Raw genomic sequence first — 288,358 nt, 5'->3', positions numbered from 1 at the left:
GAAGGACATGACACTCTCCAATCGCCCACCCTTATTTCCTCTCTTTGTGTATTTGTCGTCTGTTACCATGAAGTGATTAAGAACAAGAGCTTTGGAGTCAAATGCCTGGCTCCAAACCCCAGCTCTGCATGGCTTTGGCAGATCACTTGGCCTCCCAGCAACTGCTTCAGGGAAACATGTCTATCCTCACACAGATCTGGGAGGGTTCCGCAAGATATGCAAAGTGTGCATTAGAATGGCTAACAGCCTGTAAGAGATACCGACAGGAGAACTCTTACTTGGCCCATAATCCCCGGGAACATGCCAACTAATGTCATCTTGCTTCAATTTATTGCAGTAAGTTTAATGACCAAATATATTGGTTCAAATTAACTGGCCCTCAAACAATAGTTATGAGTAATAGCTTTTCAGCAAAACCCCTACTCCATAGTGGAAGAATGTGCTAGGGTCATGAAGATAAGACATTTTAGTGGATACATCTCAAGTTCTGTGTTGTTGTTGTTTTAATCCTCACCCAAGGACATGTTTTTATTAATTATTAGAAAGAGAGGGAGAGAAAAAAAAGAAACTTTGATCAGTTGCCTCCTGCGCACGTCCTGACCAGGGACTGAACCCACTACCCAGGTATGTGTGCCCTGACCAGGAATCGAACCCACAACCTTTTGGGGTATAGGACACTCCAACAAACTGACATACCCAGCCAGGGCTCTGTGTATTATTTTTAGCTACAAATGAGATCTCTGCCCATGCTGCCTTCACAGAAAAATCTCATAATCTCCTGACAATGTAATATTCTGAGGGCGAAAACACACACACACACACACACACACACACACACACACACACACACACAAATATTGGAATCAAGAGAGACCTGGGTTCAAGTCTTATCTTTTCCTCTTACTGACTTTGGGGAGTTACTCACTTGAATCTGTTTTTTTCTTTGCAGTATGTATATACCTACATTTTTATTGGAAAGTTACAATAAAAAAGCACAAGGAAATTGACTAATAAGGAGCTAGCACTCAATTATTGTTATGCCCCACCCTTCGCCAATCTCTCCCCCAAGGTCCAAAATTACACATACACACACATACACATATACCACACACATGCACACACGCCACACACATACACACAAGGTACAATTTTATTTGCATTTTCAACTTCAACAGCTGTTGGCGGAGCAATGGAGCCTTTGCCTGTACAGGCAGGGTCCCTGGGCAAGGGCCTCTTGGCCACATCCTGTGAATGCTTTCAAGACTTACCAGGCCCTCTCAGCAGGTACAAGACCGTCTTCAGGGCACCTAAACCAACCAAGGAGGCAATCACTTAAATACTAAGGAATAGACTTTTTAAAAGAAGCTTTGGAATATGATTACAAAATAAATGATGAAACGTACCTGACTGTGGCCCATCTTGAGAAGCATGTTAATGCTTTTGAGAGCGACTGTGTATGTATAGGACTTGGGGAAAGTGAGGTTTCGAGTCTGGCAGAAAATGTCTCATCTCACCTAAGAGTCCACTCACAGAGCATTTGGGTGACCCCAGGAAACCTGTCTGATAGATGCTTGAGTAGAAGTGAGGGCATTAAGGGCAAAAATAAAACAAAACAAAACAACAACAAAAAAACAGAGAGGATGTCTGTAAAAGGTCAGAGACCGAATGAGAATGGAACATACTCTTTAGGACCCTGAAGATACCAACTTTTCCAGGAACTAGGACCAAAATATAGCTTCAGAAAAACTACAGCAATGAATGAAAGAAGTCTAGATGAGGGAAATATTGTATAACTAGAGGCCCAGTGCACGAATTCGTGCACAGGTAGGGTCCAGCTGGCCCTGCTCCCGATGGGGACCCATGGGGGGCAGAGCCAGCTGGGACGAGGGGCCATGGGAGGGCTCCAGGGCATGCCCAGCCCATCTCACTCAGTCCGGATCGGCCAGACCCCAGCAGCAAGCTAACCTGCCAGTCACAGCATCTGCCCCCAGTGCTCAGTGCATGTCATAGCAATCAGTTGAGCAGCCTTGGCATATCATTAGAATATTATGCTTTGACTGGACACTTAGCATTTTAGGCTTTTATTATGTAGGATGATCTTATGGACAGGAGACCCAAGTTTGTGTCCTGAGTCTGCTACTTACTAGCGGAGGGACTTCTGGCAAGTCCCCCACCTGTTTTTAACCCCCACTTCCTCATCTACCCTACTTATCTCAAGATTCAACAGGATCAATAGAGTGCATGTAAAAACACTACAAGCCATAGAGTACGATGCATGGTAGTGTGAGAAAAAATATAATGAAATCTTATAGAACAGTCTTCATGCTAAGTAGCGTGATGTCCAAATAGACTGCATCCATTATAACCCTTCGCACATTATGGCAGGCACATCTACAATACTCAAAAACCGTGGCCTCTTAGTGGCAGTTGACAGTGGGAAATACACAGGGCAGGAATTAGGGGAAATCTCTGCTCCAAGGAGACTGAACTCCCCTGCCTGGGAGAGCAGCCGCATGCCTCCAGCCAGTCCCTGGGCTTCATTCCCATGAGGTCAGTGGCACAGTGGGGAAATAAAGGTCTTAACAAATTATCTTGCCCTAGCCTGTTTGGCTCAGTGGATAGAGTGTCAGCCCTCAGACTGAAGGGTCCCAGGTTCGATTCTGGTCAAGGGCACACACCTCTGTTGTAGGCTCCTCCCAGGCCCTGGCTGGGGCACGTGCAGGAGGCAACCAATCGATATGTCTCTCTCACATTGATGTTTCTCTCTCTGTCTCTCCCTCTCCCTTCTACTCTCTCTCAAAAAATCAATGGGAAAATATCCTCGGGTGAGGATTAACAAAACAAAAAATGTTTTAATTATCTTCCACCTCAAGAAGTTTCATAATGAGCCATTTAAATGACTTGGACATTATGTTGGTTGAAAGAATTATCTGAAGAATAGTAATAGGCATAGTATAGTGATTACTAACATTTGAAAAATGCAGATGCTTTGTTAATAGCTGAAAATGCACAGGGAGTTCCCATATGGCAGTAACAGTATTTCATTTCCATTGACTGAAAAATGGAATTCTCAAATATTGATTTTCAAATTCCTTGCACATAGTCACTTGCTTTACCCTCCTCAACCATGGCCAGGGACCCACAGCCTCCAAATTGGGGACCCCTGGATTGGGGGTTGGCCATTACAACAGTTCAGTCTGTATGTTGTGATAATTAAGAAAACTGGAACAGAATACCAAAGGAAGATTCTGCAGAATAGAGAGAGAAGAGCAAAGAGGGGAGAAAAAGGAAAGCCATCATTCTTTCTGTGCTAATAAAGAAAACACTTATTTGTCCCTACAGAGTTAGAGGTAACCCAAGCCAGCCCTAGGTAAACCTACCATGTCTATGAGATGTATTTCCCCATCAATTCTCCTTCCCCACTTGGGTGGTGACTGCTATCTTTCTTGGGATCTCCATTCCCTCCCTCTCCCTGTTTGGTTGGCACCCATTCATGCTAAAATTTAACAAAGTGTCACATAATAATGATGGATTGAGAGACCCCGGGGCACAGTTGCACAATCCTTGCTTAAGAAATCCATATCTACATTATTTACGTGTACAATCACCTATGCAAACCAAATACTTTTCTTTCTGACTCAGTACCCATCTCCTATTACCTTCCTTAGATTATCCTCCCCAGGAAGCTCAGCAGTGCCCGTGGCTTCTCTCCCAAATCACTGCCACTACTCAAGTCCCTGCCATGACCCCACCTTCCTTCCAAATGAAAGGCTTCCAAACCATGGGCTCCACGCCTTCCTGTCCTACAACCAACCAGGTGTGCCCCTTAGGCCAGCCCTGCTGTTCCCATGACTGATCACGAGAAGGGAATAGGCACACGACGATGAAGAGAACAAAACCATGATGTGGCCGAGGAGACCAGAGGCAGAGGCACTTGCCACAGGCCTGGTGCGGCTTCCACAAGGCGGCTGTACACAGGAAGGGCAGGGGAGGAACAGGAGATGAGGAAGAGGGGGAGTGGGAGGGCTGGTCCCCTCTGTTTTGTTTTTAAGCTGTTTAGGATTATGGATACTGAAATCAACACATCTGTAGGCCTCACACAACAGAAACAAGATTGAGCACCCAAAGCTTTTTTATCTTTTACTGAAGAGGTATTTTCGATGTATTATTAGTCACTATGTGATTTGTAAACTGCTCATTCATACCCTACATGTACAAAATCATTTTACAAAAATGATTGAAAAAGTAGTAGATAATGTGTCCTCTGCAGGGGTCTTACTGGAAGGCGTATCCGGGCCGGTGACAGGATTAGCAGCAGCAGCGGCCAGTACTGTGGCTGCTGTCCTCTATCTGGCCCTGTCCTCCCGGCACCTCGTAAATTCCCAAGTCCATTGCATCTTGGTTCTTCACCTTTTCCCCTCTTCTGCCACTGTCTTCTCACCAGGACCAGCCTCTTCACAGATGGCCATGCAGGATACATGAGGACAGAAATATATCTTCGTACCTTTTTCCCTCCAGGGAGGACAATTCTGGTTCTCTGGGACATTCAGCAATCTTATTTCTGGTGGCCTCTTTTATCCCACAATGAATCACTTCAAACCTAAATAAATCTCCTTCCATTAGGGTTCTCAAGTAGCCTGCATGATAGCTTTTGAGTCTTCCTTTTACACTTAGTCCTTCAAGTATCTATTACAATATTTTAACCTTCGTGATCAAAACAACTAAGAAAGCTGTTTTGTTACTATTGCGTTATGTTCCATCTCACCAGGAGCTCTACTAAGAAAATACAAAAAGGAAAAAAGTTCAGCTCGACAATCAGCTGCAGCACGTTCTAAATGTGTGCTACTAGGGGAAGTCTCTAGGCCAAAATTATTGCAATCAAATATCCAGTTCTTCCGAACATCACCAGACAATCCAGGGTCATGGGCCAGACCAGAAATCCACCGTGATGTTGACATATAAAGGATTGTAATCCACGGATAGTAATTTATAAACACAACTGTTCAACCCATCTGTCCTCCAGACTCGTGACACCTGATGTAAGAGCTTCATCCTAAAGATAAAAAGAACAAATGTGTAAGAATTTAACATGTATTTCCATTGCTTTTTGCCTTGCCACAGAATTTCGCAAAAGCATCTTGGTAAATTATTACAGCTCTTGGGTTTCTTACTGCAAAAAAAAGTTTATTTTCCCCACCTAAGGTAATGGACATCAATGACAGCCATGTGTTCCTGTGCCTGACACCATGTGAGACCCATGTCAGTTACAGTAACAATGTGGATGGAGATCAGAAGCACAATGTGTTGAGCTAAATAAAGTCAGGGGAAGATAATACAGCAGGATTTCACTTATTGAAAATTAAGAAACATGCAAATTAAACATTCTTTTGTGTAGGTATACAAATATATGGGAAAACAAGAAATGGCACAAATAATTATAATTATCACAAAATTTTAGGAAATTGTTGCCTCCTGTAGTGGGGAGCAGATATGGGGATAGCCACACAGGTAACAGGCATACATTGGGTGGGGGACACCATTAGTGTTCATGATATCAAGAATCTTCAGATTTTTCATATAATTTATAAGTATTCTTTTTTATCTATTCAATAATATTTTTTTTTATTTAAAGAGAAAGATGCATGCCTATGGACAGAGATTAGTAAGCAAAGGGAAAACAGAAATATTTATTTTGTTAAAGTGGTAGATTCTAACAAAAAGGCTAAAAGCCCACTAATATTGTTTTAAAATGTAGACTTCAGAGGGGTGGAGGCAGGCTAGAAAGGGTCAATGGGTGGGGAGGGGGAAATATGTAAGACTTTCAACAAGAACGATTTAAAAAGAAAAATGTAGACTTCAACAAAAGGGCCAAAAGCCCTTTAATGCTATTTTAAAAGTTAGGGGAGCCCTGATCGGGTGGCTCAGTTGGTTGAAGTGTTGTCCATACACCAAAAAGGTTGTGGGTTCGATTCCCGGTCAGGGTACATATGCAGGTTGTGCATTCAATCTCTAAGTCGAGGAACGTTGGGGAGGCAAGTGACTCTCTCTCTCTCTCTGTCTCTCTCTGTCTCTCTCTCTCTCTCTCTCTCTCTCTCTCTCTCTCTCTCTCTCTCTCGCTCTCTCCTTTCCTCTTTCTACAAATCAATAAAAGCATATCCTCTGGTGTTGGTTGGAAAATTACCCCAATAAAAAAGCTTTGAACGAAATAAACTGGCTCATCTGATCGGATTCCGCAGTGTCCAATATTGACAGAAGGGACTAAGCAGGTAGCCGGCAAGGCTCGGAAGCCAGGACTTACCGCCCTATGTTCACCTCATTGCCTGGGTCTCTAGTGTGGAAGATCATTGTATATTTACCCACATCAGGCATTGGCCGGATTATTTTCATTCTATGAAGCTCAACCCTAGACAAAGAACACAGGTGGTTAAAAAAAAAGGCTAGTCTACTTACCTACCACTAGGCACTTAAACAGAATCATTTGTAAAAATTTATACACAGGTGCACACACACACAGGGTCACACATAGCTTGCTTATCTGCATATTAAAGAAAGAATATCGTGCACAGGGCCTCTAGTTTTCTTATAATGTAGGGCCTCAGGCAATAAGTCCATCAAAAAAAATCACACTAAAAAAAAAATCACACTTAACATTTACTTTTGGGGTACAAAGGAGGTGTATCAATTTATAGTATATCATTTTCCAAAAGCAACTGAGAAAGTACATGTTTTAAAACATCATGATTTAAGGTATATAAATGCATATAATCGCTATGTTGTACACCTTAAATTAATATAATATTGTATGTCAATTATAATTGAAAATAATTTTTTTGAATAGGAGAATCAAGTCTCTTAGGATCCCAGTTTACTTAGCACTTCCTCCTTTTCACAAAGTAACGATCTTTTAAAGTCACAAGCTATAAACCCTTAGAACCTAGGTTCAAATCTAGACTTAGTTATTTACAATCCTGGTAAGTCGGTTCATTGTTCTAGGTCTTGGTTTCCTGTCTATAAAATACCAAGGGTGTTACAGAGGTGATCAGACAGGCGCAAATGAGAGTCCACAGGAGCATGCTTTGCAAACTGCAATGTGATATATAAGTGCAAAGAAGGGTGGTGACTGCTGCACAGGTGAGCCAAAAAATATTTAGTAAATAAATCGCAACCAACTTTTATGTTAAAATCATCTAATCATCCATGGCATTGGTTGAGAATCATTCTGAAGGCCCTGATGTTCTTATCAAACAAAAGCAAAACCTGGTGCTCTCCTGGACCTTGCAGCCAAGGAGCAGCAGGAAAAGGGACAGTGATGATACATGATCAGTGCAAAATCCTACTACCCATCCCATCTGGGCTGTAAAATAGACTTGGGGAAGATGATGGGTATCGTTTACCTCTAGCCTTTGCTACTCTTGCCCTGGAATCTAGCGGATGCCCTCTGTCTACTTCATAATGAGCCCCGGCCACACAGGCCTTGAAGGGCTGTTGCCCGTCACATGGCCACTCCTATGAAGACTTTGGTCAGGGAAATCCACTCCCCTCCTGCCAGAAACATCCCAGACTCTAAGCCTACACATGGGGACAAGACCAGCAGGGAGCCCTGGCTTCTTTCGGCTGAAGCAAGGGGAAAGTTCTGGCAGTCACATATATATTAATTCAGAACCCCAGCTGACAGAGTTCCTTCCCAAGAGACAACGGCAGGAGGAAAGGGGGTCCCCTGATAGCCAAGAAGGCCTTGTTATTATAAGTCTAAAGACACTAGCCCTCGCCCACCGGCATGGCTCAATGGTTGAGCATTGACCTGTGAACCAGGAGGTCACAGTTCGATTCCCGGTCAGGACACATGCCCGGGTTGTAGGTTCGACCCCCAGTGTGGGGCGTGCAGGAGGCAGCCGATCAATGATTCTCTCTCATCATTGATGTTTCTATTTCTCTCTCTCTCTCTCCCTTCCTCTCTGAAATCAATAAAAATACATATATTTTAAAGATACTGGCCCTAGGCTCTTGAATAATTACTTATCTCTGGGAGGTAGGGATACTGATAGCCATCTGGCTATAAAACCCTGCTCAGGGGAGGGAGAGCTGAGAGAAGAGGTCAGATATATTCCCTCTGAAGCCCTCAGAGCAGAGAGCAGGCCAGGAGAACCTGCGGGTAATGCTAGCAGCACGGAGACCGGCCTGGGAGGCAGGCAGCAGCTGCTCCCGGGGTATGCGGGGCTGGCTAATGCCTAACTGAGAGGACCTCTTGGCCGGCTTCAGGTGTGCAGCACCACAGGCTGCTGGCACTCCCTGCTCTGGGCACGGGGAACTGGGCAGGAGAGAAAGCACAGGCTTATAACGAGCCACTTTCCTCAAATTGCAGCTTTGCATTCACTGGCGAGACCCTTCTCAGTAAGCAGTGCTCACGGACAAGTCCACAGAGACCTCCGTCAACACTGTGGGCCCCTAACACCCGGGAGCCAGGAGCAGGCCACCTTCCATCATTTCCACACTGCCAGGGTCAAAGAGCAATTTGGGCATCTTCCCTCAGCCCCTGACATCCTTTACGCCCAAATCTGCGGCCTCGTGCCCTGCTGGACTGGCATCTATAGGAACTATAACGCATAGGTTTCCAGAGCCATCACTGACCACAGAGCCCCGTGAAGGGGACCTGTCTCTGTTGTTCACCTGAGTCTGAGGTCATCGTCTTCGCCTCCCCATCCCCAGTAGTTGTTAGAGAATCCATTCACCTTGAAAAATTGCTCTCGGCTTAGGGCAGTAACACCCCCAAAATATCCGTTGTAACGCAACCTGGAGCAGAAGAGAGGAGAGAAAAGGTAAGAACATGAGCGCAAAGGCTTTTTGTTCTCCACAGACACTGGAGAAGTCTCTGTCTCGGGGCCGGCATTCTAGGAACTTGAAGACCATGCACTCCACCCATCCAGTCCTGCTGGGCACCCGCCTCCTGACATTCCTAGCCTTGCCTGTCTGGCCTCCATTCCTGTCTAGACAAGTGCTCACATCTCCTCACTAAGCAAGGTGCCACCCACCTGTTATTGTTAATGTTTAATGTTTGTGTGCAGAGGTCGACAGAAGTACCTGTAAGTGTGCACCATACCATAAGATGTGGATGACAGATTTCATCCCATTTGCCAATCCAATGAGTAGTCGTAGCTACAGGGCACTGGGTTAAGAAGGATTCTGAAGCTGCACCCAGGTTCAGCATGAGTAAGTGTCATAGAGAATATACTGGTATTTTTACTCTCACTTTGTTTTGGGTGGGGGTAGAGAGCAGGAGACAGTTCCTGCTCACACGCTGCGTGCACATTTCCACTCCCAGCATGCAAAGCTCCATCTCAGAGTCTGTTCCTGAAGAACCCAATACACCTCAACTAACCATGACGTTTCTGGTTTGAGCAATTAGGTAGATGATAGTGGCTTTCACAGAAACAGAGTATACAGAACAATAATTAGGTTTTGAAAGGAAGACAGTAAATTATGTTTTGAATAAGTGGAGTCTGGGATATCCCTGGTGGTCAAAAGGATATGGGGTCCACGTTCAAAAGAGAAGAGAGGCTAAAGAAAGATATGGCTGTGGAAATAAGCTGTCAAGAGGTGGCACCTGGAGGGCAGGGGTAGGGGAAATGCACTGCCAAGGACAGTGCAGCAGGTGAGAAGAGGACAGAGGGCGGAGCCACGGGGACACCCACAAGAAAAGGGGGAAAAGGAAGAGATCAAGAGGGACCAGAAGGTACCTCCCAGTCACACAGCACTCTTATGATTACTGGTGGACTAATTAGCAAATTGGAGAAATAAAGTTATCTCTCAAGATAACACTGCAACAATTCAGAAATGCAAATGAAAGCAGCTTAATAACTTGGATATTACTGAATAAAAGGATATGAATATATGGAGGATTTCTAACTTTAATTAACTTCGGTTCAAAGTGCTCTAGGACCTATGAAATGCTTCTGATTTTCTAGATAAGAAGAAAAACCAAAAGGAGAGATCAATAAACACATAGACACATGCCATCTAACAGGTAATTTGTGGTTCAACAGTTTGTTTCTACGTTCTGCCTACAAATGGGGAGGACCCTGTTTAACCCATAATGAAAACAGATTTACTTATATACCCTCAACCTAAAATTCTAGAATATGGTGTAATTATAACCTAAGATAAACAAAAGGAAAGTGCTCAGAAGGCAGCTATTACTGCCCTAGACATTGAGGACAGTGACCTGTTGCCATGGTTACTGGAATCTTACTGGGAAGAGACTCTTAACTACTAAAGACCAGTAGCTTCATCAGAGCAGAGTGGAAGCAGGGCCCAGGCCTAACCTGCCAAGCACCACGGAGGGGGCACCAGGAGAAAACCAGCATTGATGATCTGATAGGGATCCATGAAGAAACCACTGTGCACCCTGAGCACGTGGCTGGCTAAACGCTGTAATCCCTGGGCCCTGCCCTCAGGGTTTATAGTCTAACCAGAGGTGAGCGTATCAGGATTCTGAGGAAGGAGACGCCACACACCGGAGGATGCAGACAGGTAGACAAATGGGGCACCTCTAGGTGGCCAGGACTCCATGAGGAAAAGGAAACAGGGAGCAAAGTGCAGGCTGAGCAGCACCTGCAGACGGTTCAGCTGTGGCGGGAAGTGCAGAAGGAGAGCATCGGAAAGGGAGGCTGCAGAACTCCATGTCTCTGTGGCCTCCTGGATAGCAAATGTCTATGTGTGTATTGATCTTTGCTTTTGGTTTTTCTTCTTATCTATTTAATTGGCCCTGGCACAGTTTTATTTCTTCCTAAAGGGCTGTTAAGATTGGGGAAATGTAGTCAATCACAGTAGAGTCCTTGAAGAAAGCAGGCAGGTGCCAAGGGGATTCTTGGCAGTAAAATTTGCCACAGGCTGGTCCAGAGCTCTATCACTGACCCACAGTCAGTGGGAGAAACAAGAATCTGAGACCGGTGGGGCAAGTTACTTTAACTCCCTCTCTGCATGGGTGTAAAGTGAAAACATTTCTTGCACTTATCATACTCATGCAGCTGTTGTGACAATGAATAAAGGACATATAGATTTAAGTTCTGTGGCGCAGTGACAGGGAGCAGACACACAGTTACCATCAGGGAGCAGACACTTAGCTGCCTGCCTGCCACCATAGCTGCCAGCTATGGAGGGATTTTGCCCAAAGTAGTAAAGGTAAGCGGGGGGGGGGGGGGGGGGGGGGGGGGGGGGACGGGGACAGGGGGGTCGTCATCATTAATGCATGCTTCTCCATTGCCATAGAAGATGAGGCAATCCTATATAATAAAAGACTAATATGCAAACAGACCAAACGGCAGAACAACCAAACAACCGAACAACTGGTTGCTATGACATGCGCTGACCACCAGGGGGCACCCGCAGAACATGGCAGGTGTTAGCCACAGCAGGATGGTGGAGCAGGTGAGCGGGGGGCGCCAGACCAAGGTGGGGTGCTGGTCACTGTTATTGAGTGAGCCTCTAGTGGTTACTGAAAATTCTTTGCTCCTGCACATCATGGTCACACCCAGCGCTCCCACCTGCTGCTGGCACCAGCCCCACTCACACTGGCTGCCAGCACCGGCTGCCAGCACCCAGCGCCAGCCCCAATCACTCAGCACCCTCAGCAGGTGCGAGAGGCAGCTACCGGCCTGATCACCCCTGAGGGCTTCTCCACCTCCCCCTGCTCCTGAGGGGCGATTGGGGCAGCCACTGCCGCTCTCACCTGCTGATCGCACTGGCCCTGCTCGCACCTGCTGCTGGCACCAGCCCTAATCGCTCCGCGCTGTCAGCAGGTGCGAGTGGGACTGGCGCCGTCAGCACATGGAAGCGGTGGCGGCAAGAGCGGGGCTGCTGGCAGACAGGGGCCCGGGCCAGACGGGGGCTTGTAAGATGGGCCGAGACCCGATCCTGTGCCCACTGTAGCCTCATGGCCCACAGTTCCTTTCAAGCTGCACAAATTCATGCACTGGGCCCCTAGTTTAAATATAACAAAGCAAAAAAATATAAATGACAAACCAGGACCAGAGGAAAACTTCAACCAGATGAGAAGATTAAGGTGGGAAACATATTAGAACTAAGATCTGCAAATAAGATTTTTTTCAGCTTGGCCGGTGTGGCTCAGTGGTTGAGTATCAACCTATGAACCAGGAGGTCCCAGTTTGATTCCCGATCAGGACACATTCCTGGGTTGTGGGCTCAATCCCTAGAAGGGGGCCTGCAGGAGGCAGCCAATCAATGATTGATTCTCTCTCATCATTGATGTTTCTATCTCTCCCTCCCCCTTCCTCTCTGAAATCAATTAAAAATATATATTTTTTAAAGATTCTTTTTAGTTTTAAAAAGAAAGATATGGAGAAGAGGGTAAAGGGGAGATAAATGATGGTAGAAGAAGATTTGAGGTGATGAACACATAATACAATATACAGATGATGTAGTATAGAATTATACATCTGAAACCTATATAACTTAATTAACCAATGCCACCCCAATAAATTCAATAAAAAGGAGATGAATTTGGCTCAGAGCTTCTTGCAACCAGAAGAAAAAGGAGGACACATTCAATCCCCTGATTCACATTAGGAAAACCTGCCAGTTACTCAAAAAAAAGACAAAAGCTCTCTGAGAGTTACAAAAGAAATGTCTGGCCAGTTACAATGGCAAGTCAAAACAGCAATATTTGTACAGGGGCTGTTTTTGTTTTTGTTTTTTTATTGATTTCAGAAAGGGAGAGGGAGAGAGAGAAACATCAATGATGAGAGAGAATCATTGATCAGCTGCCTCCTGCATGCCCCCTACTGGGGATTGAGCCCCAAACCAGGACATGTGCCCTGACTGGGAATCAAACCGTGAGCTCCTGGTTCATAGGTTGAAGCTCAACCACTGAGCCACACTCGCCAGGCCAGGGGCTGTTTTTAGAGTGAGTAGCCTTTGATGAAATCCATGATTGTGACATGGAAATTTTATTCAAAATCAATTCCCAGCAGCAATGCCCAAGAACTCAGTTTTTTGTGGTCCAGCTTAACGTAAAATCTAGAATTCCAACAAAAGGCCTGCACTTAAAACAATCCTGTGTATTGCACTGGAAAAATAAATCCTGTGCAATTGTAATTTCTCACCACAGATGTTTACTTAGTATCTATGTCAAGGGTTTGACATACAGGTATGCTGAGCTGTAGACAGTGCAAACGTATCAATACACAAGTGAACAGATGGTTTTACATGTTCCTGAAAATACACGGTGCCCAGCCATGATACACTGCTTTCTGCAAGGCCGAGGTGGCTCAGAGATCAGAAAACAAAACTTCCAGATAATGAGATTCAGATCCGTGATTCTCTTCCAGAACCTCCCCAGCCCTGTGGCCCCACCGCGCCTGCCCTCATTCAGGCACATGGCATCTTCACCCCCTCACAGCTTTTTCTCCTCCTCCTTCCCCCAGTCATTACCAAGTGCTCATAGTTAAACTTGCTAAAGTTAAATGCAAAATTGATGCAACTCCACTGTAGGTGTCTCCCCACCAGCACACAACAGGGAGCCCTTTGAGGGCAGGCACCGGGCCTATTCAAAGTGGTCTCATGGTCTGGAGTACAGTGAGCACCATAGACATGAGCACATGGGAATGGCAGGCTCTGGGGGAAGCTGACAGGGAAGTGTGCACACACACAAGCGAAGATACAGTTTCATTCGTAGAGAATTTTCTTGGTCACTATTTCCCCTAGGCTGTGCTTAAATAGAAGGTGGTGTAAAATAAGGTTGAAAAGCAATATGCCTCTCCTGGGGGGCACAAGAAATGGGGAATGAAGACAGAAATGGGGGTGCCTAGCTCTTCCCACGGTGGCTTTGAGAAAAGGAACTTGTCCTGGGTGTTCTGGCTCCTGAGCTGACTGCTCAGTAGATACTCCCCTCCCTACTCTCCCTCAGAACTCGGGGAAGATGCCACCGTGTGGAAAGAGACGTCCCATTCTCACAACAGAGACCTAAGAACTGAACTAAGGGGCACACATTTGTTGCCTCCAAGAGGGGGACATCAAGGACAGACAGGTAAGTTACTTGATTCTGCACAGTGGGGGGCAGCTTGAAAAAGTTCCAGTGTGTGGGTCTGCAGGTGAGGCTGGCCCTGGTTTGCAATGCCTGCATTATCTTCCCTCCTGTTCTTTCCCTTTCGTCTTTGGGCTCCTCTGTCAAGGCTGCTGTAGGGCTTTTTTCCTCAAAGGAAAAACCTGATTTCTCATATTTCCGTTTTGAACTTTAAGTGATATGTCATGTGCCATTTTCCCTAGGTCTCATTTTCCTAAGACACTCTGGGCAGGACATCGCTCACACCCTTGGCGACCCCAGGGCAAGCAGGCCAGGAGCAGAGCCGCCTTACCTGTACCCAGTGCTGTTCCTGCCCACCACCAGGTGCTTGGGCTGATCCTCACACCTGTAAAGATTCAGGTCATTCTCGGGCACCAGGTCCACATCGTGGAAAATAAAGCAGTCCCATATTTCATCCTTGAGGGCTTCTATATAGCCCACATTCAAGAGTTTGGCTCGATTGAACTTTTTACTCCCAGCCTGCAGAAAGAGAAGTGAAAAGCTGAAAAGCTCCTGAGACGATTTCACAGCGGGCCCCCTCCAGTACAGGTGCAGGAGCTGGTATGAATGACTCCTGCTACACACAACTAGCGACATGAGGAAGTGACAGTAGGTGCAATAACAATAGAAGACAGTCTGTTTCTTAATGTTTCATACATACTTAAATTCCATAACTGAAAAACATAACTTGAAATGAGTTGTCGTTTAATGGGCATAGAGTCTCAGTTTTGCAAAATGAAAAAGTTCTAGAGATAGGGTGAGCAATGTGAATATACTTAACACTACTGAAGTGTACACTTACAAATAGTTAAGGTGGTGAATTTATATTATGCATTATTTTCCATAATTTTTAACCCATATGTAGACCAAAAAATTGTATACACACTTTAACAGCTGGTAGCTCAATATTGAAAATGAAATGTATTTTAATAAACACTGCCTTTATAATTATTCAAAGTGTGTGTATACATTTTGGAGGGATACTATATATATATATATATATATATATCATTTTTTATTTTTTTTTCCAAATGGATGTGAGGGTGATCTGGCTGCGACATCTGTCACCCCATTGATTGTCAGGATTGATTTGGCTAATCTGGCTGGCTAGGTGGGTGTCCCCTTCCTTCCTCACCACTCCATGCTCAACCCTCCCAAAGCTCCACACTTCTTCGTCAAATGGGGTGACCTTCCCCAATAGAGGAGAGGACTTCTCTTCGGTCAAGGGTATATGAGTAGCGTCGCTCCTCTGCTAGGACCTCCAAACAAGCTTTGAAGGTCCCATAGTTTTAAAATACAAATGAAAATAACTCAAAAAAGTTAAAGTATATCTTTATTTTTTCCGTGTAGAACTACAAAACCTTTCTTACATACTAGTCATACTGATAAGTATCACTGCTTCACTGTTCAGCTCTCAGCTCATCCCAGTCTTATCCGATGTAATCAATTTACACTAAGCTTCCAAGAGATGTAGCTTGCTAGAAAAGACCAAGAGTTCGTGGCCTGCGCTAGCCAGATTGGCTCAGTGGATAGAGCGTTGGCCTATGGAGTAAAGGGTCCTGGGTTCGATTACGGTCAAAGGCATGTATCTTGGTTGCAGGCTTGATCCCCGGCCCTGGTTGGGGAGCATGTGGGAGGCAACCAATCAATGTGTCTCTTTGGCATTGATGTTGCTCTATTTCTCCCCTCCCTTCCACTCTCTCTAAAAATCAATGGAAAAATATCCTCAGGTAAGGACTAACCTAAAAAAAAAATTAAAGATTTAAGTTAAAAAAAAAAAAAAGAATTTGTGACCTGTAAACAGAGAAAGTTACTGATAGTATTTCTAAGCTACTTAAAAGTCTCTTGGAATCGCTGTAAGAAAATCCGGAAGCTAATCCCCACAGTGACCCCCCAGAAGGGATTCATCACTGGGTAAGAAAAGAACACATTTCGACCAGTAGTAAGATCAGAAATAAAGCATTAAAAAGATTTCACAGCATTAATATTTTCATGGCTGTTTAGATCAAATTCCTTCAGAATAAATTCCAGCTCAATAAACAGTTTATCATAACAAAAATATAGGCAGTTCTCTCAAAAGTTTGCATAGTACTCTCGTGAAAAGAATAACACAAAGCAAACAGTTTTCTACTTATAAAATATATATGTTGGGAATAGCTGTCCTGAGAAAAAAACTCAGAGTGACTAACAATGTTAAAAGCAAAAATAATTATAAAACAATATAATAATAGTAAAATTTTGTTTCAAATACTAAAATAATAGGCATAGAGGTATTTTATATACACATTAATTTTCAAGAGCCCCAGTTTATAATAAAATATACACTGCAGAGCTATATATACCCTCTGATGTGTCAAAAGTTTTCATTAAACAAATATTACTGGTTATAACCAATAGTAAGGATGCAATTAATAATTTCTGCTTGCATTTTTAGCATTTGTAAGGATTCGAGGGGAAATTTTTGGAAGGCCCAGGGCAATTTTGAAAAGCTAGGCATTTAAGTTGATGCCTTATTTTTCTTTCAATAAACATTAATACCAAATAAAGATATCTTTAATTACCCACTCCACTTTATGCTAAACTCTTCAAAAGCAGCAAACACTGACACTTACTGTGTTCCTACTAAATCATGCTTCTGGAAGCCAAATAAGTAAATCAAGAAACAAAAAAAAGGAGAAAAAAAAGAAAGTGAAAACTAAACATCCTATATAAGGAGGTAATATGCAAATTAACCCTCATGCCCTCACAAGATGGCTGCTTATGACCAGGCCACCAGGGGGGTTAGTGAGAGACAACCAAACGACTGAACAAGCAGGCTGCATGGGGCGACCAGGCCGATGGGGGGGCCATGAGGGGTGACCAGACCGGCAAGGGGTGGGGCAGTTGGAGACGACCAGGCCAGCAGGGGGGGGCAGTTGGGAGTGACCAGGCCAGCGGGGGGCGGGGGGGGGGCGTCAGTTAGGGGCGACCAGGCCGGCAGAGGGGGGGCAGTTGGGGGCAACCAGGCTGGTGGGGGGGGGTGCAGTTGGGGGTGATTAGGCTGGCAGGGGGGCATTAAGGGGCAACTAGGCCGGGGGGGGCAGTTACTGGCGACCAGGCTTGCGGGGGGGCAGTTAGGGGTGCTCAGGCCAGCAAGGGGGGGGGGGCAGTTAGGGGCAACCAGGCAGGCAGGCAGATGAGTGATTAGGAGCCAGCGGTCCAGGATTGTGAGAGGGATGGAGATTGGGCCTAAACCAGCAGTCAGACATCCCCCAAGGGGTCCCGAATTGGAGAGGGTGCAGGCTGGGCTGAGGGAACTGCGTCCTCCCCGCCCTGCACAAATTTCGTGCACCAGGCCTCTAGTGTTTTACATAATAAACAGTGGCAAACTTAAAGGCAGAATGGTGGAGAGGTTCATAGAACTCCATGCTATTAACAGAGAGTAGTCTGTCAAATCCTGTCTAGGTCCCCAGTGAGTAGCCACGCTCATTAATGCAAAACAATTCCAACATCTCATTGTGTAGTGTATAGCCAACGCAGGGAAACGTAGGTATATCTCAGGGGGAACTGTAGGGCAGCCACTGGCAAACATGGAAGGGCTCACAACAAAACAGGCTTCCTCCAGAGGTTTATTGACGGGACAGTGAAGTTTCCCAGCACTTAGCTCCATCACTCCACACCCTGGGACAAGAATTTCTTTCACTCCTTTCAAGGATGAACCAGGTGAGAGATCCCTCCTTTGACAATAGTGTGATGTTCCTTTTAACCAAGATAGACAGATGGCCAAGTACCTCAGAGAGAGGAGAATCTGAGGCAGAGCCCTGGTCTGTCCCCACACTCACCTGGTGGATGATGTAGATGCCATATTCCAGCTGCTGCCTCTGCAAGAAGGGATGAAGGTGTTCTAGCAGGTACATCAGATGTCTCTCTCGGTTCCGGTGTGGAATGAGGATGGCAACCCGCTGTAGAGCCTTACATTCCTCAGGGTGATACCGGCCTCTGTGCACTTTGGGGTTTTCTGCCTGCACGTCTTCCAGCGTAAGATCTGGTTTGAAAACGAGCTTGTTCTGACCTCCTACAATTAAAACAGGACACAAGAAACAACAGTAGCTCTCTCCTTACGTGTGGATAGGCTGGCATGAGCGAGTCCACATGTAAGCACTTAGAACACTGCCTGGCACTCTATGAGTGCTAGCTTTTATTATTACTACTTCAAAGCCTCATTTGGTCATAAACTACAACTGCAGAACGATGTGACTCAGGTTTTTGGCTACAAAAGCCAGAAAGTGACATATAAGAGCATTCCCTTGTGGCTGGACAGCCAACTTCGGCTCAGGGATGCAGCCATAAATGAGAAATGCATTCTGTCCTGATGACCCTGGTGAAAAGCAGAGGGCAGGACTAGACTAAATTCAAACGTGCTCCATCTGCTTTTCCCTCTCCAAGTTCCAAAGGAGGGTGAAGCCTCTTACAAAATCAAGCGTGTTCCGTGGGATCGAGCTCATGGATCAAGCCCCTTTCCCACTCCTTCCCGGGGCTCTTAGGAGCGATCCTAGCTCCCTGGAGGTAAAACAGCGCAAGGATGCAGAAACTAGCCTCACTCCCTAACCCAGCGATGGCAGGCATGTGCCACTGCAGCAGACATCCCCAATGGAGCATTTGCTCTGCGAGTCCGGATGCAGCCTGGTGGGATGAAACCCAGGAGCCCTCCGTGGTAACCAATCTCAGGCAAGGCTTTGAAGATCAGGCAGAAGCCAGGGACCCTCCTCTAGGGTCGGAATGAACAGGGAGTGCTGACTGGTAAGAAATGAGGCAGAGCACACGGAACTGAGCCACACTTCCTTACAGCTCCATACACACTGGTCAGGCTGTAAGATCTCAAGCTGCTTGCAAGCAGTGCTCTCCTCTTCTGAGCCAAACAATTGCAGGTCCTTCCTGTGTATGTCACGGTGCCTCGCTCCCTGTGGCCATCCCCGACCCTGGCTGTGGCTGCTGAGACCAGGCTCCAGCGTCCATGAAGTAGTTAAAACACTCTGCCAACAGCACCAAGGGCAAGTGACTGTCTCCAGCCACCTAAGGAGAGTAATTGCTGAAGGCTCTGCATGTGACCAGAGTCTGCAAGGCGCTGAGGCCCTAAAAACGAACACTAAGAAAAGGAGTAAGGAGAAAGGCAAGCTCCTTGGCAGCTGCCAGGCCACAGAGCTTCTGGGAGATGCTGGTGTGGCTGTTGAGATGGTTTCCTGTGTAGCCTGTTAATAAACCCCATCATCCGAGTTAACCTGCTACGCCTCTCTTCTTGGCCCCTGAAAGAGCCCCGTGCAACAGGTCTGATGTAAGCCAGTCCCCTTGCTCCCTTTCTCGTTGCCATAATTTTTTATGATCCTAACCTTCCAGTACCTGCTTCCACGTCCTCTATCAGCCTCCCTACCATCCTCAGTTTTTGTTCCTTCCGGCCCGCCTTCATCCATCTCTAATTATGTCACCCTCTTAATCCTAAATCTTGCTCAGTTTTGTGTCACAGCCCATCTATTTTTGTTGTTGTTAATCCTCACCTGAGGATATTTTTTCATTGATTTTTTCAGAGAGAGTGGAAGGGAGGGAGCGGGAGAGAGAGAGAAACATCAATGTGAGAGACACATCGATTGGTGGCCTCCTGCTCCCTCTCTGACTGGGGCCAGGGATGAAGCCTGTAAACCAGGTATGTGCCCTTGACCAGGAATCAAACCTGCCACCCTTCAGTGCACAGGCCAATGCTCTAACCACGGAGAACGCAGGCCAGAGCTGTCCATCTATTCTTATAAATGCAGATATGGCTTAAATATGCTGTGAGGATTTTGAATAAGGAGGATAAAACGGTCAGATTTGCATTTCAGTAACTCATTTTCCTATCCCAACTTGTGTAATTTCTGAGCAGAATAATTCCCTCATAGAATTCGGAGTAACATTTTGGCTTTTCCATGACTAGGTAGAGAGAAGCATGCCAATGCAAACACAGTACAAGTCTGTGATTCAATTAGGAAAGCGGGTCTGCAGGTTTTTGTAAAGTTAAGAGCAAAAAGCCTCCGAAGAGCCCCGGGCTGCCCCCACAGAGAGTTAATTTCGTGTACACAGAGAGCCACCTCTGCAGGACAGGGAGGGGCACAGGGCTCTGCAGACTGGAAGGGCTCACCCTGCCTGCATCCTGCCCGCACGCTGTGCCCTGGGGAAGAAAGACTAGCGTATGAACACACTGTGGTCAGCACAACAACAGAAATATAGGCAGACACACAGGGAGCATGGGATTAACTGTGGGGCAGTCCCAGAAACCTTTCGGGGAGAGAAGTTATCTAAGCTAGACTTTTGGTGAATAAACAGGAATCCACCAGGCAGACATAAATTGAGGAAAAGGCATCCTGGGAAAAGGGAACAATATCTAAGTTCAGAGGAGTGCCTGACAGACTATCAGCATTTATGTCCTAAAGAATCAGGGGTGTGCTCGAACCTTTGTGGGTTATATACAATATCACAGTGGGGTTGTTCTCTCTAATTATTTGTTCACTAAAACCAATTTACTCTTGATTTAAACTGAAAGGCAACACAGCAAAGGGGAACATACAACATATTTAAGAAATAGGCACTAAATGCAACACTGAAGGACGGACTCAGTCCCGTCCCTCCACTCCATACTTTTGGTCAAAGGGATGCTGGTAGATGGGGCACAAATGGAGGCCTGCCTGGCTTGTATTTCTCCACTTGTGGTCGGCAGATGCCAGCAGAGAAGTACCCAGGCCAGCCCGTTTGTCCCAGAAGGGTCCCAGACACGTGGAGCGGGGCCACCAGCAGGGCCATCAACTGACCCTGAGCTCACGCCACAGACTGGTGAGCTAAATAAATAAATCCTGTTGACGTTTGCGGCTGGATAATAAAAGTGGGTGTGTGCCTACAGTGGAAGGCTCTACTTCAGCCATATGGACACAGCTCACAAACGTAACGTTGAACAACGGAAGTTCAGACACGAAGGAGTACACAGGGCATGTGTCCAAGTAGGCAGAGTCCAAAAGCAGGGGAATCTGTGGGTGGTGTTACAATCTTGAAGTAAGGGTCATGACTGAAAGAATGGGAATGCCTAGGGTTCCATGAAGATTCCATTTCATAATTTACATACCGGCTACACAGGTATGTTCACTTTGTGAAACTTAGTTGTTCTGGTCTTCGTACTTTTCTGTATATGTATCTAATAAAAAAAATTATGTAGCACTTGTAAAAAAAGGAAGAAAGAAAAGCAAATACTCACTGAGGTGTGGAGAGACAGAAGGGCAGTTGTCCAGGTCTGCTCTTTTCACAGAGGCTTCGTCAGCCAGAGTTTCTTTCTTCCCCAAAACCACGGCCTTTTTGAAAGTAGTAATGAAATCCTTCGCTTTAGGAATCTCCTGAATAGCACTCACAAAGTAGTTACTGGTGGCCCACCCAACCACCGTCAGGCACAAAGTAAAGAGCAAGAGTAACCGGAGTTTGTAGGAAAGGAAGGGAGTCACGTGGAAGCCCATGTCTTCTGTGCGCAGATGGGTCACGCCACCTCACTGCGGGCAGGAAGCTTCCAGTTCAGCTTTTCCAATCGGAGTGCAGGCTCGGTGACAGCTGAGGACGCAGTGCCTGCTTGTGCTCAGTAGTTCTGCTCCGACAATCTCTGGAAGGCAAGCACAAAGACGTGTTTCAGATGGAAATCCTACCCTGCGATGATTCACGTCACACGTCAGCATGAACTGAAAACCTATCCCCCAGGGAACCTGACCGACAGTAATGGGAGTTCTCCAGCGAGGGTTTAGAGATCAGAAACTCAGAGGCTTTCGAGGCAGAAGGTCCCAGCCATCTATGCATCACAGGAGTTCTCTCTGGGTCATCGCCCAGGCTGTCTGTCACCCAAGAAGAAAGCCAGGCCCAGATATTGGGGGAGGAGAAAGCAGAGACTGGAAATGCCTCCTCAGCGTTGAGCTGGCACAGCCTAAAATACAGCCTCACGGGTCCTCTTCCTGGCACAGCTGTAAGAGAAGGTTAACAACCTGTGAAATCTTGTTATGGAGAACAAGACAGAAGCTCTACCCTGTGAGAGCTAGAAAAATGTGTTCCTCAAAAACAGGGATGAAAAATCAAGGATTTTCACAATGAGGCACTGCATGGACACATCCCGGCAGGTAGGGGAGAGGGCAAGACATATCAGAGAAGGCCAACGAAGGAGGTCAATCATCTGCAAGAATAACAGGTGAAACTGGTTACGGTCAGGGGTTTTGATTCAGACAGAAACTACAGCTCCACCACATATTGGCCCTGAAACCTGTCTTCTTAACTATAAAAATAGGGATAAACAGAGTACCTACCCGGAGAGGTTATTGTGGGACTGGATGACCTAATATATTCATACATCACGGGTTAGCCCACCTCCTGGTGAACAGGAGGCACCCACTGCCTGGTGACAATCGCTGTTGATATTGTTCCATGCTTTACTTTAAGTAGCTCTAGGTTAGGGATGGCCAACAGGCAGACACACGGGACATTGGCAGAACCACCTTTCTATGTTTTTCACGTCATTTGATAACTGCCATGCCGATTTCATACTTAAGTATGAATTCATCTCTGAGGCCACATAGCTGAGGGCCCAGCTGGACCATGGCGAGTGCACTAAGGTGATGAAGGCTAGGTGGTAAGTGCAATACCCCCACATCCTCTCTGCATTGCCAAAACCATACCTCTCCTCAAATTCTAAACATGTTAACAGAAGAATGCAGAAATGCTAAAGCCAGGGCATAATAATCTCTATAGCCAAACATATCCTCAATTATATGAATAGAATGAAGACCAAAATATTTTCTATACCAAGTGATAACACAGAAACGCTGATGATTAAATCTTAAGTAACAAAAAAGAAACAGAGAAAATAAACTCTATATGTGTGTATGGTTACCACTAATATATAGAAATAAGAAAACTCTAGAAAAAAAATATAGCCAAAAGCTAGCAATAGTTGTATCAGGAGAATGGGATTAGCCAAGGGTGTATTTTTCTCTTTTCTTTTCCAAATTTTGTATGATACACTTCTGTCTTTTTATACTGAAAACCAAGTTGCTTTTAAATGAGATGTGGGGATGTGGTAATTTACTATGAAAAATAAAAACAAAGTCTTAGCAACTTTCAGAAAGGCCTCATATTTACTGAAGGTTAGTATTTCAAAATGTAGCTGTAGGCTAGGTTGATGGAAGCCTAGTAAGCAATTCTCTCTAGACACAATGTAATAGATGGAGGTTAGGTTCTTGGGTCAAACCACAAAAGAGAGGTTTTGACCCAGCAAGCAATTAAACAGTATGACCTGTGTTTAGTCTTGAAGGTACCTAAGAAATTAACAGTAATAACAGCTAATAAGAGTGGTTTATTTATGCATTTACTCTGTGCCATATAATGTGGTTAGATCACTTTATCACCTTATTCCTCATTTCAACTTTATGAGCTAAGAATTATTAGCCTCCTTATTTTATAGATGAAAAAAATGAAGGTTTAGAGAGATTAAAGAACTTGCCCAAGACACATAAGTAGTAAGTGGTGAAGCTGGGATCTGAGCCCACGTGGTCAGCCCCAAAGCCTGGGCTTCTGCCATATCCTTCACATGGACATTTCTTTTTATTCTTTTTTTAATATATATTTTATTGATTTCTTTTTAAAGAGAGGAAGGGAGAAGGATAGAGAGTTAGAAACATCAATGAGAGAGAAACATCAATCAGCTGCCTCCTGCACACCCCCTACTGGGGATGTGCCCACAACCAAGTTACATGCCCTTGACCGGAATCGAACCTGGGACCCTTCAGTCCGCAGGCCGACGCTCTATCCACTGAGCCAAACCGGTTAGGGCGCACATGGACATTTCAATCTCTTTCCTTGTGGCCTGGGTGCCCCCAACACAAACCCTGGCCATATGCAGAGTTTTCTTTAGCAGCCTCCTATCTCTCTCCCACATCCTCCTGTCCCTTTCCTCGGGCCTGTTTGTTCAACAGGCTTCCTGAGGTCTCTTCTCTTCCCTCCAGGTAAGTCTGCAGATTCCTGGGGCCAATCAGACAACCTCTTGTGGACTTAATGGCAGGAAGCACAAATGCTAGGCTTGCCAATAGCTTTTGATTAAAATCTAAATCTTGGAAAATTTAGACTGTTTTTTTAAGAGCTGCTTGTGGAAGGATGGTCCCCTAACAGGGACACTCACCTGCCTGGAGGGACTTGTGATCACAGAACTATAGTGTGCACACACACACATTCTACAAAAGGAGGGAGTGTCTTTTAGAGAGAGTTAAAAACCTACCCAAGTAGTGAGCTAGGAATAGGCATAGACTACTGCTGCTGAACTGCAGCCCAATTTGTCCAAAGATAAGAAATTTATTATAAAAGCAAGGGGCCATCCTTATGATCTATAATAATAAAAGTGTAATATGCTAATTAGACCAGACGTCCTTCCAGAAGAAGCCAGGGCTGCGAGGGAAGCCTGGTCCCAGTGCCTTCCAGCGGCCAGAGGGAAGCCCAGGTTTCAGGTGCCTGCCGGAGCCTGGAGGGAAGCCTGGGTTTCAGGTGCCGGAGGCCAGAGGGAAGCCTGGATCCCAGGTGCCAGAGGGAAGCTGGTGCCGGCAACTAGGGGAAGGAAGGCCTACTCTTGCATGAATTTCCTGCATCGGGCCTCTAGTTAGTTAATAATTAGCTCTTCATTGCTAACCCTGCTTATTGAGACTATGTTGGATACAGTTAAAAATAATCACTTCTCACTTTTTCTAGTCTTAGTGCTCTCCTCAAAACTGAATATACAGGGAGCCAGCACAAAGGAAGCTCACATGTGAGGTATCCGTGGTCCTGTGAGTGAACATCCAAGGTGTGAACAGTCTCTAACACAGCTGTCTTTCAAGAGAGATCTCCTGCCCAGCCTGTTTATCAGCTAAGTAACTGAAGACAATCCCTTTAGGCATGTTTCCCCAGCTAGAAAATGATTAAAAAAAGAAATTTACAATAGTTGCTGTAAGAATTTAATGAGAGTATATACACAGACACACCTGGTACATTCCCAGGAACCTGCTATAAATTTATTGACTGATTAGCAATGTGATTCGTACTCAAATTTTACCAGAATGCTAATAAAGATAATGTTATCTCTGGAGTTACATACTGAAATACACTTGATTTTCATTTTCTATTTCTCTGTAACTTCCTATTTTTCTTTCAATTCGTATATGTTATTCTTATAATAAAAAAAAAAGATGATTTTTTTAACCAAAGTTCTTTTTAGGGCAGGTAACTTCTGATTGGTGTTTGGAAAAAATGTTATCAGAATAGACTTACTTATAATAAAATTTTAAAAACTGGGAGACCCTGAACTCTCTCTGAAGAGAGTTTTCTATTTCAATCAAGGTTCTCTTGAAGGAAAGAGGCATCGTGGCTGGAGAAAACAAATTCAGGTAACATGAAAGAAGTTATTTTAGGGCAAGACTTGCCACCCTTTTCCTTTCTAGAAGTTTGCCCTAGAGTTAGTTCAAAAATGTTTTCATAATTTTGTGTTTCCTCTTCTCAATTCAACCAGTCTTTTCTGAGCACCTGCTATTTTCAGGCATAGTGCTGGGCATACAAAGGAAATACAAAGGAACTGAGGTAAAGTCCTTACACTCAGCGTTTATTTCAATCCTTTCTTAGACTTTAATGTCTGTGATCTGTTTTCAAATAGGCCAGCCCCACCTCAAAAATGGGGGAATAAATTAAATAAGATTGGCAAAATATTGAGAAGTACTAAAGCTAGGTGATAGGTATGAGAGGGTTCATTTGCTTTTTCTCTCTACTTTTGTATATGCTTGAAACTTTCCATAACAATAAAAGAAAAAAATCTAGTAAGACAAGCTATAACAAAAGGTAAATCAGGCCCAGCTGGCATGGCTCAGTGGTTGAGCATCCACCAATGAACCAGGAGGTCACGGTTCGATTCTGGTCAGGGCACATAACCGGGTTGTGGGTTCGAGCCCCAGTAGGGGGCATACAGGAGGCAGCCAATCAATGATTCTCTCTCATCATTGATATTTCTCTCTCTCTCTCTCCCTCTCCCTTCCTCTCTGATATTAATAAAAATATATTTTTTAAAAAGGTAAATCTGCATGGATGATAAGTATCATTCCTAGAGAAACTTTACACACACAAATTCCGCACCACCATGGCGGGTGGGGAGGAGAAACAGAAGGTGTCACTCCGTAAATATTTACTAAGCACTTTATCACCAGGAAGAAAAGATGTGGTTTCCATTCAGCCGCCAAAGGTGCCAAAATAGCATTCTGATGTTTCTAAATCCATCTGGTAATCCTGAAGACATCTCGGAGTGGGCATGCTGTGGCCGCAGGCACACGATCCTACTCCCTTGGGTTTTCTGGGGCAGCTCCAGCGTAGAGATTGAAAATGGCCACTCCTTTCACTCCTGCAGAGTTCCTGAGAGCTGGCTATTTTCCCCACATTGTCCTACCTTCCTTGGGCCTCTGGTATTCACTCTCCTGATTACAGCTCCTTTACGTGGGTTCTGAATAATCACTGCCCAGACCCTAAAGAAGCAATGGTTCTTTGGCTGGGGGGCAAAAGTGGGCTAGAAATAGCCATTTACGTGTACAAGCCATTTAAACTCAAAGACTGAGCTCCTAATGGCCAAAACTGGAAGCATCTGAGCAAGAAAATAACGATGGTGTGGATGAAAGTCTGTAAGAAATCATAAATTCCTAACTGGGCAGGTCATGGTGGGTAGTCACACCTCAGGCCTATAACTCCTTTAGTGAAAGCTTATTAAACAATCCTTGTCCATTGTTCTTGTGCATCTAGGTTAACACACCTTGGAAATGCCAGGTGTTAACCTTTGAGAGAAAACAGAATTTTAACTATCCTGTAATTCAAGATAGTACATAATCTTAACTATCCTATAATCCAACCCCGCCTTGCTTTTTCCCACCTTCATGTAATCTTAATTATGTTCTCTCCTTAATTTCAAATACATAAAAGAAACGACAAAACTGTTATTCTCCAAAGCATCTGAGGCCTTGCTTTCTAGCAATAATCAGTTTGGCTCAAATAAATTCTTATGAAAATTCTCTATATGTTTGGATGTTTCTTATGTGGACAACAGCATTGTATTGTAACCTTCAGGATAAACGGAATATCCATGAGTTCACAATGATACAAATGATCAAATTGAAGCATCCATCTTACATAAAAATTGCTGTTTGAAATTTTAACCCTGCTATTTGGCTTCTGTAGATGCTTGCTTGCTTAAATAATAAGGAAAATAAGACTACTCCCACTTCAGAGAGGCCATTAAACCTTCCGTGGACGAAGTTATCACTGCTGGCACCAGGCCAGGCCTTTGGTTGAGGTCTCAAGGCCCCAGCACACAGGGGCTCTTTAAGAACTTGCAAAGGGGAATGGAAACACCCCATATTTGGGAGACAAAGAAGGTAAAAACATATAAATAGGGAAAGTTCCTCCATGTTGGGGCCCAGAATTTGAGAGACATTTTCCTCTGGACCCGCGCGTAATAAATGTAACTCCATCTCTCTAAGTATTGCTTGGTTCTTCTCCGGTTTTCCGTAACAAAATAAACTTCCAATTAATAAGGAAGCATGAGATGAAAAAAATCACCATTAGGCAACACCACTGCACTAATTGTTGCAGACAAGAACCACCATACGTGCTCAAATTAACCCTTTGCACTCGCTTGCTTTTTTCTCGATTCCTTTATTCTACTCGGGATTTAATTTTTTAAATACCCCAGATTTTACAAAGCGCGGCAGTAGAATAAAAAACTGGAGTTTCTTTTCATACAAACTTATTTATTTGGATTTTTTATATTTCAAATTTTGATACATTCAAAGAGTAATTTTAATCTTGACATCCGAGTGCAAAAGGTTAATGGGTGAAAATTTGAGAAGAAACAGAGTTTGCATAGTCTCAACATATCTCCCCCAGGATAATTATTAACTACAAAAGAAAAGACAGTTAACTTTATAGGGGAGAAACTTAGCAAATATCACCTTAACTAAGTGATCAAAGTTAATATCACCCGTGATAAGACCTCTCAACTTCATCGATCAGTGGTAATATGACACTCTCTCTAATCGATACTCTTCTATAAAACTTTATTCTACAAAATAATTAACTGATACTCTTCAAAGGGGTCAAAATAATAAAAGACAAGAAAAAAACTGGAACTATCTCAAACTGGAGCAGACAAGGGGAAATAACTAAATGCAGTTAGTAGTGTCCGGGATGGAATATGGAAACGGAAAAAAAATCATTTGGAAGCTAGAGTAGGTGCGATTACCGCCTCCGCCTCTGCCATCGCCTCCTCTGTTCTCTGCTGCCCAGAGAGAGCGAAGCGGGGCTCTGGGGTCACCAAGGAACCCTGTTTGCTGATTGAGGACAAGACCATGGAGCTCGCGATCCACCACTCCATTGACCCTTCCTTCCATTTCTTAGTGGCTATCCTTTGCCACTGACACTATGGTGGGTATAGGGATTGCTTTCTGTCTTTCAATAGTTATTGGGGAGCATGTTTGGGATTTGTGGGAGAAAGATGGATACAGTAAATGGAAAGAATCTTGGAAGCTGCTTGACAGCTGTCTTTTCTCAGACTAGTCTGAAAGGGATACCCTCATTCATTGGATTGGTGGATCTGAAGTACAAAACAATTTCTAGATAAGTAATGAGACGTCACCTATGATCATCTCCAAAAAGAGGCCACCAGAAGGAAACTACCAAAAGGAAAAAAACCTGTGTATGAAATTCTGACCAGTGGTCTGAATCAGATCAAGCGGAAGTTGTGGAGCACCTTGTTTCCCAAAGGTCATTAGCAACGTGGACATACCAACTTGTACCTGAAGCCCATGCTGCACGGGACTCATTACCACTTTACCAGAGCAAAGCTTAGATCACAAAGCAGGAAGCATTCTTTCCTACCTGGATGCCAGGTCTCTGTACGTGGCAGAGCTGGTATGCAAAGAACGGCAGCAAGTGATCTCCCAAGAGATGCTTTGGAAGAAGCTGATTGAACGAATGGTGGGCACTGACCCTCCCTGGAAGTGACTTTCAGAAAGAAGAGGGTGGGATCGGTACCTGTTTAAAAATAGACCCACAGCCCTGGCCAGGTGGCTCAGTAGGTTGGAGCATCATCCCCTACACCAAAAGGCTGCGGGTTCAATTCCCAGTCAGGGCATATACCTAGGTTGTGGGTTTGATCCCCAGTCAGGGCGCATACGAGAGGCAACTGATCGATGTTTCTCTTTCTCTCTCTCTCTAAAATCAATAAACATATCCTTAGCTGAGGATAAATAAATAAATTAATTAATTAAAACAAAAATAGACCCTCAGGTAGCTCTCCCAATTCACTTTATAGACGACAGATTCTAACTGCTAATGTGAACCTCACAACTTGCAGAGGATTCAGTGCCCCTCTGAAAATAGTGAAGGTGTCTACTGTTCACACTATGATGATGAAAAAAAATTATCAATGGCCTACGAGATAATTCTATTAAGATTTGGGATAAAACCAAAGCGTGGATGTTTGAAAGAGTTAATGGTGCACACAGGCTCTGGCCTTTGTCTCCAGGATGATACGTATCATTGTGACTAGCTCTTCAGACTCTCCAGTGAGGGTCTGGGATAGTATCATGGGTGAAGTTCTGAACCCGCTGATCCACCATAAGGCTGGACTGCACTTACGCTTCAGCAATGGGCTGATGGTGACCTGTTCCAAGGAGAGCTCCAACGCTGTGTGGGACATGGCTCTGCCAAACCGATTTCACTCTACTCCTGGTTGTCCACTGCACTGCTGTCAATGTAGCAGACTTGGATGGTAATACACCGTATCTGCCTCTGGTGACAGAACCATCAAAGTCTGCAGCAGGAGTATCTGTGAATTTGTTCATACTTTGAATGGGCTTAAGAGAGGCATTGCCTGTCTCCAGTACAGGGACTGGCTGGTTGTTAGGGGATCATCAGATAGATCATACCATCAAGCTATGGGATACTGAATGTGGCACCTGTTTAAACGATCTAGAGCAATGGTTCTCAACCTGTGGGTCACGACCCACAGGTTGAGAACCGCTAGTAGGGTTGCCTAAGACCATCGGAAAACACAGATATTTGCATTATGATTCATAACAGTAGCAAAATTACAGTTATGAAGTAGCAACGAAAATAATTTTATGGTTGGGGGTCACCACAACATGAGGAACTGTATTAAAGGGTCGCGGCATTAGAAAGGTTGAGAACCACTGATCTAGAGGGACACGAAAAATTGGTCCAATGCATCCGTTTGACCACAAGAGGATTGTCAGTGGGGCCTAAGATGGAAAAATTAAAGCCTGGGGCTTGCAAGTTACTCTCGACCCTCGAGCCCCAGCAAGCACATTGTGTTTGCACACACAGGTAGAACATTCTGGATGTGTGTTTGGCTACAGCTTGATGAATTGCAAATCACTAGCAACTCTCATGATGACACTCTTTTGATTTGAGATTTCTTAAATGTGCCTTCCAATGCCCAGGATGAGACCTGTTCTCCCTCCATAACATACACTTCATCTCCAGGTAACAGCCTGCACTTTACCCCTTTCAGGTTTCCCAGTCTTGAACTACTGGCTAAATGGCTACCGATACCTAAGGGTGTTCTTCACAGCTGAGTTATGAAATTGGAAGTGGTTCTAGATGCTGGGTAGGTGCAAAGCTGCCTAACTCTAAGTACTGGTATTTCTCTTTTTTTTTTTTTTTAATATATTTTATTGATTTTTTACAGAGAGGAAGAGAGAGGGATAGAGAGTTAGAAACATCGATGAGAGAGAAACATCGAACAGCTGCCTCCTGCACAACTCCTACTGGGGATGTGCCCGCAACCAAGGTACATGCCCTTGACCGGAATCGAACCTGGGACCCTTGAGTCCGCAGGCCGACGCTCTATCCACTGAGCCAAACCGGTTTCGGCAGTACTGGTATTTCTCACTGCCCATTCCGGCCTCCACTGTAAGGTTACCTCAGCTTCACCGACTTCGAGCAGGACAGAAGCCCATTTCCTCCCTCTACCAGGGAAAAACAAATAAGTGCTTCAAATGTAAATTGTTCATATAAAAGGAACATAGTTTGTTCTCCAGAAGTAAATGGACAGTCAAGAGCAGACTTGGCTTCTCATTTATATTGCTCTGCACTTTGGTCTGATATTAAGAAACAGCATTCTTCTTTGGTGAAGTGTTGGGTGCCAGCACCTACCCGGAATGTCCAGGGCTGTCCTTTTCCAAAGTTAGCATTCCCCTTTTGACTGTCCGTGTCGTTCTGAATTCTGGCTTGTATTAGGGGCATGTTGGACAATGGGAAAAATGTCTCTGGATTGTTTTAGTAATATATTTTTTTATTACACTTCCTTTATGTACCATTACTTTTCATTTAAAGAATGATAAGCCCGGTTATATTATCTCCTAACAGGTAATATAGCTCTTTTCTTTTATTAACTGTCTCTATACCTTAACCATCTCCTGATATTTGATAAAGTAACATCTTTATGCATGTGCTTGCCTCCTAAATTAAAATATCCGCATGTAGATATAATATATATACCAGTTTAACCTCAAGGTTACTGGAGTCCAGCCTCTCACTGTCCCCCAGGCCTGAGACACTAGTACAGAGTGTGTTCCCGCTTAGCCATGGGCTGGGCTTAAGAACCTACACCAAGGTTGATGTGGATTACCTAGAACACTTGCTGCAGTGTTCATATGGTGATTTTATTTTGTCATTGTCCTTGTGTGTGTGATGTTTTTAATGGGAATATTGTTTTAAAATGTAATTTCTAAAGCTTACACAATGTTTTATTTGTTGTGCCTTATATACAATAGAGAGTTACCTTAACATTTTATTGTTGTCCTTTTCCTCATAAGTACTCCTGAGTACCAGTGGTCACTTCCCATGGCAAGCATCTGACTTCACTGTCAAAAACCATTGTTCTGTGAGTTAGTTACCCTGGGGAGGGAAGAACAAGGAGGCTCTCCTAACTGGGTTTCCTGGCTCTAGCATTCATGCCTCCCGGCCTTGTCAGGATGTTAACGGGCCTGCTTGTATGTTGGAGCCCATATACCAGGTCAGGCTGGTCCAGAGGCCCATCTTGAGTGAAGGGTACGCCTACATGGTGCAGAGACTCAAGCTCATGAGTCCCAACCCTGTCATCCCTGGTGCCACCTGCTGATGTGGCCCTGGCAGCTTCTCAAAGCTCTCAAGTGCCCAGCAGCCAAACCTCTGAATGGCATCATCGTGCTGACCACGCATGGAAAGGACTTTGGCATCGTGTTGGTACCCCTTTCCTCCTGTTCAATATTAGGTTTTGATATGCCCCCTGCCATTGTTTCCAAAGATCAAGGAATGCAATAACATTTTAAAGGACCAATAAGAACTTCCTATTAATTAAACCTCTTCCCACGGACTACTAAAGGGAAGGTCCCTGGTCTCTGTTTTGTCCTTTGCGCTGAGAACGGTGTTGGGAATCAACGTGTGTGTGTGTGATTTGTTTATTGGGTTGGCTTTGCTTTTTCCTTTTTCTTTTTAAACACATTACCTCCCACGTGTTACTAAATTAATTTCTATTTTTAAGAAGTTGAGTCTAAAAGTGTAAAAAAATAAGCCTCCACTCATAAGGTAGACTTGTAAGCTTGACAGCGGTTATGAAAGTGATTTCTCTTTCACCATTCTCCATCTTACAGTGTTACTAGCAAACTGGTTAGGCGAGTCCAGGAGAGGGAGGAAAAGGGAGAGAAGGAAGCAATTCTTCAGAACGAGTGGACTTTCTGTTGTTGTTTAATATAAAGTTCTTGTTTCTTAAAAAATCAAGGCATTTGAATATGCACACAAACTTTGGATAGTGCCTAAATATAGCAGAGGACTTTGGCACCCAAGGAATTCTGAACTTCCGGGATTATAATTTGCAACTGTAAATCACTGACTGCAATATTTGTGTTTTAAAGTACTAGGATAATTGAATTCTAGCTTGTAATTAATTATGCTTGACAATTTGAAATAAGTTTGTATCTGAACAGCTACATCATAACAGCTTTGGACTATAAAATGTCCTTAATAAAAAACAAAAAGTTAACCTCTGTCCAAAAAATTGCTAAGTGATGTCAATAAATCAAGCATGAGTATTATGTAGTACATCTAATCTGGCTTCATGCAATTGTTACTTTAGCTACTAATTCAAAACCAATACTCTTAATAGTGTTGCAATACTCTGAAAAAAATATATCATCAGCAGGAAAACTGATGAAATTCAAATAAAGTCTGTAGTTAATTGAATTGCTAATTGAACCACGGTTATGTAAGGGGCTATATTAGGGGAAGTTGAGTGAATTCTCTGTCCCATTTTTGCAACTTCTCTCTACGTCTAACATTAATTAAAAATTAAAAGTTAATATTAAAAAGTTGGAGACTGCCCTGGCTGGTTTGGCTCAGTAGATAGAGCATCAGCCTGCAGACTGAAGGGTCCCAGGTTCAATTCTGGTCAAGATCACATGCCCGGGTTGAGGGCTCGGACTGTGCAGGAGGCAGCCAATCAATGATTTACTCTCATCATTGATGTTTCTATCTCTCTCTCCCTCTCCCTTCCTCTCTGAAATCAATAAAAATTTTTTTTTAAAGTTGGAGACTGAGTATAAACAAACATATGGCAGTAAAATAAATTTAATTCTCAAAGGGAATCACTGATGTACGTATTCCTATGACCTGACACATCGCTGGTGCAGAATTCGGTAAATAATAAATTACTTTGTAGGATATGATAGTTAAAATACATAAGGACACTACTAAAATAGATGGAACACACACACACAAAAAAAGAAAAAATAATGTTTACGGAAGGGAAAACATTAGCTGGGTGTAAAATTACATTTTGGGAAGATTTTAGAAAATGAAAAAGCTCACCCAATGCCACTCCCTTCAGTTTACTATCACCAGTGCTCTCCTAAGGGTACAGGGCCCTATCTCTAATAAATGGCACTTTCTTTTGGTCATGCCCACCACCTTCTGCTCCTCCGTCACTAAGTACTCCAAAGCAGTCCTCCTCTTCCCCGACTCCAAGAGGAGTTACTACTTCAACTGCCCCTTCCTCCCTGACTCCATTTATGATCATATTTTTTTTTAATTCAACAAGAAAAAACTCTCCTCAACCCTCAAATTACAATCTTTTTCCTCCTCCTTTCCATCAAGAGCACAATGGAGCAGGGTTCCCGCATCTGGGCAAGAGATGCCGGATGATCCTGTATCGCCCATTTTACAGCAAGAGTTGTCATAAAACAGTCATGAAACATGAAGTAAATTTAACAAGCAAGGCACTGCAATTGTTTTATATAGTATATGTTATGCAGCATAACGGAATTCATAGATTTTCCGATGGGAGGTTTAGTGGAGGTCCAATGTGTCCTTAAGAGTCAGTTTCAGCTACCCCACAGAGCCCTGCAGAGGTACGGTAGCCCTGCAGCTACCCCACAGGGCCCTGCAGAGGGGTCAGAGTTCCCTTTCTACCGTCAGTAGGGACACTTGGATGAGAAGTTCTGAGAAGGCCTGGGGTAACGGAAAAAAACGGCTCTGAAGTCACGAAGAACGGAGCTCAAATCTTGTTAACAGACATAATAAATGGCTCTGGGCAAGTGACCTACATTTCTGAGTCTGTTTTGCCACTTATTTAAAAAGCATTTTTCAAAATGTGTTTCCAAGAGTGCTTATATCTAATATAGAAGGGAATCTGTTTAAATTGCAGATTCCTGGGCCCTACTTTCAGAGAAGCTGGGCCTGGCACTCAGGAAAATAATTTTTTTTAAATAAATTTTTAACAAGCTCCTCAGGTGACTCTGACTAGTATACGCATTAAAGTTGGAGAACCACTGAAATAAGAGAATGGGCCTGAAATGCAATAGATCCTTCAGAAACGTCAACTTTTCCTGGTGAGGAAAAGCGGTACAGATATGTGAAAATTAGATTTTAAAAATGCATTTGAATAGTTTTTTACTCCATCAACCATATACTTTCATTAAAATGGTGTTTAAAAAAACTTAACTATGTGGGAAAGTGCTCATAGTGGCTAAGTTAAAAAAAGAGAGTATGAAAAATGTACATAAAATATAATCCCAATTATGGTGTGTGTGCATGTCTTTTATATATAAAACTAGAGGCCCAATGCATGAAGATTCGTGCAAGAATGGGCCTTCCTTCCCCTGGCTGCCGGCAATGCCTTCGCTCTGGCCGGAGCCGCCTTTTCGCTCCAGCAGGAGCCACCCTTCCGCCTTCCCACGCTGCCCAGAGGCCCAAAGCGGCTGAGGTGGTGCTGAACGCCTGCATCATTACCATGGCGATGCAAGCGTCCAGCCCCTGGCTGCTCCGAGCCTGCATTTGCAAATTAACCCACCATCTTTGTTGGGTTAATTTGCATACTCACTCCTGATCGGCTGGTGGGCGTTGCAAAGGTATGGTCAATTAGCATGTTACTATTTTATTAGTGTAGATGCCAGAAAGAATCACTGGTGGTTGTTTCTTCGTTACAGAATTTTAAAAAATTTATTTCTTCTGTATCTTCTAATTTTTTCTAAAATATGGTTTTATGATTATAAGTAATGTTTTTTGCAGGCAAAATGACTACATAATTTTCCTTTGAAATTTTGAGATGACACAATAGAAAGGGATTATAACATTCAGTCACGTAAGTTTGTCAGCAATTCATTCAAATGCAATCTGTTCTAAAGAGACCCCAACAACCCAAGTCTCAAATAAAAACCTCAGAGACTATCAATAATTTTCAATGCCAGAGAATCCTGTGGTCTGTGTTTGAAATTACTATTCCTAAACTCCACCCACCGAGTGTTTCATTTCAAAGGCTTGAGGTGATGCCAGAGAATCCATATTTTCAACAGGAACCCAGGTTGGTTTGAGAAACCATTGTGCATTGATGGATTTAAAAAAAAAACAGAGAGAGAAGAAAACCATCACTGATTTGCTTTGGATGTTCCCACTTTGGAGCACAAAAATCTTCAAAGAGATGGTTAGTTCCTAAATCACTTGCATGCATCTCTGGAAAGAGCACACATTAAATAACACTCTACTTAATGTAGATACTAAATACTTATCCTATCAAGTGGCATAAAAAAATAACAGAGCTGGTTTTATTCCCTCCCCCAAGATTGTGGTCCAACAGTGTACTTCTCTTTAACAGATGTTTCTGATCTGATCAAAGCATGAATCATGAAAGTGTTTGCAATTTCATGAGGCTTAAAGACCAACTCTGTTCTATAAGATGAAATTTCAAAAAGATAAATGATGGTCCAATACAGCATTATCTCCTCCCCTAAGAGACACATTCCAGCAGTCCTGCCCAGGCCAGGTGCCTAAAACAGTCCTCTGTCCCTCTTTTTAAACCCAATCTCTCAATCTGGACCCTGAATCCTATTCATTCCTAGTCAAGATTCCTTGACTTTCTTGCATTTTCAATATATTTTATTTAAAAATGTAGACATTTTAAAATTCAACAACAGCCCGGCCAGCATGGCTCAGTGGTTGAGTGTGGACCTATGAGCCAGGAGGTCACAGTTGGATTCCCGGTCAGGGCACATGCCGATGTTGTGGGCTCAATCCCCAGTGCAGTGTGTGCAGGAGGCAGCCAATCAATGATTCTCTCTCATCATTGAGGTTTCTATGTCTCCCTCTACCACTTCCTTCCTCTCTGAAATCAATAAAAAATATTTTTTTTTAATTCAACAAGAAAAAAACTCTCCTCAACCCTCAAATTACAATCTATTTCCTCCTCCTTTCCATCATCAAAGGGCTGGAGAGGTCTCCCAGTGCCTGGCCGCCGCGGCCTCATCCCTCACCCACTCTTGAACCCTTCAACCGGACACACGCCCACCGGTGGGTACCTGCTGTCCTAAGGCTACCAACCCAAACGCCTTTTCTCAGTCCAAATCCTCCTGAACTCTTTTTTTTTTTTTCTTCGAACCTAGGTTTAGCCCTCATGGAAGATCAACAGACAGCCACAGCCACTGGACGGATACAGAGCCTGACTAAGGGCAGGTGTCTCAGAAGTACTCATTTTTTTAGCCCTAACTGGTTTGGCTCAGTGGATAGAGCGTCAGCCTGAGGACTGAAAGGTCCCAGGTTCGATTCCGGTCAAGGGCATGTACCTTGGTTGCGGGCACATCCCCAGTGGGGAGTGTGCAGGAGGCAGCTGATCAATGTCTCTTTCTCATCGATGTTTCTAACTCTCTAACCCTCTCCCTTCCTCTCTGTAAAAAACCAATAAAATATACTTTTTTAAAAAAGAAGTACTCATTTTTTAAATGTTATTTTCCCAATTACACTTAACATTCAATATTATACTAGTTTCAGGTGTACAACATAGTGTTTAGACATTTATACCGACCTGGCTACCTTCTCCTTATGTCCGTGTGAGGACATAAGGAGAAGGTAGCCACTTGCAAGCTAAGGAGAGCAGCCCCAAAAGAAATAGTTATTACATTATTGACTGCATTCCCCATGCTGTGCATTACATCCTGCGACTATTTTGTAACTCCAATTTGTACGAAGTGCTTTAAAATCCAGCGGGTTCTCACCCCTGCTCCGCCCCGCGGGCCCCAGGCTGCGATCCACAGTCCATCTCTGGGGAAAACCTGAGGAAGGAGGGCTCCGATGGACAAGGGGCTTTTTCACGTTGGTGTGCCCGCTGGGGGAGAGGCGCTGGGGGTGGAGGGGCACGGGCCCGGCCTGGGAGGATGTGGGAGGAACCCCGGAATCTCTTCCTACCTGGAAGCATCTCGCCTGGCTCCCCGCCGGCGGCAGGGCGATCTCGCCGCGCCCCGGAGCCGGGGCTTCCCGGCCAGTTCGGCCTCCGCAGGCTCCCGCCCGGCCCGGCCGCTCGGGCTGCAGCAGGGCAACCCCTCCGAGGCCGGGCCGCGCCACCCAGGCCCGGCCCGAACCCCACCTGTCGTCCGGAGGTGCTCAGGCGGCGCCCCCGCCGCCCTCCGCACGGAATCGCGCCTCCCGGGCACCGGTGGGGCGCAGGCCGGGCGTACTCACCCGGACGCGGCAGCAGCAGGCGCCGCCGGGAGGAAGGAGAGGCAGCGAGCAGCGTGGGGACCGCCCCGCCTCCCCGAGGAGGCTCCGGAGCGCCGGCTCCGCCCCCGAGGGCGGCTGGCTTCTCCGCCGCCAGCGTAGAGCTCCACCCCGGGTCAGACCGAGCCCACCCGGGCGCTGGAAGGAGCTCCCCGAGAGTGGAAGGAGCGGTGGATGGCAGGTCCCTTAAGTGAACTTAGAGCCTGGAGCCAATACTGCACGAGGTGCTGGGCGCTTCCTCAATTCCCTCCCGGTAAAAGCTCACAAAGCACTGGGAAGAGCCAAACCCGAGCCCCCCGCGTGGAGCAAGACCGTGAAGAGCACTGAAGAGCGTCAAGTGTCCCGTGCACTAGGCGCCAACCATAGAAACTCGCTCTGGAGAAGGCATCCTCCACTTATCGCAGAGGATCCAAGCAAATACAAGTTCACATTTAAAAAAATAAATCAGCAAGCACAAAGGCCCCACATAAGTGTCAGTCAGCAGAACTAATACCGAACAGATTTAGAATTGTCTAACAAACATGAGAGTTTAGTTTTGTTTTTTTGAAAATTTCAAAAATTACCATGTTGATAAGAGTACCGTTACATTGGAGAAATCTGACAGATACGTACTCAAAGTTCATTTAACCAATAGTACAATTGGGCCTTCACACATGATGTGATGCTCTGAGGACATGACGTCACCTTTATTATATTTCTGCCAAAGGTACATAGTTTTTTTTTTTTGTTTGTTTGTTTTTATTTACAGGAAGTTTTAATTCATTACTTTATTTTGAGGAAAAAGTTATTGTATACTTCAGGAAGTTTATGGTGAACATGCTTCATCTAAAGATACTTGTGAACGCTGGTTTAAACACTTTAAAAGTGATGATTTTTTTTTTTTTTGGCTCTTATCAATCAAAAAAAAATGGTACATAGTTTTAATTTAATCATAAGGTAACTGACAAGCCCAAATCAAATGTCAATGTCATGAAAGACAAGGAAAGGTGAGGAACTGTTTCAGATGAAAGGACACCAAGGAGTTTTGACATTTAAATTCCTACACTGGAAAAAAATTGCTACAAAGTATTGAGACAACTGGCAATGAAAACGTACAGTGTGGTAGATTAAAAATAGCCCTGGGTTCTTTGACATTCCTCTCACTGAGAAATGGGGATATATTTCCCTTCTGTTTAGATCTGAGCTGGCCTGTGACTGCTTTGATGGATGAAGTAGAGTGGAAGTGAAACTATGCCAGTTCTGAACCGAAACTTTAAAAAGCTGCTGCTGTTTCCTCTTTCACTATATTTTGTCAAAGCAGTCACAGGGCATCCTGGATTTAAAGGGGAAATATATACCCATTTCTCAGTGAGAGAAATGCCAAAGAATTTAAGGCTAGTTTTAATCTACCATACTGCACATACTCAATTCCAGTTGTCTCAATAATATACTTTGTAGTAACATTTTCCAATATAAGACCACACATAGAGGAATAAAGGGGTCTCTTTAATCTCTGTTATGGGCTGAATTGTATCTCCCACCTTTCCCCACCCCCATTTATATGTTGAGATCCTAATTCTCAGTACCTCACAAGAATACCCTATTTGAAAATTGGGCCTTTAAAGAGGTAATTAAATTAAAAGAGTGGGCCCTAATCTAATGTGACTTGTGTCTTTATAAAGAAGAGATTAGGACATAGACAACAGAGATAGAGGATGACCGTGTGAGGACATAAGGAGAAGGTAGCCACTTGCAAGCCAAGGAGAGCAGCCCCATAAGAAATCAAATGTGCCCCATAAGAAATCAAACTTTGTCTTGGACTTCTAACCTCCAGAATCATGAGAGGGGGAAAAAAATCTCTGTTGTTTAAGCCACCCAGTCTGTGGTATTTTGTTATATCAGCTTTAGTGTCTTTTTAATCTGAAATGAATTATCTTTCTTCGTCTTTCATGACGATGACATTTTTGAAGTGTCATTCTATAAGACAGGCCAGTTGTTTTATAGAATATTCCTTACTTTGGGCTTGTTTGATTGTTTCCTCATGATTAAATTCCAATTATGCACTTTAGACAGAAATGTGAAAAGATGATATTAAATCCTCATGGTGTTCTCTCATGTGTGATGTCAATTTGTATTATTGGTGATCTCAAAAATCACTTGTTCTTGGAACCCTGAGCCATCATGTAAGAAGCCCAGCCACACTGAGGCTGCCATGCTGTGAGAAAACCCACGCTAACCATGTAGGAAAGCCAAGAGATACCCAGCCAAGTCTCAACTGTTCCAGTCCTCACACACTCAGAGTCACCCTCAGTTGAGGCTTCAGATATCACAGAACAGATATGAGTTCTTCCCACTGTGCCATACCTGAATTATTGACCCCCAGAATCATGAGACATTGTTTTCACTCTCTAAGTTTGGGGTCATTTGCTATATAGCAATAGAGAATCGAAGCTGATCCTATATTATATGATAACTAGAGGCCTGGTGCACGAAATTCCTGCACTGGTGGGGGGAGGGTATCCCTCAGCCCGGCCTGCGCCCTCTCGCAATCCAGGACACCTCAGGGGATGTCAGACTGCCAGTTTAGGCCTGATCACCATGGGGATCGAGCCTAAACCGGCAGTCGGACATCTCCCAAGTGATGTAGCAGTGCGCCAAACAGCAGGTAGCCAGGGAGGAGCCAGAACTGGGGCCAGCACCACGCAGCTCATATTCATCCCGGCCTGCTGCGCCTGCTGCCACTGCTCGGTAATGCTGCTGCGAAGTTAGGAAAGGCTCCTGCCGCCACAGCTGTGCTCACCAGCTGTGAGCCCGGCTTCTGGCTAAGCAGCACTCCCTCTGTGGAAGCACACTGACCACCAGGGGGCAGCTCCTGCCTTGAGCGTCTGCCCCCTGGTGGTCAGTGCACATCACAGCAACTGGTTGACTGGTCGTTCCAGTTGTTCCATCATAATGGTCGCTTAGGCTTTTATATATATAGATATTCTATCATTGTTAAATTTTTAAAAATTTATTGTTGTATTGTGGTTAATAGAAAAGTAACTTATTATTAAGAATTGTTTGCTCAGGTTGGTTTTGCTCAGTGGTTAGAGTGTTGGCCCATGGATCAAAGGGTCATGGCTTTGGTTCCTGGTCAAGGTCACATACCTCAGTTATAGTTCAATCCGCTGCACCAATCCTGGTCGGGGTGAGTTTGGGAGGCAACCAATGGGATATGTCTCAACCGATTGGTATGTCTCTCTCACATCAATGTCTCTCCCTCTCTCTCTCTCTCTCTCTCTCTCTCTCTCTCTCTCTCTCTCTCCCCCTCTCTTCCCCTCCCTTTCCTCCCTCCCTTCCACTATCTCTAAAAATCAATGGAAAAAATATCCTCAGGTGAGGATTAAAAAATAAAATTATTTAACAAAGTATCATGAAGTGTGCAGTTTTCCCCAAAAGGTTCATTTAAAATGTCTGTGAGAAAAAGAGAGAGAGAGAGACTGTAGCAAAATGTTTATATTTGATTAATGTAGACAAAGTATATATAGGTGTTCTTTGAATAATTTTTACAAATTTTCTAAGCCTTGAAAAAATTTTAAGTTGAAATAAAAAAGAGAGAAAGTATTAAATCTCAAAGAGGAAAAAACAATGACTAGACCTCCCTCTGGCCAAGATGAAGTAACAGGGACCAGATGTACCATCCCACCTAAAGCATCTGAAAAAACAACACCCCCCCCCCCAAAAAAAAAAGACAACATATATAAGACAACAGTTTTTAAGATATATCTAGCAACAAAGAACAGTGATCTCTGAGAAACAGGGGGAAAAAAGGTGAGTCCTACAATTATTGCCCCAGCTTCCTACCTTGAAAGGTTTCCAAACCATGGCAGAGTGAGGGAGCCTGTAGACTCCCTGAGTTGAGAAGACAGAACCTAGATTCCAGGAAGACTAAAGCAGCTAGAGTTCACAGGACGGAATAATAGAGGACACAGATACAGAATACTGGAGATCCGCAAAGAGACCCCCCTTAAATATTCATACAAGCACGCATGTAAGGAAACTGTCCTAGGCCAGTGAAAGGACCATCTGTGAGGATTAAAGGGAAAGTTCCTATCACTCACACTGAACTTGGAATAAATAGTTACTATTTCCATCAACCAGACTGGGAAAAGTCATAATTCACGAGGCATTGGGTAGAGTACTCAGGAAAGTCTTGCCTCACTAGTAGGGAAAAATTGGACCTACAATGAGCACTGCTCCACATCTGCCTATTATTCTATAAAAACAAGACCCAAAGGAAACAAACTGTATCCAAATAACGTGTCTCCCAGAACCAGTTGAAGAACTGTATAGAGTTACAAAAATATCCAGCACCCAATAAGGTAAAGTTTACAACATCTGACATCCAAACAAAATTTACCATGTACACAAAGAAGCAGGAAAACACAACTAACAGATAATCAGTCAAAAGTGGCCCAGAACTGACATAGATATTAGAATTAACAGAGAACATCAAGACAGTTACTATGGTGGTATTACACATATTCAAAATGTTAGAGACATAAAAGTTATAAAGAAAGACCCCAATTGAACTTTTAGAGATGAAAAGTAAAATGCACAATATCAATAATATATAGGTGAGAAGGGAATAAATGAAAGTATCCTATATAATAAAAGCGTAATATGTAAATTTACTGAATGGTGGAACAACTGGTCAACGGAGGGGTGGGCCGGCGAGCAGGCAGCAACAGGCCAGCCAAGGTGCATGCCAGTGGGCAGAGGGAGGGGACGACAATCGGGGGGCAGCAGCAACCAGTGGCAGTGGAAGGGTATTTGGGGGTTGGGGAGGTAGGGCCCGCCACTCACCACTGGTGCTGTCCCCTGATCAGCCCACCCGGTTGCATCCCACAGAAGAAGGCCAGACTGTGGCTTAGGCCCGCTCCCCAGTCAGACATCCCCTGAGGGCTCCCAGACTGCAAGAGGATGCAGGCTGGGCTGAGGGACACTACCCCCAGTGCACAAATTTTCATGCACCGGGCCTCTAGTGCTATTATAAGGTTCTTATACTACACATGAAGTGGTATGATATCACTTTAAGGTAGACTGTGATAGACAAATATGTATACCATAAACCCTTAGCAATCACTAAAATAACAAAATAAGGAATTATCAACTAGAAGCAAAGGAAATAAAATCAAACTTTAAAAGAAATTCAACTAGTCCAAAAGAAGGTCAAAAAACAGGAAAAGAGGAAAACTAGAAAAGAAATGGGACAAATAAAAATCAAATAACAAGATGATATAGTCAAATCTAACCACGTTAATAAGCACATTAAATGTAAATGGTATAAACACCCTGATTGCAAGGCAGAGATTATCAGATTGCAAAATAAAAAAAGCAGGACCACCTATATGCTGCCTACAAAAAGTGCATTTTAAATATCAAATAAATAGGTTAAAAGTAAAAGAATGAAAATAGGTATACCACACTAACACTAGTCAAAAGAAAACAAGATTTGCTACTTTAAAATCAGAGTAAAAAATATAACTAGGATCTGGCTGGTGTGGCTCAGTGGTTGAGTGTCGACCTGTGAACCAGGAAGTCATGGTTTGATTCTCAGTCCTGGCATGTGGCCTTGTTTCAGGTCAATCCCTGGTGGGGGTCATGCGGAAAGAGTCCAATCAATGATTCTCTTTCATCATTAATGTTTCTGTCTTTCTCTCTTTCTCCCTTCTTCTCTGAAATCAATAAAAAATACATTTTTAAAAAAATATGATTAGGGATAAAGAAGGTTATTTAAAATTATAAGAATAAAGGTGTCAAATCACCAAAGGAAATAACAATCCTAACGTTTATGAGCCTAACAAGAATATTTCAAAATACATAAAGGTAAAACTGGTAGAACTGCACAAGAAATAGTGGTCAGAGATTATAGTCAGAGATTCCAACACTCCTCTCTCAATAACTGCTAGACCAAATATGCAACAACAACAAAAATCAGTAGAGATATATAAGACTTGAACAACACTGTTAACTAACTATCTGACCTTATTGACACTTATAGAACTCTTTGCCCAATAGCACATTTGTCTCAAGTACACAGAAAAGTATTCTGGGTTATAAAATAAGACTTAATATCATTCAATAGGTGTCAAGTCATAACAAAACATATTCTCTAACCATAGAGGTATTAAATTAGAAATCAATAAACAAAAGATCTTTGGAAAAACCCCAAATATTTGAAAACTAAACAACACTATTCTAAATAAGTGGGAAATCAAAGAATAAATCAAAAGAGAAATTGAAAAGTATTTTGAGTTGCATGAAAATGAAAACAACATATCAGAATTTGTAGATGCCATTAACACAGTACTTAAGGGAAAAATTATAGCACTAAATGTCTATATTAGAAAAGAAGATGTCAAATCAATGATCTCAGCTTCTACCTTAAAAACTAGAAAAGGAAGAGCAAATTAAATATAAAGGAAGTAATAAAGATCAAGGTAGAAATTAATGAAATAGGAAAGGAGAAAGCAATAGAGAGAATCAAATAAAGAAAAGACTGGTTCTTTGAGATCAATAAACTCTAGCTAGACTAAATCGGAAAAAACACACAAATTATATCAGGAATTAGAGAGGTGATATGCCACAGATTCCTCATGTATTAAAAATCATGAGACTATTTTGAATAACTTTATGCCAATAAATTTCACAACTTAGATAAAATGGACAAATTCTTTGAAAAACATAAATTACCACAGTTCACACAAGAAGTACTAGTAATCTAAACAGTTCTATTGAAGAAATAGAAATCATACAATTGATCCTTGAACAGTGTGAATGTTTGGAGCGCTGACCTCCCACACAGTTGAAAAGCCACATATAATTAGTAGGTAAAACCCTTCCCACAAAGAAAACTCCAGGCCCAGATAGCTAGTGGATTCTATAATTCACTATCTAATAGAAATAACATTAATTCATCATATTAGCAAACTAAAATAATGTGAAATCATAGTTCTAAAAAAAGCAATAAAAGAGATTCAGATTGGGGGAAAAAATAAGAGAAACTGTCTTTATTCATAGATTACATGATAGTATGCAGAAATACCAATGAAATCTACAAAAATGCTACTAAAATTAATAAAGTAATTTAGTGAAATTACAATATCAATATACAAAAACTAGAGGCCTGGTGCATGAATTTGTGCACCAGTGGGGTCACTTGGCCTGGCCTGCAGGATCAGGCCAAAACCAGCTCTCCAACATTCCCTGAGGGGTCCTGGATTGCGAGAGAGCACAGGCCAAGCCGAGGGACCCCACTGGTGCATGATCGGGGCTGGGGAGGTTGGCCAGCCAGGTAGGAACCACAGGAGGGCTCTAGGGCATGTCCGGCCCATCTCACTCAGTCCCAATCTGCTGGATCCCAGCAGCAAGCTAACCTTCCAGTCGGAGTGTCTGCCCCCTGGTGGTCAGTGCACATCATAGTGACTGGTGGACCTGTCAACTGTCTGCCCCCTGGTGGTCAGTGCATGTCAGAGATACTGGTTGACCAATCAACTGTCTGCCCCCTGGTGGTTAGTGCACATCATAGTAAGCAGTTGAGCGGCCTTAGCATATCATTAGCATATTATGCTTTGATTGGCTGAACGGATGACTGGACGACTGGACACTTAGCATATTAGGCTTTTATTATATAGGATTAATTGAATTTCTACATATTAGCAATGAACAATTGGAAATAGAAAATTTTAAAATAAAATTACAATAGCATCAAAAAATGAAAGACAGGAATAAATGTGACAAAAATTTTGAATCATCTTACACTGAAAATGACAAAATATTGCTAAAGAAATTCAAGAAACCTAAGTAAATAGAGATATATACATTGTTCATGGGTCAGAAGACTCAATATTGTCAAGATGTCAATTTTCCCTTAATTGAATCTAGGTTCAATGCATTTTCAATAAAAATCCCAACACATTATTTTTCTTCAGAAATTGGAAAGCTGATTCTAAAAATCATATGGAAATGCAAAGGACCTAGAATTTCTAAAAACAACTTTGAAAAATAACAATATTACATTACTTCAATTATTATAAAGCTACCACAATGAAAACAGTGTGGTATAAGCACAAAGATAGATTAATGGAACATAATCAAGATTCCAGAAATGAAGCCATACATATATGGGTTTTTGACAAAGGCACAATTGTAATGCAGTAAAGAAAAGGTGGCCTTTTCAATAAAAAATGCTTGAACAACTAGATACTCCTTTAAAGAAAACATCTCATCTCACACCATATACAAAAATTAATTCAAAAAGAACCATAGACTTAAATGTAAAACCCAAACCCAGTCTAGAAGAAAACATAAGAGAAAATCTTTTAAACTGGACTTAAAATTTAAAACTTCTGTCTTAAAAAGTGTGTGTGTGTGGGGGGGGAGAGTGGGGAAATAAGCCACAGACTGGGAGAAATTTTTTTCAAAGAATATATCTGATAAAGAACTTGTATACAAAATATATAAAGAGCCCTCAAAATTCAACAAGGGAAACAACCTAAATTTTTTAAAATTGGCAACAGGTTTGAACAAACATTTCATTTAAGAAGACATAGAATGGCAAATAAGCATATGAAAAAAATGCTCAATAGCATTAGTTATTAGAAAAATGAAAATCAAAGCTATAGGGAGCCGAGCTGGTATGGCTCAGTGGCTGAGTATCAACTTATGAACCAGGAGGACACAGTTCAACTCCTGATCAGGGCATGATCAGGAGTTGAACTCTGTCCTCATGCCTCGATCCCCGGTGTGTGGATCCTTAATGTGGGGCGTGCAGGAGGCAGCAGATCAATGATTCTCTCTTATCATTGATGTTTCTATCTCTCTCTCCTGCTCCCTTCATCTCTGAAATCAATAGAAATATATTTTTAAGGCCACAGGGAGATAAACATATCCAGTTAGCATGGCTAGAATTAAAAAGGCTGACCATACCAAGTATTGGCAAGGATATGGAGCTACTGGAACTCTCATACACTTCTGTGGGAATGTAAAATGGTACAGCACTTTTGGAAAGTCTGACTATTTCTTTTTTTCTTCTTTAAATTTCTCTTTATTGTTGAAACTATTACAGATGTTCCTTTTTTCCCCCATTGACCACCTCCATTCCAAACCCAACCCCCACTCCAGGCCTTCACCACACTATTGTCTGTGTCCATGGGTTATGCATATATGCATATAGGTTCTTTGGCTCATCTCTTCTCACCCAACCCTACCTCTTCCCTCTGAGATTCAGCCATGCTTCCAAGTCTCTGGATATACGTATTTTGACAAATTCTTAAAAAGTTAAACATACACCTACCATATGATCAAGCCATTTCACTTCTTGATATTCACCTAAGAGAATAGAAAATATATGTTCATACAAAGACTTGTACATGAATGTTTTTAATACCTTTATTTGTAATTACCAAAAACTGGAAACAACCCAAATAACCATCAACAGGTTAATTGATAAGCAAATTGTGGTATATCCATATTATGGAATACTAATTAGCAATAAAAAGAAATGAGCTATTGATTATTGCAACCACATGGATGGATCTCAAAATTATGCTGAGTGGGGGAAAAAAAGAACATACTGTATGATTCCATTTACATAGAACTCTAGGAAATGCAAACTAATCCACAGTGAGAGAAAACAGATCAAATAGAAAACATAACGTTTGCCTGGGGTTTGAGGCCTGGGCAATACAGGAGGGAGGAATAACAAAGAGGACTGGGGAAAATTTGTTGTTAATTCTCACCCAAGGATGTTTTTTTCCATTGATTTTTAGAGAGAGTGGAAGGGAGGGAGAGAAAGGAAAGAGAGAGAGAGAGAGAGAGAGAAAGAGAGAGAACAAAGACACACCAATTGGTTGCCTTCCACTCTTGCTCCATTTGGGGCTGGGGATCTAACCTGCAACCCAGATACGTACACTTGACCAGGAACTGAACCCATGACCCTTCGATGCATGGGCTAATGCTATAACCACTGAGCAACACTGGCCAGGGTGGCCTGCCTGCCTCATCGCCCCTAACCACTCTGTCTGCCTGCCTCGTCGCCCTATCTGCCTCTGCCTCTGCCTTGGCCCCCGCCACCGCAGCTTTGTCCGGAATGATGTTCAGAAGGTTGTTCGGCTGTCCAGTCTAATTAGCATATTATGCTTTTATTATTATGATTATTATGAGTAGAGGCCCGATGCACAAAAATTCATGCAAGAGTAGGCCTTCCTTGCCCCGACTGCCAGCACCGGCTTCCTTCCAGCACCCAGGACCCAGGCTGCTTCCCTCCTCTAGCCACCTGACAGAGGCAGGCAGGTAGAGTGGTTAGGGGCAATAAGGCAGGCAGGCAGGCCAGCAGTTATGAGCCAATGGTCCCGGATTGCAAGAGGGATGTCCCAGATTGCGAGAGGGTGCAGGCCAGGCTGAAGGACCCCCCTGACCCCCCTCTCTGCACGAATTTCATGCACTGGGCCTCTAGTAGAGTTTATAATTATAGTACTAACCACCAAAAGAATTAAAAACAAACTCATGAAGGTAATTACCTTTGGGTGGTAAAACATGAGGGTGAGGGAGAAGTTTAAGGAATAAAGCAGGAATCTTCTTCCTTTTTCCATTTAATGCCATTCTATACCTTTTTTGTTTGCTTGCTTGTTTTGTTTTTGTTAATACTCAATCTAGGATACTTTTTCCATTGATTTTTCAAGAGAGAGTGGAAGGGAGGGAGAGAAGGGGGGAGAGAGAGAGAGAGAAAGAGAGAGAGAGAGAGAAACAGTGATGTGAGAGAGACACATCAATTGGTTGCCTCTGAACGCACCCTGACTGGGGCCAGAGATGGAACCTGCAACCCAGGTACATGCCCTTGAACAGAAATTGAACCTGCAATCCTTCAGTGTGCAGGACAACATTCTAACCATTTAGCCACACCAGCCAGGGACCATTCTATACCTTTTGAATTTTTTAATCAAGTGCATGTATTACTTTTGTAATAGGTATTCATTATACAATTATCTTTTTAGTTTTGCTAACTTTCAGGTTTAAGTCATATGAGAAATATATAATGTATCTATTTTTAAAGTTTTATGGTCTACACATTTATGTTTTCCAGATAAAGCTAAGCCACTTCCAGAGCTGGTCTCTGCACAGTCATATTTTCCAAGGAAACACTAACCCACATCCAAAAATAACAAAGAGGCAATTTAAATCTTACTGCAGTGTCATGAAACATCAAAGGGGGATTTCACTCATAATACATAACAAAACCTCTTAAAATCTTCTGTCCCTTACCCTCTCTCAATATCTCTCACCACATAATAGCAGCTCCCAAATCTCTGTCCTCCTCTCCAAACTTCCATAAATCACACTCGACTGTACCCTTACTTCTTTTTCTGGGCCTATTCACTTCTCAGTCTCTGCCATTCAAATATAAATGTAAATCAAGCCTTCCCCAATGTCCAAGGGTCTTTCTTCTTAGTCTGAGGAACTAGCATTATTGTCATGCTATTTCTAAAAGAAAACCAAATTCTAATTTCCAAAAACTCTATCCCAAAAAAAACCACTTGAGACATAACCTGTTGGAATCCTATCTAATAAAAGAGTAATATGCAAATTGATCTGCTACACCCACAAGCCATGCTCACCAGCCAATCAGGAGCAAGTAACCAAATTAACCCAACCAAGATGGCTGTGGCCACGGAGCAAGCAGGAGGCTTGGGTTTCCCCGGTAATGGAGGAAGCCAAGCTTTCTGCACACTCTGGCCGGCCTAGGCCTCCACTCAAGGGTACAAAGTTTCAATTATAGAAGATAAATAAATCCCAGATACCAGGGCCTCCGCTTGGGTCACTGAGGGGCGTGGCCAGCCTGCAAACCACCACAGGACCCTCGCCCAGGCTGCCCTACACCCCAAGGGAACCCCCACCCTGATCTGGGACACCCTTCAGGGCAAACCAGCTGGCCCCCACCCATGCACCAGGCCTCTATCCTATCTAATAAAAGAGTAATATGCAAATTGACCATCACTCCAACACACAAGATGGCTGCCCCATGTGGACACAAGATGGCCGCCACAAGATGGCCAGCAGGAGAGGGCAGTTAGGGGTGACCAGGCCTGCAGGGGAGGGCAATTAGGGGCAAACAGGCTGGCAAGGGAGCAGTTAGGCATCAATCAGGCTGGCAGGTGAGTGGTTAGGAGGTGATCAGGCTGGCAGGCAGAAGCGGTTAGGGGCAATCAGGAAGGCAGGCAGGCAAGCAGTTGGGAGCCAGCAGTCCTGGATAGTGAGAGGGATGTCCGACTGCCCTTTTAGGCCCAATCCCAGTAGGATCAAGCCTAAACGGGCAGTCTGACATCCCTGGAGGCGTCCCAGATTGGAGAGGGTTCAGGCTGGGCTGAGGGACACACACCCCGATGCACGAATTTCGTGCACCGGGCCTCTAGTTTAGTTATAAAACTGGCAGTTTCTCTACTGTAAGCATCTTAACACAGAAGCCAAGTTGTACTCATCTTTGTATTCACTGAGCCAAGGACTTCACACAAAGAGTAATGCTTCACTCACCAAATGCACATTGAACTGTTGAACTGTAATTTGGAATTCAGCTTTTATGGGAGAGAGTGGGGAGAAAAAGAAGAAAGAAATGTTTACTGGGTATCTACCAGGGAGTAGGCACTATGCCTTTATGGTGGTGATATGTCTTTCTACCTTCTTCTCCAGATCGGTAATTCTCAAACGGGAGCAAGAAAGCAGGTGTGCAGGAGTCCATGCAGTTTGAAAGAACCCTTCATGTGGTGCTATTATTCCACAAGCACACCCATTATAAAGCGTTCTGATACTCCTGGTAGATATAAACTAGGACACTTTCACAAACAGTGAAGTGACCAAAATATCATATGACCTTTAGGGGTTGACGATGGGAGAGAAAGATTAAGAGCCATTGATGGAAACTGTGTGTGTGTGTGTGTGTGTGTGTGTGTGTGTGTGTGTGCATTTATGTGTCTCTAATGCATACAGATTCAAAGATGCCCACTAGATGGCAAACCCACATCTCAAATGTTGATGATGACTGGGTTGCCCCTTCTGGGCATTTTCATAATTCAAGCCAGGTTCCTATAGACCAAGATATTATATACAGTGTAAGGAGTATGAAAGTTAACTTTGTGATGATCATCTTATAGATAATTCCTAGGTATACAGGCTAAAGTTAGAGCTCCACGGTTTCTAACATCTATGACTTATTTTCCATGCAGAATAGAGTATTCATTCTATTAAATTAAATTCTCTTACCAGTCTACCTGATTTTATATCCAGGCTTTGAATCAAAATCATTGTGGGACTACAGAAATGACAAGGCTAGGACTTGACCCCAAGAAGTTTGACTCCAGAAGTTAGGCATGAAACAGGATGTATTTCCACCTCTCGCTGGGGTGGGGGGGTGGGGAAGTGAGAAGAAATGCTAGTATCCTTTCCCTAGTTTTGCAGCCGCTTGATGACCCCACATCACTGCCAGGCTTAGCTAACACTGCTCTGCTAACAATTCTCTAGTGGCTCCCCCACAACAGGGTCAACTCTAGATTAGCACAAGCTAGATATGCCATCAATTTCTTCCACACACAACATTTTCTCTTGTTTTCCATTCCCTGAATAAGTCCTGGGCTTACACAGCTCTGCATCTCTAGAAATGCTATCTTTGATATCCTAAAAGTATTATCTCCTATTATCTGCAGGAACAACTAGTTACTCGTCAAGTCTCCACCATGGTCACCTCCTCTAAGATGCCATCTCTGACTTTGCCAGGCAATAGGGCACTTCAACTTCAATGCTCCCACCATACCATTTATCTCATGATATGGCCATTGCCAGTGTGCCTGGCTCTCTTGCCACTAGAGTGAGCACTGCATGGGGGCATGGAGGATGTCTTTCCAACTTAGTGTCCTCAGCACCAAACCCAGTGTCTGACATGTAGAGGAACCCAGAAAATATGATTGACAGAATCAATGCATAAATGCTGAGTATCAATAACCAGACTTTGCAGACTCTTAAAAATTCTAGCCTTCAGATCTTGGGATGTAACTTCTACACTGAAGCCCTCACAGAGGTGTGGGACGGGATGGAGCAGCAAGGGACCAGAGCCAGAGAGGCCACTCAGAGCTGCTACGGTGACCCCACAGAGCTTCCTTTCTCTGGTGTTTCAGAAACAGTCCTTCAAAACATTAAAGTGTGGGAGAGGGAGTCTCCGCAACATTGTTTGTCCCACCATCCTCTACAATCAGGTGAATCCCTCTCTTTTGTAACTATTTTTCTTGACCCCCAGTGGAACTCCTTGCTGAAATGAGCATTCATTGTATAAAATTGCTTAATGCCAGTGGCAGCCAGAGATATGGATATTTTCTAGGGGCTCTACCCAGAGACTCTTCTGAGATTGATCCTGATGTGACCATTAGAGTAAAAGGTTCCAAGGCAGGGGCGCAGCCTCGCCCGGACCCGGGATCCAGCCTCACCCGGACCCAGGGGCGCGCGGCCTCACTCGGACCCGGGATCCAGCCTCACCCCGACAAAGGGGCGCGTAGCCTCACCCGAACGCAGGGGCGCGTGGTCTCACCCGGACCCGGGGGCGCGTGGCCTCACCCGGTCCCAGGGGCGTGCAGCCTCACCCGGATCCAGGGGCGCACGGCCTCCCCCGGACCCAGGGGCACACGGCCTCACCCAGACCCGGGGGCTTGTGGCCTCACCCGGGCCCAGGACCCAGCCTCACCCGGACGCAGGGGCGCGTGGCCTCTCCCGGACCCAGGGGCGTGCGGCCTCACCCGGGCCCGGGACCCAGCCGATTTTCTACTTTTTATAAGGACACCAGTCTTATTGGATCAGGAACCCAGCCTACTCCAGTTTGACCACATCTTACCTTAATCACATCACAACCACCCTATTTCCCAAGAAAGGTCACATTCTGAAGTACTAAGGTGTTAAAACTTAAACAGTGAATTTAGGAGAAACACATTCAACTCATAACATTGGCCATCTTTTCTAAAGCAAAAATCAGGACACATACTTTGGCATATGGTTTAACAATGGAACAGATATGTCTGGGAAATGTGGGGGTTTAGAGAGGATCACTTTTAAGAGTAAATCCAGGCATACACATGTTAATCTGAAAGTTTTAAAACATCCCTAGGCAGATATCTAACTCAATAGATTCTTCTAAATACCAAAAATTAGAGCAGAAACCTGTGGATGCTTTAAATAATCAGTCCCAGGAAATCAGAGAGGACTTCCCATGAAATCAAATCAATGTGAGATGGACAGATATACCAACACACACACATACACAGACACACACACACACACACACACACACCTTCTTTTGAAAATTTGAGCAAGTAAATGAGATTTGTATGCATTTGACTAGCTTCTTTAAGGATTAGTGTGGAGAATTAAATATATGTATAGTGAGGATTTTTAAAAGCAGAATGTTTCCTAAAATAGACATAAGATTTTGCAAGTGTAATTTTTATTTCATCTAGTATAATTTCCTTATCACCACTAGCCCCCACAAACTTGGAAACATATCCAAAAGTGTGGCAGAATAGCAAGAAGCTAAGAAAATTCCTGGGCAAGTAAAATGGGAAAACTGAGACCAAAATAATTAAACAAGGTCAAACAGTTTGGGCAGCTTGCAGTCAGCTAGTGAATCACAAGATCCTATCTTTCCCAACCAACAAAGCTTAAGAGAAAAAGGTTAATACCTCTCTCCCTAACCAGAGAATACATAGCTTAAATCACCCTGGCCTGGGAAAATAGAGAGCAAAGACTCAATCAATGCCATTTATGCCAGCTAAACCCAAGGACAAATATCACTTGGGGAATGTTAGAGCAGAAAAGGGGGGCAAGGGGGCAGAAAGGGGGGGGGGTTGTTGTTGTTGTTTTTAAATATAGTTTTATTATTGATTTCAGAAGAAGGGAGAGGAAGAGAGAGATAGAAACATCAATTATGAGAGAGAATCATTGATCAGCGGCACGCCCCACACTGGGGATTAAGCCCGCAAACCCAGGCATGTGCGCTGACCACAACTAAACTGGTGACCTCCTGGTTCATAAGTTGATGCTCAACCACTGTGCCACGCCAACCGAGCAGAAGGGTAAGTTTTATCTCACCCACTAAACAAAGAAGTCAGCTGTCTTAAAACTTGCCCAACAAGATGACTAAAGTGTGCACAAACACTCTGAGATGAGCCACAACAATGTAGAAGGGCATTTTTAAACCTAGTCTGCTACCTAAGATATCCAGCAGGGACACTTTGAAACTTACAGGGAGAAGGGTATAAAACCCTTTGAGTCCCTACTGGGCTATGTGCTCAGACTAGCTAAGTTGCCTGCTTGTGCTTAATGCCAAGTGTATTTTTAATAAATTTGCTTGCTTTGCTTCACCACTGCTATCTGTCACTCATCTGAAATCTTTCTTGTGAGATTGATAAGAGCTGAGGGGACAGCCCCATCCTCTGACTCAGAGAACAGTCCAGTAACAACAGATATAATGAAAAGCAACAGGACTATATTATCCAACTTAAAAATATTCACAATTTTAGGGAACAATTATATTTTGAGGAGGATATATCTGTAACCTATAAAACTCCTGCCCTCAAACTAATTTCTGCATACTGTGTTCTCAAGATAAGAATAAAAACAGGTGTTGGGACACTAGAGATGTTCAGGAAAGTGTGAGCCCCAATCAGAACCACTTGCCAAATAACCCACCAACAGCAATATATCTTCCCTGTTTGAAAACTGTTTTATAAGAGGCAATCTTATCCTTTCTGAAAAGTTTTCCAGGTTCTAAGGCCTTAAATATAAAGTAAATAATTTCAAACCATGTCAGAACTAGGAATTATATCTATAACTAGTGGCCCAGTGCATAAAATTCGTGCACTTGGGGGGTAGGGGGTCCCCCAGCCTGACCTGTGCCCTCTCACAGTTCGGGAGCCCCACGATTGATCACCCAAAAAGGTAGGCCCTGCCCACCCCTCTGGGGCTCCCCGAGGGATTGCCCCAAAGAGGTAGGCCAGAGCCAGGGGTCCCGCCTCCGCGGTGCGCACGGGGCCACGGGACCCCTGGCAGAAGCCGCGTGGAGCAGCCACCGGGACCCGCCCCCGTATCGTGTACACAGCGTGAAGCCCTGCCCACCCTGGTGATGAATTGTGACGGCATGAGGGCATGATGACCACCTAGGCTTTTATTAGTATAGATAATAAAAGTGTAATATGCTAATTAGACCGGATGTGCTTCTGGACGACCTTCTGGACAAAGACAGGGCTGCAAGGGCCAAGGCAGCCACCGCAGTTAGGCCAAGGCAAGCCACTGGGCTGCGTGGGCCGAGTTCCTTGCAAGAATTTCATGCATCGGGCCTCTAGTAAATAAATAAATGAAAATAAAATAACCTTAAAGTCTTATAAATGTGTTTTATATGGGACAAGGGATCAGGATGGGGGAAAGACCCCCCCAAAATTGAGTAATGATGGAGGAAACAGAAGCATTGCTCAGTGAGAAAATAAAAATCACTCTTTTTTATGTATTGAGCACAGACTTAGGTACAGGCAAAGTGTAACACAGTGAAATGCTCAGTTTCTAACTCTATCTTAACTGTAGCCTGCATTTCTCCAGTGGCCTTTAGGCAGTAGCTCCTGCTATAGAAATGTTAATTAGTAGAGGAATTCTGCTTGAAGGTTGATATTCTGGCCAAGATTTGCAGGAGCCTCAAAACTAGACTCAATTGGGAGGTGGGAGAAGGGGGGCAGGGCACCGCTCAAGCGTGAGACACAAGGAGATTTCTAGATTTCCTGCTGTTCCCACTGCTCTGCGTTGGTGCCTAGATGTCTTCGGTTAGTCATCACACACTTCTTGCCCTGTCCATTGTCCCTTCCCTGGACATAAAAGAAGCCTGAATTCTGGGCTCTCTTAAGATGGATTTGAGGAAGCTGTAAGCCTCCCCCACCCCCATTTTCTCAAGTTTGGAGCCTTCTCGATCGATCAATATAACTTTCCTTACTACAAACTCTGGCATTTTTAATATCAGCCTTTTTGGCAGTGTTGGGCACACGAACCTTGAATTGGTAACAAAAGTGCTGGGCATTTTCCCTATCTTATTTAATCCTCACAACAACCCTACAAAGTAAATATTGTCACTTTCACTTAACAGATAGGGTAAGTGAGGCTCAGAGGGGCTAAGTAATTTGTCCAACCAAGTCCATAGGGCAAGCATGTGGCAGAAGCAGGCATGGAAGACAGGTCGCCCAAAGCCAATGTGTCCAAAGCTGGTGAGGGGCCTGTGGGGATCCAAAGCATTTCCATCTCAGAGCAGACTCCGTAGGAACACCAGGCCTTTTGAGGAAGGCTGGAGTGGGCGGAGAGGAGAGTGCGGAGGTAGATTTCTGGGCTTCAAGGCCTAACAACAACTGTGTATTGGGAAAACAATTTTGTTCAAGAGGGCTATTTATAGGGATGTTTTTCCTCAGTACTTCCCTCATCTCCTCCCTTTTGTGTTAAAAGGCGCCTGGCAGATTGGTAAAGGGTTACAGGCAATGCACAGGAAACTCTGGAACACAATGAAAGGGGTGGGGACAGATCCCCACCCACCTAAGAAAGTCACTTACTGCAGCATTCAGAGAGCCTGGGGGAGACAGCTGGAGCTCAGAACTGCCTCTCTGCTTCTTTTTAAAAAGGCCACATGCCCAAAGGGGTGAAGAACAGTGGAAAATCAGAAGCAGAGGAGGAGCAAGAGGCAATAAAACAAACTAAACCGAACACTAAGATCATGGAAATCCATCAACATCCAAGTCATCCCCTCTCCCGAGGACTCCCTAATTCTATGAGGAATTCCACTTTTTCTCCCCCAAGTCTCTGTTCACTTTGGCCAAAGACAGAACAGGGAGTGAGAGGAGAGATACCAAACCTAGCTGCTGAGAAGGACCCAGGACCTACTTCTAGGTCCTCAGGGCAGACCAGCCAGGCCCGTGGGGCTGCCACCTACAGGAACAGCCCTGGCATCCTTCCCCAGAGCCACTGAATAGAGGCCTCCAGACAAATGGATCCACATTTGGACTTGAAGGCTCAGACAGACTCAGATGTCGGTATAATAGTGATTCAATCCAGGGCGCTTGGCTCTCCCTCTGGCCCTGTGAAGTGTCTTCTCTGCATGTGACGCTAGGAAGGAAGTTCCCCGCTGCTGCTTGGCAGCAGCCAGGCCGGAGGTGGAGTGGGACAAGGGGGTCTTGTGCTGCCTGGTTCCTGCACCGATTCTGAAACACTGAAGACTCATTGAATGCTACCCTGTGCAGTATGGGTCAAATGTCACTGAGGGTTTTTAAAAGCTCTGCAGAACACAAAAGATCTCCAAACCTCTTGTTTTTAAACAGCATTCAGTGCAAAGAAATTAGAGTAAAATATAAGTGGGGAAAACGTATTTCTCAAATCATTTCCAACACTGTGGGCAGGCGTCTCAGCTAATCTCCAATCCCAACCTCTCAAATTCTCTCCAGTCCTGCATTGTACACCGTCCAAGGGCATTTCCTCCTGCAAGCTCTGATGCAGCCCTGGACATATAGAGAAGTGTTTTTTATCTTTCTTTAAAAAATAGTGTTTTCCCTTCCCGGCCCCAATCTTATAAACTTGTAGTCATCTTGGACTCCACTTTCTCTACATTAGTATTTACATAAAAGTCTGAGATTCTGAGTTAGCAGGTAGGGGCGCTGATCAATGCCATTTCTTTTAAAAAGTTAGTAAGACTTCATGTTTCGTAACCGAGTCTTTTTCTTTCTTCCTATTCCTTCACCTTCTGCCCTTTCTACTCCCAAATGCCTGGTTGATGGTGAAGCAACTGAATCACATTCTCAGCTGGGAATATGAGGCTATAAAGTTGTGTTTCCCAATGCTACCCTCCTCCCCCACCGCCACCCAGTAATGTTTTGCAACCCAGGGAACTGAAAGGGAACTAAAACACACAATGAGAGGCTGGGGGAGACTATAATTTATAACAATAACTATGTCTCTTCTTCAATGTTTAAGCGTGGAGTGAGACCCTTTGAAGCCCTCCTTCTCATTCCTATCACTGCGCCTGCTTGTCCTCAGATGCTCACTTGGAAGCAAAGTTGGCTTTCATGGTCGCGGAGGTGGAGCGATAGAGGGTCTGCTGACACGTCTCCGGATGCACCACTGGCAGGCTGGCCGTATTCCTGGCTCCTAGGACTGGGAGACTGATTCTGGTTCTTGTTCCTTCTTCACCTCTTCTCCGCTCGGTTCTGTTTGCTGAGAGACTGGTAATATGAATCTCCCCAACCCCACTAAGAATGCTGATTCAGCCTCATTTGGACACTTAGAAGCAACGACTTGCAGCAAAACCTAAATCCGGGACCCACAGCACAGAGAAATGCAATAATGGAGTGTGGGGACATGACTTTCTAAAAGCCTTCTTGCTCTAGCCATTCTCCTTCCCTACTGGCTTCAGATCCTCAGGGCACTGGCACTGGGCTGAGGGGCAGGGGCACAAGGCCTTTCTCACCCAGTATAATAGTCTGCTAGAGCTGCCATAACAAAACACCATAAATGGGGTGGCTTAACCAATAGAAATTCATTTTCTCACAATTTGGGAGGCAGGAAGTCCAAGATCTGTAGGTCCGGTTTCTCCTGAGTTTTCTCTCCTTGCCTGGATGGTGGCCACCTTCTTGCTGTGTCTTCACGGGGTCTTTTCTCTGTGATACACATCCCTGGAGTCCCTCTGTGTCCTAATCTCTTCTCACAAGGACACCAATCATATTGGATTAGGGCCCACTCAGCCTCATTTTAACACAATCACCTCTTTAAAGGCCTTACCTCCAAATACAGTCAGATACTCAGGTGCTGGGGGTTAGGGCTTCAACATATGAAAGGGGAGGCACAATGCATTCCATAGCACCTAACAATCAGTGACAAACTGGCATCTTTAAACTGGGAGGAGGGGAGAGAAAATGTGCCTAGTAGGAAGATGAGCTAAATTCAGGACATATCAAGCACAGTCCATGGACAAGGAATTACATGTATATTTAATTAGTTAGGCACTAGAAAAGGAAAGTAAGATTGCTGATTACCAACCCTATGGACAAACTGGGTAAAATCAAAGGCTAGATCACAGGTGACATTAAATCTCCCAATACTCACTCTGTCTCCTTTATTTAGGGCAGAGAAGATTGCCACCGTCTTGGTGAGTGAAGGGTGCAGAGGGCACACCTCGATAGGCATTAGTCTTAAACAGTTGCAGGTAAGATAAAGCACAGGCAACGACAGAACTCTGCTGCAGGAGCTCCATGGGAGTGAAGTGCTTTTTGCACCAGGATAATCTGCTAAAGGCATCATTTAAATCATTGGCCAATAGCTTAAACAATCGTACATTAGAACCTGCTTCCTAGGAAATCCACGGCCCATTGACAAAACCCTTGGAAATCCAAATCTGACTTTCTTCCACAGACCCAGAAAAAGGCTCCTTAGAGAAAGCAAGGAGAAAGAGAAACATGGGAAAGAAAGAGAAAGAACAACAGAAAAACAAGAGTGTCCAGAATAAGTCTGGCACCTACCGCAGGGTATGCTCAGCAATGAGAGGGGACAGAGCAACTGGGGAGGAGGCAGCTTCCCAGGCTCTGAATAAGGCTGTCACCATGTGGCTTCATTCTGGCTTGATACGTTGTGAGTTCTTCCCACCATGAGGTGCAGGTAATTGAACATTATCAAAGAGAGACAAATAGCTACCATGTACACATTTCAAGAAAGGTTTGTTCAATGAGTCCAGGCATAACGGATGCCTTGCCCAGTGCTCAGTATCACCTCAACCCTGAACACGAAACAACTTGAATCCAACTGATCATGAAGCAGGAACCAAAAGATCTCAGGCTGTTCCAGATTGAAAATGCTATGATTGTCCCTTTGGGGAGTCCTCGGTGAGGCATAGAAGAATCTTAGGGCCATGTCAAGGTTACTAGCTTTACCGGTTCACCTAGACAGCCCTGTTTTGTGACAACCTCCGCCTGCTGGGTTTTGATGGTGAGTAAAGGGATCTGGTACATAGCTAAGGTTATACTGGGAAATGTTTTTGCAATTTACTTGTAAATGACTGTTTTCATACTTAACTGTTGAACTTTACTATGTGAAAGACCATTATTTAGGGAAAATGATATGTAATTAAAAATTAATTCATATTTGAATAAAGTCTGTTGATTAGTTAATATTGGGACAATATGAATTTCCTAATTTTGATCATTGTATTCTGGTTATATAAGATATGAATATTTGGGAATGCTGGGTGAAGGGTATTTGGGAATTCTTTGAGTATTTTTTTTGCATATTTTTATAAGCGGAAATTACTTCAAAATAAAAAGTTAAAAGAATGTTTTTGAAGATTTAAAAAGGTAAATCATAGGGTCTGACAATCGATCCATAATTTGTGCCCAGGGGGCCTAGACCCATAAAAAAGTACCCCTTCAGCCTCTCTCCTTTGCTGCCAAAGTAATGAAATCCACTGTTGGTCAGATGAAATAACAAATATGAAAGTTTTTGCTACAGTAAACTCCTAAACAAATGGTAATGGTAATGATTACAGTCTCATGTGGAGATGCTTTTCTATAAATAAAGGGACGAACAAGCCATTATCCTAAATACGCTAGCAATATTACAAAATGCTTAGAAATTGCTCTCCTGGCAGTAGGCAACATGGAGTCATTGGCAGTTCTGAGCAAAATAGGCATAGAGTAACAGCAATACTATAGGAAGCTTCATCAGGCCTCTGGGGGGGGCGGGCGGGGGGAAGTAGGGGGGCGGACGGGGAGACCAGCGTCAGCCACTGGGAGTTATTCTAACAAGTGAGGAGGGAGCAATCTCACAGACTGGAAGGAAGAAATCTAGACCACAGGCATTCTGAAGGACTCACGGGTCTGGGAAGGACTAGCCCGGAGTGTGGGCAGAAGGAGAGAAATGAGTCAGTGGTTACTTGAAGATGTCTCACCAAGATTGAGGCAATGCGGTGATGTCATTGAGAGACAGATGGAAAATGGAAGGAATGCGACAACACACACAGAGACTGGGCTGAGAACTCAAGTGGCTGCAGTGGCCAGGCAGGTGCAAAGGGGGAAGACAGGCCTTGGGGGCTGAGCGACTAAAGAGGGTGCCTCCAAGGGGACTGACACAATGTGGCACCAGCAGTCCTTGCCCTGTGGTGTCCGTGTTACCAGATCTTCCCCCCCCCCCTTTTTTTTTTTTTACAAGAGAATCCAGAAGTCCAGCTGTTATGGGAAACCCCTTAACTCTTTAGTGTTGGCAATTAATTTAAAAATTTTTTGAAGCATCGTGTATGCCAAACCAAACACATCTGTGGGCCAGATTCTACAGGCAAGCATTCATTGTGACCTCTGACAAAGACCTGAGGTCCAGGGTTAAAGTTCATAAACTATCCTGATGAGATAAGTGACCGAAAGGTATTTAGTAACTAAAATACTACAGCAAGGCTTGTACCAGGAATCTGAGCTGTATGAACGTCCCTACCCTTCAAGTCTATATATGGGTTTGGATTTATACAGGAAGTTGGATCTAAACCGCCAATGGTTAAATCACAAGAATTTGCGTGCTTACTGTGCGCTGAGTACACAGAAGTCAAGGGACTTCAGATCTACTGGGGAAGAAAATACGTGCCCTCCTGAAAACTTGAGACAACTTAAGAAACAATAATTTCTCTGTGGGAGACTGCTTTCTCCACATTGTGCTGGACTATCCATCACTTTAAATCCTGGATTCTTCCCCCAGCCCCATCACACCCGCTCCGGGAGTCCAGAGAGGAGGAAAGCCTAGCAATAATGCATATGTGTGTGTGTGTGTGTGTGTGTGTGTGTGTGTGTGTGTGTGTTGAGTGTGTGTGAGTGTGTGTGTGTGTGTGTGTGTGTGTGTGAGTGTGTGTGTGTGTGTGTGTGTGTGTGTGTGTACTGGAATCTGTGACCAGATTTCTAATTTCCTGGGCAGTGGTTACCAAGCCACAGCCTCTACCCTCCTCTCACTTGGGAGGGGCGCTAGCTGGGTTGGGGGGTACCTGGGCGCCCAGTGGAGGGTGAGAGCGGCCGGCGGAAACCGCGCCCGGTCAAGTTTCTCCGCGGGAGCCCTGTGTTGTGTTCCTGTCATGACTCTTGAAGGGTTTGTGCAGGAGAAGGCAGGCACCGAAATAGAAAGTGTCAAAGCGCTGGTGACAAGGCGGATAAACAAGGCCGGACTTCTTTCGGTCCCACCGAGCCCCCTCCGTCCAGAGTGCCCGCGCGCCCCCTCCCGCCCCTTCCCAGCGCCGTCGGCGGGCCGTGCCGGAGAGGGCGCCGCGGTTTCCTCCGAGCTGCCGCCCAGTTATCTCCGGAGTCCCAGCGGCTCGGCGCGCGGCGCGCTCTCCCCCCCACCCCGCACTCCTCAACCCACCCACCTACTTCCTCCGCTCCTCACTCACACAGGCACGGGGCTGCCAAAAATTTCCACCCTCCGCCCCCCTCCCTCGCGAACTTCCTTCCAGCGTTTCCTGAGCTGGATGATCCTAGGATTTGTAAGACAGGAAAAAAAGGAAGGCGCGAGGGCGGGCGAGGGAGACAGGATGCTGGCTGTGCGTTCTCCCGAAGCCGCCTGAAGGCAGGACCGCGGGCTCCGCGAAGAGGACCCCCCTCGCCGCCTCGCGCCGTCTCCTCGCCTCCCCCGCGGCCCCGCGTTCCCCGCGCCCGCGCCCGCTCAGGGCGTCCCGAAAGGCGGAAAGCCGCGCTCGCCCTTCCTCCCCGGCGGGCGGAGGAAAACACCCGAAGACACCGCAAGAGCCTGTGAAAGTCCCCGGGACTCCGAGTGAGGAAGTGACACTCCCTAGCGAGCCGGCCCCCAGCTGCCAGCTCCGCACGGCCTGCGGCACCGCGGCCCTGGAGCAGCGCGCCCTGGGTCTCAGGCTCCGCGCCGCGCCGCCCCGCGGGGTCCATGCGCTCTGCCCCGGGCCCAAGTGCCTCCGGACGCCCATGCGGCCCCCCAAGCCGCGCGGCAGCCGGTGATCTAACCCCGGAGACAGCCTCCGGCGCGGTGCCAAGCAGCGGGGAGGGGAACGCGGAGGGGCAACCTCTTCGGGACTAACTCATGAAGAACAAGGGTGCCAAGCAGAAGCTGAAACGAAAGGGAGCCACCGGCGCCTTTGGCTGTGACCTGACGGAGTATCTGGAAAGCTCAGGACAAGATGGTAATGTGCATTCGCTTCCCCCCCCCCCTTCTTTTTGTTTGAGGGAGAGATGGACTCTCCAGGGGTGCGTTAGATTCAATTCACAAGTTAATGTATTCCAGGCCTGCGTGCTCATTTTACTTTTTTTTTTCTTTTAAGAACAATACGATTCTTAAGGTGCACAGCGCTGCCACCCCGACGCGCAAAGGTGGTGTCAGTGTGTCAGTCCTTCTGTCGGTCTCACAGAAGCCGTTAATGGGCGTTGCTGCCCCTGTTTCGCTGGGTACTTTGGGAGGTAGGGCTGGGAACTCCAGAGACCTTGATCTCAAACTTTGGATACGGGAGAGGAGGGATGCGGGCTGGGCGTGTGGGATGGGGGATCAGTTACGACCACAGCTATGACCACCTTGGGTGTCCCTCCCCGGCTCTCCAGTTTCATCGCTCACATCTTTTTTTATTAATGCGCTGGAAGGCAGGGGGTGCGGTGGATCCTGGCCGGGGGAGTGGTTGCACAAACATTTTCTGAATTTCTGAACTGATGCCAAATATATAGTACCTCCCTCCCTCTCCTTCCCAGCCCCCCAGCCCCTTTACCTCCTCTTGGCTTTCAGATCAGCATTTGGTGCGTCAGACAAGAAGGGTGTTGTAAAAAGGTCAGAGGGCCTCGATTTTAAAATAGCTTCGGGCATGTCAAAGACAAGGAGAGGGTCTCTGTTTTCAAGGTCAGATTGCAGGGGGAAAAGTAGAGGGAATCCTGCAGAGTAGAGACAACTTAAACATTGGGCAGGGGAGGGGGGAAGAAAACAATCTAAAATACAACGCCAGCATTTGAGATTAGACGTTTTTAATCATAGGAAAGTTGGGGAAATGGAGCATTAAATGACTCCTTTTTTGTAAGGTTGACTGGCCCTGCATTCACCCGTGATAAAAAGGCCTTGTCTTCAGGAACTTCAGGGAGGAATCCGTCCACTATACGGGCCGTGTGCTTATCCACAGATACAACAAAAGGGCAGCTGAAGGGCTGCTTAACTGTGTGGAATTCTGCCTCCAGGAAAATTATCTCAAGAAATGGTGTGATTAGCTCATATCACATGTGCAGATCAAAAACAGTGCACGGCTTTTGTTTCAGTTCTGGTGTTTTAGAGACTGAGCAGCACCTAGCAATTTGCAGTGGGGTGATATTCCTGCGGTATTCTTGAGTTCAGAGCCTGCTGTGTCATTAGGACAAATGGCTCAGTATTTTAGAGCTGGGGCACCATAGGTTTCAAAACTGCCTCTTTTGAAAGTGAGGCATCACCGAGTCCATGCGTTTCATCCTTCCCAACAACCCGGAGAGGTACATTTGAAATCACATGGCTGGGATTGAGGGGGTTTTGAAGGTGTGAGAGCTCAAGTACAGTACCCTCAGAAATTCAGAATGAATGTTCCCTCCACCCGCTTTTGCTGGGGCCTTCTGGTCACTATCCAGGGACACTCTCAATGCTCCTGAGATGCCATCTTCCATGACGTGGCGTTATTTGGGGCCCTCCCTCCAAAGCTGTGAGAATTGCATGGGGGTGCTTGGCAGTCCTGCCTCCAGGAGCCCCAGGGTTCTGTGAAGATACCTCAAAAGCACCCTTCGGCAGCTTTTCTTTCGCTTGCTTCATATTTTGGAGTTCCATATATGTTTCATTTGGGGGGAAAGGATGGGGTTACTGCTTAAAGAAAAAAAAATTGAAAACCAAGCCCCAGTGTTCTCTGCTCTGGGAAGGAGGGGAGGAAGCCCCGAGAGGTAAACCGGCTTACCTAAGGTCACACAGTTAATCGTGAAGGCTGCAGAGGGTCCTGGCCTGTCAGGCACATCTCCTTGCTCTGGCTTCCATGTCTAGGCCAACCGTCTCCTCTAATGGGTCCCCCATTCTCCCAAATTGAAAACAGACAGCCCAGCCACGGGATCAGCACGCTTTCAAGACCGACGGACATACCTGAGTAGAGTTCAGCTTTGAAATGAAAGGAAACTGACCTACTTAATGATCCACGCACCATTATTGTGCCACCTGGGAATTGGGCACACATAGTAAATTGCTTCGATAAGTGTTTTTTAAAAATTGCGTATATAAATGGAAGTAATTAGGATTTCTGTTTTCCCCCATCTAAAACTAATTAGGTAGTTGTCTCTTATTTTTGTTATAGTGTAGAATCGAAGTCAGTGCTAATGTTTTCTCTAAAACAGTGTATCCTCCTTGTGGGTTTTCTGAAACGTGTACTGCCTGACAGACAATGAAGTCCAAGGCCTGGACTCTGCCTCCAGGGAGGAAAAGCTGGCTGACATACCTAAGTAGAGTTCAGCTTGGAACTGACACTGTCCATGACCTTAGACGTTCAGCCCAGAATCCTGAGGGTGCCAAGTCAGTGTGCTAACTAGGAGCCCGAAGGCTGGGGAGGACCTCCGCAAACTGACATCATGGTTACTTAACCATTGGTAGAGGCAGAGGACAATGGGTTCGGGTCTAGGAGTATAAGGCAGACGGACAGAACGGAGATGTAGGGAAACCAAGGGAGCCCCTGTGCTTACCCAGGGAGGGAGAGCCCCGAATTGGGGTGGAGGACAAATCCGGTGACAATTAGCTGTGCTCAGGCCATCTGAACATGGGGAAGCGATACTCCTGAGTCTGAGCGCAGAGGATGAATGTCATCTCCTTCCGTAACTTGCTGTGGCGCAGCCTTGCTACCTCCAGTTGCACAAATCTGACAGGGCAGAGTGTGTGGGTGACAAATAGGTGTTCAGCTTACAGCGGAAGTTGCTCAGGGCCAGTTGTCATCCTTAATCTTTAGGAAGCTGATGAAAAACAGGAACCCTTTTCCTTAGAAAAACACACACGCTCTAACTGTGTATACGGTTTCTGTGGGCATTCACACAGATGCCAAGTGTAGACCCTGTCGATTGTCCCTAGCTGCTCACAGGCCTGATGTGAAGGACAATGTCCCCCTTTTGCATATTTTAACCACTTTTCTCCAGCCTGGTGAGAACACCCAAGAATGGCATGAGGTTGCTCCTGGCCAACTTGGCAGGAGCCTCTCTCGCTTCCCCTCCAGCACAGTGGCTGCTGCCCCAACCCCCAGCTCTCCCCTGGGAACCAGATAACTTTCTCTTCCTGTCTGGAATAGAGGGAGAAGACCATCCCTTCCTCACCGCTAATGCTGAAAATAGTCGTTTTCTCTTTCTTCGTTTGACCACTGAATACGCAGGCCCTTGCTTGCAGCTATGCAATGAAAACCACATCATTTTGTCGCCTGTGGTTGGGGGGCTGTGGGAGAAGTCCTGTGAGGCAGAGTGCGTCCGTCCGTCTGTCCGCAAGCATTTCCTACCTCTCCCCTCTGACCCCAGTGTGCTGGGTCCTCCCTCAGTGCTGGGAGATGTCAAGGGACCCCTGAGAGAACATTGTCAGGAAAGTGCTCTGCTTCCCTGTTTGCAAACCATTGGTGTCCTTTTACTCAGACCCTGGTACAAAGTGATTGCTCTGACCCAGGGTTCACCATGGTGGTGGCAGAGTGGAATCATGTGGAGAGCCTAAAAAATAAAAGTTAATGCCCAGGCCTCCTCTCAGACCAATTAAATCAGAATCTCTTGGTGCCCAGCCATGGGTAGGGTTTTAAAAGCTAGGTATTCTGAAATTCGGGCAGAGTTAAGAACCACAGCAAGTGCAGGGGTTTACAGACCATTTCCCCCTAGATAAGGAGCTTAGACCGTTCAAAATGCACCCTCTGAATGTTTGATAAGAACTGTGAGCCCTTTTATTCCTGAAGATGTTTTTCTAGTTGTTATCAAATTGAAAAAGGGAAAAAAGAAATACACACACACACACACACACACACACACACATATATATATATTTGATTTGAGGGATGACAACAGGTTCATAATAAATACATAAATGCCCATTATAAGTATAATTTTACATTTGACGAGCGTAAGATAGCCCCATTATTTCAGAGAACAAGGATAAGGCAATGGGTACTTTTATTTATTTTTTTTAAATATATTTTATTGATTTTTTACAGAGAGGAATAGAGAGTTAGAAACATCGATGAGAGAGAAACATCGATCAGCTGCCTCCTGCACACTCCCTACTGGGGATGTGCCCGCAACCAAGGTACATGCCCTTGACCGGAATCGAACCTGGGACCTTTCAGTCCACAGGCCGACACTCTATCCACTGAGCCAAACCGGTTTTGGCGCAATGGCTACTTTTAGATGTAGCTGTTCTATTTTCCAAGGCTAAATCGTTCTCTCACTTTTTAAATTCATTTACTTAACAACTACATATTAAGGCACTGTGCTAGGTCCTGTGGGAGAGGAAGAATCGTGTACTCCAGACTCCCATCTACAGTCTAAGGGATGGGAACAAACTTGCAGAAACCAATTAAGCTTTGAAATTGGCTGTCATGACGAAGGAGAAGAATGCGAAAGCTTTTATCCACATTAAATAGACGAGATACCCAAACATAAACAGGAGCAAAGTCTTAGCAAGGAAGGTAAATATTTTTTCTGTTCAAGATAAGATTTAACAAATGCAGAACCAGGGCTGGGTAGTCTCTTTGGCTTCGTTGTTTCCCTCCTAGAATCTTGCCTGGCACATCATTATCACACCTTCCCTGGCTAACTCTTCATCCTGAGTCTCAGCTGCTTTTGGAAAACTTCCCTGATCCTCCCAAGTCAGGTGTCCCCACTGGGTGCTCCCATCAGCAGTTCCAGAACCTCACCGCCTGTGATAGAATCCCAACGTTGCCTGTCCCCAGCTGAGTGACCTGGGAGCAAGTTAGTTACACCCTCTGGGCCTCAGTTTCCCCGTTTCTGAAATGGGGATAGGAGGTCTGATGTGAAGATAAATGAGTTCATATGGGCAAAGCACTTAGCAGAGGGCATGCATATCATAAGCTACAAATGTAGCTATTATTATCCTAACACCCTGGGCTTGCCCTAGCATAACCACTTACCATCCACGACTGAATGCATGAGGGCTCCAAAGAAATGAGTAAATGATGTGGTCGTATAGGCTAATCAATCACCACGAGGAAGCTGATTGGACTGCCCCTCTGAATGGAGAGGCCGGTTCATGCAGGGCTTTCCCAGGACTACTGTGAGTAGAAGACCACCAGTGTGTAATAGTGGAAGAGAAATATGTCAACCTGAAACTAAAGATCTGAGAAAGATACCCAGCCCCTCCTGGACCCACAGGGAACTGAAAAAGAAGATAAAGCCTGGAGGTGGAGTTTGTGAAGACAGAACAGCAACCTTGTGGGCTTGAGTGTAGAGGGGCATCCCCAAATCTGGGCTCCCAGAGTGAAACAGGAAGAACCAGAAGAGGAGGATTAAGACTTTAAACCCAGAGCAAACTAAAGCCGAACTGTAACGTCTTCTGTATAGTCTGGATATGACAAACAACCCACACAGAATAGAAACAGCTACTTCCGCCTACCCACATCCCTCCCTCTTGCCCACTCTCCAGACCTCTGCCAAGAGCCCCTTGACCACAGGCATAGCCCCCCCCCTTCCCCCACCCCCACCCACCAACGCTGGCAGCTGCCCAAACACCTTCCGGCCTCAGGACCTTGGGGCTGCTGAGGAAGCCCACTCTCCGGTGGCCCCAGACCTGCCCTGGAGCCAAGTAGACTCTCTGCTGGGGCCGGAGGGAGCTGGGGGCCTGGCCTGATGCTGGGGCAGAGAGAAACATTGAAAACTAGGGGCACATTTTCCCAAAGATGGTGCTGTAAGTGGTGGGTAAGGTCCCCAGTGCCACTAGAGCTGTACTTTCCATGCATTCTTTTTATTTCCCTTATTCCATTGGACATCTGTGGGCTAGTCTGGAAACCCGTTCTGTGGGAGCAGGGAGCAGGGGAGAGCACATTCTGGGTTCAGGAGCTGACTGACCAAGGCGGTTCTGAAGTGCTGGCTGAGAACTGTCTGTCCCAGGCAATCCCCTCACTGCAAGCCTCCTGGGATTTTGTAGCAGTGGGTGGAAAGAGGGGGCGGGGCTGAAAGATCTAGGACTTACTCTGGGGATAAAAAAAGCCCCCCACTCCTTTTCCATTAGAGATTGTAGCTAACTATTTTGGGAGCACGGTAGTGATAAACCCTCTGGTTGGGGCTACCGGGTGCTCACTCCCTCCAGTACAGATCGATCCAGCTGAGCTGCCTATCAGCCTGGCCTCTGGGTACTGGACTCCACTTCCCTCTGCATGGTTTCTCCACATGGACCCTGAGGCCCGGAAACACGGAACTACTTGCTCTTTGTGTTTTGTGTTTTTGTGTGTTTTTTTCTTTGTTTTATTTTTCACTCATTGCTCCCCATGTATTTAAGCCAATGTGGCAATTTCCCACTTATTCCCACCCTTCAAATTAATTTTCTTTTTGCTAATGGGTGCACGGCCCACCCAATTTTCTGAGCTATTTCTCTCCCAGCCCCAACACAAATGCCACACTTGAGTTTTATTGGTCTTGGTTTTCTTCCCTCAGAGGGCTGGTCTCAGGCCTTAGTGAGGCGGGACCACAGCCTGCTAGGACTCCAGGAGTCCACATAGCACCGGGCGTCCCTCTACTCTTCCCCCAGGATGCAATTTTAGCTGAGGCTTAAAATAAAAGACCCTAGGGGGAAACATTCTGATGGCAGTTCAGAGGAGAACAGATACTGGTCCTAGGTGTTTTTTCTAACAGCAACTTTTAATAGAGGAAGATAAGAACATTAGGCTGCTGGATGGCTCAAGGGAGGAGAAGTAAGAAGACCCAAAACTGAAGGCTGAGTCCCAAATCAGACCTGCTTGTTATTTTTGTGAGAGTTACTGTCTGCAGTAATTGCTTACTACGCGCCACTTCATACACAAATGTAATATTTTGAACATTGTAAAATCGGGCTATTTATCACCATTTTACAGAGGAGAAAACTCAGCTGGAAGAGGTTAAATCCCTGGCCAAGATTATAGCGATAGGGAAGGCAGAATTTAAATCCACATCTGTCTGACTCCCAAGGCCATGGTCTTAGGCATGAGCACAATCTCCCAGAATAGCATATTTCATAATTTGGCATTTACTCTATAGTTTTGTTAGAGAGAGAATAAACACCTGCAAAAAATAGCTTTTTCTCCCTTTGCTTTGTTCTTCCACCAGCCTAAGTCATTAAGAGTAATAGTGACAACTCACATTTGGATAGCATTTTACCCTCTGCGAGGTGCTTTTCACACACACACACACACACACACACACACACACACACACACACACACCCATTCTCAACCTACCAGCTTTCAAGTCCTTCCCTCCCCCACCTGTCCCTCCCAGGCTCCTCCCTGGGCACTGCAGCCACAATCCTCTTTCTCTCTTGGAACACCTGCTGCTTTAGAGTCAGAGCCCCCCAAGTTGGTCTTCATTCTACCTGTTATTTTGCTTTCTAACTGGCTTTGTGTGTGCAAGCCACTGGTGAGCTCTGCTGAAGGCAGGTGGCATTCAGCAGCTCACCCAGATCTGATAGCTCACTGCGCCTCTCAGGGAGAGCCCCATGGCCAGCACACAGCAGCTGATTGATTGACCCTGTTTCCTGCTCTGGAAACCGGTGTCAAATCCCTTCTAGGAAGCTCCGGCCAGGAGACATTGCCGATATGCTGAAATATCAGGAATCTAAGATTATTTAAGGTTCCCCTCAAAGGCTCACAGCTACTCCCTGATAGAAACTGAACTCGACTTTGCACAGGGTGCCCCAGAAACACTGCCTTTTTCTAGTGCCTCACCAGTCACTCCTTGGTATGAGCCACATTCTTGGCGGGTCCCCAGAACCAACTGAGTTTCTGGGATTGAGTCTCAGGCACTCTTTGTTCTAGTGCAAGCTAGGCTGATGCATACCAGGCCCTAGTACCACACCCGTGTCCCAGAATGCCTTTGGAGACCCCCTCTGCAACACCCCTTAAAGAAAGAGGTGAATGTCGCTGCCCAAAAGCAACGTATACCAGCTCTTACTGTAATAAACAGTTTGACATATAAAGTAGGATTCTGTCAAACTATAAATAAATCTATAGCCTTTATGAAAGCCAGTGGAGCTAATTTGTGTAATTCTGCATATTTTTTCCCCTACCCCTTTTTTATATTTTATTCAGAAACCATCTAGTATAGGCTTTCAATTCAATATGACAAATATTTCATGGGACTTTAAAGATGCTCTCAAGTTGTTCTAGGGGGCTCAGGGTCGTAAGATGGAAAAAGTACTAAAAGAAAACGAGGAAGAATGCAATGAGGGCCCTGAAGGATGTGCAAGCAGGGTTGTTACCATGTGAGGCAGCGGGTGAAAGAGAATAAGCAGACAGAATGGGTCATTTGTAAGGGGGGAAAGTCAACAAAATGATAAACAAACATCATCTGGCTGTGAGGCATGACAGATATGGGGTGGCTGGCTTCTGCAGACAGGAAACCACATGGTTTTGCCTGACACTGTAATTGGTCACACCCTCTTGCACAGGGGTGAGGGGAGGGGTGGAGATTTGACTTATTTATAGGGGCCAGGCTTGGTTAGGGGGACCCCGGCTGGAGTGACGGAAGCTGTCTTCAGTGGCAGGCGTTCAGACCTACCCTCAGGAGAAAGCGGAATAGCTGATAATATGAATGGCAATTGGTTTCACTATGTCTATGCCCTGCCCAGGGGCAGGAGAATGAGGGATTCTATTAAAAGATGAGACCTTAAAAAATGATGTTAACGGATGATCCCAATTATGTTTCTTGATTAAATCTAGTTGTATGGTATAAAGGCAAAAACCTTGCCCTCTCCCCACTGTCTGAGGGGAGTTCTGTTTTGTCCCCCATTTTATACATGTAGACCAACTCAGAGACTTAAGAAACTTGCCTAATGTCACCCCGCCAGGAAATGGGAGAAGCAGGACTCAAACCATGTCTGCCTGACATTAAATTCCCCTTCCATGGCTTTGTCTCCTTGGACCCAAACAGCCACGCTGTGCTGGTAGTAAATCAGGGTCTGATGCGCACAGTTCTACTTTACCGCATTGCCAAGGTGATAAGTTCAGTAGGATTTAGTTAGACTTTGATCAAACTTCTGGCAATGGAGTTCCCATCCGTCCTCGGATTTTCAAAGCAAAGCATTTAGTTTCCAAATGGCGGGATTCTAAACAGAGAGCATGCCCTGTTGCCATAAGTAGCCCCTTCCACCACTTCTTTCCCATCTGTTTCCTGCATGCTGAGTATTATTGGGAAACAATGATGTCAACTCTTCCATATAAATCTACACCTCCCTGCTCACCCCTCCCTTTCAATGCATATTTTTGTTCCTCTTTCTGGCTTTTGTCTTGCTGATCTGTTCTTTAAGGACTCATACTTTTGGCGTCCATTGTTGGCTTTCTTTCTAATAAGTTTTAGCTATTTAAGCTTCACTGTGGCCTTCAAAGTGCACATGCTCTTTTGGGTCCATATTTGGAAAATCCTTTGTTGGCCTGGTGTTAATAGAGAGGAGCCATTTTGCTTTCGGAAAAAGCAAAGCTAGATGCAGGGCTCTGAACCAGGCTCAGAGCTGAGGACACAACCTGTTGAGCACCCTCGGGGACGGCATTAAAGCTGTCTGGACCCTGGGCACAGAGCCTGTAGCTGAAGGTCAGGTAAATATGCCCATCGAGAAATCTGCTTTCCCTCACCCCAAGCCTGACTTTCAAATGGGACATGATTTCCTCAGTTCGTCTTTCTTTACTGTCCCTAAGGACAATTTGATTTCCAAAAGGAAAGGATGGGGGAGGAGCTCGTGTCCAGGAGGGTATGAATTTTAAATTCCGGGTCCAAGAATTGTGGACCTCCCTTTCTCAGCCTCGGGCAGTGATACTCATACTTTATTGGGCATAAGAACAACTAAAAACGTAGTTTTCACTTTTAAATTTTAATTTAATTTCAAAATTTTAAAAATTCTAGTTACATTTAGTACAGTATTAGTACACTATAAGGAGTACGAGGCATACTCCTTCAATTCCATTCTAGACTCCTTGAAACAAAATAGAAGCTTCAGATGGGCATTTGCATAGGCCCTGTAGCACCTGCATCTGTGGAGAACGTGCGTGAGACTCCACTGACTGAGTTCCATAGGGGATAGACTGCAAGCTGCAAAATGCGACTGCATGACGACATTCTGAGGTCAGTTCCTCCCAGATTCTGGTTTGGTAGGTCTGAGGTGGGTCCCAGGAATCTAGATTTTTTTTTAAAGATGAGCTTCAGGTGATTCTGATCTTTGGCCTGTTTTGAACAATATTGAGTTAGCCCATAGAAAGAAACAAGTGAGACCACATGATTTTTATTTTCTTCACTCTACTTTTTACATATATTGCCCAAATTTTCAACAGGGAACATGTTTTTTCACTACTTAAATTGAAAGAAAAAATCTGTTAAAATTATTGATGGGAATGGGGTATCTTAATTTGTTGAATTTTCATAAAGCCCTTTGTTCCAACCCTTATTTTTAAAAATGTTCATAAAGTCTGTTAGTTTGCTTTTCTGCCTTAATAGGTTCAGTTTAGTGAAATCAAATATTCTCTCCTGTGGGAAACAGTATAATAAAGTGGTTAGCATGTGGCTTTTCTTTTCTTTCTTCTTTTTTTAAATACATATTTTTTTATTGATTTCAGAGAGAAAGGGAGAGGGAGAGATAGAAACATTAATGATGCGAGAGAATCCTTGATCGACTGCCTCTTGCACACTGGGAATCAAGTATACAACCCAAACCTGTGCCATGACTGGGAATCAAATCATGACTTCCTGGTTCATAAGTGAACGCTCAACCACTGAGCCACCTTGGTCGGGTGCATGTGGCTTTTCTGCTGATAGTCTTCCTTGGTTCAAGTCCCATCTCCACCACATGCTACCTTTGTGACCATGGATGACCTACTAAACCTCTCTGTGCCTCAGTTTCCTCATTTATAAAGTGGGGATTGTGATGCTAATAATAATACCCATTGAACAGGGTCATTATGAGGATTAAATGAACTAGTGCACTGCCTGGAATTTAGTAAACCTTCCTTAAGTGTTAATTATGGTTATTCTTTCCATAGTGATTGGAAATCTTATCCTTTTTCAGCCTCATTACTCAGAATGTGGCGCCTGAGTAATGCTACAGATGTGGAAGTGGAGAGAGCGGAGAACAAATACTCCAAGGTTCCCATATATCCCTGGGGGCTTCTTCTCTTTTAAAAAAATTCTCTTATATATACACATTTATTTATTTTGCTGAAATGCTAGTTTTTAGATTCTTGTCTATTGATAAATATTTCCTGGGTGGGACTATGGCAAACTTTCTAAATTTTACATATTTTTTAAAATATAATCAGAAAAAGAAAATAACCTAAAGACAAAACTGAAAATAAAAAAGTCAGGGTATGGCAAAAGGCGAGGGTCAGAGTGACAGCCATCCAAACTTGGCGTTTCCATCTGTGTTTCAGGAGAGTTAACCTGGAAACGGGCCTGTTCCCATCATTGATGGGACAGTGCAAGGCCTAGGTTTTTGCTGGCCCCTATGACATTTCACATATGCCTGCTTCTTTGCTCCGCTGCTGCATTTTGACAGTTGATTGAATGAGGTGGCTCTGGCTCAGTCTTAGGCTGTATAAGAGCATATGGATGGAGGGACTCACACTGCACTTCTCACAGGTTGAATCTGTTCATTCCTCAGGGCTCCATTTGGAGATGGATTTTTAGGAAGGTGGTCAGGATGGTAAAGTTTAGGACTTCATGACCTCTCACCTCCAACCACTGTCCCAGTTTCCTAAATTGTCCCCTCCTTTCAGTAGACAGAAAATGAGCTCTTTGAAGACTGGGAGCATTCTCTGTTCGTCTGTGTGTTAGGTGTCTGTAGGGCCACTTCCTCTCTGGAGGGTCTCAGGGAGAATCCATCTCCTTGCCTTTCCCAGCTTCTGAAGGCTGCCCTCATTCCTTGGCTCACATCCCCCCATCATACCACCTTTGCTCCCCTCTGCTCCATTCTCACCCGGCCTTCTTTCTGAGCACCTGCCTCTCTCTTTCAAAAAGACCCTGTGATTACATCAGGCAATTCAAGGTAATTTGCTCACCTTAAGATCCTTAGCTTGATCACATCTGCAAAAATCTCTTTAGCTTTTTTTTTTTTAATTCTTATTGATTTTTTACAGTGAGGAAGGGAGAAGGATAGAGAGTTAGAAACATCGATGAGAGAGAAGCATCGATTGGCTGCCTCCTGCACACCCCCCACTGGGGATGTGCCCGCAACCAAGGTACATGCCTTTGACCGGAATCGAACCTGGGACCCTTCAGTCCCCTGGCCGACGCTCTATCCAGTGAGCCAAACCGGCTAGGGCCTCTTTAGCTTTTAAAGCAACATGCACAGATTCCAGAAAAAAAGGGCATGGGGCACCATTGCTCATCTACACAATCTGTTTTCCCACAGTGTATGGTTGGCTTAGTGGATAATAACAATGAGAATGAAGGGAATAGGATGGTGATTATGGGAGGAGAGAAAGAGATGGACATCAGCACTTACTAAGCACTTACCAGGTCCCAGGCACTGAGACACAGGGTCAGCTGAGACACAGGGGTGGACAGGCACCCGCTGTCCCTGTGGGGGCTCACTACCCCATGCAGGAGAGGAACACATCCTCAAAGGATTCTCACACAAATAATGACAGGAAGTGGATGACATTCATCTGACTCAGAGGAGCTGGATCTTCTAAGATGAATGGAATCTGAGTTGTCTCTGCCTGAAGAGAAGATATTTCAGACAGAGGGAATAATATGTAAGCAAAGGTGTTGATGTATAAAACAGTATGGCAGGATCAGGATTCTCAAAGAAGAACAAGAGAACAAGGGTGAAGCGTGAGCCACCTGCTTGCCCAGACTAGGAACACATGGCTTATTAAATGACCATTTTAAACCTTCCGGGGGGACAAAGAGTGATGAAGACAAATGTGCTAGTTAAACAGATTGATAAAGGAAGAAGAATCTTGAGCCACATTTAAAGCTGTTGAGAAAAATGTGGACCCCAGTCCAGCAATAAACTTCTTCCAGGTGGAGGAAAAATGAGGTGCCCCAAGCAGCTCTAGCCCAGAGCTTCTGAGTTCATTCCACCTCTTTATAACCTTAGGAGATTTTATTTCTCTCTGTCTCGTGGATGATAACCAGAGCGATGTTTAACATTTCATCAAAGTTTTATTTGAGGTGAAAAATTGTGCAACGTTTCTTCCCACCTGCCTACTGGTCGCACTTCTACTCTGTCCCGGCTCTTTTTCTCCTGGTGTTCTCGTCACCCTCATCATTCCTCCAGTTTAAGAAGCCATGAAGCGGATATCAGATCCCTCACTCGTCTTCATTCCACTCCCAGGTGCTATGTTGAGCCTGGCTCTGTGCTCCCGTCCCACTACAGGATGGCTGTCCCTCAGATCAGTGTCCTCCCCAAACCGCCTCGGTCCCCGTCTATGAGGAGACCCCGGGGTCCCTTGGAGGTGGACCTCCCGACCCAGTGCCTGCCTCGCCCCTGCCAGATTCCAGAACTCCAGACGCCAAAAATGCTGCAGCCTCTGCTTCTCCTGCTGGCAGGCACTCAAGCTGCTTCTGTCCTTGGTGACTGAAAAGCAGGGGCCCAAGAGGGAGCGAGACTAGCACGATGGCCCGCTGCTGCCTGAGGGGCTCCTCCCAGACGTGTGTTCCCTCTGGACAGTGGGCCTCTCCGTTACCCCTCACCCGAATAGCTCCTTTGGCAACGCTCTGCCACCCCTGACTCCTGAGTGAATGACAGGAGTCATGACAAAACGCAGGATGAGATTTTAATTTGGAATACACACCTGCCCATAAACTCTCCTCTTGTAAAACTCTAAGTGGTTGAGCCCTAACCGGTTTGGCTCAGTGGATAGAGTGTCAGCCTGCAGACTCAAGGGTCCCAGGTTCGATTCCAGTCAAGGGCATGTACCTTGGTTGCGGGCACACACCCAGTAGGGAGTGTGCAGGAGGCAGCTGATCGATGTTTCTAACTCTCTATCCCTCTCCCTTCCTCTCTAAATCAATAAAATATATATTTTTAAAAACTATAAGTGGTTGAGCATCCACCTATGAACCAGAAAGTCAAGATTCAGTTCCCGGTCAGAGCACATGCCCAGGTTTCGGGCTCAATCCCCAGTGTGGGGCATGCAGGAGGCTGCCGATCAGTGATTCTCTCTCGTCATTTGATGTTCTATCTTTCACTCCCTCTCTGAAATCAATAAAAAGGTACTTATAATTGTAAAATAAAATCAAACAATGCAGATATTTACAAAGTACAAAGACCCTTCTCACATCCTTGCAGTCCCATTCATCAGGGAACAGTTTGGACTGGATTAATCCAGACCGGTTCTGTGGGCAGAACTTTCTGCAATGAGGGGAATGTGCTCTGTCTGCACTGTCCAGTGTGGTGCCACGAGCCACCTGCAGCTCTCAGCACTTGACTGAGGCTGGTGCTCCTGAGGAACTGAAGTTTGAGTTTTATTACTTTTTTAAGTATTTTTATTGATTTCAGAGAGGAAGGGAGAGAAAGCGAGGGACAGAAACTTTGAGTTTTAATTAACTTAGATTTACATATCCACATGTGGCTAATGGCTACTGTATGGAACAGCATTGAGACCTTGCTCTGTATAGGTACTAAAAATGCACACATCGAATTGTTTTCTTTGTTTTGTTCCCACAAAGATAAAGTTACAACATACGTATTTTCTGAAATGTGCTGTTTTAAATAACAGGAGATCTTGGAGAACTATTCATTTTTGTAATTATCGCTTGACCTCACTCTTTTTAATCACTGAATTGGGATCCTGCTGAATACATAGTTGAATTTTATTTTTAAATCAGATATCATATATCCATGGTTTGAAATGGAAAAGACTCTGAAGGGTATAACAGAAAATCTCCCTTCTATCCTTAGCCTCCTGTCCTTACCCAGAAGCAACTAGTGTTAATTTTTTAAGCTTTTAGTAGATAGTCTGTTTGTATACAAACAAATATATATGTATACTTTTTTATAAAATACTATCATTTATTTAAACACTAGAGGCCTGGTGCATGAAAATTCGTGCACTGGATGGGGGGGGGGGGGGGTCCCTCAGCCCGGCCTGCCCCCTCTCACAGTCTGGGAGCTCTCAGGAGCGGGAGGCGACCCGGCAATCAGGGGAAGGAGATGCCCCCATCACACCTCTGCTGCTGCCACTGCTGGCAGCGCAAGCCTCTGCCAGCTCTGGTTACCTGAGCCTTGAGCGGCCCTGGGTGGCTGGGCAGCTGCCATCCGAGGCTTGCCTGCACCTCGGGCCGGTCCTGGGCAGCTGGGCAGCGGCCATCCAAAACTTACCTGTGCCTCAGGCTGGCCCTGGGGGTGCTGAGGGAACTGGGGGCGGGCCCGGCCATGCTGCGGGCCTGCAGCCCCAGCAGTGCTGAAAGGACTGGGCACCACCATCTTGTGGCTGTGGGTGCCGCCATCTTTGAGGGTGTGGCAGTCAATTAGCATATTCCCTCTTTATTAGATAGGATTCCTTTATCTAGAAATCTTACCCTTCTTACAAGTTCTTATAAGACTTCTCTTCTAAATACTGCTCAATTGATGTAGTATTTATTGAATATGTTGTATGAGCCATGGGTCATTTTCATTGACAATTTCTGTTATCTGTATTGAATATTAGTATTGCTTCCCTTTGCTTATGATGAAGGTGGAATTTGCTAGCCCACATACTTCTATGTAATTATACTTTCAACTATTTTCCAGTATTTTTGAGAGATGTTGGCTGGTCGGTCCATATTCTGTCAGCTGGAATCTAGGGCCCAGATTAAGGCTGAAGCTGGGAGCAGGGAACAGGTAGAAGCTGTTTGGTCCACACGCTGGCATATCCATGGCATCTTGATCACAATGCTCTGAGCCCACCCAGCACAGACCACAGAGACCCAGGCTGAGTGGCAAAAGCCGATGAAACAGAGGTGGCAGTTGAAATAGAAGTATTCTGAAGTTGAACACCTAGATTTTTGTAGAAACTGTAGCCTGAGTATATCTTAAAGTAGGATTAGGAATCAATTATGACCATAGATTCTTACAGCGGTCAGAGGAGAATATCTTAAAAAGAGCTTGTCACCAATGTCACTCACTAAACCCTTCAATGACTTCCCAATGCCCTCAAGACAAAATCAACTCCATAAATACCAACTAAGTTTACCAGCCCATCACCCTCAGACACCTGCCTCCTCTGCAGCCTTAATGGACACCATCTCTCCCCGCCGCCCCCACATCATTTCCCTAGCCACACTGTACTTTTTGTAGTTCCTCAAAAGCACTGTGTTCCTCTTGCCACCAAGGGTTTGCACATGTCCCTCCCTCTGTGTAGAGCACTCTCTGTCTCTTTTTGGCTCCACTTCAGGTCTTGCCAACCCCAACCCATCTTTCGGGTCTCAGCTTGGATGTCTCATTCTCCAGGATGCCTCCTCAGCCCTGTGAGGAAGGGCCAGGCGCCCCTTCTATATGCTCCCATTCTACCCTATACCTCCCCACTACTGCACTTACCTCACTGAATGCACCAGTCTCGCCCCACCCTATCGCCGCCTCACTCTAGACTCTAGATGACTCTGTGAGATCGGAAGCTATATCTCCTGCCTCAGCATTTTATCACTGGTGCCTAGCGTAATGCTCTTACCTACGTGTTGAATGAATGGATGGGTCCAGGGAAGGGCAATTGGTGGTGGAGTGGGGACAGAGGGGTGTGTTCTGCACGAATATTTTGCACATATGTGTGCATCTGTCATGCGTCTGTGTGTATCCAGTGTGGAGCCCGTGGGGGCAGAGGAGGAACCCACTGGTGGAGCTTAGGGTTCAGTCTTCATTCAGCAAATAATTGTCATCTGATCTTAGACAGATGATCCCACTCTCTGAATCTCAATTGCCTCATCGAAAAGACATGAATGAGAATTAGATAACATATGCAAAAGGACTTTTTAAATGGAAAACAGTTACTGCACTTACCCTGCAGTTTAGACATTTACGCTCAAGAAAGGCAGAATGGCCCCAAAGGCTGTGTTACTGATTGGCTGTGAATCTGACGCCTCTTTATAGACATCACCAACCATATTGGAAGGAAATCTGGAGAGCTGTTTCCCTAAGGTAACCCTCCCCCGAACCCGGTGCTTCCCAGCCCTGCCAGCTTCAGGCATCCACCACCAGCAGAGGTTCTTCGGGGCCTTTGAGAACATTATCAGGGGCGCAGCCGGGGCTCCCGAGGCCGCCCCTTTCACTCAGTGCCAGGGACATCCCGTGCCAAGGCAAACACAGGGCTACAGGAACTAGAAGCTAATGTGTCATGTTGGAGCTGAAAGAATCTTAGAAAATCGCTACCCAAATCTCTCACTTAACACAGAGAACCTGGGGCCCTGGAGGGTAGAAGAGTTTGCCTGAGAAGATGCAGCTGGCCAGGTGAGGTTTCCGGCTGCTTGATGGTGTTGGCCAGAAATACGACGTCAGTGTGTTTCTCAGAACCATGCAGCATCAGGGACCCCTGAGAGGGAGAAGAGGCTCAGATGATGGTACCTTTAGGACAGAAGGAGGATTCATAAGGCTACCTCACAGCTTGAGAAAAACATTCTTTATTGTACAGCTGGTTAAAAGGATGACATATTTTTACTGGCATAGAAAGATGTCCAACAATGTTAAATTTAAAAGTTTACCAAACAGCATATACAATATAAGTCCAGTTTGGTAACTAAATATGTAAGAAAAAGTTTGGAGGAATATACCCAAGTCATTAACAATGACTCTGTCTGGCCCTGGCTGTTGGCTCAGTGGTTAGAGCATTGGCCTGCGCTCTGAAGGATCTTGGGATTGATTCCTGGTCAAGGGCACGCACTTGGGTTGTAGGTTTGATCCCCGGTGCCTGTCAGGGTGAATGCAGGAGGCAACCAGTCGATGTTTCTCTTTCACATGGATGTTCTTTCTCCTCTCCCTCCCACCCTCTCTTCCAATCTAAAAATCAATGGAAAAAATATACTTGGGTGAGAATTAACAACTACAACAACAACAAAAAAAACAATGACTCTCTCTGAATGGATACTTTTCTTTCTTCTGCATACTTTGCTATATTGCTCTGTTGGCTGAATTTTTTAAAAATGATGAACATGTATAATGTTTATACTTTGAAAAGACAATAAGGTGTTTTCATTTCGTAAAAGCATACATATCCCTAAGTTATTCCAACTTTCTCTGCTCTGATTTTGTTTTCCTCAAACAACTTTGCCAACTACAACTTGGTGTCCTAAGTGAGGCCCTTATCTGTACAGAGCCTAGACCCAATTGTGAATTCCTGTTTTAAAAAAAATGATGAAATTGCCATTTGATTTTACAAAGGCATCCCCTCGGAACTTGGTTGCAGAGAACAAATCACTCTCAGAGGAACATGCCAAACTCAGGTTCTGATTCTGCCAAGGAGATGACAAAGACCTTGGCCTGTGATGATCGCACAGAGGCCCAGCTTCCCCCATACACACACCCTGAGACCCGCCCTAACACATCAGCTGGACCCACAGCCTTCATGGCCACTGCTTGGGGTTCAGGGTGCAGCAGTCTTGGAAGTCTTTGGCAGTGCATCCTTGAATCTCTAAAATGGGCAGAGAGAGTGAGAGTACTTGGGTTTGAGGCTGTACAAAATCTTGCCTGGCTGGCTGCTGACTCTACCAGCTGACATTTGTAAGATACTTACCCAATACCAACAGAGAGTGTGAGACAAATTTTATTTTGGTTTGTGAAAGTGAGGTGCAAGTTAATAGAAGGACAGGGAACCTGCTAAGATTGGGGGATGGGAGGAGGGAGTAACTAACCCTTAGGTGACACCTTACAAAGTGCTTTCACCAAATCCTCTCAATTGTCCTTTCTAGCCCTGTGAATTAGATGAAGCAGTGAATTCTTTCACCTGCTGTATGTAGACACTGATGTTCCCCAAGGACACAGGACTGGGAACCCCAAACCTGTGGTCTTTGCTTACTACTACTCACTAGGATACATGGTGTATGTACTCAGCCTGTGTGTTTACAGCTCTGGATTAGGGAATGAGAAGACCTATGTGCTTGTCATGTGATTGAGTGGGTTTCCCTTCACCTTTTTTTAAATCCTTCACCTTTCTGAGACTTAACTTCCTCATCTGTAAAATGGGGATAATATAATACCTGTCCAGCTTGCCTCATGTGGTGGAGATCTGACTAGATAACGGTGTGCTTTGAAAATAGTGAATTGCTAAAGGAATATGAAGTGTGATTGTTTCCTAGTGCGGTGCTGAGGGATATGTGTTTGAGAATAACTTTCTCTGAACAGAGCTGTTTTTTAGGACTTGGAATTGTATTTAGGACTTAATACAGCCCACAACAATCCAGCAACCCCAGCCAGTTCCCTAGGAACCCAGACCTTCTATTTTCACACCCCCTGTCCTGCTTCGGGTAGATTATCAACTTTGAAGATCAGTAGCCGGGTTTCCTGGAAGGGGAGGCATCCTCACAGCTGCCTCTTTTCATTGAAACCCCTGGGTTGCAGTGGCTGGAGTTAGAGGCTCTTCCTGAAATAGTTGCTTGGGGGCACATACTTTAATCCTAAGAAATTGGGCTTGCGTGCTTATTTTGAAGGGTATTTAAGTTCAAATAACCTTAAATCTGCAGTATGCTTTTTCCATGGCAGGGGCCACTAGAGAGGCCTGGAAGGGCGGGAGTGTGCAGGGCCCCACCCTGTTGAACCAGAGCAGTCTGTTTTCCTCAGTGCTGTTTGCTTTATGTTTTGGGGTGAAATTGATCTGAACACAGCACTTACTGCTTTAAACAATAAGTTTGAAAACCACTGCTGCTTAAATCTGCAAATCAGCAAAACGTCTTTTTTTGTCTGAGGGCCATGCACCCAGCCAACCATTTATCTCCCATGCCCCCTCCTGACCTCCTAATACCTCCTTTCTGATACCTGTTGCCCTTAGGTTTGCTCTGGATCCTTTCCTCGGGACACTTCAGATGTTGTGTTGTGTTGTGTTGTGTTGTGTTGTGTTGTGTTGTGTTGTGTTTGGGGATAAGACATTTCACAAAGAGCCTGCAGAATGTACAGCAAAGTCGGTTCCTTGGGGGGAAAAAGTCAGCACCCATAGGCAATGTGGTGTTTTATATGATATGTGAAGTTTCCCTTTTCAATAGAAACTGGAAAGAAATAAGGCAGAGATGAAGGGCTGTGACTAGTGCTTAGCCTTTTTGCCATTGTGGATACAATTGCTTCTGATGTGAACACTAGCAACATAGAATAATGTCTGGCACTACCAATGCATCCCAATTGATGTGGGAGGAAAGGGAAAAAAAGAAGAAAAGAGAGGGAGAAAGACAGGAAGGAAGAATGCAATCGGAAGCTGGAAAAGCAGTGTAGCTTCAGAATTTTTGAAGCAAACAGCCAAGGTGGAAGAACTAACTGCTTTTGCGAAGGAAGGTTTGTGTGACAAGGAGTAAGGAGCCTCAGGTTCCCTGTCTGTAATGTGAGGGTACAAACATTTGCTTTATAGACCTCACAGGGATTTTGTGAGGATCTGCTCAAATGGTGAATAGGAAGGGACTTACAGATTTAAGGCCACTGTTGTTCCTCCAGCCAATGACTGTCATTATTTTTTTCTCTGTTGTGTGAACAGATGGTTTGAGGGATTAGGGTCTTTCCCTCTTTCAATTTAATTTTGGAGCTTTGAAACTAAACCCAGCTGTTTTTACACAGTTTTCAAATGCTAAGTCTCAGTGGTGTTTCACTGGATAAGGTTGAGAATGTATATAAATCATGTCCTTTGGAAGGAACCCTTGAATAATAACTCTTGTAATCAGAATAATTTTAAAACAGCACTAATGATGGGGGGCTTGTACTCTAATCACTTTTAAAAAGTACCTTCTAATAATTTGAATTTTTTCCTTAAGTGTAACTCTTCCACTCTTCGAATGCAGGTCAGATTGATTTTTCTTGAGCCTCCCATTATTTAGAAAAAATGAGGAGATAATTCACTTACTGATCAACGAATTTAGTCAAGTTTTACAGAACCTAAAGAAATAATAGTTCCCTCTTTTCTTGGCTAACGTAGCAAAGTTCCAAATGATGGAGACTATTTACATATTTTGCTTAGACTTCCTAAGACAGCTAGAACCTTTTATTCTTGCATACTTCTAATTGAATATTGTAGAATCACTCTCACGATTATTTTTACTTAAACATTCAAATCTTTGTCTAAAAATTCAAAAACTAAGCTCAGCTGGTGTGGAATGTAGTAACAATTCAATAAACAAGTATTTCTGGGGGAGAAAAGTTGAGAAGTGGTGAAAACAAGCTAAACTACATTCCGGGATTAGATGGACATCCATCTCTTGGTCCAACGACCTGCCCCCTTTTTTTAAATATACAGGTCACATTGCACCCCCAAAAAATGCCTTTTCAAAATAAGCAATGCTACTGATTTAGTCTGTCTTGGGACTCATTGTTAAAAATTCTTCTCTTCTCCAGCCTTCTTTTGGGCAATACCAAACAAACATTAACAACTGTGGAACAGATGTTCTAACTGCAGAAGATTCCAAAGCCGGGCTCAAACGTATCCCCAACCAGAACAAGACCCCGACCACAGAGATTAATCGTCTGGTATGGGTGTTATGAGATAAAAGCACCTTCTGGATTTCATCACATATTTTTATAAAAGAGTCTCTAGAGGGTTGTGGGGCTGTTTTTCCTTTTAGGGGTAGGGCCAGAAAGTTCTTCCCTTTGTGAGCCCAAGTGTCATACAAATGCTTATGTTTTTGTGTTTGGATTTTAGTCAGTGTAAACAGAAATGCTTTCTGTTCTATTGTAATTTTTAAATAAGGTGATTGCTCTGCCGCCTTCTTGGATTTCGATGGAAGGTAGTAAGAAGTCACTGCGCATTGCAGCATAAGCCACTTTAAGGAGATAACATTTCGCTGCATTCCATGAGTGGCAGGATGTCAAGCAAGGCAGTTCCCACCTTCCAACTAGGCACCAATACAAAGTCGTGTGCAACCCAAACAGCATGCTTCCTGGTTCTTTATTTAACCAACAAGTATTTGCAGAAATCCTAACATTGTCCGAGGGCTGAAACATCCTCTCTCCTGGCTCCAGTGGTCTTTAATGTTAAAAGTCTGAAAAGAACCATGAGTGGCTCCCCCTGTCCCCTCCCTATAATCTGTTCCAATGATTGCAGAACAGAGGGATGAGGTTGAGGAGACTTGGAGGTGATGATGCTGGGGAGACTAGAGTATGGTTACGGGAGGGCAGTGAATCCATGAAGGTCCAGGATCTGGCCCTCAACCTAGGGATCCTCCACCTCATTTCCAGTGAAAAGTGTACAGCTTTCATAGGTGAGGGAGGGAACGTGAGAAAAGTCCACACATGGTGAGACCAGCAAGAGAGGTGAGATCACCGTGGGGATCTCCCAGGTGGGGGAAGAATCAGGGAGGGGAAGTGGAACCACTCAGGATATCCATAAGCGCAGACAGGGCTTTCTGTGTGTGGTTTGGTAAATTCCACATCCATTACCCAGAGAATCTAGATTTTGATCCCAGAGCAAGAGCTTTGCCTTCTGCCATAGCGTAGGTTCCATCAGTTATTTTCATACAAGACCTAGTGTTAGATTTACTTGAAGAACAATGTTGTATTCTTCATTCTACCAGATCCTCACATAGGACTGGACAGTTCTCAAACCAGAGAAAACCTGCTTTTTGTTTGTCTCAAACCAGGACCACACAGCATGTAGACTTGAGGCTTTCTTGATTTTCTCCCCTTCCCTCCCTATAGAAGAGGAATGGGCCCCAAATAAGAGGTCACTTCATGGTTAGGCATGTTCCAACCCAAAATGAGCATAATTGTCATCTGCTTGGGATAAGACGCAAGATACTGATATCAATAACCTTGGGCCAAACATAAACATGGGAAGTATGTTTATGAACATACTAGTGACCTGGTGCACAAATTCATGCACATTGAAAGGAAATAAATTAGAAGAAATACTTTAATATCGTTATTCGCCCTTTCTCTATAAAAGAAGTGTCAACTAAATTCATGATTGACAATGACAGATGGAAACACATGTGTGCGATTGGCGCCAATGAGAGCTTTATATGTATCACGCATGCGTGAGTCAGCTTAACCTTTTATAGATATAGAGTAAACTTGCTTAATAAGACCTGATTTCTGATTTAGCTAAACTTTTTCCAGTCCAGTGAAGCACCCTGACTTCTCTTTCAGGTAATTGTCAGCAACACAGCAATAAATATCAACACAAAGCAGATTATTATTGTAGATCACAAAGGAAGAACAAAGGGTAAAATATTTAACTGCAGCAGTGTTTGACTATATTCTGCACAGTGAGAAAACCTGAAGTCATTTTCAAGGTCCACCATTTCTTTTTTTTAGCGGGTCAAGTTTCCAAGCTTTCTAAATCTCCATTTTCTGGCTAATGAAAAGAAAATAGGATTCCATCGAGTCTCCTATCTACCTATTCCAGGACTTCTGTGAGGATCAAATGAGATGAGGCATGCTTCACAGACATGTGGTTACAGTGTAAAATGTTTCCTCCTGGCTATGAAGCAAGTCATGTTCCTGGGCTGAAGAAACTGCAAGGAGGCTAGTCGCTAGGGAGAGGAAGCTGGGTGTTGCTACATGTTGTCATTACCCGACAGACACTTAGCATATTAGCCTTTTATATAGAGAGATTCTTTTCCTTTGCCATTAAAAGTTCCATTTCGGGGAGGTAAGAGATCAACCAAAGGACTTGTATGCATGCATTTAAGCAAAACCAATGGACGCAAGACACTGTGGGGGTGGGGTGAGGGCATGTGCTGTGCGGGGGTAGGGGAGGCCAGGAGAAGGTCAATGGGAAAAAAAAGGAGACATATGTACTACTATTTGTAATACTTTAAACAATAAAATTAAATAAAGTAAAAATTATGGTAAAATATTTTTTTTAAAGTTCCATTTTAATATTCTTCCCTTCCACCCATGAATCAGTATATTCTTGACAATCAGGAATGAGCTACAATCTCATTTCCTTTTTGTGTATTCTAAAACTCAGATATTTGTCTCTCCCTTTCATTAATATTTTAGACATAAAAATTGACCCCATTCCCTTTAACTTCCACATGTTCTTTTAAATTATGGGAAATATTTCAATTAAATGGAAAAATTGCTCAAGTACATCTTATCTTCTTTCACCCATGCCTAGTGACTTCCTGCTCAATAATAACATATGTGTGTGTGTGTGTGTGTGTGTGTATACATATATATATATTACTTGTAAAGTTTAGAAATAAATGTTTAAAATTTATTTATTTATTTATTTATTTATTTATTTATTTATTTATATTTGTATTGATTTCAGAGAGGGAGGGAGAGAGAGATAGAAACATCAATGATGAGAGAGAATCACTGATCGGCTGCCTCCTGCATGCCCCCTACTGGGGATCGAGCCCACAACCCAAGCATATGCCCCTGACCAGAATCGAACCCAGGACCCTTCAGTCCGCAGGCCCATGCTCTATCCACTGAGCCAAACCGGCTAGGGCATTTAAAATTTTAATTAATAATACATGTTTATCTTCCTTGTAGAGAAATTTAAAATATATAAATAATATAAATATATAAAAATATATAAATGTTTTAGAAAGAAAAAAAGTGCTTTTGTTAATTCTACCACAAAAAGAGGTAAATTACTTTCAGGTTTTTTAATCTTTATACTTTCCACATAATTGCATTATATATGTATATGTATATGTATATGTATATGTATATATAATGTTATGTCTTGCTCTCTCATTTAACCTTTTGCACTCGGATGTCGAGTGTGACTCGACACGGTTAGCATTAAATCCCGAGTAGAATAAAGGAATGGAGAAAAAAGCAAGCGAGTGCAAAGGGTTAATGTTATAACCTAAGATTTTACTCCAGTTATCAATCCCTACATTTAATGTTATTTTAAGGCACTGTAATATTGTATATAAATATACCAGTTTACTCTTTACCAATACTGGACATTTATATTACAATTTTTAATAGTATAAAGAAGGCCACCACGAATATTTTTAGGTATATGACTCTTTTGTATGTTATAATATTTCTCTGGAAAAGATTTCTAGAAGTAAAATTAAAGGACTAAAAGGTGATTAGATGGGACATTTATTTTTGGTTGGGAGTGAAGGAAGTACATAGAAAAAGAGGTGATGGTTATTGATTCATGTGAGCAAACCTTGGCAAAGGCCAGGAATGGGGGCTAACTTTAGGGAGCTGAGACCTGAGACTGGAATTTAACTTTGTGATTTGTCCTTGTCTCTGGAATTGGGTAAGAGCATTTATCTTACAGAGAAAAATGCAAACAGAGATAATGCAATTAAAGTGCCTTACCCACAGTGACAACCCTGCACCATTTTACATCTTTTTTTACAGCCAAGCTGTTGTGTATGAACTTGCTTTGTCTGGTAGTTGAGCTTTGCACCCCATTACTCCTCCCGGCCGTTTCTCACTGTGGCCAGCTTGTGTTCCGATGGGTTTGCCTGGAATGTCTCCCTGTGCTGTCCACGCAGCCCCTGCCAGCTCCGCCACCCACACCCTCATCTCTGTTTCCACTCCCGGCGCCCTGCCCAACCTCCCTCCCCAGCCTCCCACCCTCGTGCGGAAAGGCTGATGTTGAAGACAAAGGGATCTGTAATGGGGAAACCGCTAGTCTGGGCAGGACAGGCTGCTCGGACGGTCCTCGGCCTGCTCCTCTCTCCTTTTCTTGGGGACCTGGGTTCAAGCGGACGCTCTTCAGTCTCCCAGTCTGGGGTGGACAGGAGACAGGGGCTCAGGCCAAAACCCTTCACTCTGCCATTCCCTCTCCCGGCTGGCCGCACCCCCCATCCCACCCCCCCGCGGCCTCCCGCCCTGCAGAGTGCTCCCCGCCGGCCCTGCGCCCCGGAGCGCACAGCCCGCTCCGTCCCCTCCCAAGGGCATCCTCAGCTTCTGTAACGTCGAGGCGGTCCCCGCTGATCCCTCCCAAAGGAAACTCCAGCCCCGGCTCCCGGGCGCGCCTGGGATTCCTCTCCGCCCAAGGGTTTCTGATCCCCCTTTTGGCGTCGGGAACCCGACAACCTGCGGCTGCGGGAAAGCCCCGCGCCCCCGCTCCCCGCAGCTTCCTGGAACGGTTCGGTGGGTCTGAGTCACCCGCCACGGCACCGCGCCGCTCACGCAACTTTCCTGGGAGTGGGGAACCCCCAGGGAGACGAGGTTTTGACTGTCCACCACTGCTCGGGTTGGTCAGGGTCCTGATCGGGAGAGGGGTAGAGGGGTGGGGGTTGGGGGGTGAGGGCCTCACGCCCCAGGGTGAAGGTGAGGACCCGCCAGGTCCCCACCCCCCCCCCCCCCCCCCCCCCCCCCGGCCCGAGCAGGAATGGAGAAGCGGGGGTGCCCCTGGACATCAAACAAGGGATTTGTTTGTTTTTTAACCACATCCAGGAAGGAGGAGAATCTGTATGATAACAGGAAAGGAAGAAAGGATACATCAGAACTTATGGAAATTGTTTTAATTGCCTCATGTGACGCACTATCCATTGGGAGAGGGAAGCGTATGGAAACACCAGTGGGGGCTGGCACGGAGCCTGGCCTTGCCAGCTGGGGTTGGGGCCAGGCCCTGGTTCTCACCAGCTGGACGGTCTTGGGGAGATCTTCTGAGCTGCACCTTCTCAAGCAAAATGAGATGGTCTTTAACAGAAAATGTTTATATGACTTTCGTGGCTCACACTTTCAAAGGGAAGGCTTTGTGTCATCGTGATGGTCTCCAGCTACCCTGGGCGAGTTCTTTTGTTCTCCCCTCCTAGTTTCTTAGTTTCCGTCTAGTTTATTCAGGCCGTTGATGTTGTTTCCGCCTTCTTTCTTTTTTGCACTTCCCTCCAGGGAATGGGGAGGTGAGTCCCTAAGGAGACAGAGAGGGTGCGCTCTGGAGTGAAAAAGAAAAGTTAGCATCAGGGACCCCTTGCCATTGTGAGCAATCGTCCTTCAGATGTAGGTGGGGCTCCTGTCATTCCTGCTCTATAACCAGGGGATGAAGTTCCCTTTCAGGTCTAACATGGGAGAACTCTCATCTGTAATCCTAGGCAAAAGTATTGCTGTAGAGCTTGCCTCTCTTCTCTCTTCCCCCCTTTTTAGAATATATCTTTGGCACCCACTCATCTCCAGGACACTAAACATTCTCAATTCACTTCAAATCCTCCTACCTGTCTAGAATAGTGGTCACTAATGCAGAGCCATAGGAAGAGCAGGGATCATGTAACATATTTATCTGTGTATATTATCACAATTTTAAGACTCCAGCTGTCCTGTCTTGAAAAGAACCGTCCTTCATTATGTGGTTATATTCTTTATAACTTTACTTATTTTGAACTGCCCGTTCTATTATGAAATGATAATAGCTCTTACTGTAGTTAGTTGATGTCCTCTCTCAGAAAAATAAAAAAATTAGTAATTTGCCCTAACGGGTTTGGCTCAGTGGATAGAGCGTCGGCCTGCGGACTGAAGGGTCCCAGGTTCGATTCCGGTCAAGGGCATGTACCTTGGTTGCGGGCACATCCCCAGTAGGAAGTGTGCAGGAGGCAGCTGATCGATGTTTCTCTCTCATCGATGTTTCTAACTCTCTATCCCTCTCCCTTCCTCTCTGTAACAAATCAGTAAAATATATTTTTTTAAAAATTAGTAATTCTGTGTGAGTCTCCCCAAGTCTTTTAAAATTGACTTATGAATTCCAAAATCCCTGGCTATCATTGCTCTTTTCAATACCTGGTTCACATCAAGATGCTAGGACCTTCTTGTTGCCCCTTGAGGGGCATTTGTGTTTATTCAAAGAAACTGCCAGAAGGAGAACCTTCAAACATTCCTAAGGAGAGATATGGGGGAAATATATTTGGGCAGAGGACCCTTTCTGTACTCTCTCAACATCTAGCACTTGGTCTAGGCAAAAACAGCACAGTGGTATCTATTCTGAACTTCCTCTGGCATTTAGCATTTACCTTGACTTTTAATGGACTACTCCTTTTAGTAAGACGGAGAACCTGTAAAACAGTGGGGAGGGGAATTTCAGTTTGCAAATCAGCAGAATTGCTAACTGAAGATGCAATCCTTTTTCTTAAAGGGTAAAAATTAGGTCATGTGGGCAAGCAATAAGTAGGTCTCCTCATTTTATTAGTGGCATAGTGTAGCCTAACCTGGTACCATCTTAAATTAGGCCTCACTGGTTAACCCTTTGTACGCCATAAGCGTCTATAGCTGCAAGCGAGATAAAAGCGTGGCAGTTAACTGGTTAATATTGATTGGATATTCCCAGGATATTTGGTGCTAATCAAAAATATCCTCAAGTCACAGACTCACTGCCTTCTGGGAACGTTGGCACAGTGAGGTTGAATTGCATCGACCTGCATTAATACAGACACTGTACAGGCATATTCATCCCTTTCAGGTGTTAAATTTTGCTTTAAATTCTTGCTTAAATTTGAGAAGTAGGGGAAATGGATATTTTTCAGTTTGAAACAAATATACTAGGACTACTGGACAGGAAGCCAGACCAGTTTTCATGCTCATTAATACCCAACTACTTTAAAAACACTGTCACATATGACCTCTGTTGGATCTTCCCCAAGACCTTGTGAGTCCATGGGGCAGACTGGACAGATATTTATTGTTCCCCCTTTAAAGAGAAGGAATTTTTTAAAAATATATTTTTATTGATTTCAGAGAGGAAGGGAGAGGGAGAGAGAGATAGAAACATCAATGATGATAATCATCGATTGGCTGCCTCTACTGGGGATGAAGCCCACAACCTGGGTTGCAGTCTCAATCCCCAGTAACCAAGAGGTCACCAGTTCGATTCCCGGTCAGGGCATACAGCCAACCAGGGTAAACCGGGGTATCTACACTCAACCGCTAAGGAGAAGGAATTTAACCTGGGGCATATGCCCTGACTGGAATTGAACCAGTGACCTCATGGTTCATGGGTTGACGCTCAACCAATGAGCCACACCCACCTGGACTAAAGAGAAGGAATTTAAGTGGCTTGCCCAAGGCCGCCTACCACAAGGCCACACTTTTGGATGGGGAGTTGGCTCTGAGTCTGCTTGCTCCCTACTGTCAATCTTCACTCCATGACGTCCTCCATGAGGCCAAGTGCAGGATCCTGAGTCAGAGAACAAGGATGGAAGGGAAACTCTTCTCTTGCTGCCACGTGCCTAAGAAAAAATGATCTCAGGGGGAAAAACATGACAGGGCCTGAGGGCAGGCAATTTGCCAGCGAGGGTGAAACAGTGAGGTGGGGTGGCGGGGGCCGGGAGGGGGGTGGGGGAGGAATTTGAGGGAAGCAAGAAGAGCTACCAGTAATTCTCAAACTTTGCTGTATATTAGAATCACATGGGAAGTTTTTAAAAAGCTCAATACCCAACTCTCACCTCCTATTGATTAAACAGAATCTCTGAAGGTAGAGCCAGGCATTGTATTGTTAGAGGCTCCTGAGGGTTTTACAGTGGACAGCCACCCTGGATGACCAGTGGCTGGGAGCTCCTCAAACGTCATTGTGTACATGACTCACCTTGTCGCGCTCGTGCAGATGTGGGTTCTGATTCAAGAGGTCGAGGGTGAGCACGCCTTTTAGATTCAGACGGAGGAGCCACCGGCTGGTCAGGAAGCGCTCCATGAAGGAAGGCAAGTTTGGGCAGGGCTTGGAAGGTTGCATAAGATCTGATGCTGAAGAAGTATGGGAAGAGCTCTCTGGCCTGCGTGGTGGACAGTCAGAGGCCTGGAGGTGGGAACATGCAAGGTGTATTTTGGGGGACAGTGACTGGTCCAGTGTAACTAAAGAAGTTTGGATTGATCTGACCTACACCATTTAGCACTTGGTGGTTGACTGTCTATTGTTTTGGGTGCAGATATGTTCTTTCCCCTTCAAGATCCTATGTTCAGAGACCTGTGTTTTACTTCCTTTTGTCACACAGGATGTTAGCGCTCAGCAGGCATTCAGGACATGACTGGAGGGGTGCATTTGCACCTGCTGTTCCCTGGGCCTGGGATGTGCTTCTGACAGATACTGACCCTGCTTACTGGCTTCCTTCCTTCAAGGCTTTAACCTCAACTTGTCACCTTCTTAGTGGGCTCCCGCTCTTTCAATAAAATGTAAGGGGACTTGACCACCCTATTCAAATAGAAACATCCTCATTCTTTCCCCTTCCCCTCCCACACACTTCTTCCTGCTTTATTCTTCTCTTCAGTACCAGTCACCATCTAATGTATATTTAGTTTATCTTGTATATACAGGGTCGGGCAAAAGTAGGTTTACAGTTATTCATATAGAAAACAATACAATAAATAATAAATAATAATACAAGAATAAACTCTGTGTTTTGCATGCTCATAACTGTAAACCTACTTTTGCCCCTCCCTGTTTTTACTTTTTTTTCTTGCTTACAGTCAGTCTGTCTTCTCCATTAAAGGGCCCCTGCACAGGAGCAGAGAATTTTGTGTTATTCACTGCTGCTCTCCAGTTCCTGGAACACTATTGAACACTCCACAAATATTTACCAAATGAATGAATGAACAGAGTTGAATGTATATACATACAGTGCTGTTGCCTACACAAGTAAATTCAACTTTCAGGGGCAGGAGCAACCAAAGGAATCCATCTTACTCCTGTTCCATTTTAGAAGAGGAAATGATGACAGCATTTGGTCATTAGGTAGGAAAATTTGGGATAACATGTGCATAATTATAAATTGCCCTCCCCAAAGGACAAGAGATTTGCTTTAAATGTGCTGTATTAGAAATCTAGGACAGATGTTTGGCTGATCAAAAAGATCAAGTATCTAAAAAAATTTTATTCACGGAAACTCGATAAAACCATCAATGATTAGCTTAACTCTGGAGTATATTAAAATAGAATTGATTCTCGTGAACAGAAAATGTAAAGTCCACCAGGTATAGCAGATTAAATGCAAATGAGATATTAGGAGGGAAAAATATAGAGTCAGAGAGGACATTTAGGGTAGTAAACTTACTGGTGAATCTTGGGATTTGGAGGCTGGAAGGGACTTTAAAGGTCATGGAATCCTGATGCTTGACTCTCTTCTATCACATGAACCCAAGTTCTGTCACTATTTGTATATCTCCCGTGATGGGAAACTCACTACCTCACAAAGAAGACTGTGCCATCTGTGAACAGTTCCACACATTGGAAAGCCCTTTCTTCTGCTAAGCAGTTAGCAGTATCTTTTTAAGTATGTAGAACTATTCATTACCGTCACATTGGAGAATTTCACTCTTCTTCTGGACAGCATTTCAAACTTTGAAGGTATCTATTATATCCTTTCTCCTCCCCATCCACCCCAATTCCTACATGTCTCCAGAAACTCCAGCTCTTCTCCAAGCCAGATGGCCTCAGTTCCTCCGTTTTTCTGTATAGGACATGGTTTAGGGTCCAATTACCTTCAAGGTCAGACTCTTCTGAACATGGCCCATTTTGCCTGTGCCCCTCTTAAACTGTGTTCCCAAGAGCAGGACAGAACATTCCAGGTGTCGGCTAAGGAGTGCAGAGAGGTGTTTTCCCTCTTTCTGGAGGCTGTACTTCTGGTAATGCAGCCTGAGATATTCCAGTGTCCTTGTCAACCACATCGCACGTGGAACACAGTGTGATTCCTGCCCGGGATAACCAGCAGGACAATGAGCTGTGCCCTCAGAGATGAAAAATGATACTCAAAATTAAATGCATATTGCAATAAAAAATTATAAAATATTTAAAAGTTGAATGCAGTGTTTGCTTACTACTTTCCCTTCTGTATTTATTATTCTAAAGGTACAAGCTTTGGGGTCAGACAGACCTAGGCTTGAAAGCTACCTCTGCCCCTTCCTAGTTGTGTAGCCTGAACCTCTGAATCTCTGTGTTCTCGTTTATTACAGGGGTTTATAATACCTTTTTCAGAACTGTTGGGGAGAGGAAATGAAATCATGTACGTAGGCGTCTGGCATATAACAGATGCTTTAAATGATAGCTTCTGGAAAAATAATAATCATCATTATTCCAAGAAATACCTACTGGACAATTAAATCACCCGTGATGGGACTTCATGACATGACCATGTAGCCACCTCACGTACCTTGGAAGGAATCTAAAAATCCTACGGGAAGGAAGTCTGTCTGAGAATATAAGTGGGTCCAGCGTGCGGAGTCCCCAGAGGCTGCCCTGAGGAGAGACTTTGGGGGTCCCTTTATCTCACTGCCTTTTACATCTCGGTGTAGATGGTCACCAAGCTCATCTTTCCCCGTTGCTTATGCTCTGGAACCACATGTCAACACAGTCTGCATCCAGTCACCTAGGCCAGTGGTCGGCAAACTCATTAGTCAACAGAGCCAAATATCAACAGTACAACGATTGAAATTTCTTTTGAGAGCCAAATGTTTTAAACTTAAACTATATAGGTAGGTACATTGTTATTAACTTAATTAGGGTACTCCTAAGCTGGCCTTTGCTAAAAACTAAAGGGGCCAAAGAGCCGCATGTGGCTCGCGAGCCGCAGTTTGCCGACCACTGACCTAGGGTGACCTGCGGGTGCCATTCCAGGACCAGAAACATGTGCACGTGCCAAGTCCAGGCCCCTGTCCTCCTGTGTGAACTCCTGTGTGAGTGGGAGCCGCTCACAGGAAACATTCCAGAGGCGTGGAAGGGGAGCTAGAAAACCCGGAGGGCTGATTGCGGTGGATCTGGCCTGGCCTGGCCTGGCTCCTTTCCTCGGGGGCCTGCAGCGGCTCTGTTCCCTCTTTCCAGTTCTTTTCCCCGCTTCGTTGGCAGGCCCAGAACCCAGCTATCCACACCCTCCTTCTAGAGAGTCTCCAGTGACAAACAAAGGCCCCTCACAGACCTTCCTACTCCCTCCAGCCGTAGCCAAGGTTACAGTGGGGAACTTGGAAAGAGGCCTTGGCCCTCAGACAGAGGATGCCCTGCGTGCCCGCTCACAGAGCCCGCACTCATTCCTCAGTGGCCAGTGAAAGGACAGACTGTTCTGTGACCGAACCATGAGGGTATTGAGAGGCCGCGTCTGTGGCGTCCGCACCTCAGTGTGAGCCAAGCGAGCTTCATTGTGTGGGTCCTCACTGGTCCCGAGAAACCGGTAAATGAAGATCCTGTCCGGATAAACAGAGACGCTGATGAAGTCGCAGTGGAGAAGAGAACGAGGCCATGTCTAAGCAAAGCGGCTTTTCCACTATTATCAGCAACTCAGCCAGTTGCTTCATGAAACCAACTGATGTGGTAGATATTTCCATTCAATTGACGGATTGTTTGCGCTGATCTAATCGCCCCAGTTAGTATGTGGTCAGAGCCTTCAGGAAAAGGGCAGAGCTACACACTGGGGAAATGGAGGAGATGGGGTTTGTGTGTTTTCCCATTTGCCTCTTCATATCCTTAGTGGCTTAAAACAGCAGTTACAGAGACCCAGGGCTGCGTGGCGGGGAGGCATGGCATGGCTGTTTCAACCCATGGCCAGCGGGGCGATGCCAGCGCTCAGCTTGCTGGCTCATAGGAATGAGCAGTCATCTTGCATTCTGTGCCAGCAGCTGAACTGTCCTGTGACCCAGTGTGAGCATCCCCTGGTCCGTGTTGTGGCGGCCAAAAACATGGGGCAGGCTGTGCCGTCCTCTGCTCAGATGAAAACCAGGCCCCCGGCCGCAGGGGCTTCTCCAGTCTTTAGAACTGTTTCGTGGTTTACAGTACGACTATGTCCTTTCCACCATCACATAGTAAACTCCAGTCTTAGAATCAAGAGACCTGCGCTCTAGACCCAACTTTCTGACGTCCCTAAAGTGAGTCACCACCCCTCTTGGAATCCCAGTTTCCTTATCTGCCCACTGAGGGAGATGGAGACGGTCCAGAAGTGTCTGTCAGAAAGGCCATCGTGGGTTCTGCGGGGAGAGGCTTTGCCTCTTTATCTCTTTATCTCTCACCCCAAAGCACTCAGCAGAAGCCATTATTAAATGAGCTTTGAAGTGCTTTCCAATAGGTGGCCGTGTATACGTGCCATGTGTAGAAGCAGACCTATGCTCTGTATGTGCAGCGCATGTATAATGTGCACGCCTTTGCAAGCCTGGAGCATAACCCCCCCTGTCAGGCTCTTGCCTCACCCGGCACTCTAAGGCAGCTCCGCTTATCAATGGCTCCCTCAGATCCGCCACGCTGCACATTCCTCCGGAGGTGGCGGGGCTGGTGGTGGGAGTGAGGTTGTTTATAATTTTTCAGATTAAAATGTCATTGGGTGCTCCTCTGGAACTGCTGACATGTTTCAAATGTCCACTTCTGACGGTCTGCCCTCGGTCAAATGAGTTCACGGGGTGCTTGGCTAGGAACGTAGGGTTCCAAATCTCCTTTAGCCCCCCGGGCCCCCGTGCTGAAAAATCGAACATTGTTTGAGCGCTGAATCACAGTTCTGTAGCGCTCCATGCTTGAGGAGAGAGAGATAATGTAATTTACACGGTTGCATTTGGAAGGAAAAGAGGATAAAATCGGCCTTTTAACCAGTTTCCTTCTCTGTGTGTGTGTATGGTAGTTCTGCACAGATATGTTCTGAACTTCAGAACAATTTGATAGAAAAGAATACAAAGGGAAGGGTTTAAGGAAAGTGAGAGCAAAACTTCCAGACAAAGCACTAACAAACAGGACTCTTTGATTCCAGGTTGGATTTTGAAAGCGGGAGGAGGAGTGAGGGATGTATGTATACAATGCCTGGGAACTTTAGTAATGATTAATTCTAGACAGGAATGAAAACTTTCAAAAGCATTCTGAATCTGATGAAAAAGGGAAACAGCTCTAACATATTCACTATTTCCTCTGGCTTTTTGTTAATCCTCACCCAAGGATGTTTTTCCATTGATTTTTCAAGAGAGTGGAAGGGAGAGGGAGAGACAGAAAGAAACATCGATGTGGGAGAAACACATCGATGGGTTGCCTCCTGCAGCTCCCTGACCAGGGCTGGGGAACCTGCAACCAAGGTACGTGCCCCTGACAGGAATCAAACCCGGGGCCCTTCAGTCCCCGGGCCGACACTCTATCCACTGAGCCAAACCGGCTGGGGCTTTTCTCTGGCTTTTAATATATCTTCAGGCATAATCACCCTGACCAACCATTTTGAAGAAATCGAGATTTATAAAAGGTGATTTAAAAAGGAACAAAAAAACTGTACCAGGATTTAAAAACAGGGCTATGTTGAGGGTCAGTTGACTCAGAAGGGACCTCACGGGGCAGCTAATCTCAGCCCAGCCCAGCCCAGCCCGGGCAGGAATCTGGACCCAGGTTGCCTGTGGTGACGTTCCTCCCTGTGAAGTGCACCTGATTCACAGTCCTCCCTGCCATGGAGTCAAACAGCGCTGTCATTCTATCTGTGGGTCCTGGTTTGCTTTCTAGAGCCACAAAGAATATGTCAGGTGTCTTCACCTATTTCTACATGAGACCCTTCAACCATTTGGAAACAGTTCTGACTTGGTCCTGAGACTCCTCTTTTCCAGGTTAACACCCCCCGCCCCCCGCCACCACACACACACCCCGCACCCACACCCTGCTCCTTCAAGCACTCTCCAAGTGAGGCATGGTCAGGCCCTTTAGCCACCTCTTCAGCTTCCTCTGGAGTCCCTGTATTTTAAGATGAGTTCCTGCAAGCTGCACCCAGAGTTCCAAATGTGGTCCAATGAGAGCAGAATGCACAGGGAACACACACACACACACACACACACACACACACACACACACACACGGTCCAAACCCTCTGCTTCTAATAACCAGGCCTGGGCTGGGTTAGCTTCTTGGCAGCCTTATCTCAAGGCTCACTCATATTCACTAGTTGCAACAATTGACATGGTTTGGTTTTTTTTGTCCCCGACTTCCTGGCAGTGCACGGCAGAGGTCAAGGTGCGGTCCTAGTGACAATGAGAAGCCCCGTGTCCCAGGCCCCTCCTCGGTGCCAAGCACTATGCTTGAAGTGTGGCAGATGCTATTTCATTGGGGCATGATAGCAACACGATCTTCCCCTTCTAGGTGAGAGCTCTGAGGTTTGGTGAGGCGGACTCACCAGCCGAGAGTCATGGAGAAAGCGTGAGGGCCGGCTTGGAAAGGAGCCCGAGCTCGTCAGATCCCAGCGCCCACGCTCTTTCTCTAACGCTACAGGCCCTAGATCAAAGGTGCTGGCGGTCCATCTGGTGGGAACACAGCCCACCTCACATTCTGATTCCAATCAGGAGGTTCGAAAATGGTTGGAAAAAATGATCGTCCTTCCTTCTTCAAAGGGAAACTCTGAATTTCCGTTAATATTAATAGTCTGGGCCTATCACCCAACCTTTTGGGAAGGTACTGATGTTTCTTAGCTGCCGGATGTTTCCGGAAGGAGGTGAGGTTAACAACTCCCACTAACATATTCAAGGAGCTTGTCAAGGAGTGTTTCTTTTGTGTTTAAAGTTGTCCTGATTTTAATATACTGGGATGTGTTCGTTACATTGGCCCCGGCTATATTGGTTTTTGAGTATAATGTTATTTTCCTGAGCTTCTTTCTTAATACAAATGATAAATCCTGCCACTTTATTATTTTCTGGGAGCTATCATCTAGCTTGTGTTTGTGCAGCCTCCACAGCCCGTAAAGCTTGCATGCCTGCCCTCTGTTCACCTTCACAACAATTACTATTCGTTGTTGGCAGTGGAGGAAGATGTGCTCAGGGAGGTGAAGGGACTTATCTCAAGATTCAGAGTTACCAAGAAGCAGAACTAGGAGAGAGCCTGGTTCCGACTCCCACCCCATTATTCCTGTCCTTTCCCCAGGGTGCCCCCTGATGAATAGGACTTTCAATCATTACACCTCATTGTTGAGAAGTGTTTTGTGACAGTCACTTTGTGAGAAGTTAAGTACTCAGGAAAAATTGAAATAAGCTGCCAATTCTAGTATTTTTTAAAATATATTTTTATTGATTTCAGAGAAGAAGGGAGAGGGAGAGAAAGAGAGAGAGAAATATCAATGATGAGAGAGACTCATTGATCGGCTGCTTCCTGCATGCCCCCCACTGGGGATTGAGCCCGCAGCCCAGGCATGTGCCCTGACCGGGATTTGAACTGTGACCTCCTGGATCATAGGTTGATGCTCAACCACTGAGCCACACCAGGGGCACAATTCTAGTATTGAACATGACAAATTGACACGAGTAGATGGAGGAAACATTGGCTTGGGAGGTTTCAGTGGGCCTGCCCACATTATATGCTTGGTCCTTGTTATCACCAGCAGTCTTCTCAGAGTCACTGATCAACCCTGGCACACGTGCGGCATCGTGGAGGGTGCAACCCGGATGTGCCCTAGACAGTGCCCAGCCCCTTTAAAGACAAGGAAGGATGGAGCCAGACACTGTGGGGTGACTGCCCCACCTCCTATGCACAGGGCCCCGTTGCCCTTCCGGCACCTTGCTGACCTCCCTGACCGCTGTCCCTGACAGGAGGCTCACCTCCTGTTTGGCATGCCATCTAGGCCCCCTCTGCAGCCTGTGGCCTGCCTCCTTGGCAGGGCTCCTCTTCGGAGGACCAGACACTTGCGTGACTGCTGGTTCCTTTGGCTGGGCTCCCTAGTCCCGGCCAGCTCTCTTCCTGGCTTCAGACCCTCAACGGAACCCAGACTCTGTTTCTGGAAACATCCAAACAGTAGCTCTCAGCTCCCTGGTGATATGTTCTTGACAAAGGCAGACTTTCTTATAATTAGGGAGCTTCGGTTTTGGGGTTGCATGATCCCCTAAAATCAGATTCCTGGGCCCCACCAGCCAACCATCTGCAGGTAGCTGATCATATAGTTTATCATCCATATTGGAGCACTTTAAAAGTGGAAGGGGCTGCTATTAATGATTTCACCCATACAATAGGATAAATGAAGGCCATCCCTGGCCAGTGGGGAGACATTCCAAGTTGTAGTCAGCCGGACTCTCCACTTCAAACAACTTTGCACATGACTAAAGACAGACGCTGCACCAAGCACCGCCCCAGGCACTTCACATGCCGGCCTTATTCCTTCAGTTCTTACAACAGTCCTTTATATATCATGTTGCCCTTGTCTTGCAGAGGAAGAAACTGGAGCTCAAATAAAAGTTTAATAAGTTGCTTAAGGTTACATTTAATAAGTGGTGGACCCAAGCCTGACTCCAAAGCCATTATTTTTAATCCTCAATTTGGGTCCTGACCAATATGATAATGAAATTAATAAAAATGAAATTTTTGGTTGAGAGATGATAGACACAGCCCCCAAATTAAAAATGAGTTATCCTCTGGAGGAACACATGTACCCTGGTAGCTTGGAATTTGAAATGCCTTTTCCCACGGCAAAAAAAAAAATGTCTAAAATGATGGTTAGGCTCCAAGACCAACCAACAAAAGTCTCTGAGACTGTAATTTCATTGTGGCCTACTTCTCTATGTAATACCGAACTGGGGTAGGAGGCAGAAACCTTACGTTTGATCATAGTTCTTTCACTTATTGGCTGTGTCACTTGGGGGGAGGAGACAAGTTACTTAACTTCTCTGTGCTCAGTTTTGTCATCAAGATTGAGAAAATGTCTAGCTTCTAAAAATTACAATAATCATAGGAGATAATGTACATAAAAGTCCTTTAAAAATAACACTTGTCACTCTATAGATACTGACCACTATTGATGATATTACCAGAAGGCAACTCAGGTTTCCAAGAACCCCAACCCTGACCCTCACAGTGGAGACAAAAACTCTTCCGGGCCAGGTGGGGTGGTGGGAAGATGGGTAACCAGACCAGGGCAGGTCTGGGAACCTCTGGGGAAATGTGTCCTCCTCGGGTAGAGCTGGTGGCACTGGAAGTGGAGGGAAGAAGGATACCAGAGGAGGAAGTGTGGAGGGCGGAGAGCACACAGAGACTAGGAAAAGGTCCAGGGTCATGAATGCCTGGGCACATCAAGAATGAATGAGAAGGGGACGTTTGGGAAGTTTGAAGAAGAGGGTAAACCTGGGTCTGGGTCTGGGTCTGGGTCTGGAGTAGAAAGCCACTGAGACTCCCAAACAAGAACTTTGTGGGGGAGGGTTTGAGGTCCATTATCTCAGCAGCATTATGCAGGATGAATGGAGACAAGAGAAGACCATTATCCAAAAGTGTGTTATGAGGTTGAGCAAGTAATTGAGACACAAGTGAATGACATTCTTCTTTGGGTGGTAGTTACAGGAATGGAGAAAGAACAAATGAAAAGATATTATTCGCTCAACATAAGAAAGATGTCAATTTCCCCCTAAATTGACCTATAGGTTTAATGCAATTCCTATCAAAATCCCAGCCAGATTTTTCTGTAGACATAGACAACCTTATTCTAAAATTTAGATAGATAGTGCTATCTTGACAAAGGAGAAAAAAATGGGAAGAGTCACTCTACCAATATTAAGGCCTGCTACTGTATCAAGGCAGCGTGGTGTGGGCAAAGGGATAGACACATAGTTCAATGGAACAGAATAGAGAACACAGTAATTGCCCCACACAAATACACCCAACTGATTTTTTACAAAGGTGCAAAAGCGATGTCATGTAGGAAGGATAGCTTTTCAAAAAATGGTGCTGGGACCATTGTATATCCACAGGCCAAAATGTGAACCTCAGCCTAAACCTTCTCAAAAGTGAACTCAAAATAGATCATGGACTTAAATGTAAAATGCAAAACTATAAAACTTTTTGGAAAAAAAAGTGCAGAAAATCTTTGGGATCTGGTACTAGGCAACAAGTTCTAAGACTTGACACCAAAGTATGATTCATAAAAGCAAAAAATGATAAATTGGACCTCATCAAAATTAAAACCTTTTCTCTGCCAAAGACCCTGGTTAAGAGGTCAAAAGACAGCATACAGATTGGGATAAAATGTTTGCTAATCACATATCTGACAAAGGACTAATATATACACTGAGTGGCCAGATTATTATGATCTCTGAATGCATAATAATCTGGCCACTCAGTGTATATCCTATATAATAAAAGGCTAATATGCAAATTGTCCCCTCGACCAGGAGTTTGACCAGCAGGCAGGCCAGCCAACCGCCCATGTCCCCTCCCCCTGGCCAGGCTGGCAGGACCCCACCCATGCACAAATTAATGCACCGGGCCTCTAATACACACACACACACACACACACACACTGAGTGGCCAGATTATTATGCATTCAGAGATCATAATAATCTGGCCGCTCAGTGTAGAATATATAAAGAACTTTTAAACCTTAGCAGTAAAAAACAAAAAAAGTCAAACTCAATTAGGAAATGGGCCAAAGACATGGGCAGACATTTCACTGAAGAGGACATATAGATGGATAAACATAAGAAAAGATGGTCACCATCATTAGCCACTAGAGAAATGCAAGTTAAAACCACAATGAGCCAGGCTGGTGTGGCTCTCTGCAGTTGAGTGTCGACCTGTGACCCAGAAGGTCACTGTTCCATTCCCAGTCAGGGCACATGCCCAGGTTACGGGCTCGATCCCCAGTAAGGGGCATGCAGGAGGCAGCCGATCATTCATTGTCTTTCATCATTGATGTATCTATCTCTTCCTCTCTCCCTTCCTCTCTCTGAAATATATCTATATCTATATCTATATCTATATCTATATCTATATCTATATCTATATCTATATCTATCTATCTATCTATCTATCTATCTATCTATATATATATATATATATACACACACACACTAGAGGCCCGGTGCACAGGGGGGGTGTCCCTCAGCCCAGCCTGCACCCTCTCCAATCTGGGACATCCCTCTCACAATCCAGGGCTGTTGGCTCCCAACTGCTCGCCTGCCTGCCTTCCTGATTGCTCGTAACCGCTTCTGCCTGCCAGCCTGATCACCCCCTAACCACTCCCATGCCAGCCTGATTGATGTCTAACTGCTCCCCTGCTAGCCTGTTTGCCCCCAACTTCCCTCCTCTGCTGGCCTGGTCACCCCTAACTGCACTCCCCTGCAGGGTTGATCGCCCCCAACTGCCCTCCCTTGCAGGCCTGGTCCCTCTCAACTGCCCTCCCTTGAAGGCCTGGTGCCTCCCAACTGCCCTCTCCTGCTTGCCTGATCGCCCACAACTGCCCTCCCTTGCAGGCCTGGTCCCTCCCAACTGCCCTCCCCTGCTGGCCATCTTTTGGTGGCCATCTTGTGTCCACATGGGGGCAGGATCTTTGACCACATGGGGGCAGCCATCTTGTGTGTTGGAATGATGGTCAATCTGCATATTATTCTTTTATTAGATAAGATATTTAAATGCAATGAGATGCATGTCATGCAGTCATTTCTAATTTTGCTGAGCCACACATTTATGGCACACATTGAGTGTCTGGTCTGTAGAAATTAATAATTTAGCCAGAAAAGAGCTTAGTCCATCCCAGGGGCCATCTCTTAAGGAGACTTGTTCTTTTCTCATTTTATCATATAAATTAAGTGCTCTAATGATATCCCTAAAATTGGAAATCCACAAAGGTCTCCAAAGGCATGGCTCATAAATGCCATCTATAAATAATTCCAGTAGCAATTAGTGACTTGAGATAGTAATTAGATAGAGGAGTAACTCTTGTGTCTATGAAAATTGGCACCATTCGACCCCATCGGCAGCAGCTGCCATCTGGGGTGGACAGAGCCTGGGCTACTTATCAGCTGTGTGATGTGACAAGGAGCCTCTTTCTTTGAGACTCAGTTCCCCCCTCTGGAAATAAGAATGATAATGCTTACCTCACAGGGTCTGGTGAGGATCAGATCAAAACCCACGGATGTGAGGTACCAGCCTCATTCTCAGCACGGGTGTGGATATTGCTTCTGCACACAAGCCAAGGCTGCGTTCTCCAGGAGGAATTTAAGTGACCCTGTTCTTGGAACACTTTAATTTTGTTAGACATATGGCCAAGGATATCTGAGACAATCCCACGTGTATTATTCTGCTTTGCTCTTTTCTTAAATAGGCTAATGCTTATCCAAGCATGTATCTTGATTAAAAAGCCCATCACTGCAACAATCAGAAATCTGAATGCAAGACGTTCCTGCTACTTCCCAGGGGTCTCCCAGGTGCCCTCTCACTTTCTGACACAAGACTTAGGAGTTCTGGGCACTTCTGGAATGTTGATCTAAACCATACCAGACCCTGCATAGCACAGCTTGTACCCAACCTGGTCCTCACCACTTTTTTCTTAAAATGGTGATTGTTTTACTTTTTCATATTCGTTATCACATTCCTCAAAGTAAAGTCCCTCTGTGTTTCCCAGCCTGATGTCCTGTGACTCAGTGTGTATGTGTGAGTGTGTGTAACAGTGTGTACTATCACGGTATGTGCTTTGAAAAAGCAGTTCTATTCGAGGCCAGCAGCTTCAAGAATTTTTCTGTTAATAAGCCCTCATCTTTACCCAGCTCTAGCAGTGCTCTGCTAAAAACAGACTGAGGTCATTCATGTGTAAATGGAAACACACCAAAAAAAATTAGTACCAAATGTACATCAAGATCAAAAGAAAATGAAATTTCTCAATGGAATACTCAGAGCTATGCAGAGACCGTTGGTTACTGATGGTTCGCATAAAATTGAAGGTCAGAGCATGATTCTTAAAAAGGCAGGGTCCAGCCAGAGGCTATGATTTGAGAGTCCCACAAGGACAGTTTCCCAAAAAGGCAGCTGAATCCTGAGTTAACAGAGAATATGCTCCCCCAAAACTGTATTAAATGCAAAAATGTAACAAGGAGCATCAAGACCCATAGGAGTCAGGGTCTTCAACAAAAACATTGCCATCTAAAAACAAATACACAAAATATTGTGATGAGATTAGTAGCCATAAAATACTTGGTCACAAATTATACTTCGATGACTTTTCAAAATAAAAAATCTATAGACATCTGATGACCAATAATTCTATTGCTGAGCATTGTCCAGAGAGTCTACAGAGGCAAATGTGACTTCTCAGGTCTAGATACATTCATTTATACATCCAATCATGCATTCATTCAGGGAATTGTTATGGAGCACGTAGAAAGAGCCAGGATGAATTCTGAAAAAGGAGCAGAGTAGTAGGCTGGTTAAGAGTGGGATTTGGAGCCCAGCCAGGGTGGCTCAGTGGTTGAGTGTCAAGCTATGAACCAGGAGGCCACGTTTCTCAGTCAGGGCATATGCCCTGGTTGCCGGCTAGATCCCCAGTGTGGGGCATGCAGGAGGCAGCCAATCAATGATTCTCTCTCATCAGTGATGTTTCTATCTCTCTCCTTCTCTCTTCCTCTCTGAAATAAATAAAAAATATATTTTTAAAAAAGAGTAAGATTTGAGTCAGAGAGACTCAGCTTAAGTACTGGCTCCAACACTTGCAAACTGAATGATGTTCAACAAGGGAATAAACCTCTCTCCGCCCTGATTTCTCATCTCTAAAATGAGAATATTTATACGTGGCTTGCAGAGTTGAATGGATTGAATGAAGTAATATATATGAGATACTTAACCCAATGCCTGGCATGCAGTAAATGTCCTAAGGAAAATGGAGGAGCAGGAGGAATTGATACCCCAAAAGTTTATACTTCCTAAACTGAAAGATTGCCTGGTCTTGCTCTCTCCTTTCTTAAAAGAGAGCTACAAAGGCACCCCCACTCAGCCACATACTCATGCAATCAAAAATGTGCTTGGTAGCCAAGGAGAAGGGCCACCAGGTGGTGGGAATATGCAGAGTCAGGCTTAGAAGACGAAGAAACCCATGAAAAGAGAAACCCTGATTAGATGTCAAGACTGGGTTCATCCTGCTCTCCCTTTCCTCCCAGAGACCACCTTCCCCTCTCTCTGCAGGAAGGAAGTTCATGGGCACTTCTGGACATCCAGGTGCCTCTGACCCAGTGAGGGTTCTGGCTCCCGACACATTCACACCTTCTGCTGCCCCACCCTTTTCTTACCTCCTCCTGCTGGAGGGAGCTAAGTCGCCAGAGGTGTCCCATGAATGGGCCTAGGATTGGCCAATAATGCAAATAGGAGTCAGGGAATACTCATGGCTGTGGCTTTGTATGAGGCCTAAAGGGAACACTGCTGTGGAGCGTGGGACAGCACAGCATGGAAAATGGACTCAGAAATAAAGTTGCCATATTTAGCAAATACAGATACAAGACACTCAACTAAGTTTGAATTTCAGGTAAACAACAAATCATGTTTCGGTGTATGTTCCATGAAATACTAAGGACATGCTTATGCTAAAAAGTATTTGTTGTTTATCTGAAATTCAAATTTAACTGGGAGCTCTGCATTTTCCCTGGCAACTGTATTCAGAAAAGGAATTAAGAGAACATCCTCCATTTCCCAGTCTTCTGTCTGAGACCAGATAGGGAGCAGCATTCTCAGGACAGGCCACCACCTGCCATTCTGCGCATTCACCTATTGTGGCTAAAGCCTGGTTCCGATGCCCTTAGGTAGACCTCGAGTCAGAATCTCTACTGGCAGGACATGGTGCTGGGTGCGAGGAATAAGGAGAGGAACCCACTCACTCTACAGGCCAAAGGCCAATGGGACAGTAATCACAATAAAAATAACAATAGCAATGGCCAGTATTATTGGGAGTTTATTGGGACATTATTCCAAACACTTTGCAGATTATTTTTTTTAAATATTTTTATTGATTTCACAGAGGAAGGGAGAGGAACAGAGAGATAGAAACATCAATGATGAGAGAGAATCATTGATCGGCTGCCTCCTGTATGCCCCCTACTGGGGATCGAGCCCACAAACTGGGCATGTGCCCTTGATCGGAATCGAACCCGGGACCCTTCCATTGGCAGGCCAACACTCTATCCAATTAGCCAAACTGGCTAGGGCAGATTATTTTATTTACATCTCACAACTACCCTATAAGGTAGATTTTATTATTATTAACTCCAGTTTATAATTAAGGGAAATGAACATTATGAGTAAGGTAACCATATAATTTTTTATGAAAATTGGGAAACTTTTAAATGAAAGGGCTCACTATCTGTAATTATAGAGAATAACGGGCGTAAACTGGAACTGACCTGGGACACCAGGACTATGCCATTGGCGTAGAGAAGACACGTCCAGGTCTCACGGTAGGAAGTGACAGTGGGAGGATTTGAACCCAGGCTCTGTCCCCTTCACCAGGAACAGTAGAGGAGTGTAATTTAGGTGAATTCCCTCCCAGGAGACTCAGATCCCTCAAGATGGGGCCTCTGATATTTCTTTCCTTGGTGTCCTTGGCACATAACACCTAGCACCCAGCACCCCTGCCTACAGTAGGTGCCAAAGAATATCCCTGATGGACAAATGAATCTGGGAAGCCTCTGAGACAGTATGGGTAATGGAGAGGACTGCGACAAGGGCCCTTCTGTTCCTTGGTCTGTCTCTCTTCCCAGGTGCTGAGGAAAGGTCAACGAGAGAGGGCCACAGGGGAGCTGAACAAGTGGTTCCGAACCAGAGTGCTGGGACATGAACTAGGTGAAGTCAGAAAGGGCTCTGCCAGCCCTTGCCCACCTCTCTTTTGTGAGCACCCAGTGCCCACTGTGCTCAGTCTGTCTCAGATCCTCTGGGTTGAGAATGGGTCACATCACCTCGGTCCTGACGAGTCAGCCACTGGGTCCTATGGCACCAGGGCTGCCCGGTCCTCTGTGCAGAGCTGGTTGTCCCACTAAGTCCCCGGATCTCCTCAACCAGCTCAAGTCTACTTTCCTCTGTGTTCCCCCCAGAGTCCCTGGCCCGAGGGTACCCCACTCCACCCTCAGAGCCTCTACTTCCCTTTCTCAGGGAATTTAAGCCTGGAACAACCCCTTGCAAGCCTACACCCTCTTTAAACAGGAATCGTGAGGTCTTTAAAACAATAAACAAACCCCTCCCCCTTGCAGAGGATCGGCTACTCACTTTTTTTTAAGAAGAGAAAGCAAATTTGTAGAGGTGGAGACACAGCCTCTGGCAGCTGACGCCCTCTTCTCTCTCCAGGGGGATCATTAAACCCAACTGTCTCCTGCCTGACAGCTGGAGAGGGAACTAGAAAGGGCTCTTCCTGACATTTTTGTTCTACCCACAGTTTAACTGCATGTAATTGAACTAACTAGACTGTCAGCTGAGGTCAGGGGCAGTGTCTTCTAAGAATAAGATGCTTCTTTGAAGCCCAAAAGTCTGGCACAGGGTTTTACATGTGGAGACCCTATAAACATACTTGATTCACTTTGACTGCTAAGAGTGCACCTAAATTTAAATACCCTACATTACTTCTGACATCAAAGGGTTAGTTCGTCTGGGGCAGAGAGAGGCCTAGCAGGCACTTAAACCGGGATCCTCAAAATTGGGAAGGAAAGGAATCCTAATCAGTTTCAACACCTCCATCCCCTCTCCTCAGCCTCCCTCCAACTCCAGGGCCTTACCACTGTGGAGCTGGTGACCTTGGATACGTGCCCAAACTTCCTGCAGCCTCAGTTTCCTGGCACTGAATCAAGCAGTTTCTAAGGGTGATCCTAAGGTCTCTTCCAACTCTGACATTCCAAAATTCCAGGATTCTGGTTGACCAGCCGGTGGAGAGGAGGACTAGACCAGTGGTCGGCAAACTCATTAGTCAACAGAGCCAAATATCAACAGTACAACAATTGAAATTTCTTTTGAGAGCCAGATTTGTTAAACTTAAACTTCTTCTAACACCACTTCTTCAAAATAGACTCGCCCAGGCCGTGGTATTTTGTGGAAGAGCCACACTCAAGGGGCCAAAGAGCAGCATGTGGCTTGCGAGCCGCAATTTGCCGACCACGGGACTAGACTATGAAGTAGCTGCTGGGGGGTGAGAATGAGGTGGCTGGGAAGGAGAAAATAGATAGGCAGTTGGGAAGGGGAAAAGCACTGGAGACAAAGGTGTACTCTGGTCCTTGCTGAGACAATGTCACCTTGGAACGTCCTACATGGGGCCCGTGGACGCCCGTGCATCTGGCTTCGCACATTGGCCCATGTGCGCACTCTGCCTTGTTCCAGGTGCTCTTGCAGGCACAGGACCCTTACTAGACGGCCAGGTAAGGTCATGGGCGGTGTCCTATAAATTGAGTAAGAGAGACATAGCTCCACATGGAGTTTACGGAATAGAAAAAAAGCAGAAATTTAAAATCACAGAAACAAAAACCCCTCAGTTAAGTATGAATTGTGTACTGGTTGCTCTAAGACGGTATCACCAGGGCTCCCTCCTTTTGGGGATCAGGGGTGGCTTCCCAGAGGAAGTGACTGGAGGTGAGTCACACAGTGCCTGGGTTTGTTTTCAGAAGGTCTCTCTGCCTCCAGTCTCTCCTAACTGCAATTGATCCGGACAGCCCTTTGAAAACACTGATTTCTTGTCGTCATTTCCTTCCTGGAAACTCTGCAGTGGCCTCCTTGTGTGCAAGCTTGAGTAGGGACTCAGTCTTCATTCGGAGCCTCATCTAGATGGTTGCTCACAGGATGGACTGCTGGCCTCTGGTGTCCAGAGCTCCCCAGAGGCATCCCTGGCCCCTTCCATGTACCCAGAGAAGAGCTCCTGCTTAAGAGCTGCCCATTCCTGCCCTACCCTTGGAGCAGATCTGACTGCTGACATTTTCTTTTCTTTAATTTTATTTTTCAATTACAGTTTACAGTCAATATTATTTTGTAGTAGAGGCTCGGAGCATGAAATTTGTGCATGGGGGGCGGGGGGCGGTGTCACTCAGCCCGGCCTGCACCCTCTTGCAATCCGGGACCCCTCGGAAGATGTCCGACTGCTGGTTTAGGCCTGATCCTGGCAGTCAGACATCCCTCTCGCAATCCAGGGCCACTGGCTCCTAACCGCTCGCCTGCCTGCCTGCCTCATCGCCCCTAACCACTCGCCTGCCTGCTTGATTGCCTCTAACCACTCTGCCTGCCTACCTGATCGCCCCTAAACCCTCTGACTGCCTGACTGATCACCCCTAACCACTCTGCCTGCCTTCCTGATTGCCCCTAACTGCTTGCCTGCCTGCCTGCCTGATCGCCCCTAACCACCTCTGCCTTGACCCCCATCGCTGTGGCTTCGTCTGGAATGATGTCTGGAAGGTTGTTTGGCTGTCCAGTCTAATTAGCATATTACGCTTTTATTATTATAGATTAGTTTCAGGTGTACAGCACAGTGGTTAGACAGTCATATACTTTATAGTGTTCCCCCAATATTTCTAGTATCCACCTGTCACCATGTGACTGCTGACATGTTCTATTGCAAACAGCAAATGGCAAAAGAAAAAAAAAATCCAATTCTGAAGCTGTTTAAGAAAGGGGGAGCAGAATAAAAGTTAGAAATCAAAGAGATCTGTTTGGTACCTAGCTCCTCTCACTCTGGAACTCAAAGTGTCTGCGTGGTAAACAAGCCTTTTCTTTACTAGTTGTGAACGTCCTTTATATAGTGTTTATGACTTCCCCGTCCTCTAAGGAGGTGCCCAGAAATGTGACAGTAATGCGTTGTGCCATCTCTAGCACTGAGCCTGAATCCTGAATGTGCCCGCTGAGAACCACTTCTGAAGATGCACCGAGAGCAAGGGTGTAACAGTTGTGTGTGAGATGAGGAGTGAGCTGTTCTGGTGATTGCAGTAGCTGCCTCTGAGTGAATGCTGATTCTTTGTAGGAGACATTTCAGAGACTACCAAGTAACTCTGAGCTGCAAAACCTCAGGATAAAAGCTTGAACATTATCATCCCTTGCTGTTTTAACAAACCACAGATTGCTACTAACTTTTGCCTGATTTTATGGAAAGATAATCACCAAATACCTGCAAAGGTCAAGGTGAAGTCTCTGCAGGAGCCTATCTCTTTGTGGGGATGTGTCGGGGGTGAGGGTGGGGGTAGGAGGGAGTGTTAGTCTCCAAAATATGATACTTCGTATCCCATAACTATGGTCCCTGAGGCTCCAACACAGAAACTCATAAAAATTAGGATATCTTGATTTGCATCATAAAATAGTGTCCAGAATTCTCAACAGCACAGCAGAGCGTTGTGTCCTGGTTTTGGCGATGTATCCTATTTGAGGGGGAGAGAAGGAACATTTTAATCAGAAGGAGAATGCAAAGGCCGGAGGGGTGGTCTTCAGGGAACTGTGGGGAATGTGATGGGACTAGAGAGGTAGTGTTTGGGGAGAGTCACAAAGAACCCAGCCTGCTCCGCTGTGGACCGTGGTCTTCACTAGAAACACACACAGTTAGATCTGTGTTTTTGAAAGCTCATTTGGCAGCCGTCAGGGAGACCGACTGAGAAGACTCCCAGTCCTAAATGTCCCAACAACGCCATTGCTCTGCCACCTCCCCAGCTCCTCATGTTCAATTCCTCCATGCTCAGCTCCTCCAAAATTCTTTCAACAAACTTTTAAAAGAGAATTGCTTTCAGAGTTTCTCCAAGGGTAGCCCCAGAATTTACAGAGGGGGCAGGGTGGCAGGGAGGGATCTTCTTGGAGTCTGCACTTTTCTTAAGTTTTTACCAACCGATGTAGTATGAGAACCTGCAGGAGGCTGGTTTCCAGACAGACCTTCCCGCCTCCATTGCAACTGTTGGGTCCCCTTGCTAAGTTCTGTGGATGTAGACGCATAGTTGGAATGCATGGCCCCCAAAGAGGTCTCCAGTGTAACAGAGGAGATGAGATTTGGTGATTTTTTTAAACTTTTGCTTGTCTGTATCGTAAAATTTTTCTACTTGTGGTACTTGTATAATGAGAAATAATTTAAATATAGTTAATGAGCACCCAGTATTTGCAGCACTGAGCAAGCACATGGAAGAAATGAGTTGCCCCAAAAGGGTTACATCCAGCAGGGAAGTGCCGTTGTTTTGGGCAGGAAAGAGAGGCCTTGTAACAACAGGAAGCGCTGGGAGGCCCGGGACCCAGACTTCCAAGCAAAGCCGTCTGGAAACAATGGCTGCCTGCGGCTCGGGAATATTGGGCAGGAAATGAAAGGATGCTGGGAGGGGGTGTGCAGGGAGGAGCTGATAAGCGCTACCTGGCCCTTCTTCACATAGACTTCGTGGGCCGCCCATGGTTGTTTTTTCTAAATACTCATCTTTCGTCAGCAAAATCGATTTCTAAAACACACAGAGAGAAATGAAAAAGAACCCATGGTGCCATGGGTCTGGAAACCATTAGGAAGCGGAGCCTCCTGGGAAACCAGAAGGTACAATAAGCAAGAGGAGGTGGTTCTCGCTCGCAGGGCACAGTCACATCAGTCAGAGGGACCTTCAGATGAACTCGGCACCGCTTAAAGCCAAGTCCCTGGAGGACTCCAGCCTCCATGATAATAAAAATAGCATGGGGTTAGCACGAGTCCAGCCATACCCAAGGAGATCTGTATAAACTTTCTGAGATGGAAGTCTGTATTTATTCAACACAAATTTCCATTCAGATGGGTGGGGCGAGTTGGGGAGTCCTTAACAGCGCAAGTGAGAAAAACAAAACTAACACAAAATAATGCTACCGCTTTGCTCTAGAGAACCTACATCTCAGCCGGAACCAGGAGGTTCTGGACACTGCAGGGAGAAGTCGGGTCTGCTCTCCTCCTTTCTAGCCCAGCTCCTCTTCCCCAGTTTCATCCAGGAGGTCACAGGTCATCGGGTGTTAGATCTGAAGACACAGTCGCCACCATCTAGACCAGGCGTCCTCAAACTACGGCCCGCGGGCCACATGCGGGTGTTTTTGCCGTTTTGTTTTTTTATTTCAAAATAAGATATGTGCAGTGTGCATAGGAATTTGTTCATAGTTTTTTTTAAAACTATAGTCCGGCCCTCCAACGGTCTGAGGGACAGTGAACTGGCCCCCTGTTTAAAAAGTTTGAAGACCCCTGATCTAGACCCAGCACTTGGTTCACGGTGCAAAATAGGAAGAGTGATTCCCACACAGCAGAGTTGTGAGAAGTAAATGCAATAATGATTGCTAAGCATGGGACACCACTTAGCATTTGCTTAGTACATCCCATAACCACCCACTGGGCATGGAAAAAAAATAGATGGCCTGGATACCTCCGACGAGGGAAAAACTTACATTGTCCTCATTCTTAAGATGATTGGTTTCAGTGAAGCATGTAACTCAAGAAGCAGGTTTATTTTCCCTGTTGATCTCTCACTAACCGACTCAGCTCCCGCCCCTTCGCCCACGGCACTCTCTCTGAGGCTCATGCGGCCCTCCTCTTTATCCATCAGCGAGATCATGCCATCCCAAGGAGCGGGTGGCGAGAAAGAGAGGGGCTGCTAGTCCAGGAATAAAGTCGGGGTCTGGCGGTTCAAGCTGGCTGTGGTCTTCCTATAGTTTCACTGAGGATTTAAGTGATTTGTTGGCAATGTAGGGGAAAGCGCTGCTCGCAAACGAGGCCTGGGAATATGCAGCGGGGTGACTGGGAGATCTTTCCGTCATCCCCGAGCAGCCCCGTGAAGTGAGTGGTATCTGCCCCACAAATCCCCTGAGAGCAACCTCAGACCGTAGGAAGGATGAGCCCGGAGAAGTCTGTACATGAAGCAAAGCCTGGTAGCCTACGTGTTCCACGACAGGACAAAATCCCTCTGCGCGGTTCCTCCGCACAAGGTGAACAAAGGCCACGTGGGGGCTCCGGGAGGTTTGTTTTCGAAGTTTGGAGTTTCATCACACCCCACCCTTCTTCCCTACCAGCACCACCCTTCCTCGTGGCCACAATCACCTCCCTCCCAGACGCGCCGGACCGTCTCTCCTAGACTGCTCCCCCTAGCTCATTCATTCGCGGGTGAAGTGTGGTCCCAGGTATATCACCACCCTCAACCAGCCTCTTCTCTTGGAGTCAGAAAGGCACTACCTTTCTTAACTAAATTCCAGGCAACAGCCAGAAGAGAGGGAGCCTCTCACCTCCCTTTCATCCTCGACAAAGCATCAGAGGTCCTCTCCACCGAGCCTGAAGGGGCGCCTTGTTTTCTCTTTTTGCAGTGCTGTTTGTGGAAAGTCTTTTTCCTTGTGTTACCCCCTCTCTCCCGCCCACTTGTCTCCAAGGACTATTCCATCAGAGGGAAGAACTTGGGGTGAGCCCTGATAAGGCAGCTGAAAGTCTAGTCCGAGAGCTGCCTGGGTTAGACATTCTTCCAGCAATGGGGAGCCACTGAATGTTTTGGAGTAGGAGAGCTTTATCATCAAGGCGGTGTTTTAGAAAGATTTGTCTGGCCGTGGAGGTCAAGGCAGAACGCAGCCTTCCTAGGCCATCGTTAAAAACTCTCCCTCCCTTCCCCCATATTGGTCCGGTCAGCATGCCTAGAATTCACCACACTATTTCTCGCTTCCTCTCCTTGTTTATACCAGTCCCCGCCTCATCCCCACCAGAGTGTGGGTGACATTTACTAAGTGCTTTATTGTATTCCAGGTGCTTAACCAAGAGTCCTGTGTGTTTAGTAGTATGCATTACACCTCACTGGATCATACCATATCACATCATAGCATCTCAAGTCACCAGCACGAACCCCTATCAGAGTTCTTATGGCGTCACCTTTTTCCCCACTTATCTCACAACCTTGTGAGCCCCTTGAGATGAGGGTCCTGTCTCAGAAATGTCTACTGGGTCCCCCTGGTACATTTGCTTCTACAAATGCAGTTTCCTGTTCTGTTCTACACCGAAAAGCCTGGCCTGACCTCCCCCACCATGTGCAATCTTTTTAGCAGAGCTTCTATCGCATTCTCAGTGCCTCTCTAGGGCCCTTCACATATTTTGCTTGATAGTTTCATACTGGCCCAGTTACTTAATACCGCCGAGTTTCACTTTCCTGCTTTATAAAGAAGGGGTAAATACTTCCCTCATAAGGTGATGTGAGGATCGTATTAGGTACGAACAGTGGATGAAAGTGTAGCACTCAGGGATCAGCACATAGTAGGTGCACAGTAACTGTCCATTCCCTTCTTGGCTTTTTGAGGACAAAGATTTTATTCACCTTTTTGTCCCTTGGGCTAGATAAGCCCTCAATGCATCTGCTTTGGTAGAAGGAGAATCTTTGTCTTGGGAAGGAGTAGGGGCATTGAGAGCAGAGACCTAAGGGCCCAGCTGGGATGAGTCAGGCTGTGGACCCGGGGGGCGGGGGGTGGGGGTGGCCACTTCTACAAGAAAGAACTGGTGGACTTGGCATCTGAGACCCTGAAAGTGAGGAAGGGAGGGGACTCTAGGACGCAGTCTGCCACCAGGAGCCTCGCCCAGCAACAGAGCAGAGCTTGTCCTGGGCCACACCAGGCCAGCAGGTTAGGCAAATACTTCTATGTAACGAGGACTAATTACCTCAATAGGGTCATTGAAAAGGACCTCAACAAACATTTAGAAATTGCCTCACTGACTTCAGAAAGCCCTCCAGCTTCTTTAATGAAACTGTTTCTCAAAAACCTATTTCTTTCTTTTAAAAAATTATTTGTACCAAGTCCTCATTTTAAAAAAATCAGAAAAGCAAAATTAAAATATAGCAAAAATCATTTATTTCTTACCACCTAGAGGTAACTACTATTGACATTTCCCTGGGTGTCATTTTTTTTATCATTCAATATAGGAAAGGGTGGAGTAAGACAAAGACAGTCACTCTGTACTCTTTATATTTGTGTATCATTTTCATTTCTTAATCTTTAAATTTTTTCTAGTTTTTTAAAATATATTTTATTGATTTCAGAGAGGAAGGGAGAGGGAGAGAGAGACAGAAACATCAATGATGAGAGAGAATCATCAATTGGCCACCTCCTGCACGCCCCCTACTGGGGATTGAGCCTGCAACCCAGGCATGTGTCCTGCCCGGGGATCTTAACATGACCTTCTGGTTCATAGGTCGATGCTCAATCCCTTAGCCACACCAGCCAGGCTTTTCTAATTTTATTGAGATATAATTGACATACATCTGTGTAAGTTTAAGGTGTACAGAATAATGGTTTGACTTACATATATTGTGAAATGATAACCACAATAAATTTAGTTAGCATCTATCATCTCACACAGATACGATAAAAAGAGAAACAAAATAATAATAATAAATCTGTTTTCCTTATGATGAGAACACAGACTTTACTTTCATATACATCATACAGTAGTTTGAACTATAGTCATCATCCTTTGCATTGTATCCCGCGTACTTATTTGTCTTGTAACTGGAAGTTGTACCTTTTGCTCACCTTTCTCCATCTCCCCCTCTTCTACCTCCTTCTTTTTCTATGAGTTTGGGTTTTTTTGTTTGTTTGTTTGTTTGTTTGTTTGTTTGTTTTAAATGCCACAAAAATGTGAGATCGTATGGTATTTGTCTTTCTCTGTCTGACTTAATTCTCTTAGCATAATGCTGTCAAGATCCATCATGTTGTCCTAAATGGCAGAATTCCCTCTTTGCGGGGAGAGGGGACTCAGAGAAATTATTTTACTGCTGGCCTTTTCTGCACTAAACCCTTGAAGAGATAGGGAATTGAGGAAAGTGTCCCATAGTATTTATGCTGGTAAATATAAAATGAATTTTAGTTGTACCAGGATGAAGTAAATGAGACAAAGGCCTAAAAATGTTTTGTAGCCCAGTCGGCGTGGCTCAGTGGTTGAGCGTCGACCTGTGAACCAGGAGGTCACAGTTCAATACCCAGTTAGGGTATATGCCCTGGTTGCGGGCTCAATCCCAAGTTGGGCGTGCAAGAGGCAGCCGATCAATGATTCTCTCTCATCACTGATGTTTATCTCCCTCTCCCTCTCCTTTCCTCTCTGAAATCCATAAAAATATATATTTTTTAAATGTTTTGTAAACGGTAAAGCATAAATCAAAGGCAATGTCTTTTCCATCAGAAATCACCTCAACATTTATTTTGTGCTGAGAGGAAAATGTAACGTTTAATATTGCTGATGCAGGAAAAACGAACAAACAAAAAAAGGGACTTAGAGAACCATCAGTGAAACAATTCAAAGAAGTAATAATGTTATATCATAATCAGCAACTCTATGTACCTCTGTCGGAGGAGACTTAAAGTTCTTTGGATCCAAGATAAATCCCCCAGAACTAGCTCTGTGATTCCAACCTCAACCTCACTCTCATGCCTAATTAACAATGGAAGCTTTTTTCCAGCTATAACTATTCAGCTATTTTGTATCAAGCTTCTACCCTGCTCAGAATCCTGGCTGTCCCCAATATGTTTGGACCCCAGGGACAATAGTCAAAATAATCCTGAGACTTTACTAAACTCTCAGTAGCTCCTGCAACACCACCCACCAGTAGTACCTTTAAACCATCCCCCAACCTACCCTGCGTGGGGGTTGCAGATTGGCAGAGTCCCTAATCACCTGGGAATTTGTTAGAAATGCCAATGTTTGACCTTTCCCACTCCACTGGCATTTGCATGCTCACAAGTTCCTCGGACGCTGTGTGCACTTAAAAGGCTGAGAAGCTCTGGTCTAGAGGGGTGGTTCCTCACCTTTGGTGAGCATCAAATCGCTGCTGCTGGGCCTGATCTGGGGCCACGCGGAGAACCACTCTCTGGGCTCCACAGCTGGAGGATTAACAGAGATGCAGCAGGTCCTTTCCCATTTACTGAGTGCGAGGGAGGATTCCTACACCTTCCAGTTTAGGTGAGAATCCGGGAAAGCTAGCACTCCTCGGGGCCTGCCGCCATGGCCTCTCCGTGTTTTAATACTGCCTCCTGTTTAAACAGAGCCGGGGACGAGAGGTTCTAGGGCCTCTGTACCAACGCCAGAGTAAATGTATGGCAGAGGCTCTTTCCGGGAATGTGTTCTGCCCACCTTTAAAGCAAACAGAGCCTGGGGTGCTGCAGCGGAGAGCTGTGGGGATGGGAGGTCCCTAGCTGAGAGCAGGACCGGGCAGGTTGGGGACCCCGCACCAGCCCTTTCACGGAGTGTTTTGTGTTTTTTTAATATATTTTATTGATTTTTTACAGAGAGGAAGGGAGAGGGATGGAGAGTTAGAAACATCGATGAGAGAGAAACATCGATCAGCTGCCTCCTGCACACCCCCTACTGGGGATGTCCCCTCAACCAAGGCACATGCCCTTGACCGGAATTGAACCGGGGACCCTTCAGTCCGCAGGACTGACATCTATCCACTGAGCCAAACCGGTCAGGGCCGGAGTGTTCTTTATAAAGGCCCTTGTAGTCCGCAGCTCTCTGTTCGAATCCTCCTTGGGAATGCTCAGAGCTCTCGCGTCCACTTGAGCCCTGCAGGGCACAGCAGCCAGCACCCAGGGCAGACGCGCACTGAGGAGCACCCCGAGGCCAAGCCAGCCCCAGGACCGCTCGCTCGCTCACAGCCCCCACACTGTTGCGTTCTGCTGCCTTTCTGTGATGAAGATCCACCCAAATGCATAGGCAGGAAACCTCAGGTGAGCAAAGTTACCTTCACATAGAGACATTTTACCACAGGAGGACACAGAAGCCATTCTGAATAGCAGAGATGAGTGTTGACTGGCAAGAGCTTGGTCAGCTCTCACCCAATTTCCCACTGGATGGGAGGAGGCAAACTGTTTATAGTTTGTGAGACCCAGATTGTATCTCACAAACTATAAATGTACACCACAGATAAGCTTCAAGCAGAAACAATAACTGCCACAGAGTGCTTTTTAAGTGCCAGGGTCCGTGCTAAATGTTTACAGGTATTACTTTAATCCTGGCTATGAGGGTAATAGCAGTTACCCTCACTTGACAGACGTGGAAACTGAGGAACGGAACCCTTACATGTTTGTCCAAGGTTACAAAGGCAGTTTGGCATCCAAACCTGTGCTCCTGACCACAGACCGCATGTGGCAGGTTCCAGAACAGCAGCTTGGCATGGTGGGGAAAGAGTCGACCATTATTGTGCACAACAGGGATTTGGGGGGGAAAAAAAAAAGCCCTGGCCAGTGTGCTCAGTGGTTAGAGTGCCGGCCTTTGCACCAAAGGGTCGCAGGTTTGATTCCTAGTGAAGGGCATGTACCTGGGTTACAGGTTGATCCCTGGCTCCTGTAAGTGCTTGTATAAGGCAACCAAATTGATGTGTCTCTCTCAAATTGATGTTTCTCTCCCTTCTTTCCTCTCTCCTTCCCTCCCTCCCACTCTCTAAAAAACAAACAAAACAAAAAAACCTAAAAAACAACAACAATGGAAAAAATATCCTCCAGTGAGGATTCAAAAGAAAACAAAAAAAAGCCAAAAACTTTGTATGTTTGCTTGCTTGCTTATTTCTTTATTGGCCTGAGGGCAGGAGACAAAAACCTAACCAGGCACCCTGCTTTATAAAACAGATATTCCGGGTGAAGCCAGGCAGAGGCTCTGCACCCCTGCCTACTCCCACAGCCCCTCCCCCACCGCACCGGCTCCAACCCTGTGTTCACTCCCAGGGAGTGGTTCCACCTCTGTGGTCTCTGGCCTCAATATTTCCAATTCTAAGTCCACTCCTTGCCTTCTTCCCACCTGGGGGAACTAAGAAACTTCTCCCCAATTCCAGTCCTGGAGGGCAGGGCAAAACATGTCATGTGTTCTAGAAGGGAACGGTTCTGGGGTGCCTGGACTTTGAGCGATGAGCTGAATACTTGAAGTATGGCGAATTTTACTGAGCACCTCCAATTATAGTTAGTCATTGAAGGAAATGGTGGGGGAGTTGTTTAGGAAGTATCGTGATAGCGAATCCAGGAAGAAGGTTGAGTCTGAGCATCTGGTGTCTACCCGTGTACAGGTGCAGTCCAGCTTGTGCATTAAGCATTAATGGTTGACTCTAAGCTAAGGCATTAATGGGTTGGGTATGTTTTAGGGGAGTGAGCACAGTGCTATCCCAAGTTCATGGAGCTCCCACACTACCTCTGTGCCTGAAAACGTTCGTGCCTGAGGCTTGGGTAGTTCCATGCCAAGCCACCATCCACTGCATTCCCAGGGAGGGACCGCAGGTGGCTCTGCCCAAGGCCCAGGGTGGCAAGGGACTTGCCATTCTCTCCATGCCATCCAGAAGGCTAATGGCTGCCATTCTGGGTCACGGAGCTAGCTGGGCCAAACAGGGTCAGCCCCAGAGCCCCAGGGAGAGGACAGCATACCCAAACTCTTCTACACAAGCACTGGACGTCTGGAGTGGCAGGAATTCAAGAGGCCATGTTGGTCTCCTGCAATCAATGACTAGATTGAATGCAGAACGGACCACATTTGGTGGTGGTGGTGGTGGCAGGGTGGAATGGTTCTCACCTTAAAAAAAAAAAAAACGACACTTGAACCTTAAATCACCTTTAACAATCTGGCAGACATTCTTCCAGTCTTTTTTCCTTTGAAAAAAATTTTTTTACATAGTTGAATTCACAATGTGTACTTGATGTTGTGCCTTGTTTTTCTTTTACCTACCTGTATCATAAGCATTTTCTCATGTGCTAATTATTTTTCATAAGCAGCAAGTAATCTTGAGTGAGGTAAGTAAATTTACCTGCACCTTGGTTTCCTCATGTGTAGAATAAGCAATGTTTATTTTATCACACAACAGTCACCTGGAAGGCTTTTTAAAACACAGATTGCGCCCTAGCCGGTTTGGTTCAGTGGATAGAGCCTCAGCCCTTGAACTGAAGGGTCCGGGGTTCGATTCCGGTCAAAGGCACATACTTCGGTTGCAGGCTCAATCTCCAGCCCTGGTTGAGGCACGTGTGGGAGGCAACCAATTGATGTGTCTCTCACATCAATGTTCTCTCTTTCTGTCTCTCCCCCTCCCTTCCACGCTCTCTAAGAATTAATGGAAAAATCACCTCAGGTGAGAATTAACAAAACAAACAAAACACAGTTTGCTGGGCTCCACCTCCAGAATTTCTGATTCAGTGGGTCTGGAGTGGGGCCTGGTAAATTGTATTCTGGGAAGTTCCCAGGAGATGCTGATGCTGCTGGTCAGGAAACCACCTTGGAGAATCCATGAAATGAGGAATGAGTTGTGGGAATTCCAAGGTCACTGCTGGTTTCAAAATTTAAGTGTTTGCCTAGTTTTCAACTTTTAAAAAAAAAATCCAACTCTTAAAATACATGACCTTTCTGAACTTTGAAAAAAAACCCATTTTTTTAAAAATGTAAAGGAACATCATCTACCATTTACAAGTAATTGTTTCCACTTGTAGCTCACATGCGTTCCATACCTATTTCTCTTAGAAGTTACCTGGATTTTTCAAAGGATATCTTTGAAGAACAGTCAGACTTATATCTAATACTTTATTCTTTTTCTTTGCCTTTACATAGTTCCATATGTATTGAAGAGCTGTGCAGAATTTATAGAGACTCATGGCATTGTGGATGGAATTTATCGGCTTTCGGGAGTCACCTCAAACATACAACGGCTACGGTAAGCTGAAAGAATAGCTCCCAACAGAATTCTCTCATAATTCTTTCTCTGTCCATATCTCTGTCCGAAGGTGTTGGGATATTAAAAACCTGAAGGGACTGAGGGAAGGGTGGAGGGGCAGAAGATCAAGTGCTGCTGTTTTCGGATGCCTGTTCCTAATCTAATCAGGAAGTGCTCTAGTCTGATGTCATTCTTTCCAACAAAGCTCCTGAGGGCTTTGAATCTGTTTCTTTGTTTTACACTAGATTTACCCTCCTTGGGTGGATTCGATTGAACGCAAGTGATTTTAATTACGAGTTAGGGAAATATGATTTATAATAATTCACTTGCTTACCCAAAGCTCAGTTAGATCCCATTATATAGTGTTCAGAACTTGAAGATGGATGTGAGTTTTTTCTGTTGGCACACACCCAACCTTTGATATTTCATCTGCTTGGGAACTCAGAAGTCTGTATGAAGGTGCATTTCTCTAACTGATGCTGGTATTTTAAAAATTACTGATGGGTAAATGATTTCTAAATCTATGGGTTTATCCCAAACAATTCTAAAATTTATTCTTGAATTTTGGGGAAACAATTTCTATCATATTGAATTCAGAGTACAATAACCTTCACACTAAACACAGATATGTGTGCGTATATTTTATATGTGCTATGTATTAAATAAAGGGAATATATACACACTATAGAGAGAGAACACAGGGTGGGGTAAAAGTAGGTTTACAGTTATTCATATGGAAAGTAATACAATAATTTATATATATAAAAGCCTAAGTGACTGACCATTTGACCCGTAGCTATGATGTGCACTGACCACCAGGGGGCAGACACTCAGACTGGTAGGTTAGCTTGCTGCTGGGGTCCGGCAGATCGGGACTGAGAGTGACACGCCCTGGACGAATCCGTGCACCAGGCTGGTTTCGGCCCGATCCCCGCAGGCCAGGCCGAGAGACCCCACCAGTGCACTATTGGGGCAGGGAGGGACCGTAGGAAGGCTCCAGGGCATGTCTGGCCGTCTTGCCTAGTCCCTATCAGGGCTGATCGGGGGCCAGCTGGACAGGGAGGGACCCCACCAGTGCACGAATCTGGCTTCTCCACCTCCCCCTGCTCCTGAGGAGCAATCAAGGCAGCAGCCATTGCTCCCACCTGCTAATGGTGTAGAGCGACTGGGGCCGGTGCCAGCAGCAGGTGCAAGTGGGGCTGGCGCCGTCAGTGGGTGCGAGCACTGGCTGCTGCCCTGATCGCCCCTCAGGAGCAGGGGGAGGTGGAGAAGCCCTCAGGGGTGATCGGGGCCGGCAGCCACAGCTCGCACCAGCTGATGGCACTGAGCAATCAGGACCAGCGCGGGGTACTGGCAGCCAATGCGGGTGGCAGCTCTGGCACCGGCTGTGGGTGCAAGTGCTGGGCGGGACTGCGGCGCATGGGAGCAAAGAGTTTTCAGTAACCACCAGAGGCTCGCCCCAATGACAGTGACCAGCGTCCTGCCTTGGTTGGTGCCCCCACTCACCTGATCCACCATCCCGCTGTGGCTGACACCCGCCATGTTCCATGCTCTGCTGCCTGCTGTCGACGCCTGCCATGTTCTGCGCGCACCCCCTGGTGGTCTGAGCACATCATAGCGACCGGTTGTTCAGTTGCTTGGTTATTCAGTTGTTCTGCCATTTGGTCTCTTTGCATATTAACCTTTTATTATATAGGGTATAGACATTTATTATATGTTTTTAGTTATAAATGTAGACTTTTAAAACAATATAAACATTCTTGTTCCAAGATTAATATATACAATTTAATAGATTGTGCAGGTAATTCATTTTTTTGTCTTCTTCTTATTATTTGGTTTTCTCCCCCTCCTTCTCAAATCTCAATTATAATAAAATTATACTAAAGGAATAAAACATCCTTTATACTCCTAGAGAAGTGATGGCTGTTAAAAAAAACACACACAAAAAAAAACACACAACTGGTTTATTGTAACTATAGAGTTTAATGGATCTATGTTAGTACATAATTTGACTAATTAACTAATGTGACATTTTTTAGAGTTTCAACAACAGCAAATACTTTGAATGGTTTACTCTTCGCTCTAAAATATACTACACAATGCTCTGGTTTCTCTTCAGACCACATAAATCTTTCACCTTTACTAAAATATACTACACAGTAGTTGATATCATGGAGGGACACTTGGGCGATGGCCAATTCTTTTTCACTTAAGGACTGACCTTAGCCTCCACAAGGGAAATTTTTGGCTAATTAAATGAATAAGCTTTAGGTCTTGTTCTGCCCTCTTACAAAAACACATGCCTATGAATTTATGAGGCCACTGGTTTTCCTTTCAAGGCCTTACCCAGTTTTTTGGGGGGTTCATCAGGGATTTCCCTATCCCAGTTACACGGAGAAGCAGAATACAGGAGGATGGGCAAGCTGTTTTTTGAAATGCTGGCCCTGGGAGTCCCGTTGACTTTGTCACTGCTTGGTTGACCAAGGGACCCTAACTTCTCAGGAACCCTAACTTCTCTTCTGTAGTAAAGCTCAAACTTGTTATTGTTTAAAACCGATTTTTAATTTTAAGTATATATTAGGTCAGAATATTCATGTAACCTCATTAGGAAATGTTTTTTAATTAGATATGAGACCTAGAATCTGATGATGATGTTTAAGAAGATATTTATAAGCTCTTCTATCCTGTGGGAACCACTACCAGGCAGCCTAGAAGATCCCATCCAGCATCAAAGAGATCATCGATTAGAGTTCTCAAACCTTGGGTTTGAGTCTCCAGATAAAACAAGTTTGTTGACATGAATATGTGAGTGATAACAATCTCACTCACGCTAGTTTTGGACTCTCCTCCAAGAAAGAGGACTTCATTTAGAACAATATTTTGGAAAAGCTGAAATCTCAACAGGCTTTTTTTGGCAAATTGTTTCATATTTCCATGCCACTGAGACTGTGAACATAATGCCATGAGAAACCCATTTGTAAGTGGGCATTTTTCTTTCTAATTACAGCCGCTTGGAGGAAAGATCCAGATCTGAAGTGGAAGTCTTCTCATAGCTCTCTGGTGCCCAAAATAGAAGGTCTTTTTGTATCAGGGTCAAAAATATAGTCAGATCAGCATTTTAGGGTCTTTTTACCCCTAAGCAGCTGCTGACACGGAACACATGTTCCCGGGATTGTTATGTCTCTGTCTGTGTTGTTTCAGGCAAGAGTTTGGCTCAGATCAATGTCCAGATCTGACAAGGGAAGTGTACCTCCAGGACATCCACTGTGTGGGCTCACTCTGTAAACTCTACTTTAGGGAGCTGCCCAACCCCCTCCTGACGTATGAGCTCTATGAGAAATTCACGGTAAGTGTTTGGATTTCCATTATGGTTACTGGGTGGGATGCATGAATGGGCCAAGGAGGATTTCAACACTAAAATAACAATAATAATACTCACCAGATGGATGACATTATCTTAGCATGGTGACGGACATAGCATGGTATAGTGAGGAAAGCAGGGTAGTGGGATTGTTTGCTACATTTTTTTCCTTCTTACATTTTCAGAATCAAGCGGCGGGGGGCAGGCTGGAGGGGGCTAATGGGGAGAAAAGGGAACATGTGTAATACTTTCAGCACTAAAGAATTATTTTTTAAAAAATCAATAAGCATGTCCTCTGGTGAGGATTTTTTTTTAATTGTTTTCAGAATCATGTTTGTTTGTTTTAAGAGCTGGGTTAAATGATCTCCAGGTTTATTTAACCAAGTGTATGTCATTGCTTAGGGCGGAAGCTAAGAACCAGAGAAGTGAAATGATTGGCCCAAGGTCACACAGCAGGACAGGAACCTGAAACTAGATTCTATACGCACTGCTGGTTCATTTTTATCAGGCTATTCCTCCTGTGTTTCTTTGCGGGGTTGGGGAAAGAGGTAGGCGGATAGAGAAGGGAGAGAGAACAAACAGAGGTCAAGAGAGAGGTCAGAGAAAAGCTGGGGAGAGAAAAGAATCTGAGAAGAGCAGCCCAGAGGAGTGCTGGACAGACGGGTGAGCTGAGTTGGTGAAGGATGGATGGATAAGAGCAGAACACCTAAATAGCAGCTACATGGTCACCAAATAGGGAGCCCACAGTAAAAGTAGAAAGGAGAATGAATGCTTAAAGGATGCCTATAGAGATAGCATTAAAATAGGGCTTGAATATTTGCTGCAGGGGTGGAGGTGGAGAGTTGGGTTTATCCAAGGTGGAGCCAGCAAAAGAGGGGTGAAGGAAGATGAGAGTGTATGCAAGGGAGTGATTGAAATAATTGACCATGGAATTTTGTCTGAATAAGAAAGGAAATGAGAGCATAAAACGGGTGTATAACAGTGAAAAAGTAGATCAACGAATTATTCATCCCAGTGAGGTCAAGAGACTGTTAGAGTGGAGTGGTCATAGGGGATGTTTGAAATAAAGGTTATGGAAGAGTTGCGATCATTGGAAGGAATCTCTCTCGTGGCTCTAGATGAATTTATTTTGAGCACATAAAAGGTTCTTCAACTAGAAGTGATATAGGAATAAGTAAATGCTTTTTAAAAATTGGGGTTGGGCCATTATATATAAGAATCTATAATGATAGAGGGAAACACTAATAATGGTAATTGGAAAAACTAGATATACAGTTGTATATTAAGACGATTAAAAAGAAAGATGCTCAAAAGATTAACAACCATTTATTTCAGTCATAGGATTATAGTTTTTTCTACTTTAAAAATTATGTCCACTAAAAATATATTATTATCCTATATAATAAAGAGGTAATATGCAAATTGACTGTCATGCCCTCACAAGATGGCTGCCTAGGACCAGGCCAGCAGGGGTGTTAGTGAGGGATGACCAAACGACTGAACAAGCAGGCTGCGTGGCGTGACCAGGTCGGCAGGGTGGTTAAGTGAGGGATGACCAAATGACTGAACAGCAGGCTGCGTGGGGTGACGAGGCTGGCGGGGGGGGGGGGGGGGGGGCAACGAAGCTGCGTGGGGTGACAAGGCTGTGAGGGGCAACCAGTCCAGCAGGGGGGCAGTTGGGGGCGACCAGGCCAGCAGGGGGGCAGTTGGGGGCAATTAGGCTGGCAGGGGGAGCAGTGAGGGGCGACTAGGCCAGCAGGGGGTGGGGAGGGTTTGGGGTGACCAGGCCGGCGGAGGGGCAGTTAGAGTCAACCAGGCCAGCAGAGGGGGCCAGTTGGGGGCGACCAGGCTGGCAGGGGGTGCAGTAAAGGGTGACCAGGCCAGCGGGGGGGGGGGGGGGGCACTTAGGGGCGATCAGGCCAGCACGCAGAGGCAGTAAGGGGCAATCAGGCCGGTGCGGGGGGGGCAGTTAGGGGCAACAAAGCAGGCAGGAGGTGAGCAGTTAGGAGCCAGTGGTCCAGGATTGTGAGAGGGATGTCCGAGGGGTCCCAGACTGGAGAGGGTACAGGCTGGGCTGAGGGAATTCCGCCCCCCCCATGCATGAATTTCATGCACTGGGCCTCTAGTAAATATATAAATAAATATATATGTATGTATAAATATGTGTATATATATATATATATATATATATATATATATATATATATATATATATGTTTGTTTTGTTAATCCTCACCCCAGGATATTTTTTCCACTAAGTTTTAGAGAAAGTGGAAGGGAGGTGGGGGTGGGGGGAGGAGGGGAACCTCAGGAAGAAGCACAGCACTGTTGTTGACACCTAAAATTTTCAATTTGTTAAATTATTTGCCAATTTGAATCAACGAAAAATGTATCTTATTGTTGTTGTAATTAGTATGTAAGACTCTGTTGTTTGTTTTCTACATAGTTTTAACCTTTTGCACTCAGATGTCGAGTGTGACTCGACAAGGTTAGCATCGGTAGCAGCTCGAGAAAAAAGCAAGCGAGTGCAAAGGGTTAATCCTCTTATCAGTATAATAGTATCATCTTTGAATATGATAGAATATCATCATGTTAAAGAACTAAATGAATCTAACTTATTTTAACTAAATTTCATTCTATGATAGTTGAGGGTAGATAAGAATCCTGGTATAGAAATTTCAGAAATAAAGTTTCTTCTTAGCTCTTGTTTATAGGCTCAGAACAAAACCCATATTTATCTCTCCCTGCTTCTGTTCCCTGAGTTTGCTGGTCATTCTGTTCTCTCACAGCAATAGGAAAATACCAAAGCAATATTATTGTCAACAAATTTTAAGGAAATCTAATGTTATATTTAAACAGTTTATTGACTCTAAGAAATAATATAAGAATATTTTGCCCTAGCTGATTTGGCTTAGTTGATAGAGTGTCAGCCTGTGGACTGAAGAGTCTCGGGTTCGATTCCAGTCAAGGGCACATGCCCGAGTTGTGGGTTCGATCCCCAGTAGAGGGCATGCAGGAGGCAGCTGATCAATGACTCTCATCATTGATATTTCTATCTCTCTCTCCCTCTCTCTCCCTCTCTGAAATTAATAAAAATATATCTAAAAATAATAATGAGAAGAATAATCTTTTGCTGTGACAACTGACTTCTACATAGGTAGAACCTACTGAAGTTAATTATGCTGAAGAATTTATCATATAATAGCTTTGATCACAGTAATGAATTATAATATAAGCAAACCTTCTTCAGAGATATGGAAATAGCTCTATGACATTGTCACACATTCTTATAATGATACTAGAGGCCTGGTTCAGGAAATTCGTGCACTCGGGTGGGGGGGGGGGGAGGGCGTCCCTCAGCCTGGCCTGCACCCTCTCACAGTCCGGGAGCCCTCAGGGGATGTCTGACTGACAGCTTAGGCCTGCATCGGCCAGACATCCTTAGCACTGCTGCAGAGGCAGGAGAGGCTCCTGCCACCGCCGCTGTGCTCGCCAGCCGTGAGCCCGGCTTCTGGCTGAGCAGCGCTCCCGCTGAGGGAGCACACTAACCACTAGGGGGCAGCTTCTGCATTGAGCGTCTGCCCCCTGGTGGTCAGTGTGCATCATAGCGACCGGTCATTCCACTGTTCAGTTGATTTGCATATTAGTCTTTTATTATATAGGATATTTAAACCCACTTGCACAGCTAAAGTAGAATGATATCTCAATGGGATAACAGAATTAGAAAAAAATATTAATGGAAAATAAGAATGATAATAGCTTTCATTTATTGAGTGCTTACTATATGATAAACTTGTTACAAATATTACTTCATTTAATCCTCACAAATAACTCCATGAAGTAGATTTTATTGTCTCTTTTGTGATAAGTTTATGAGAAACTCTTGCCTGGGGTTGTATAGCTAGTAAATAGAAAGATTTAACATCTGTCTCAGAACTAACACATTATTTCAAAATAGAATTAAAAGCTCTTAAATATGCTCAGGTATTAAGTAACTTAATCTATATAATAAAAGCCTAAGCGACCGTTATGGTGGAATGACCAGAATGACCAATCGCTATGATGCGCACTGATCACCAAGGGCAGACGCTCAATGCAGGAGCAGCCCCCTGGGGGTCAGTGTGCTACCACAGGGGGAGCGCCCCTCAGCCAGAAGCCAGGTTCACGGCTGACGAGCCCAGTGATGGTGGCAGGACCTTCTCCCTCCTCTATGGCAGCGCTAAGGAGCAGCAAGCCAAGCAGTAAGGAGCCTGCCACTAAGGAGCAGCCAGCTGAGCGGTAAGGAGCGAGGGATCCTGGATTACGAGAGGGATGTCCGAGTGCTGGCTTATAATGATACTGGACAGGCAGACATCCCCCAAAGGGTCCCGGACTGCAAAAGAGTGCAGGCTGGGCTGAGGGACAAGCCCCCCCCCCCCCCCGAGTGTGCACGAATTTCTTGCACTGGGCCTCTAGTATAAAATAAAGAAAGCATGCTAAACTAATCAAGGAACAATACAATAGTGTTAGAAAAATTAGACAACTATGGTGAGACTGGCTTTTTTATAGTTTCCTATTGGAAGTGTAAACTGTCTGGGCATCCAGAAAATAATTTTAAATTACTGTCAAGAAGTCCTAAAATGCTCATATTTTTAATACAATAACTCTATTTCTAGGACTTCATTCTAAGGTAATAATCAGATGTGCAACATAATGATTTACAGCTATTTTATTGCAATATTACGTAAAATATCAAAATTATTGGGAGTATCTATGTGTCTAACAATGAAATGGGTTAAATAAATGACAATAAATCTATTGTTTTCAATTCTGTGTATCTGTGAAAAGTCACATTTATGAAGCGGATTTGATGGCCACAATACAAAGTTAAATGGAAAAAAGTAGTATATGCAACTAAATAGGAAATGATGCCAGTGTTCCTATTTGGTGCTGGGAAGCATGGGCAGATTGTTTCTTTTATGCTTCACACATAAACAAGTTAATAGTTTTTATATCTGGGTGGCAGGATAGGAGGTGACTTTTCCCCTTCATATTATATATTTTAATTTTGAGTACATGCGTTAGTTTCATGTCGCTACTGTAACAAATTACCGCAAACAGAAATGTGGCTTCAACAACAGAAATTTTGCCTCACACACTTTGAGAGTCCAGAGTCTGAGATCTGTTTCATTAGGCTGAGATCCAGGGGTCAGCAGGGCTGTGCTTCCTCCAGAGGCTCTAGGGGAAAATCCGTTTCCTGTCTCTTCCAGCCTCTGGTGGCTGCTGGTATCCCTTGGCTTGTGGCTGCATCACTTCTATCTCTGCCTCCATGATCACATTGCCTTTTCCGCTTCTGTCTGTGTCAAATCTTCCCCTTCCTTTCTCTATTAAAGATACCTGTGACTACGTTTAGTTAAATTCAGCAATGCTACTGTTCCCCACAATGGAGGTATGGTCCTCAGATAGTACTGTACTGGAAGTGTGGCCCAAAGGTGGCTGTTCGACATTTTCTTTCTTCCTCTTTTTTTTTTTTTAAATTTATTTTTTTATTAAATCTTTATTGTTCAGATTATTACAATTGTTCCTCTTCCCCCGCTCCCCCCCATTGCTCCTCTCCACCGGTTCCCACCCCACCCCCTGCCCTTACCACCCCCCCCCCAGTGTCCTCATCCATAGGTGTATGATTTTTGTCCAGTTTCTTCCTGCACCCTCACACCCCTTTCCCCCAAGGATTGTCAGTCCACTCCCTTTCTATGCCCCTGATTCTATTATATTCACCAGATTATTCTGTTTATCAGATTTTTTATTCACTTGATTTTTAGATTCACTTGTTGATAGGTATGTATTTGTTGTTCATAATTTTTATCTTTACCTTTTTCTTCTTCTTCCTCTTCTTAAAGAATACCTTTCAGCATTTCATATAATACTGGCTTGGCGGTGATGAACTCCTTTAGCTTTTTCTTATCTGTGAAGCTCTTTATCTGACCTTCAATTCTGAATGATAGCTTTGCTGGGTAGAGTAATCTTGGTTGTAGGTTCTTGCTATTCATCACTTTGAATATTTCTTACCACTCCTGTCTGGCCTGCATAGTTTCTGTTGAGAAATCAGCTGACAATCGTATGGGTGCTCCCTTGTAGGTAACTAACTGTTTTTCTCTTGCTGCTTTTAATATTCTCTCTTTGTTTTTTTGCTCTTGGCATTTTAATTATGATGTGTCTTGGTGTGATCCTCTTTTGATTCCTTTTGTTTGAGGTTCTCTGCGCTTCCTGGACTTGTAAGTCTATTTCTTTCACCAGGTGAGGGAAGTTTTCTGTTATTATTTCTTCAAATAGGTTTTCAATATCTTGCTCTCTCTCTTCTTCTGGCACCCCCATAATTTGGATGTTGGTACATTTGAAGTTGTCCCAGAGGATCCTTACACTATCTTCATATTTTTGGATCCTTTTTTCATTTTGCTTTTCTGGCTGGGTGTTTTTTGCTTCTTTGTATTTCAAATCTTTGACTTGATTATTGTGATCCTCTAGTCTGCTGTTGGATCTCTGTATATTATTTTTTATTTCAGTCAGTGTATGCTTAATTTCTAGGTCCTTTTTCATAGTCTTGAGGATCTCACTAAATTTATTGGCCTTTTCTAGAAAATTCTTGAAAAACCTTATAACCGTGGTTTTGAACTCTATATCCCGTAGTTTGCTTTCTTCCATTTCTTTCATTTGGGACCTGTTTTTTTGTCTCCGCATTTTGGCTGCTTCCCTGAGTTGATAGAGTGGCTTTGTGTGCTAGGTGTCCTATAGGGCCCAGTGGCTCAGCCCCTCCAGTTACCTGAGGTGGACAATCTTGGTGCACCCCTTTGTGGGCTGTGTGCACAGTTTTGTTGTAGTTAAGCCTTGATTGTTGATGGTATCACTGGGAGGAATTGACCTCCAGGCCAATTGGCTGTTAGGATCAGCTGTGTCTACGATGGGAGAACTTCTGTGCTGGAGACACCCTTATGAGGCAAGACTTGCTTCAGGGGGGCTTTGGTGCTCACTGAGTCTGCCCCCTGAGTGTGTCCCTTATGGATCTGAGGAGTTGTAATCTGGATGGTCCCACTCTGACCCCTGGGTACACTGACTCTTGGATCTCCAAGGAGGTGCTAATTTAGCCTCTGCCTGAGGCCACCCAGCAGGAGCTATGGAGAGATCTGCAGATTCCTCTTCTTTGTTTGGGTTTTGGAGGTGCCCAGATAAGGCCCAGCTTTGAAGCAATGCAAGCTGCTGAGGGGCCTTGGGCCTTCTTTTGGATGCTCTGGGTCTCTCTGACTCAGCTGCAGTTTGTTAGGTACGTTTAGATTTCAAAGGACCAGGCCATTCATATGCAAAAGCCTCTGTGCACAGCTTGGATGGGGCGGAGTCTCAGGGCAGAGCAAACAGCAATGGCTTCCCATCAGCCCTGCCCTAAGAGGCCCCTGGGTCTCAGTGTCCCTTGGTAATCACTGCAAGCACCTCTGAGAGAAAGCCGCCCTCGCATTCCGCCTGCTGCCAGACAGTCCAGTTTCTCCCCGTATGAGTCTGGGTCCCCAGAGTCTCACCCGGAACTGGAGTTCAGAGCAGTCGGGAGCCTATGTCTCACTGCGGATTGAAAAAGCCAGCCACGTCCTTAGTTGCCAGCCCTTTCCTCGTGCGCACCTCTGTACCTCTGCACTTTACTTCCGCAGCTCCTCTGAGTCTCAGTGTGCTTTTCTCTTCTCTTCTAGTTGTAGAATTTCCACTCAGCCAGCCTTCCTGTGGTTCTGGATGATGTCCGTTTTGTCTTTTAGTTGTAGTTTTGAAGTGGTTGTGTGAGGCAGCAAGTTCAGGTGTTTACCTATGCCGCCATCTTGGTTTCTCCTTCTCTTTTTTTCAAAATTATTTATTAATTTTAGAGAGAGAAAGAGAGAGAAACATTGTTGTTCCACCTATTTATATATCCACTGGTTGATTCTGGTTGTTTTTTTTTTTTTAAGAGAGAGAGGAAGGGAGAAGGATAGAGAGATAGAAACATTGATGAGAGAGAAAGTCATTGATTGGCTGCCTTCTGCATGGCCCCCACTGGGTATCAAGCCTGCAACCCAGGCATGTTCCCTGACTGGGAATTGAACTGGCGACCTCTTGGTTCCTGGGTCGACGCTCAACCGCTGAGCCACACCAGCCAGGCCATTGGTTGATTCTTGTATCTGCCCTCACCAGGGATGAAACCCACAACCTTGGCGTATTGGGATGACATTCTAACCAAGTGAGTTACCTGGCCAGGACCTGTTTGGCATTTTCAAATGCAAAGCAAAACGTGGACTCGTTCACCTACTTATTTCATTCACCAAATGTACTATGTGCACCATGAATGACAGGCACAGTTCTAGGTGCTGGGGATTTCAGCAAGACAGATAAGATCCTTTGTCTTGTGAAACTTACATTTTAATGAAGGAGATAGATGATAAACAAATTTAAAGCATATTTCTATAAGTGTTGCCGGTTCAAGATCCATGTACCCAGTGTTGCAAAAGGCCAATATTCAAATTGTCAGTTGGGAATAAGGAAAGGTTTATTGATCAAGAAGGCACCATATGCTCAGGAAGATTGGGGGAGGGCGCGGGAGTGGGGGGAGGCCTTAGAGCTTCCTTAAGTCCACCTTAAAAGAGCTCAGAATTCAGACTTCTTTTATGTCTAGGGAAGAGAGAATGAGCAGGGCTAGAGGTGTGTGATGACTAACTGCAGAATTCTAGGCACCAACAGAAGATAGTGATGGGGGGAATCTCTAAATCTCTTTGTGCTCCCCACATTTGAGTCCAGTCTTGAGGCTCCTGCAAATATTGCCCAAAATCTCAAGCCTTAAGCAGAATTCCTCCAAATTTAGCATAGCTCCCCACAACCCCCTCCCATTGTAATCACGATGAACAGAATATTGTATGCCCTTCCTTTATATATATATATATATATCCTATATAATAAAAAGCTAATATGCAAATTGTCCCCTCGACCAGGAGTTTGACCAGCAGGCAAGCCGGCCAACCGCCCATGTCCCCTCCCCCTGGCCAGGCTGGCCAGACCCCACCCATGCACGAATTCATGCACCTGGCTTCTAGTATGTGTGTATACACACACACACACACACACACACACACACACACACACACACATACACTGAGTAGCCAGATTATTATGCGTTCAGAGATCATAATAATCTGGCCACTCAGTGTTTTGCAGCAACTGGCCTGTTCCGGGAGAGAAACCGGGATCTAGAGAGTTTCTGAATAGGATTGGGGTGTGATGGGCAGAGGCTGTGACTAATGAAATAAACGCCAATCCCAAATGGGACCTCCAGGCTTCAGGGAGTGAGCCCGCCCTGCCTCTTAGAGAACAAAGATGACTAACAGCTTCCTAAAATATTAAAGGAACTTTCCATGTGGTCTGTTAAATTCATCTACACCTTTAGTCTCCAGATACATTTTTAGAAAGGGTGTGTGTGTGAGTGAGTGTGTGTGTGTGAGTGAGTGTGTGTGTGTGTGTGAGTGTGTGTGTGTGAGTGTGTGTGTGAGTGAGTGTGTGTGTGAGTGAGTGAGTGTGTGTATGTGAGTGTGTGTGTGTGAGTGAGTGTGAGTGTGTGTGTGATGTGTGTGTGTGAGTGTGTGTGTGTGTGAGTGTGTGTGTGAGTGTGTGAGTGTGTGTGAGTGTGTGAGTGTGTGTGTGTGTGTGAGAGTGTGTGTGTGAGTGAGTGTGTGAGTGTGTGTGTGTGTGTGAGTGAGTGTGTGAGTGTGTGTGTGTGTGTGTGAGTGAGTGTGTGTGAGTGTGTGTGTGTGTGTGTGTGTGCAGGCTTTGCAGGGACAGGAAGAGAGGCCTCCCACGCCTCCCCCTTTGCAGGATGGAAGGTGGGAGGGTCCGCACAGCATTCGTGCCCCTCCCCTCCCTGGAGCTTCTCCCTCTTTGCTCCCTTAATGAGGCTTTCCCTTGGCAGCCAGGGTCCTGCCCACAAATTTGTTTTCTAAATGACCACTCCAGGGAGGAGAGCAAAGGCGTCTGGGTGCTTCTTCCTGACCCCCTTCTGGTCCTCACCCTCTACATCCTGCATGTCTCACCAAGTGAGGACGGAGGCAGAGCTCATGCTTTGGGGGCTCTATTCTCAGGCTTGCAAACCCACAGAAGCTTGGGACACCTGTGATTGGGACCCTCCCAACCCCACCTTTCTCCCCACTTCCAGTTAGGAAACAAAATATCAAGTTTTCCCATGTAGAGACTTTTGATTGCCTTTAAAAACAGTAAGCGGCTGTATATGTATTTTACTTCAATTAAATAAAAAAGGCAGAAAACAAAAACCTTACTAGGTAAAGCCCTGGCATGGAGGGCAATGGCGTGTAGTCAGTCATTCAACAAGTCTGGAGGGAAGGCCTATGTGCCAGGCACGGGACTCATCACTTCCCGGCACTTACAGAGCTTACGTCTAGCAAGGGAGACAGACAACACACAGTAAACCTAACAAATAAGCACACTGTATAGCATATGTAAAGGTGGTGAATGCTGTGAGAAAAAATGGAGACAAGTGAGGGCAGTTGGGGGGGGGCCGGCTGGGGCGGTGTCCTGGAGTTCTCCTTGGATAGAACATAACAGACCCAGCGAGTGTGGCCTTGCTGGGGCCTGGCAAACAGAAGGTGCCCCGTGAAGTTAATTTCCTTCCACTTTTCTGTGCCTGAAAATTCTCATACCTGCGAGTTTGAACTTCACCCTTTATACACAGCAAGCAAATGACAGCTACAGGCTGAATAGAGGTGAACAATATACCGTATTTTCCGGCGTATAAGACGACTGGGCGTATAGAAGATTTTCCTGGGTTAAAAAGTCATCTTATACGCCGGAAAATATGGTAAGAAAACTACACTACAGTTAGGATCTTATTTTGGTGGTATTGCAGGAGGCAGCACTTACCAAATTAAAGAATATATATTATGGCCTGGCTGGTTTGGCTCAGTGGATAGAGCATTGGCCAGTGGACCGAAGAGTCCCGGGTTCAATTCCAGTCAAGGGCACATGCCTCGGTTGCAGGCTTCTCCCCAGCCCGGGCCTTGATCAGGGCGCCTGCAGGAGGCAACCAATCAATGTGTTTCTCTCACATCGATATTCTTCTCTGTCTTTCCCTCTCTCTTCCACTCTCTCTGAAAATCAATGGAAAAATATCCTCAAAAAAGAAAAATATCCTCAGGTGAGGATTAAAAAACAAACAACAACAAAAAAACTACTCGATTTAATAAATGAATTCAACAAAGTTTAAGAAAAAAGATATATATTATACTAGAGGCCTGGTGCATGAAATTTGTACATGGGGGAGGGGGAGGGTCCCCTCAGCCCAGCCTGCACCCTCTCCAATCCGGGACCCCTTGGGGGATGTCTGACTGCTGGTTTAGGCCCGATCCCGGAGAATGGGCCTAAACCAGCAGTCAGACATCCCTCTCACAATTCTAGACTGCTGGCTCCTAATTGCTCACCTGCTTGCCTGTCTGGTTGCCCCTAATTTCCACCCACTGCTGGCCAGGTCACCCCCAACTGCCCCCCCACCAGCCTAGTTGCCCCTCACTGCCCCCCCCGCCAGCCTAATCACCCCCAATTCCCCGCCTCCGCCCCTAACTGCCCCCCACCGCAGGCCTGGTCACCCCTCACAGATCCCACGCCAGCCTGGTCACCCCACGCAGCTTGCTGTTCAGTTGTTTGGTCGTCCCTCACTAACCCCCCTGCCAACCTGATCATATGCAGCCATTTTGTGATGGTGTGAGGGTTAATTTGCATATTACCTCTTTATTGTATAGGATTCTTTTCATTATATAAGGGTGGGCAAAAGTAGGTTTACAGTTATGAGTATACAGAACGCAGTTTAATCGTGTATTATTATCTATTCTTGTATTATATACTTTTCCATACAAACAACTGTAAACCTACTTTTGCCTACCCTGTATATGAATATAAAGCAAGTTTCCAGCACTGGGAGGTAATACAAGGCATAAGTCCCATATGCCTAACAACGGATTCAGGCTGAAAAGGATTGACATGAGCTCAGGAACTCCTTTTAAATATATTTTTATTGATTTCAGAGAGGAAGGGAGAGGGGAGAGAGATAGAAACATCAATAATGAGAGAGAATCATTGATTGGCTGCCTCTTACACGCCCCCCACCGGGGATCAAGCCCGCAACCCGGGCATGTGCCCTTGACTGGAATTGACTGGGATCCTTCAGTCTGCAGGCCGATGCTCTGTCCACTGAGCCAAACCAGCTAGGGCAGGAACTTTTTTTTTTTTTTTCTTTATTGATTAAGGTATGACATATTTGTCCTCATACCCCCATTCCCATCCCACACCCCTCCCCACACATGCCCCCACCCCCCTGTTGTCCTTAACCGCTGGTTAGGCTCATATGCTTGCACACAAGTCCTTTGGTTGATCTCTCCCCTTTACCCCCACCCTACCCTACCCTCCCTCTGAGGCCCGACAGTCCGATCCATGCCTCCTTGTTTCTGGGTCTGTTCTTGTTCATCCGTCTATGTTGTTCATTATTTCCCCTAGATGAGTGAGATCATGTGCTATTAGAAATACACTTATAAGAACCGAAAATGAGACAGGCAATAATGGTTATGGTGACAGGCAAATGAATCAGTCTGTAGTGAGTTTCTTTCTGGGCCAACAGTTCTTTTGAGTCCCAATTTCAATGTCCAACAGTTCCTTTTAAAGTGTACCTTGGTCTGGGTGGGGTTACATGCGTATGAAAGAACTCATGGTGCTGTAGCTCCAGACTTGTACATTTTTATAGAGGTAAGTTATACCTCAGAATAAAAAGAAAGATGTGGTTGCTGTTGACCTTGAACTTAGGTTCTGCTCCCATGCTGGCAGTTCTTCAGAACTCAGCCTTGTACTGGGAGGAGGCCCTTCAGCCTGGGCACAGGCAGGGCAGGTTCTCGGGGCAGGGATGCAGGGGAATCTGCCCAGGGACACCTGCATCGTGAGGAGCCTGAGATCACACTGCCTTTACTGACGTCCCTGCCTTAAGGGCCCTGGGCTGGAGGCGGGCGGGGGAGGGGTACAGCATACCCACACAGGAAACAACAGAGTAAGTCCTGGCAAGGCCGCTGGGTCTCAGGGGCAAAGTTCTTATCTGGCTGAGAAGGCACATCTTCCCTGCTTCCCAGCATCCACAACAGGCAGCTGCTGCGTAGTAGCAAGGTCATGGGATAGTCTCAGGCTGGATGGGAAGTGGCTGTTTGCACCCAAGAGGACAGCTGGCTGAGTAAACATGGAGCCACCCGTCATCTCCGTCTCACCCTGTCTCCCTCTGTCTCCCAGAGATTCTTTATCTCTCCCAGAGACTCTGTGGCTCTTTCTGCCACACAGAAAGGGTCTACACCTTCTTTAGCCGATACCTAACACCCATGTGAGGGTGCACGGAAGGATCCACAGGTCTCCGTGGGTGCAATGTTAGACACTTCACATCATGAACCCTCGGAGATTTCAGTTGTTTGTTTTTACTAGAAAAGCATTCCCTTGGAAGGATGAGCTCTAGGCACGGTCGGAAGGCTGCAGCACCAAAAGCCTAAATAAAACCGGCAGGCGCATGGGGCGTGGCCACCCTCTCGGGCACTCACTGGTGCTTCATGTTCTTCTCTGCAGGAGGCCGTGTCCCGTCGCCCAGAAGAAGGCCAGCTGGCCCGAATCCAAAATGTTGTCCAGCAGCTTCCCCCGTCCCATTATAGGTAAGAATCCTTGATGAAAGAAAGTCACAGCCCGTCCGTGTGGTGTAATACCACAGACGCATAAAAGGGAACAGATTCAGTGGACAGTGGCTTTCCTGGGGCTTTTCGAGTGGGGGAACAGGTCACTTTTCTCAGAGTGAGTTGGTGTCTGACTGGGAGCACGGATGGGGAGGGGCAGCCTATGTCCCAGGTACTTACAGGATACCCCTCAGAGTCCCACCCGGATTCTGATCACTCGAGGATATCCTCCCAGTGATATCCTAGGTTCTTACCCAGATTCATAGAGGAACCAAGTCTATGGAAACCGAGATGGTTTTAAAACAGGCTCTGACATTTGGCTGACCGATCTCTCTATCTGAGCATCAGCACCATCCCTGACATCACCCCATCCTTTCATTTCATTCTCACAAGTTAGCCCCTAATCTTACCGTCTTCCCCAGTGTTCCCCAAGCCTGCCCATCTGTTACACAAGACCAGATTTTGATGTGTTATAAGAAAGAACTTTCTGGCAATAATAGATGTTTTTCTTCCAAGACCGCTCCCCTTCCCCGCCCTGGGCCAACATGCCGAGAGCCGAGAAAATTACTTCCATCAATCTTGATACTTGCCTGCTATTCCTTCAAAAGTCATGAGATAGAAATATTTATTTAGTCTCTCAAATCCAAACTTGGAATTACCTCCAGGCTTCACACAGGCCCTAGAGTTTCTTACTTTGTAAAAATAAATAAAGTGAACCATTACAGGACCCTGGAATACCTGATTCGACACCTGGCTCACATCGCCTCCTTCAGCAGCAAGACCAACATGCACGCCAGGAACCTGGCCCTGGTGTGGGCGCCAAACCTCCTCAGGTAACCACCGCACCCTCGCCTTCTTCCCACCGCAGTGGGCTCAAAGCAGCCCATGGATCAAAATAAAGACTGAATTCTTCGAAATTGAAGCCCCTTGAAGACAAACCTGTAGCTAAGTGGTATTTTGTAGCACAGGTGGATTAAAGGTGATTTTAAAAGCCTAGGTTCTTTGCCTGCTAACCTGGAAAGTCTGGATTCCAAAGGCATTTTTTTTGGCTACCACCAGAATGTGACTAAAGTTATGGGTCTGTATGTTATAATTTCTTAAAAAGACCTGTCTTGTCTCTGTGGCTCATTGGCTTTTGTTGGTTGTGGTGGGGTCACAGCTGGCTATAACCTGAATCAACTGCTTGATATGACTTCATAAATGATGAGCTGCCCCACAGAACAATTGGGTGGGGGGTGGAAGGAGATCTGATTTTTTTTTAAAAAAGCAATTCCTGTATATTCGCTAAAATAGTGTTATAGTCTTGCAATGTCTATAATTCCTGGTAATTGTTTTAAATTTGTTCAGTCTGTTGGGCTTCACAGCCTTTGGACAGTCCCTTTAATTGGTCCTCGTAGTTAAAATATCATACAGATTAACAAACGGTATACATTGAAGACATGGGGCTTGTACAAAAGGCTGGCTGGCTCCCCGTTACCGCTCTAGGGCTGACTCACCGAGCTGAATGTGTCTCTTCCTTGATTTAGGTCCAAAGAAATCGAAGCCACTGGTTGCAATGGAGATGCAGCCTTCCTCGCTGTCCGGGTCCAGCAGGTGGTGATTGAGTTCATATTGAATCATGTGGATCAAATCTTTAACAATGGTGCACCTGGGTCTCTGGAGAACGAAGGTACCGGCTCCTCCTGGCATACACCCCACCGCCCCATCCTCCTTCCTTGCCTTAGTCACAGGGCCCAAGAATAAGTCAGGGTGGCCTCGGCCTCAGCTCTGAGTGTTGGCACTGTGTATGTGCTGATTACTGTGTGTGTGTCAGTGTCTTGGGATCGTGCATGTATACATCTGTGTGTGTGCAGCAAAGATGTGGTATGTTTGCAGGTGGCTGTAGCAGGTTCTGATCAGCTGCATATTTGGACTGTCCTGTGCGTGTGGCATGGTAAACTGTAATAACCTTCTCTTGGTTTTGGTGAGATCTTAAACTGTTTATTATCTAGAGGCACTGGCAGCTTCCCCCTCTTTAACTATTAGATCTCATCTTTACTTTCAGTGTGATATATTTCAGAAGACCCTATGCCTTCATCTTGAAATCTTATGTGAATTAGTTAAGAGGCAGCATGTTCAGACTCACATGCATATTCAGAATGCATTTACTTCTCAAGCATTTCTTGAGTGCTTACGTTGTTCTGCCCTCTACCAGGTACTCTGCATACAAAAATTAGTGTGTGTTTGTAGGCACATGTATGCAGAGACTAGTTAGCATACACTGTAGCCATATTGATTAGAAAGATACAGCTATTTCAGGTTGGGCGTTATGAGATGCAAAATATTATATTTCAGTCCTATCACTCTTATAATGGCACAGTGAACCCTGGGAATGAATTGGGTAATGTTGCTTGAACTCATGTGAGCCCAATTTGTAAAAAAAAAATAAAATAAAACAAACACAAACAGAAATCCAGTTGACCAAGAAGCCTGGGAGAAGATGGCGATGGAGTAGGTGGAAGTTATACTCACCGCCTCCCAGGCCCAAACTGGAATTACAACTAAACTATAGAACAATCAACCTGAATAACTAGCTGAACAGAAGTCTTGTAACCAAGGATTTACAGAAGAAGCCACATAGACATTGGTAGGAAGGGCAGCGACACAAAAAGGGCTTTCCCCACACATATGTGCAGTGGCTGAGAGTCTGAAGGGATATCTCACCTGCAAACATTCCTCCTGAGACTTAACCCCAACCTGGGCTCCTCAGCCCAGAGCAACAGAGCTGGGAAGAGGTGTCTACATAACATCTGGCTGTAAAAATCAGTGGGGATTCGGTCCACCTGGGAGAGATGGAAGTCCGCTAGATACCTAGGTGCCCAGCTCACAAAATCTTATTTGCAGCTATTCATTCAGGGCTCTAGCAGAGGGAGGACAGCTCAGAGTGGGCTAGAGTCTTTTGAGGACAGACTGGGTTGTATGGTTCTGGGCAGAAAGCTGAACAGACAGCCACCAGCGTCCCTTGCTGAGTCCCTCTCCTGTTCCACCCACAGACACCATCTTTCCTGAATTGAGCACTCCCCTCTAAACTGCTGATTTCTCAACTGAAATATTTCAAGCCAGCGGGATTGGCATGAAATACTCAATGTGATGAAAAGCAATGACCTACAACCAGGACTACTCTATCCAGCAAGGCTATCATTTAAAATAGAAGGCAATGCCCTAGCTGGTTTGGCTCAGTGGATAGAGCGTCGGCCTGTGGACTGAAGAGTCCCAAGTTCGATTCCAGTCAAGGGCATATGCTCAAGTTGTGGGCTCAGTCCCCAGTGTGGGACATGCAGGAGGAAGCCGATCATTGATGTTTCTATCTCTCTCTCCCTCTCCCTTCTCCAATAAAAATATATATATGTAAATAAAATAAAATAGAAGGCAAAATAAAGAGCTTCCCAGCCAAAGAAAAGCTAAACAAGTTCATTACCACCAAACCAGTATTACAAGAAATGTAAAAAAGTCTTCTTAAGAAGAAGAAAGAAAAATAGGGGGAACATAGTTAAAAAGAATAAAATGGCAATAAATGTGTACCTAGCAATAATCACTTTAAATATAAATGGCTTAAATGTTCCAATCAAAAGACATAGGGTAGCTGAATGGATAAGAAAACAAGGCACATACACATGCTGTCTACGAGAGACCCACCTCAGAATGAAAGATACACACAGACTAAAAGTAAAGGGATAGAAAAAGATATTTCACGCAAATGGAAATGAAAAAAAAAAAGAAAAAAAAGCTGGGGTAGCAATACTTATATATGACAAAATAGACTTTAAAACAAAGGCTATAGTAAGAGACAAAGGACACTACATAATGAAAAGGACCAATCCAACAATAGTATATAACCCTTGTAAATACGTATACACCCAACATAGGAGCACCTAAACATATAAAGCAAAAACAGTCATAGTAACGGATTTTAACAGTCCGTTGACATCAATGGATAGATCTTCCAGACAAAAAATCAACAAGGAAACAGCTGCCTTAAATGACACTCTAGACCAGATCGGTTGCAGGTTTAACTCCACTCTGTCAAGGTGCAGAAGGCAAACAATCGATGTGTCTTTTGCACATCAATGTTTCTCTCTCTCTCTCTCTCTCTCTCTCTCTCTCTCTCTCTCTCTCTCTCTCCCTTACTGCTTCCCTTTCACTCTCTCTATCCTCAGGAGAGGATTAACAACAACAATTGTAAAAATGGTGGTACATATTTACAATGGAATATTACTTGGTCATAAAAAAGAACAAAATCTTACCATTTGCACCAGCATAGATAGACCTACAAGGTATTATGCTCCGTGAAATAAATCAGTCAGAGAAAGACAAATACCATATGATTTCACTGATATGTGGAACCTAAAGAATAAAATAAGTGAACAAACAAAATTGAAACAGACTCATAGACAGCAAACGGGTGGTTGCCAGAGGGGTGAGGTTTGAGGAACTGGGTGAAGGAGGTGAAGGGATTAAGAAGTACAAATTGATAGTTACAAAATAGTCTCAGAGATGTAAATAAAACATGGGGAATATAGTCAATAGTATTGTGATAACTATGTATGGTGCCAGTTGGGATACTGGAAATATCTAGGGAAATACTATGTAAAGTACATATATGTTTGTAGCTACTGAGATGTACACCTGAAACCAATACAAAATAAAATTAGGGGGAAAATCTCTCTCTCTCTTTTTTTAAAAAAACCTGATAACTACCAATTTTGTGAGAGTGGTTTTCCAACAATAGTGTCCATCAATACCACCCAGAGGGCTTGTTGAAGCACAGTTTACTGGGCCTCACCCCCAGTTTCTGATTCAGCATGTCTGGAGTGCTGTTCAGAATTTGCATTTCTAACAAGTTTCTAGGTGATGCTGCTGCTAGGGGTCAGGGTCCACGCTTGGAGAGCCAATGGTGTCTGAGAACCATATTACAAATCATTTGTTAGCTGATCGAAGTGTTCTTTTCCAGTTTAGCTAGTATCTTTGAAAAAAAATCCACAGTATAATCATGAGAATAATCTATTGCAATTACCATCAAATTTTGACTCCTGATATAATTGTTCCCACCCCACCCTGTTTTCTATGTGGTTTATGACCTCTCTTTTAAAATTTGTTTTTATTGAGATAAAATCCATATACCATAAAATTCACCATTTTATCATTTTAGAGTGTAGAATTCAGTGGTTTTTACTGCTGTATTTAAAGAATTGTGTAACCATCACCACTGTCTGATTCCAGAACATTTTCATCACTCCAAAAAAATCCCATACTCATTCTGTAGTCATTCCATACTTTCTCCTCCTCCCAGATCCTAATCTACTTTCTATTTCTATGGGTTTACCTCTTCTGGACATTTCATATAAATGGAATTATATAAAACATGGTCTTTTGTGGCTGACTTCTTTCATTTATATGTTCTCAAGCTTTATATCAGTATTTCATTTCTTTTTATGGGGGAGTAATATTCTATTGTATGAATATACCAGATTTTGTTTAGCCATTCATCAGTTCATGGACATTTGGGTTGTTTCTACTTTTTTTGTTTTGTTTTTATGAGCAATGCTGCTATGAACATTCATACACAAAATTTTGCGTGAACATATGTTTTCAATTCTCTTGGTTATATATGGAGGAGCAGCTTTCATTTCTTTTAACTTTATTTTAACTCCCCCATTAGATGTATTATTTATTGTAAGCTATATAAATCCTTTGTGAAAGTCAATGAGAAGTAATATGCATTCATTCATTCATTCATCCTTTTGAGTCAACCAATAATTTATTGTGGACTTATTCTATGCCAAGAACTATTGCAAGCACTCCATGTACATCATCTCATTGACTTATCACAACAACCATCATAAAGTTATCAACTTTATTTTATACGTGAAGAGAAGCAGAAAAGGTTAGTAAGTCTCCAAAGCCACCCGGGTAGTAACTGGTGGGACAGAACATTGAATCTACCATCTGCCAGCCATGCACTTTTCTTAACTCTATGCTGCCTCTGTGAGGAGAAAATAGGAAAATAGATGAATAAACCTCTGTAGTTTATTTATTATTAATGCCTAAGGGCAATGTTCTTCCAAATAGCAAATCCATGACTGTTAGTGTTAAGGTTGTTCCTAATTCTAACCTGGAAAAGCCTGTTCTTTTTGTGACCATTGCCTTAATCATCTTTTGTCCTGCATACTGAAATCCAATTTAACATTTTTTAAATGTATATTTTTATTGATTTCAGAGAGGAAGGGAGAGGGGGAGATAAAAACATCAATGATGAAAGATAATCATTGATCAGCTGCCTCCTGCACGCCCCCACTGGAGATTGAGCCCAAAACCCGGGCATGTGCCCAGACCGGGAATCAAACCATGATCCCCTGCTCCATAGGTTGGTGCTCATCCACTGAGCCACACCAGCCAGGTCCAATTTACTCTTGACTCTTTAACTCTTTTTTTTTTAAAATATATTTTATTGATTTTTTACAGAGAGGAAGAGAGAGGGATAGAGAGTTAGAAACATCGATGAGAGAGAAACATCGATCAGCTGCCTCTTGCACACCCCCTACTGGGGATGTGCCCGCAACCAAGGTACATGCCCTTGACCAGAATTGAACCTGGGACCCTTGAGTCCGCAGGCCGACGCTCTATCCAGTGAGTCAAGCCAAAGGTTTTGGCTTGACTCTTTAACTCTTGATTGCCTTCAATACTTATTGTTCAATGAATTTAAATGTTTTTATTATGAGTTTGCATTGAGTTTGGTAAGGTAACATACTAATGTTTATATAAAATGGAATAAGTCGTATCCTCTGGAATTTTAGATTTGGAAATAGGGTTCTATTTCAAACTGGGAAGATTATAGAAGTCATAGAATCCAGTGCCTTTAATTGATAAATGAGAGCAGTGAGGCCAGAAAGATTGTGCTATAGCCAGGATTGATTAAAACATGAGTATGGCCCTGACCGGTTTGGCTCAGTGGATAGAGCGTTGGCCTGCAGACTCAAGGGTCCCAGGTTTGATTCTGGTCAAGGGCATGTACCTTGGTTTCGGGCACATCCCCAGTAGGGGGTGTGCAGGAGGCAGCTGATCGATGTTTCTCTCTCATCGATGTTTCTAACTCTCTATCCCTCTCCCTTCCTCTCTGTAAAAAATCAATAAAATATATTTTTAAAAAATAAAAACAAACATGAGTATGTATTGGGCACTTCTAGATGCTGAGGACAGTGACAGTGTCCTTACACAAACAGCAAAGTCGCTGCCCTGCACAGAGCTAAGGTCCGGTTAGGAAGACAGGTAATACATAAGTTTACAAATAAATACATTATCACTTCAAAGACCACAAATACCATGAAGATCAGACGGCAGGGCAATGGAATGGTCAGTGACTCGGGGGTGTTATTTGGGTACAGAGTGGTCATGGCCTCTAAGGCAATGATCTTTGAACTGAAACCTGAATGACTAAAGGGAGCAGTCATGTGAGGATCTGGGGACACATGTTCCAAACACAGAGACCGGGGCGTGTAAAAGCTCCGAGGGGGAAATGGGCCCATTGTGTTGCAGAACGCCGGCCAGTGCGGCTAGAGTGCTCCACCCTGTGGGACACCAGAGACCAAAGTATGGATGTTAGAAGAAACGGTTACAGTTTCCTTTTTCACTTATTTTTATTGCATACTTTGTAATTTCTATGATTGTATATGCTTTCTATTGCATATAATACTAATACAGTGGTACATACGTATAATTTACAAATATATGCATTATATATAATGGGAGTATACATTCAAAAAATGTACTGTGTATCTTTGTCGACCACTGGGTGGGTGGGCAAGGAGAAGAGGGGAACAGATGGAGGTGCTTGTAGGTCATGCGAAGAGTTTGGCTTGTTCTCGGTGCCATGGGAAGGCCTGGAGGGTTTTGAGCAGGGCGTGCAGGATCTGAGCGTTCTAGCTGCTGTGTGAAGGAGAGGCGGAAAGGCAACAAGGCTGGGAGCAGGGGGCCAGTTAAGGAGCTATGGCAGAAATCAGGTGGCAGAACATGGTGGCCGGGACAAGCATGTTAGTGGGAATGGAGGAAAGTGGCTGGATTCAGGATATGTTTCGGAGGGTGAGTTATAGGACTTGATTATAGGCTGGAGGGGGGAGAAGGGGTTGCATCAAAGAAAGGAATGAGTGAAAAAATAACTACTACAGGTTTTGGTTTATGCAACTGGGAGATCCACGGTGCCATTGACCAATTTGAAGAAGATGGGAGGGATTATTGGTCTAGAGGTGAAGAGCCGAGATCTCAAGCTCTGTTCTGAAATGTAGAGTTGGAGATGCTTGTTAAGCATCCAAGCAGAGCTGATGGGTGGGTCTTAGGATACTGGAGCCCAGAAGTAGGGGGAGAGGTAGGTGCTAAACCCAGGTCTCCTGACCCTGCTGTGTATGTTCTTCCACGGTTCCAGTTGCTCCCAGAGTGATTTAATCTTTTAAGTAAATAAATAATGAAGTAACAAAATAATAATCTAGCCGAAACCGGTTTGGCTCAGTGGATAGAGTGTCGGCCTGCGGACTGAAGGGTCCCAGGTTCGATTCCGGTCAAGGGCATGTACCTTGGTTGAGGGCACATCCCCAGTAGGGGGTGTGCAGGAGGCAGCTGATCGATGTTTCTCTCTCATTGATGTTTCTAACTCTCTATCCCTCTCTCTTCCTCTCTGTAAAAAATCAATAAAATATATTTTTTAAAAATAATAATAATAATCTAGAATCTACAAACAAATATTAAGAGTAAATTAAATGCAAATAGTTTAACCTGCTTTGGATTAAGTAGGAAAACTAAGTTAAATTCAAAACCATTAATGACAAGTCTTGCAGATCACATACTTACTTAATTGACTGAATGATGGCCATGCTCCCCTCCCCAGAACCTCCCAGGGTCACATTGTCTCCATTTTCTGCAGGCCCCTTTTTCAGTGATTTTATTTCCCTTCACCCAGAGAGGGTCATGCTCTACAAAGAGAGAGAGTACTATCAAGGTGCTTTCTAAACAAAAAGCGAGTCCTATACAAAAAAAAAAAAAAAAAATTTCTTAGTCTTGATTTGTCTAAGTTATCTTTTTTTTTCCTTAATCCTCACCTGAAGATATGTTAGAGAGAGAAGAGAGAAACATTGATGTGAGAGAGAAACATGGATCGGTTACCTCCCATACACACCCTCTCCAGGAATCAAACCCTCAACCTTTTGGTACACAGGACAATGCTTCAACCACCTGAGCCACTAGGCCAGGGTGGCCAAGTTATCTTTGAATCTCTTCACACCTTCCAAAGTTACAGAAAACTGGCACAGTTGCCAAAAGAGTAAATAGAGGCAAACTTAGATGTCTTCTTTTTCACTTAGATCAGGGTTTCTCAGCCTCGGCACTATTGACACTTAGTGCTGGTTGGTTCTTATTGTGGGACACGGTCCTGTACATCATAGAATGTTTAGCAGCATCCTCGGTCTCCACCCACTAGTGCCAGTAACAATCCCGCACGTGCTTGTGGCACCCCAGAATGTCTCCAGACGTTGCCAAATGTCCCTGGCTGGAGGGAGGGCTGCAAAATTGCCCCGAGTTGAGAACAACTGACTGGGAGAAAAGAGATAACCCTGGACTGCACTGATCTGTCATCATTTCTATTTCTAAAAATAAAAACTGCAGAAGGAAAGGATTAGCTTGAAGATGACTGGGTAGTGAGTAAACAGCCTCTTATCTTTTAGAGAATGGTGTAGGCCCGTGGTCGGCAAACTGCTGCTCACGAGCCACATGCGGCTCTTTGGCCCCTTGAGTGTGGCTCTTCCACAAAATACCATGGCCTGGGCAAGTCTATTTTGAAGAAATGGCGTTAGAAGAAGTTTAAGTTTAAAAAATTTGGCTCTCAAAAGAAATTTCAATCGTTGTACTGTTGATATTTGGCTCTGTTGACTAATGAGTTTGCCGACCACTGGTGTAGGCTATTAAATGACTTTTCACTGCAAAGATATAAGCCTAGGTGATCTAGGGAAAATGTAGGCTTCAACCTTAAATTGCCTTGGAAAGCCTGTTTTCCAGCTGTGGAGAGAAGAAGCAATCTCCTGTCTTCCCCTAGTTGAGAGAGGCTACCTCCCACCTGGCCAGAGTACTGAGTTATTTCCAGGGTTAAAAACCCATTGCTATTACTCTGGTCCACAGTAAGTGCTCAGTACATGTTTGTCATATGAATGAATGAATGAATGAATGAATGAGTCCTCTTTGAAGAATACAGTTAGTGCAGTTCACCTCCTGAAGGCCCTGTGTGCCCTCTGGCTAGTCTGGCCAGGTGGTTGGTGTGTTTCTGTACGCAGACTCTGCCCCAGACCCCACCAGACCTAAGAGGAGTCACCTGCCGGGAGGTCAGGAAGGGAGGAGCTGTGGGTGTGGAACCTGAGTGGACCGGTGCACAGGCCTCCTCCCAGGAGTCTATGCGCTCTTCTCTTCTCTGTACAGAAAACTGGCCCATCGTGAAGAGCCTGACCTTGCCAGCCCTCTCCCTGCCCATGAAGCTGGTGAGCCTGGAGGAAGCTCAGGCCCGGAGCCTGGCTACTAACCATCCTGCCCGGAAGGAAAGGAGGGAGAATAGCCTGCCCGAGATCGTGCCTCCCATGGGCACCCTCTTCCACACCGTCCTGGAGTTACCAGACAACAAGTAAGTGGCATTCTTTGCAATTCTGGGAGATGGTTGGAAGGAGGGTTTCAGAGGAGGAAGGAACATGGTCTTGGGGCCATGATGGCCGCATGGGCTGGGGGTGCAATCGGGGTTGGGGTGTAAGAAAACGTTCCAGAAGAGAAAGGAGCTGTCTCCACAACACTCTCTCAGTGGTTGGTGCCTGCACTCACTGCCCCAGAGTCATCACACCCTGGTCTCCCACCAGAGATTCTCTGCACCAGAATGGAGATGGGGCTCGTAGGCATCAAGAGTCATGGATAAACCCCTCACTCCTTAGTTCAGACAAAGCAGGCTTGACATTTTCAAAAGGAACTTTACTAACAAACAAACTTGACTCCCTGCCCCCACCCTTCACCTCCACAGAACATTGCAAAGGGCATAGAGATGAGTGGAGGACAAGTTGACTAATAGTGCCACTCTAGACTGGGAGGTCTGGGCATGCGGCACTGGGAGATGCCATCTCTGGCTTCCACTCCTCCTCTCATACTTTCCAGAGCCCTTCCTCTCCTCCAAACATCATTTAAATTCATAGGGTATTTTCTTTCCTCGTTTCTCCCTCTCACTTCCTCTGTTGCAACCCTGGTCTGCACTACCAAGTGCATGTTCTCTGTGCACTTCAACCACACCTGAGGGGCACCATACCCCAGTTTTACCCACCCTGTCAAATCCACCCCAAGGCCAAGTGCTTGAAAAAACCCCGACCAGATCCAAAGAAACCACCCAGCACTGCAGATGTCTCTGTGATTGAAGGTGAAACATGCTGGGCTGGAGATCGGGGTGCTCTGTGAGAACCCTGCAGAGAAAAGGTTCCTTGTGGAGCCGCAAGTTGCAGGGTTTCATCCTGGAACTTGATGAAATCTTGAGTGCTGGGCCGAGTCAGAGCTGGGCAAGGTGCCTGTGGTGACCCCTGGTGGTGACCCCTGGTGGCACCAGGCTCCTGGGAGGGAGTCCAGCACTGTCATTTCCCCGCCTCCTACTGAAGGGCCTAATGCCAGGCATCAGGGAAATGAGAGACACACTAACTACCCTGGGCATTGCTCTGCAGTGACCACTGACCACACCCAGCAGCCTGCCACTCTCCCAGGCCAGACTCTTTTCCACACTGCTTTCTCATACACCCCCTTTGTAGTCCATGAAAGTCACTACTAGCTCTTTTCTCACCTGTGGATGTACAGCAGTGTGGCCCACTGAGCGCTATGGTCTTTAGTGTTTACTCCTGTAAAAAATAGGGACCTCTGAAAACCCAGGGCTGAAGTGTTTACCAGAATTCCCCCCAGAATTCCCAGAACTGTGTGGTTGCTTGTGACCTCTGAGTCTCCCATCAATCCTTGCCTCTGTGTGCCCACCACTGCCTTTAATGGCATGCCTCTGCCCATTTCTCTGGGGAATGCGGTCCTTTGTGCTGACTCATGAAAGCCTCGCTTGGTCATCTAGGGCATCCCCGGACAGGGTGAGAGTCAGGAGAGAGTCCTCAATTTTAGAGGGGAATTTCCTGAAATGTCCAGGTCATTCATAACTAGAATGTGTTTGGGTTATTCCTTCTCAAGTTAAAAGCCCCCTTGAAATGACTAGTTAGGAAACTAACCCCATATGGCTTGGCTCTTTTAGAAGAAAGCTCTCCAGTAAATCAAAGAAGTGGAAATCAATATTTAATCTGGGACGTTCTGGATCAGACTCCAAGTCCAAGCTGAGTAGAAATGGGAGCGTGTTCGTGAGAGGACAGAGGCTCTCAGGTAAGAATCAGCAGCAGTTGTGTTGATGAGATATATCCCCCCTTATTCTGCTCTGTAAGTCTTTGGTTTGATCACATTAAACTCACTAGCCCTGAAAGAGAAACTTATGCATTAACTAGAGAGTCTTTCTGTGTTGTTTTTTTTTTGTTTTTGTTTTTGTTTTTTACAGCCTGTGGTTTTATTTTTTTAGATAAATTTAGATTTACAAAAAAGTTGCAAAAATAGTACATAGAGGACCCATATGCTCTTCACGCAGCTTTCTCCAATATTTTTTGAAAATATATTTTTATTGATTTCAGAAAGGAAGGGAGAGGTAGAGAGAAATAGAAACATCAATGATGAGAGAGAATCATTGATCGGCTGCCTCCTGCATGCCCCAGTGGATCAAGCCCACAACCTGGGTATGTGCCCTGACCAGGAACCGAACCGTGACCTCCTGGTTCATAGGTCGGACGATCAACCACTGAACCACACCGGCCGGGCAGCTTTTCCAAATTTTAACATGCTACATCACCATAATATAATTATCAAAGTCAGATAATTAATATCAATATAATACTATGAAGTAAAGTACAAACTTTATTCATATTTGGCCAATTGTTCCACTCATGTCCTTTTTCTAGTCCAGGACCCACCCCGTCCAGGAACCCACATTGCATTGAGTTGTCCTGCTCCTTAACCTCCTCCAATCCAGGGCAGTTTGTCGGTCTTTCTGACCTTGGCTGGCCCTTTATTCTGTAGAATATACCTAACTTTGGGTTTGCCCTATATTTTCTCATGGATAGAGGTTATGAAGGTTGTGCCTATCTGTGTGTCAGATCAAGAGGCAGACAATGTCAATACATTATGGCTGGGGATGTTAATTTGATTAAGTGCTGTCTACAAGAGTTTGTCCCTATAAAGTTACTGTTTCATTCCTTTGCAATTAAGAAGTATCTTGTGGGAGATATTTTGAGATTTTTCAAATATCCTATTTCTTATCATTCTTCCACCCATTAATTTTAGCATCCATCAATGGATCTTGCCTACAACAGTTGTTACTGCGATGTTTGCCAAATGGTCATTTTCATTATTCCTCCTACATTTATTAATGGAACTCTACCATAAAGAAGATCTGTCCCTTCTCCCCCAGAGTCAGGTCATGATTTTTAAATAGAGATGGAAATTATATCTGAGTAGTGAATAGGAATTGATATAGGAATGAATTGAGAGACCCACTATGTAAAGGGGGATATAACCAATCCAGGTAAATACCATGTCAAAAAGGGAAGACCAAAGAAATTTGCCATAATGATGTTATAGATTAAAAGTATGATTTTTAAAATGAGAACAATAGTTATAAAAAAACAAGTTGTAAAAGGTAAATGTACAAATGCAGTGAGCAAACCTTGATTGGATCTTAATTTGGAAAAAAAGGACTACAAAAGATCATTTGGGGGAGGAGTATACTGAATATTAGAATTGTAAATTTGCATAGTATGCTAATGGTTCTTAGAAGACATGTGCAGAAGATAAAGTGTATCAGGATGAAGTGTCACAATATTGAAATTCACTTTTGAATGACTCAGTAAAATATAGGTATGTAGGTAGATACAGATGTAGAAATCGATAAAGCAAATGCATGATAAAATGTCAACCATGGTATCAACCAAGTGGTGGATTTAGAGGTCAACTTTTGTGAATGTTTGAAGTTTTTAATAGTAAAAGGTTTGGGGGAAAGTTAATGCCTCTAGGGAAAATAAGAGAGAATGTTTTTAAGGACTTTCTTTGATCCCAGTGATAGCTGAATGCCAAGGATGATAAAGCTCAGGTGTTTGACATCTTCTCTTTTGTCTACTGGAGTAATGAGGATGTCATAGGGTATAGCAGCTACAGTGGTTAAGGTTGTAAAATAATAGTAGGTCCAACTCAATTGGTTTATGCAATGAAGGAATCTATAGGGACACCCAGATGCAAGGAAGGTTTCAGGGGCAGCTCTGTCTCCTTCTCCATGTTTTCCTCAGCTGTACCCTCTGCATCAGCTTCACTCCCAAACTGGCTTCCTTTGCTGCGACAACGTGGCTGTAGTAGTTCTGGGCTTTACCTGTGACTATCACTGTCCAGAAAGAGAAAGAACATTATTTCAGGTTGCTTATTCTAAACAGGGACCCTGTTTTTCCAGGAACCTCCACCATGCTCCCCTATTTCAATCACAGTCGCTGAGTCACATGGATCAATCCCTATGGCCAAGGGATTGATCCCTCTGTGCTGATTGGCTTGGGCCTGGGTTCCTGAACCAGTGACTGGCATGAGGAATGGGCTTACAGTCAGATGCATTTAAGACGGACAGGGCTCTGTGGGAAGGGGGAAGGGAAATGGATTCTGGGTAGGCATCTAAAATATGCAGGATATGGGGTAACATATCTTTCATAAACTACCCTGGAAAGATAGTCCAGGTAAAGAGGACAGGTTGCCACAGGTATGGTAGATCAGATACAAAGCAAAAATCAGGATTCTCAAAGAAGAATTTAAGGGGAGGAATATCTGGCAAGAAATTCCTTACCTATTATAAGAGATTTGCTTACACACATCAAAGAGAGAATTTCGGTTACAGAATCGGTGATACAAGAAAAGAGGTTCACCAAATAATGAAAAGTTAAAAACAACAGCACAAAACAACAAGCAAAAAATTAAATGCTTTGCCTTGATGTTGACTTGGGACGATGTCCACCCCCATGTGGTTTCCAAAAGGAAGAAGTCCAAGGGGATCCATGGTGGTGAACTCACAGACACACAGCATGTCCCTGGCCAGGGCTTCTCAGCAGGCTGCCCCTCCGAATTGCCCACAGGGTGGTTCTCGCCCACAGCAGCTTTGCCTCAGGAGGTCTGTGGTGACATCAGAGTACTGGTCATATCTAACAAGCTCCCCAGGTGATAGGCAGCCAGGGCTGAAAACTGCTGGATCAATAGCTCATAAACAAACTAATCAGAGATAGATCATCAAACTGGCTGCATTTTGATAGGATGCAGCGATGAAACGAAAGAACCATCAGTGTTAACACAAGTAGCTCTCTGTTACCTTGACTATTGCCTATGTGGCCACTTTTCATCAGAGAAGTGTTGCTGGAACCCTAAAAACTGAAGACTGGGGTGGGAGTGGGGGAGTTTATGATCATAATCCATCAGCGTGGTCGCCATAAGTGGCATGTGGACTTGCTATTTGTTGAAATATGAATATGAAAAAAGTCAATCAGTGGAGTAATATATTTAAATACATTTTAATCTTTTCCATAACTAAAGAAAATTTAAAAATTGATTCATCATGAATAGCATTGGAAAATTTTTTGATGGGGGGACAGCAGATCAAGGGGTGTTTACCCATATTTAGAGAATGGAGAAAAAGTAAGAATAAGATAAATTGGGGTATTGACAGAATGAAGATGCATAGAAGGGTATACTGGGATTTGTATATCATCACACAAGGACTCCAGGGAGCCCTCCAAAATGAACTCCTTTGAGTGGGAAAAATCCCAAAGTCCTGAGGATAATCTAAGAGGGAACTCAAGAACCTAAAGACTGCCAGGTCCCTGACAGAAAAACATAATCTAAATATAGCTACGAGCCCTAGCCGGTTTGGCTCAGTGGATAGACCGGCGGCCTGTGGACTGAAAGGTCCCAGGTTTTGATTTCGATCAAGGGCACATGCCTAGGTTGTGGGCTTGATCCCAGTGTGGGGCATACAGGAGGCAGCCGATCAGTGATTCTCTCTCATCATTGATGTTTCCATCCCTCTCTCCCTCTCCCTTCCTCTCTGAAATCAATAAAAAATACATAGCAATATAGCCATGGGCCAAGGAGCCCTGAGTGCTTAGTTTCCATCCAGAAAAGCAGTGGTCGGCAAACTCATTAGCCAACAGAGCCAAATATCAACAGTACAATGATTGAAATTTCTTTTGAGAGCCAAATTTTTTAAACTTAAACTTCTTCTAACGCCACTTCTTCAAAATAGACTCGCCCAGGCCGTGGTATTTTGTGGAAGAGCCACACTCAAGGGGCCAAAGAGCCGCATGTGGCTCGCGAGCCGCAGTTTGCCGACCACGGCAGAAAAGGGGCCAGGGAAGCCTTGGTGACTGTTCCCAAACGCAGCGGCTGTGGCCACCAAGCGTTTCCATCAGAAAGAGGCCCAGAGTGGAAGGTGGACACTGCTGGCCCTGCGACAGCAGTGTGCTCAGCCTCCGGGACACTTGGGGTCATAGGGTCACTGCCCCTCAGGCTGACCTGGGAAACAGCGGAAGTCCAGAAGTGCAGCTCCTGAAACAAAGGGAAAAGGTTGTTTCGGGATACACGAGCAAGGCTCACTGGCCAGGCAGGGTGAGGACAATAACCACTGTGTAACTTGTGAAAATAGCAGATCTTTAAAGGATAAGAATTCAGGCTTAGTGTGAGATGTGAGGGGGCTGAAGGCCATCTTGCCATCACCAAGGGTTTGAGTGAAGATGGCTGTGTCCTCCCCCAGCACGTGGGCCTCAGGCAGAGAGAGGCCACGAGCCGGGGAGGCCAAGGGCTAATGCGGAACCTCCAGAAGGAGCTGGGTTTGGAGCAAGGAGGAAAAGGGGGAATCTTTGAAAGAGGGGCAAAGTCCAATTTGGGTCATGGCCAACTCTGAGTGCTTCTGGAACCATCCCCCCGTTTGCCTTTTATTGCTGAACCCTGGTGTATTCTGGAGAACAACCACAGTAACAGTAGCTACTTTGTATTGAGCATCTACCCTATTCTAGTTAGTACAACCTACTTATTTTATATGCATTACTCATTGACTCCTCACAGCAGCTCTATTTTTCCTCATTTTATCTGTGAGAAAGCTGAAGGTCAGGATAGGTAAGCTGCTTATCTGAAGTCACAAGGCCCAAAGTGGCAGAGTTGAGATTCAAAGCCAGATGTGTCTGAATTCAAGTTTCTTTACACGAGTTCTGGGGCTCCCACTCAGCTTCCAAACCGCCCTCTTTCCCCTCCCAGCGAACTTGACCTACTAATAGAAGGAACAACCTTCCAGTTAATTCACCTCCCTGAAAAAAGATGGTATCTGTGAAAAGGCCTAATCCTGAGCCTGGAATAAGTTTTTACTTATTTAAGCCACACTCTTCCAAAAGCCTGCTCAGGTGGCTTACAACGATGCACAGAGTCCACCAGGCACATAGTAGGTGCTCATATTAGATGTTTGGCTGGTTGTCATCTGCTCCAGGGTGAGGTTGGTGGGTGACATCTCAAAGAGCAAAGCTGCACATGGGAGAAAGGTGACCAGGTCCCCGGGGCCCTCTCACCTGTTGTACCAAATTCTTCTTCGGTGCTGAGAGATGCGGCTTTGGCCAAGACCCCTGCTCTCTGACCTGCCAAATAGGAGGGGCTGCCTGGAGCCTCGTGGATTCTACCCCTTAGATGAATCTTTGATGTACAGGAACATTGGGCTTAGGACTCCTCATTTGAGGATAGCTAGTATTGGGCAAAGTAATAATTTACCTTTATCTGTTTAATGTTAATAAAACTTTGATCTACAGAAGCCTTGTCTTTATAAGGCCCATTCCAATCAGAAAGTAGGAATATCTAGGTGGAGTGGGGGATGTTTTCCAAAGGGGAATATTATAAATACTTGGAAAACTTTGCTAAAGAAACTTTTCTTGTGTGCTGACAGTGGGACCTATTGTCCTGAACGCTTCCTCTTACTATGCATTCAACTAAGATATTTTTTCCTTTTGTCTCTAGTGGAAAAAGCTACTATCCGGCCAGCCAAAAGCATGGACTCACTGTGCTCAGTGCCCGTGGAAGGTGAGGTTTTACCGTGGTGTGCGGAACTGGCGATTACAGCTGGGAGACTGCAGTTGCCACACCAGACTTGCCTTCACAAGCTACTGGGCCTGCTCGTCTCCAGTCCCGGTCATGCACAATCCCCCGGTCCCATCCCTCCCTGGCTCTTTCTGAACTCAAGGCGTTCACATAGCCCTTGCGTTAACTCCCCCTAAAGGGCCACCCTCTTTCCCCCGCCTTCCTCTCACCACAGATGGAGACGACAGCTCTTTTACAGTCACACCTGAACCCGGTTAAAGGGCAACCCCTGAAAACCAAGGCTTTTCCCAGGGGCATAAAAAAGAGCCCGGCCCTGGTTTATGCCTCAGAACTTTGTGCCTCGGTACTTACGTGTCTTGAATTTGTGTGTTTCCATAGACATCAGCTTTCTCATTGTCAAGTCATGATTTTGAGTCGGTGGCTTCATTCATTCGTCAATCAGCATTGATAGGCACCAGCCTGGCATGTCGCTGGCCATCCCTTTTTGGAGTAGAGGTGTGCACAGTTGCAAGCAAGGTGACACCTACTATCAAAGCGACACCTCACCCCCTTGGTTCTTACAGCTGTAGCCGTCAGGGCTGGCTTGCCTGTACCTCTCTCTCTGCTACGCAGCCCACAGCACTGCCACCAGGGCTTCCCTAGCAGAGATGAGACGCCCCACATTTACCCCACGACTTTCCAACCCCTTTAATAGAAAACGTTTTGCTCTTTGATAAATGAAGCAATCTGAAATAACACAGAACATCTTTACAACAACTTTTAAAAATAATTCTCAACTTGTAAAATACTCAATGAACTCTTTTTAAACTGACTCAGTACTTTTATCATTTTCTTGCCTTTATAGTCGCCCATTTGCTTTGGGTTTTTGAAACCTCTTGAGGCAATTCTTGCCCAGTTTTACCGAATTTAACATTTTAAATCCAGGTCAGCACTTTCCTGGGTGTTGGGCAGGTTATGGAACCTCTGGCGTCTCCATTTCCTTGGGTGTGAGAGAGAACGGCGCTTCCCCACGGAGTGGTCGTGAGAATTTCAAACCTACGGTTACACGGTTACACATCCAGCAGAGCCCTCTGGACCTGGCTGGGAATTCCTCGCCAGATCTCAGGCAACTCACACGTCACCTTCCAGCTTCTTTACTTCCCGTACAGGTTCTTTCCTTCCTTGTCTTCCTTCCTTGGCCTGCCAGGAACTCACTCCTCAGGCCTGGGCTCTGTAGGGTTGGGTGCATTTGCATTCCTGCTTTCTCATCCTCCAAACCAGCAGGAGGGAGCCTGGGAAAGGGAGAAGAAGGTCTAGCTGAGAACAGCACTTGTTTCCTTGCCTGGAAATCAGACCCCTGTCGGGTCTACCTGCCAGAGGAGGCGTAAAAGGATAAGTTTCAAAGCAAAATAAGATTCTGTTATTTTGCCCTCTTAGTCTCCTTCCTTTTGAGCAAACATCATTCTGTCCGCTCCCACCCGTCTTTTTATGCTCATGATCTACATGTGATGCTTGGAGGATGGCTGCTCTGGTTAGCAATCTTGGCAGTGGCCTTCTTTTGGAAACGGCTCTCCCTGCAAAGTTGAAAGCAGATACATGTAACACAGCAAGTGGCCCTGTCAGGGCATCCTAACAGAGCAGGCGCATGAGGAGATGCTTCCTATCTCATCAGCCAGAGGTTCTGACCCTGTCTTCCTCATTAGGGTGCTCTGCCCTCATTAGGATGCTCTCCCTTTCCAGTAGTCAGTGCCTTCTCTTACCGGCTGCTGACCATGTGTTTGCCTGCTTTTCTACCAGGGAAGGAAACCAAAGGCAATTTCAATCTATCAGTCGCCACCGGTGGATTTTTTATTCCAGCCGCGAAAATGCATGCGACCAGCATTGGCAGCTCCTGTGACCTCACCAAGCAGGAGGGTGACTGGGGCCAGGAGGGGATGCCGGCGGGGGCCGAGGGGGGCTTTGACGTGAGCAGTGACCGAAGCCAACTCCAGGGCGCTCAGGCCCGGCCCCCACCGGAGCAGCTGAAGGTGTTCCGGCCCATCGAGGATCCCGAGAGCGAGCAGACAGCCCCGAAGATGCTGGGCATGTTCTACACCTCGACCGACAGCCCCAGCAAGTCCGTCTTCACCAGCAGCCTCTTCCAGATGGAGCCTTCACCCCGCCACCAGCGCAAGGCGCTGAACATCTCAGAGCCCTTCGCCGTGTCCGTGCCGCTCCACGTGTCAGCTGTCATCAGCACCAACAGCACCCCGTGCAGGACACCCCCAAAGGAGCTGCAGTCTCTCTCCAGCCTGGAAGAGTTTTCTTTCCAGGGGTCAGAGAGTGGAGGCTGTCCTGAAGAGAAGCCCCCAGGAGCCGAGACTTCTGCAGGTAAAGCAGGGGAGGGGAGGGCTCTCGTTCCCCTGCAAGAGATTGAAAACCAGACTCACATTTGCTTACACAGAGTTTGCAAGACAGTGCAGTAAAGTGGCTAAGGCTGTGGGCTCCGAGCCAGGCCATCTGTCAGGAAGCTGTCACAATCACAATCACAATCCATCTTTGTAGATAACAGATTTCTGTGACCTTAGGCTACAGACTTGACTTCTCAGGGTCTGAAGTGACTTGTGTGTGAAGTGGAAGATCGGGTTACGCAGGGTTTCTCAACCTCAGCACTAGTGACATTTGGGCCTGGGTAATTCTTTTCTTGTGGGGGACTGTTCGATACTTTGCAGGATTATTTAGCAGCCTCCATGACTTCTACCCACTAGATGCCATTAACTACTCCCACCACCCAGTTAGACAACCAAAAATGACTCCAGACATTGCCAAATGTCCCCTGGGAAGGGGAGAGGCACGGTGGTCTCCAGTTGAGAGCCACTGGACAGATGACCTCCCATCTCTGACGGTCTGCAACTCGGGGATCTGAACACAGGACACGGCTAGGAGGCAAGGGTGGAGAGTGTGAGAGAGCAGTAAGCTGGGAGGATGCCCTACATCCTTGATTAGTCCAGGTCAGTGACTGTGCTGGGAACAGCCTCTCTTAAAACGAGCTGTCAGTCTCTTTCAACCGGTAACTCGCATCCTCATTGCAGCTTCGGTACCTAAGAAGGTGGCTCTGGAGGATGCCAAGCCAGGCCCAGGAGCAGGGAGGACAGTGGAATGCAGCAAAGGCCTTTCTGTGGAGCCAGGAGCCCAACTGGAGGAGAAGAAACCCTCGGAAATCCCCCTGAGCTGTCAACATTCAAGTGAATTGGAGAAGAGGCTGGATCCAGAGAAGGTGGTGGAGGAGGCGCCAGAGGCTGGCCAGGTGGAGCCCAGTGCTCCGCAGGAGGGCCCCATGGCCAGAGCAGAAGTGGTGTTTCTCCATGAGATGGTAAGGTGGAACCTCTGTCGGTCCAACCAATAGTTCTCTTTTTCCCAAGGGCTCTTAGAATAGCTTAGTTTTTTGTTTGTTTGTTTGTTTGTTTTGAAGAACCAGAGTTGGCCAAAGGGATTTTAGGAGACAACCTTCTAATCAGACCTTGGGATTTATTTTTGCAGAGGTCCTGCAATAATGCGAATAACCATCCAGCTCAGGTTCCCTAGGACAGACTCAGCGCTCAATATTTCTGACCTGAAGTCACCATAAACCAGTAATATGCCCTTCGATTGTAATGACATTCAATCCCAGAAGCAGCACAAAATCTGCTTATCATATCCTGGTCCCAAAGATGATGACCATTCATGGAGCCAGCCCTCTCCTTCCCGACATCCTGGATAGAGAGTGTCTATGTTTGTAAAACCTTCTCTAATATTTCCAGAATCCATTCCTTCCTCCCGTTGCTTCTAGAGAGGTTAAAGCATGATGCCAGTGCTTACTAAACCTCTTCCACTTTTTAGAGGTGGAATTTTCCAAGGTTTCTTGGGTTGTCCTTGCATAAGATGAAGGTATGAGGAGGTTTTTTCATGGAGCAGTCCTGCATTTGGGAGGCTCTGTGACCTGGAGGAGTGCGTCAAAGGGGATAGGCAGCCCTGGCCGGTGTTCCTAAGTGGTTAGAGCGCCGGCCTGCACACTGAAGGGTTGAGAGCTCAATTCCCAGCCAAGGGCACGTACCTGGTTTGCAGGTTTGTTCCCCAACTCAGGGTCCATGTGAGAGGCAACCAATCAATGTGTCTCCCTCGCATCAGTGTTTCTCTCTGTCTCTCCCTCTCTAAAAATCAATGGGAAAAAATGTCTGCGAGTGAGATTACATATATATATGTAATCGATGAGAGAGTTCTGATCTGGGGTTGGTTGAACCTGTAGATGCATAGGTGCAGAACCCCAGATATGGAGGGCCAACTGTATGTTATGGCACATGGTAAGCACTGAATAAGCATCCAGTGATTATTAGTGCTGTGTCCTTTATTCGCTGAGGTGCCCAGCCTGGCACTGCTCCAGTCCCTGGCAGACAGTGAGGATGACAGCCCTGAGAGTCCTTGGTTCTAAATAAGCAGTTTCTTGATGTTTTTCAGGATGAAGATGATCTGACCAGCACCCTGATCTGGCCTGAGATTCAACAGGAGCTAAAAATCATTGAATCTGAGGAGGAGCTGCCCTTGTTGCCACCACCTGCTCCGAAGGTCAGCCCAACTCAGCCCACTCTTGAGTCAAGTCCAAGGCCTCTTGCTGCCCCAGAGCCTCCTGGGAGCTTGCCTTGTGTCTCTACCCCAGCTCCAGTCTCTGCCCCTCTGGAGGAGTGGGCTAGGGATCCAGCCAAACAGAGCACAGAGGGGACTCCCACAGCAGCCAATAGAGAGAAGCCAGAGACAATCAGCCGCCTGCACAGATCTGAGACTGAGAAGGCTCCGCGCCCAGACCCCACCAGCCTGGCTCCTCTGGAAATCGTTCCATTTGAGACGGCTTCTCCACAAGCAAGGGTGGAGGTGGGAGGCCCAGGGAACCTGTCTCCTCTGATCCCACCTGCCCCACCCCCTCCAACGCCTCTGGAGGAGGCACCTGGAGTCCAGCTACAGAAGGATGGCCCTGAGAGGGAAGACTCCTCAAAGAATTCGGGGACAAATCCACACGTAGACCAGCCGAAGCCCAAAGGCAGTTCTGCGATCCCCAGTCTTTGTCAGGGAGACAAGGCCTCTCCAGGACAGAGTGAGAAGCTGAAGTCAAAGAACGCTGCTCCCGATGGAAAAGGCGCTGGTTTTCCAAGCCCAACAAGGGAGGTTGAGCTCTCCCCACCCGGAGAGGGGGATGCGGCCCATTCAACACAGGAGCCCTCAGACTGCGACGACGACGACACCGGGACAGATGTGGCCCAGCACGGCCTAGAGATGGTGGAGCCCTGGGAGGAGCCCCAGTGGGTGACGAGTCCCCTTCACTCCCCCACCCTGAAAAATGGGCAAGAGGCCCAGGTGCAGGGCCTTCAGTGCCACCGGCTGGAGAAGAGGCTTTCCCACAGGCCTAGCCTTCGTCAGAGCCATTCTCTAGACAGCAAACCCACGGCTGAGAGCCAGTGGACTTTCCAGGGCCCCTCCTCCAGCAGCTGTGCTAATCTTGAAGCTGAGAGGAATCCAGACGCGCTGCAGCCCCCGCCACCCAGGAGAGAGGTTACTGGATGGGATGAGAAAGCCCTGAGGTCCTTCAGAGAGTTCTCTGGCCTGAAAGGGATAGAGGCTCTTCCCAGTCAGAAGAGACCAGGTGGTTTGCAGCCCAAACCAGCAGAAACCAGCCCTGTCAGCCTAGCAGAGGGAAAGGAACTGGGGACACACCTGGGACACAGCAGCCCTCAGACTGAGCAAGGTAGTGTGCCCAGACCAGAGAGCAGCAAGGAGAGCTCACCTCGTGTGCAGGACAGCACCCCGCACGGAGAGCATCCCCCAAAGTCACAGCTGAAGAGCACTGAGTGTGGGCCCCCGAAGGGGAAAAATAGGCCTTCTTCCCTGAACTTGGACTCTGCCATTCCCATCACTGACCTCTTCCGGTTTGAAAATGTGGCCTCCTTTGGTTCACCTGGAATGCAGCTCTCTGAGCCAGAAGACCCAAAGGTCACGTGGGTGACCTCATCTCACTGTAAAGTAGACCCCTGGAGGGTTGACTCCCAGGACTCTCAGGACCTGGACATTGTTGCTCATGCCCTGACAGGCCGCCGTAACTCAGCTCCCGTCAGTGTGTCAGCTGTGAGAACCTCCTTCATGGTCAAAATGTGCCAGGCCAGGGCGGTCCCAGTCATCCCTCCCAAGCTTCAGTACACGGAGATCCCACAGCCCCTGCCCTCTCAGAGCCCAGCGGAAGGTGGGGCTCAGCCTCTGGAGAAGAGCTCAGAAGAACCTAGATCCACTGATGTGACCTCTGAGAAACCTGCCAAAGGCGGTTCTGCCTCCTCCTTGGAAAGCCCCAAGGAAGAGAAACCAAAGCAAGACACAGGAGCCAAGGAGTCCTTGCCCATGGATGCCACTGCATCCCGCACATGTGAAGGACCCAGCCTTTCTCCAGAACCAGGTTTGGCTAACCTGCTCTCCACCCAGGATGCAGTAGTGCAATGCAGAAAGCGCACATCAGAGACAGAGCCATCTGGGGACAACCTTCTTTCTTCAAAAATAGAGCGACCATCCGGGGGTTCTAAGCCTTTCCACAGGTCAAGGCCAGGAAGACCCCAGAGCCTAATCTTATTCAGCCCTCCTTTCCCCATCATGGACCATCCGCCTCCCTCTTCCACAGTGACAGATTCCAAGGTCCTGCTGTCTCCTATCCGAAGTCCCACCCAGACAGTTTCCCCCGGCCTTCTTTGTGGGGAATTGGCAGAAAACACATGGGTCACACCAGAAGGGGTCACGCTTAGGAATAAAATGACTATTCCTAAGAATGGCCAGAGACTAGAGACCTCAACCAGCTGTTTTTACCAGCCCCAGCGGAGATCTGTGATTCTGGATGGAAGAAGTGGGAGGCAGATAGAATGACTTCCGTTCATCTGCTGGTGTCTGAAAAAAATGCATGATTCATTGGGAACTTATTACAGGCCAACTTATCATTGGTCCAAACACAGGTTACCCAAGGCAAGGCTTGTTTGGGCCTCTTCTCTTCCTTCAGCCTTTTGGCCATTTATTAATTAGTCCATTTGTCAAAGGAAAGGTCAAGGGAAGGACCAAGAGATGAAATTTAGATAAGTCTGCATGAGAAGGTGGGAAAGGTCAGATAAGGGAGAGGATGAAATGCTTGCCCCCAGTAAGATCCGGGGCTGGTCTGTGAGTTGCGTTACTCCCCCATTGCCATTATCTATTCCTGTGGCGAACTGGATGTGACAATGACTTGTGAAAGAGAGATCCTTTGTGTTGAAAAATGTTGCTACTGAGGTTTGAAGGCCTCCTCTTTACTTTGTGCTTTTTAATGCTGTGTGAAAGTGTACTCTCCAGAATAGAGCAGATTTGGAAAAGCAAACTAAGTACACTTAGATCTCCCAGTGGGTGAATTTGCTCATGCTCTTTCCCCGGAATTCCTGCTGCCCTGCCCAAGATGGCTCCATGTGCCAGCATAGAAAATCAGAATCCATACTCAAGAGCCAACTCTGAGACAGACACAATCTAAGAAGACTTTCTGGCCATGGCTTTTTATTAATTTGGGACTCCAACTGCCACTACTCTGACCTCTGATTTATAAATCCAATAGCTGGGCAGGATTGCTTCCATTCCAATACCACAGTCTAAAAACAGGATGTCACCTTAGAGAAAAGCCTCACGCGTAGACAGAACTACATTCCAAACAGTATGTGTTTAACTGGCGGGGCATTCGCAGAAAGCACCCCTAGCTCAGCTTACTCTCCTTCCACACTAGGCTGGGACAGGAGTGCAGGACAAGATAAGGAGGAGCCCTACCAGGGTAGCCCTACCACTCGATGGCAGCTGCCCTTCGGAAATGTATTTCATTTTAGCCAGTGGATGCCTTCCTTCCTCCCTCTCCCTTCATTGCTCAAGAGCAGATTTGAGGCGCCCTCCCACAATCCCCCTCATCCACCACCCACCCTAGACATTCAAACTTGCCTTTCTCCTGTCTATATAAAAGCAGAAGCAATAAACCAACCTGATTTTGTCAGTTGTTTAGAACTTCAAATAGTTCTTTCCTTTTCAGCTGGAGAGAGGAAGAACGGATATAACCTCCTGGAAGATTTTTGGTGCTCCCCCGAAAAGGGCTTCATAGGAGCCCTTCTCAAGGCAAAACCCACCAGGGTATCAACACTTTCAAACCTTCTAAGACAACTATCTTGTTTGTGAAACAAGAAAAATAGACCTACTTTTAGCCCTATGTACCTCCTCTCAGGTTCACGTCTGGCTGAGCTCTGTCCAGAAGCACAGTCATTGCAGAAATTTCTCTAAGGGCCAGCAGTACTTCTGGGCAGACCTCACAACCAAGGCCGGTGCTGGGCTGGGTAGGAGATGTTACCTCCTCCACTGAGGAATTGGAAGCTGGTGCCCACAGATACATATCCCTCTCTCCTTTCTTCCCTGGTAAGCCTTCCAGTTTGGAAACCTTGTCCTATACCTTCTAAGCCGGTGTCTATAGCAGGGGTAAGTGTCTATAGCAGGGGCAGGCCAGCTGAGGGCTTCTGCTTTCAGAGGCACTGAGATGAGTGAGCAGGGGGAGCAGCCAATAGGTCTCTGGTCAGTGTCTTTGCATTCTCACCAGATGAGCAAGACATCGGACCAACAGCCAATGAGATGTCAACCCCTGAGAGAAGTCCTAGGGTATAGCATTTTGCCCCCCAGGGAAGCAAGGCGAAGAAATATAGTGGTGACAGATGAGTAAGGCCATGTTCAGGAGATTTGAGAAGTACATTCCTGCCTTATCAGAAAATGTGGGCGGGTAGGCTTCATAGCAATTTCAATGCACCGTGGTTTCTACACCTCGATAAAGACTGTGTCCCAGTTAGAATGCAAGAGAGGGAAGGAACTGCACTTTGCTTCTCCAGCAGAACTCTGAGCCGAATGATGAAATATTGAAACTATTTTGTGACTATTTTACATTTGTGTTTGTAACATGTAGGAGCTGTATTTTTACTTGGACACAGGCTGAGAAGCCACTATTTACATATTAGCAAGTGAGTTCAATTTGCGGCACCCACATTGCTTTATTGAACGGCTGCCATGTTCCTGAGACTGGCATCTTTCATTGGTAGCATCATCTTCAGGAGCCGTGGTGGGCATGTGGATGTCATCCTGAGACACAGTGACAACTGTCTGGAGATATTTCCTACTATGGGCTTCCCTCCCCAGTCACCCCAGAAGGCCTTGGGAGCTGACTCACTTCTCAGGGTCCCGCCGCTGAAGGGTGGGCTTCTCCTTTGACTAACACCCAGCCTGTCAACTGTCAGAACATGTTCCTAATCTTCCTGTGGCCTGGGCGAGCCTGGCGCTGAGGGAATTCCATTCCAATGCAACGAAAACATTATGTTTTACTCCTGAAATTGTTCCTCAGAATGCCCTGAATTACCTATCTGGTCACCCACTCGGGACTGAAAACTAAACCCCCTGAGAATGGCTGGCTGGGAATCAGAGCCCATCCAGGTCAGGGACAGGAGATGTGCTGCTGGGTTGAGGGGGGCCTGCAGAGTGCCCCAGAAAGGGCTGCAGAACCAAATTCTCAAAGGGCTATTTCCACGATCAGTCCTCTAAATGGGTGTGGCTGATTTTAAATGTTGAATTTGAAGTGTTTTCTTTCAGTGTTAATGATTGTTTTAAGAAGGTAATAACCTATATTTATTTGCAAAATGGCCTTCCCAGGCCAACTTTTTTTTTTTTCCAAAAGGGAATTGGTTTTTATTCTCTGCTTCACATGGAATATGAAGAGACCTGACCAAGAACCCCATTAAGATACTGTTAGCCTAAAATTCAAGATATTGATTATGAAAAAATTCTGGATTCTGGGGAAATAAAAAATGTAAGCATCATTCCCAACATTTATCAAGACCTTTAGAACTCTTAAATCCTTGAAGAGTCTAATGAAAAAGAGGAGCGAGATGGTAGCAAATGAAACCGCCTATAAACAACCAAGAGCAAAAGTTAAAACCATTAAGTTACCAAATTAAAGAGTAAGGGGGGAAATGTAGCAACTAGCATCTTTTAATAGGATTGTTAATAGTGTTCAAGTCACCTACTGACTGTCATCAAATTAAACACAATTGCAAACTCAATTGAAAGTACTAGGGAAGACACTTAGGCGCTGAGATTTTTGCTTTGATCATGTAAAAAAATTAGAGAGTAGTAAGTATGAATAAATAGTTCTGAGATTTTGCGTGGTCTTAGCTGGTTGGATTATGAAGTCCTATTGGTGCTAGGTAACACCAGTGTTCCATTCTCGAGAGTGGTTTTAGGGACTTCCATAGTCACAGAATGGGTTAACTCCTGCCGATGATGAAGTTAGAGGTCCAAGATAAACTGTCACTTTCGTGTCTAATGTTTAGCACATGATGATCACATTTGACTAAAAGTGGGTGGGACAGCCATTTGTCTACACAGGCTGTGGGCTCCTGCCTGAAGAGGTACTGGGGAACATGATTCATTTATCTGGGATTGGAATAGGAGAGGTTTGGGGTCAGTCCAATTCCCACCAGGATTGATTAGCGCTAGATTCTGCCTGTCCTATCTGATGACAATATGAATCTTGGGGTTAAGTGTTGCCAGGAGTATGTTTTTAGGTACTTCCAACGGGAGATCAGCTCAAAATGTGGAATAACCAAGAACATGTCCTTTTTCAACACCTTTTCTAGCAAAGTCAGGTCAGAAGAGGGAGCTAGCATGAGGAACGGGAGATTGTAGAAGGGTAATTGCCTGGGATCAGTGTCAGTCCAGAATGGATAAAATTGGGAACAACCAAAGATTGATTGGCACACAGTAGATCATTTAGTAGCCTGGAGGTTCATCAGCAAATGCAGGGACCACTTCTTTATGAGGCTGAAGGATGTAACTAAATCAAAGAAATTCATGACGTACATAGCCATGCATTTTACTGGATGAATCACAATGCTTTGCAATAACTTAATGCCATAGTACTTCCTGGCGTCTAATTCTGCAAGGTAAAGCACTTTTTCAAAGGAGTTTATTAGAAAGCAACATGATTTCAGCCTGTTTGTTGAGCTTGACGAATATGTTTCCAAAGATATAATCAAAATGTTTTTCTATTAAAAATATATTAAACCTATCCATAGAGACATTTATGTGTAATTAAAACAGATTGTTATGCTTTTAAAATGTACTCTAATAAATGATATGAAATGCATTACTTATAATGGCACTATGAACTGGAGGAAGACACGGGGGTCATCAAAATCGATGCTAGGAAAAGGGCATTATGCGCATCAGGCCCATTGTTCTATTTGATGTCATTTTTTATTACTTCAAAGTATGGTTTCACAGCAAAGTCCTGATGATTATCCTATCTAATAAAGAGGTAATATGCAAATTGACCATCACTCCAACACACAAGATGGCCACCCCCATGTGGTCAAAGATGGCCGCCCTCATGTGGACACAAGATGGCCAGCAGGGGAGGGCAGTTGGGAGGGACCAGGCCTGAAAGGGAGGGCAATTGGGGGCGATCGGGCCTGCAGGGGAGAGCAGTTAGGGGTGACCAGGCTGGCAGAGGGCAGTTGGGGGCAACCAGGCCTGCAGGGGAGGACAGTGGAGGGGGACCCAGGCCTGCAGGGGAGGGTAGTTGAGGGGGACCAGCCCTGCAGGGGAGGGCAGTTGAGGGGGACCAGCCCTGCAGGGGAGGGCAGTTGGGGGGAACCAGGCCAGCAGGGGAGGGCAGTTGGGGGGAACCAGGCCTGTAGGGGAGGGCAGTTGGGGGCGACCAGGTCAGCAGGGGAGGGCAGTTGGGGGTGACCAGGCCTGCAGGGGAGGACAGTTAGGGGTAACCAGGCTGGCAGGGGAGGGCAGTTAGGGGCAATTGGGCTGGCAGGGGAGCAGTTAGGCATCAATCAGGCTGGCAGGGGAGTGGTTAGGGGGTGATCAGACTGGCAGGCAGAAGCAGTTAGGGGCAATCAAGCAGGAAGGCAGGTAAGGGGTTGGGAGCCAGCAGTCCTGGATTATGAGAGGGCAGTCAGAAATCCCTCGAGGGGTCCCAGATTGGAGAGTGCAGGCTGGGCTAAGGGACACACACACCCCACTGTACGAATTTCGGGCACCGGGCCTCTACTGTGTGTGTGTGTGTATTTTTTTTTTTTTTGTGTGTGTGTGTGTGTGTGTGTGTGTATATATATATATATATACACACACACACTTTTTATTTCAAAGAGGGAGAGATAGAAACATTAGTGATGTGAATCATTGATTGGCTGCCTCCTGCAAGCCCTACATTGGGGCTCAAGCCCACAACCCGGGCATGTGCCCTGACCAGAATTGAACCATGACCTCCTGGTCCATAGGTCAATACTCAACCACTGAGCCATGCTGGGTAGGCCTGATCATTTTCTTTAGTAAATTTTTCTTGTTTTACCTCTTAATAATTGTCAACATTTGCAACTTCACTTTCTTATAGTTGCAATCACACATGTCACCCAAGATACCCAGTATAAGTCAATGGCTATTATAATTGAAAAGTGAAAAGAAAAAAGAAAAGGAAAGAAGAGAAAAGAAAAGAAAAGAAAAAAGAAAAGAAAGAAAAGAAAAGCTATTGCTTCTCAAAACTCCACAGCTTAAGAAGTTTGGATCCACCTACACCAAAGTGAACTCAATTTTTCTATCATCTGAGTCAATCAAGGGGAACTAGTCTTTCATTTGAGTGATTATTTTAATGATGCGCTAGGGTTTAAAAAGCAAAAGTTTGTTATCTTGGCATAGATTATCACACAAAAAGGGGAGAGGGGTACTTAATATGTCAAAATGAAACTTTTAGGAAAACAATTATGCAACCCAGGCTCACAAGCTGATGATACTTGCAGTGAAAGATGTCACAGTCAAGGGGATAAAAATAATAGTATTTTGGTAACAATATTCCATTTAGATCATCACACTTCCTAGGCCTGCTCCTGTCAGCCTTCACTACTGCCCTAAATGCCTTTTTCTTCTAGACACTCCCTGGTCCCCCTCCTGCTTCCCTCTCCTGAAAACCCTGCCTCCCACCCCAACTAGCCTCACAGGTGCCCTCACGCCTCATCTTCCCCACAGTTGTTCTGGAGCCCTTCTCTCCTTACAGCCTCTTCACTGAAGGTTGCCTCCACTTCCTGGACTTCAGTAAAACTTGACACTCCCGAGGACCCTTTTTTTTTTTTTTTGAAGTGAACATATCAAGACTTTATTGTCATATAATAAAACAAAATATGAAGCTTAGAACTGGATCACTTGACCCTTTCTCTTCTTATCTCCTCCCAGTCCAAAATGCTTGCATCTCTTAACAGCCAGCATCCTCTTAGATCTGCATTAGGCTCAACGCACTCAAGCCTCAGCACAATCTTCTTTGTAGTTTTAGCCTTTTTTCGGAAAATCGGCTTAGTCTGCCCACCATAGCCACTCTGCCTCCTGTCATAATGCTGCTTTCCCTGCGCTTACAGAGAAGCCTCGCCCTTCTTGTACTGTGTCACTTTGTGGGGTTGATGCTGGCCACACATCTTACAGAAAGTTCGGCGGTTTTAGGAACGTTCACCATGTTTGCGAGCACTACCGGCAGGGAAAAGCTGAGGACGCTTCTTTACCTGAACAAAAAGGTTGCACATTTTTCCCAGGTTACACAGACTACAAAGAGCTGAAATGTTCTCATTTCCCACTCCTGTACCATTGCGTCTTTCCATCTCATATGAAAATCTGTTTACCAAAATGTATGGCCTCCAGCTATTGTAACGTTTACCATTCCTTGTGGCCATGATGTAGTCAATGTCCCAGATTTCCAAGGGTTTGGCACAGGCTTCCTGTTTCCTGCCTCGTCCCTCCACATTCTGGATGACTTCAATGTTCCTGAGGAAAACCCACCCGTCACCTTTGCCACAATTGCTAACAGCTTTTACTTCTACTCATTTTTGGCCGTTTCTTCCAGTTACACATCAGGTCGTTTTACAACCCAGAACGCTATGGTCCTGTACTCATATTCCATTCTCAGGACCTTTCTTATCCTTGCTCCTTTTTCCCTCCTACTTGCTCAAGATTAGTAATGCCTGGCTCCCCCCTACTCTTTCTGATAGACAATAAACCCACCACACTGCCTTCCCTAGCCTTTTGAGACCCCAAGGTGCATCATCTCAACTATTCTCACCAGCACCATTAACTCCCTGGATTAGTCCTTTAGCCATGCCTACTTGGCAAACCTCCAAACTAGGACCCTTACCACCTATCTTCTCTACTCTTTTACTGTGTCTTTTAGACCAGAGATCATAACTCTGTGATGGGAGAGCCTTTGGAAACTTATGGTTTACCTCAGCAGTGGCCTGGTTCCCCAAACTCACAAAGGCTATTCCATTATTCCAATCCTCTCCCACATGGATTTCCCCACCCCCAAAATGGTAATTGCTTCTTACTTCACCACAGGTCTAAACTATCAGATGTTTCTTCCACCTCCGTAGCCATTTCCCCTTATCCAGATGTGTACACCTAAGCTCCCTTCTAGCTCAGAGGAAGTGCTATTGCTCTTCCCAAGGGCTCCAAAGAACCCTCCTTCCCAATTCATCACTTCATTCCAGTTCTCTGCTCTGGACCAAATGCTGCCTGACCTCCACTCCCTTTGCTCCATTAAAATTTGTCTTGCTAAAGTAACCAATGACCTAATAACCAAATCCAAGTCAGTTCTCTAGTATATTTGATATTCATCATTCCTTTTCTTGAAATTATAGTTCACCCCAGACTTTCGTTTTCTTACTCTTGTTCATTTGAAAGTTTCCTCTTCTTGTTATTCACCAGAATTCTGCCCTTCCTTCTCTTTTCACTCCACATATTTTCCCTACATCAGCTTCTACATGCCCGTGGCTTTTTCTATCACCCAAGTGGTGGCACTCCACCTTCCACTTTCTCTGGCATGGATTTTTGTTAAATGGTTGGCTAATTGGTCTCTGCTGTAAGTCTCCATTTGACATCCCTCCATTTTCCAAACCTATCCTACATCTTGCTGCCAATGTTGTCTAACAGAGGGTAAGTGGTTCTCTTCAATATCACCTGGAGACTATCTTAAAACAGACATATGGGCTCCACTGAGTTTTCTAACTCAGTGGGTTTGGGGTAGGGCTCAAAATTTTCCATTTCTAACAAGTTCCCAGTTAGATGATGCTGATGCTGCTGGTCGATTACTCTTTCAGAACCCTTGACCTGCGAATCCGCTGGGTTATAATTCCTCAGCTTAAAATCTTTCATTAGCTGTCTTCCGTCTACAAAAAGTTCCCAGACCTATCTGCTTAAAAATTACATGTCAGTGTGCACCACATTGCCAGCAATGGGATGTCACAATAGCAGATGTCAAAAGAATTAAGCTAACACTTTTCTCTAAAGTACATCTGACATAGAAAAATCTTTTATACCATTTGTAAACAAAATTGCACTTGATTTTGCTTTTTAAAATGATCTGAATTACACTGTAACAGTTTCTTTCTCTCTTTTGCTCTTTTATTTTTCTTTCTTTTAATTATTGGTAGAACCAGAGTTTTGTTCTACATAGAAACTTCATGCCATTTTTTAATATAAAAAATTTTAACAATTTTTTTAAAATTATGTGTGAAAGGTGTATATTATTGGGCTTCACCCTCAAGACTTTGACTTAGAAGGTCTGATGCAGTATCCAAGAATCACCCCTTAGAGAACCTGCAATCTACAAATCCCTTAATGTAGAATTCAAGTCCCTCTTAATCTATTCATTGCCTACCTCTCCAGCATTATTGAGCTCATTAAAAACCTAGTACAAACTTATGCCTTGACTTTTTGTATATCCTATTCTCACTGCATGAACCCCACCTCCCTCACCCATGTGGCAAACATCTAGTCCTCCCCCAAAATGCACCGTGTTACTGCTGCAAAGAAGCCTTCCAAGAGGCTGCTCACCCTCTTTTCTGCCTCTCCTCTGTATCCTGTATATACTTCCTTTACTGAACACCTTTGTTACAATTACTGACTTGTTTGCCTTCTATTAGTTAAACTCTTAACATCACTCTCTCTGGCACCCATAGTGTCTGGCATAGATACTCAGTAAATAGAAATGGGTAGTGAGGTGGTGGTGATTGATAGGGAGCGGAGGGAAGGAAGCTTAGGGAATACAATACGGAACCAGAGAAAACAGAATATTGAGGAACATTTCCACCATGCTCATGCCTTGAACTACCTACCTCTGACACATTTACCCCCTTAAGCCACCCAGATAACTAAAACTGGTCAAGCATCTTTTCCTTTCCCAGTATCCCAAGTTCACCCAATTGATCTTTTTTCCCCCACACCATTTAATTTCCCAACATATAAACAATTACCTAAAAAAGGGGGCCTTCTTTAATGGGCATGTACCTCCTCCTAACACTAAGCAAGATGGTAGCCTTTCTTTCACATGATCTGTAAATAATAGGTCACACAGGTAACTAGTAATTTATCTCTCCCCATCTGAATGTGGTACCTACAAAGGGCAGCTGAAATGAGCAGGAGCATGATGAACTGAAGGGTTTTATCTCCCTGATGCTGTCATATCTGAAAGAGGGGGGCACTTTTGCAATTCCACTGACCACAGTTTTTCTTTCTTACATTCTCTCATTTGTTTAGTCAACCTGGCATCTGGTTCTCCTGTGCTGCTCCTTTAGGATATGGCCAAGACAGGTCAAACTAGAAGGGGGAATGTTGTCAGCTTACAAGACTAGTCTATGATCTCTAGTCAGTTATCTGGGCTACTTTTCAATCAAAGAGCCAACTTGGGACTGTTTTGATGAGACAGCCTTCTGTGCAGGCCACCCATTTTGCTTTTAGCTGTCAAATAATCTCATCAAAATGTTTTTTAGTCAAAAGAAGCATATCTTCAAGATCCTAAGGAAAGATGACAGCTTTCCCACCCTCTCCCACCCCAAGAACCAGCATATTTAGGCTGAACCACTTCACATAAAAAAAAAAAAAAATACACTGGTTATCTTACTATTTTCCCAATATGCCAAAATTGTTCCCACCTCAGGGCATTGCCCTTGCTGTTACTTTAACATGGAATTCTCCCCCAAAGCTACTTACATGGCTCAGTCTTGCTTCTGGTCTTTGCTCAAAAATCATCTCAGAGATGCCTTCTAGCAATACTATTCCTTACACTTCCTATTTCCTTGCCCTGATTTATCTTCTTTTGACCACACTTACTACTACCAGGAGACATTATAAATTTATTTATGGCACAATTTACATCCATACCCCCTAACCCCCACATTGTAATCTATGAGGGTAGGGTTTTGCAGTTCTTATTCACAAGACTTATGTTCTCCAATGCCTAATATAGTGCCTAATGGTCAATAAAGATTTTTTTTTGTTTTGTGTTCTTGTTAATCCTCACCTAAGGGTATTTTTCCCATTGCTTTTTAGAGAGAGTGGAAGGGAGGGGGAGAGACAGAGAGAGAAAAATATCAATGTGAGAGAGACACATTGATTGGTTGCCTCTTGCTCACCCAGGATCGAGCCTGCAACCTAGATACGTGCCCTTGACTGCAATCGAACTTGGGACCCTTCAGTCCACGAGCCAACACTCTATCCACTGAACCAAACCAGAAAAGGCAATACAGATTTTTGGAATGGCCAAATAGACTCAGACTGAATGCCAAATAGTTTTACTTTAAAAAAAAAAAAAAAGTATATGAGGCAAAATATCTAAGGGAAAAATTATTAATTTAAACATAGCAGTCACCGTGGGTAGCTGTATACACACTTATACTCACAATGCTGCCTTTGCTAAAAACCTGCTGGGAATTCTTCTGCAAGAATTGTTTTCAGAGCCAGTTGATGAATTACATGATTGGTCTTCTTACTTCATATTGTGTTTCACCAGCTTCACAAAGTAAAAAAGCCAACCAAGAACAGAAATATAAGAATATACTGAGGCTCTCAGGCAAGGCCTCAGAAGTTTGGATGACTGGTAACATCAATTGACTAAGTGTATATTACATCTCAAGAACATGGACTAAAAAGGGTTAATACACACAAACATGAATGTTCTGGGTGTGAAATTAAAAACACACATTTTGGGCACAGATCAAATTATTAGAGGACAAAGAAGTAATTTCTTAGAATTTACTTCCACTCATAACTCCAAATATGCCACTGTGCGTGGGCTGCTGCTAAACTGTGCCTATGACTATTTAGCAGAGGACTCGCTTATTCTCCCAGGTACCTGGTGTCTTCAACCTGCCCACACTCCAGCCCACATGGCACGTGCACTCATCTTCTCCCACTGATCTGTCCATACACCATCTCCTTCATGAATGTGGCCAGTCTTAAAGACTTTCTGTCTTAAAAAGTATTATTTCAAATAGCTAAAAACAAAAAGATAATCTTTAGAGGCAAAATAAATAAAAGAACAGGGAAAACGACAGCAATATCCTGAGATTCAGGACAGTAGCTTATTCAAAAGTATATTTAAATGGTATAGGGCAGAAGAGATCACTGAGTTTCTATCTCAGAAATGCTTCCTCCCAGCAGGCAACCAAGAGAATCCCATTCAGGACTATGTACAACCTACTCTTTCCCCCGTGCATTCTAATTCTGTTAGCCAGCTGAAGAAAGAATGGGTGTTGGCAGGCAACTCCACTGATCTCCCTTTCTGTAGCAATAAGGCCGACTGAGGACTAAAGATAACTAGAAGGATTGAAAGAAAAGTGAACACTGCAAAGTACTATGTCAAGAGATATATGACATGTGCTCATAAATGAATGAGTTATTCTGAAGCCATACAAACAAATCAATTTCTTTACTGGAGAGGCACACCTCTCAGATGTATATTATTCAAATGTACTAACACATGAAAGATCACATCACCTTGTTTATGGATACATTTAATATCCCTTACCCTTCCCACTTTCGAAACATAATAGTATACAAAATATAAAATATCTTAAATATTTATAAAAATCGCAAGAAAAAAAATAGAACGTATGAAAAATATTTTTATCTGAGTTCTCCCTCATTGTTGAGAGGCAGCTTAGTTTGCCTTCAGTTCGTAACTGTTGAGTGGATAGGAGTATGCCCTGCCTAATACTATTCTGTCCCGGAGAAGCTTAAATAAAACATAGTAGTTGCAGAAGAGGATGAGAGCCATGGAAAGCGTGTGGTTCCACTTCTCCGACCGCAGTAAGGAATAGAGCTGGTAGAAGACGACACTGCCCTCAATGAGGATAAGCAGATTCAACAGCCTTAATGGGCGATGAAATAGGAACTGTAAGGAAATTAAAAAACAAAATGTTATTTCATAAAGACTATAATTGTTCTCCCTTTTCCTAAAATAACCTCATATTTATAGGTTCCTCTATGCAATAAAAATGGATCTTCTTACTAAGTATCAACCAGTCTATTTCTTATGGTAGAAACCCAAACCTTTTCCTTTTTGCTCAAAATTTATTGATGAAATAAATTTTATTTCAATACCCCTGAGATACAAAAAGGGATTTTACCCAAAAGAACTCTGCCTCTGAAGATTTTTCTTAGATTATATTTTAGGTATATATTTTGAGATAACCAAAAGTATATTTACCTAAGATAGGAGCTAGATAAAGGACCAACTGGGAAATATTTTAGACTTAGAAAGTCAAGAGGCAAAAACTGCAGATTTTATGTAGGTATTTACATAACCATTTAAGACATAACCATTTAAAATTCAATGTGAGTTTGTGGGCTAGTCCAAGACAAATTGAAATATCGATACAATAATTTATTAATTTATCTTTAAGATTTTTTTTTACCCACCATGGTCACTGACTCAAATCCTCTACATCACTTATTTCTAGTGTTTTGTTTTTCTGGATATTAAGAAGTAGAATGCAGAAACACAGGACAATGAGGAAGAAAGGAAAAATTAGTCATACATAGAATTTGGCTAAAAACAGGGCTCAATGTTTTCACTCCAACCAAATTCTTCACTCTAAGAGACTAAATCCTGGTTTACTTATAAAAATGCATTAATGAATAGAAACTCAGAAGTTACAGGTAGCAAATTGCTGTATGGTAGTATATCACATCTAAAAGAACTAATTTAGACCTCAAGGCTCAAATCTGAGAATCAAGCCAAATTATCATGATAGCTCTGCTCTAAAAGGTAGCTAGCTTCTCAGGGTCCTTTGGAAGAAAGAAAATGTTTAACCTGGGTTTTTTACATGATATCCAGTAGTATCCTGTATAAAAATTGGCTCAGAATTAATATTCTTAATGGACCCAGTCAATTTGAGATTGTATGGCAATTATAATTAAACTAGAGGCCCGGTGCACGAAATTCGTGCACGGGGGCGGGGGGGGGGGGGTGTCCCTCAGTCCAGCCTACACCCTCTCCAATCTGGGACCCCTTGAGGGATTGGGCCTAAACGGGCAGTCGGACAACCCTTTTATAATCCAGGACTGCTGGCTCCCAACTGCTCGTCTGCCTGCCTTCCTGATTTCCCCTAAACGCTTTTGCCTGCCAGCCTGATCACCCCCTAACCACTCCAATGCCAGCCTGATTGATGTCTAACTGCTCCCCTGCCAGCCTGTTTTCCCCCAACTTCCCTCCTCTGCCGGCCTGGTCACCCCTAACTGCCCTCCCCTGCAGGCTTGATCGCCTCCAACTGCCCTCCCTTGCAGGCCTGGTGCCTCCCAACTGCCCTCCCCTGCTGGCCATCTTGTGGTGGCCATCTTGTATCCACATGGGGCAGGATCTTTGACCACATGGGGGCATCCATATTGTGTGTTGGAGTGATGGTCAATCTGCATATTACTCTTTTATTAGATAGAATGTGCTAGTAAGCTATAAACTGAATGAGTAAAAAAGACGAGTACAGGCTTTAAATTCTAACAGCTATAGGTTACAGGCACATTTTAAATGTCAATGTTTTCTCAAATGTCAATGTGCCTGAGAATAATTTCCAAACATGTAAATGCTTCAAATTCCTGGGATCCTTCAGAGATTCTGACTCAGAAGGCTGGGGCTGCAGCCTCCGTCACTGGTTTTAAAGAGTGAGCCAGGTGACATATGCAAGTGGCCCAAGGACCACTTGAGAAGCACTGATTTACCTGTTAGGTCATGCACAATCAGTAATAAGTTAACATCCCTAAAACTTCTTCTTTGGATTCCATCCGATTCTCCAGCTGTCCAGTGCTAGCAAGGAAAATACTTATTTTTCAATCAGAAAATTCTAATACAACATCTGGTTATTGTAGGTTTCAAGGGGACAGCAAGGGCCAACAGAATTAATGGCCTCTGGGATTCAGCTGGCTGAATTAAATACTCTGTACCAAAACCAAATGCTTATTCAGTATGACTTTAATCCACTCCTCCATCATAAGGCAATCCCACAGGAGTCCAGAAGGAGATGCTTATAATTTCCTCACTCAGGGGTCTTTCACCTTCCACATGCTCCTCCCAACCCCCACTCTGCCCTGCTCTTCCCGGTATTTACAAACATCTTGCCCTGATTCAGGTCCACAGTATTTAATTGAAAGGCCCTTAGTAGCAAACACCTGCAGAACTAGAAAGGTCATGTGCCCTCACAAGGAACATAGTAGGAAGGGAGAAAAGAATACAAGTATCTCAAAACGATGGTCTCCAATTATTTTTTAGAATATGATCTCCATTTATAGGCAATGCACTGCACTATGGGCATTTTTATTAAGACCGGTCCCTGCATGCACCTTCTTTCCCCCATTCTCATTGGTCATCTGGCCTTTCTCAGATAAGTAAACACTTCTGTCCCCTAGAGTCAGAATTTCTGGAAAACTGAAAGATCGAGAACATAACCCAAGGCATAAATTCAAATGGAAGAGAAGCTGGGTTTAGTGGATGTCTATTGCTTTTTCCTTTTTAACTTTTAAGCCTTTTTTCCTTTTAATACAGAAAAAAGTAAGTTAGGCTGCAGATCATGGCATTTGTCTGACTTTCCAAAGGGAAGTAAAGGTATTTTAAGGATATGATACATATCACAGATACAAAAACAAAAACAGAAAAACAAAACCCATCCCATTACATTATTATATTAAATATTGCTTAAGGATACATAGATACAATATAATAAGGATAACATTAAATCAAACTATTACAAATAAAAATTTTAAGATGAAAAAGGCAAGTCTTAAATAACTGTCTACTCATATCAAGTAATACTACTAGACTCAACAAATTCTAATGTAACTAGGGAAAAAAGTTGAAGCTGGGATAATGATATTTGACCTTGAAACTGCCTTTCAGAAGACACTTCCAAAGGACAAGGGCCATTATTATAAAAGCAATAATTACCATGTACTAATTTCCTAGTATGTGCTACACACACACAGGCCTCCTAACACTTACCCCTAAGCTTATGTTTGAAAAGAAATAAGTGGTACTTGCATAAAAGCGGGCATGGGATACATCTGAAGGCACTGCCACGTTGTAGGGCCCCATGGCTCTATATAAGCATCTGCTATGTCGCACCAGCACCCCTTGAGGCCATATTGTGTTTTCTGACCAACTAAGGGAGAAAGAAATGCAATGTTAGCATACTGGCAATTACAGATAAGGTAGTGTCTGGCAAGCCAGCTCTACTTCTATGGAAGAAATTAAGTATTCCAGGCTTCATCTGCCTGAATTCTGAAAATACAGTTTCCCATGGTCAAACTGGAAGGAGTTAAAAAGGATTTGTTATTATAACTTCATTGCTATACAGCAGAGAGAAGCTGCAAAGTGATACAACTTGCTCAGTGGCAAAGGACTAAGAGGCTTAGGAGAACGAGCAAAAATAAATGTGTAAGTAAGGCATCAAAGAGCCAGAAAATCAAATGTAAGCAAGTGGATTGTCATCTGAATCCCATGTGAGCAGAGTCTACTGGTGGAAATGCTAGAGGGAACAAATAAGACGAGAAAGTGGATGGCTATAACAGGAGTGGAGAAATTAACAGGTTGTCAATGACATGTACTGCAGAATTATAACCCAAAGAGCTATATAGAAAATCAGTTTATTACACACTTCGAACACTTCACATATGCAAGAAGCTAGACAGAAGAACACAAAGACACACAAGGTACAGACACAGACTTATCTTATTACTGCTTTCTTGGTTTATTTTTACAGAGGTTTCTCTAGGAAAAAGAAGTTATGAAAGAAGCTTCATTCTTTCCAGCACCAATGTAATGGAGTTGGGGTGGGGATGGGAATTTTCAGGTTAAGCTTTTTAAAAAAAAACTAAGTTAATTCATGTCTTCCTGACTTTGGAAAAGTTAGTTTCCTAAGAGAAGAACTGGGACAGCATTTTAGATATGTTAAAAAAATTCTAGCACCCTGAAGCTTTCCCAGTTCAGAAAATGTTCCGTCAGCCTTGCTCACACTTACCAGCATTAAAGTGACGATACACCTCATGGCCATGTGCCATCAGGAGCCTGAAGATGTACAGTACTAGTACTGTGGATTGTATTTTCAATTTTTATTGAAATTTGTCCTTTGCCCACAGTCGGGTTTCTCTCAGCCTGGCCCAATCTCTTTCAGTTCCTGGGCTTGAAGGCCTGCGCTAATCTGTATCAGACATCAAGGCAGATAATTGAAGGGAGGACTGTGAAGGGGAGAGGGGAAGGGAAGGTCACCTCAATCTGTCCCACTTAATTAGGGAAGAATTTCTAGGTGATGAAATTTGTGAAATGTCCAAATTATAAAAAGGGAGGAAGATGAAGATGGTCCAGATCTGAAAGAAAGGCATGATGAAGGCTCATTAGTGAGAGAACAAAGGGTTTTTAAGTTAGCCACTTTGGGTCAGAGGAACCATGCAGAGAAATGACTGACAAGGGGACACAATGAGAAGAATACTCAGAGATAAATCAATTAGGTACAGTTTCCATTAAATACTGAAAAAGCAGGGATGTATTCCATTAGCAAGTTTGGAAAGAAAAAAATATAATTAAAAGTACAGAAAAAATACAAACTTGCATTTATTAGAAAGAAAAGATGAGAGAAGGAAATTCCAGCTGCCTAGTGTGAGATGATTAGCTAGCACCTGTTTAGCTGTGGCAATGAAGATGAAAAGATGATCGTATAGTCTTTTAAAGAGAATTAAAAATATATCATGACTCTGAATTTGGGCAAAGGGTTAAGACTGAAAGAAAACTCCAAGATTATAGCTTGGGAAACAAATTAGACACTCTAGAGTGACTGGGCAGTTCAAAGGAAAGAGGCATTTAAGGAGGGACTGGGGATGGTGGTGGAAATGAGTTAATGTCCCCTGTGTTCAGTTTAGAGTGATGACAAGCACCCATGTAGACAAAAACTAAAAATTAAATGTTCAAAGCCAAGAACAAGAATGACATACAAGGCAAATAAACATGACCAGCAGCATGTAGAAAGGTGTTATATGGTTTTATCCTCTGGCCTACTCACATGTGCTGTGGAGCATTGCTGTAGGACCCATGTTCAAGCTTCTGCCACTTGCCTAGATGAGCAGCTGATTTATGTAGCAAATCGCAGTATTTGGATGGCAGCAGCTGTGTGGTAAGCATGACAAAAGCATTGATCCATACCATAATGAGGTGTTCGCACGACCAGCGCATGTCATAGTACTGGGTACTCTGGAAGAGATCAGAAGAGAGAGAAATGACCCATGTACCAGTGAACAAGAAGGCAGAGATGGGTGTGTGTACATATGCCCTGCAGACAAATGCCACATTGAGTCACACATGCACTGGTTGTCCTGCTGTCCGCGCAGAAAGTTCAAGAGCAGGCTCCTCCAAAATCCTTCAACCTGACTTTCTGACTGTGAGTTAGGGCTGGGAGGGAGAGGCAATTGTATCTTAAGTGCTTCCTTTCTAGAAGAAGTGAGAGCTCTCTGAGAATGACCACTCCGGCTGCAGATGTGCTTCTCAACGGGTGAAGGAAAGGCACTAAAATGTGCCAAAAGATTTTGGGCCCAGTGACATCCAGACCATTTTTCTTTTCTACTGAAGTAAATTGAAGTTTAGATAGAGGTTAGATTAAATCAAAGAAACTCCTGATAACCATGTTAGGATCAATCACAGTAGGCTAAATTTTATTGAACCTTGGTCCTCTTTTTTAAACTACTACATACTGATTCTATAAGTACAAGTTTTACTCTCCCGGAAACTGAAAGGAAAAACAACTTTAAAAAAAAGGGGGAAAAGAAAAAAAGAAGGGACCACCACGGGTGCATCACATATATGGAAATACCTATCCGCCAACCAGGAGCGGTATTAGTGCACTCCAGATGCAGCCGAACTCCACCATCCAGGCTGCCAAGGGGGAGACAGAGAAAAGGGGGATTAAATAAGAAATACCCAGTTTATGGCATTCACACACAAATCGAGGAAGCACATATAAGCAAGGAACCACTTACCTTTACAAAACACAAGGGGAGAAATGCAACATAATAGGCACTGAAGAGGGAGTTGAAGAGAACTTCCTTGATTCTGTGGTTGAAATCTGCTTTCAGACATTCTACTTCATTGCGAATGAGGTCTGGAGATAAAGGGCAGCTGTGGGTGGGGATGGGTGTGGCATTATTAAATTGTTCTTTGAGAGACTCCAGCAATAAGGAGAGGAAGTCTTTGGATTTGGCCAAGCCACCCACAGTTGAGGCACTTTCCTCTACTGCCTGGTGCTGAACCACGTAGTTATAGTCTGTGAGAAGAAGATGAGCTCTACTATCTTGGTGGAAACAGCAGAGAGGAACATAAACACCAAACCTGCAGAAAAAGGTGAACATGAAAATGAGACCACAGATGCCAACTCACATAGATCTCATAACTATGTTAGTAAAACAGTCATGATCCACCAGAGTGAACATAATATCTCGGTGATTTTGCTGATGAAAAATTCATTATTTGGGAAGCTCGTTAACTCATTTCTTCCCACAAAGGCAATATATATTCATTGTAGATAAAACTACAGAAAATCAGAATGACAAAATATTAATTACCTGAAAATAATCATTTATATAATTAGGTGCATAGACTTTATACTTTTTTCTATGTTTAGCATCATACAGTATAAACTGTTTTATATCCTGCTGTTTTAACTTTGGGTGTATTGAGCATTTTCTGTCATTAAGTACTTTTCTGTAACAATTTTTAAAGATACTATAGTATTTTCATATAGTTGCACTATAACTTACCCATTTCTCTCTGGAAACCTAGGCTGTTTCTTATTTTCCACTACCATAGATATCAGTGAGATAAGCACTTTCCTACACAGATCTCTGTGTACATCTGGTAATTTTCGAATGGCTTGCCCTTCACATAAGTTTTCTTTCCTAATCAGGAGTGCCCCTGCCTCTCCACTACGTCACCCACCCACTCCCACAGGCACTCCTAATTCCCCTTGCCAGGTTATTTTTCTCAAAGAACTTACCACTTCATATATTTTACATGTTTATTATTTGGTGTGTTTTTTCCCTTGGTCTATCTTTCCTTCACTACAATGTAAACTCCATGAACCAGAGATTTTAGTCTTTTTAATCCACTGCGGTATCCTTGATGCCTAGAGTTGTGGCTAAATCATACTAGGCATTCAGTAACTATTTGATAAAATAATTTTTAAAATTCCAAAAGTATGATAAATTTCTACAAGCAGAATTACTTGGTTAAAGAACTAAATATTTTTCATAACTTCTTATAGTTATTCCAAACTTTGGTTCCTTAAAATTTTTTTTTAAATACTTCCATAAGTCCTTATTAAATAACTAGAGGCCCGGTGCACAAAATTCATGCACAGGTAGGGTCCCTAGGCCTGACCAGCGATCAGGGCCAATCAGGTTCGCTGCCTCAGAGCTGAGTTATCCTAATTACCTAAACAGACAGCCAGTCAAGCCTACGTGTGACTAAACCCAGCTAAGACCAGGAAAGCCTCCTGACTTTCAGCTGACCCCAGCACATGCAGAATAAATACATATTGCAGCATGCTATCTTGGTCTTGTGGTTTGTCACAGCATTATGTGGCAATAGACAACTGATACAGGGTAGAAAGAAAGTGAAAATTTAGCATCAAAGGCTTAGACCATGGAGCACTCTGTAAGATAAAGGAAATGATTCACTAAAGAACTTTTAAAGAGGGTTAATAAAATGATTCAACTTCCATTTTGAAAATCATTCTAGCTACAATGAAAAATGGAGCAGAGGAGGGAAAAATGGGTTATCAGAAGACTAGATGGAAGTTTAGAATGTAATAGCAGAGCTTATGAAGAACAGGGACAGATTCAAGATAAATGTACGCACTAAAACTGTTAGTCTTTGGACTAACATCATAAACTGAGAAGCGATTTGAGAATCACATTTTTTTTTAGAAGCAGAAAATAATCCCTTTCTTTTTTAACCTATAAGTAAACAACAAAGTTGTAGTTATTGCCACTGTCTAGTAATTTAAATTTCTCATACTTAATTTTTAAACTGAAGTTAGATAAAAGTTATACAACTTTTGAAAAGTAAAGAAGGTAAACATATTTCAACCTAAAATCTGTTTAAATTACAAGACTATTTCATTGTTTTACAGGGGTGTGGAGAGCTTTCAGGAATAAGGGAGTTTTGCCCTAACCGATTTTGCTCAGTGGGTAGAGCGTCGGCCTGTGGACTGAAAGGTCCCAGGTTCGATTCTGGTCAAGGGCATGTACCTTGGTTGCGGGCACATCCCCAGTAGGGGGTGTGCAGGAGGCAGCTGATTGATGTTTCTCTCTCATCGATGTTTCTAACTCTCTATCCCTCTCCCTTCCTCTCTGTAAAAAAATAATAAAATATATATTTTTTTAAAAAGAATAAGGAAGCTTCTTTATATACCTAAATTGAAATGAAAAGGTTTGCTAGCCATTTTGATAATGGTAATCCTCTTAAACTTGAACAAAATATTCCTTGATATACCCATAATTAGACTTTCAAATCAGATATAGTTAACCTTCTAACTGATTCAACCAGCTATTGTTGGTAAATACAAAAATTATGTCTTCAACTCAAAGCACCTAAAATGTTAATCTAGACATATAGAAACAACAGATTTATAATTGTTTACACAATATAATTAGACCTACCCATAGTACAATCAATACAAAGCCGCTTCTTGCCATCCTTGCTCACACAATCTGATTATGCCTTGATTTTATACTATATAACTACATATATAAATTCATGCTTACACTTAAGACCCATAAATGGTATAAAGCAATGATTCTCAAACTTGAACAAGCGTCAGAATAATCTGGAGGTCATGTTAAAAGACAAATTGCTTGGCCCTACTTTGCAGAGTTTCTGTTTCAGTAGATTTGGGGTAGATTCTAAGAATTTCTATTTCTAGCAAACTTCCAGGAGATGTTGATGTTGCTGACACTTTGAACTATTGAATACAGAGAATGTAATGGTTAACAAGGGCTGTGGAATAAAGAACACCTGAGATTTTCTCACTAAATGTCTGACCAGGGTAAGATTTTAATTCTCTTAATCTGTCTTTACCTTTGGCAAAGACTGCTAATTGTCTGCCAACAGCTACTGTTCTCCCATTCTTTACAGCAACAGAATTTTTAATTGAGACACACCTGACTTACTAAAGATAGCAGGAGCCTTATACACCATGGAGCTGCCACAGCTATCCAAGATCACTTACACACATACTGTACAGGAGAGAGGAACCCATTTCTAACCTTTTAAGCTAGTGATATTTTGAATGTGCTACAGCAGACTTAATACACTACTACCTCCTGAGTTACTGTGATGTTTTCATGAAGGGATGTTTATAAGCACCTAACCTAGCATTTAGCATATAAAAAGAGCTCAATAAATATTTGCTATCTACTAACATCCAGTGAAGAAAGTATTAGCTATATTATGCAAAGTAGTTAGTTTAATAAGTATAATAAGATACCATTATACACCCATCATAAAGGCAAAAAATTTAAAAACAGAAAACATCCATGTTGGCAAAAATGTGGAGCAACCAGAAATTGCTAGGAGGATAAAAATTGATAGGAGGATAAAATGATACAACTTCTTTGGGAAAAGGTCTGGTAGATTCTTATAAAACTTAATATAATCTTACCTTATGGCCTAGCAATGCCACACCTAGAAATTTCTCCCAAGAGAATGAAAATATATCTTTTTTTAAAAAGACTTATATAAGAATGTGCATAACAGTTTTATTTTATTTTTTAAATATATTTTATTGATTTTTTTACAGAGAGGAAGGGAGAGGATAGAGAGTTAGAAACATCGATGAGAAAGAAACATCGATCAGCTGCCTCCTGCACACCCCTTACTGGGGATGTGCCCGCAACCACGGTACATGCCCTTGACCGGAATCGAACCTGGGGCCCTTCAGTCTGCAGGCCGATGCTCTATCCACTGAGCCAAACAGGTTAGGGCAACAGTTTTATTTATTTATTTTTAAATGTATTTTATTCATTTTTTTTACAGAGAGGAAGGGAGAGGGATAAAGTTAGAAACATCAATGAGAGAGAAACATCAATCAGCTGCCTCCTGCATACTCCTTACTGGGTATGTGCCCGCAACCAAGGTACATGCCCTTGACCGGAATCGAACCTGGGACCCTTCAGTCCGCAGGCCAACGCTCTATCCACTGAGCCAAACCAGTTAGGGCAACAGTTTTATTTTTAATAAGAGCCCCAGACTGGAAACAACCCAAGCATCCAAAAATAGGGAAATAAATAAACTGTGGTATGCTCACACAATGAAATATTACTGATACATAAAATCACATTGATAAATCTAAAAAACAATATGCTGAGTAAAAGATATCTTATACAAAAGTGTACATACTGTATGATTCCTTTTATATGAACTTCAGAACAGGCAAACTAATCTACAGTAGAAAAAAATCAAAACAGTGGATGCCTCTGAGAACCAGGGGGTAGGGGTTGATTGGAAGGGGGAATAAAGGAACCTTTGGAGTAATGATGTTCTATATTGGGATAGTAGTGTGAGTTACACAGGTATTTATTAAAGCTCGTAAATGTACATAAGATTTACGAATTTTATTGCATATGAATTCTACTTAAAAAAAAGACTGTAACCAAATATCAAACTCTAGTTATTGATATGCATATGCTGACATTTTGTTCTATAATAAAATGTTGGTCAAAAAAGTATATACGTTTATAGGGCTTCAATATGGCATACAACTGTAACATGAACCCCAAGTTCAAAGTAATTTGACCAAAATGGTAAAACTGGTTTAGTCAGTTCTTTCAACTAACATTAGTCACCACTTATGCCAATATAGCCAGTACCAGGGGCCTTTATTTGGTGAACAGAGCAAATTCAAACATACTCTCTATTGGTCGGAGAGCTGCTATACTTCTCAGGCTTCCTGGGGCAGTCCTGGTTTATATCTAATTGTATCCCAATTTAGAAAATAAATTATAAGGTCACCCTAATCACTGATTTTTCCAAAATTTCCTGGTTTATATTTGAAGAATTTCATTTTTCTCTCTTTTATACTCCCTTTATATACTATTATTTGTATGACCCAAATCATTTCTTAAAAGACTTACTAATAAAATGGGAAAACTGGAGTACTCACGGGTAGCCAAGGAAAAGGAGATTGAGGACTGAATGGCTTCGGAAGAGATTGACGAGCGTCCAACAAAGCACCCATCCACACAAAGTGAGCAGCACCAAGCGAGCTGATATCAGAACCATGTAGTGAATCATAGATGCTGCACCCGCCTTAGTGGCCTACAAGTTTGGAAGCACCAAAAGGAACACTTCATGAATCACCTTATACAAAAACAATGTGACTCAAATAAGGACTTGGTAGATTTAGTGGAAGTTAAACTGTGAGAGAGAGAGAGAGAGAGAGAGAGAGAGAGAGAGAGAGAGAGAGAGAGAGGAAAAACTGTCCCACCCCACCTATCTTCCTCATTTCTGAAGATTAAGACATCTCCAGGCAGTTAGCTGTTTCCTCCTTATATTCCCATAGTGCCTCATAGAGACCTTCTTTAAGTTCTTATGATATTATCTAATTTGTTTACATTGGGGTTTCCCAAAGTATGGTCCATGAACTACATTCATCAGAATCACTTGGGCTGCTTACTGAACATGCTAATTCCTATTGACTTCCCTCATCAGATATAGGGACCAAAACCAAAAGTCAAGGAACCTGTATTTTAACAACCCACCAAGGGACTTCTATGTACATAAAGATATTAAGTTATCTGACTCCAGTCTAGACTATAATGACCTCAACAGTAGTTTCTATTTTTCTTTGACTCCTTCCCCCATTCTGTTTCCTAAATTAATGTTTAATAAATTACTGAAAATAAGTAAATAAATTACTGAAGCTTCAAAAAATAATTATATCTTCTTTGACAAATTCCTATATAAACAAAAGTTTCTTTTCTGGCTTTTATAAACATGGAAATAAGGCATAAACACTTTATATCATAGCTGTTCAAATATTTTTCTTTAACCCTTTGCACTCGCTTGCTTTTTTCTCGATTCCTTTATTTTAATGCTAACCGTGTCGAGTCACACTCGACATCCGAGTGCAAAAGGTTAATCCCAAATCTTTAAAACTGATTAACTATAGTAAGAAACATATTAGTCTAAACATGAAGCTCTGCAATGCCATTTTCTTTCAAAGTGAAATAAGAAGAAGAGCATGAGCAAACTGCAGGAGAAAACGGTTGATTCCTATAACCTCTAAAACAGCAGTAACAAAACCCAGAAATGGGGAAAAAAATTATCTGGATTCAGTAAGATATGGGAGGGGATAAGGAGCTTTTCAGATTTCTATTATATACCCATTTCTTATTTTACCTAACATACTACATAGCATATATAATATATATGCAATATATACTATTTACATAATTCCTTACAAATGCAAAGAAACAGTTGAATTAATACCATAATGAACTGCTCACACCTCAAACTGTAAGAAAGTCTCCAGCTGTTCTCAGCCAGAGCAGGGTAAATAGCTGTAACTCCCCTGATACACCTCATGCCAATGTACCCCATGCTTCAAAGCCTAGGGAAGATATTTAAGCCACTGGAAGTACTCCATTGCCTCCTTTCTCAAAAGTTTACAATTAAAAATAAAAAGGCTGCTCTGCCCAATGTCACCAGAACAGCAGAGCTCAGATACAATTTTTGTCTATTTCAGACACATACCACAACAGGTCCTGGGACATAGTGGTAACCAAGACCTCTGTCTGCATGAGGCTGATCAACCAAAAAAGACACATATTAAACTCATATTTACACATATTAAATCTTAAGAAGTAATTATTTTAATAGTTGTGACAAGTAGTGCTATAGGAAAAGAGTAGGCTGCTGTGGAGAACAAATAACAGGAGACCCGAATCTAGGGATGGCTACCTGAGGAAGTGACATTTCAGCTGAGATCTAAAGAATAAGCAAGAATTAGTCAGGTAAGAAGTAGAAAAATATTCCTTATACTATTTAAGTTAGAAATACAGGATTTAAAACTATATACAGATAATGTCCCAAAAAGCCGCACAATATACAGATAATGTCCCCCCATATAGGAAATATATCAAAATGTGGTTCTCTTAATAATGGCATTGTAATCGTTTTAAATGTTCTGTTCAATATTTTAGTGTGTTTTTTTTTCTTCAGTAAAATCTACTATTCTTCTATGTAGAAAAACAATTTTTTAAAAAGAGAGTTGCTCAGGTTGGTGAAAGAACAGTAAATAATTTTTGGTCTTGTGGAGCAAGTAGAGAAGTAGGGTGGGCGTGGAGGTGAATGAACAGTCTATCTAGTTGGAGGTATTCCTCCCAGAACAGTGTTTAGCTTTCTGAATTAATTACCTCCAGCCTCTCCTTAAAAATGATTGGTCTTTCTCAGAGTAGGGGTCCTTTCTGTGATATAAGCAAAACAAAAGGCAAACACATTTTAATAGAAGGAAAGATGATTTAAGATGGGTATTATCCATCAAATTTAAGTATTTTAGAAAGAGAATCACTATATAGCTCTTAAACTTCTGATTAGGTAAAATATTCAATTCACATTGATCAAAATACAAAACATTTAATAGTATTTGTAGTGAAGTTTCCCTCCTACTGGTCTTATCTCTCAGTCACCAAGTAGGCATGCCATTATTAGTTTGTATGTCCTTCTAGAGATAATTTGTACATATATAAGGCAATATACTTTGTTCCTTCCACCTGTCTTATGTACTTTGCTTTTTTCACTTAGTATCTTACAGGTCAGTAAGTGAAGACATTTTCATCATTTTAATGGCTGCATGCTATTTATTCCATTATGCTGATATACCATAATTACTTAATATTCCCTTTCTAATGAACACTAAGTTACAGATTTAAATCTTTGACTAGAAATCTGTTTAAAATTAGCTTAAATATTTTGTTCTCAGTGAGAATTACAGGTTCTTTAACAAACAGCTAATACACTCTCCAGCTAAGCTTATGCAAAAGCTGTTAAAAACTATTGTGAAGCCATTATCAAAAGAAAAAATAGAGTATTTCAGAGTACTTCAAGTATAATTTTTGTAGTTCCAAGGTAGGTTTCCAGTTATGAAGGGTTTATACACTAATTGGACATACTAATTTGACACACAGAAGTACCATTTTTAAGTAACTGAAGAGATTAAACAAAATCACCCCCTGCCAGTTTTAATAGATGTAATCATAACACTCCACCGAGTTCCTCTAAGGAAAGAACATAGTTTCTCAACATATCCAAAAGTAAACATCTATTTTCATAACCTAAATAAAGAACCTGGGAGAAAAGGTTATAAAGAGCCTTTGCCACTGTGAAAAACAGATGATCCTACTACCAATTTTTTCAGTCAACTTTAAATGATTTTCACATGATTTAATATCTGCAATTACTCTGTGTTTGTAGAAATAAGGTTCCTGAAAATTAGCGCTTACACACAAAAACTTCCATGTATGCTTTAGAAGAAAAGGTTGCCTTGGTTATCTGTGATTACAGTAACTGAATTTCACACTGAATTATGAACTCCAAGATGAAAATTATTAGCCTCTTTAATTAAGTTAACTTTTTTTTGGTAATCATTTACAGGGCACAAAATAACAAAATATTAAGAAAACACATTTATCCCCTTCTCCCCACTGGGGTTTACAAATACATAAAAAATTATAACAATGGCCAATTCTATTAACAACTTTTAATTTTTAAAAAGATCACATTAATAATGTCCCAATTCTTTCCTCCACTGACCACTAAACTTAGATTCTACTCTTCAAGATTACTCTTATGCCAATTTAGATGTTATTTTAAAATTCCAAATTTTAATTAACTGAAACAAATGCCTCTTGCTGGCAACTCTACAAATAGCATAGACATAATTTCAAGTGAATGTTACTTGGAATAAGGTTTTAGATACAACTGTTTAGTTATATAAAACTTCATATCAATAGTTATCTAAAATTCATCCAATTTTACTGTAACTACTAAAATTAGAAAGACTATATTGTACTGAAGAATTTGGAAGCTAGAAATGAGCTCCTACTGGACAAATGAGATTTCTAACAGTTCTTTCGAGTTATATCACACTTGAAATTTAAATATATTATAGAAAAACCTTTTAAAAAGAACCAACACAATTCACATGGGAGTAAAATAAATTTAATTATATTTAAATTATATTTGGACATTTCATGTTTTCAACCTGAACCCATTCTAGTAACTAATTCTAGCTATAAATGATAGAATAGAGTGAATGAACTGTTACCTCTGAGATGAGGGCCCATACCAGCCTCCTTGCAAGCATCACTGTGATGAATGCTGCCAAGTGGTAATCAATGAGATGAAAATTCTATAAGAGAAACAAATAACTTCATCAGAAAGAAGTGTCTGTATCCATGGAACTATTATATGAAGAGGTTTGCCTCCTCAAAAGATCTCCCTTACATCACCTTACACTTACAAACCACAGGAATTTGAGAGAGCAAGAAGAGACTATCTTCTACTTCTCTTTCTATGACAAGTTGCTTTAACTTTTCAAACACTATTTTAAACTATCTGGAATGTATTCCTCTCCTTTCTTGAAAGTTTATTGTATTAAAAGGAAAAGATTACAGTTTTGAGTTAACAAGTGATAACCTGCAGAATTATGGCAAGAATAATTTATCTAAAATGCCATATTTTGAGTGTCAAATTTAATGAATCAGAATTACCAATCTTTTGGGGTTACTGCTGTTGGTCTCTTTTGATCTAAGAGCTTATGTTGATCTAATTGGGCATCTACTAACCTAAACACCCTACTCACTGATACATCAATTACATTCATTAGTTTTTCTTCTTACTTTGATTTACTAGTGGAAACATGTCTTATATTTGATTTCTTCTTCCTATAAAATGATAGTATTACCTAGATGCTATACATGATTCCTTCTAGTTCTAAGTCTGTAAACATCAATGTAATAAAAACAAAATGAAAAGTCAGTAGCAACAAACAGAATTGGGATATATTTTCATTTTGATAGTCAAAGTCTGTAGGTTTCCACAGTTCTCCTTCCAGAAGGAAAAGTTCAATTTCTCAATTAATTATTTCAATAAATATGTGCTGGGCACCCACAATGTGCTAAGTATAAGTACTCTTCTTGAAACTGAGGATAGTGCTAAAGATTGACAGACAAGGTTCCTGCTTTCCTGGATCCTACTTTTTACTGTGATGTGAAAGGGCAAGGGGATAGCAGATTACTAGGTGTCTCTTATGCCATCACAGAATTTAACTGGGCACTGACTCTTAGCTAACTAAAGGTTCGTTTCCCAGTCTCCCTTAAAAAAAACACTTGTGGCTAAGGGATGTGATAGAAAATGATGTGTACTGCTTCCCAGTTGTGCTCTTAAAGAAAGAAGCTGTGTCTTTTTCCTTTCCTCCTTCCTGCCGGCCAGATGTGATGACAGGAGTTGGAACAGCTACCTTGGATCATGTTTGGAAGAAGCATGTTGGGGGTGGCAGAACAAAAGAAACAAAGAATTGCCACACTGGCCTTATGTCACCTACCTAATTTTTATTTATTAGAGAATTAAGCTTCTATTCTGTTTTAGCCAGCATGATACAGCAGCTAAACCCATATATTTAATGAATTTGTTTAAGGGGGAAGGGCAATGACAATAAACAAGCTAAGAAGCAAAATCATTTCAAATAGTTATAAATGCTGGTAAGAAATAAAACAGTGATAAATGATGAATGATGGCAGGGGGGCTGGGAGATGGATGAAAAAGGTGAAGGGATTAAGAAGTACAAACTGGCCCGAACCAGTGTTGCTCAGTGTTTAGAATGTCCGCTCACCAAAGGGTCGCAGGTCAATTCCCAGTTAAAGGCACTACCTGGATTACAGGTTCCATCCCAGTTGGGGCACATGCGGGAGGCAACCAATGAATGTCTCTCTCTCACATTGACGTTTCTCTCTCTCTTCTCCCCGCCCTCCCTTACACTCTCTCCAAAAATCAATGGAAAAAATATCCTCAGATGAGGTTAAACAAACATAAAAAGTACAAATTGGTACTCACAAAATAATCATAGGGATGTAAAGCAGAGCTCAGGGAATATAGTCAATAATCTATACTAATAAAAGGGTAATATGCTAATTAGATTGGACATGTTCCGGACGTCCTTCCGTACGTACATCCTTCTGGAAAAAGCCATGGTGGCGGGGGCCGAGGCAGAGGCAGTTAGGAGCAATCAGGCCGGCAGGGGAGGGCAGTTAGGGGCAACCAGGCCAGCAGGGGAGGGCACTTAGGGGCGACCAGGCCGGTAGGGGAGGGCAGTTAGGGGCGACCTGGCCGATAGGGGAGGGTAGTTAGAGGTGAGCAGGCCGGCAGGGGAGGGCAGTAAGGGGCAACCAGGCAGGCAGGCAGAAGTGGTTAGGGGCAATCAGGCCAGCAGGGGAGCAGTTAGGGGCAATCAGGCAGGCAGGCAGAGTGGTTAGGGGCGATCAGGCAGGCAGGCGAGTGGTTAGGAGCCAGTAGTATCGGATTCGGAGAGGGATGTCCAACTGCCGGTTTAGGCCCGATCCTGCAGTCAGATCGGGCCTAAACCAGCAGTCAGACATCCCCTAAGGGGTCTCGGATTGGAGAGGGTGCAGGCTGGACTGAGGAACCCCCGCCCCCATGCACGAATTTCGTGCACCAGGCCTCTAATATTGTAATAACTGTGTACGGCCCCAGTGGATCCTTGAAATATTTGGGGACCACTTTGTAAAGTACATGATTATCTAACCACTATACCGTACACCTGAAACCAGTACAAAATAATATTAAAGGTAAACTGTACTTGAAAAAAATTAATATTAAAAAATATAATGGCTGGGAAGGGAGGTATAGAGCCAATTTAAGTTGGTGGTTGAGGAGAATAACTCTGAGAAGATCGCGTTTGGGCTGAGAGCTAAATGACAAAAAAGCACCAGCTCATTTCAGCCTTTGTGCTGATTTCAAACAAACCAGGCATATATTTTCCTGCCATAGAACCTTTGTGATTACTTTTTTCTTTAAAATGTATCCCAAATCTGTCCACTCCATCTCTACTGCTACTGACCCTCTTTTCAATCCATAATCATTTCTCACCTGAATCTCTGCCCCCCAATCTTGTCATTGTTGGTGCTCTAATATATTACCTTTAATATTAGTTTGTACTGGTTTCAGGTGTACAGTATAGTGGTTAGATAATCATATACTTTACAACAAAGTGGTCCCCGGATATTTCAAGGATCCCATGGGACCGTACATAATTGTTACAATATTATTGACTATATTCCCTGTGCTCTACTTTATATCCCCATGATTATTTTGTGACTACCAATTTGTATTTCCCTTTTTTGTTGTTTGCTTTTAGTTAATCCTCATTTTCTCCCCTAATGGGAAGTCACAGAAGTGTTCAGGCCCTCGCCGGTTTGGCTCAGTGGATAGAATGTCAGCCTGCAGACTAAAGGGTCCTGGGTCCAATTCTAGTCAAGGGCACATGCCCAGGTTGCGGGCTCGATCCCCAGTAGGGGGTATGCAGGAGGCAGCCAATCGATGATTCTCTCTCATCATTGATGTTTCCATCTCTCTCTCCCTCATCCTTCCTCTCTGAAATCAATAAAAATGAAAAAAAAAGAAATGTTCTGGCAAAGAGTGCCATGGTTCTATTTGTATTTTAAAATGCTCACAGTGATTGCTCTGTGGTGAATATATTATAGTGGGGCAAAATCAATTAAGAAGCTATTGCTTTTGATTCAGGTGAAAAATGATTATGGATTGAAGAGGATCAGTAGCAATGGAGATGGAGTGGACAGATTTGGGATACATTTTAAAGGCAGAGCAGCCAGGATGTCAAGAGATTGGCTTACTATACATTCTTCAGATCATCTCTTTTTCCTTTCAGTATTTTTTATTCTAATAATACTAGTAGCCCATTTGCAGGAAAATCCTGCAAGCGGCTGTTGCGGCCACATGCGCTGCAGCTGCTGCCGCCGCCGCCTTTGCGGCCACTGCGCCTGCACCCGCGCGCCGCTGCCGCCCACCCCGCTCCGCCCCGTTCCACCCCGCTCCGCCCCGCCCCGGCTTTCCCTCTGGCAGCCACCTTGCTTTCCGCTTTTCCGCCCTCTTCCTTCTAAGTTGTCTAGAGTCTTCACTCCTCCCTCTCTCAGCGTATGCAAATTAGCCGCCATCTTTATTGGGTAATTTGCATACTCGTCCTGATTGGCTGGTGGGTGTGGCTTTGGCTGATGGGCGTGGCTTGGGCTTAGCAAATGTGCGGTCAATTTGCATATTACTATTTTATTATCCTCCCTTAGTGTTTGTTTTGTTTTGTTTTAACATAGAAAACCTAGATTTATTTGTTAAGCTATTACAAAGACAAAACAATTATCATGTGGAGTACTTTAAGGACTTCAACCCAATTTCATATGTTCTGCTACAGAAACTGAATGAAGAGGCTAGAAATTAAAGGATATAACATAACCTAAGAAGCTATAATTGAACAGACTGGTGAAACATGGTGAAAGGAGCAAAGCAAAAGCTAGTCAGAAGAAGCACTTGTGTTAGTATGTGTGGCTGGGATGTTTCCATAAAGGCTCCCTAGAGATGCCTGCATGATTAATCTGGGTCCCAAATTAATCCTTACCCCTGTGGAGAACGAGCAGAGGCCAGATTCATCTGAGATCTCTGTTCTTTTTTTTAAGGGTAACGGTATCCTTAGGCCCTAAAGGGGTCTATCTTAGATTCAGCCTCTCTTCCATCCCGTCTACCAACACCTAAGTGCCCATTTTCACCACATACCCCTGCTCGTTTACAGAAAATACATACACTGAAGGCAGGAATTATAGGCCTACTCAGAAGGTACCTAGACACAGAAAGTTTGGGGATAAGAGATAAACTACAAATACCCTCTTGGTTAAGTAAATTCACCTAGCTTAATAAAAGTCATAGTTTCTTCCGCTGGTGACAACTTGTTGTCTCATACAGTCTGTCTCAAGAAAGAACTGGTTCAGGAAGTTTTGGAGAAGGAAAAATATTTTCATCAACACCCCCTCCATAGAGGAAAAGGCACCAAGTTCTCTCCTACAGTTATTAGCAGAATCCCAAAGCAACATAAAATCATTTTCAGTTATCAACATCTGCATCCTCAAACTGTCCAGCAACTGTGGGTATAGTATCTACCTTCATCCCATCTTCATAACCTCTTACTGAATTTTCTGTCCGGACTCCAGCCATGTTACACTGGCTGCTCACAGACGGAGAAAGCATTCCTTCTAATCTCTCCAATGTGGCCTGGCCTTCAGCTGTTAAGTGGGATAACCCTTCTCCATAGTTGTAAAATGTAGGGATGTCCCCCTGCCCTTGTTCATGTGCTTCCACATTATATTCTTCTCCATCATAACAATCTGAATTTTTATCCTCAGGATCTGGATGCAAAGCCTGGCATTCACACATTGCAGTGAACATTGCCTCTAATGCTGATTTATCACCAGGCACAAATCTAAATTCAGCAATAGGTTCAACATCATCATCACTGTCTTCCTCTTCTTCATCAGTAACAGATTCTTTTGATTCTTCTTCAAATTTGGCATTCACCATAACATACAAATGCTCTCATGGATAGGCATTTAGGTCCCTGGACACTGCCTGCAAACTAATGGTGGGGTATTCCAGTGAGAATCCCAATCTAGAGCCATCTAACCAAGACAGGCGGCTCTCAGCGATGTGGAGTGCCTGTGCCCAGGCCCTTCCCGTTCAGCACCACCCCGGTATCGGGCTGCTGCTGCCAGAGCCCCTCAGCCGACCTGGGTGGCGGGAAACTTTTGAGGAAGCTCACTGCAGTAGTGAGGGCCAAGATGCAGACGGAAAGGGAGCTGAAGCACAACAATACCCGGATTACCGCATCCCGCTCCGGAAGCGATCTATCTTCCCTTAGTTTTGATACCCTTCCTTGCTCACCCCACTCCTCCAAAATAATGCAAGAAAATTTACTAGACTCTCTAGCTAATGTCTGGGGGTCCATTTATGCAATACTAGTGCATCTAAGACATTTTTTAATATAAAAAGATTTAAGTGCCTAATATATCTTAATGTTAAGCAAATTTTGTTATATTCTAAATTGCTGACAATGCATCTGCTTATGATTAACTTTCTGTAAACCAGAATACTTTATTAATAAGAGTCTTCCACTTCTGAATAATTTACTATACTATTTATTATTTTTATGTTTCTTGGAGTTAGGACTCATTTAGCTAGTTTCTTGATAGCTAGAATGATACTTTACATATTTTGGTGTTCACATTTTCTTTTTGATAATTACTAAGATCTTGAAATGGAAAAAGAAAAACCTTATATATAAATGTGACAAATTTCTCAGTGTGGCATGCATAATAGAAGGAAACTTAAAGGAGAAAGACCACTAGTTGAGGTGTAAGTCCCTTCTAGAAATCCCTGTCAGGCTGCCCCTTACTATGCTTGCACACCTTCAGTAATGGGTAGTAACTAGGTCTCTGACAGCCCATTTATCTTTGAACAGTTCACTGATTCAGGACCCTTTCAGTTTAATGGGATAAAATTTTATTTGCTATTCCACATATGTTACTCTTAGCTTCACAACTAAATTTTGAACTTTGTGAGAGAAGGATCACATGTGACTGATAAGTGAACCAGAACACACAATAACCTCATTTAAGTGTGGCTTCCTCTCTACAGCAGAGACTGGAAAGCTAAAAACATTTTCAGACTGTCTTGCAACTGAATTTCTAGATTTGAGTTGGTTTCTGCAAGTATCACATAAAACTTAAATTCAAACTGAGTAAAGTGGGGAGATAGACAAGTAAAGGTCACCCTTTACGTCAGAGCAAAGAAAGCATAATTCTGGAATCAGCAGCATAGTAACAACTTCCTGATTGACAGGAACACTAGTTCCCTTTGTTTCAAGGCAACATTTGTAAGAGACTTTTAAAAGTGGCTGGCAGAAAAGCTCTTTTATTAGCCTGAAAATTCAACAAGTGAGAAGTTTCCATGTAATGTCAAAGCAGAAATTGTATAATGTACTTATGGAGTAAATATAGAATAAATACAGGAAGTTAAACATAGCAGATAGGTTTGGATTTGAGTGCTCACTGTGTCACTATGTGATTCTGAGCCAGTTTCATAATTTCTAGGTCTCCTATAACTCATTCATAAATGGGAGTCATACAGTAGTACCTACCTATTTATACAAAGAGTAAACGAAATAATACTTGCAAAGAACATAGTAAATATTTTAATAAGCATTTGCCAGTGTCACTGTTAGTCTAGTGAGGTGTTTATAGAGCTATATAACAAGAAGAAACCTTAAAGATCATCTAATCCAAACTCTTCATTTTGTAACACCATGGTCAAAGAAAGATAGATGAAATATAGTTTCCACATTCAATAAACTCATAATTCAGGTGGGAACTATTAAAAATAAAATATACAGCTCGGCCTGTGTGGCTCAGTAGTTGAGTGTCAACCTATGAATCAGGAGGTCAAGGTTTGATTACCAGTCAGGGCACATGCCCAGGTTGCAGGCTGTATCCCTAGCAGGGAGCATACAGGAAGCAGCCAATCTATGATTCTCTCTCATCACTAATATTTCTATGTCTCTCCCTTTCCTTTCTTATCTCTGAAATCAATTTTTACAAAAACACACAAAAAAACAACATTCAATTTGGCACTAGATCATTACAATTCTTAAGTAAAGAAACTGAAATTCTCGCCCCAGCCTGTTTGGCTCAGTGGACAGAGCGTCAGCTTGGGGACTGAAGGGTCCTGGGTTCGATTCCAGTCAAGGGCACATGCCTGGGTTGTGGGCTTGATCCTCAGTAGGGGGTGTGCAGGAGGCAGCCAATCAATGATTCTCTCTCATCATTGATGTTCTCTATCTCTCTCCCTCTCCCTTCCTCTCTGAAATCAATAAAAATATATTTTTTTAAAAACTGAAACTCTCTTCACCTAATATTAAGAAGATAGTCACTATGGAAAGAAAATTCTTAATGGTTAATTCCAGGAACAACTAATTGATACAAAAATTTAAAAGAAAAATGTTTATTCCCTTCCCATGCCATCTTGAAGATTTTTGTCTGCATTTCCTTCCTTTCTATGTTCACTGGGCCAGGGAGGTTTTCGAATCATTTGTAAGTCACAGACGCATACATAAACTACACAGGACAATAGTTTTCTTTCTCCTAGAGCGTATCTCTATAGCCCATTCAAAACTGCCAATACCAACCACTTACTTGACTAGCCTTATCGTTACTTTATATATCCTTCTATGGAGAACATTCTCTGCATCAAGATTATCACACCCCTCCTAAATAACTGGAGAGAAGATAAAAGAAACCTACAAAACATTGCCATGTACTTTAGCAGAAACAGTTCGCTCTTCTCTGTTTTATTTTTGTAACAGAACCCAATTTTATTCGGGGTAACAATGAATTCAGTAAAAGGACTACATTTTCCAGACTCCCTTGCAGGACACATGTGAAAATGATACAACTAACCCTGGCCCATAAGAAACTCTCCTTTATAGTTCCCTTTCCTCTTTTCCCTTTCTGGTTGACAGGGATGAACCGCAGCCACCCTGAAAGCCACTCATTGGAAGACGTTTGTCAGCATCAGCCTGGGTCCCCTGACAGACCATATGGAAAGTGTGCTATTCCTGCCAACTAGGCCAACTGCCTCAGACTGTTATGTGTTTGGAGAATTACACAAATTTGGGGCTTATTTGTTATAGAAGCTTCCATTATCCTAGTACAGTCATTAAAAGGGTAGAGTTGTTAGAATTTAAACATATTGGCACTTTACATTTCCAACAAATATAACATGGTATAGAGAAAGCTAAATATAAAAACCTTCTCATGGTATTATTTTAATAAATTATTTTAATGTTTTCTGCATTTTCATTTATATTTTTACCTCTTCCAGTCATAGACCAAAGCCAGATATTTTATATTTCAAACAATCTTATGACATTATATTTCTGAAAGTAATCTTGGTTTAACAGGAAAAAATTTTATTAGAAGAAAAATTATTAAGAAAAATAATTTCTACACATAGATTTTCCAACTAGTTTCTTGGCTAAGTAACATGAAGAACGTAGAGGCCGATTAAGACTTACCAATGAAGTACAAGAAGCAGGATGATTGTAAGGGTACCACCACACTGTTTTATAGATGTTGATGTACTGAATGAACAGTGCAACCAGCAGGTAGATGAAAAAGAGAAATTCAAAGAGCAGGCTCCCATCCACAGGCAAATCAGGAATTTGGCAATGACGAACAGGACCTGGGGTGATTAAGGCTGTGATAGGTGGAACCGGAAGGCCAATAGCACTACCATTCCTGGAAGAGAAAACTAGGGTTAGCTCACATAGTGATTACCCTGCAGTGTCATACAGCATAAAGGGCTCCTGCTTCCTTCTCCACCTATCCTTTAACCTTTAGCCTTCCCCCAAATTCTACCCTAGGATCTTGGCTTCTCCCTTCACGGATACCCTCTCAGTGATCTAATATGTGGCCATGGTTTCCATTATCCTCTAGATGCTAAAAACAAAAATTTTTCTCCATCGAGCTCACTGCTGAGTTTTAGACCCATGTTATCAAGCTGTCTACTGGACCTCTCTGTATTCCTCCTCCTGTGGTCCTGGCTCTAGTTCATGTCCCATCCAGTTAGCTGCCTTAATCAGAAACCGGGCAGTCATATTAGAACTTTCCTTCTGCCTCATCCAATCACTCTCTAAATCTTACATACTCCACTTTATAACTTTCTCCAAACTGTACCCTCCTCTCTAAACCCCCTCTGTCTTAGTTCAAGCAGTTACTATTTTTTAACCTAAACTACTGCAGTAATCCCCATAAATTCAACTCCACTTTCACCAAATTCTCCAACCTTCCTTCAGAGATCTTTCTAAAGTGAAAGTCTGATCTTTCTAAAATGTTTCTCTCTTGAATGAATGCCTCTCCACTACCAATAGGATAATATTGAAAAAATTTAGTATGTCCTATGAGGTCCTCTGCTTAACAGACTAGCTTCATCTCCAAAAACATCCTCCTTAACCCCTCACGTACACATTTACTGACAAAATCCTTCACGACTTTTTAAATGATCAAGTATATCCCCTATGAAGCTTACTCCGATTTACTCAATCAAAACTAATTCATCTCTCCTCTGTGCCACCATTACACCTAAACTATGCCTTTATGCTGGGAAAAATGTAAGGCAGCAAGAAAAGACGACAATATGTGAGATGGACTAACTCCATAAAAGAAGCCTTAGGCACAGGACATTGTTGAGTACAGGACTCTGTGGGCATCACTAATTCATAGGCTCACCAGGAGTTGGAGCTGACTCACTGGCACATAAAATATGTCTTTAATATTGTACTGTTCATACTATTATATAATTTTTGTATATATCTACTAGAGGCCTGGTGCATGAAAATTCATACACTGGAGTGGGGGGGTCCCTCAGCCCAGCCTGCCCCCTCTCACAGTCTGAGAGCCCTCAGGGGTGGGAGGCAACGCAGCAATCAGGGGAAGGCGATGCCCCATCACACCTCTGTTGCTGCCTCTGCCAGCAGCGCAAGCCTCGGCCGGCCCTGGTTACCTGAGCCTCGGGCAGCCCTGGGCAGCTGGGCAGCCACCATCTGAGGCTTGCCTATGCCTCCAGCCGGCCCTGGGCAGCTCGGCAGCCGCCATCCGAGGCTTGCCTGCACCTCGGGCCGGCCCAGGGCAGCTGGGGGGCTGAGGGGTCTGGGGGACTCCGGAGGCAGGCACGGCCGGACCCACCTGGGGGGCAGGCCCGGCTGTGCCGCGTGCCTGCCGCCCCAGCAGGGCTGAGGGGATTGGGCACCGCCATCTTGTGGCTGTGGGCACTGCCATCTTTGAGGGCGTGGCAGTCAATTAGCATAGTCCCTCCTTATTGACTGTGGGCGCCACCATCTTTGAGGGCAGGGCAGTCAATTAGCATATTCCCTCCTTATTGGCTGTAGGCGCTGCCATCTTTGCGACAGCGTGAGGGTCAATTAGCATATTCCCGCTTTATTAGATAGGATGTCTTATCTATCAGACCATAATCTTAAGGACTATAATTTTCCTACTTTACTACAAATATGTATCTTTAGGTTGAGAAGACAGCAGACCAATATAGTCATAAAAAAATAGGGATCTCTTAAAACACTAGTTAGGACATACAGGCTTTAATCCCTCTCTCCTTATTATCCCTTCTACCAAGCTGTTTTATTCGTGAAAAATAGCTGGGCTATCAAGAATGATAACATTTCCCATTATATGTCACATGGGAGTAGTTACAGAGATCTAAGAGTCTACTATTTTTTGAATAACATGAAAAAGAGGGTTGGTTTGTATTTTCAAAGAAGATTCTAGAAAAGGAACAATATTAGCATTACCATTCTACTCTTAAAGTTCCAAATATAGAATTCTGGCATTAGCATATGACATTCACAGTACTTTATGTGACTTCTAGGAGTATAAACTCTGGTCACTCTGAACAGTTAAGAATAATATGGCAGAAATGCAGAGGAGCCAGAAGGTAAGAATAGGGATGGGGGAGGGAAGGATCAGAAAAAATTATGAAAATTTCTTCCTCATTGTCAGTGTATATTCTAATAGAACAAGCTTATCAAGGAGTAGGTTGTGATCTACCCGAAGGTTTCTTAACCTTACCTGTTCAATCATAAACCAATCATCAACACCACAGCCCTGTGATCTGTTCTGAGAGATGGGCCACAGCACTTCCCAACTCCAGGAGATTCATTCACACAGAACACAACATGAAAAGTGCCCTCTGGAGGTGTACAAGTTGGTCAACTTGAATGGAGGGGATTAATGCCAACAGCCAATCTATTCTCTCACTCCAGTTAATCATAAGATATGGAAATAAATTCTGAGCAGAAGTTATAAGGTTAGAGGCCTCTACTCTAGAACAAAATAAAAATTCGAATTTCTCTTCAGTCAAAACTAGGTGAAAGGGGAAAGCATGCTGAATGAACTATTTGTTATAATTTAAAGGTATAAAAGGTTCTTATAGAATTTTTTCTAAGTAAAGACTAATCTGCTTCTGTGGTTAACAATGTCAATAAAATGCTGGGCCTCAAGAAAGATATTCCAAATGAAGTTCAAAAGATCTACACCTGTGATATTCTATACCCCTTGGCTACTATAATTCAAACCAGAAGACAGAGAGACAAAAGTCAAATAAAGTGACCCAGAGCATCAGTGGGAAAGAGGAAATAAGGAATACCGTAAGTTGAAAGCTTGAGAGGACATATGAGCAAAGTTCTTAACTGGCCCCACCAAAGCCAAAAGCTAACATAAACAGACTTGGTCAATATATCTCAGAAAATTAGTTACACAACACCAATAATGAACTCACAGAAAGAGAAACTGAAAAAACGATCCCATTTACCACTGCACCAAGAAAAAAATTAAGATACCTAGGAATAAACTTAACTAAGGAAGTAAAAGATCTGTACTCGGAAATCTACAAGATGCTGAAAAAAAGAGATAGAGGAAGACATAAACAAATGAAAGAATATACCGTGTTCATGAATTGGTAGAATCAACATCATTAAAATGTTCATACTACACAAAGCAATCTATAGATTCAATACAATTCCCATTAATATACCAATGGTATATTTCACAGACCTAGAACAAACTCTCTAAAAATTCATATGGAATTAAAAAAAAAAAATAGCTGCAGCAATCCTGAGAAAGAAGAACAATGTTGGAGGGATCACAATACCAGATATCAAGCTATATTACAAAGCCACTGTTCTCAAAACTGCCTGGTACTGGCACAAGAACAGACATATAGATCAATGGAACAGAACAGAGAACCCAGATATCGACCCAAACCACTATGCTCAGTTAATATTTGACAAAGGAGGCAAGAAAATACAATGGAGTCAAGACAGTCTCTTCAATAAACGGTGTTAGGAAAATTGGACAGATACATGCAAAAAAATGAAACTAGACCACCAACTTACACCATACACAAAAATAAACTCAAAATGGATAAAGGACTTAAACATAAGATGGGAAACCATAGAAATCTTAGAAGAATCCATAGGCAGCAAAATATCAGACATATGTCATAGCAATATCTTTACCAATACAGCTCCTAGGACAATGGAAACTAAGGAGAAAATAAACAAATGGGACTACATCAAAATAAAAAGCTTCTGCACAGCAAAAGAAACCATCAACAAAACAAGAAAGCCCACTGCATGGGAGAACATATTTACCAATGTTATCTTCGATAAGGGTTTAATCTCCAAACTTAACAAAAGGAAGATAAACATCACAATCAAAAAATGGGCAAAGGACCTAAATAGACTTTTCAGAAGAGGACATACAGAAGGCCAAGAGACATATGAAAACATGCTCAAAGTCACTAATCATCCAAGAAGTACAATGAGGTACCATCTCACACCTGTCAGAATGGCTGTCATCAACAAATCAATGAACGACAAGTGTTGGCGAGGATGTGGAGAAAAAGGAACCCTTTGTGCAGACTGGTGCAGCCACTGTGGAAAACAGTATGGCGTTTCCTCAAAAAATTAAAAATGGAAGTTCCATTGGACCCAGTAATCCCACTTCTAGAAATATATCCCAAGAAATCAGAAACACCATTTAGAAAGGATATATGCACCCCTATGTTCACAGCAGCACAATTTACAATAGCTAAGATTTAGAAACAGCCGAAGTGCCCATCAGTAGATGAGTGGATTAGAAAACTGTGTACATCTACACAATAGAATACTACACTGCTATAAAAAAGAAGGAACTCTCACCATTTGCAACAGCATGGATGGACCTGGAGAGCATTATGCTAAATGAAATAAGCCAGTTGGAGAAAGATAAATATCACATGATCTCACTCATTTGTGGACTATAATGAACAATATAAACTGATGAACAAAAATAGATCCAGAGTCATAGAAGCATCGAACAGACTGCCCAACCTAAGAGATGGGATGTTGGGGGGTACAGGGGGGAGGTGGCACCTTAAGAGATCAACCAAAGGACTTGCATGCATATAAGCATAACCAATGGACACAGACAGTAGGGGGGTGAGGGCATGTGCTGCGGGGTGGGAGTGGCCGGGTAGAGGTCAATGGGGGGAAAAGGAGACATATCTAATACTTTTAACAATAAAGAATTGGGGGGAGAGAAAATTAATTACAGATTTTTTTTTTTTTAAATTATTCCTAGGGCAGCAGGACATGGCTTAAGGAAAAAAAAAAAGACTTATTCCTCTAACACAGTGGTTCTCAACCTTTCTAATGCCGCCAACCCTTTAATACAGTTCCTCATGTTGTGGTGACCCCCAACTACAAAATTATTTTCGTTGCTACTTCATAACTGTAATTTTGCTACTGTTATGAATTGTAATGTAAATATCTGTATTTTCCGATGGTCTTAGACCCACAGGTTGAGAACTGCTAGCAGGGTCGCCTAAGACCATCGGAAAACACAGATATTTACATTACAATTCATTAACAATAGCAAAATTACAGTTATGAAGTAGCAACAAAAATAATTTTATGGTTGGGGGTCACCACAACATGAGGAACTGTATTAAAGGGTCACGGCATTAGAAAGGTTGAGAACCACTGCTCTAACAGGATATGAAAATATATTGAAGAAAAGCAAAGAGATACAAATGTTTGCGATACAATGTAGAATAGTTCTCCCACATTTTCCACTAATCAGCTGTGATTTTTGCGAAAGTAACTATATCCCTGAGCCTATAATACAAGGGTTGTAATAGATTCTCTTTAAAGAACTGTTCTCAATGTTAACACTGAATATTATCATTTAAACTGTGTTGCAGGTCCCCAAGGCCAAGCCCAGGTTTGATGATTTGCTAGGAGGATTCATGGGACTCGGCATATAGTTGTGCTCACAGCTAAGATTTATTACAGCAAAGGAATACAAATCAAAATCAGCAGAGGAAAAGGTACATGGGGCAAAGTCTGGAGAAAACCAAGTGCACATTTCCAAGAATCCTTTCTCAGTGGAGTCATACAGGACACACATAACTCGCAGTAAATATTTGTGACAATATGTGTTAAGTGCTATCTATAAGGAAAGTTCATTATAGACTCAGCACCCAAAGTTTTTACTGAGGGCTGGCCATAGAGGTACTCTCAGTCTAGCAGTACACTATTTCCAGAATCCCCAAAGGAAAGCAGGTGCTCAGCATAGCCAACCTTAGAAATGCCTGCTTGCAAGGCTGGCATCTGGAACTTGACTGGAAAACAGTTCCCTTATGACATAAAAGTTTCACTAAATAATAAGAGTGGCTCACTGTGCCTAAAGCATTTGTGCAAACAATGTGGTTTATTTTGAATACCTGCTTCGTCCTTGCATATAAAGTTTGTATGCGAAAGAGTTAACATACCAGGTCTGAGACTGGCTTTTATGGAGCCAGCAAGCAAAAGAATTTACCTAGGCAAATGGATAAAGCAAGGAGGATTCAAAGGAATAAAGAAGAATAGGAAGGGATAAAGCAGTGATCATTTGAACATGTTCAGGTGATATTAGTAACAAAGTACCTGCATGGACAAAACAAAGAAAAACTCAGACCTTCTCAAATAAGATTCTCCCTCAACTATAAGCTCTAGGAAACTCCAGTATATCCTCCTCCTTTAGGAGGCAATCATCTACGCAAGCCATCCTAAGAACAAATCCCTGCTCCCCACAGGTGGAAAACAGGACAGGGAACTATAGACTTCAATCTTGACTGTGTCATCAAACTAGCTCTATAACATTCTCAAGTTTAACTTCACCATTCGGGCACAATGCTCTCTTCTCCAGCTGACCTGTCTTGCAGAATCAAAGATATCACCTGAAATTATATCATACTTAAGCAATTATCTATTTCTCTCTTCAGTACTCTGCAGTCACTCCAAAAGAGAGTTCTCCCCGTCTGGAACCTGTCTTTATATACATCCTGCCTGAAACTATATTCTAGGCTGTCTACCACTGGTTTTTATCCCTATTTTTTATAACTCTATCTTATATGATAAACTATTCTAGGCTGCTTCTTTCCCATCAAGAAACAAATACAGAATATCTTCTCCCAAAATAACCTCTTTAGGTAAAAATGTCACAAAATAGTCACTCAATAACAGTGACTTTGCAAACCATGAACAACTATGATCTTTCACTTTATTCTAATCTGTTGAAAAATATGTTTATCTCCCCACCACCCCAGTTAATTGCTGAAGAAATATATGTTAAAGGAGGAGAGCAGATGAAGAATGGTAGGTCAAGGCAATCATGATCGGAACTTTGAAAGCCAGGATAAAGGGCTACAAGGAAGGCAGAGAAAAGCAAACATGATCAGAGCTAAAATCACCTAAGAGCAGAGGTAATTTCCAAATGTTCCTAGTTCTTCCCAGTACTCTACTTGCACACTTTTTAAGTACAAGCATAATCACGTAAGAATGTGGTTTTCAGTTCTTTTTTTAATAGCAGAACACTTCATTTTTTCTCCCCAAAAGGTATTTTACATGGTATCCCAATACTTAAAACTCATAGGAGGAGTTAGTCTGATTAAGAAGGGCTAAGAAACCCGAAGCCTAGATTGCTAGGCCTGCCAGCCTCTTTCTTCCCTCAAAGCACTTCCATAGCAGCCCCTGAGACACTGAGGAGGAATCCACGGGACAATTTGAGAACATAATTATCTGGGGGAATCCTCAAAGCCCAAGCAGAAGAACAAAGAACTGCTGGAGTTAATATGGAGGCAGAGCTGCACTGGTCAGGTAGCTCAGTTGGTTAGAGCACTGACCCAACAAGCCAAGCTTGTGAGTTAGATCCCCAGTCAGAGCATACACAAGAATCAATCAGTGGGGGAATAAATAAGTGAAACAACAAATTGATGTTTCTTTCTCCCTCTCCCTTCCTCTCCCTCTCTAAAAAAAAAATCAATTAAAGCCTGTTTGATGTGGCTCAGTGGTTGAGCATAGACCTATGAACCAGGAGGTCAGGGTTCGATTCCCAGTCAGAGCATATGCCCAGGTTGCCTGCTTGATCCCCGGGGGGGGGGGGGGGGGGGGGGGGGGGCAAGAGGCAGCCAATCAATGATTCTCTCTCACATCAGTGTTTCTCTCTCTCCACTCCCTCCCAATCTCTCTCTAAAAATCAATGGAAAAAATATACTCGGGTGAGAATTAATAAAACAAAACAAAAAAATCATGTTCTTTATTCTCATACAACATGACACAAATCTCAAGATGTTCAAGTTATAGCTGACAGTTTATTAATTTCAAACAAATTTTTGAAGAAAATAATTTGTAGGACCCTTGATGGAATATGACTTACAATTTTAGAATCTCATATAAACTGTCAATTTTAATTTGCCCTCCAAAAAATAAAAGCCTTGTACTTTAATTCATTCCTCCCTTTATTTATTTATTTATTTATTTATTGTTAATCCTCACCCAAGGATATTTTTTCCACTGATTTTTAGAGAGAGTGGGAGGGAGGTGGGGATACAGAGAAACATCAATGTGAGAGAAACACACTGATGGGTTGCCTCCCAAACACAACCTGACCAGGGCCGGGGATCGAGCCTGCAATTCAGGTACATGCCCTTGACTGGAATCGAATCTAGGACCCTTCAGTCCATGGGCCAACATGCTAACCACTGAACAAAACTGGCTAGGGCTCCTCCCTTCCTTTAATAGCCAAAAAGGTGATGACTAGAATTTGGATTATGAACCATAACTAAGAATTGGACTGCTTTCACTTTGTGGGCCCCATATCACAACTCTCCGCCTCCCAAGTATTCTGAAACACTGAGCTTTCGGTTTTCAAGGCAGGACTTCTATTTCAGGGTCAGGAAATTACCTTCACAAACAAATACCTGAAGAGCATGATGACTTCTATGTGAGTCTTACTGATCACAGGATATTACAAATTACAAATAATCTTATTTCTCCTTTACCTGTTTCTCAGGCCTGTTCCATTGCCGCAGCCCCCACCAACCAAAGTCTGTAAAGAAGGCAAAGCGGAACGGCTTAGCTGCTGCCGACTAGGGCCCCTCCTTCCACCGGGCATGTCCGGAAACCAGTCTGCTTCCAGTGCCACCTGTAGTTGCAACCCAGGTTAATGGCTGTCAACCTGTTTCAACTCTGAACAATAACAAAACAAACAAAAATGACACACATTTAAATGTCAGTTTTCTATTTTTTAAACTAAGCAATGTAAGAAAACAACCAGAAAAACTGAGTGAACAGGGCTTGTAAAACCAGATTTTCAAACAAATGCTCTTAGTATCTATTACCTACTTTATTCTAATGAAATGAATACTCAAACTCGAATGGGTCAGATCAAAAGCATAAGTTCTGATCTAAGGTGTGTTCAGCACTAGGGAAGTCACAATTTGTGCTTTTTAAAAATATTTTTATTGATTTCAGAGGGGAAGGGAGAGGAAGATAGAGATAGAAGCGTCAATGATGAGAGAGAATCATTGATTGGCTGCCTTCTGCACATGGATCAAGGCATGTGCCCTTGACTGGAATCAAACCCGGGACCCTTCAGTCCGTAGGCAGATGCTCTATCCACTGAGCCAACCCAGCTAGGGCAGGGAAGTCACAATTTGTATCTCTACAATCAGGTACAAATTTACAAGAGACACCTAATATAAACACTTCCAATTCAAATGTAATATTTCACAGTAAGGCACTTGAAATACAGGAGAATCAGCACTGTCCAAAACGTTACGTTTTGTTACCAAGCGATCTGGTTCTGTGCTCAGATGTGTTACATATTATCTGACTTTAACTGAGGCGCTTCTTTATCAGAAAGGAAAAAAAAAGTGTTCCCTGGCCTACAGAGGTTGTTGTCAGGACTGACAATGATGGATGTGAGTATACCAGTCGACCCTTTTAACTCTGTAAAAGTAAAACTGTTCAAATGGTATCTCCATCCGTTAGAGTGAAAACATTGGAAGGAGCGCAAGTGGATGCCCACTCCAGAAAAACGTATGTAACATTTCTTAGAAATTACTGAAACTGCAAGAGAGAAAGTCACAGATGAAGATCCTGACTGAAAAAGAAATTGTCCTCGCCAATCTGGCAAAATCACGGCTCCTCCAATATGGATACGAAAATCTGTTTACTACACAATACAACTTAAAAACTAAAGAATGACACCGTAAAAAAAAAAAAAACTTCTGGCTTTCAAAACACTGCTGTAGACTGCACTATTCCTATAGCTTTATTCAAACCGCTGGATGTAGGCAGGGACTGCTGGTCCTTGCTCAAAGGGAAAGGTGTGGAGCAAAAAAACCTGGAATGGAAGAGGCGAGAGGATGCAGTGGGGGTAGGTGGATGGCGAGAGACTACAGACTTCAATAGACCTGCCCCCAAAGAGGGGACAAGCGGCCCCCGCCCCGCAACCCGGAGAGCCGAAACAGGCCTTGGGCAGACGGACAGCACGGCAGTTCCGTTATACTCACGCATGGAGGAGGCCCGGCCGGTGGGGCGGGATCCCTGGGAGCAGGCAGCAGCTTTACTCGAGGGACCCCAAGCAAGAGAACCCCCTCCTCGCGTTGAGGCGCCCCAAACCAAGTGCTTGTCCGCAGGCCGTCCAGCCCACGGAGTCGAAAAAAAGATGTCCACGCTTCGAGTTGCCAGACCCAGACTTAGACCCAGACCCTGAGTCAGCGGCAGAGTCAGAGCCAGAGCTAAAGCTACAAACAGAGCCAAGTGCCGTCAGCACTCGCCCGCAGCCTCCATTACCGCGGAGCTGAGCAGACGTGGCAGCGCACGGCGATGACGTCAGCTCCGCGACGGCCGGGCGCCCCTGCTGCGAGCTGACTCCCGGAACTACTCCCGCAGCCCCTAGAGCGAGCCCCCAGCCCCGCCCGCCTGCACCTGCGCAGTGGGACGCGCCTGCTCCGCGGGACTCTGGGTCCCGCCCTCCCCGCCAGCGCTGGCGGATGTCCTCCTCGTGGGGCCTCAGGGACCCAGTCCCTAAGGGTCTTTCTTGTAATCTCCTGGACTCCAAGTAACAGCTCTGCAAGTTGTCGCTCTCATTTTTACAGATGAGGGGGGTTGAGAGACGTCACTGAGGTCACGTGTCTGGTGCGTAAAGGAGTCCAAGTCGCACAGTCTTGCTTTAGCATCCAGTCGTGCTCTTATTGTCAAGGACTAGAGCTCACAGTCCAGCGGAAGAGACAGATTGTAACAATAAATGTTACAATGCCACAAAAAATTGCAATTTGTTAAAATAAATGCAACATTAATATTCTGCCCAAGGTCAGGAGATAGCATCTAGACAGCGTAATACATTCCGTGGGAGGGGGGTGGTGTCTCCCCAGGAAAGCTTCACAGAGAGCTCGGGGTTTAAAACCAAGACTCCAAGAAGGAACAGACGGTTGGTAGGAGAATGGCTTTCTAGTAAAGGAATTGTCACATAAGGTAAGGAGGTGGACAGCAGCATCATGAAATCAGAAACTGCCAGTAGTTTGGTATTAGAAGAAGAGTAAAAGTGTCAAAAGGAGCACTTGTGCCGAAACCGGTTTGGCTCGGTGGATAGAGCGTCGGCCTGCGGACTGGAAGGTCCCAGGTTTGATTCCGGTCAAGGGCAGGTACCTTGGTTGCGGGCACATCCCCAGTAGCGGGTGTGCAGGAGGCAGCTGGTCGATGTTTCTCTCTCATCGACGTTTCTAGCTCTCTACCCCTCTCCCTTCATCCCTGTGAAAATCAATAAAACATATATTAAAAAAAAAAAAAGGAGCACTTGTGTGAGATCTCTCACGCTAGAGATTTTAAGAGCCTTAAGAGAAAACTCTTTGTATTGGGTAATGACGAGTTAACCATTATTGAGAGTCCTTTTTGGCACCAGATACTAGATTAGTAGTTTTATATATTTCATTTAAATCCCAATGCTTTGATACTACCATTGTTCCTATTTTACAGAGGAAATTGAAATTAGAAGATATGAATATACAAAATCCAACACAGATACTTTCATCATATTCACCTCTAGGTGTAAGGAGTTTTGCACATTTAAAAAAAAATTTGATTTCAGAGAGAAAGGGAGAGGGAGAGAAGGATAGAAACATCAATGATGAGAGAGAATCATTGATTGGCTGCCACCTGCACGCCCCCTACTGGGGATCAAGCCGGCAACCTGGGCATGTGCCCTGACCAGAATTGAACCTTGACCTCCTGGTTCATAGATCAACGCTCAACCACTGAGACAACAAATATTTTATTTGTTCTGTAAACTGTTTCCTAGCTTGATACGTTCAAACTCCTTTGCCACTTATTTATTTAGCGACTATTATGAACCAGACATAGTGTTAGTGAACAAGACAGATATGTCTCTGCCCTCCTGCAGCTTGTATTCTAATGAGGAAAGCATTTATTTAATAAGTAAAATAATTAGAGATTGTGTTGTGAAGGAAACAAAGGGGTGAGGTAGACAATAAGGAGGGTGCTATTTTGAAGGGATAGATCTGTCTGAAGGAATGACATTTCAGCATGTTGGGAAGGAACCAGAGATGCAAAAATGGGAGAGAAAAGCAATCTAGATAGAAAACAAAAGTTATACAGAGCTTCTAAGGTGGCTTAGAGCTTGCCATGTTTGAGAAACTTAACACAAAATTGTATAGCTAGATCATGGTGAGCAAAGGGAAATGTGGTGTTAACAAATAATTTAACTTCCACAGCTGAAAGTCTTTTGTAAGAAAGGTGTATTAAAGAGCCGAAATTGCTGGCCAAAAGGAAGACTAGTCTTGGGACATGAACTCCATTGCCTCAAAATTTTGCAAATTATACATCAAGAAGGCGGTGGTGGGGATGGGGGCAGGGAGAAAGATTTAAGCTGTTCTAAAAGATTTATATTAGCTGTAGATAAAGAGGATGGGAAAAGGGGAAGCAGAGTTAGTTCTGGGGTAAGCTCAGCAGAATCTGCCAGGAAGAAGTGTCTGCTGCTGTGGATGAGCTGTAACCAGCAGACTGGAAAATTCATGTGTTAATAAGTGGATAATTGTGGCAAATTGATGCAGCCATTATAGAAAACAGTATCTAAGGTTCTCAAAAATGTAAAAATAGAACTACCTTGTGACCCAGCAATTCCACTCCTGGGTAATTATACAAAGAAATCCAAAACACTAATTCAAAAAGATATACGCACCCCTACATTCACTGCAGCATTGTGGGGTTTTTTTGAAATTGGGTTTATTAAGCATTCCATTAATTGGGCAGCATCCCATTTAGCAATTAGAAGGGGCCTCCCCTGCAGCATTATTTACAATAGCCAAGATATGGAAGCAACCTAAATGTCTGGATAAAGAAGATGTAGGTACATATATACAATGAAATATTAGTCAGTCATAAAAATGAATGAACATCCATTTGTGACAACATGGATGGACCTAGAGGGTATTGTGCTAAGTGAATTAAGTCAGAGAAAGACAAATACTGTACCATATGGTTTCACTTATATGTGGAACATAAAGAACAAAATAAAATAGAAATAGACTCATAGATATAGAGAACAAATTGATGGTTGACAGATGGGAAGGGGGTTAGTAGGCAGAGTGAAAAAGGGAAGGCATTAAGAAGTACAAATTGGTAGTTACAAAATAGTCACAGAGATTTAAAGTAAAGCACAGTTATTGTAATCGCTATGTATAGTGCCTGGTGGTTACTGGATTTATGGGAGAATCACTTTGTAAATTATATAAATGTCTAACCACTATACTGTATAGTTGAAACTAATCTATATATATAAAAGCCTAAGCAGCCGTTACAACAGAACGACCGGTCGCTATGACACGCACTAACCACCAGGGGGAAGGTGCTCAATGAAGGAGCTCACACCAGCCCACAGGCCCTGATCACTGATGGGGCCTGCCGGCCAACCTCCCGGTCCCTCCTTCCAGCCAGCAGGCCCTGATTGCCCAATCGGGGCTGGGCTGGGCTGGGCTGGGGACCCAGGGGTGGGTGGCAGCAGATGTGGGTGGTGAGGGAAGGAAGAGGGCGGGAAGTGGGGAGGCGAGGAACCTGATCGGCCCTGATCGCCAGCCTCTAGTATAAAATAATATTGAATGTTTGTAATTGAAAAAAAAAGTGAATAATCATGGACATAGCCACCTGGAAATTAATCCTAAATTCCAACAGATATATAAGAATAGCCAGTCTTGTCAGAGCTGGTCTACAGATATTAACAGGCTAACGTTTCTCTTTCGCTCACTCTTCAGCCACTGTAATTTTAACTTAGAACATCTCAGGATTTTTTTTCTTGTTAGTGGCATGAAATTAATTTGAAGACCACCAGGAGTTTGAACATGGAGAATCTTTTAAACCATAGTGTTTGCATTTTAGTGGCTGGCATAGGACCTAGAAATCTGTGATTTTTTATAAGCTCTAGGATTCTGGTACTTATTATACCTAGGAACCACTAGAATAAAATACCTTACCTGTTAAGGAAGTGAAACTATTATATGGATTCACATGCAGCTTATTCCTCCTGTGCATAGAGCCCACTTAACTCCCAACCTCACTGTTCTTCTTCCAACCTCGCTGCAGAAAATATTTGCATTGTAATGCAAGGTGAGTTCCATTTTGCTCTGATCACAGAAAACTGTACTTGTGGAAAAGAAAAGCTCTTTTATTCAAGTTTTAAAAATTATTCTCCACTACAAGGGTGGACAAAATTAGGTTTACATTGCTCACATGGAAAATAATACAATCCTACCTAATAATAGACAAATATGCAAATTGACCATACCTCCACTGCACCAAAGCCACGCCCACCAGCCCAAGCCACGCCCACCAGCCAATTAGGGCGAGTATGCAAATAAACCGAACCAAGATGGCTACAGCCACTGAGAGCAAGGTTTCCCAGGCAACAGAGGGAAACAAGCTTTCCGCCTGCCCTTGCCAGGCCTAAGCCTCCACTCAAGATACAAAGTTTCAATTATAGAAGGTAAACAAATTCAAACAGAATGGCGGCAGCCACGGAGCTGGAGAGACCAGGCCAGGGTTGCCCGCAGTAACGGAGAAAGCAAAGCTTCCTGCACACCCTGGCCGGGCTCAGGCCTCTGCTTAAGGCTACAAAGTTTCAATTATAGAAGGTGAATTAACTCAAACAGAAATGGCAGACAGTGGAGCATGCAGGAGGCTTGGCTCCGCTCCAGGCTACAAAGTTTCAATTGTAGAAGGAAAATAAATTGCAGATAGCAGTGCCTCCGCTTGGGTCACCAGGGGGCGTGGCTGGCCTGCAAACCACCACAGGCCCCTTGCTCAGGCTGCCCCATGCCCCAAGGAAACCCCCACCCTTATCTGGGACACCCTTCAGGGCAAACCAGCTGGCCCGAACTCCTGCACCAGGCCTCTATCCTATCTAATAAAAGAGTAATATGCAGATTGACCACCACTCCAACACACAATATGACTGCCCCCATATGGTCAAAGATCCTGCCCCCATGTGGACACAAGATAGCCACCACAAGATGGCCAGCAGGGGAGGGCAGTTGGGAGGCACCCGGCCTGCAAGGGAGGGAAGTTGGAGGTGATCAACCCTGCAGGGGAGGGCAGTTAGGGGTGACTGGGCCGGCAGAGGACGGAAGTTGGGGGCAAACAGGCTGGCAGCAGAGTGGTTAGGGGGTGATCAGGCTGGCAGGCAGAAGCGGTTAGGGGCAATCAGGAAGGCAGGCAGGCAAGCAGTTGGGAGCCAGCAGTCCTGGATTTTGAGAGGGATAACCAACTGCCCATTTAGGCCCGATCCCACTGGGATCGGGCCTAAATGGGTAGTCGGACATCCCTCGAGGGGTCCCAGATTGGAGAGGGTACAGGCTGGGTTGAGGGACACCCCCCCCCCCCCCCGTGCACGAATTTTGTGCATCGGGCCTCTAGTAATAAATAATAATGCAAGAATAAACTGTTTCATGTACTGTAGCCCTACTTTTGCCTACGCCTGTATATTCATTTTAGACTAACTTTGAAAATGAAAGTTATTGTGTTGTTCATTTATGGAGTACACTGCCTTGTCATGTACTTTTGATGAATATTCATGTTGAAGTTCTGCACACCTTCCTAGAAATAAAAGAAACTTCGACTCAAGTTTTCATTTGGATTCCCGAAGAAGTCTTGTATGATAGAGTGTTGGAGATCTATTTTCTCCTCTCCCAAAGTGAGTGACTTGGCCTATTCCTAACTAATCAACATTATTTTGTCTTTCATCATTCTTCAACATGCATCCTAAGTTTTGCCCTCCACTACCATCACCCCAAGGCTACCCCCACCCTCTGCAGATTATGGCTTTTCCCTTTTTAGTGTCTCCAGCACAATATTCTATAATGGCAATATTTCCTTTTTTTTTTTTTTCTCAACCTGGAATATACCTCTCTTACCCCTTTCTCCAGATGTCCAGTTCATGTTGATCTTTCCTTCCACTGAAACCAGGAACGTTTACTTATTGCCTTAAGTTGTGCATTATCTCTGGGAATCCTATTTGTCTTCCCACTAGTTCTAAACCCCTTGAGGGCACAGATCTCATCTTGGTCTTCCATGTATTTCCACGGAGCTTAAGTTGACACTGTTAGGATGAACTACCCCTAATCTCTCTTCTGAAATATATATTGTTATAAGCTGTTCCCATAGGTTTGAGCAGATGACGAATGCCTGCAGAAGCAGGATGAGAAGAACTTCTTTCCTCCTGATCGACCTTTGCACTCTCCTCCCTTGACTCCCTTGACCAACTGGTGTCTTCCCCTCCAACTGACCAACTCTCGCACCCACATCCTGACCCTATATTGTGTACTTCTACCCTATATAAGAGAGCCTCACCACCCCCTCGGGTCTGACACCCACACACTGGTGTGAGAGAATGAAATAACGTTTCTTAAACTCCCACAGCATCTCTCGGCCCGGCTCCTTTTGGTGTGGACCTAACAGTCACTATGCACACTTTAGACAACAGTTAAAACTTGTAGTTTTATGGTCACTATATATATACACCTAAACAGCTATACTGTCCAGTATGATGTTGTCCACTGATATTTTTCCTTGTCTGATCACTTCCTATTACGAGGAGACCTATGCTATACTATTTGCAAGCCCTTGGGGTCTAACAGAGCTATACACTATAGTGTGGGAGATATATATCTATAAAATTTTATATATATATAAAATTTTCCCCCCTCCCACCTTCTACGTTTTTCTAGCTGGGCTAACAATCAAATGAACAGAAACAGATTAACAGGAGAAAATAAAATTTTAATACATGTGCATAGGGAACTCACATAAGCATGAAAATTCCAAAGAGAGTGAGGCAACGTTGGACACAGGTAGCATTTTGAACAAAGGAGAAAGGCGGGGGTGGGGGTGACGAGGGATCTTCGATTTCCGAAGTGAGAATGGGCTCTTTACCAGTAGTTGAGGAAGAGTGGAATACACACTCTTACAAGGTAACTCAGGAAACATTGGGACGCGGCGGGTATCCAGCTCATGGGCCCCTGCCTGAAGCCCTGCATTCGCCACCCTTAATTCAAACCCGGCGAAGGCGAACCTTAGGATCCCCTTCCCGGAGCAGGCCTTTCTACCGGAACCGCTTATGCAGACAAAGGTTCTTGCTGAGTCTTTTGTCTCTTGATAAACAGCTTGAAATCAATATCCCAAAAGGCAAAACTCTTGGTCCCCTTAGATAGCGAACCGTATAGCTTGGCTCTAAACAAAGGCGCAGGACTGCCCGGCCGGCGGACCAGCGCGTTCACCGAGCGGCGGGAAGGAAGCCTGGCTTCCAGGCGAGCCGCCCCGGGAAACCGCCGGGGCTGGGACCTGGGGGCGGGGAGGCGGAGGCCGCCCGCCATCTCTGTGTGGGGCGCCCCGCGCACGTGGTGCGGCTCCCATGCTGGTGCGGGGCGGCGCTTCCGCGGGTGGCACCGCGGGGGTTCCGCAGTGGCTCCCGGCGATGGAGCGGGGCGCGCGCTGCCCGCCTGGGCTGTGGCTGCTGCTGCTGCTCCTGCCCCCGGCGCAGGGCCGCCAGGAGTCAGGTGGGCCCGGGCGGGCGGGCCGAGCGGAGCCGGGGCGGGCGCGGGGCGGAGGCGCTCTCCTGCCTCTTGGCTCCGCTGTGGCCGCGATTCCCGCAGAGCTGGGCACCGCGCACAGGGGCGGCGGGATGTGCGGGTGGGGAGGGAGGGGGGCTGGGGGCGGAGAGTGGGTGTCTGGCGCTGCCTCTGCTGCTCAGGGTCCTGGAGAGTAAGCGGTTCTTCGGGATTCCGAGCGACAGTGGGGAGGAGAGGGAATTCCTCTGGTCATCCATGGCAGGCATCGCCCGCGCTTGGCAGCTCTGCGCCCCGCAGAAACACACTGGGGGTTAAATCCCGTGCGCGGGGTGTGTCTCTGTGTGGCGTGTGTTTTCTCAGACCATTGCCAGAAGAGATGAAGGGAGGGTTCCTGTCTGTGGCTTTTAATTTATCCTCTTTATAGGACTCCGTTTGATTAGTAAACGGTGGGAATCGGTGTTACTCTCACCAGTCAGTACAGCATACCCGTAGCCTTCTGAGCGTCAGGCGTTAAGCTGGAGAAATTTCCAGTTTCTTGGATACCTGAGGGCCGAGAGCAGGAGCAGACTTGCCTTGAGTGCTGGAGAGTTACAGAAGGAATCCTTCCTAGGTTTGCGTGTCCACCAGTGGGGTGGGAAGCGGGCTGTCTAAAACTTCTGGCCTTCTATTGGTTCTGCCTGTCTGCCACTATTAGTAAGAATGCTCAGGGGTACTTTGTTAACTTTCATTTATTTCCCTTTTTGAAGGTTCAAAATGGAACGTATTTATTGACCAAATTAACAGGTCTTTGGAGAATTACGAACCATGTTCAAGTCAAAACTGCAGCTGCTACCATGGGTGAGTCAGTTCTTTGATTTATTTGTCTTTGAGAATTTAGTTTTTGTCACAAGCAAGTCCCCTAAGGTCTCTAAGAGGCCTTGGTTGCTGTGGTCAGAGCCAAGCCTATTTGTGAAAGCAGATGGGGTTCCTGAGGTGGTTTACTATTTCTAGGGAATAAAAATGCCCTGGGATAGGAGAGCCCAGGTGGTCTCAGCCTTGCCACATGCTCCTTGTGGGAGTCAGTACCTGTGCTTGTCTGTTTTCCCCACTGAAAGCTTCTTCAGGTCAAGGCCTATGTCGTATCCACCGTCGTATCCCTGGTGTGGCTCTCAGCAAGTACTCAATAAATATTGTTGAAGGAATGAACGTATTTATAAATGAATCTAATTATACCTTTCCTGCTGATTACTTTTAATTTAGGGCTGGAGTGTGGAAGAAAGATTACTCCGAAAGCAATAATCACTTCTAGTCTCAGCACTCCCACTCATTATCCCCATGGCCAGCCTTCTCTGGGTCTCAGATTCCGCATCAGCTGAATATCAGGGTCCTTTAGCTCCTTATTATGTTATTCCACAGCTCCTCAAAAAATTCACCTAGTGCTTCTGATACTTATTAAAAACTTACTATGTATTGAACTTTATAAAAGGAATCCAAAATAGTGTAATTTGCCCAGCCGGTGTTGCTTGATGGTTGAGCATCAACCCATGAACCAAGAGTCCCCGGTTCGATTCCCAGTCAGGGTACATGCCAGGGTTGCTGGCTCAATCTCCAGTAGGGTGCCTGCAGGAGTCAGCTCATCAGTGTTTCCATCTCTCTATCTCTCTCCCTAAAAAAAAAAAAAGTAAAATCAGTTAAAAAAAATTGTGTAATTTTTTGTTATTGCTGGTAGGCTGCTATGGTTTGGGATGGGGTGGGTAGGAGCCAGACAGACCAGAACAAGGGAGTCAGACAGTGTCAGACTGCAAGGCATAAACTGTATCTTCTGTGGGATTCAGAGGAGGGGATGTCAGTGGGACTGCAGTGACTGGGAGCATGCAGATGTGACTTGTGTAGGGAAGGTGGAATATGCATCAGGCAAGGGAGGGGCAATCCAGATGGAGGAGGAAGAAGGGACATTTACTTGCTTTTTCTGTTTGGTGACTTTGATGTTGGTGATGTTTTAGATTCCCTAAGGTGCTTCTGGGGGTAAGGGTACTCGTTCCTGCTCTCTATTCTTTCCCTCAGCTTACTGTGTTCTTTAATACTAACCCTAAACCCAGGGAAGTAGGCAGAATGGTGCCACCATCTTGGCCTGCTTTCCTTGACGAGTCCCGTTCTTTCCTAGTGTCATAGAAGAGGATCTGACTCCTTTCCGAGGAGGTATCTCTAGAAAGATGATGGAGGAGGTAGTCAGGCGGAAGCTGGGAACTCACTATCAGATCATTAAGAACAGATTATACCGAGAAAATGACTGCATGTTTCCCTCAAGGTAAGAGTTATGAGGCAAATATATCTTCTGACCTTATTACATAGGGGCTTACTTGATGTCCTTATGGAGAAGCCCATTAAAGGGACCGCGCCCCCCCCCGCCCCCCCCCCCCCAGGTCAATTCCTCCTCACATGACAAGCTCTTCTCGCCTGGGAATTTTTCTTGCCAACTCCTATCCTTCCTTCTCCTACATCAAAGCCTGTCTTCTCTCTTTGTGAGGCGTGGGCATGTCACTGGCTATACTGGCCTTTGCTCTGTCCCTTCTCTGCTTTCTCTGGATGTTGTAGCTGCAGGACACAGGCTGATGAGACCTAGCAGGATTGAGCTGTGCTGAAGGTGGAGGAAAAGCATGGATTGTCAAAGGCCAACTATTGTTCTAGATACCAAGTATTCGCAGTAACATAGTGGAAAGTCACGAGGAGTAGCTGGAGCTACAAATTATGAATCAGTGGGCTGAGAGTTGGGGGTGAGCAGGAGGGTCATGGACTGATGATACAACTAATGATAAACCTCCCTTTTAGGGGTCTTGTATATAAATAAAACTTCCAGCCCGGTGAGTGTGCTCAGTTGGTTGAGCATCATCCCTAGAGGTCACCAGTTCAAGTCCTGGTCAGGGCACATGCCAGGGTTGCAGGCTCAGTCCCCAATAGGGGGCATGCAGGAGGCTAAAAACATTTTTTTAAAGTATGCCTGGGGCCCTAACCAGTTTGGCTCAGCAGATAGAGCATCAGCCTGCGGACCAAAGGGTCCCGGGTTCGATTCCAGTCAAGGGCACGTACCTTGGTTGTAAGCTCCTCCCCGCCCAGGCCCTGGTCAGGGCGCGTGCAGGAGGCAACCAATTGATGTATTTCTCTCACGTTGATGTTTCTCTCTCTGTCTTTCCCTCTCTCTTCCATTCTCCCTAAAAATCAATGGAAAAAAAAAAAAGAATGTCATACTAATAAACTATATTTAAAAAATAAAATAAAGTGTGCCTGGGACACTGCCTTGTCCTAGAGCAGGCACTGCTCTGGTGAATCTATGGCGTTTCTGTTTGACAGATGCAGTGGTGTGGAACACTTCATTTTGGAAGTTATCGGGCACCTTCCTGACATGGAGATGGTGATCAATGTACGAGATTATCCTCAGGTTCCTAAGTGGATGGAACCTGCCATTCCAGTCTTCTCCTTCAGCAAGGTGAGTATAGGAAGAGCCATATGAGGGGATGCGGGGTGATCCTCTAGGACAGGGGTGGGAATTGTTTTTCTGCCAAGGGCCATTGGGATATTTATTTATTACTAGAGGCCTTTTGCACAAAATTCGTGCACTCGGGGTGTGTGTGTGTGGGGGGGTTCCTTAGCCCAGCCTGTGCCCTCTCTCAGTCCAGGAGCCCTTGGGGGATGTCTGACTGACAGCTTAGGCCCGCTCCAAATGGGGAGCGGGCCTAAGCCGGCAGTAGGACATCCTTAGCGCTGCCATGGAGGTGGGAGAGGCTCTTGCCACCGCTGCACTCGCCAGCCGTGAGCCAGGCTTCTGGCTGAGCAGCGCTCCCCCTGTGGAAGCACACTGACTACCAGGGGACAGCTCCTGCATTGAGTGTCTGTCCCCTGGTGGTCGGCGCGTGTCATAGTAACTGGTCGTTCTGCTCTTTGGTCAATTTGCATAGTAGCCTTTTACTATAAAGGATTTTTTATATATATTTATTGATTTCAGAGAGACTGGGAGAGGGAGAGAGATTGAAACATCAATGATGAGAGAGAATCATTGATTGGCTGCCTCTTGCACACCCCCCACTGGGGATGAAGCCCGAAACCTTGCCATGTGCCCTGAATGGGAATTGAACCATGAACTCCTGGTTCATAGGTCAATGCTCAACCACTGAGCCACACTGGCTGGGCCATTTGGATATTCATAACATCATTCACGGGCCATACAAAATTCTCAACTTAAAAATTAGCCTGCAATATTTGGTCAAACATTTAATTAATTCGCCCCTAATGTCTTGGCAGGGCCAGACCAAATGATTTCGAGAGCCTTATACTGCCCGTGGGCCAGATGTTCCCCACCCTGCTCTAGGATATGAGCAGGAGATGATTGTCCTATGACAGAGTGTAATGGGTCATGGTGAGGATGAGGTCTGAGATCCAGAACTGGGTCTGTGTCCCTGTTAGTTTCACAGTAGTTGAGCAATGAGGCTGAGGAGATGGGGTTGAAGGTCTGTAAGTAATGTGAGATGGCTTAAGTGTCTCTAGAGCTAGTGATAGAGGGTAGGGAAAGAGAGGCCTGAAGAACCTAGTGGACATTGGAGGTGGGGTTCAGAGATGAGAGAGAGAGAGAGAGAGAGAGAGAGAGGGAGAAGAGAGGCCCAAGAAAACTTCTGGGCTTGGAATTAGAGAGCACATTTAACCAGTTAACTGCCTGGCATCCAAAACGGAAACCATCCCCACACGCCATGATATTTTGAATTTAATTTAAAAAATCAGTTTGCAATGAATATTATAAAAATAAATATATTACTCACAAGTTGGGTGTTCTTGAATATTTTCAGCTGAAAATTCTCACGAAAAATGATTTTAAAGTCAGTCAGGGCTGCCACTTAGGGAAAACGTCTCTTTTATAGACGTGCGTGGCGTGTGGGGAAGGTCTGCCGCTTGCGTCTGCAGACACTTATGGCGTACAGTGGGTTAAAAAAATACTTGTTGAGCTCCTATAATATATACATCAGCCACAGTGTTTGGTAACATCTGGCTTATCTGTCACTGTATCCCAGGGGCCCAGCATGGCTAACCGTGAAACCGAATGTGTTCGATCACTCCACACAGTTTGTGTCCAAGCAGCACATGGAGGGGATAGGCCTGGGATATCCAAGAGGGATTGAGAGAGGGTGGTCTTCGGGTCTAGTTATGGAAGGAGAGGAGTACTGGGACACATCTTGGGCTCGTAGAACTTGGGACAGTTAATGTCTTGCCAGTGCTCAGGTTCTTGTAAATGGTGTATTGGCAGGGATGGGCCTTGGATCCCTAGAGACCGAGTTTGAATGCATTTGAGGGCAGGGCTGGGGGAACTGAAAGAGAGTGGGTGGAAGATTCTATGGAGAAGAGTAGGTTTAGGAAAACCCTATGGACTTTGAGAAAAGGAACATCATCTCTGATTTGGTTTTTCCAAAGCAAAGGGACTTTTTACCCCTACCTTTTCTTTATCACGGTTTACTTTCCTTCCAGACTTGTTTATTTCCTGTATTGCAAGTGGTCTGAGGCGTATTTGTGTGCATTTCCCATGACTTAGCCTCAGTTCTCAAAAGTGCTTGGTCCCCTTGTTTGTCATGGAAGCCTTCCAGAAGAGCAAATAGAGGCTCCCATGTAAGTCAGCGAGGACTTTGTTGTTTACCTGTTGTTTCTGTGGATAATAAAGTATGAGCATCAGTATACTAACTTCCTTTTCATCTTTACTTCCCTCAGAAGGGACTTCTTTTTTTCTTTTAAATCCTCATCCAAGGATATTTTTTTCATTGATTTTTAGAGAGAATGGAAGGGAGGGGGAGAGACAGAGAAAGAGAAACATCAATGTGAGAGAGACACATCAATTGGTTGCCTCTGGCACGGGGATCGAGCCTGCAACCCAGGTATGTGCCCTTGACTGGAATCGAACCCAGGACCCTTCAGTCCGTGGGTGGACATTCTATCAAGTGAGCCAAACCAGCTAGGGCCAAAGGAGGCATTTTAGGCTGTCAACTTTATGGTAATTGTGCATCTTCTATTGAGCAGCTATGTCTGCTCAAATACATTTTTAAGTATTTGAGAGAATGAAAATAGCATACTGCATGTGTAATTCCAATGGAAGAAACAGTAGAGTTAGAGGTTTATGAGTGGCCAAAATTTTTTTCTTTTTAGAGGATGGGGGAGGGGCGTGGGAGGGAGAGAGAGAGAGAGAGAGAGAGAGAGAGAAAGAGAAACATTGATTTGTTGTTCCACTTATTTATACATTCATTGGTTGCTTGCATGTGTCTTGGGAATTGAATCGCTACTTGGCATATCAGCATAATGCTCTAACCAACGAGAGTGAGTGGCCAGAGTTTAAACAGAAGTAACCATAAAAAGGAAACAAATGGTTTCAAACTTTTTTCAAAAGATGTGGGATAACACCTTTTACCCCATTCTGCCCATCAGTACTTCTAACTCTGATAGATGAGTAACCAAGAATTTATTGACCAACCAATGTGAGTTCAACAGTGCCACAGTGTTAGGTAGCACTGACACTTATTGAGTCAGATGTTGTTCTAAACTTTTTACATGTATAACTCATTTAATATTCAAAACAAACCTGTTATATAGATAGTATTATTGATATTATCTCTCCCATTATAAAGATAAGGAAACTGGGCATAGAAAGATTAAGTAACTTGTCTAGAGAGGAAAAAGGTGGCGTCAGCATTCAGATTCAAATCATCTGTCTCAAAAGCCCACATTCTTAACCATTGCACTGTATTTCCTAATTCTTGCTCAAAAGATCCATCTAGGAAATAACCAAGAACTGGTGAGTCAGTATACACTCCAAGTGTAATAGCAGTTAAAAGATGAGACAGCTATGTAATCATTCAGAATTGTGTATATTTCCTTAAACTGAAAACCCTGACAGTGGGTGTCTTCTAGAAAAACAGAACTTTGGGGAACTGGAAAAGTTGGCCTTCAATGCAATTTCAAATTCATGAATTTTAACTCGTGATCGTTTTTGCCCTTTAGTGTCTGGAGTCCAGGCTTCGCAGACTAGGGAAGCTATATCTTTGACAATGTGGCACTAAGGCTTGCAAGGCCTTTGTCCAGATCCTGTGGCATGAATGCAGTTGGCTGCTTTTCCCTCTCTTGTGCACCTGATTTAGAACGACCTTTCTGTTTCTGTTGAAGACATCAGAGTACCATGATATCATGTATCCTGCTTGGACCTTTTGGGAAGGGGGGCCCGCTGTTTGGCCAATTTATCCTATGGGTCTTGGACGGTGGGACCTCTTCAGAGAAGATCTGGTAAGGTAGGTCCTCGAGGGAGGTTACGTTTGTCCCTCTTTATGGGTCTTCTTGAAATAAACAGTAGAGTATAAACAATTACTTTAAAATGACTAACTTTTAAGTTAAAAATAAAAGACAAAAAACTGTTTATAGCAAAAGCAATTTTACCTGTGCGTAAATTATCTATGCATCCATGGAAAAAGAACAGAGGAACCTGCTCTAAGATATCAGCAGTGCCTCTGTGGAAGATTATAGAAGCCTTTTCTTCCTTGAACTTTTCTATACTTTTAAGATTCTCTAAGAGTGAATTACTTTATAATGAGGGAAAAAATGAATGAGCATGTTGTGGGGAAGGATAGAACATTACCTGGAGGAACATAAATGCACTTCATAATTTAGAACTAAGTCCTTTAGGTGGGGATGGAGTGGGCATCAATGTCCCATAGGTATCTCAAAGAAAAGCTTACTTAAGATCCTCTCTGTACATGGTTGAGACATTCCTTGGCCTTTTGGTTCCATCCCATCCTGCCTTCATTTCAGAATTTATTTTTTAAAATATATTTTTATTGATTTAAGAGAGGGAAGGAGAGGGACAGAGAGAGATAGAAACATCAATGATGAGAGAGAATCATTGATCAGCTGCCTACTGCACACCTCCTATGAGGGATTGAGCCTGTAACCTGGGCATGTTCTCTGATCTGAAATTGAACTATGACCTCTTGGTTCATAGGTCGATGCTCAACCACTGAGCCACACCGGCTGGACTTATTATGTCTTTTGATGGACATTTAAACCATATGTATAATACATGCATAATTTTTTAATAGTTTTTTTTTAATCCTTACCTGAGGATATTTTTCCATTGATTTTTAGAGAGAGTGGAAGGGAGTGGGAGAACCAGAGAGAAACATCTATGTGAGAGAGACACATCAATTGGTTGCTTCCTGCGTGCGCCCCAACCAGGGCTGGGGATCAAGCCTGCAACCGAGGTACGTGCCCTTGACCAGAATCAAACTCAGGACCCTTCAGTCTTGAGGCCGACACTCTGTCCACTGAACCAAACCTGCTAGGATGCATAATTTGTTTTTTATGGACTATTTCAGAGTGTGACCCTTAACTCTTTAATATTTTAGTTGCATATTTCCTAAAAGCAAGGGTGTTCTCTTTTATAACCACACTGTAATTACCAAATTCAGGAAATAGTATTGATATAACACTTTAAAATCTCAGTAATGCCCTATATAGTGCTTTCCCCCTCCAGTACAGGATACAGTCCAAGATCATATATTGCATGCAGTTGTTATGTCTCTTCAGTCTCCTTTGATCTGAAACAGCTTTTTAGTCTGTCTTTCTCTTTCATGACATTGACATTTTGAAGATTGCAGAACATTCTTCAACTTGGTTTTGTCTATTTCCTCATGATCAGATTCAGTTAATGCATTGCTGGTCCAAATACTGTATTTACTTACTACAGAAGTAATTTTTCATCCATCCACCCCTCATTAGTGATGTTGATTTTGATCACCTGGTCAAGGTGTTATCCATTTCCTTCATTGTATAGTTACTATTTCTCCCCTTGTGAGTTAATAAGCAATTTATAGTGAGATAGAATATGTTTTAAAATCTAATCTTAGATGAATTTTTTTTTCTTTTGATAACTTCCCCTTATATTCTTCAACTGAATTTATTTATGACTAGAGGCCCGGTGCATGAATTAGTGCACCAGTGGAGTCCCTCATCCTTGTCTGAGGGATTGGGCTGAAACCAGCTCTCCAACATCCCCTGAGGGGTCCCGGATTGCGAGAGGGCACAGGCCAGGCTGAGGGACCCCACCAGTGCACTATCGGGGCCAGGGAGGTACGTGGGAAGTTGGTCAGCTGGGGAGGGACCATGGGAAGGCTCCAGGGAGTGTCCGACCCGTCTCACTCAGTCCTGATCTGCCGGACCCCAGCAGCAAGCTAACCTACCGGTCAGAGCGTCTGCCCCTGGTAGTCAGTGAATGTCATAGCTACTGGTCGACAAGTCAACTGTCTGCTCCCTGGTGGTCAGTGCACATCATGGTGAGCAGTTGAGTAGCCTTAGCATATCATGAGAATATTACGCTTCGATTGGTTGAACAGCCGACCGGATGACCAGGCACTTAGCATATTGAGCTTTTATTATATAGGATTATAGAATTGCCATTTTATTTCTTAGATCCTTCCATTTAGAATCTCAGGCTATGTGATTTTATTTCTTACCTTGAAACTTAAATAGTCTGCTTATTATCCAACTGCATTGGCCTGCCATTTTTCTATTTTTATAATTTTTTGGGAGTTTGTCCCCATTGACTTATTTTTCACTCTATAGGAGAATTCATTGTCCCTGTAGATTAAAGATTTCACTCTCTACTGTCAGAGGCGGCGGGGGGTGGGGGGGTGGGGGGGAGGGGCGCGACAATCAAAGTGGGCTGGGACAACCCCAGAGTGTGGTGGCCACTGTCAGCACTTGCCTGGAGAAGAAGTCCTAAGGTTGGTCTTTTGAGAAGTCGGTAGGTGGGTAGGAAGAATGAGGAAGAGGGAAAATAGAGATGATGCATCGTTCATGTCTGTGTATGTTAAGCACAAATTTCCCAGGCAGCAAGGAAATGTATACTAAAAATTTGAGTATAAATTAATACATTTTTTTGTTAGATAGTTTGGCAAAATATATCAAAATTTAAAGTGTGTATCCTTTGACCCTGCCATTTCACTTCTAGAATTTATCCCGAGGGGTTCATTTGATAAGTGTGCAAAGATGTATGTATGAGAATACTCACTACAGTGTTGTTTCTTAAAGCAAAAAGTTGAAAACTACCTAAAAGCCCACCCATAAGAAACAAATTATGACATACCATGTGTGAGTGGAAAATAAAAATTAGTTTAGGGCTTAAGGACAAGGACTCTGGGTTTAAACCCTGGCTCTTCTTAGCTGTGAGACTGTGGGCAAATTACTTAACCTCGTAAGAGCCTTAACTGTAAAGTAAGAAAAATGAAACCCACCTCATAAGGTTGTGAGGATACGTTAATAAAGGTATGAATCACTTAGAACAGTGTCCAAAACATAGTAAGTGCTATATAGGTGTTGACTGTTATTATCTATATGTCCTTATAAGAATGTTACCCGACATTATGCATGGTATGATCTCCGTTATACAGAACAAGGTCTCTCAATCTTGGGACTATTTGGGGCCAAATCATTCTTTGTTGGGCCATGCCATTCTTTGTTGTAGGGGGCTTTCCTGTGCAATGTAGGATGTTGAACAACATCCTTTGGCCTTTACCCACTAGTGGCTAGTAGCAATCCCTCAGTAGCAACAATCAAAAATGTCTATAGATATAGCCAAATGTCTCCTGAAGGAGAGGGGCAAAATGGCCTCTAGTTGAGAACCCTGATATGGAAGGAAATTTTTCATTGAAACATTACATTGTTAAAAGTGTTTATCTGTGAGTAGGGGAATTCGACAATGCTTTCTCTGCTTTTATTTGATGATTTTCCATTAGAATTTTATATAACGAGCACATATCACTTTTCTGCTGTAAAATCCATAGAACAAAAAACCAAGTGCTGTAGTGTTTGTATTTTGATGGAGTGGAACATGGGACAGAGCATGAGAAAGTGCTGGTTTGGGGCTGGAGGACTGGGAAAAGGTGAACCAGCAGGAAAGGGCTGGAGATAGGCCAGGAAACATGGAGCAGTGCTCTCCGCAGAGAGAAATGAGTAATGTAACACTCCGTGTCTGAAAAGTATCTCTACCTAAAAAGCTTATCACCTAAGTCTCATGACCCCAATATAGACCAGCAATCCCTCTTTAACTCCTGATGAGCCCTCCCCTCCTTTTTCAGAGGAAGACATTGTGAAAACTTCTGTGCAGGGCTCCTACGAAGAAAGTTAAGAATGCTGTGTCTGTGAGCTAGTAGTTTCAGCAAGGAGAGCTGGTCGGGGTAATGTGTGTTCCGAGAACTGAGTTTCAGGGACTTTGTGTTTGTGGAGCACTTAGTACAGTTTCAAGAATGCCAGGGTGCTTTGCAAAATCAGACGAAATCTGATGACATCTCCTGTGTCTCCAAAACATGATTTGTTTTCTTGCCCTTAATTCAATTTCTGATATTTTCTGCAGTCCTATTTGTATGTTAATTTATCGACAGCACTCTACTTAAAGTAGGGAAGAAATCCTCTGAATTAAATAGCCCTAAACATGTCATTTAGTGTTTGGGAACTTTTCCTTCAACGTTGTTAACTTAGTAATGGAGCAGTAGATTTGTAGATATTACGAGCTAACACCTCCAGAGGAATGAAGTAATACCAAAAAGGAACAGAATGCCATTTAGAGATTTTTCTTTTGAACAGCCTGGCTCAGACTTATTTTAAAATGTAAAGCTCAGGACTTATCATCAGAAATGGTTAGAACACATCCTTATAATATTAAGAAAAAAAACATAGAAACTAATCAAAATCTATTTTCAGGTCAGCAGCACAGTGGCCATGGAAAAAGAAAAACTCCACAGCGTATTTCCGAGGATCAAGGTGATTATATTTTTGGACATTTTACAAAGATATTCTTACAGTTAATGTGTAAAATGTAAGTAATTTTGAGGATGTAGCAAACTCTATCTCATAAGGAAGACTAAGACATAAACATAGAATCACAGAATTTTAGACTAGATAAGAACTCAACTTATTTGCCCAAATCACTCTTAATTGAACTAAAATTCAATGTTCACCCAGTAATTCAACAGATATTTACGGAGTGCCACAAGTGTGATGGGCATTGAGTATATAACGTTGAACAGAAAGATGAGCTGTCTTCTTGCCTGAGAGATGACAGTTTCCTAGGAGTAGCTTATGACCTTGCCCAGTCACTCTGCCCGTTAATACCATCAGTGGACCTCCTGACTGCCTTTTTCATCAGACCAGGTGGCTGCCACATAGTGGCTGAGAGCACAGACTGAGAGTGTAAAAATGGAGAGGAAGAGGGAAAGGGAAAAGGTTGGGGAAGGACCCATCCGTGTCCAGCTCCGTATCCCCAGGGTCAAGGTCAGCATCTGCCACATAGACACGTAATGAATGTGTGTTGAACAGATGAAGACAGAAGAGACTGTGAAGAGAGAGGGTTTTGTCATTTTCTCAGTGAGTCCTCGTCAGCGATCCCAGCCTCTATTTACTGTGAGCAGTGGACTTCAAGTGCAGATGAGCTTCAGCCACTGCTTACTGTTCCTTATCAACTTCTTGAGATCACAGATTCTTAACTTGGGATGCATGTGTGGACTTCAAAAGTTTGAGGACTTTCTTGAAATTACAGGGGGATATGTGCATTTTTTTCTAGAGAGGAGAGTCCATAGTTCTTATCACATTCTCAGGGGATCCATGACAAACCTCCCCCCCACCCCAATGTCAAGACCACCTGCTACTTGGACCCTTGCAAGGACTTTTTCTCCATATAATCTTAGGGTTTTTAAGCCTTTTTGTTTTCTTTTTCATTTAAATACTATACTAGACTTTACAGAGCACACACAACATAGGTCATGCAGCTATTTTGGTGAGTGGTGATTATGTAGACACACAGCTATAGGTACTATTGATTATAGACGCTACATGAACCCTCCTAAAAGGGAAATCATTCCCTGGGATATGGCTGTAGTGACCAGAACAACATAATCTTAAAAACCAGATGCAAGCAAAGAAGGACCAAATTCTCCTCATCCCTGAAGGGTAAAGTGGGGACAGCCCAGGACCACCTAAGGCTGCAGTGTCCGATATCCCCCTCCTCTGCTATTAAAGTGACCAGTGAGTTGTCCACCTGTGTACCATCATTGCATTGGGTCCAGCGACTGCTTACCTTCCAGAAATTGGGAACAGTATTATGGTGTAGAGCACATAGTTTTATGCCATGTGTTTCTTTTACAGGACAAGTCCAGAACGAGATCCTCTCATTCTTCTATCTCGGAAAAATCCAAAACTTGTTGATGCAGAGTACACCAAAAACCAGGCCTGGAAGTCTATGAAAGTAATCACCAATCATCTGAATAGAATCTAAAGCAGTGAACATTCTCGCTCAAAGAACATTGCCGCCTGGGTAGAATTTCAGATTAGGTTTCCTGTCCGTTATGGGAAGAATGTAGAGGAAGTTCCAGGAACTAGTATTAGCGTACATGTAAATTATTCTTTTTCAAACTCACATTGCTTTCCTGACCCATATTCGGAGTAGTATTTTATAGTACTTTGAAGGTTTAAACCAGAGGTCACAAACTTTTTATGTAAAGGGTCAGATGGTACATTTTTTAGGCTTTGTGGGTTGTGAGGTCTATTGTCGGTGCATGAGATCAGCCATAAACAACGTGTAAATATATGAGCGTGGCTGTGTGCTAATAAAGCTTTATGGCACTGCAATTTGAATTTTATGTAATTTTCATGTGTCAAAATATTCTCCTTTGGATTTTTTGCAACCATTTGAAAGGTAAAAATATTCTTAGTTTATGGGTTGCATACCAAAAACAAATAATAAACTGGATTTGGCTTATGGACTGTAGTCTGCCAACCCCAGTTTTAAAGCAGTGGTTTTTAACCCTGACTATACAGTCCAACCAGAGAGCTTAAAAATGGTTCAAATGAATGAGAATCTCTAGGGATGGGTTGCAGGCATCTTGATTTATTTAAAACTCTCCAAGTATAAGGTGAAGCCAGCAATGATTGACTTTGGTTTGGAGCCCATCTCTGTCCTGTTATCTCTATGACTTCTTGCCTTCTTCAAAGAACTTTAAGCCTGAAATGTACTCATCTGAAACTTCCACATGATGTGATACGAGGGTGATATGAGAAAAAATTGTCAACTTCTTGTGCGAAAAACGAAGTATATCTTTAAGATGGGTATATTTATTATATGATAGTTTTATTCGAATGGGTGCAAGTGAAGTTTAAGAAGCTTTGTGTAAAAATAAAAATATGAAAAAAATGTATCCATTCAGCAGAGCAGCTACTGTAGGAGGCTGCAGAAGCAAACAGGCCTTGTTCCCCTCATCAACGAGTTTACCATCTGCTCGGGTGGCTGGATGTGCGTAGATGGGATCTCAGCTGCAGAGGCCCCAGGGGCCACAGGAGTGAGCCCTAAAGGTCCAGTCTTTGCTCTCGAGGGGGATAGGTGCCCAGTTTACCAGATCTTCTTTCTCTTTACAAGAAACGCCAGAAATCTGGATATTTGTAAGGACTGTCCTACTACCTATCAGTGTTAGCAGTGGGTTTGAATATTTACTTCAAATACTTGGCATGGCCAACCAAATTTGTGGGTGGTGTACATCTCTAAGCCCAACAACTACCACTTGTGACCTCCTGTGTGTGTCAAGTTTACATGGAGTGAAATATGCTGTAGGCCATGACCTCTACAACTTAGGGCATGCGACCCTGAGCAAATCTAACTTCTCAAAGCCTCGGCTTCTTCATCTATAACATGGGGTAACAGTGCTTCCAGAGTATGTTTATTATGAGACTTAAATGAGATCATGTTCTTGAAGTGTTTGCCTAGCTTGCTGCACAGTGGTCTTCAATAAATGCTACCATTCCTTTTCACTTAAAGGATACCTTGGGAAAGCCAGCTGCTAAGGATGTCCATCTTGTGGATCACTGCAAATACAAGTAAGACTTCCCGAACTCCTGACTCTTGGTTTCCCTTTTGCTTTTGGAAGAGCTGCCCTTTGGGTGAGAATTTCAATACCAGGGCCCAGCTGGGATTTATGAAAGTCACAATCATTCCTTTAACTGTTATTTACTGAGAACATGCTGCACACAAGGCTCTGGCCTAGGTTCTGTGGGAAACTGTGTAGATAATGAAATATGGTCCCTGCTTCCATAGAGCCTGTGTGCTAATCAGGGTGATGGGGTTCCCTCTCTCCACACCCCACCCAGTCAATAGCTGAAGTTAGATGATGTATTATCAGGTTAATAGCACAGTTTAAGGGTCAACATGAATAAAGCATATATAACTAAAATATTTTAAGTGCCAGGACTAGGAATTAGAAGGACAGGTAAAACCAGATCAGGAACGGGATGCTAGGGGGATTCAGAGAGATGAATACAGCGCACAGTGGGAACTTTAGGGAGAAGCAACGCTGGTTGGAGACAGGGGTGCATGCATGAGACATGTTGAAAAGAAAATGGTTTTTCTAAGATAGGTTTTTAAAAAATATATTTTTATTGATTTCAGAGAGGAAGGAAGAGGGGGAGAGGGATAGAAACATCCATGATGAGAGAGAATCATGGATCAGCTGCCTCCTGCAAGTCCCCCACTGGGGATCATGCCCACAACCCAGGCCTGCGCCCTTGACCGGAATCGAACCTGGGACCTTTCAGTTTGCAGGCTGACGCTCTATCCACTGAGCCAAACTGGCTAGGGCTAAGACAGATTTTTTTACAGGAGGTATTTCTTTGAAGATTGATTAGACATGCTGGTTTTCCTCTCCAGACTTCAGAAGAAGAGGGAATTGGGGATGCTTTTCACCAGATGGGGTACCCTGTGAGGAAAACAAGGCTGGGGGTGGGCATGATGAGTTAGAGATATGAGGTCTAGATAGCTTATAGGAAAGTATGAGGTATCATTTCCATCTGAGCCTTTGTATCCCTTCTACTCAGCATCCAGCTCCTGGCCCTATCTAGCTCTGCCTGGAGAAAGTATCCCCCTTCCCTCTCATCCTGACATTTATAAGAATAACCTGTAGCCCCTGGAAAAGCAAGGAGTTTATGGAAACTCAATAGGGACATGCTGATGTGTCCTTGAAAAATCAAAATGGAAGGAGAAGGAAGAGGGTTCATAGAAGGGGAGAAGGGATTAAGAATATAAAAAGATCATTTGTGGCAGCAAATACATCGTACCAAGTATATTCTGCTCTTTCTTTCTCAGGTATCTGTTTAATTTTCGAGGTGTAGCTGCAAGTTTCCGGTTCAAACACCTCTTCCTGTGTGGTTCACTTGTTTTCCACGTTGGTGATGAGTGGCTGGAATTCTTCTATCCACAGCTGAAGCCATGGGTTCACTATATCCCAGTCAAAACAGATCTCTCCAATGTCCAGTAAGCTACTCTCTCCCAAGCAGAGATTCCAATCACTCCCGTAATCTGCCTCTAAGTCCCCAGACACTTAAGGCATTTATTCCTGATGACTTTTTCCATTAAGAGCTTTTTCTTTCTTATTCGGTTCACGTAGATATTATTGAACATTTATCCAACTAGGCTGTAAGTGGGATTTAATTTGAAAAAGTGCTCTAGTGCTGGTTCAAAATGTAACATTTAGATAGCATGCAGTGAAAAAACTCGAATCTGTCAAAGTCTAGAGATAGGGATGTTTGATATTATTATATTGTCTAAGAAACTTTCTGATACAGCATGAGAATTGCCCCCAGTGAACCTGAGAAAAATTTCCTCTCATGATGGGAGGAGCTAGAAAGAGGTAGGGAGAGGGGCCCAAAACATAAGGGGCCAGAGCAGGAGACAGGAGGGAAGTGTCTTCCCTGTGGATTTTTGATGTGTGTTATGGAACATTTCTCTGTTTTCTCAGCTATGTCCCAAAACTAGAACACATTGCCTTTAGCTTGTGGGGGGACTTTTGTTATTGTTATTTTGTTCCTGTGGGGACCCTGATATCTTCCCTTTAAAAAAACCAAAATCTGCCCTAACCGGTTTGGCTCAGTGGATAGAGCTTCGGCCTGCGGACTGAAGGGTCCCAGGTTCGATTCCGGTCAAGGGCATGAACCTTGGTTTCAGGCACATCCCCAGTAGGGGGCGTGCAGGAGGCAGCTGATCAATGTTTCTCTCTCAAGATGTTTCTAATTCTCTATCCCTCTCTCTTCCTTTCTGTAAAATCAATAAAAAATATTTTAAAAAATTAAAATAAATAAAAATAAAAAAAACAAAATCTACCATCCACTACCAAGAGATTAACTGTAATCTATGGTATTTCTGATTTAGTGCTAATAAGCTTGTTCTATATTTCAGAGTCTAATAATCCTTTCCATTTTAGGGAACTGTTGCATTTTGTAAAAGCAAATGATGACATAGCTCAAGAAATCGCTGAAAGGTAGGTTCTGTTCATTTTTCCTTTTCCACTTTATCATCCCTATTTTACCCTAGCTAAAATTATATTAATAGTGTTACCATGGTGATAACTGGATTGGATCTTTATTATACAGAGATAATCCGAATGAAAGCTTCCCTGGGGAGAAAAGCACACTTTCACAAATGCCCCAAGCCCATATTTTATAGTAGTAGACTGAAATCATTGAGATAACTGAGTACTTTTTCTGAGCGCTGGCTGTTTATATGTCTGTTTTTAAGAAAAAAATGTAAGTTCTATTGCTAAGTGCACATGTATGGATATGACGGCAAGAGGGTTGGTTCTGAGGATCAAAAGAGTTAAATCATATAAAGTACTCTGAACAGTGCTTGGCACAAGGTAAGCACTCAATTATAAGCTATTAGTACTATTAAATGCTGTGCTTTAAAAGTTCTTGTTAATCTTGTCTCTAGAGGAAGCCATTTTATTATGAACCACTTGAGGATGGATGACATCACCTGTTACTGGGAGAACCTGTTGACTGAATACTCGAAATTCCTGTCCTATAATGTAACAAGAAGGAAAGGTTATGATCAGATTATTCCCAAAATTTTGAAAACTGAACTCTAATAGCCATCATCGGATCAAAGTCCTCTCTATGGCAGCAGATCTGAGATATCCTGTGGTGGAAGCTTACCATGAATGTAGCACCTATACCTTGAATACTGTTACCAAGACAAATATCTGGTTTTCCTTGTCATGCTGCACCCAGAGCAAGTCTCGAGAAAGATCCAAAACGTGTATAACACAGATATGAAGCAGCTCAACGCTTTGGCTGAACAAGGACCAGAAATCATGATATGTGGGTTTTGTACCCGATTCTACCTTTCATTTTCTTAGGACCAATCACAGCTTGTGCCTCAGGTCATCCACATATATATGTACATCACTGTGAACCTGACTGTGTCCATGGGATGGTGTTCTTTGTGCCACCGTTTGGAGCAGAAACTCAATCATTTGGAACTAGTACAACTCATCGCCACAATTCTGCAGTTATTCTAGGCTTGATCTTTGATGCTATATTTTAATGTAGGAAGCCCTATAGGGTTTGTGAAAGTACTTGGGGATTATTTTTTGAAAGGCCTAAGGAAGCAGTAGTTGTGCCATGCAATGACATAGGAGACCCCTTCTGTAAAAGCATAAACTCTTTAGTACTCAGGAGGTTTCTATAATGCCATATAGAAAGGGACTAGTTGCATGATAATTGCAATTGGATCTCAAGTTCCTTTTGTGCCTTCATACTCTTCTTTTTATGGTCTCTAAAAAAAAATACATAAACCTCTTAATCAGGTTAGGAAGGAGTCCTCACTCTTTGAAGGAACTGTGCATAGGACAGCAACTCTTCATTCCTTGCACATCCCTAATATTTTTCCTCCTTCAATTGGCAGCAGTCCATACTCTCACTGCCTTGCAGGATCTGCTTTTCCCCTTTTTACTGTTAAATATTAGTTTAATCTCTCGGGATGCTCCTGCTAACAATCGAAAATGAAGAAAAATTGTTAGATTAAAACTCATATAGTCTGAGTTTTAGTTATAGACTTAGAACCATCCTTGTCCCTTAAGCCCAACCTTTCTACAGAGAAATCAGTTCTTTTCCTTTGACTCCTAAGAACAGATTGGTATTAATTGGTTTCAAAATTAGTAAATGTGAGATTCAGTCATATAAAATCAGGATTTTATTCTATTTGTGAGAAATTGCCTTTTAAATTCCCTTCCACAAAAATTTAAGCATAAAGACCTTCTTAGAGGAGTTAAATATCACTAGTAAGACCATTGCGTGTAATAAGCCAGATATTTAAAGTTGAACGTTTTTAGCATGGAAAATTAATGGGGATTGTGTCCTTAGGTGCTATAAGTGTAGTGATAGGAGCTCCATATTTATGAGTTATATATATTATGGTTTTGCCTTGTCAGTATGAGGTCCTAATAGATGTCATTCTTTCTGTATTTTAGTTTTTTCTCTTACTAAACTAGGAACAAAATTTTCTGTCCTTTGGATTAGGAGCTGACAGTACATTTTTCTGTGAGTGTTTCCCTTCAAGTTCCAGCTCAAGCATCACCTTTTCTCTGAGGCCTCTCTTTCATTCCTCTAGGCCAGTGGTCGGCAAACTCATTAGTCAACAGAGCCAAATATCAACAGTACAACGATTGAAATTTCTTTTGAGAGCCAAATTTTTTAAACTTAAACTTCTTCTAATGCCACTTCTTCAAAATAGACTCGTCCAGGCCGTGGTATTTTGTGAAAGAGGCACACTCAAGGGGCCAAAGAGCCGCGTGTGGCTCGCGAGCCTCAGTTTGCCGACCACAGCTCTAGGCAGTTAGAAGCAATATTTTGCTCATGCCTGTATTATATGACATCACATTGTACTGTAGTTATTTGACTGTTGTTCTGCAAGCTTCTTGATGGGTGGGAATCATGTTTTACTCATCTTGATGTCTCCATTATCCAGTGCAGTGAGTGCCTCACACAGAGTAGACCCTGAAGTATTTTTGGAAGGGTGACTTGGTGAATGGGTGTATGGATGGAGACAGTTGGCTTAACTAGATCCTATTTACAGATTGCCTGGCCGTTGGCTCCAATGGGGGACTGTGTGAGACTAACAATTGGAACAATGCAAATTATCACCTGCCCTTTGCAAAGTCAATAAGGGCATATTTGTATTTAAATACAGCAAATGTTACTCAGATTTTATAATTACCTGTTTACCTCAGTGTAGATGGTATGAGGATGGTGTGTAACAATATGGAAAATGTATGTTTTTGAAAATAATTTTTATCCCTATAACTTCTGATGGTTGTTTGTTGTTAATACTCGCTGGGTCCCAAACTTACCCCTTCCTCCTCAGTGAGCTAAAGGCCACTCTTTTTTTTTTTTTTCTCAAGGAAAAAGTATAACGTAGTTTATTTGAATGAAGTGGGATACTTGGATAAGACAGGTCATGCTTTTCCTTTCTTTATTTGGCAAGTATGATTTGTGTGATGTTGTCAGTGGCCCACCTATCCCACTGTTAGGTCAGGCTCTCCTAGTTGCTGAGAACAGAAACAGCCTCCAGCTAGATTAAGCAAAAGAACGTATTAAAAGGATATGAAGACATCTTAAAGGATCTAAACAAGGTTCATAGTAGTTGGAAGGGTAGAGAGCAAGGCAACTCCAGAAATCTCAGCAAGAGTTCTGAACTATCTCTAGAATGCTCCTGTGTATAGTTCCAGAATCTGCCAGGCTCTCTCTCAGCCTAATATTCCCAAGAGAAAAAACAATGGGCTCCTTTTGGGTCAGCTCCAAAGAGGATATCCCTATCCTTCACCCCTACACTGATAATGAATAAGAACACACATACATACAAACCCATCTTCCCATGCATCTAAAGATGCCTTCACGTTAGATAAGTCTACTGCATCCAGAGATAAAGTGTGAGTGAGACAGAGGGGTACAATAATAATTACTCATGTAATATTTATCAAATACTTTTTGAGCATCTACTGTGCACAAACAGTGGGAGAGAAGAAAATGTTTACAATAGGCTCCCTATCAGGAAGGAACTCTCGTTGAGATAACAATACTAGAGCATCCTAAAGAAGGTGATTAAAATGACATGAGGTCAGTTGTTTATAAGGCCAATTATTCATAAAGACAATGGATTTGGAGTTTAGAGAAAGAAGGAAACTTCGTCTGGTGCAGAAGGGAAATTTCATGGTGGTAAAAATTGAGTTATGCACTGAGGGATGAGTAAATGAAGTGGTTCTTGGGAGTTCTCAACATTCATTCTACCTATGGAAACAGTTTATGTCACATGTAATACATTACCTAGTGAACCTGGCAGGGAACGGAAACCTTTTGACCCCTGGGAGAAAGTTCATGATGGGGGAAGATGCTATTGAGTTCTATGAGCAGAACTCAGCAATGAGGACTGAGGGGAGGAGAATGGTAGTTCCGGGCACAATGTGACTGTACTGAAATCTTTCCTGGATTCCTTTATTCTAGTGGCAGATGCACATCCTGGGGAGGAGACAGCTGTATATTAAACAGAGTGGCCCACCTACACCTGATTTCAGAGAGGAAGGGTGAGGGAGGGAGAGAGAGAAACATCAATGATGAGAAATAATCGTTGACCGGCTGCCTCCTGCACACCCCCTACTGGGGATCGAGCCTGCAACCCAGGCATGTGCCCTTGACTGGAATCAAACTTGGGACCTTTCAGTCCGCAGGCAGACGCTCTATCCATTGAGCCAAACCAGCTAGGGCTTATAACACTTTTTGGTTTATCATTGCTCTGAGACCCTTCAAAAAGCAGACCACAGAGTAAGGAGAGTATTTCCCTGGCGGTAAAAGAGAGTAAAACCCAGGGGCTTGGAGAAGCAGGAGTGTGGAAGCGTGACAGATACCTAGGAGCTAAGATGAAATAACTAAGCAGTGGCCAAGGTTTTAGGAACTTCTTGAGGTACTGGCTGGCAAAGGGAACCTTACAAATGAAGCTCCAGTTACCCAAAGGAAAAGGCAGCTATGGAGATAGTGAAATTTGCTGGTTAATATGACTTCCTTTGTACCTACAAGGTAGGGAGTCCTGGGAACATGTGAGTTGTGTATAAATTCCCTAGTATCTGCCCAACACACGTACCCAACAACTCTTAAGTCCTCCCTCATCTCAGGATGATTCTGGGATCGAGCATCTTAAGCATTTAGCTTTTTCTACATGTAGACTATAAAGACTGCACATCCATTTTCTTGGTCTTTCAGGCCTTATGACTTTATACTGATGCCCACCTGAGCCTATATGCGATAATCAGCAACCTAGAGCCAGAGCCAGGAGTCAGGGGATCGGAATTCTTGGTTCAACACCTTGTCTGTCAGACACTGTGCTAGGTCCTACACAAAGAGATGAATGTATGTGGTCTCTGACCTCAAAGCTAGTCTACCAAGACAGCGAATATGAAGTTGTGATGCAATGTAGTAAGTGTTATGATGGTAGCTGAATCTAATCCTGTCTCCCAGACACCAAAGAAATCTTTCTGGCACTGTCACTAATTCAGCTAGTCTAGTCAGTCATTTCTCTGGACTTTCCTATAAAATTCCAGCTGTAGTGAGCAAGGGAGCATTCCCAAAAGGGGTCACACATGCTTGTGTCTTTCCACAACACCAGCTTTATTAAGGAACCAAGAGGGTTACACACAGGTTACACGCAGAAAAGGGGAGCTTACACGATAGAGCAAGCATAGCAAGGAGCATAGTAAGCACCTGGTGCAAAGTCCTGATCACTGGTGGCGTCTGTGGATGGAGAGGCAGGCATAGGGCTCAAGCCAGGCGGCTACAGTGGCAACATGGTCTGGTGGAGCAGAAGTCCTTTCGGGCTCCAAGTGTGACTCCTGGTACAGGCAAGCTGGAGCATCAAATGGTGGAAGCTCTGAGTTCTTACAGCCCACAGTGGGTGACGGTCCCACTCATATCAGTGTCCAGATGAACTCCTTACTGAGGGTTCAGGCTTGTGTTTTGGGACATTCCAGGACCACCCTAAGGGCATTCTTGTTACACCCCATTACCTCAGTTCTGGGCATCATGATGCTTGACATATCACCATGGCTGACAGTGACTCCACACTGGATTCTTGAAAAGTGTCCGAAAAGTCTGCTCTGCTCTTGCTCTATACACCAGCTATTAAATTCCAGAATTCTATTTAATAAGGGGTGTAGACGTTTTGAATTACATCTAGAAAGGAATGAAGGAAGGGTAGGGATTGGTAAATGTAAGAGACTGTATCTGGTTGCTAGTAAAGGGTAAATGGAAGTACACAAACCAGATGAGACTATTTTTAAGACGCGCATTTTAATAAAAACTTTACTTCGAAGCATATGTTAGCAGAGGCTGCACTGATGGAAAATTATTGCTGGACTATCAAACGCACACCTGCTAGAAATTCCAGAAACTGTCCTGTCTTGTGAGAAGCAGTAGGTATAGGAACTAAGGGGGAGGGGGAGGCATCAGCTTGTGAAGAACTGCCCAAAGCTGACTATTCAAAACAGTGTTCTGGAAATCTCAGCGTATCGGACTTCTCTTCAGTACCTCCGTTCTTTCTGGAAACCAGAACCTGTAGGCGTATGTATGGACCTAGCCCAGGAGGCTCCCCCTGCCGTGATAGGGTGGGTTGGGCTTGTATTTGCACAACATTCCTCTCTCTCCGTGCTCCACTTGTATTGAACATTGCACTTTCCTATTCATCTCTGTGGGTTTTCTGGTGTTTACACACGCTACATTACCCCAGTCTGTGACCGCACCTGCCGCCAGGAGCCTGCCGGAGACCCGAGGACGAGCAGCCCTCGTAGCCCTCGTAGCCCTGGCAGGCGGGGCCGGGGGCGGGGCCAGAGGCGCTGTGCGTGGCTACTCGCCGCTCACTCACTTCCGGACTACCGAGTTCCGTCCCGCCTTCAACCGGAAGTGTTTTCGCCGGCGCCCCGCCCCTTGGTCTTTGCCCTGGTTGGGGCAGGACTTCCTGTCTCGTGTGTCCAAGGACCTCCAAAGTGAGGCCGGGTACCGATGGTCAGGGCCCCTGACGTGGATGAGTTGGCACCCAGGCACGGGTATTTCACCCTCTGGCTGTTCTCCCGCGGCGTCTCCGAGAGGCCGTGCGCCCCGACCACCAAGCTGGTGTCTGTGCGCAGGTTCGGGGACGGCCATGGAGGAGCGGCCGCGGGCGCCGAGGAGCATCCTCTGGGCGCTGGGTCCCTTCCCTAGGGTCTTTGCTGCGGAAGCCGTGGCCACCGGTTCTGTAGCCGCCGATTCGGAGGTCCTCGTGGAGGACCAGAAGCTACCTTCTTCCTACGTCCCAGAACCCCAGCACCTGGAGTCTGGATGGGACCGCCTCCGGCAGCTGTTTGCCAAAGAGTAAAAGTGCTTAGGGTCTGGGGCGGGGCTCCGGAGAAAGTGTCCTGCAACATTGGGTTGTCCCGGGGCGCCAAGGACCACAGGGCGGTGTGGTTTACTTTTTAAATGGGATCTGGGCTTGTCATATTTGCACCCCCATTTTGCACCCTGTCCTTTCCATTTGGAAGTTGTGTAGATGACAGGACGGCTTTCAAATGATAAGGGTAAGACTCATAAATCAGAGCTGATAGGCATATTAAGGGAATATGGTTTTAGTATAAATATCCTGGTTTTACAGGTTAGAAGAATGGGACCGAACTAATTAGTGTCATAATCGACTCCGGAACCCATATCTGCAGGATCCCACTCCACTATTCTTTTTTGGATTTCACTTGATCCCAAACGTCTCTATTTCAAGACCAGTAGCTCCCCTCCCCGCCAAAAGGTGGAAGTTGGAGAGATAGGCAGAGAGTTGTAAAATTTTTATGCTGCCAAATAAGGAATGTGTAAAAATAGCACCACTTGTGTCATCATTTTATAAAAGGTATTAGTTGGCTTAACAAATAAGAACGTTTCAGAATAAGATATAATCCTTTGAATTGAATTACTTTTAATGAAAAACTCAGGATATTTCATTCATTCTTTGATTCATTTCATCTATTCATCAGTTATTAGTGAAAAGTTTGCCCTTTCATAAAGTACTTTATAATACTACACTGTGTTGTCAAGTGGTTAAGTTAACTTTGAAGCTTTATTATGTTGCTAAGAGGTATATAGTTGGGGCAAGGGAGTTGGCAGAATTATATTTAATAACTGTTTAGATCTTGTCATTTTTGTTGTTGTTGTTGTTTAATCCTCACCTGAGGACATGCTTAGAGAGATGAAGGGAGAGAGACACACGCGCACACACTGATCAGAAGCCCTCCATGTGTGCCCTGACTGGAACTGGCAACCTTTCAGTGCATAGAATGACACGCAATCAACTGAGCCACTCGCACTGGGCTCATCATTTTTATTTGTTTTTGGTTTTTTTGTTAATCTTCACCTGAGGATATTTTTCCATTGATTTTTTTTTTTTTAGGGAGAGTGGAAGAGATAGGGAAAGACAGAAACATCGATGTGAGAGAAACATGTCGATTGGTTGCCTCCTGCAGGAGCCCCAGCTGGGGGCGGGTTGGGGAAGAGCCTGCAACCAAGGTACGTGCCCTTGAGTGCCCTTGATCTGAATGGAACCCAGGATCTTTCGGTCCACTGGGTGACGCGCTATCCACTGATCCAAACCAGCTAGGGCTCGTCATATTTATTTTAAAGATGAGTTAGCCTTTCTCATTCATCGGTCCTTCCAATATTTACTTGAGATACTTGCGATAGAGCCTATGTAGTATGTAACAGAAGAGGGTTATTTTGATCAGCTTTATAAACCACAGAATGTTAGAGCTGAAAGAAATGCGAAAGATAATCCAGTGTAACTTTCATGCTCCCCTCCATCATGGATGAGGAATCCAAGGTTCACATTGCTTGTGACCTGACTGCAGGTCACTTAACAGTCATAAAACCTGAAGTATTAAAAAAGATAGGGTTTAAAATTTTTTTTCTTACACATCTAAGGTTTCATTCTAGCATACATTGCCCTAAAATTCCATATGTGTGTAATTTTTAAGAGTTAGCTTAAAATTAAAAAAGGGAAATATTGATCTCTACATCCAACTCAAATTCTTCCTCTTTCCAGGGGGTATAGTAGAGTTGTAATAGTCATTAAATAAAAGCACCTTTTAAAAAAACTTTTTGGCCCTAACCGGTTTGGCTCAGTGGATAGAGTGTTAGCCTGCGGACTGAAGGGTCCCAGGTTCGATTTCGGTCAAGGGCATGTACCTTGGTTGCAGGCACATCCCCAGTAGGGGGTGTGTAGGAGGCAGCTGATCGATGTTTCTCTCTCATCTATGTTTCTAACTCTTTATCCCTCTTTCTTCCTCTCTGTAAAAAAATCAATAAAATATATTAAAAAACAAAACCTTTTTAGCCTGGCCAGAGTGGCTCAGTGGTTGAGCATCAACCTATGAACCAGAAGGTCACGGTTCGATTCCCACAACCCAGGTTCGATCCCCAGTGACAGGAGGTAGCCAATCAATGATTCTCTCTCATCGATGTTTCTGTCTCTCCCTCTCATTTTTCTGAAATCAATAAAAATATATTTAAAAAGCCACCACAAAAACCTTTTTAATGGAGTATAATATGCATCTAGAAAAATATATAAGTATATTGATCGATGGGTTTTTATAAACCCAACACCAAGAGACTTGTTACCAGCATCCCTGAAGCTCCTCTTGTGCCCCTTTCAGTCACTATCTTCCCAAGAGTAAGCAACCACTGGCCTAATTTCTAACAGCATAAATTAGTTTTGGCTGAAATTTGAGTTACTTATAACTGCACTATTGAATGCATCAGAGGATTTAATTGGTTCAGCCCATAATTTAAAATGTGGTTGTGTTAGCCTTTGGGATAATTCTGATCATACTATCTTTTGGAGAGCAGTATACATATACTAATCCCAAACTTTTGTTGTTGATGTTTTAGTGAACGGCAGAGAAATTCAAAGGAACTTGAGGATATTTATAAGGCAGCCGTTACAGGATGCATCATTGGCTGGGCATATGGGGGAATACCAGCTTTTATACATGCTAAACAGCGCTACATTGAGCAGAACCAAGCAGAAGTTTATTATAACCGGTTTGATGCTGTGGTAGGTATTGGTGTTCTAAAATTATTTGAGGGCACACTAATTTAGCAATTCACTTTACACTTATTCAGATTGGGAGGATTTAGGATGTCAGAGGAAAGAAACAAAGTCAGTCTATCCTTAGTAACAATGGAAGTACTAGTGCTAACAGTGCATACACATGGCCTGGCAGACCACTTATCTTTGGAAGAGATCACCACAATAGTTCTATTTTCTTTCTTTTTTTAAATTTAAATATTTTTATTGGATTTTTGGAAGAGAGAGAGACTGAAACATCAATGTGAATGCGGAACATCGAGGCTGCCTTCTGCACGCCCCCTACTGGGGATTGAGCCAAAACCCAAGCATGTGCCCTGACTGGGAAAACAACCACCTTTTGGTGCATGGGACAACACCCAACCAACTGAGCCATAGCGGCCCAGGCTATAACTCTACTTTCTGAAAAATATTTCTGATCTGCTAAATCATCAAGGCCAAGTTGTGGCATATTTATCCTATTCACAAATCCTCCATGGAGTATACTACTTCACACTAAAACAATAATTAACATAACTTTACAGCTTATATGATAGTAACTGGCTCGACCCCCAGTAAGAGGCATGCAGGAGGCAGCCGATCAATGGTTCTCTCATCATTGATGTTTTTATCTCTCTCTCCCTTTCCCTTCCTCTCTGAAATCAATAAAAATATATTTTTAAAAAGATTAAATGAGGTAGTATGTTAACACAACTTTTACATAGAATGTGGTCAGTAAATTATGTTTTTTTCCTTCCTCTGCTCCTTTCCTACACATATGTATTATTTTAATCCTTACCCTTTAATTTACCACTTAATTCTTTATTTTATGTTTTTCTTTTCTACAAGATTTCTTTATAAAATTTATTTATTTATTTATTTATTTTTTACAGACAGAGGAAGGGGTAGGGGGAGAGAGAAAGAGAAACATTGATTCGTTATTTAACTTATTTATGCATTGATTCTTGTATGTGCCCTGACTGGGGACTGAACTGCAACCTTGGTGTATCAGTATATGATGCTCTAATCAACTGAGCTACCCAGCCAGGGCCTCACCAAGATTTCTTGAAAAAAAAAACAAAAAACAAATCATATATAATACTGATCTTATAGTTGTCGTGGTGTTTGCTATGTAGGTTCTCAGTGATATTTAATGAATGGATTACTTGGTTGACAATGGCAAATTCTTAGTTTCTTTTCTATCTCCTGATAGAATAGGATGCACATGGGACTTTTGCTTAACACGTTAAGTGCCCAGCCTGTTTTGTCTTCTGGACAGAAAGTATAGTGTCAGTCACTGGTGACTGACAGGGCGCTTATTGTGTTAAGCTACAATACTGAATGAATGATATTTCTACAGATTTTCTATTGTTTCTGTTTAGGTGTCCCTGTCTAATCCATAGCTGACATTCCTCCACCACAGTTTTAGAATAAGGAAAGTATCAAGGTGTCTTGGAACCTCACAGCCTTTTTATTAACTTTAGCAATCTGCACATCGTGCTGCCACGCGAGGCTTCATCCGATACGGCTGGCGCTGGGGCTGGAGAACTGCAGTGTTTGTGACTATATTCAAGTAAGTTCTCTGAATTGTGACAGAGGGTCTTGGTATTCTTTTATCAGCACATCTTTTAAGTGGGATTATGAAAACTGAACACCGATATGAAAGTGATTCATAATACCTTCCCCTCAAGAACTGCTACCTATCTATGTAAAAGATTGGTCCAGTTGTAGTTTTCCCATTGATGAATGGAGGTGTACCAACTAGTATCAAAATAGATACAAGGTTTCTTAGTAAGAGAAATTCTTCTTTATGTTTCTATTTTTAAGTGAATATTTATTCCCAAAATGTGGTTCCTTCTTCAGCAGAAGAAAGTACAACTAAAAACCCATAGATACATTAGCAATCTGAAACACATTTTTTTTTTTTAATCTGAAACACATTTAAGGACCTAGACTGGGACCAGGGATTGATGTAGTAGGCTCTTCTAAAATAATACAGATCTCTTTAGTGAAAGTTGCATTCCAGAAGGTAAATGGGTTATGCTTCAAATTTTGTTTTCCTCTTTCTGTTGTCTCCCTAGCACAGTGAACACTGGTCTAAGTGTATACCGAGATAAAAATGCCCTAAGCCATTTTATCATCGCAGGAGGTAAGACATTTTTGTTCTTGTTTATGTTTTTCAGTCTCAAATATGGGTTGGGAAATATGTAAGAACATATAAGTCATAGCTGCTGAATTCTTTAGTTGGCTTATTCAACATTCGTGCAAAATGTACTAGTATAGAGAGTATTAGGCTTATTCCTTGGTATACTTGGTGAACAAAACAGACTAGGTCTTAGCTTTCATGGAGTGTTACAGTCTAATGTATATGGGAAAAACAGGTTGTTACAATGGAAAGTACCAAATAGGTGGGGCAGTGGGATCTAAAGTGGACAGGGTGATCAGAGAAAGCCTTTCTGAGGAAGTGACATAAGCCGAAACCTTAAGAATGGGAAGGAGCAAGACTTACGAGGAAGTGTAGCATAGGCAGAGGGAATGTTTCTCAGAAGCAGGGTAATATGACTGGAACATAGTGAATGAGGGTAAGAGTGGAGAGGTACAGTAGAAAGGGGCCAGATTTTTCATGGTAAGAGTTTGGATTTTATTTTATTTTTCCATTTTTTTTATTAAGGTATTATATGTGTACGTATCTTACCATTGTCCCCCCCACCCCACTCCCATACATGCCCTCACCCCCCAGAGTTTTGTGTCCATTGGTTATTCTTATATGCATGCATACAAGTCCTTCGGTTGATCTCTTATCTCCTCCTCCCCCCCCCAACCTCCCCGCTGTAATTTGACAGTCTGTTTGATGCTTTACTGTCTCTGTATCTATATTTTTGTTCAACAGTTTATAATTTTCTTTATTATCCATAAATGAGTGAGATCATGTGGTATTTTTCTTTCATTGACTGGCTTATTTCACTTAGCATAATGTTCTCCAATTCCATCCAGGTTGCTGCAAATGGTAAGAATTCCTTCTTTTTTATGGCAGCATAGTATTCCATTGTGTAGATGTACCACAGTTTTCTGATCCAGTCATCTGCTGACGGGCACCTAGGCTGTTTCCAAATCTTAGCTATTGTAAATTGTGCTCCTATGAACATAGGGGTGCATATATCTTTTCTTATTGGTGTTTCCAGTTTCTTAGGATATATTCCTAGGAGTGGGATTACTGGGTCAAATGGGAGTTTCATTTTCAGTTTTTTGAGGAAACTCCATACTGTTCTCCACAGTGGCTGCACCAGTCTGCATTCCCACCAGCAGTGCACAAGGGTTCCTTTTTCTCCGCATCCTCGCCAACACTTGTCGTTTGTTGATTTGTTGATGATAGCCATTCTGGCAGGTGTGAGATGGTACCGCATTGTTGTTTTGATTTGCATCTCTCGGATGATTAGTGACTTTGAGCATGTTTTCATGTGTCTCTTGGCCTTCCTTCTGTCTTCTTTTGAAAAGATTCTATTTAGGTCTGTTGCCCATTTTTTTATTGGATCATTTATCTTCCTTTTATTAAGTTGTACAAGCTGCCTGTAGATGTTGGAGATTAAACCTTTATCAGTGATAACATTTGCAAATATGTTCTCCCATACAGTGGGATTTCTTGTTGTTTTGTTGATAGTTTCTTTTGCTGTGAAAAAGCTTTTTATTTTTATGTAGTCCCATTTGTTAATTTTCTCTTTAGCTTCCATTGCACTAGGGGCAGTGTCAGTGAAGAAGTTCTTTTGGCATATGTCTGAGATTTTGCTGCCTGTGGATTCCTCTAGTATTTTTATGGTTTCCCGTCTTATGTTTAAGTCCTGTATCCATTTTGAGTTTATTTTTGTGTATGGTATAAGTTGGTGATCTAGTTTCATTTTTTTGCATGTATCTGTCCAATTTTCCCAACACCTTTTATTGAAGAGACTGTCTTGACTCCATTGTATGTTCATGCCTCCTTTGTCAAATATTAATTGAGCATAGTGGTTTGGGTTGATATCTGGATTCTCTATTCTATTCCATTGATCAATATGTCTGTTCTTGTGCCAGTACCATGCTGTTTTGAGAACAGTGGCTTTGTAATACAGCTTGAAATCTGGTATTGAGATCCCTCCTACTTTATTCTTCTTTCTCAGGATTGCTGTGACTATTCGGGGTCTTTTTTTATTCCAGATGAATTTTTGGAGAGTTCTTTCTAGGTCTGTGAAATATACCATTGGTATTTTAATGGTGAGTGCATTGAATCTATAGATTGCTTTGGGTAGTATGGACATTTTTATGATGTTGATTCTACCAATCCATGAACATGGTATGTTCTTCCATCTGTTTATGTCTTCCTCTATCTCTTTTTTCAGTGTCCTGTAGTTTTCCGCGTATAGGTCTTTTACCTCCTTAGTTAAGTTTATTCCTAGGTATCTTAATTTTTTTGGTGCGATGGTAAATGGGATTGCTTTTTTAGTCTCTCTTTCTGTAAGTTCTCTATTAGTGTATAGAAAGGCCATAGATTTCTTGGCATTAATTTTGTATCCTGCTACATTGCCGAATTCATTTATTAAGTCTATTAGTTTTTTGATGGAGTCTTTCAGGTTTTTTATGTACAATATCATGTCATCTGCAAATAAGGACAGCTTTACTTCTTCTTTTCCAATTTGGATGCCTTTTATTACTTCTTCTTGTTTTAATTGCAATTGCTAATACTTCCAGTACTATGTCAAACAGGAGTGGTGAGAGTGGGCATCCCTGTCTTGTTCCTGTTCTTAGGGGAAATGGTTTTAGTTTTTGCCCATTGAGTATGATGTTTGCTGTGGGTTTATCATATATAGCTTTTATTATGTTGAGGTATGATCCTTCTATTCCCACCTTGTTGAGAGTTTTTATCAAGAAAGGGTGTTGGATTTTGTCAAATGCTTTTTCTGCATCAATTGATATGACTATGTGATTTTTATCTCTCAGTTTGTTTATGTGATGTATCACGTTTATTGATTTGGGGATATTGTACCATCCTTGCATTCTTGGAATAAATCCTACTTGGTCATGGTGTATGATCTTTCTGATGTACTGCTGGAGCCGATTTGCTAGAATTTTGTTGAGGATTTTGGCATCTATGTTCATGAGGGATATTGGTCTGTAATTCTCTTTCATTGTGTTGTCTTTATCTGGTTTTGGTATTAGGGTGATGCTGGCTTCATAGAAGGAGCTTGGGAGTGTTCCTTCCTCTTGAATTTTTTGGAATAGTCTGAGAAGGATAGGTTTTAGTTCTTCCTTGAATGTTTGGTAAAACTCTCCTGTGAAGCTGTCTGGCCCCGGGCTTTTGTTTGCCGGAAGCTTTTTGATGACTGCTTCAATTTCTTTCATAGTTACTGGCCTATTGAGCTGTTTAGATTCTCCCTGATTGAGTTTTGGAAGGTTATATTTTTCTAGGAATATGTCCATTTCCTCCAGGTTGTCCAGTTTGTTGGAATAGAGTTGTTCGTAGTATTTTGTAACAATCTTTTGTATTTCGGCGGGGTCTGTTGTTATTTCACCTCTTTCATTTCTGATTTTATTTATTTGGGTCCTCTCTCTTTGCTTCCTGGTGAGCCTGGCTAGAGGTTCATTAATCTTGTTTATCTTTTCAAAGAACCAGCTCTTGGTTTTGTTGATCTTTTGTATTGTTTCTTTGGTCTCTATGTCGTTTATCTCCGCTCTGATCTTTATTATTTCCTTCCTTCTGCTTACACTGGGCTTTTCCTGTTGCTCTTTTTCTAACTCTTTTAGTTGTAGGGTTAGGTAATTTATTACCATTGTTTCTTGTTTTTTGCAGTAGGCTGGTAGAGCTATGAACTTCCCTCTCAAGACTGCTTTCGTTGTGTCCCATAGATTTTGGATTGTTGTGTTTTCATTGTCATTTGTTGCCATGATGTTTTTTATTTCTTCCTTGATCTCTCTGGTAACCCAGTCATTGTTTAATAGCATGCTGTTTATTATCCATGTGTTTGATTTCTTTGGATTGTTTTTATTGTAGTTGATTTCCAATTTTATGCCACTGTGATCTGAGAAGATGCTTGATATGATTTCTATCTTCTTGAATTTGGAGAGACTTTGCCTATGTCCCAACATATGGTCTGTCTTTGAAAATGACCCGTGTGCACTTGAGAAGAATGTATATTCTGTGGCTTTGGGGTGAAATGTTCTGAAGATGTCAATTAATTCCATCTGGTCTAGTGAGTCATTTAGGATTGATGTTTCTTTGCTGATTTTTTGTTTAGAGGATTTGTCCAATGGTGATAGTGGGGTATTAACCCTTTGCACTTGCTTGCTTTTTTCTCGATTCCTTTATTCTACTCGGGATTTAATTTTTTAAATACCCCAGATTTTACAAAGCGCGGCAGTAGAATAAAAAACTGGAGTTTCTTTTCATACAAACTTATTTATTTGGATTTTTTTTATATTTCAAATTATTGATACATTCAATACAATTCGACATACGAGCTGCTACCGATGCTAACCGTGTCGAGTCACACTCGACATCCGAGTGCAAAAGGTTAAAGTCTCCTACAATGATTGTATTGCTGTTAATCTCTCCCTTGATATCCTCCAGGAGTTTTTTTTATGTATTTGGGTGCTCCTGTATTGGGTGCGTATATGTTTACTAGAGTTATTTCTTCTTGTTGGATTGCTCCCTTTAGTATTATGAAGTGGCCTTCCTTATCTCTTGTTATGTCCTTCACTTTGAGATCTAATTTGTCAGATATAAGTATTGCTACCCCAGCTTTTTTTCCATTTCCTTTCGCCTGGAAAACCTTTTTCCATCCCTTCACCCTCAGTCTGTGTGCGTCTTTTTTTCTGAGGTGGGTTTCTTATAGACAGCAGATATATGGATCTAGTTTTCTTATCCAGTCTGTTACCCTATGTCTTTTGATTGGGGCATTTAATCCATTTACATTTAAAGTTATTATTGACAGGTACTTATTTGTTGCCATTTTTATTCTATACCCCTGTGTTCCTTCTTCGCTTCCTATTCTTCTTCTTCTTTTTTTTTTTTTTTTACAGCAGACCCTTTAGCATTTCTTGCATTGCTGGTTTGGCGGTGATAAATTCCCTTAGTCCTTTTTTGTCTGTGAAGCTCCTGATTTCACCTTCAATTTTGATTGATAGCCTTGCTGGGTACAGTATTCTTGGATTCAGACCCTTCCTTTGCATGACTTTGTATATTTCATTCCATTCCCTTCTGGCCTGATGAGTTTCTGTTGAGAAATCAGTTGCTAGTCTGATGGGGGTTCCTTTGTATGTAACTTTCTGTCTCACTCTGGCCGCTTTTAAGATTCTTACTTTGTCGTTGGTGTTTGCCAGTTTAATTATAATGTGGCTTGGCGTCCGTCTTTTGGGGTTCATTTTGCTTGGGACTCTGTGAGCTTCTTGGATTTGTGTGGGGTTTTTTCCCTATATCAGGAAAGTTTTCTGTCATTATTTCTTCAAACAGGTTTTCTATTCCTTGCTCAGTTTCCTTTCCTTCTGGCACCCCTATTATGTGGATGTTGTTTTGTTTTGTGTTGTCCCAAAGTTCCCTTAGGCTTTCCTCCTGCTTTTTAATTTTTTTTTCTAGAAGTTGCTCTACTTGGGTATTTTTTTCATCTTGTTTTCTAGCTCACTGATGCGGTCTTCTGCTTCGTCTCGTCTACTCTTGAAGCTTTCTATTGAGTTCTTTACAGCAGTGATGTCATTTTTCATTTCTTCTTGGTTCTTCTTCATTTCCTCTTGGTTCTTACTCATATTGTTGAATTTGTCTTCCATTCTTTTCAGCCACCTTATGACTATTTCTCTGAATTCTTTCTCTGATAGGTTGCTGGCCTCTAATTCGTTTACTTATTTTTCTGGTGATGCCTGCTTTTCTTTCATATGCGGGCTGTTTCTTTGTCTCCCCATGGTCTCTCTTTTCCGGATGTCTGGTTATGTAGTTCTCTCTCTCCTTTCGTGGTGGAGTGAAGAGCTCCTTTGATTCCAAGCGTTTGCACCACCTGGGACCGGTGTTCTGGGTCTCACAGCTGTTCGGCTGTCACCGCAGTTGTGGATTTTCAGGCCTCCAACAAGATCCACTCTTCCTTTCAAGATGGCGAGATTTCCCCCTCCGACTGGATTTTATTTTAAAGCTCTGTATCTCTGGTAGATAATTACAACAACAACAACAACAAAAGTACAACCATCCCTTGGTACCTGTGGGGGATTGATTCCAGGACATTATCCTCCTCAGGTTCCCTCCTTCCCATGAATACCCAAATCTGAAAATGTTCAAGTCCCTTATGTAAAATGGCGCAGTGTTTACATATAAGGCTACAGGGTACGCCTGCACATCACTTCATTCACGTGGATTCAACATAGTGCTCCGTGTGTGGCAAACTCAAGTTTTGTTTTTGTGATTTTCCTGGGATTCCCCCCACCCCAAATATTTTTAATCTGCAGTTGATTGACTCCATAGATGTGGAACTGTGATAGGAAGGGCTTACTGTATTAAAGTATTATTTTCAGAAGTGTAGATGAAGTTAACTGCCATGTATACCCAGACACTAACTTATGTACATTCTCTCATATACAAAAACCCACATATATTGCACATAACATTTTTTTTCTTTTTATTTGGAAACTAGAGGCCCAGTGCACGAATTTGTGCATGGGTGGGGTCCCTTGGCTTGGCATGTGATCGGGGCCATCTCGCCCAGTCCTGATCGGGGCTGATTGGGACCAATCGGGGCTGGCCAGCCAGGGGAGGGACCATGGGAGTTTGGCCAGCCATGGGAGGTTGGCTGTGGGAGCAGACTGACCACCAGGAGGCAGCTCCTGCGTTGAGTGTCTGCCCCCTGCTGGTCAGTGCACGTCATAGTGACTAGTCATTCAGTCACTTAGGCTTTTATATATATAGATAGATAATTTCAAAGTTACAGAAAATTACAAAAATAAAAATGATACAAGGAACACCATGATCAGTACCCTTTAGTACAGAGATTCAGCTATTAATATTTTAGCCCATTTACTCTATCATTTGTGCTCCATTTTGGGTGTACTCTCTCTTTCTCTATGTGTCCTATACATCCACAGACAAACACATGTATATATACTTTGAACTTAACATTTTTTAAATGTATTTTTTATTGATTTCAGAGAGAGAGAGAGATAGAAACATCAATGATAAGAGAGAATCATTGATTGGCTGCCTCCTGTACATCCCATATTGGGGATTGAGCCCGCAACCTGGGCATGTGCCCTTGACTGGAATCAAACCCTGGACCCTTGAGTCCACAGGCCACCACTCTATCTACTGAGCCAAACTGGCTAGGGCTGAACTTAACATTTTAATGAAAACATTTTTAAATATGAAATTAGAAATAGACATTAATAGCATTGAAGCTGCTAGGACTTGCCCTTTTTGAACTGGTGAACAGTTTTACATGTTCTATAGCAGGGGTCCTCAAACTTTTTAAACAGGAGGCCGGTTCACTGTCCCTCAGACCATTGGAGGGCCAGACTATAGTTTAAAAAAAACTATGAACAAATTCCTATGCACACTGCACATATCTTATTTTGAAGTAAAAAAAACAAAACGGCAAAAACACCCGCATGTGGCCCGCGGGCCGTAGTTTGAGGACGCCTGTTCTATAGGCTCAAATGTTTATATTCCAACCAAACTCTTGTCTTCCTCCCCCCACTTCCGTACTTGGTTCTTCTGTTATGCTCTCTGTTGTTTACCCTGTTAAATTCCAAAAGTGGAAACCCAGTAATGATGGTTCTTCCCTTTATTTCTTTCCAAACTTCTAGTCCTATCATTTATATTCCTTAAATATATGTGGACTCTCACCTTCTCTTTGTTCCTACTGTTGCTATTAGGTTTTACCTATTTCTACTCTTGTCATTCCACCTCCTCTGTTGTCTTAGTTTTAAAATATGAATATGATTATAATACTTTTCTACTTGAGATTCTTCCACAGTTTCCCATCACTGTAATGTTGATTCTTGATCTGGCCCCATGCACCACTCTTGCTTCAGTCTTATGAATCTACTTGGCTTTCCTAAACCCAGCATATTCTTGCTTTACATGTATTGGTCCCTCCTCCTCTTCTTCTTCTTTCTTTTTTTTTGGTTAATCCTCACTCGAGGATATTTTTCCATTGATTTTTAGGGAGAGTGAAAGAGAGAGGGAAACACAGAGAGAAACATCAATGTGAGAGAAACACATTGATTGATTGCCTCCTACATGCACCCCAACCAGTGCCTGGGCCTGGGAGAAGCCTGCAACCGAGGTACGTGCCCTGGACCAAAATCGAACCTGGGACCCCTTGGTCTGCAGCCTGACGCTCTATCCACTGAGCAAAACCAGCTAGGGCTGGTCCCTCTTCTTGAACCCACCTTCCCCACTCCCAGAACTAATTTTGTTCAGCCCCTACTTAACCTGTCTTTCTTTATTTAAAAAAATATATATTTTTATTGATTTCAGAGAGGGAGAAAGAGATAGAAACATCAATGATAGAGAGAATCATTGATTGGCTGCCTCAACCTGGGCATGTGCCCTTGACTGGAATCGAACCGGGCACCCTTCAGTCCACAGACTGATGCTCTACCCACTAAGCTAAACCTGTTAGGACTCAAGTGTTATATTTAAAAATGTTGTCACCTCAGATGCCATTAGATGTGTTGTCTATAGTAAAAGGGGAAAATGAATGACCATTTTGGATGTACAATCCTAGTGGGAAGGAAACAGTACATGTGTAGCGGCCACCAGGTGGCACTGTAAGCCAGATGCACGTTTTCAGGCCAGCCTGAGAGGTGTAGGGTGGCAGTACAGAAAGGGGGAAGGCATAAGCTGCAGGGGGTTTTGTTTATTTGGGGAAAGCTTTCCTTGAAGAAGGAAGAAATGAAAGGTGGAAGTGAAGAGATTACAGATTTTTAAGGGGGAGGCAGACAAAAATGAAGCAAAATGAGAAGAGGTTGGATCCATAGAACACACTGAGGAATTCGTTTTGTAAACTGAACATTTCTTCCTTTGAACCTGCAGAATAGAAGAGACACTAGCTATATTGGCATTTTAGACTCAGAAAATCTAGGTTGTGGTAGTATATTAATGTTGGGCTCAGAAAGCTTACTACAGGTATTTATGCCCTTTTTATAGAAGGACTAGAAGCCCGGTGCACAAAATTTGTGCACGGCGGGGGGTTGTCCCTCAGCCCAGCCTGTACCCTCTCCAATCTGGGACTCCTGGAGGGATGTCCGACTGCCCGTTTAGGCCCGATCCTGATGGGATCGGGCCTAAACGGGCAGTCGGACATCCCTCTCACAATCCAGGACTACTGGCTCCCAACTGCTTGCCTGCCTGCCTTCCTGATTGCCCCTAACCGCTTCTGCCTGCCAGCCTGATCACCCCCTAACCACTCCGCTGCCAGCCTGGTTGATGCTTAACTGCTCCCCTGCCAGCCTTTTTGCCCCCAACTTCCCTCCTCTGCCAGCCTGGTCACCCCTAACTGCCCTCTCCTGCAGGGTTGATCACCTCCAACTGCCCTCCCTTGCAAGCCTGGTCCCTCTCAACTGCCCTCCCTTGCAGGCCTGGTCCCTCACAACTGCCCTCCCTTGCAGGCCGGGTGCCTCCCAACTGCCCTCTCCTGCTGGCCATCTTGTAGTGGCCATCTTGTGTCCACATGGGGGCAGGATCTTTGACCACATGGGGGCAGCTATATTGTGTGTTGCAGTGATGATCAATCTGTATATTACTCTTTTATTAGATAGGATAGAGGCCTGGTGCACGGGTGGGGGCCAGCTGGTTTGCCCTGAAGGGTGTCACAGATAAGGGTGGGGGTTCCCTTGGGGTGTGGGGCAGCCTGAGCGAGGGGCCTGTGGTGGTTTGCAGGCCGGCCACGCCTCCTGGCAACCCAAGGGGAGGCCCTGGTATCTGGAATTTATTTTCCTTCTACAATTGAAACTTTGTAGCCTGGGGCGGCAGCCATTTCTGGGGCAGTTAATTCACCTTCTACAATTGAAACTTTGTAGCCTTAAGCGGGTGAGCCCGGCCAGGGTGTGCAGAAAGCTTTGCTTCCCCTGTTGCCGCCGGCAACCCTGGCCTGCTCTCTCAAGCTCCATTCTGCCGCCATTTGTTTCAATTTGTTTACCTTCTACAATTGAAACTTTGTAGCTTGAGTGGAGGCTTAGGCCTGCAACGGCTATGGAAAGCTTGGCTTGCTCTGTTACCTGGGAAACCTTGCTCTCTGTGGCTGTAGCCATCTTGGATTGGGGTTAATTTGCATACTCGCCCTGATTGGCTGGTGGGCGTGGCTTGGCTGGTGGGCGTGGCTTATGTAGCAGAGTGATGGTTAATTTGCATATTGCCATTTTATTAGAGAGGATAATTTTAAAATAGAATTCTGGCGCTTAAAGATGACTTAATAATGCTGTTTTTCTGTGTTTGTTTAAATAGCTGTCACAGGAAGCCTTTTTAGAATAAATTTAGGCCTGCCTGGCTTCGTAGCTGGTGGCATAATTGGCGCCTTGCTAGGGTAAGTATTAACATGGTTTGATTCTGAATTAACACAACTTTCATTAATGACTGGCCTGTTAAACATCTCATTCACTTCTAAAGAACAAAGATCTCTAGTCTTGTGTTGGTAGTAGCTTTGGCTGTCCAATTATAATTCTACCCCAATTATTCATTTACTTCCAGTTTTCATTGGGTGAAAACTTTAAATATCACGAACATCTGAAACTATTTATAGTTTGAACAAAGGTCCTTATAAGGAGCAGGTAAAAGGAATAAGAAAGTTAAGCATATTCTATTTTAAAAAGTTTTGATTTTGTTTGTTTAGTTTAATTAGTTTTTAAAAATGTCTTACTTTTTACTTTGAAAAATTCTGAACCTACAATAAAGTACATTGAATGAATTAGTACATTGAACACCCATATACCCCTTCACTTGAATTCACCAATTGTTAACATTTTGCCATATTTGTTGTCCATCTCTCTGTATATATGTGGCTGTATTTATATTTCCTTTTCAATTAAACCATATGAGACCTCAATTCTGCACCCCTAAATACATCATTGTGTATCTCCCAGGACAAGGACATTGTCCAGTGACAATAAATAAACAAAATGTGGTATAACTATACTATATAATATTCAGCTGAATGGTTTTCTGGCAATGGGCACTTCAGCCTGAGGTTAATCCATCAGGATTTCTGTTTGTCCTCACCTGACCAGCAGCAGAGGAAAGGTGGCAGGTCAAAGGCAGTGGAATGGGAGGGAAGAGGCCAGTGCCTTAGTTTTCCCCCCTTCAGTCCGTGTTCTCTGGTTACCTTCATATTTGAATACTGGTATGCCCAATTAAGTTGGAAGCTGCTTGAGAACAAGGCTTTGGTGTCCCTGATTAGCCACATGCTGTGACCATCAGATACTGGTTGAACTGAATTGACCTGGCAGAAATTTCCACATCAGTACCATCTAAGGGCAGGAGATGGTGAGGTCTTCCGCTTACGCAGGCACCTTTATTTTTACCAGTAGCCCTCCAACTGTCCATAGTTACTAGTCCACATTTGCTCACCAAATCTAGTGACCTTTCTCGGCTCTCATTCTCTTTAATCTCGTGGTAGTATCCAGCACTGTTTTCTAGTTCCACCATCTTTTTTATTTTATCCTCACTGTCCACGTAAGGAACATTCACACCTGTGAAGAATTTCTGTGAGTTAGGGCCAAACTGTCAACAAGTGCTGGGAAGCAGAATCTCAACGGATTGAGATAATGCTCCGGAAAATGGCAGTATTGCACCTGGTTTTATACGTTATAATCAAAAGAGGAGACCTCGTAAGTGGGTTATATGAAATCCATTGGTAATAGATTAGGGAGGTGGGAGGAAGCAGAGTGGGGAAACCTCTGGGATTGGATAAAGAATAAAATGATAGACATACTTCTTTTACTTAGGTGGGTACAAGATAGTTAACAGCCAACAATTAACTCAGTAACAATGAGGGGATTTGTGGTCTCCACAGAACGGAGCCTGTGCTTTCAGGGGTCCAGAAAAGAAAGTTACTTTGACATTCCAATGATATGTTATCGTAGATACAAGACAATAGACAGGCTCAGTTAAGGTAAAGATTGACCTTTGTCAGGGAAGGAACTGCCTAGGACCATGGTTGGCAAACTGCGGCTCTTTGGCCCCTTGAGTGTGGCTCTTCCACAAAATACCACGGCCTGGGCGAGTCTATTTTGAAGAAGTGGCGTTAGAAGAAGTTTAAGTTTAAAAAATTTGGCTCTCAAAAGAAATTTCAGTCGTTGTACTGTTGATATTTGGCTCTGTTGACTAATGAGTTTGCCGACCACTGATCTAGGACATGACTACCCACCATAAACTGCTTTTATTTAAAGTTTTAATTTCAGACCATCCTTTGTGGTTACTTTAGGTCTCTGAGTTTGCACAGCCACCATACAGGCATTCCCTGAGCTTGTCAGGTTAGCATGTGGCCCCCTTTTTTCCACATCACTGTAGGATATGTTTCTTAATGAATTTAGAGAGAGAGAGAGAGACATTGATCGGTTGCCTCCTATATGTGCCTTGACTGTGGATTGAACCCACAACCTAGGTATGTGCCCTGACCAGGAATGGAACTAGCAACCTTTTTGGTGTACAGCAGAGGTGGGAAACGTCTGGCCCAAGGGCCGTATAAGGCCTGAGAAATCATTTGGTCTGGCCCTGCCAAGGCATTAGGGGTGAGTTAGTTAAATGTTTGACCAAATATAGCAGGCTGATTTTTAAGTTGATAATTTTGTGTGGCCTGAGAGTGATGTTATAAATGTCCAAATGGCCCTTGGAAGAAAAAAGGTTCCCACCCCTGGTGTACAGGATGACACTGTTTTAGGTGGTGGGAACAGCACCAGGTTCTGACCCTGTGGTCAGACCAAACTTGAGTTCAGCAACCTCGGTACTTGGGTTCTGCCTAGGAAAGAATTCAGAGCCAAGACCCAAACTGTAGGAGAACATTTATTTGGTAAATCGCAGCGGAAGAAGAAGTAATTCCTAGAAGAAATGGGCTTCGGAGACAAGTTATAGCGGTAAAGGAAGGGTCCTTGGAGCTTGGGAGTGAGTCAGCCAATGGTAACATGCCTGGGGCAGAGAGGGGGAGGGAGAAGGGAAAGGGAAAGGCAAGGGGGCCTGCTCCTGGGAGGGAGAATGCACTGGGCCCTCCATCCCAAGGGCTTTAAGGGTGGAGATTTTAGGGAGGTCCTAGAGGAAGATAACAGAATATTCAGCAGTTTTCCCGGTGTGCCCTTTCAGGGTCTAGGTGTCCACAGATTGGTTGGTCTTCACCAGGGCAGGGGGTCATGTTGCTCTTCTGGGCCTGGAGCTGAAATACAACTGAGGCCTAGATCTTATCTCTAGGGAGGAAAGGTTAGGGGGCCCAAACTGCATGACCAGTGATATGCCAGGGGACGAAAGGTCACCCTGGGGGCTAAGTCCCACCCTACAACTGTCCTTTGTTAGGCACCTGGGACTTTCTGCCCTGGTGACCTTCTGTACCTGGCCTATCGTCCTTGCTCTGCTCATGTCTGTCCACCTGCCTACAACACAACCAACTGAGCCACCCAGCCAGGGCTAATTCCACCGTCTTGAAACTCTATCTTTTCTTGGCTTCCATGATATCACATCCACTGAAGATTCTTCTATTCAATGAGCTGTTTCCTTAAAAAAAAAAACACAAGAAAAAACATTGTTCAGTGATATCACAGTACAATTATCACACTAAATAATTTAGCATTGATGCAATACAGTTATCTAAGATAGGTTCTATATTCAAAAGTCTTTGATTATTACAATAATATGTGTACATAAATTTTTTAAAACCCAGGATCCAGTTGTATATTGCATTTAGTAATTGTGTCTTTTCAGATTCCTTTAATGTAGAACAGTTCCATTTATTATATCATAGTTGTATAGGTCAGAAGTCTGGGTAGGCTTGAATGGGTTCTCTGCTAAAGGTTTCACAAGGCAAAAAATCATGGTATTGGCCAGGTAGGCTCTTATCTTGAGGCTCTGTGGAAGAATCTGTTTTCAAACCATTCAGGTTGTTGACAAAACCCTTGTGGCAGTAAGTCAGAAGTCCCTATTGGCATTCACATTGCAACTCACAATATCCCTCCATGTTCAAACTAGCAACCAGCATATTGAATGCTTCTCATACTTCAAATCTCTCTGACTTCCACTCTAACACTAGCCAGAGAAAACTCTGCTTGGAAAGGGTTCACACAGATAATCTCCTTTGTGACGGACTCAAATTCAATTGTATGTCTGTGAAATCAATTTGCCATGTAATGTAATATAATCATGGGCATAATATCTCATCATATTCACAGTTGGGGTATCAGGGTAGGATATTTAGGGAGCCTTTTTAGAATTCTGCATGCACATTGGGTATCCAATAAATTTTTCTACTGCAAAGGTATCTTTTTCCCATTGTGGTTAAGTACTCTGTGGGGGTGAAAGTCCGTGAATAGCCTGCTTTCCAGCCGCTTCTAGTGATATTTAATGATCCATGTTGTAATCAGTTATTACAAAGACAAAACATTGATTAGCTATTCTATCATTTCTTCTATTCTTTTTAGTTGGCATTCACTTGAATAGAAGAGTTCTCCCTTCCCCTCCTTCTTCCCACTACCGTTCCCCACCTCCTTTTCAGGAAGAGGTAACACTGTAGATCTATGGATCATTTTTTTTTTAAGTTCCCCCACTTCCTTTATTTATTTTTAAATAAATCTTCATTGTTCAGATTATTACAGGTGTTCCTCTTATTTTCCCCCATAGCTCCCCTCCACCTGATTCCCCACCCCACCCCATGCCCTTACCCCGCGCCACTGTCTTAATCCATAGATGTAAAATTTTTGTCCAATCTCTTCCTGCACCCTTCAAACCCCCTTCCCCCTGAGAATTGTCAGTCCACTCCCTTTCTATGTCCCTGATTCTATTATATTCACCAGTCCATTCTGTTCTTCAGATTTTTTATTCACTTGATTTTTAGATTCACTTGTTGGTAGGTATGTATTTGATGTCATTTTGTTGTTCATAATTTTTATCTTTACCTTTTTCTTCTTCTTCCTCTTCTTAAAGAATACCCTTCAGCATTTCATGTAATCCTGGTTTGGTGGTGATGAACTCCTTTAGCCTTTCTTGTCTGTGAAGCTCTTTATCTGACCTTCAATTCTGAATGATAGCTTTGCTGGGTAGAGTAATCTTGGTTGTAGGTTATTGCTGTTCATCACTTTGAATATTTCTTGCCACTCCCTTCTGGCCTGCATAGTTTCTGTTGAGAAATCAGTCGTATGGGTACTCCCTTGTAGGTAACTAACTGTTTTTCTCTTGCTGCTTTCAAGATTCTCTCTTTGTCTTTTGCCCTTGGCATTTTAATTATGATGTGTCTTGGTGTGGTCCTCTTTGGATTCCTCTTGTTTGGGGTTCTGTGCGCTTCCTGAACTTATAAGTCTATTTCTTTCACCAGGTAGGGAAAGTTTTCTGTCATTATTTCTTCTAATAGGTTTTCAATATTTTGCTCTCTCTCTTCTTTTGGCACCCCAAAATTTCTGATGTTGGTACGCTTAAAGTTGTCCCAGAGGCTCCTTACACTATCTTCATATTTTTGGATTCTTTTTTCTTTTTGTTTTTCTGGTTGGGTGTTTTTTGTTTCCTCATATTTCAGATCTTTGGTTTGATTCTTGGGGTACGTTGATCTACAGTTGAGTTTCTTTATATTCTTTATTTCAGACAGTGTATGCTTAATTTCTGACTGGTCCTTTTCCATTTTTTTGGCATTCTCATTAAGGTCCTTGAATGTCTCACTAAGCTCCTCGGAGGTCTCATCAAGTTTCTCAGCGGTTTTTAGAAGATTCTTGAGTAACCTTATAAATGTGGTTTTGAACTCTATGTCGTCCAGTAGTTTGCTTTCCTCCATTTCTTTCATTCATGACATGTTTCTGTGTCTCTGCATTTTGGCTGCTTCCCTGTGTTGATGTAGTGGCTTTGTGTGGTAGGTGACCTATAGGGGCCAGTAGCTCAGCCTCCCCAATCACCTGAGGTAGACACTCTTGGTAAACCCCTTTGTGGGCTGAGTGCAAAGCCTTGGTGTAGTTAAGCCTTGATTGCTGTTGGTACACTTGGAGGAATTGACCTCCAGGCAAATTGACTGTGAGGACCCGCTGTGTTTATAATGGAAGAACTGCTGCGCTGTGGAGACACGCTTATGGTGCAGGACTTGCTTCAGTGGGGCTTTGGTGCTCACTGAGTCTGCCTCTTGAATGTGTCACTTATGGATGTGAGGAGTTGAAATCTGGTGTTGTCTCACACTGACCACTAGGTACACTGGCTTCTGGATCTCCAATGGGGTGCAGGTCAGCTACTGTCTGAGGCCACCCTGCAGGAGCTACAGCGAAAACTACAGTTTTCTCCTCTTTGCTTGGGGTTTGGAGGTTTTGGAGCTGTCTGACCCGGGTTGCAAGTTTGCTAGGTTAAGCTGCGATAGGGAAGGCCATTCATATGCAAAAGCCGCTGCTTGGAGCTTGGGTGGGTTTGTAGGTGTGCGGGGCGGGATCTCAGGGCATCACTAGGCTAGAACATGGCAAACAGCGATGGCTGCCAGCCAGCCATCCCCGCGCCTCCGACTGCGTGTCCCGCAGTCCAGCGCAGCAAACAATTATTCCTGTGCGCATCTCTGCAAGCAAGCCACCCTCACTTTCTGACCTGATGTCAGACAGTCCAGCTTCTCCCTGTAGGAGTTTGGGTCCCCCGCGTCTCCCCAGAAACTGGATTTCAGAGAAATTGGGAGCTTGTCTGCCTTCGGGTTGAAGAAAGCAATGCCCGCTGCCAGCCCGGTTCACGCGCGCCTCCGTACTTCAGCTTTTCAGCGCTTGTGCACTGAATGCTCTTTTCTCTTTCCTTCTAGTTGTAGAACTTCCACTCAGCCAGCTTTCCCGTGGTTCTGGGTGATAGACGTTTTGTCTTTTAGTTGTAGTTTTAAAATTGTTGTGCAAGGCAGCAGTTTAGGTGTTTACCTACGCCGCCATCTTGGATCCTTCTGGATCATTTTTTTAACTACATTTTTTTTTAATTTAGCATTTCATAATCCATTGCTGACATCAGTTTTTGTTGTATTATTAATATACCAGGTTCTTAATATAAGAATTGTTGAAGCTAGCAACAAAACTAAACTATTTTCATTGTGGAAAAAAAACAAGTTACCATCTTACCCATATTTAATCGTACAGTTCAGAGGTGTTAAGTATATTCACATTGTTATGCAACAGATCTTTAGAACTTTTTAATCTAGCAAAACTGGAAGTCAGTACCCATTAAACACTAATTCTCCCTCTACCTGTCCCTCAGCCCTTGGCAACTACCTTTCTGTTTTCTGTTTCTATGATTTTGAACACTTCAGATATTTCATACAAGTGGAATCATATGTATCTTTTTGTAACTGGCTTATTTTTTTAATTTTTATTTTTTTAATATATTTTATTGATTTTTTTACAGAGAGGAAGGTAGGAAGGGAGAGGAATAGAGAGTTAGAAACATCGATGAGAAAGAAACATCGATCAGCTGCCTACTGCACACCCCCTACTGGGGATGTGCCCACAACCAAGGTATATGCTCTTGACCAGAATCGAACCTGGGACCCTTCAGTCCGCAGGCCGACGCTCTATCCACTGAGCCAAACCAGTCAGGGCTTATTTTTCTTTTTATGTATACTGTATACTAGAGGCCCGATGCATCAAATTTGTACAAGGGCTCAGCCCCTGCAGCTGCAGCAGCTTGCTTCAGCCCTCGCAAGCTTTGTCCCCAGCTTTGTCCGGAATGTTGTCTAGAAGGTTGTCCGGAAGGTTGTCAGGCTGTCCAGTCTAATTAGCATATTATGCTTTTATTATTATGATTATTATGACTAGAGGCTCACTGCACGAAAATTCATGCAAGAGTAGGCCTTCCTTCCCCCAGCTGCCAGCACCAGCTTCCCTCTGGTGCCCAGGACTTGGGCTGGCTTCCCTCGGACTGCCTGCAGGCACCCAAGACCCAGGCTGGCTTACCTCCAGCCCTGGCTTCATCAGGAAGGACGTCTGGAATGACGTCAGAAGATGATCGGTCTAATTAGAATATTACCCTTTTATTATTATAGATATATTTATTGATTTCAGAGAGAAAGGGAGAGAGAGCAAGATAGACACATCAATGAGAGAGAATCATTGATTGGCTGCCTTCTGCGTGCCCCTTACTGGGGAATCGAGCCTGCAACCCGGGCATGTGCCCTTGACCGGGACCCTTCAGTCCGAAGACCAATTCTCTATCCACTGAGCTAAACCAGGCAGGGCTGGCTTATTTTTCTTAACATAATGTCTTTGAAGTTCATCCATGTTATAGCATGTGACAGGATCTCTTTATTTAAGGCTGCATACCATTCCATTTTATTAACATTTTCATCATTCATCGTTCAATGGTCATTTCCACCTAGCAAGAATATTTTTTAAATTAGCCCACTTAAGTTGTAGCCAGAGTAAATTTAAGTTATATCAGAGCCAAAAACTCCTTTTTATACATTAAAAAAAAAAATCTTCATTGTTGAAAGTATTACAGATGTCTTCCTTTTTCCTCCTATTACCCTTCTCCCCCTGGTTCCCACCTCACCTCAAGCCCAATTTTTACAGCCTGAAGTTATGGGGATTTCTCTTCCCAGCACTGGAACTCTGGGCCGAGGGGTGTGGTGTGGGGCTGGGACTCTTTGCTCCTCATGGGAAGTCTCTGCAGCCGAGATATCCCTCCTGATTAAAAAAACGCCACATGTAGGTGTCGAACCAAAACATTCCAGGCCTCTGCCCGTCCTACCAATCTCAATGTGCTTTCTTCTTTACTTTTCTAGTTGTAGGACTTTCATTCAGCTAGATTTCAGGCGGTTCTGAATGATTGTTCTGTATTTTAGTTGTAATTTTGATGTGGTTATGGGAGACGGTGAGTACAGGTGTTTACCTATGCTGCCATTTTGATTTTAAAAAATTTCCTTTTCTTTGAGAAAACAAGAATGAAACCCTCTTCCTTACGGTGATAATTTTTATGTAAATCAGTTTCTTAATAGATAACTATTGGCATTGTGGGTGAGATTTTTGTGCTGGACTTTTGAATTTTAGGATGTTTTGGTGGCTTCAACCCCAAAAGCTAGTAGCATTCCTCCTCCAACCAAAAATACCTGCCCCTGAGAGGATCTGGTACCATTCCAGATATTGACTTTATTCTGAGAAACCTTCAGTATATAGCTGCTTACTAGAGCTTGACACAAATATATATTTTCCTGATTAATTTTTCATTAAAAAATAGCCAATTTATAGTCCAGATTTATATCACTTACTTTTAGGAAGTTACCGTTATTGTTTTTCTCTGTTGTTCAGACCATGAAGGGAATTACCTTGATTTTTTTTTCTTTATTCAACAAGGACACTTTAATTGTCAAATGTTCCTGTACCTGTCAGTGAACAAGTGGCTCAGTTAGTGTTGCTCATGTCTTAGCAGAGATGCTCACATCTTGCCTGATCTAATGGCTTGTTTTTCCTAAGCTTCCTCTCTGCTTCTTCCTCAGTACTCCTGTCGGAAGCCTGTTGATGGCACTCCAGAAGTACTATGGTGAGACGATTCAGGAGAGAAAACAGAAGGATAAAAAGATACTCCAAGAGCTGAAACTGGAAGAGTGGTAAGGAACATGATAAAACTAGGCCTTTCATAGTGCTCTTCTCTTAAACCATTCAGCTCAAAGAAAAGTTTATTTTTACTGAGTTCTTCAACTTGTACCCTACCTGGTATTTTCATCTTTTTAATTAAGGAGATTAGAAAAATGGGAGACACTAATTTTATTTTTAATCTGACAAGGATATTTCCTTAGATACATTTTTTTAAGTTAAAATGTAAATTTCATTTGGTTGCATGCTTTTTCTTTTCTATATTTTCGACTGCATAAGGAAATTATATAAAGAAAATGCACAGCAGTGAGTGAACTTTACTTGGCTTTATGTAAAAGGTGGTATCCCAGTGTACACATACATCTGTAAACAATGCAGAACATGTTCAGTCTCCACATTAAAAGATTCTGCTTCTTGCTGTGGATGCAGAGGAATTAGGTAGACATAGTGGCTGGACATGGACTGGATATCACTGTGGAAGATGAAAATTTTCATCGGTTCCATGTAGTCATTCCCTGGGCCAGTAGTCAGACTGACAGCAGACTTCATGCTGGTTCTTTGTAAGATCAACATAACAGGCTGCCATTTAGTGTTCCTTGTACAAATAATTCTCAGGGTTCAGCTTCCTGGGTACCTAAGATGACATTTGCTGCACCTGCTGCATTCATAGTTGAGTAGATAAGCAGTCATTTTCCCCCAGGTTTTTATTTGAAACTTCCATTTGTGTTAAACACACACAGAGACATGTGAGTTCTTAATATCTGTAGATCTGTTGTCCAAGTGTTACAGGTGGAAGTGGGGGGTCTTCATCTCCACCAGGTCTTCGTCGGGGTGAATTTCTTGCAATATCCTGAGAAAAGGAATTTTCCGAGAGTTGCATGGGAGAATGAGTGATTTTTATTAGCATGGAATTAAACCCCTGAGTTTCCAAAGTCTCATTTCCCTTAGTCCAATCATAGAAGAAGTATAGCTTGGGCTTCAGTAGAGCTAAAATCAAAACCAGTGTCCAGAGTTTCTGTTCCATGTCTGCACAGTCCAATTCAGTATCAGGCCAGCTCAATTTGTGTTTCCCTGCTGCAGTCCATCAATCCATTGCATGTGGGGCCACAGGGCCACATGTCTATGGAGGAAACACAGGTGAATGCTAGAAAGCCACGAGAGGCAACAAGAGAGAGAATTCCTTTGTTTAGGAGATTATATATTCCCAAATTTTTGTGGGCTTGCTATGGCCATGGCCATTCTGGCAAAGATTTCTGTTCCCAGGTGTGACTGACATACCTTCCCTATGCCACCTTAACTTTACTGGGCATGTGTCTGTCTTCCCTTTGTTGGCTCCCAGGTAGTATGAAATTGCAGCTTCCTGGTGAAGCTGCCCAAATGACATACCTATAATGTCTGGCCTGACTTCCCTTTGTTCCTTTCCCATTATTGATAACTAGTCAATTACAACAGTATCTTAACGACTTAGGTGCGATAGGAGAAAAAGCATTGCTTTTTGGAGCCAATGAAACCTTGAAAACAGTGTTTCTAGCTAGACTACTAATTAGTCTATGCTCTTAGATATTTTTCTTAACTTTAAGTACTCAGTTTTCTCAGCCATTCTAAGGGCAGAATCACACCACAATATTCAATATATGTTAGTTTTGTTCCTTCTCCATACTAAGAGGGTGGATGGGATATGCAGTTATGTAGGTTCTAGAATAAAGCACTTAAACTTCTGAATACCATCATAAATTTAATGTTATGAAGAATTGAAAGCATTACCTCATTTCTAGTTCTTAGATATCATAAGAGCCTCTTTTTTTAAAAAGGAAACTTTGGGAAAGGAGTTGGAAAGATAGGGAAAGTATATTGGCTATTTGTTTGTTTGTTTTTTTAAAAAATCTTTATTGTTCTGATTATTACAGATGTTCCTCTTTTTTCCCCCCATAAGTTCCCTTCACCCAGTTCCCACCCCACTCCAGCCCTCCTCCCTCCACTGACCTCGTCCATAGATGTAAGCTCTTTGTTCAATCTCTTCCCACACCCCCCACAACCCCTTCCCCCGAGAATTGTAAGTCTACTTCCTTTCCATGCCCCTGAATCTATTACATTCACCAGTCTGTTCTGTTCATCAGGTTTTTTATTCATTTGATTTTTAGGTTCACTTGTTGATAGATATGTATTTGTTGTCACTTTGTTGTTCATAATTTTTTATCTTTACCTTTTTCTTCTTCTTCCTCTTCTTAGAGAATACCCTTCAGCATTTCATATAATACTGGTTTGGTGGTGATGAACTCCTTTAGCTTTTTCTTGTCTGTGAAACTCTTTGTCTGACCTTCAATTTTAAATGATAGCTTTGCTGGGTAGAGTAATCTTGGTTGTAGGTTCTTGCTATTCATCACTTTGTATATTTCTTGCCACTCCCTTCTGGCCTGCATAGTTTCTGTTGAGAAATCAGCTGACAGTCATATGGGTGCTCCCTTGTAGGTAACTAACTGTTTTTCTCTTGCTGCTTTTAATATTCTCTCTTTGTCTTTTGCCCTTGGCATTTTAATTATGATGTGTCTTGGTGTGGTCCTCTTTGGATTCCTCTTGTTTGGGGTTCTCTGCACTTCCTGGACTTGTAAGTCTATTTCTTTCACCAGGTGGGGGAAGTTTTCTGTCATTATTTCTTCAAATATGTTTTCAATATCTTGCTCTCTCTCTTCTTCTGGCACTCCCATAATTCGGATGTTGGTACGCTTGAAGTTGTCCCAGAGGCTCCTTACACTATCTTCATATTTTTGGATTCTTTTTTCTTTTCTGGTTGGGTGTTTTTTGCTTCTTTGTATTTCAAGTCTTTGACTTGATTCTTGGGATCCTCTTGTCTGCTGTTGAATCTCTGTATATTATTCTTTATTTCAGTCAGTGTATGCTTAATTTCTGATTGGTCCTTTTTCATATCCTTGAGGGTCTCACTAAATTTCTCGGAGGTTTCTAGAAGATTCTTGAGTAACCTTATAACTGTGGTTTTGAACTCTATATCCAGTATTTTGCTTTCATCCATTTCTTTCATTTGTGACTTGTTTCTTTATCTCCGCATTTTGGCTGCTTCCCTGTGTTTGTTTCTATGTACTGGGTAGCTGCTAAGTCTCCTTGAGTTGATAGAGTGGCCTTGTGTGGTAGGTGTCCTATAGGGCCCAGTGGCTCAGCCTCCCCAGTTACCTGAGGTGGACACTCTTGGTGCACCCCTTTGTGGGCTGTTTGCACAGTCTTGTTGTAGTTAAGCTGTGATTGCTGTTGGTATCACTGGGAGGAATTGACCTCCAGGCCAATTGGATGAGATGACCAGCTGTGTCGACCAGCTGTGTCTACGCTGAAAGATCTGTTGCTCAGGAGACACCCTTATGGGGCAGGACTTGCTTCATTGGGGCTTTGGTGCTCACTGAATCTGCCCCTTTGAGTGTGCCTTTTATGGATGTGAAGAGTTGTAATCCGGTATGGTCTCACTCTGACCACTGGGTACACTGGCTCTTGGATCTCCAGAAACATGCAAGGTCAGCCACTGTCTGGGGCCGCCCAGCAGGAGCTACAGAGACATCTGCAAATTCTTCCTCTTTGTATGGAGTTTGGAAGTGCCCAGATGAGGCCCAGCTGTGAGACAAGGCAGGCTGCTGCTGCCCAGCCTTGGGCCTTCTTTTGGAAGTTCTGGAGCTCTCTGACCCAGCTGCAGTTTGACAGGTTTTAGGCAGAGAAAGGACAGGCCATTCATATGCAAAAGCCGATGCACACAGCTTGGGTGGGGTTGTAAATTGGGTGGGATGGGTTCTCCGGGAATCACCAGGGCGGAGCAAACAGCAATGGCTGCCCTGAACCGGAGAAGTCCCCGGGTCTCTGCGCCCCGTGCCTCTGTGCAGGAACAATGATCGCTGTGAGCACCTCTGAGAGAAAGCCGCCCTCGTGTTCCTGTCCCAATGCCAGACAGTCCAGTTTCTCCCCCTTATGTGTCTGGGTACCCCAGAGTCTCGCCCGGAACTGGAGTTCAGAGCAAGCGGGAGCTTGTATCTACCTCCCGATTAAAAGAGCAGCACATCCAGGTGTCAGCACTTTCCGTGCCTCCGCACCTCTTACCAGTCTCAATGCGCTTTCTTCACCTCTCTAGTTGTGGAACTTCCACTCGACCAGCTTTCCCGTGGTTCTGGGTGGTAGTTGTTCTGCCTTTTAGTTGTAATTTTGATGTGGTTGTGAGAGGCAGCAAGTATAGGTGTTTACCTATGCCGCCATGTTGGTTCCTCCTATATTGGCTATTTGAATCTGATATATGAAGTATGGAAGAATTAGCATTTGGAAAAATATGAACAAATAATTTTATTACAATAAAAAAAGAAAATTAGAGAAGTTGATCAGTTATTCAGAAGTGAAAAACCTCAATAATGGGTAAAACCAAAAACTATTAATTATCATAATGAAAGAATACTTTGGCAGAAGGCATAGTAACAAAAATGTATAGGATATAAATGTATATATTTCTGAGTAGTAGTAATCTAATAAATAGTTAAAAATCTTTGTCTACTTCTCTAGGGAAATCAAACAAAGTGCGAGTCTAAAAAATTGCCATTGTGAGTAGAAAATGTAGAACACTAGCTACAGACATATGGAAGAAGAAATGGTCAAGTGTGATTGTAAAGAGTTGAAAAGAAAGTCATAGGTGACCCTGATAATCACTTAAAGAAAGGAAGACAGTAATGCTTGGTTTAGAATAATAACTGATCTGTTATTTGGAAATTAGATTTTAATTCCTCGTATATATACATCTATAGTGTTGTCCCATCTGATTTTTCTGTACCAGGATTACCATTGTTACAACCTCTGTACAGTTTCTGAAAGGTCTGGCAATAGAGAGTTTAACAGAGAGGCAGGGGACTCAAGTACCCTGACCCTGAGGGCAAGAGGACAACCAGGTTGCAAGGCTCACACCTTCACTAGGGTGCTTGAGCTCCTGCATGTTGCTCCTCTAAGAATTCTGCTGACACAGCAGCAATATCCATCTTGATAATGTGAGAATTCTAGTTGGCTTGTGAGTGAAACAGGAGAGAGAGAAGAAAGCCATTGTATTTGAAGTGCAAGGAACAGTGTTTGCTCATAAGTTGCAGGGAGAATAAGACAAGTGCTATATTTTAAAAAATAATTCTATGAACTAAGAAACAGTACTTGATATATCCTTTTCATTCTTTGATTATAGGAAAGCCAGACTACAAATTACTGAGCTCCTCCCTGAAGAAATTGAAAGTAGCCTACAGAAAAATCAACCCAAGGATGATATTGAGAAAATTGAAGCACTGCTAAATCTTCCTAGAAACCCCTCATCAACAGATAAACAAGACAAGGACTGAAAATGTTCTGGACCTGAAACTCATTGGAGAGTTGAAGGAAGCTGTGTTGCCACGCCCATTGAATGCCAGTAGTCGGGCTACTCCTTGGGTAGCTTATGACAGGTGTAAGGACTAGCACCTATAATAGCAGTGACTTACTCTTACCTTTTTTTAAAACCAAAAATTGGGCTGTTGTACTCTCGCTTTATTTATCCTTAAATTTAAATACATACATATATTTATATTGGTCAGTATATGTATTTGACATATCTATATTGATCGATCAGTAGATCTTTTTCCTGAATTTTACAACAATAAATTAAAAATTTCTCAAAAGATTAAAGTTGAATCTATAGGTTGTATATGTATTCTTGTAGCTCTTTAAAAGTGTATTCTGGAATCTGTAGGAGGAGAGAAAAGAACCAGGTAAGGCAAATTGTCTGAAACCTTAGTGCCTTTAGGTCCTAGTAACAGTATGGGCCTAAATTTGTAGTAGTGTTTGGTTTTTGTTTTTCTTTAATCCTTGCCCGAAGATAAGGATTAAATCAAATCAAAATGGATGTTAAATGAAATGATTTAAGTTTCACTGATTTTTAGAGAGAGAAACATTGATGTAAGAAAAACATTGATCAGTTGCCTCCCATGTGTGCCCCGACCAGGGACTGAACCTGCAACCTGGGTATGTGCCTGAACTGGAACCTGAGACCTTTCAGTGTATGGAATGATGTTCCAACCAGTTGAGCCAAACCAACCAGGGCGCAGTGTTTTGTTTTAATAAACAATAAGAAAAAAAAAGAAAAGATTTCTATGTCATTTGAAAGAAAGGATAAATTTCACAAAAAGGAAGTAAATAAGCATTATTAAAGAAACAGCCCAATTTTGTTTCTCAGTATTGCTGACAAAGTGTCTATGCTATATTATGAAAGAGTTATTTAGTATAGATACACAGTCTCTATACTCCAGAAGCTTGCTCCCTCAGAAGGAAGCTATTCTATGGATTGTAACTTTTACTAAATGAGGGGGCGAAATGACTGAAATAACTGTATCAAAGGGAAAAAATTGCTAGTGCTTTGTTTTAGTGTTAAGACCTCATAGTTCCTACTTTGAAAATACCTTGTTCAAAGGAACAAGGTTTGTGAAGCAGCTAGTGTGTTGGCTAAAACAGTTGCCTCTGGAAGAAGACCACTGGCTTGGAATAGCAGTCAAGTGGCTTCATAGCCCTGGGACCGTAGGAAAGCCATTTTACTTTAAGTCTCAGTGTTCTCATCTGTCAAATATGAGAGTTTCTAACTCAAAATGGATGTTAAATGAAATGATGTATGTAAAATGTAGCACAGTGTCCCGGCACATAGGGCATTGTAATTTTATTTATTTACTAGAGACTCAGTGCACGAATTTGTGCACCAGTGGGGTCCCTTAGCCTGGCCTGCGGGATTGGGCCAAAACCGGTTCTCCAACATCCCCGAGGGGTCCCAGATTGCAAGAGGGCACAGGCCAGCCAGAGGGACCCCACCAGTGCACAATAGGGGCTGGGGAGGGACGCAGGATGTTGGCCAGCCGGGGCCGTCTCGCTCAGTTCCAGCAGCAAGCTAACCTACCGGTCGAAGCGTGTGCCCCCTGGTGCTCAGTGCACGTCATAGCGAGCAGTTGAGCGGCCTTATGATATAATTAGCATATTACACTTTAATTGGTTGAATGGCCGACCAGTCACTTAGCATATTAGGCTTTTATTATATAGGATTTTCTTTTCTTACTAAATTTATTGGAGGGCATTGGTTAATATGATCATATAGGTTTCAGGTGTGGGTTTCTACATTACAAGATCTGTATATTACACTGTGTGCCCACCACCCAAAGTCAAATCTCCCATCACCATATATTAGGACCTCCTTCACCCCTCATTTCATTCTCTCTGGCAATCACCACACTGCTGTTTGTGTTCACAAATTTTAGTTTTATGTCCCACATATGAGTAAAATCATATGGTTCTTAGCTTTTTCTGATTGACTTATTTCACTTAGCGTAATATTCTCAAGGTCCATCCATGTTGTTGCAAATGGCAATTTTTCATCCTTTCTTATGGCTGAGTAGTGTTCTATTGTGTATATGTACCACATCTTCTTATCCAGTTCTCTACTGTGGGACACTTTGGTTGTTTACATGTCTTGGCCACTGTGAATAATGCTGCAATGAAAATAGGGATGCATATATCTTTGCGAATGCATGTTTTCTACTTTTTCCAATATATACCCAGGAGATGGGTTGTTGGGTCTATTCTTAATTTTTTGAGGAATCACCAGATTGCTTTGCGTAGTGTTTGTACCAGTCTACATCCCCACAAGCAGTGAATAGGGTTCCCTTTTCTCCACAATCTCTCCAACACTTGTTATTGCTTGTCTTGTTGATAGTGACCACACTAACTGATGTGAGGTGGTATCTCATTGTAGTTTTGATTTGCATTTCCCTAATTGCTAGTGAGGTTGAACATCTTTTCATATATCTCTTGGCTGTTTGTATGTCCTCTTGGGAGAGATGTATTTTCAGGTCCTCTGCCCACTTAAAAAAAAATTATATGCTGAGTGGCCAGATTATTATGATCTCTGAACGCATAATAATCTGGCCACTCAGTGTATATCCTATATAATAAAAGGCTAATATGCAAATTGTCCCCTTGACCAGGAGTTTAGCCAGCAGGCAGGCTGGCCAACCGCCCATGTTCCATCCCCCTGCCGGGCTGGCCGGACCTCACCCATGGACGAATTCATGCTCTGGGCCTCAAATACACACACACACACACACACACACACACACACACACACACACACAGAGTGGCCAGATTATTATGATCTCTGAATGCATAATAATCTGGCCACTCTGTGTGTGTGTGTGTGTGTGTGTGTGTGTGTGTGTGTGTGTGTGTGTGTGTGTTATTTTTTATTGATTTCAGAAAGGAAGGGAGAGGGCAAGAGAGTTAGAAACATCAATGAGGAGAGAAAATCATTGATTGGCTGCCTCTTGCATGCCCCCTACTGGGGATAGAGCCTGCAACCTGGGCATGAGTCCTGACTAGGAATTGAACCATGACCTCCTGGTTCCTGGGTTTATGCTCAACCATGGAGCCACACTGGCCCAAATAGGTCACAAGACCAAATGGACATAATTGACATTTAGAGAGCCTTTCATCCCAGAATATCAGGTTATACATTCTCCAGTACACATGGAACATTCTCAATGATAGACCATATGTCAGGTCACAAAACTAGCAAATAAATTGAATTTATTTCAAGAAGATTGAAATTATATCAAGCATATTCTCTGTTCATGATGTCTTGAAATTAGAAATCAACTGCAAAAAGAAAGTAAAGAAACCCATAAATATGTGGAGATTAAACAACATGCTACTAAAAAATGACTGGGTCAAAGAAGAAATAAAAGATGAGATCAAAAGATATATAAAGATCAATGAGAATGACAGTATAACTTATCAGAACTTCTGGGATGCAGCGAAAACAGTAATAAGAAAGAAGTTGTTAGGTTTTTGCGGATGACACGGGCTGTGAAAGAATTCACAACTAAAAGAAGAGATTCAGAGAGGAAGTTTATTTTACTTTCCACAAAGGGAAAGGGCCAAGTACTGATAATCAATACAGGGCAAGAAACAAAAAGTAGCTTCCACTTTTAAAGAGTAATGGCTGCTGTTGCTAGGTAACAAGGAAGGGTGGAGGATTTGGTACTCAAGTTGAGCAGATACTAGGTCAGTGATGGGCAACCTTTTGAGCTTGGTGTGTCAAACTTCGCCAAAAAACAGCATAACTCGGGTAGTGTGTCACTTTGAGGAAAAAACATTATTTCGCAAATGTTTCATCCTCAGGAGCAGCAAATGTTTCATCCTCGGCATGCGGCCGCCTCAGCGGCCGCGTGTCATCAGAAATAGCTACACGCGTGTCATAGGTTCGCCATCACTGTCTAGGTCTTGTTTGAAAAGTTATAGTTTGTTTGTTTTTCAGGAGATAGTCCAGCAGATGTCCTAGGGAGGTGTCTTATCAGTTTTTTTCCCAAGCCTGTAAAACATGCTAATAGCAAACACTATGAAGACTTCAAAAGAGGCTCTGTTTTTTTTTTGTTTGTTTGTTTGTTTTTAAAATATATTTTATTGATTTTTCACAGAGAGGAAGGGAGAGGGATAGAGAGCTAGAAACATCGATGAGAGAGAAACATCGACCAGCTGCCTCCTGCACGCCCCCTACCGGGGATGTGCCCGCAACCAATGTACATGCCTTCAACCGGAATCGAACCTGGGACCTTCCAGTCCGCAGACTGACGCTCTATCCACTGAGCAAAACCAGTTTCGGCAAAAGAGGCTCTGTTGAAGGAGAGGGAAGAAGGGAACTTTCTACTAACAAGAGACCCCTTGGTGTGAATCATCCCTGAGTTCTGAAAACAGGAAGGAGGAGGAATGCAAGAATGTAGCCTAGAGAATAGCTTATCTTGTCCCACTGAGTTGTTTGAATCAAAGGAGCTAACAATCTTGGGATTTAATTACCAGGTGCTTCTCATAAATTGTAGAAGGCCACAGCAAAAAACAACAAGAAAGGCCTTTTTCCTGGCCTTCCAGAAGTTTACATCATTACAGGCCTATCTCAAGAAATAAGTGAAATCCCAAATAACCTAACATTACATCTTAAAGAACTAGAAAAAAAAACAAAAGCAGCCCAAAAGTCCACAGAAGAAAGGAAATAAAAATTAGAGTAGAATTGAATGAAATAGAGAACAAAAAGACTATACAAAAAATTAATAAAGAGCTGGTTCATTGAAAAGATTAATAAAATTGACAAACTCCTGGCTAGATTTACTAAGGAAAAAAGAGAAAAGACTCATAAAAACAAAATCAGAAATGAAAGAGGAGACGTTACCACAGACATCACAGCAATACAAAGGATCATACTAGAATATTACCAGGAAAGATTATGCCACCACATTCAGTTACTTAGAAACAATGGATAAGTTCCTAGAAATATATAAACTTCCTAGACTGCATCAAGAAGAAATGAAAAATCTAAATAGGCTGATCAACAGTGAAAACTGAAACAACCATCAAAAACCTCCCAAAAAAATAAAAGTCCAGGACCAGATGGCATCACTAGTGAATTCTACCAAACATTCAAAGACTTGATACCTATCCTTCTCAAACTCTTCCAAAAAAATTGAAGAAAAGACAATACTACCTAACACATTCTATGGGGCTAACATAACCCTGATACCAAAACCTCTTGAGGATAATAAACAAAAAAGAAACTAGAGACCAATATCTCTGATGAATACAGATGCAAAAATCCTAAACAATATACTAGCAAATCAAATACAATAATACATTAAAAAATAATACATTACAATCAAGTAGAGTTCATTCCAGGGGCACAAGGATGTTTTAATACACACAAATCAAGCAATAATACACCACACTAACAAAACAAAGGATAAAAATTATATGATCTTATCAATAGATACAGAAAAAGCATTTGAAAAGATGTAACATCTGTTTATGATTTAAAAACTCAATAAAATGGGTATAGAAGGAAAGTACTTCAATATAATAAAGGCCATGTATGACAAACCCTAAACTAATCATAATGGTGAAAAACAAAGCTTTTCCTGTAAGATTAGGTGCAAGACAAGGATGTCCACTCTCACCACTCTTATTCAGCATAGTGCTGGAAGTCCTAGTCAGAGCAACCAGGCAAGAGAAAGAAGTAAAAGGCATCCAAATTGGGAAGGAAGAAGTAAAATTGTCATTTTTTTTTTTTTATGGAGGACATGATTCTGTATATAGAAAACCCTAAAGACTTCACCAAAGAAACTATTAGAAGCAATAAATATAGTAAAGTTGCAGAGTACAAAAATCAATGTACAAAAATCCACTGCTTTCCTATATACTAACAACAAAACTTCAGAATAAGAAATGAAAAAAATTTATTTTGCAATTGCAACCGAAAGATTAAAGTACCTAGAAATAAATTTAACAAAGAATGTGAAGGACCTATATACTGAAAACTACAAGGCATTAAAAGAGATTGGAAAAGACCCAATGAAATGGAAAGATATTTCATGTTCATGTATTCAAAGAATCAACATAGTGAATATGTGCATATTACCCAAAGCAATATACAGATTAAATGCAATCTCCATCAAAATACCAATGTCAGTTTTTAAAGAAATAGGGCATCAGCAGTTCCTATTCCCAAAGCCCTCTTTTCTCTGGCTTCTTATTGAGCTAAAGCAGCCCAATCTAGACTCATTTCCCCACCTAGTCCCTCTCCTGTTATCCTAGGCCCTTCCTTGTTTCACTGTCCCCAGCTTTAATAAATGTCCTCTAAAATTCACCTGGACTCCTATTGTGAAATTTTTCCTGCACAAAGTCAGGAACCCACACACTACCAGCTGGCCATAGGCAGACCCAGTCAGGGCCAAGCCCCCTGTCCAGTAACAATCATCCTGGTGGGAGGGGGCTTCCTAGAAAGGAGTGAGAAGTGAACAAGAAGTTGGAATAAAAAGAAAACAGGATAAGAAACTGAAAGATGCCATAACCGGTTTGGCTCACTGGATGGAGCGTCGGCCTGCGGACTGAAGGGTCCCAGGTTCGATTCCCCTCAAGGGCATGTACCTTGGTTGCAGGCACATCCCCAGTAGCAGGTGTGCAGGAGGCAGCTGATTGATGTTTCTAACTCTCTCTCCCTCTCCCTTCCTCTCTGTAAAAAAATCAATAAAATATATTTTTAAAAAAAGAAACAGAGATTGCTGTGGGGGAAATATGTACAGGCTGCTGTGGTGTTGTGAAAGAAATCTGAGCCTGATGTCCAATCTGAGTTCTGGTTTTGCTACTCTTCCGTCTGATTTTAGCAAATCATTTAACCTCTAAGATTCTTGTGATTCTCTCCCATAAAGTGGAGATAGAAAGATCATGCTTGTAGAGATTTTTGTAAGACTAAAATAAAATATTTTTGTAAAATATAACCTGTTATATGTCTCAGGTATTTCATCTATTTTTTTGTATTGATTTCTAGAGAGAGAAGAAGGGAGAAGGAGAGAGAGAAAAAAACATCAATATGAGAGCAAAATATCCATTGGCTGCCTACTGCATGTCCCCTAACTGGGGTTTGAGCCCACAACACAGGGATGTGCCCTGACCAGGAATCAAACCAGCAACCTTTAGGTGCATGGGATGACACCCAACCAAGTGAGCCACACTGGACAGACATCATCTTTTATTTTTTAACTAGAGGCCTGGTGCATAAAATTCGTGCACAGGGGAGGGGATGTCCCTCAGCCCAACCTGAACCCTCTCCAGTCTGGGACCACTCGGCGGATAGCCCACTGCCGGTTTTGGTACAAAAATCCACTGCAGGATCGGGCCTAAACTGGCAGTCGGACATCCCTCTCACAATCCGGGACTGCTGGCTCCCAACCACTTGCCTGCCTGCCAGCCTGATCACCCCCTAACCACTCCCCTGCAAGCCTGATCAATGCCTAACTGTTCCCCTGCTGACCTGGTCGCCCCTAAGTGCCCTCCCCTGACAGCCTGGTCACCCCTAAGTGTCCTCCCCTGCAGGCCTTATTGCCCCTAATGGCCTCTGCCTCGGCCCCCACCACCGTGGCTTTGTGCAGAAGGATGTCCGCATGGATGTCCAAAAGATGTCTGGTCTAATTAGCATATTACCCTTTTATTAGTATAGATAACATATATGCCCCTAAAAAGTTATATTATTTTACATGCTTTAAATTATACAGTACATATTCAACCTCTTTTACCATGTTTGTTTGTTTTTCCTAAATATATCTTATTGATTATTTTTTATGGAGAGGAAGGGAGAGGAATAGAGAGTTAGAAACATCAATGAGAGAGAAAAATCGATCAGCTGCCTCATGCATACCCCCAACTGGGGATGTGCCCTCAACCAAGGTACATGCCCTTGACCGGAATCGAACCTGGGACCCTTCAGTCTGCAGGCCGATGCTCTATCCACTGAGCCAAACTGGTTAGGGCCCCCCACTTCTTTTTTTCTTTTTAGATTATCCACATTTGTAGATATGGCATTAATTCATTTTTCCATTGATTTTTAGAGAGAGTGGGAAAGGGCTAGAGAGAGAGAAACATCAATGTAAGAAACATCCCTTCAATTGCCTTCCTTAGGAGCCCTGATGAGGGATCCAACTTGAAACCCAAGTAAGTGCCAGGTATGTTCCCTGACCTGGAATCGAACCTGCAACCTTTCCGTGCACAGGACCACGCTCACGCTCAACCAACCTATTCACTTCAGCCTGGCTGTTATACAATTTCTGGAATTTTATTTCAATTAATTCTCACAAAGTCTGTGGTTTAGGTAATAGTCACATTTTGCTGATGAGAAAAAGAAAAAACCAACCTCTTCGTTTTGAGACATTATTCTTCCCTCATTGCTGCATTTATCTGCCAGAAAGGCTCTTGACAGCGGTTTCACTGGGTATCCAGGGTCAGAAGCATTTTCCTCACCACGACCCTCTCCAAAGCCTCCTCTGCACTGGCACTGAGGCTGTCCTGGAGGGCGCAGAGGCCAGGTAACGGAGACAACGACAGGATTTGGACCACTGGAGCCACCGTATCCACCTCTCCTCTCTCAGCCTTTCTTCACCTTGCTGGAGAAGGCAGGGCCAGCAACTTCCAGCAGCACCGGTCAAGGTTTGCTCGCTAGCTCTTTGGACACCGGAAGTGCTGCAGTCTCTCCTTCTCCCGAGCCGCTGTCACCCTGAAGGTTATAGGGCTGCCCTGAAAGTTCTCTGCACGCCTCCTGTGGGCGGCAAACATGGCAGTGGACTCGGTGATGGAACTGCTATTTTTAAAAAAATAAATATTATATTAATTTTTTACAGAGAGGAAGAGAGAGGGATAGAGAGTTAGAAACATCGATGAGAGAGAAACATCGATCAGCTGCCTCCTGCACACCCCCTACTGGGGATGTGCCCACAACCAAGGTACATGCCCGGGACCTTTCAGTCCGCAGGCCAATGCTCTATCCACTGAGCCAAACCGGTTTTGGTTGGAACTGCTATTTTTAGATACTTTTAAACACCCCAGCGCTGAGGTAAGACATCTCTTCTTGATTCTGACTCTGTTTCTCGACTGTGGGACATGTACAAAAAGTCCTTAGGCATGCTTCGACTTTCCCTCCTGCCGGGGGCCTTAAATTATGCACATACACACCTCCTCCCCACAGCTGGGTGTGGGCACCACGTCTGCAGGAGAGCATTGGTGGCCAGGACATTTCACTGCCTTATCTTAGGCTCCTGCGCCTTTGGTTGAGTTGGCTGTTCTGCTTGCTTTGCTCCCCTGCTCCCTTACCCCCGTCAACTTTGGGCCTTGAAAATATCTTGGTTCTCAGGTTTAGCTCAGGTGGTGTTTGGGAGTATCTCAGACTGCCTGTGTTTGACAGCAGTTCTGGAGACCGAGCAGGTCACGATGGCTTTGTGATTCCTAAATCCCTCCTCCCAGGTCCTTTTTCTAACGGGAGTTAGGTTGCCCAGATGTGACACCCATTCGGTTTAGGATTCACCCATTAGGACATGACATATTTGCACGGAATGGCTTTTGCGTGGAGGATACCTGCGAGGAGGGGAATCAGCAGTGAAAGGAACCAATGGCGGATTTGGAACCCCCAGACAGGGAACCAGCTCACTCCCCGCATGTCTCCCCACTGCACTCCCTGCATGTCTCCCTCAGCAGCCGGCCTGGGCGTGCAGGAGGCTTGGCTCCCGCCCGCTCTGGCCAGCTCCGTGGCTCCGGCTGATGCTTCCATCTTTGTGGCTATGGGAGCCGCCATTTTGTTGTGGAGTGATAGTTAATTTGCATATTACCCTTTTATTAGATAAGATTCCTGTTCCTTTTCCTTTTTTAAATTGAATTTATTGGGTGTGGCTCAGTGGTTGAGCATTGACCCATGAATCAAGAGAATTGATTCCCTGTCAGAGCACATGCCTAGGTTGTGGGCTTGATCCCCAGTAGGGGGCATGTAGTAGATAGTTGGTTGATGATTCTCTCTCATCATTGATAATTCTATCTCTCTCCTTTCTTTCTCTCTCTGAAGTCAATAAAAACTGATTTTAAATTTGGGCAAAAAATGAAAAAGGATTCCCAGTCAAATTTATAGAAAATATTCCTTTATTAACTTTTGGTTGAGAATATGTTTGTATATTTTCAGAAAACAACTCTGAGACCATGTGGATTCCAGCAACAGAGAGGAATCGACAGGACTACTCCAGCCATGAAGACAGAAGAGAAACAGTCCAGAGACGAGAGACGCTGATGTGGCCTTCCCATACTAGCAGTTAGCAGCTGTGCATCACTGCAGGTTGCCCAGGACCAAACCAGACAGAGTCGGACCTGCATTACCACCATTTGTCCATCATCCAGAACTGAAATGTCAGTGCTGACATGTACACATAAGGAACTGTTGGACATTGAAATTGGGTCTCAAAAGAACTGTTGGCCCAGAAAGAAACTCACTACACACTGATTCATTTGCCTGTCACCATAACCATTATTGCTTGTCTCATTTTCGGTTCTTATAAGTGTATTTCTAATAGCACATGATCTCACTCATCTAGGGGAAATAATGAACAACATAGACTGATGAACAAGAACAGACCAGAAACAAGGAGGCATGGATCAGACTGTCGGGCCTCAGGGGGAGGGTAGGGAAGGGTGGGGGTAAAGGGGGAGATCAACCAAAGGACTTGTGTGCAAGCATATGAGCCTAACCAGCGGTTAAGGACAACACGGGGGTGGGGGCATGTGTGGGTAGGGGTGTGGGATGAGAATGGGGGGATGAGGACAAATATGTGATACCTTAATCAATAAAGAAATTAAAAAAATAAAAAATAAAATCACTAAAAAATAAATAAGTAGACTTTTTTTGGGTTACATCGGCTAATAAAATTATGTAGGTTTAAGGTGTGCATTCTATAAGAAGTCATCTGTATACTGTATTATCATTTTTATTTTTCAATTACATTTGGCATACATTATATTAGTTTCAGATGTATATCCCAGTAATTAGACATTACATAACTTATTAAGGGATCATCTCAATAAATATATCCATTTGACACCATATATAGTTATTAGAATATTTTTTACTATATTCCCTGTGCTGTACTTTACATCTCCATGACTAATGTGTACCAACCAATTTGTTCTTCCCAATCCCTACACCTTTTTCATCCATCCTCCCTCCTCTGCTCCCATCTGGCAACTGGCAACATGTTCTCTGTATCCATAAATCTCTTTCTGTTCTCTTTTTAAAATTTAATAAATCTTTATTGTTCAGATTATTACAATTGTTTCTCCTTTTTCCCCCCATAGCTCCTCTCCACCCAGTTCCCACCACACCCTTTGCCCTTACCTCCCCACCACTGTCCTCATCCATAGGTGTACAATTTTTGTTCAGTCTCTTCCCGCACCCACCACACCCTTTTCCCCCTGAGAATTGTCAGTCCACTCCCTTTCTATGCCCCTGATTCTATTATATTCACCAGTTTATTCTGTTCATCCAATTTTTAATTCACTTGATTTTTAGATTCACTTGTTGATAGATATGTATTTGTTGTTCAGAATTTTTATCTTTACTTTTTTATCTTCTTCTTCCTCTTCTTAAAAAACACCTTTCAGCATTTCATATAATACTGGTTTGATGGTGATGAACTCCTTTAGCTTTTTCTTATCTGTGAAGCTCTTTATCTGACCTTCAATTCTGAATGATAACTTTGCTGGGTAGAGCAATCTTGGTTGTAGTTCTTGCTATTCATCACTGCATATTTCTTGCCACTCCCATCTGGCCTGCATAGTTTCTGTTGAGAAATCAGCTGACAATCATATGGGTGCTCCCTTGTAGGTAATTAACTGTTTTTCTCTTGCTGCATTTAATATTCTCTCTTTGTCTTTTGCTCTTGGCATTTTAATTATGATGTGTCTTGGTGTGGTCCTCTTTGGATTCCTTTTGTTTGTGGTTCTGTGCACTTCTTGGACTTAGAAGTCTATTTCTTTCACCAGGTGGGGGAAGTTTTCAGTCATTATTTCTTCAAATAGGTTTTCAATATTTTGCTCTCTCTCTTCTTCTGGCACTCACATAATTCTGATGTTGGTACGCTTGAAGTTGTCCCAGAGGCTTCTTATACTATCTTCAACTTTTTGGATTCTTTTTTCTTTCCCAGTTGAGTGTTTTTTGCTTCTTTGTATTTCAAATCTTTGACTTGATTCTTGCATTCCTCTAGTCTGCTGTTGGGTCTCTGTATAATATTTTTTATTTCAGTCAGTGTATCTTTAATTTCTAGTTGATCCTTTTTCATATCCTCGAAGGTCTTGTTAAACTTATCATCCTTTTCTAGGAAATTCTTGAAAAACCTTGTAACCGTGGTTTTGAACTCTATATCCCAGTGATGGGCAACCTTTTGAGCTTGGTGTGTCAAACTTCGCTAAAAAAACTGAGCATAACTCGGGTAGTGTGTCACTTTGAGGAAAAAACTAACTCCAAGACTCTAGTCGCAATTGTTTCATCCTCAGGAGCAGCAAATGTTTCATTCTCGGCATGCGACCGCATGCCATCAGAAATGGCTATGCGTGTCAGTGCTGACACGCGTGTCATAGGTTCGCCATCACTGCTATATCCAGTCGTTTGTTTTCCTCCCTTTCTTTTGTTTGTGATCTGTTTCTTTGTCTCCACATTTTTGCTGCTTCCCTGAGTTGGTAGGGTGGCTTTGTGTGCTAGGTGTCCTATATGGCCCAGTGGGTTGGCCTCCTAGTTACCTGAGGTAGACACTCTTGGTGTACCCCTTTGTGGGCTGTGTGTACAGCCTTGTTGTAGTTAAGCCTTGATTGTTGTTGGTGTCACTGGGAGGAATTGACCTCCAGGCCAATTGGCTGTGAGGACCCACTGTGTCTATAATGGAAGAACTGCTGTGCTGGAGACACGCTTATGGGGCAGAACTTGCTTCAGTGGGGCTTTGGTGCTCACTGAGTCTGCCTCTTGAATGTGTCACTTACAGATGTGAGTAGTTGAAATCTGGTGTCGTCTCACATTGACCACTAGATACACTAGCTTCTGGATCTCCAATGGGGTGCAGGTCAGCTACTGTCTGAGGCCACCCAACAGGAGCTACAGCGAGAACAGCAGTTTTCTCCTCTTTGCTTGGGGTTTGGAGGTTTTGGAGCTGTCTGACCAGAGCTGCAGTTTGTTAGGTTAAGCTGCAATAGGGCAGGCCATTCATATGCAAAAGCCGCTGCATGGAGCTTGGGTGGGTTTGTAGATTGTGCGGGGCGGGGTCTCAGGGAGTCACTAGGCTAGGGCATGGCAAACAGCGATGGCTGCCTGTTAGCCGTCTCTGTGACTCCGTGTTTCCAAGTCCCCACATCCCGCACCCCAGTGCAGTAAACAATGATTGTTGGGCGCACCTCTGCAAGAAAGTCACCCTCACTTTCTGACCTGATGGCAGACAGTCCAGCTTCTCCCCGTAGGAGTTTGGGTCCCCAGTGTCTCCCCAGAAACTGGAGTTCAGAGTAATCGGGAGCTTGTTTCCCTTTGGGTTGAAAAAAGCAGCGCACCCAGTCATCCACTGCCAGCCCGATTCGTGCGCCTCCGTACCTCAGCTTTTCAGCGCTTGTGCACGTCTCAATGCTCTTTTCTCTTTCCTTCTAGTTGTAGGACTTCCACTCAGCCAGCTTTCCCGTGGTTCTGGGTGATAGATGTTTTGTCTTTCAGTTGTAGTTTTGAAATTGTTGTGCGAGGCAACAGTTAAGGTGTTTACCTATGCCGCCATCTTGGTTTCCTCTTCTGTTTCTGTTCTCCTTGTTCATTTATTTATTAATTTTTTTAAAGATTTAGTTGTTGAAAGATTTGTATTTATTGCCCTTTTATTGTTCATGTTTTTTTTTTTAATCTTTTCTTTTTCTTCTTAATATTTCATATAATACTGGTTTGGTGGTGATGAACTTTAGTTTTTTCTTGTCTGGAAAACTCTTTATCTGTCATTTTATTCTAAAAAATAGTTTGGCTGGATAGAGTAATCTTGGTTGTAGGTCCTTGCTTTTCATCACTTTGAATATTTCTTGCCAATTCCTTCTGGCCTGAAAAGTTTCTGTTGAGAAATCAGCTAACAGTCTTAGAGAACTCACTTATAGGTAACCAACTGTCTTTCTCTTGCTGTTTGTTTGTTTGTTTGTTTATTTATTTATTTATTTATTTATTTTCTCTTGCTGCTTTTAACCCTTTGTATGCCATAAGTGTCTATAGACACAAGCGGCAGACCTTCCCCACACACCACACGTGTCTATAGTTGTAAATCTTGCATATCAACTCTGGTCGCCCAATGTTAAAATCAGACTTGTTAGTGACATCTCTGGGGTTGTAAAGAAAATTATGGTAACTTAAATTTGTAAATATTCCAGTGCATATGGAAGAAATTCCAATATTGATATACTAGTATAGGGCTGCCACTCAGACGTGCGAGAGATAAACACTGTGACACATGAAATTTTTTTTGGTTCATTGTGACACTTGAGATTTGTTTGTGTTTATTTTTATTTCATACTTGCTTTTGTTGATATTTTCGTAGACTTGAAAATTATCATTATTTTATTATTGAATTTATAGTTGTAATATATT

General features: G+C 43.7%; 5 protein-coding genes and 3 pseudogenes across 12 annotated transcripts; 4 read left to right on the top strand and 4 right to left on the bottom strand.

The window, feature by feature from the left end:
- Positions 1-4,127: 4,127 nt before the first annotated feature.
- Positions 4,128-38,242, bottom strand: B4GALT4 (beta-1,4-galactosyltransferase 4). 2 transcript variants are annotated; one of them, XM_079767097.1, is made up of 7 exons: positions 38,162-38,242; positions 21,330-21,722; positions 17,899-18,131; positions 14,370-14,557; positions 8,668-8,790; positions 6,299-6,403; positions 4,128-5,053 (listed from the first exon to the last, which is right to left on the bottom strand). In XM_079767097.1, the coding sequence occupies exons 2-7, from the start codon at positions 21,580-21,582 to the stop codon at positions 4,921-4,923; spliced, it is 1,035 nt and encodes a 344-aa protein (XP_079623223.1). In that variant the 5' UTR covers positions 21,583-21,722; positions 38,162-38,242; the 3' UTR covers positions 4,128-4,920. The 2 variants fall into 2 exon arrangements, with proteins under 2 accessions (XP_079623223.1, XP_079623222.1); XM_079767096.1 differs by having other exon boundaries at positions 37,889-38,196.
- On the top strand, positions 29,490-30,753 carry LOC307096700 (annotated as a pseudogene). The gene is made up of 2 exons: positions 29,490-30,149; positions 30,358-30,753. The product of its transcript is annotated as an uncharacterized misc_RNA (transcript).
- A 24,411-nt stretch (positions 38,243-62,653) lies between the features above and the next one.
- On the top strand, positions 62,654-169,387 carry ARHGAP31 (Rho GTPase activating protein 31). Its single transcript, XM_079767419.1, has 12 exons — positions 62,654-63,434; positions 122,620-122,722; positions 125,924-126,068; positions 139,719-139,801; positions 140,545-140,652; positions 141,346-141,488; positions 150,311-150,509; positions 152,139-152,263; positions 158,003-158,065; positions 159,860-160,432; positions 161,134-161,414; positions 162,536-169,387. The coding sequence occupies exons 1-12, from the start codon at positions 63,335-63,337 to the stop codon at positions 164,969-164,971; spliced, it is 4,359 nt and encodes a 1,452-aa protein (XP_079623545.1). The 5' UTR covers positions 62,654-63,334; the 3' UTR covers positions 164,972-169,387.
- A 1,666-nt stretch (positions 169,388-171,053) lies between these two features.
- Positions 171,054-172,221, bottom strand: LOC307097128 (large ribosomal subunit protein eL42-like; annotated as a pseudogene). Its single transcript has one exon. The product of its transcript is annotated as a large ribosomal subunit protein eL42-like (transcript).
- Positions 172,222-175,270: 3,049 nt separating this feature from the next.
- TMEM39A (transmembrane protein 39A) lies at positions 175,271-212,416 on the bottom strand. Of its 2 annotated transcripts, none has more exons than XM_079767414.1 (9): positions 212,073-212,416; positions 210,558-210,700; positions 201,697-201,919; positions 192,817-192,900; positions 188,653-188,807; positions 183,473-183,821; positions 182,503-182,690; positions 180,489-180,609; positions 175,271-177,353 (listed from the first exon to the last, which is right to left on the bottom strand). In XM_079767414.1, the coding sequence occupies exons 2-9, from the start codon at positions 210,668-210,670 to the stop codon at positions 177,120-177,122; spliced, it is 1,467 nt and encodes a 488-aa protein (XP_079623540.1). In that variant the 5' UTR covers positions 210,671-210,700; positions 212,073-212,416; the 3' UTR covers positions 175,271-177,119. The 2 variants fall into 2 exon arrangements, with proteins under 2 accessions (XP_079623540.1, XP_079623539.1); XM_079767413.1 differs by having other exon boundaries at positions 210,558-210,744; positions 212,073-212,415.
- Positions 196,818-199,317, bottom strand: LOC307097419 (methylosome subunit pICln-like; annotated as a pseudogene). The gene has a single exon. The product of its transcript is annotated as a methylosome subunit pICln-like (transcript).
- A 7,004-nt stretch (positions 212,417-219,420) lies between the features above and the next one.
- Positions 219,421-239,827, top strand: POGLUT1 (protein O-glucosyltransferase 1). 3 transcript variants are annotated; one of them, XM_079767093.1, is made up of 11 exons: positions 219,421-219,623; positions 220,382-220,472; positions 221,779-221,922; positions 222,963-223,098; positions 226,803-226,924; positions 231,387-231,446; positions 232,827-232,926; positions 234,490-234,548; positions 235,810-235,977; positions 236,924-236,980; positions 237,430-239,827. In XM_079767093.1, the coding sequence occupies exons 1-11, from the start codon at positions 219,479-219,481 to the stop codon at positions 237,584-237,586; spliced, it is 1,239 nt and encodes a 412-aa protein (XP_079623219.1). In that variant the 5' UTR covers positions 219,421-219,478; the 3' UTR covers positions 237,587-239,827. The 3 variants fall into 3 exon arrangements, with proteins under 3 accessions (XP_079623219.1, XP_079623221.1, XP_079623220.1); XM_079767095.1 differs by lacking the exon at positions 219,421-219,623 and adding an exon at positions 219,802-219,828; XM_079767094.1 differs by lacking the exon at positions 219,421-219,623 and adding an exon at positions 219,835-220,245.
- A 3,664-nt stretch (positions 239,828-243,491) lies between these two features.
- Positions 243,492-276,435, top strand: TIMMDC1 (translocase of inner mitochondrial membrane domain containing 1). Its single transcript, XM_079766260.1, has 7 exons — positions 243,492-243,890; positions 246,444-246,609; positions 248,106-248,194; positions 248,703-248,770; positions 259,070-259,148; positions 268,242-268,352; positions 273,542-276,435. Exons 1-7 carry the CDS (start codon positions 243,565-243,567, stop codon positions 273,690-273,692), a joined length of 990 nt encoding a protein of 329 aa, XP_079622386.1. The 5' UTR covers positions 243,492-243,564; the 3' UTR covers positions 273,693-276,435.
- Positions 276,436-288,358: the final 11,923 nt, after the last annotated feature.

This window comes from Cnephaeus nilssonii, assembly GCF_951640355.1.
Source record: "Cnephaeus nilssonii genome assembly, chromosome: 3".
Lineage (NCBI taxonomy): Eukaryota > Metazoa > Chordata > Mammalia > Chiroptera > Vespertilionidae > Cnephaeus > Cnephaeus nilssonii.
The sequence above is the reverse complement of the archived record's forward strand: the minus strand, read 5'-3'. Positions and strand labels throughout refer to the sequence as shown.

Excerpts from the sequence above, each read along its gene's own strand:
- B4GALT4 (XM_079767097.1), bottom strand. The coding sequence starts at position 21,582 with ATGGGCTTCCACGTGACTCCCTTCCTTTCCTACAAACTCCGGTTACTC. Across the intron at positions 6,404-8,667 it reads GACGATGACCTCAGACTCAG|GGTTGAGCTTCATAGAATGA; the intron begins GTGAACAACAGA and ends TTCTTTGTCTAG. Across the intron at positions 5,054-6,298 it reads AATGAGGTGAACATAGGGCG|GATGAAGCTCTTACATCAGG; the intron begins GTAAGTCCTGGC and ends TTTTATCTTTAG.
- ARHGAP31 (XM_079767419.1), top strand. The coding sequence starts at position 63,335 with ATGAAGAACAAGGGTGCCAAGCAGAAGCTGAAACGAAAGGGAGCCACC. Across the intron at positions 122,723-125,923 it reads TCAAACATACAACGGCTACG|GCAAGAGTTTGGCTCAGATC; the intron begins GTAAGCTGAAAG and ends GTGTTGTTTCAG. Across the intron at positions 126,069-139,718 it reads AGCTCTATGAGAAATTCACG|GAGGCCGTGTCCCGTCGCCC; the intron begins GTAAGTGTTTGG and ends TCTTCTCTGCAG.
- TMEM39A (XM_079767414.1), bottom strand. The coding sequence starts at position 210,670 with ATGCCCGGTGGAAGGAGGGGCCCTAGTCGGCAGCAGCTAAGCCGTTCC. Across the intron at positions 192,901-201,696 it reads CTGCTTCTTGTACTTCATTG|AATTTTCATCTCATTGATTA; the intron begins GTAAGTCTTAAT and ends TTTCTCTTATAG. Across the intron at positions 177,354-180,488 it reads TATCCCATGCCCGCTTTTAT|TTCCTATTTCATCGCCCATT; the intron begins GCAAGTACCACT and ends ATTTCCTTACAG.
- POGLUT1 (XM_079767093.1), top strand. The coding sequence starts at position 219,479 with ATGCTGGTGCGGGGCGGCGCTTCCGCGGGTGGCACCGCGGGGGTTCCG. Across the intron at positions 220,473-221,778 it reads AACTGCAGCTGCTACCATGG|TGTCATAGAAGAGGATCTGA; the intron begins GTGAGTCAGTTC and ends GTTCTTTCCTAG. Across the intron at positions 236,981-237,429 it reads GCTCAAGAAATCGCTGAAAG|AGGAAGCCATTTTATTATGA; the intron begins GTAGGTTCTGTT and ends TCTTGTCTCTAG.
- TIMMDC1 (XM_079766260.1), top strand. The coding sequence starts at position 243,565 with ATGAGTTGGCACCCAGGCACGGGTATTTCACCCTCTGGCTGTTCTCCC. Across the intron at positions 248,195-248,702 it reads GTGTTTGTGACTATATTCAA|CACAGTGAACACTGGTCTAA; the intron begins GTAAGTTCTCTG and ends TTGTCTCCCTAG. Across the intron at positions 268,353-273,541 it reads GAGCTGAAACTGGAAGAGTG|GAAAGCCAGACTACAAATTA; the intron begins GTAAGGAACATG and ends CTTTGATTATAG.